At 46.0% G+C, this 288358-nt stretch overlaps 3 protein-coding genes and 1 long non-coding RNA gene across 6 annotated transcripts; 2 read left to right on the top strand and 2 right to left on the bottom strand.

The window, feature by feature from the left end:
* Positions 1 to 49389: 49389 nt before the first annotated feature.
* LOC108405350 (serotransferrin) lies at positions 49390 to 104745 on the top strand. Its single transcript, XM_037024767.2, is given in 26 exon segments — positions 49390 to 49547; positions 51375 to 51541; positions 56683 to 56794; positions 57583 to 57759; positions 58485 to 58632; positions 59442 to 59497; positions 60018 to 60196; positions 60985 to 61162; positions 62290 to 62435; positions 63743 to 63833; positions 64421 to 64459; positions 65827 to 65982; positions 68213 to 68357; positions 69573 to 69637; positions 73156 to 73340; positions 74675 to 74864; positions 78765 to 78773; positions 79617 to 79623; positions 80903 to 80976; positions 80979 to 81149; positions 81670 to 81764; positions 82473 to 82550; positions 85069 to 85151; positions 89306 to 89442; positions 97480 to 97534; positions 103519 to 104745. Coding segments are annotated over 26 exon segments (3003 nt in total). The 5' UTR covers positions 49390 to 49501; the 3' UTR covers positions 103733 to 104745.
* Positions 104746 to 107838: 3093 nt separating this feature from the next.
* On the bottom strand, positions 107839 to 179484 carry RAB6B (RAB6B, member RAS oncogene family). 2 transcript variants are annotated; one of them, XM_073232421.1, is made up of 8 exons: positions 179466 to 179484; positions 147640 to 147698; positions 119393 to 119446; positions 119101 to 119206; positions 117474 to 117585; positions 116326 to 116419; positions 113847 to 113913; positions 107839 to 112250 (listed from the first exon to the last, which is right to left on the bottom strand). In XM_073232421.1, exons 2-8 carry the CDS (start codon positions 147667 to 147669, stop codon positions 112186 to 112188), a joined length of 528 nt encoding a protein of 175 aa, XP_073088522.1. In that variant the 5' UTR covers positions 147670 to 147698; positions 179466 to 179484; the 3' UTR covers positions 107839 to 112185. The 2 variants fall into 2 exon arrangements, with proteins under 2 accessions (XP_073088522.1, XP_036880661.1); XM_037024766.2 differs by lacking the exon at positions 179466 to 179484 and adding an exon at positions 178891 to 179325.
* A 19089-nt stretch (positions 179485 to 198573) lies between these two features.
* On the top strand, positions 198574 to 202541 carry LOC140848230 (uncharacterized). 2 transcript variants are annotated; one of them, XR_012128790.1, is made up of 4 exons: positions 198574 to 200516; positions 201040 to 201106; positions 201456 to 201622; positions 202123 to 202541. It is a non-coding gene; the product is annotated as an uncharacterized lncRNA (long non-coding RNA). The 2 variants fall into 2 exon arrangements; XR_012128791.1 differs by lacking the exon at positions 198574 to 200516 and having other exon boundaries at positions 200528 to 201106.
* A 2218-nt stretch (positions 202542 to 204759) lies between these two features.
* Positions 204760 to 286545, bottom strand: SLCO2A1 (solute carrier organic anion transporter family member 2A1). Its single transcript, XM_037024751.2, has 14 exons — positions 286414 to 286545; positions 251429 to 251566; positions 244633 to 244795; positions 227625 to 227852; positions 226711 to 226809; positions 224467 to 224603; positions 222593 to 222668; positions 221924 to 222088; positions 220717 to 220906; positions 218311 to 218476; positions 215844 to 216007; positions 212461 to 212525; positions 207623 to 207746; positions 204760 to 206732 (listed from the first exon to the last, which is right to left on the bottom strand). Exons 1-14 carry the CDS (start codon positions 286507 to 286509, stop codon positions 206612 to 206614), a joined length of 1932 nt encoding a protein of 643 aa, XP_036880646.1. The 5' UTR covers positions 286510 to 286545; the 3' UTR covers positions 204760 to 206611.
* Positions 286546 to 288358: the final 1813 nt, after the last annotated feature.

The raw sequence follows: 288358 nt of genomic DNA, 5'->3' as shown, positions 1-288358 counted from the left end.
GAGCTGTTATATACACTGTCTGGAGATTCTTTTCTTCTCTCCCTTCTTATTCCTCCTCCTCCATTCTTCATATGTTGTGTGTTTTGTTCTGTGCTCTTTTTAGGGGTGCTCCCATCTAGAGAAGTCCCTGTAGGATGCCCTGTAGAGGTGGTTTGTGGGAAGCAAATTCCCTCAGCTTTTGCTTGTCTGGGAATTGTTTAATCCTGCCATCATATTTAAATGATAGTCGTGCTGGATACAGTATCCTTGGTTCAAGGCCCTTCTGTTTCATTGCATTAAGTATATCATGCCATTCTCTTCTGGCCTGTAGGGTTTCTGTCGAGAAGTCTGATGTTGGCCTGATGGGTTTTCCTTTATACGTGACCTTTTTCTCTCTAGCTGCCTTTAAAACTCTTTCCTTGTCCTTGATCCTTGCCATTTTAATTACTATGTGTCTTGGTGTTGTCCTCCTTGGATCCTTTCTCTTGGGGGTTCTGTGTAATTCCATGGTCTGTTCGATTATTTCCTCCCCCAGTTTGGGGAAGTTTTCAGCAATTATTTCTTCAAAGAGAGTTTCTATCCCTTTTCCTCTTTCTTCTTCTTCTGGTATCCCTATAATACAAATATTATTCCTTTTGGCTTGGTCACATAGTTCTCTTAGTGTTGTTTCATTCCTGGAGATCCTTTTATCTCCCTCTATGTCTGCTTCTATATGTTCCTGTTCTCTGGCTTCTATTCCTTCAATGGCCTCTTGCATCTTATCCATTCTGCTTATAAATCCTTCCAGGGACTGTTTCACTTCTGTGATCTCCTTCCTGACATCTGTGATCTCCCTCCAGACTTCATCCCACTGCTCTTGCATTTTTCTCTGCATTTCATCCCATTGCTCTTGCATTTTTCTCTGCATCTCTGTCAGCATGTTCATGATTTTTATTTTGAATTCTTTTTCAGGAGGACTGGTTAGGTCTGTCTCCTTCTCAGGTGTTGTCTCTGTGATCTTTGTCTGCCTGTAGTTTTGCCTTTTCATGGTGATAGAGATAGTTTGCAGAGCTGGTACGAGTGACTGCTGGAAGAGCTTCCCTTCTTGTTGGTTTGTGGCCTTCCTCTCCTGGGAGAATAGCGACCTCTAGTGGCTTGTGCTGGGCTGCTGTGTGCAGACAGGGCTTCTGCTTCCTGCCCGGTTGCTATGGGGTTTATCTCCGCTGTTGCTGTGGACTTGGCCTGCCTGGGGCTGCTCCTCCAAAATGGTGGAGCCCCTTTGGAGGGGGAGCAGCCGGCAGGCTATTTATCTCCTTAAGGGGCCTCTGTGCTCCCTGCTGCCCAGGGTGTTAGAGTGCCCAGAGATCCCCAGATTCCCTGCCTCTGGTCTAAGTGACCTGTCCTGCCCCTTTAAGTCTTCCAAAAAGCGTTCTCCAAACCAAAACAACAACAGCAACAATGAGAGAGGGAACAGAAAAAAAAAAAAAAAGGAAAAAACATGCGATTTTTTTTTTGTCCTCAGGCGCCGGTCCCAGGCACCCGCTCACCAGTACCGCTGCCCTGCCTCCCTAGCACCAGGGTCCCTGTCCCTTTAAGGCTTCCAAAAAGCACTTGCCAAAAAGAGAAAAAAAAAGGGGGGGAAACGCGCGATTTCCTCCGTCCTCAGGTGCCGGTCTCAGGCACCCGCCCTCCGGTCCCACAGGGAAAAACGCGCGATATTCTTTGTCCTCAGGCGCTGGTCCCAGGCACCCGCTCACTGGTCCTGCTGCTCTGCCTCCCTAGCACCAGGGTCCCTGTCCATTTAAGGCTTCCAAAAAGCACTCGCCAAAAAGATTTAAAAAAAAAAAGGGGGGGGGGAAACACGCGATTTCCTCGTCCTCAGGTGCCGGTCTCAGGCACCCGCCCACCGGCCCCGCAGGGAAAAACGTGGGATATTCTTTGTCCTCAGGCACTGGTCCCAGGCACCCACTCACCGGTCCCGCCACCCTGCCTTCCTAGCAACGGGGTCCCTGTCCCTTTAAGGCTTCCAAAAAGCACTCGCCAAAAAAAAAAAAAAAAAAACCGCTCCGGTTTCTTTCCACCCGCCGGGAGCCGTGGGGAGGGGCGCTCGGGTACCGCTGGGCCGGGGCTTGTATCTTACCCCCTTCACAAGGCGCTGGGTTCTTGCAGGTGTGGATGTGGTCTGGATGTTGTCCTGTGTCCTGTGTTCTCTATTTTAGGAAGATTTTTCTTTGTTATATTTTCATAGCTCTATGTGTTTTTGGGAGGAGATTTCCACTGCTCTAGTTACACTGCCATCCTGGCTCCTCCACCCATTTTTTAATAGGGTTATTTGCTTTTAGGGTGTTGAGGAATGTGAGTTCTTTATGTATTTTGGATGCTAATCCCTTGTTGGATATGTCATTTACAAATATATTCTCCCATACTGTAGGATGCCTTTTTGTTCTGCTGATGGTGACCTTTGCTGTACAGAAGCTTTTTAGCATGATGTAGTCCCATTTGTTCATTTTTGATTTTTGTTTCCCTTGCCTGAGGAGATACATTCACAAAAAAGTTGCTCATGCTTACATTCAAGAGATTTTTGTCTATGTTTTCTTCTAGGAGTTTTATGTTTTCATGACTTACATTCTGGTCTTTGATCCATTTTGAATTTACTTTTGTATATGGGGTCAGACAATGATCCAGTTTCTTTCTCTAACATGTAGCTGTCCAGTTTTGCTAACACCAGCTGTTGAAGAGGCTGTCATTTCCCCATTGTATATCCATGGCTCCTTTATCATATATTAATTGGCCATATATGTTTGGGTTAATATCTGGACTCTCTGTTCTGTTCCACTGGTCTGTGGATCTGTTCTTATGCCAGTACCAAATTGTCTTGATTACCATAGCTTTGTAGTGGAGCTTGAAGTCAGGGAGCATAATCCCCCCAGCTTTATTCTTCCTTCTTAGGATTGCTTTGGCTACTCAGGGTCTTTTGTAGTTTCATATGAATTTTAGAACTATTTGCTCTAGTCATTGAAGAATTCTGTTGGTATTTTGATAGGGATTGCATTGAATCTGTAGATTGCTCTAGGCAACTTGGCTGTTTTGATTATTAAGTCTTCCTATCCATGAGCACAGGATGTGTTTCCATTTATTGGTATCTTTTTAAATTTCTCTTATGAGTGTCTTATAGTTTTCAGAGTATAGATCTTTCACTTCAAATTGTATTTCATAGCAGACTTCTACTCAGCTCCCAGCTTCTCTCTCAGTTTAGAAAAGGTTACAATGGTCCCCCTTATCTGTGGTTTCACTTTTTATTGTTTAAGTTTCCCAAGGACAGTCTCAGTCCAGAAGCAGGTAATCTCCTTCTGCCAGGTCATCTTAAGGAGACTAGCAGCCTATAGCTGTGTCACAGTGCCTCCACCACCCACCTCACTCCATCTCATCACAGGGCATCTTACCATCTCACATGCCACAAAGAGAAGGGTGAATGCAGGTCAGTAAGATGTTTTGAGAGAAAGAGAGTGAGACCACATGCACATCACTTTTATTGCAGTGTATTGTTTTACTTGTTCTATTTTACCATTAGTTATTTTTGTTAATCCCCTACTGTGCCCAATTTATAAATTAAACTTTATCTTAGGTGTGTATTTAATAGTAAAAAAAAAAAGCATAGTATATGTGGGGCTCAGTTCTATTCATGGTTCCAGACACACTCTGGGGGTCTTGGAAGGAGTCCCCTGCAAATGAGTGGCATGCTGTTCCTGCTTCATAAGGAAGAGCTGCCTGTGGTCAGGCTGTTCAGGCAGTGTCTTCTCCCAGGGTCTTTCATATCCAGAATCACTTGCTAGCGTTTCAGTCCTTCACACAGACATTTGCTTCTTGTTTTGCTTGTTTGATTAGTTTCCAACTCCCCTAGTTTGCTTTTAGATGACATCTCAGCCTGTAAGGCTGTCCACTGTCCCTGGGGAATAAGCATTAGCTCTTGCTTTTTAATTTCTTAGAAACTATTCACTGTGGCATTTTCCCTTGTTCCGTCACTAGGTGCCCATTATATTCAGTTGGCTTTATCAGTCCCTCTCTGCCTTTTTCTCCTCTGTTCTGTGCCTCAGGAAGACCTCCTTGCTTGCTGTTTGGCTTTCTGTGGGGCTTGCAGGGTGGGTAGGTCAAAGTCCTGGAGCAGAGGCTGAGATGTCTCCTCTTTGTGCGGAGAGGCTTCCTCCACCTTCTTCCACCACTCCTGGGGGTGCCCTGCCTCCCACAGAACAGCCTCCATTTGGTTTGAGGGTCATCACATTCTGTTCTGTCACGTCTCTGAGGTCTAAGGAGGGCAGTGGACATTCCTGTTGTTATTTGAACGTGGTGCTTGACCCACCCCATTGTTCCCTTAATCCTGCCAATTACTCTTTTAATAGCTGCTTATAATAGTTAAGGTTTTAGGAGCTAATCCTTTGAATGTGGCATCTGCTCAGATCCTGACTGATTCACATTCTCATTCTTTATCTAACTAGAGGGTCTTTTGAGGATGTATGGCAAGGATGCTAAAATACTTGCCCCACACTGTGGACTTTTAACGAATTCAGAATTGTATTCAACTGATAATAAAACCTAAAAGGTAATAAATTGTAAAAATTTCATAAGAACAGCTTCCCAAATGCAAATGTACATTAATGTAAATTGTGCAGCTGCAAGGCACAGGATTAAAAAATAAAATGTTGGTTATTGTGTAGAACAAGAGATATAGGGCTGTAAATGATGCTCTAAGTGAGAAGTGCTACAGAGATACAGTGTAATTAAAATGCAGTGGCCGGGGCTGAGGTGGGTGGGAAGTGCAGCCGTTTGAGTTCACCAGTGTCTCTGGCTTTGAATGTTTTTTCATTTCTACAACAGTTAAGTCCAAGATTCACAGTTCTTCCCTTTACCTGCTGACCTTTTCACTCTGATTCTTTCTCCATGCTGCTAAGATACAAAATCAATATTATCAGCAGGCAAATCACTTGATACTGACAGAACCTGATAATGGAGAAAGCCTAATTGTCTTGTGCCCTGGATACCCTGGATGTGCATAAAGTCAGGCAAGCAGGCCTACTTTGAGGTGGCTCCTGATTTGCACTCATGCATCTAATACATGACCTTTATTTTGAAAAGAGCACCTTGGACCCAGATCCAGGGAGCAGATATGTTGACTGACACTTGATGGGCCCTCTCCTTTGTGACTCTGCATGGAATTTCTTTCTCTTTGCCTTCAAAAGCAGTTTCTGAGAGTTTCTCCAATGCTCATGTCTCTCCTCTTACTTCATTTCACTAGACACAGAGCTGATGTATAATAGAACATCCTGGGTAGCATGGTGCAAAGGGGTGGTGAGTCCTGACTTTCACCCCTTCATGTCTCCACTTGCTGTTGGAGACCCAGTCATTGAAGGATCAACAGCCCCTCAAGCCCTTTGTTTTTCCTGGCAGACCAAGAACCAGCCTGGCTCTTGATCATGAAAACCTCAAGCAAGTTTTTTCTTTCACATGGGAATGAGTTTGTTGAGGGAGCCCTGACACAATTCCTTAACTCACAGCAAGTCAGTAACCATCGATCTATCAGTTTGCTTTAATATACTGCATTAAAGGATTTGCATTAAAAAAATGAATACTTGTAACATTTTTTAAAAAGTCATTTTTAGTACACTGTGCTGTATTTGGAAAGTGTTCACCATGACTTACAGTTCTACCTCCTGAGAAAGAAAGTTCTCTGGGAGATTCATATGATTTAGGTGTTTGCTGGAAATTATGTTTTATATTCAGGTCTGTTATGTGTTAATTTTCAAGAGTGATAAAGCATATATGCCAATTAAAGATGCTAGCACACTATTTCACCAAAGTAAAGTTTTTAAAAAGTTATTTTAAAGAATATTGGCAATATATTTTATAATCCATTATTATGAACTAGGAATCAACTCTGATGACAGGATGATTTAAAAAATTTACAGCACACTTTTCCTGTTGGAAGCAGTCTTCATGGAACTCACCCGTGATAATAATGTTACATATTCTCAAAATATGATGCCTTAATGTTAACTGGTGTTAAGTTGAGGTATTTATTTTTAGTGTTTGGTTGGAAACTAGTCCCAGATTTTAAAAATTTCTATTTAAAGAATTAAGCAAGTCTTACACAGAATAATGTATTTTTATGGCTTATTTGGAATTTATTCCCTGAATAGGGCTGGTTGGTCTATTTGGGATTCTCATCCCAGCTAGCACTTCAGAGTTTTCCCTGAGGTTGGGTCTCAAACTGTAATATAAAAACACTTTCCGAGTAAAGATCAGTCATTTACCTCAACTCCTTGTGGGAAAAAAAGTGATTGGTGTTGGTGTTTTAATTATGAAAGTATTTCAGAGTTTAACTACAAGTGGAAAATATGTTATTTTATTACACAGTAATTTCTTAGAGCAGTTGAAGCTTTATGAGAGAACTGGGGAAAAAATACAGGGTTGTCCTGTATACTCCCTGCCCCCACATACACATCCTCCTGTATTCCCAGCATCACCCACCGGAACAAGGCATATGTCACCAGGGATGAACCTACGTGGACACATCATCACCCAAAGTCCATAGTTTACCGTAGGGTTCACTCTTGGGCCTGCACATCGTATCATTCATAATGATATGTATCTACCATTAGAGTATCATAGAGAGTAGTTCCACTGTCCTAAAAATCCTCTGTGTTCTGCCTGTTCATCCCTCCCTCCTCCAAACCCATGACAACCACTGTCTCCATATTTTTGCTTTTTCCAGAATGTCTTCTAGTTGGGATCATAGAGTATTTAGCCTTTGCAGATTGGCTTCTTTCACTTGGTAGTATGCATTTAAGGTTCCTCCTAGTCTTTCCATGGCTTGTAGCTCATTTCTTTTTAGCATGGAATAATATCCTGTTGTATGGATAGGCCACAGTTTATCTACTCACCTTACGAAGGGCATCTTGGTTGTTTACAAGTTTCATCAATTATGAATAAAGCTGCTATAAACATCTGTGTGTAGGTTTTCCCATCTGGATTCCCATGAGCAATGATGAGAGTTCCTGTTGATCCACATCCTCACCAGCATCTGGGGGTATCAGTGTTCTGATTTTTGGCTATTCTTCTAGGTGTGTGATGGGTATCTCACTGTAGTTTTAAATTTGCATTTCCCTGATGACATATGATGTGGAGTCAATATCCATATGTTTATTTTCCATTTGCATATCTTCTTTGGTGAAGTGTTCATTGAGGTCTTGGGCCCATTATTTAATTGGGTTGTTTGTTTTCTTAATTTTATAGTTTTAGATGACTTCATATATTTCAGATTATCTTTTATCAGATGTGCCTTTTGCAAATATTTTTTTTCCCAGTCTGTGGCTTGTCTTCTAATTCTCTTGATCTTATCTTCATTGAGCAGAAGTTTTTAATGAAGTCCAGCTTATCAATTATTTCTTTCATGGATCATGTCTTTGGTATTGTTTCTAAAAAGGCATCACCATGCCTTGAGGCATCTAGGTTTTTTCCTACATTATCTCCTAGGAGTTCTATCATCCATTTATTGTCATTGTTTAAGAATTATTCTAAAGAGTGTGCCCAGGAAACAGACATTTTCTTATGCGTACCTCAATATAAAATTTTTTTAAAAGATGAAGAATTAAAAAAAAAAAGATGAAGAATTATTCTAAGTACCTGTTCTCCATAACCATTTTTTGAAATCTATCATTTATATAAGAAAAAAAATAAATGATACATTGATTTTTTATATTAAATTATATTAAGGTTATTTGACCTTTAAAGGGCCAATAACAAATGAAATTAAATATGTTTGCATGCCATTCTGAAGCATGGTTATTAAAACTGCTTGGCATAGATACTCCTGATAACATTAAAAAAAAGATTCAGTACAATAAATTACATAGTACTGTTGGTGACACTGACAGATTCATCTTCATTTGGGGAAATGATCAATAATCTCATATGGGAGCAGCAGTTTTTTTTTTTTAGGATTATTGAACTATTTTATTATTTAACTATTCCTGGAATTTTGTGCTGTATTTTAGAATTTCTTCCTCTTTCCTGCTCATAAATTTATTCATTCACCCAGTGAATATTTATGACTTCCTTACACATAGTACAGGTTCCATAGATATTTGTATTATGGATGACTGATTAAATAGAACACAAATTAAGGTGGCACGCACTGTTCACAGATGAATACTTATCTGTCACCTTTTATTCTTTGCTTTACTGATCCTCTGCTCATAGAGGGCCATGCCTTTATCAGCCCTTACACTGGATTCCTGATCCATAAGTTCAGATACTGGGAATAATACAGGTAAGAGACAAGTACCCACTTTATATATATGTGTATCCTAAATAAAAATAAGATTTTAAAATACTCTTTTGTTCACAGAGCCCTTTCTAGACTAAGGGGAGTGCAGATATGGTGGGAATTTGCTGAATATCTCATTTCTTTTTGTTTGTTGTCTCCGAGAAATGGAGAAAAAGAGGCCATAACATGCATAAGGGTTGGGAGGAGGTCTGATGTAGTCCTCCAGGAATGAGGGTAGGTGAGCAGACCAGGGGAAGGGTACGGGTGCCCTTAGCTTCCCTTTGCAAGTAGGGCCACAAGGTGTGGCAAAGCTCACGTGGAGCTCCACGCAGCCACAGGCCGCATGACACAGAGACTCCAAGGGGCACCTCCCATCCAGGCTTCTGTAGGAAGAGTGTGCCCAGGAGACAGCCACTGCCTGCCAGGCTCCATGGAAAGCAGGACCCTCTGTGGACGGCCTGTTCAATTAGGCAAAACTAGATGCGAATGGTGAGACCAGGGTGAAAGATGCACATGATTTTACGAAAGGCTGGAAATGAGCTTTAATACTGACACCATGCGACAGGTTCTGCGTGCGGAGGCATCGCATAGTGAAGGGGACTGATGCTAACACCTTTAGGGGGTGAATCCTAGCAAATGTAAGAAACGACAAAGATTTGACTAATGTCAGCATGCTCTTTCTCTCAAAAGTATTTTATTTTAATATATATTACATAAATATATATAATAAAATATTTTAGGAATAAATCCTATTGATTACTTTTGTGGGAATAATTTAATTTAGAAATAAAATTATCTGATTGATGGGTATTTAGCTCAAGTGAGATCATCTCTTCATAAATTCACCAACAGTTAAGTAATTAGTATATAATAAAATAGAAACACTAGAACTATTCAAAGAACATTTTAATCTTTTTTATTATAGGTAAATTCATTCCTTTGAGTTGAGATTTTATATCTCTTTGTGTCTTAATTATTTTTTCAGACAACTGATGCAGAAGGATTTGGGTGTGAGGTGATGAGGCTGACTTTACATTAACTCTTTACTAAATTGGAGACTAATTTTCTGAGAGAGATGATATGTGTGTGTATGTATGTGTGTGTCAGAAAGAGAGAGAGGAAAGTGAAGGGAACTCCATCCAGCACAGGTATATTTATTTTCAGGATATTTTTTCATCACTGACCTAAGGCAGCAGTGAGTCACATTTCAGCAATACAGATGAAGAGGTTGGCAACTACTGAATAGAAGAAGCTGGTTAGAAGAGGCTGGTAGTCAAGAGACAGAGAGATAGGCCGAGATAGAGCTGCCCAAGTTAAGAGGCATTTGAAATTACTGAGATGAGAGACCTTCGCAAAGTACACCTTGGGCCACGTTATTTATTAATGAAAAAAAATATTTTGTGAGAATTAAGGTGATAGTAGAAAGTTGGTGTTCACTACTTTTATAAAGGATATTTCCTTTTTCAAAGGATGCTTGTAGCACAAGCATACATTGATAGAGAATATGAGAATAAATAAACTTCTGAACACATTAAAAGATGAAAAATAAGGCCTGGGAGGTGTTAGGTCATACTCACTTGAGAGCTCAGATTGAATGCGTCACTGAATGCTGCCAAGAAAGAATTAATGTCATATCACTCATCAGTTTCATTAAGATCTTCAACTGTGTTCCAAAGTGCTTTTGAATACAGTACCTAGTGTCAGTTTTTCTGTGAAGTAATAAGTGAATCATTCAAACCAGGGACATTTAAACAGAGAAGGAAAAATTACAGGCCTTGGCAGACACTGTTTGAATTTAAGTTACATCAAATGCTAACCAAATATTCTTTCTAAATTAAAAGAGAAAAGGTAGAAAGATACAGCAGATTCTAAGTGCTTGTGCAACACTGTCGGTTTCAGAGGGCATGGAAAAGGACAAATTCTGATCAAGCTTTAAGCTCGTTGTGTAAATGCATAAGATTAGCATAAAGGACAGCTTTCTGTGTGTGCCACCAGTTCCTAAGCCTTTACATAACCTGTTAGTCAAATACACTTGCTTTTCATTAACTCCAACTTTTGCAGGACTGAGGTTCCATATATCTCTTATCTCCTAAGGTATGTCATGTACACATCTAATTTCTGAAAACAAAAGCTCTGTTAATAGACCTTTTCTGCTCTGGTCCACATCATATGTGTCTTCATATGATCATATTTTTGTGTCTTTACAATCAATTTAGTAGGAAGGCAGGACACATACATATATGCTACATTAAACCTGCTATATTCAATTCCAAATATTTCTTAAATATGTGAGTAAAAATGAATTAAAATTCATAAAACTATTAACTGACAAATGAAAACAATATTGAAATGTTGCCATTTGTCTTAGTTTTAATACATTAGCCTAGATTTACAATTATAATTGCATCTATTTACTGTGGGAGGTAGAATACAAGTGAATGGGAAAAAGATGTCTGCAAAGAACCAAAAGAAACTATTATATTTTCACTCTTTCAGAATATAATTATTATAGATATTCTGTATGAGAAGTTGGTGATTTGGAAATTGTGAGAATGAATTAGACACTGACCCTTGCCTTGCCTTCTGGTACATTTAGTCCAAGTATCAGAAGTAACACATGAAATAAATAGCCATCAGATTTGATAGGAAAGAAGTCAGACATCAGAAAGGATGGATGGGTGCAATGTCCTAAGTTGTTTTTTTTTTCTGGGGATCTGGAAAGTCTTTATGGAAAGATTGGCATGAAGTTGAACATTGAACTTTCTATAGAATTTGGAGTTGGGAACAGTAGCAAAGCATAAGAATGGACCTACCAGGAAAGAGACGAGAACATGGCAACATTAATACACTGGACACACGAAGTTCAGCTGAGCTAGTGGTCAGAGATGTGAAATAGTGGGAAATGGGGCTGAAGATTGTTTAAACTTGGTCATGGTCCTGTGAGAAGTGAGGAGATTTACAGACTGTAAGCAAGGCTGGGAGATGGTAAGAGCTGTGCATTAAGGTTGGTCCTGGACCTGTTGAATACTTTAGTAAGGGGAGAATTATTTTTGAAAAATGTGAAAGTCAAAAAGATGAACTTATTTAAGTAAGTACATGAAAATAGTTCTGATTTCCTCATCTGGAGCAGAAGCCACTGAGCTGTAAACTGGCAGGAACACTTAAATTATAATTGATATGGATTGACAGAGGCCAGATGAAGAATAGGCAATCTCTGTGTCCCAGTCCACTCCCTTGGGGGAACCCACTCCGCGGTGTGATTACTCACACATCCAGAGCATTCTCCCTAGCAGAGACTCAGTCTCAAGGGGAAAAGACTTTACAAAAGCCTTTCCCTAAAGCTCTGGGATAAGGACATACTTCCCACTAATGTGCACTGTATCTTTTCTGTCACTTTCCAAAGAGGGAAAAAAGCTCTCCCACTGGAGAATCATTTGGGAAAGTCACAGAGAGGCACACGGAACGACCAAAGTAATCCTAAAATGAGCAGAATGTGTCCATGCTTTCCCTGCCCCGACACCTTACCGCCTCACCAGTGGGTTTGGTGCAATATTATAGAAAGATGTTCAAGACACAGTCGCCATCAGCGGGGACAACTGAGGGAAAGGCAGTCAGGAGGAGAGACACAAGGACCCTCGAGCATTGTTACTGGTCTACAAGAGAGGATATACAATGGAGTCACATAAATGCCCAAATAAAACTAGAAAGGGGAGGAGAAGGGGATGAAGGAAAAGATGGAGGCAATAAGCAGAAAAGAGTTACGAAAATGGTTAGCTGTTGATCTGAAACCCAGCTATGTATTGTGTATAAGAGGCTCACTGTAAGTACAAACACGCAGATAGACTACAAGCGAAGGGCAGGAGATCAGTATGTCTGTTCACCTTAAATAAATGAAAACTATGTTTATTTTGGAAAAGTCAACTTTGGGACAATTCTCGACTTCAGGAAAATTACCAGGGACAATAAGACTGCACACAAATATTTACAGCAGCTTTATGCATAATCGTCAAAAGCCAGAAGTAACCAAGATGTCCTTCATTAGATGAATGTATAAAGAAAGAGGATACAGGTACATAGTGAAATACTATTCAGTAAGAAAGGAAACAACCAAGCCAAGAAGAGACATGGATAATTATAATATTATGACTCTAGTTTGATTATAATACACTCAAATTGCCAAGGCTCTGAGATGTCACTAAGGGAGGAAACTGAATGTGGGTATATGGGAGCAGACTGTTCTCTGCTCTCAACTTCCTACAAATCTAATGCTGTTTTATAATACAAATTTCTTTTTAAAAAGTTAAATATTTTAGAGACTACCTCAGGACATTTTGGAACCATGAGCTACGGCCAACTACAGAGATTCCATTATGAATTGTACTCTGTTTCTTTCAAAATTGAAATATAAAGAAGACAGTAAAAATGGAAATTAAGGAACTATCCAGATTCCTGGAATTGTTGTGTTATTGAGATACCCTGACTTCCCAGGTTCATCTGGTGAAAAATGCAGGAAATCAGACATGGTTATCACTGTCCAAGCTTTTCAAAATTTTTCCAGTTTTCCCAGAGTCATGATTGCTAATCTTTCCAGCCAGAATCCCCTGAAGTATGACCATCTTAACCAGAGAGGATCTTTTATTTTCATATTTGATAAGATCATAAAAAAGTGCCTGGTTTCAGGTATGTTAAATTAAGTTACACGATAATTATATTGATATTACATATAGATAAATAAGTACCTCTGATGTCTTCATTATGTAAAGTATGGTAATCTTGTAGATGAATGGATTGATAATTGTCCTTTGGACGGACATTGGATTGATATCCATCCATTGTTAGGGATGGGTGATAGCCATCCAAAAGATGATTGAATCTTTTCTTACCAACCTGGAATTGGAATGTGATTTGGAATATATACTTATAGATGAATATAATAGGATATATATTTATAGGAATATGTATAAATAGGAATATCTGTTTTTACATAAATACAGTAGGATACACTTAAAAAATCAGAATAAAATCTATAAACTCAATAGCCAGCTCCTAAAATCATTGACCAGCCCTGAAGATTTCTGTGATCCACAGTGTGGCTTATTTTTCAGTTTTCCTGGTCCCTATGATGTCAAGTAAACAATAGGAGTTATTCTTGTTTCTCTCTGAATTCCATTTTTTTCTCTTGCCAAATCACTTATAAGTTTTATAAAATCTTATGTAATAAAAATAATAGACACATTCCAAAGAATCACTGGGTAGGTGATCAGTTTTCATTCTCCTGAATTATTTCAATATTTTCTTACTATCCACATCTTCTTTTTTAACTCATATATTCCTGCAGCTTGGAGACGTTGCCTTATCCATGGAAAAAGGTGTTATTACTCTGGTGTATTTCATATGCCTTATTGTTTCATAAAAATCTTAGATGGAATATTTTTTTTGTTCTGATGATTTAGTGCAGTTTCTACTTAAATAATCAATACATATCGTTAAGTGGCTAAGATAATATATTCCTAATTTTTATGTCTGTTATATTTTATGATAGCCAAAAGGCCAGATAAATAAAAATGTAATAGAATTTCAGGAATGACAAATGCCTTCTGGAAAATGAGAGTCTAAATGAATAAGAGTGATGGACAATTTTAATAAGAGTGAAAATAAATTTCTGAGATGACATTTTAGGGAGGTCTAATAAAAGGGTACAAGTCTGGGCAATAGCAGCAATTAGGATTTGCTCAGAGATAGCAACAAGATCTGAGTCACTCGTGTGGAGGAGGAGGAGAATGAATAGAGGGCCCGGAAGGAAGGTGGGGGTCAGACTGGCCAGGATGGCGTACACTGGGTGTGGCTAATGCACAGAAACCGTTGAATAATCCGACAGGCATGAGGCCTCTGTGGGCCCAGCTCCCGGTTCTCATGCAGCACCATGGACAGTGACTGGTGGCTGGGAAGAATTTATTAAATACAATGTTTAGGACTTATAAATTAATAAAAATAAATAAAGGAGAGATTCTGTGAGAATCTTTTCATGTAAACCACACCATCCTGGTTCTATTTTTTATTTTTTTATTTTTTTACAAGCTTGATGGTTAAAGCTCTAGGGGTGATCTTTGCTTACTGGAGGTTTCCCAACTCAGTGTGTTTACAGGCACTACAATTTGAAATGGGAATTTATGATTAAGAAATTATTTTGAAGACCTAAACCTCATTTGATCCCATTTAACACCCCCCAAACCTGCAGATCATCAAGTGTTTGAATGAACTGCTTTTATTTTCATTTATATTGCTCTTCTAATGTAGCTTGCCTATCTTAAGATTTTTCTACTGTCCTAGCATCCAAGGCACTGATTTTAAACATACTTTGCAGAGTTTGCAGTGGTTAGACTAAGAAGCCTGAAACTTACATATGTAACACTTTTCAGAGTTCTGGTCTCTGAGGACTTTGTCTTAATCTATAACAATGCAGTATTAAAGAACTTGAAGAATTTAACTGGAACTAGGAGGTATGTTCTAAATCAGTAATCCTGTCTCTTCTAAGAGCATGTGGGATTCTGTTGCTGTGTCACAGATGGAAGTCCTCTCAACCTTCCCAGTTCCCCAGCCCTGATCTCATTTTTGCATACTGATCTTTACCTTCTAACATAATGCTGCACTTCTTATAATAAGAAAAAAAAATGTGGTCTGTTTCACTTCTACCAATATGCTAGCTCTACAAAGGTGAGAATTTTTGTGCGTTGTTCCATGAATTACTCCCACTGACAAAATAGGGCTAATGCACAGTAGTTAATGGATATTTGGTTAAATGAAATGGTGGACATAGAAGGAAAGTACTGCTTGAGTTTCAAGAAATAATGAAAATAGAGAAATTTTGAAATTTAATATGTTGATGAATTAAAATATCAATTAAGATCTAAGCCCCAATATATTTATTGATGAAATTTGATAGTTTGATATGGAACTGGAAAACTGAAGAATATCTAAAAATATTGGCTTAGATAAAGATTTTGTCTCTATACTGGACAATTTATTATAAATTCTACATTGTGGGTATAGAAACAAAACATATTATCTGATTTTGTATATATTTGAGTTAAAATTTCTTAACTGGCTACAAACTCTGCTTAGTGTATTTTCATAAATGATTAACAAAATATTTTATGAGATATTTCATATCACTAAGGTAAAGCCATGCAAACAGTATACCAATGTCAGCCCCACCAGATTAAGAAATCAAATATCGTAATACTTACAGTCTTTTTTCCAGTTTAGTTCTTTATTCTGCCCACATGAGTGTCATGCCTTTTCCAAATTTTGTCATTTTAGTCTCTTGCTTTTTATTCTAGTTCACTACTTCAATATATTTCCCATTTATATTGTTTTCTTTTTCAACTTTACATAAATGTCATTAAATTATATTGTTCTATGACTTGCTTTTGTCACTCAACACTGTTTTGAGATTATTCCAGTGACTAATTGTTTTTCTAGAATCTAGTACTCTATAACATAACATCATAGTGTGTAGCATTGACTCACTAAAACGCTCTGCATCAGTGGTAATAAACAAATATGTGTTTATAAACATATCTCCATTCTCCTGTTGGCAGACCCAGCTGGGTTCCTCTGTTTTCTGCTGCTATGCACAGGGACCTTAGGACAGTTTTCTTGGGGTGGGCCTCTGGTTGTGGAATTGCTCTGTCATGGAATGGGCTATCATAGCAATCTCAGTCATGAAATTTAATGTTTGATTATGAAATAATAATTTGGTATTTGATTAGTATTTGTGATCAGTTCATTTGCAATAACATACTTTTTGTGTTATTATTTAGGTATTTAAACATTTGAAAGTCATCTAATATAAATGGAATACAATGTTGTATTTTGTGTCTAAGGCAAAAGAAGGTCCGAGAGACTTTCAGAGTCAGTATGTAGGGGATAGTTTGTAGCAGTTTAGTGTGTTATTTGTCAGAAGAATGCAATGCTAGCTTTTGGATTTTGAAACGCTCAAACATATGAGTTATTAAAATGTTTATATCTGTTTATAATGCCCAAGAAATTAAAAATACTATGTGATAAAAAAAAATCTATAGAGACTTCATCAAGGAGGATATATGGGGAGCAAATAAGTACATGAAAAGTTAAACAACACTATTCATCCTTATGGAAATGCTAATTGAGATTAAAATTAAAATGATAAAACACTACATATCATTAGAATGGAAAAGAAAAAAATGATGAAGCCAAGTGCTGAGGAGGATGCAGAGAGACTGTAGCAAGTTTGCTTCTGTTTTAATTGCTTTTTTTACTGAAGTGTATTTGATGTGCAATATTATATTGGTTTCATGTGTGTGACGTAGTGATTCTCCATTTACATACATTGCTAAATGCTCACCATAATATCTGTCACCATACAAAGTTATTACATATTTTTGTATTTTGATAAGGACTATATTCTATATGCTGTATGTTTATCCCTGTGACTTTATTTTATAAAGAGAAATTTGTACTTCTTAATGCCCTTCAGCTATTTTTACCTAGTCTCCCAATCCCTCTCCTTTGGCAAGCAACAGTTTGTTCTCTGTGTTTATGAATCTATTTTTGTTTTATTTATTCATTTGTTTTATTTTTTAGATTCAACTTTTAAGTGATATCATGCAGGATTTGTCTTTCTATGCCTGATTTATTTCACTGAGCATAACATCTGCCAGATCTAGCCATGTTTTTGCGAGTGGCAAAATTGTGTTCCTTTTAATGGCTCAGTAATATTCCATTGTGTGTATATACCACATCTTCTTCACCCATTCATTCACTGATGGGAACTTTGGCTGTTTCCCATCTTGCATTGTGTAAATAATGCTGCAGTGAACATAGGGGAACATGCATCATTTTGAAGTAAGGCTTTTGTTTTCTTTGGATAGATGCTAGGAGTGGAATTGTTGGATCATATGGTTCTTCTAAATTAGTATTTTTAAAAATCAGGAAAAAATAAATATTGGAAAACTTAAATTAAAAAAATAAGATGAAAGTCATGAAGCTTTAACTTATGCCACTCTTTCTGAAATAATTTCAGAAATTAGCTGAAATTGCAATATCCTAGACATTTCTTATTCTTTTTGTTTTTTTGTCTGCTTTATCAGTTATACCAACTCAAATACTGTATTTTCTTTTTTTAATTTCTTTTTTATTTTTATTAAGGTATCATTGATACACATTCTTTGTGGTTACTACATTCACCATATTATCAAGTTCCCCCATAGCCCATTGTAGTCACTGTCCATCAGTGTTCAAATACTGTATTTTCAACTGACTTTTTAATCTTTATTGTTTATTATTTTTCACTCATGTAACACCAGTACCTAATACAAGTATGGGTTCAATATGTATTGTTGAATGAATTAATACAATATTGAATACAATAATCTTGGTTTTTGACATATATACAATAATAACAGAAATAAATGATTTGTCATTTAGTATATAGGAACATACTTAAATGACCAAAAATTAATCAATGATTTATAACCTGCTTAATACAATCACAAGGTCTGTAAAGGATCATATATCATCAAATGCAGTTAGCAGCTACTATAAAATAATTTTTTTAAAGTGTGAAGAGTTATAATGTCTGAATTGACCTTAAAAATGCAAATGATTCATTTAGAGAATGTAAATATTTCATAAGTCTTATTTGAAAGACAGCCTGCATTTCATCAATGTTTGGATAAAGAAAGTTATTAGGGATTGGTGGCCTTTCCTCACCGGAGTTCCAAGATAAGATTAAGCTGTACAACCCTTAAGCAATGATTAAAGTGAGCTCCCAGACCAGCAGTGGTATCCTGGAAACTGGTAAGACCTGCAGATTCTCAGGTCCCACCCGAGGCCAGCTTACTCTGAACCACTGAGGCATAGTTTCAGGATTTGTGTTAAAACATCATTGTAAACACCATAAGGCATCCATTGCATGTAAAATTTTCTGCTACATATCTAGAATGGTACTAGCTATATCACATCCTTAGGGGAAATAAGAAAATGGTCTTCTTCCCTTTTGCTTCTAAAATATTCCTTCTGGAATAATTTGCCTTCTTTCTGAATGACACCATTCTAAAATCCCCTACTGTCAGTGTGTTTGTGGTATATGTCATCCGTATTTTGTTTACCTAGTGCCATCTTTTTCTGGTTCTGTAAAATCCAACAGAAAAAAGTCTGTATTTATATATTTACATCACTGATTTTATTAAGCACAGTTGTGATAGCCCAAAACATAAGGCTTTTATTTGGATTATAAATAAACCATGTTCTGAGGCAGTGTGTTCCATAATTCTATCATGAAAGGCCATTTTAGCCTCCTAATATATGGGAAGTAAACGAAATAGGAGAAAATTAAGTATATTCCATGTCAATAATGGTGTTTACTTTATGCATGATAACTTGAAGTAGAGTCAATAACCTGGAGAGATTTGCTGCAGGAGCAATCTCAGATACATGTGCTCACCACCGAGCAGCTTTCAGGGAGACTGAACGGGTCCCAACATTTATCTTTTGATGAAATGCTGTAAGATTTATTTAAGCACGTAGGTGAAAAGGAACAGAAATGTTCTTGCAATAAGATTTGTGGATGAAGCATGTTCTATTGCCAGTAGTACTAAAAGAAGTAAATTTCCTATCATTGGTTCTTACTGTAACTTAATGTATGTGTTCAAAATGTCAGAAGGATTCACTCTACTTCAAGTGAATAATGATTATGCCTTTTTTTGAAATACTACATCATAATATAATGGTTAGGAAAGCAGGAGCTGAACATTCTCTACCTAAATTCAAATTCTGGCTCTGAAATTTACAAACTCTGTGATCTTGTGCATGTTATTTATTTAACTGATGTGTTGTAATTGTCTCATCCATCAAAAGGAAGCTATAGTAACACCTGTACTTTCTGGGCTTGTTCTGACTACTAATTGAATTAAAAATTTTAAGCTATTTCAAGTACCCTTGGCTCACAGTAAACATAATGTAAGTAATAAATAAAATGATTTCCAGACAAATTATCTGGATGATTTTGTTTAATGAAAATTTTCTTCTCTGTATACCTATCTATCCAGGTAGGCCAATATATCCTGTCCTTTCTGTATCACTGTAATGTGGGTAGTTTCTTTCAACAATGAATCTTTACTGTCAAGCACTCACTGTCCATTTCTGAGATTGGTAAAAAAATACAGTGCCATACCTGAAATAGTTGCATTTGTTATATCACTTATTCATTCAGTGCTCTAATGTTTCTTAATCAACTGTTTTGTCTGTGTCATTGTGCCAAGGAATGTAGAAGGTATAAAATGAATGAGAATTTGATCTTGAGGAGGTTTTCATTTAGATTAGATATGCAGTAGAGCAGATTGACTAACACAAGTGGAAAATGACTACTTCCGGTTGAAAAAGAGTTTTAATGACATTTTCTCTGGATTTAGCAGAATAAAAGACAATCGATTCTCACAGAAAAAATCCTGTGAAATAAAAATTATTGTTATTCCCATTTAACAGTTGTACACATACCAAATCAGACAATTTAACTTGGTAACTTTCAAAGTTACAGAGCCCATCACATTTGACAGAACTCAGAACCATTTCCAGGCTGCTGTTATTCCACAGCCAGCTCTATTATTGTCTACCTCACATGTAAAAGAATGACAAAATCCGTTTCAACTTTCACAATGGTTTTTACTTCTGTTATGTCTTATCTATTGATCTTTAGTGATTGGAGAGTCTTTGTTTCATTTCCAGTAAAAGAATTTTATTATATGAAAGTATGATGTAATTAATGTGACTCATTTTGTAATAACAAAATAAGAACTGAGATTAAATTTCCCTGATATACTACTATGATAAAGTATCTTATTTCCAGTCTTTCAGAAAAATATTGCAACCAATGAACTCAGTATTAATTTTTTAATTTCATTATATTTGTTAAAAAATGGATATAGTAAAATAAAGAAAATATTCACTTAAATATGTTAGTGAAGAAATATAAAAATTAAGTTTCCAGTGAGAGTTTAAATACTTCCTAATTTCCAGGTAGGGCATATGTCCTATTCTCTCCTTTCTTTCCGCATCATTTTGTAATCTAGGTAAGTTTATTTATCCAAACAATGGATGTTTATTATGAAGCACTTAGAATATATAACATGTCATTATGTGTTTAACATAAATATCTACATCATAATGAGATGTGATTTATGTTCTATGAGTATAATGAAAAAATATATTAGTTCTAATTTGAGGTAGTATGGGTTTATCATAATGCCAAAGGAGTTGATGTTTATATGGGGACTTAAAAAAAATAGAGAACATCTCTCAAGTAGGGATGGTAAGGAAAGGCATTTTAGGGACCCAGTATAGCACATGATGAAAATTCATGCTGTGTCCTGGAATGTATGTATGGACTGAATCCCCTCTATTTTTACTATGACACATTCTGAACCATGTCACTAGATTTCTCTTTGTAAAGCACAAATTCAACCATATTTCTCTCTTCCATTTTGAGAAAAATGACCTCCAGTTAAAAAAAGAATATAATCTGCAGTTTCAAGGATGCAACCAAGATAATATGATTATCTCTGGAAGTTTAGAAGATTCTTCCTTATGTTAAACAAAATTTGCCCTGATGTACCTTCTAAGGGGTCCAACTTCTGGTCCGTATAGTGATGATAATTATATCATTATCACCACCATCACCATCACCTCCATCATCACCACCATCACCATCAGCAGCAGCTGCAGCACCACCACCAGTAACTACTAATCAAAGAGTTCTACTCTGTGCAGGCATTGCAGTTGAAATTGCATATAGATTAATCTTCTCCCCAGCCTTTCAAGTTGACTATTATGTTTTTTTGGCAAATGAACAAATTGACACACACAGTGGTTAAATGGTTGACTTGTGTGAAAGTGCTAAGTTAGGAAGCAGGCATTTTGATTTCAGAACACTTGCTTCTAAAATCGCCATACCTCATGGAAAGAACATGGGAGTTGGATACAGAGATCTGAGCTGAATTTAACTCTTGCCTCTTAACAGCCAGTATGACTTTTCTGGGTTCTTTCCAGAGTTCTGTCCAATTTGATGAGCAATTTAGAGTAATAAATGCAACTATCTTTGGGGTCTTTTATCCTATCTCCTTCATTTTTTTGCTCTTTGTCTGTTGAAACCTTCTCTTCCGAGATAAGCACCCATAGTCATTCTTCTGAGGACATGTTTTCTGGACTCAACTGTCAGTCCAGGGAAGCATGGACGGTGGCTGTCACTTCATTGCATCCTGACATTGTGCTTCCTTGCATTAGATGGTGTTCAGGTCTATTGAGTCATTGTTAACCATGTCACACAGTTGATTTCTATAAGCTTACAGTCAAGTGAACCTACCACCCTGATTGTCCCTGGCCAAAAGCATGGAGAGGGAAGCAAAAAGGATTCTTTAATTTGCAAGGTCTTCATGCTAAGCTGAATGTCCAAGGGCTGTTTGTACGTAAAAGACATTGGTTCTATAATAGGTTCCTATGTATGAGTATCCTCATTTTTGTTTTATTTGTCATTTACATTGTTAGCTAACCTAACATTTCACTATGGAACTTTACATTTATAGTTCCTTGCTGATTACTAATAACAAATGTGTAATTTATATTTAATTTTATTCTAACTTTTACCAAAGGCATCAAGATAAAAGGAGAAACATTAGGATGATAGACTTCAAAGGAATTCCGTGGTGGTTTCTTCGGTATGCCCGTAAGACTTCTGCTTCTTCTGAAAGGGAATTTAGGACACTTGCAGGGCCAAAAGCCATCCTAGTAATCATTATGACATTTTTGGCTATGCAATCCACATAGGTAAGGGTGATTGTAAAAACAGTTGTCAAGATAGTATTTCTGGACTGTGCAAGTCCCATCCAGATTTTAGGTGACATCATTGTATTAGCCTCAGGATTGTACAGTGACACTGAGTTACTAACAGTGGGCTTATTCTCAGGGAGAAATATAAAAGAGAGGAATATATAAGAGAGGAAGATATTACAAAAATCTGAAAATTAAAGCAGAGGAAAATGATAAAGAAAGAAAAATGTACAGTAGTTTCTTATGTAGTACCAATGTTATTATTTGTTTTTCCCATTATGAGGCTGATAGAGATCATAATTTCCACTATATTTAGATAACTTTCATTTTTTATCAACTTTTAATATAAAACCCAAAACTGACAAACCAAATATAGTTCTTATCTAAGTGAGGTAACAGCACATATAGTCTCATAAATCATGAAATTTAAACTCAGTGATCATACCATGATAATCTTCATAAGTCCCAAATATCACAAACAAGAGATTTGTTCTCTGTACTTGGAGTGACATTGAAAAACATCCGATTCCTCTATTAAGTTACCCAAGTTGTAGACATTTTCTATCACTAGAAAACCGTCAGCTAACCTAATGCAGGTGATGTGTCATTGTTTAATATTTAGTGATTTGAGCAGAAAAATATAATGTAATTATTTAGTTTTCAATGCCCTGCAGTGAAAGAAATTAGCTTCCTGGACCTCAGTGTTATAACTGATATTCAGGAATGTGAACAAATAAATCCAACAATTTGTATTAATTTCTATTACCCTCTTTTGTTATCACTATCCTTCTGAAATTAATATACATTTTATTAGTGTCATTCATGCAAACTCAATAGTCTGCTGAGTTATATAACCCAGTTTGCACTGAACACATTTCCACACTTCAAGCAGACAGTTTTATTTGCAGAAGTCATAAGCTAGACCTGTGCTGATTATAAATATACAGTGAGTCTGGAATGAAGGATGACTTTTTGTTGGTGGTAGAGCACCTTGTGCTAATTCATGCACTGTCTTCTGTAGATCTTCACATTGAACTCTGGATGATTCATGTCCATCCCCACAGTGTTGAGTCCTGTTGAGGGCAACTTGTATGCCAGTGGTCTCCCCATGCTTTGCACATGCAGTAAGTCACACACCTGGGCTTCAAGCTGTCCTTACCGAAGGATCTTAGGGTAAATCACCACTCAGATGACTTGTCTGTTAGATGCCTGTTAGGGGACGAATTTCCACTGGTGCCTTTGAATCAGATACTGGAGAGAGGATGGACTGCTGAGAGAGGCACACAGGGGAGTTGGTGGGAGGCACAGGCCAGAGCAGTGGCTCAGTTCAGGAGAGGCTGCCGGCGGCTCCCCTTCCTTCTGTGGGCAGTAAGCCACAGCTCTGCTTCCTGAGCCCACAGCATCGTCAACTCGGGATACAGCTGTCCTCCCTCACGACTTTATCTGAGCCATAGACTTTGCTTACTCAGGCCTCAGGCTACCTCCTGACCTTCGCCCTCGCTTCCCTAGGGATTGCAGCGGCTGCTCCTGCTTTGGAAGTTTGGTTCTCCACAGCTGCAGCTCGAATTCCCCGGAGGGAAGCTCATTTGCCAGGGCATGGTCCTGCTGTGGAAGAACTGTCCTGCTCTCTCTTATTTTTTTTAATTTTGGGGTGGGGTTCTGCAAGGTCTGTTAATGTCTGCTTTCCATATTAACTCTAATTAACATCTTATGCATTAATACACCAAACCCCGCTGTGTGGATGGGGGAGCTAAGGCCATGAGAGCATTAGCAGGAACCGGCCCACAGTTTTTAATGTGATGGTATTTGGGAGTAAAAAAGAAGGAAGCAAACCTTTATTTATTGAGAGCCTGTTACATGCTGGAAGCTGTGCTTGGTGTGTTTACAGCTTCCCTTATTTAATACCATGAAGCTCTGTAACAGTGACTTCACCCAGAGTCTTCCAGTGAAGAAATTGAAGCCAGAAGTCTGTAGGTTTTTCAGTACGCTTCACAGTTAATGTGAAGCAAGAACAGTTACCCATGACGACATTATTCCTAAACTACACCTTGTTGCTTCAGAAGCTAGCGTAGTAGCAGAAACAGAGATTTATGGGACTTGTTTCAAGGCAGCATTGCCCTGGGCTGGAGGACACGGGCATTGAGGTGGACAAGGGGCTGGTGCAGAATGCAGCCGCCTCCTTCCTCCTAGACAAGAGGTGATCCCAGCTTGTTTTTCATCATCCCGTAGGTGGTGGTAAATGGCTGTGGCTTTATTTCCAACATCTGAGGCAAAATTGCACAGCCCATGACAGGTTTGTGGCATTTTGCTTGCTCTTATAAATCTCCCTGCTGGTCCGGTGAACTCAGGCTGCCCTGTGGGATGCCAACACCCTGCCCAGGGCTGTGCTTTGCCAGCAGGGCCTCTGGACCCCTGCTTTGCCTTATAGTTCCCTTTGGAGCAGGAGCAGAGGAAGGTGATGCCCTGCTGCTGAGGATCAAGTGCTTCCCAACATCACTGTAACGGCTTCCCAGGAATGACTGATGGCAGGCTCTTGAGAATACTTGCCGGGTGGAAGGGGAGTTGATTGACCCAATAGATTGCGGGGAGCCTCGGGAACCTGTTGGCAGGTGGCCTTCCCACTGTCACCGGACCTCCTGAGCTATTTCACTCCTTCAGCTCCTAGTGCAACGAGCACAGGCCACTGGACTGGACCCTTCTTGGGGGAAAATCTGCCCTTTTCCCTGTTTTAGAATGTGAAATACCATGAAGAGTGGAAAGTTGGCTATTAGGGGCACATATGGTTAAATCTACGGGTAACAACCATGAATAATAAGCTGGTTTGGAAAATGAAAGATTGGAGAACATTTGTAAGAGGGACGTGCACTTCGCTGGACTCCGCTGGAGGAGGGATGACTTGCTCCCTCCGGAGACAGATTCTCTTGCATTCTTCATGACATTTCACTCTAACAACTTCTGTCTCGCCGAGCTGCTTTTTCAATGTCCAGATCCTCTTATCTTTACAGCGCATGTTGGCCTCCCACCCCGAAACTGGTACATGCAGAGTCCTGCTCTGACTTACTACCTACATTAGAGGAAGTCCTAAATACCACATCACTAAGTCCATAAACAACTCTCCTAATGTACAAAGGGGCTCTGTCCTGGTCAAAACACATCCCAGCTGCCAACACCATAAAATCACACTTACTTTCCCTTAAGACTGTTTGGTGTTCTATTTTCTTTCACCTGGACTGTAATTAACAACATTCTGAACTGCCTGCAAAAGTCAATGGACTGGATTTTGCATATGAATCACACATTCACAGAGAAACTGGCTATTGCATTGGATTTTTTTTTTCTTATGTGTTCTTGGCATCTAATCTCTGATTAAAATTAAGGAATTAGCTTTGCTCACCATGTTCTATGGGCATTTATTTTCTTTGTATGTTTAGTCTAATAAAGATCCTCCACTCCATCTCCTTTTATTGGATCTTGCTTCTAAATTTCTATATAATGTGGAGTAAAACCAAGAAACAGTATTTCTTGTCAAGAGGAACAGTTTATTCCAGATAATTAAATCCAGGAATGTTCAAAGAAAACAGCAAGGAGCATAAATTAGGTTCTATCAAGGGATACAGGTCATTCCCCATGAATGGACACGGACAAAACGATTCTGTGGGAGCTTTGAAGTCATTAATAGTTTTCAAACTTTTGAAAACTAGCACATTTTGTAGAAGAAAGCCACAAGGTTTATTTCTGTGGTTTTAAAATGTACCTAAAAATTCACTGATGTTTCATCTTTATATTGGACAGTAGTTTTGAGCTGGCATCTAAGATATCTGCATATATATTCTTAGAAAAGCTAGGGTGGATTTTTCTTTTTTTTTCTTTGCATTTGCCCAAATGCCATTTAGAAACAAATAACAAAATGTAAACATCAAAATAAATTTTGAAAAACAAATGGGGTTTACCTAATGATGACAGACCTCCATTATCCACAAATATTATCCAGAACTGTATTGTGAATAGCTCTTGAGTCTATGACCCAGGAAGACAGTCACATTTTATCTTATTCACTGATTTTACTTCTTGCTTAGAACTGGAAAATAATAAACAATAAATATTTTCTAAATAAATCCATCAGCAAAAATAACTTAGGTTGGAATTCCTAAGTTATTTTGCATAGCAGATTGCCATTTGAACTTGGAAATTAATAAAATTTAAAGTTAGAATCTTGATGCATAATATAAATTATTAGGAGCTGACTCCAGAACCAGACAGTCTGGGCTTAAGTCATGTGCCTGATAGTCCTCAGTCAGAGACCTGGTGCATAGCCTTTCCTCAACTGTAAACTGAGGTAAAGGGTGATACCTATATCACAGGTATCTACAAGATGCACAGAGTAAAGTGTTGAGGAAGTGCTTTATTAGCAGTTATAGTTACTACTGCAAGATTCTGGGTTCTGTGTAGGTATTAAGGATTCTTGAAAATATACTGATGTCTAAAAGCCATACATCAATCTTACAATAGACTAGCATTGACTCTGGAAGTGAAGGAAAAGATATATCTTGCCAAGGCAAATCTAGTTACAATGAGTTTGCCTGTTGACCTCCCAACTTGCCCGTCACTGTACTGCCCAACCCCATCACCATTCCTTACCAATATACCCGGTCCCCCTGCATGTGCCTGCACACACACAGGCATGCCACGTACAGATGTGCACGCATGCACATGCACCCATGGACTTATGATCAGTGATTCTGGCACACACAGAATTGCATTTACACTGTGATCCAATATACTGCACTACTTGTGGTTTTCAGACTTCTCTGTGCTTTCCTGTGTCTACTTATCTTTAATTTGCTGGTGCTTCTGCATCAGACATCTCTGCTTGCTGCTTTTCAAACTGCAACTCTTAGGCTTTGTGCTGCAACTCAGATCATATCAGGCTGAGGATGATTTCAAACTTTGTACATAGCTGCACTGTCTCTCCTTAGACAGTAAATTGCATGAGTACAGAGCCATGTCTATGCATTTTCATCTGCCAAAGCCTATCATGGGACCTGGAACATAAAAATTAAATGAACATCTGCTAGACATCACCTCTTCTTCCCCTGTGACTTACTGCTTTATTCCCTTTCATCTTTTATTCCTCTTTTCCTTCTCTAAGTGGAGTCACTGTAATAATTGAAGTAGAAAAATGAAACCAAATATGAGATATTACAGTAATTACTAATATTAATCTTTTCTTCCATAATATTGAAAACTTACCTAAATTTTAGCTGATTAAAATACAAATGAGGACCACAGAGTACCAATAAAACCAGATTTTATTATGTTAAAATGAGCATTGAGCCATATTAAAAAACTGTCCATGTTTTTGTGTATATTCGGGAGAAGGAAAGAAGCAGAGTTACATGTTTTGTGTTTTAGTTATGGGAAACTACTTTCTTCTGTTTCAACCTAAAGCACATGGCATATAGAAGCTGTCTTGCTTTGCATCAGGTTATTTGGAAGGGAACCTTGCTCCCTTAAAAATGTTCTGGTAATTGAAGCTACAAGATGCAATTGGATATGAACATTTTGTTCATTTCCTTATGAATTTCATGCCTACACTGTTCATTTCTGCACTGTGGCTCATTTTTCTTATTTGAGAAGGAAATAGAAGTAGTGCAAAATAGTAGGCAATGTAGAATTATTTGCAAATATGAAGAACTGTGAAAAGTGTGTGTGTAAACAAGCTCATACATACTTATTAAGAATGATTATTCTTTCAAAACTGATTTTTCAAATCTTAACATATATAAAATGCAGAAGAATATCATGTCTTATTAAAGTACATATATTATATCTTATCTTTTTTAATATCAAAGAAGTGGGTGAATTTCAACCATACAAATTTTTGTTTTTTTCTTTTAATTTAAATTAATGTATTTAATGCAATTTTTAAAATATTAACTCAGTTCCATGAGTACTTTTACATGTAAGTGTCAGATTTTCACTTCATTCTCTTGTGTGTGAACTTAATATAACTATGGTACATTTATCTTACTGATATGGTTCTAAAAGGGTATAAAAATGGCAAATTATTAAAAGGACTATATAACTTCTTTTCCCCTACAGTATTCTATTGCTTTGATTTTTTTTTCTTTTTTCTTTTCTATTAAGGTATATACAATAAAATGCACAAATCTTAGTGTACAGTTTGGTTAACTTTGACATGTATATATACCCATGTAACCATTGCTCAGATCAAGATATCAAACATTCTCACTAATTGTTCCCACTTCACCTATTTCACTATTACCCCTCCCACTATGGCAACCACCAGTCTATTCTCTGTGTCTGTAAGTCTATTTCTGTTTTGTTTGTTTATTTGTTTTGTTTTCAGATTTCACATATAAGTGAAACCATAGGATATTCATTTTTATTTGCCTGGCTTATTTCACCTAACATAATAGCCTCTAAGTCCTTCTGTGTTGTTGCAAATGTGAGTATTTCTTTTTTATGGTTGAATGATATTCCATTGTATATATATACCACCTCTTCTTTACCTATATTCATTCATCTGTCAATGGCCCTTTAGGTTGCTTTCTTCCTTGGCTTTTTAAAATGATTCCACAATAAACATAGGGGTGTATGTATCATTCAAATTAGTGATTTCAGTTTCTTCAGGTAGACACACAGAAGTGGAATTGGTTGTAAGGTATTTCTTTTTTTACTTTTCTGAGAAACCTACATACTGGTTTCCATAGTGGCTGCACCAATTCACATTCCCACAAACAGTGTAGGAGGTTCCCTGTTCTCCACATCCTTGCTAACACTTGTCATTTCTTATCGTTTGGATAGTGGCCATTCTGACTCTGTGAGGTCACGGCTCATGTGGCTTTGATCTGCATCTCCCTCATGATCAGTGATGTGGAGCATCTTTTCAGGTATCTGTTGGCCATCTCTATTTCTTCTCTGAAAAATGTTTTTTAACTCCTCTGGCTATTTTTTAATTGGGTTATTTCTTTTTTTTGGTGTTGAATTGTATGAGTTCTTTATATATTTTGCATATTAGCCCCTTACTGAATATCTTATTTGAAAATATTATATAATTATATAATTATGCAAATTTAAAACTATGTGAATTTTAAATGTTTCTAGTTTTTGGTTGCTGGTATCTGGAGTCACCCTTTTCTGATTTCTAATTATATACATTTGGCTATTATATTGCCTAGTGCAAAAAATAAAAGGTCTGAAAGTGGAGCATAAGCCTACTTTATTTGTGGACACCTGAGAAAATAGTGGTTTGTAGTATTCAAAAATTTGTTTATTTTCTAGATTACTCATTATAGTACAGGCTATTAGCTGACATAGGTTTCTATCATGTGTAATTTAAGAGTTTTTTAATGTTTTCTGTCGTGTGTACTTTATTATAGTTAGAGCTATAAACTACACAACTCTTCATAAGATCACCAATGTTATCTAATTTTACTGTGATTCATTTTAATGTAAATTTTTAAATGCTGAAGTACATTTTCTAATGTCATAATTGTTGATAGCTCCTTACTTTTTGATGACTGTAGACTAAGGAAAAGGAGCCTGGACTGATATGGGTCCTAAATACAAGCAAATTAGAATCAAAATATTGTTACTGATTTTATCTCACTTCTTGATCATAAGGAAAAATAGTATTTGTTTGATGGAAATTTCCCAACTATCAAATTAGTTAAAATATCCTCTGTTTTTGGAGATGTGACATTTATGATTCATTGAATGCATACTATTTTATCAGAAAAATCTTCAAACGTTGACGTGTGAAGTTTTGGGGGACACATCTCTAACTGCATCATGTGGTGCCATATCTAAAAATTACAAATTATAAGCACTAAGAAATTGCTATTATAGATACCAAAGTAATGTAAAATAAATAGGGAAATATTGATATTTATTATTTTGCCCCCCCAACATGTTAATAATAAATAAATCTTGATTTACTAATCTGAGAACTATTTGGGGAGTGAAAGAAATTTAATAGTATCTTGAGGCACTTTCTCTTAATTTACTCTTTGGTTTTCATTTTTAACTGAGGATCATGATTACATATAGAATACACATTTGTAACCTGTGCCTAAAACATGTTTTCTGTATAATATACAGATTTTTGGAATAGTGTTCCTGCTTGGTTCCAAATTATATACCTTCATTTCTTGAAAATATGGTAGACTTGTCCAAAACTAAATGATATTTTGGTGGTCATTACGGGAAAATGAAATACTTGGGAAATTTATAGGCCTTGATTTTTGGACCGAATCAGATTCAGAACATTGAACACCTTAAGCACTCTTCAGCTTTGCAGACCCTACTTTGTGAGTCACAACTACTCTGCTCTGTGCAGTAGATGCCAAGAAAGACAGACGACACATAGAAGGATGGCTGTGGTCATGTTCCAAGAACTCTTTGTGTATAAAATAGGTGGTGGGCATGGCCCTGGGCCATGGTGGCCAGCTGTAGATAGTGAGGTGGGCCTGGGGCTCACACAGCACCTCTACTTCTAACTGGCTGTGTAGGTTCTAACCAATTGTTTAGTCTCTCTCTCCTTTACTTCCTCATGTATAAAACACAAGTAGTCTTAGAAGCACTTTCTCTTTCAGCTGCTGAGAGCAAAATACTTAGAGCAGTTCCTGGACAGAGTAAGAGGGCAGCAACTTCAAGTCACAGTGTTTCTCAATTTCTTTCCATGTGTCAGTGTTCTTACAGTTACACTGAAGATGACCCTTGTTTAAAAGTCCTTGTTTTATTTATCAGGACAAATTATTTTTATGTCTTTCCCTGATATTAATGAATTGCTGTAGTTTTGTGTATCAGTGTGAAAGTGACCCATACACAATCTGTGTACATTCAAGAGGCTTTTGACCTCAGTTGGCAGAGATTTTCAGAGACAATTGAGAAATTATCCCAATGCATTGTCCTTTTTGCACCATTTATTTTTTTTATGTGTTTAATCTGTGGTGAGTCAGAGAACACAAAATGCTTTCTAACAAATGGAGGGCTCATCACAGTGTTATAAATGCATCCTTTCAGGGCCCCAGGATGTCACTAGGGTAACAAATATGACATCTGGGGCCTGAAGCAGGCAGTTTGTCTCATAAAGATAATTCGTTTATACCCAGAGTTTACTGAATCTACCCTGTGTTCCAACACATGTTAAATATTGTTACACAGGGGAGTTTCCTCTTTTGTGAAATTTCAGCTTGACTATTACACTGGCCATTCTTGCTGTAACATAGTGAGATGTGTAAATGAGTCTGTTGGGATATATAACTCATTTAAAAAAAAACAGATTTCTGTTACTATTTCTTTGGCTAACAGAATTAGCAGTGACTTCTGATTTATCTGAGCCATTGAAACAGCAATAAAATTAATGTTAGTAGGGAAATTCTGAAGTTTTGTATGAGAGGGCTTGAGGAACATAATCACAAAATACAGAAATACTAAGGCATATATCTCCCTGTTCCTCAGCACAGATTCACAGAATATAAAAAGATTATCAAGATTTTGTCAATAAGTGGAGAAATAGCTGATTATTCTTACCTCTATTTTATCCTGGCTATTTGAATAAAAAAAAATAATTGTTGTGGAAAGGTTAAAAGTCAGGGGTCTTCCTACCTTTTATACTCCCCTAAATATGGACATTTTGATCATTGAGTTATTCCTTGGGAATATATAGGATCTGAGGGCTTTTGGCCCAATCTCCCCTTTCCCAAAGAGGACTAGAAGCCAGAAACACTCTAATCCCTGATGTGTCTGACATTCCGTCCTATTTGTGTCTTGTAATACACTGCAATGGTGGTTGTTTGGATGCAAGAATTAACCAAATAGAGGTCAAGTGGGTCAAGGGTGGGAGGTTGGGTAAGTAGGTTTGGACTCAGAGTAGCAGATGGGGAGAAGGTGAATGAAAAGTCCATGAAGAGAAAGTCAGTGGGCAAGAGGAAGTTCCCAGAGAAGAATGAGTAGAGGGCAGATTGACATCCATATGCAGTCAAAAGGCTGACAACTCCCCAGGCTTTGCTCAGAGAGTCTTCTGCAAGGTCCATTAGCCATGCTGTAGTGCTAAAGGTGTCATTCATTCTAAAAATCCAGTAGTACATGTGAAGGACACACCTAAAGGGTCACAGCTTCAATCCTGGGAACAAGGCATAATTCGTAGGTCCTGCATGTATGTATTGGAAAACATGGTGTTAAGAAATATATACCAAATATGATTTGCAGAACTTGTTATATGTATTTTTTTCACCTTCACAAGTGACTGATGATCTGGGGCTTCCCCAACTCTTTATTGCTCTGTAACTAACCAGCCCCAAACACAGGGACTTGAAACCACAGTGTATGATTATTTATCAGGGTTCTTTGTTGTGACTCTGATCAGTTTGGTATTTCTCACTCTGAGTCTCTAAAGTGATCACAGTAAAGTGGGTGCTGGGTTTGGAGTCATTTGGAAGTTCCGAGTCTCTCTCCCATGGCCGGCAGTGACTCTGGATGCCAGGAGGAGCTCAGAGGGGGTGTAGACCGGTGGGTTCTCCCCGTGGCTTGGGCTTCTCTCAGGGCGGCCTGATGACAAGCTCCTCATAAACTTGCCTTCAGGTTCCTGAAATCCTCTCGGCCTCATTCTGTTGGTCAAACAAGTATCTTGGTACACACACAAAAAAAAATTAATACACAGAAATCTGTTGCATTCCTATACACTAATGATGAACTAGCAGAAAGAGAAACCAGGAAAACAATTCCATTCACAATTGCATCAAAAGAATAAAATACCTAGGAATAAACCTAACCAAGGAGGTGAAAGACCTATATCCTGAAAACTACAAGATACTCTTACAAGAAATTAAAGAGGACACTAACAAATGGAAATTCATCCCATGCTCTTGGGTAGGAAGATTTGATATTATCAAAATGGCCAACCTGCCTAAAGCAGTCTACAGAATCAATGCAATCCTTATCAAAATACCTACATTATTTTTCAATGAACTGGAACAAATACTGTTAAAATTCATATGGAACCACAAAAGACCCAAATAGCCAAAATAATCCTGAGAAGGAACAATAAAGCAGGGGGTATCTCACTCCCCAACTTCAAGCTCTACTACAAAGTCACAGTAATCAAGACAATTTGGTATTGGCACAAAAGCAGACCCATAAACCAGTGGAACAGAATAGAGAGTCCAGATATGAACCCAAACATAAATTGTCAATTAATATACCATAAAGGAGCCATGGTAATACAATGGGGAAATGACAGCATCTTCAACAGGTGGTGTTGGCAAAACTGGACAGCTACATGTAAGAGAATGAACCTGGATCACTGTCTAACCCCATAAACAAAGTAAACTAGAAATGGATCAACAAGGTGAATGTATTTCATGAAACCATAAAACTCTTAGAAAAAGCATAGGCAAAAAATCTTTTGGGCATAAACATGAGCAACTTCTTCATGAATGTATCTCCCTGGTCAATGGAAACAAAAGCATGCATGAACAAGTGGGACTATATCAAGCTGAAAAGCTTCAGTACAGCAAAAGACACCATCAATAGAACAAAAAGGCACCCTACAGTATGGGAGAGTATATTCATAAATGACATATCCGATAAGGGTTTGACACCCAAAATATGCAAAGAGCTCATGTACCTCAACACCCAAAAAGCAAATAAGCCAATTAAAAAATGGGCAGAGTAGCTCAACAGACACTTCTCCAAAGAGAAATTCAGATAGCACATGAAAAGATGCTCCACTTCACAAATCATCAGAGAAATGCAAATTAAAACCACCATGAGATATCACCTCACACCAGTTAGGATGGCCACCATCCAAAAGACAAATAACAACAAATGCTGATGAGGATGTAGAGAAAGGGGAACCCTCTTATACTGCAGGTGGGAATGTAAATTAGTTCAACCATTGTGGAAAGCAATATGGAGGTTCCTAAAAAATCTCAAAATAGAAACACCATTTGACCCAGGAATTCTACTCCTAGGAATTTACCCTGAGAATGCAGGAGCCCAGTTTGAAAAAGACAGATGCACCCCTATGTTTATCGCAGCACTATTTACAATAGCCAGGAAATGGAAGCATCCTAAGTGTCCATCAGTAGATGAATGGATAAAGAAGATGTGGTACATATACACAATGGAATATTATTCAGCCATAAGAAGAAAACAAATCCTATCATTTGAAACAACCTGGATTGGGCTAGAGGGTATTATGCTCAGTGAAATAAGCCAGGTGAAGAAAGACAAGTATGAGATGATTTCATTCATCTGTGGAGCATAAGCACAAAGAAAAAACTGAAGGAACAAAACAGCAGCAGACTCACAGAACCCAAGAATGGACTAACAGTTACCAAAGGGAAAGGGACTGGTAAGGATGGTGGGAAGGGAGAGATAAAGGGGAAAAGGGGGCATTACAATTAACACACATAATGTAGGGGGGCACAGGGGAGGCAGTGCAACACAGAGAAGACAAATAGTGACTCTACAGCATCTTGGTATGCTGACGGACAGTGACTTTAATGGGCTATGTGGTGGGGACTTGATAATAGGGGGAGTCTAGTAACCATAATGTTGCTCATGTAATTGTACATTAATGATACCAAAATTAAAAAAAATAGAGTGAGGCATAAAAAAATTCATAATGTCAAGCAGAATCAAACTGCTGATTCATATTAATTGAAAAAAATTTCTGCAAAAATCCAATCCTTTAACCCTTTTACAGTCAACTTCTGAAAGTGTGTTTATATTACTTTATTTTAAGTCTATTTCTTATCAGACATTTTGCCATATCTATTATTACTACAATTCCAACCTATGGTGGTATTTCAATAAATGCTGAATGGGAACCTAGTTTTATATTGTTAAATGTCAGTTTTATGAATGAGGTCTTCTGCTTCTGCCTGTGATATGAGTAAGCAGTACAGGATTTGCTCTTCTTCCATAAACAACTTAAAAATTGGATAAAATATATGAAAGAACTGTTTTCAAACATTAGGCAATAACAGCACAGGGCTATGATCCCTGAAAGAAGAGAAAGTAAAGAGGTAGACAGAATGATGACCCTACTTTTTGCCTGGGAATGTTTCTAGATCACTGCACAGGGAAGGGGAACCCAAGAGACCCCATCACCATGAGTTGAGGAAACAGAGATAGAAGCTTGGGATAGCCAAGGTGACTGGGGTTTGTATAAAGATCTGTATAAGAGTGTCCTTGAGTCTTTCACAAAATACTAACCTGCATGTATGTAGAATGAAATTGAAATCCATCAGGCTAGGCAGGAATAATTATGAGAGACCTATAAGATGAACAATTCCAAGGGATCACACAGGGCCAGGAATCATTCATGTTCCTACCAACTTGAGCGAACAGACGACATTCATCACAAAAGGCTTTTGCTGAGGGTCATGCCTTAGACATGGCACCATAGTAGCTGTAGATTAAGGGCTGCTCTATAACTGCCCTTTTTGAGAGTGAAACTAGCTTTGAGAGGATCAAGCAGATCTTCAAGTAACTAAACTGCCTTCTAAAATAAATTTCATTACTCATTAAAAGAAGACAAAAAAATCTAAATATTCAAAAATGTGGCATACATAATATCCAGCCATCACAGAGCTCCTCCTTCTACTGTCTTGTGCATTATTCAAAAACATAGTAGCTTGCTTTCCAAGGTTTCTTAGAGGTATTCCCTTGTCCACTTTAGCTAAACCTTTTTATTTCATCCTTGTCTCTTTCCTGCAGTTTGATTTCACTTCCAGCAGTGCCTCGAGAATGCTCCATGTCCTATAGTCCTTCTCAGGAAAGGTATTTTCATTCTGGTCCTAGTTTATCTCCCTGTAGGTTGCTTCCAGGAAGCCAAAGGCACACATATTCTCTTTCTTCAGGGTTTCTAGGAAGACTCTTTCCTACATTTTCACCTGCTACAAAGTCCTCAGGCTCTGTTGTCCACAGCCTCAGAGAATGTTGGCTTTGATTGGCTTGAGTTTCTGCCACCAGGAGAGCCAAACTTGCATTCTTGAGTGGCATAGACCTGAGGCAGGATCCTGAAGACCTTGGTCCCACAGGGACCTTTCATTGGTAGGTGGGGCAGAGCTGTCAAGTACCCTACCTCCACTTCCTCCCAATTTTGAGAACTTGGGCAGAAGACCAGAACAGATAATTAATGTTTAGCATTTTAACATATTTGTGGTACAGGACTTGGGATTTAATAAAATCCTGGGACTCTTTCCCTAGAAACACAGACACACACACACACAGACACACACACACATTATTTGGCATACAGTTTGTGTGTATTCATAGTTCCAGTCCAGTGAGTCTTCTGCAACCTCACACCACCTTCCTTTGGGGTGAAGGAGTGGGCATAGAGCCCAGCAAGTCTGTTATCACGCAGATTCTACCCTGGGGGGCTAATAAGTCTTGTTAAATTTCACACATAGACAAATGGCACATATTTTTGTACAGGTCTATCTGTGAGAATATTTAGAACCACTTAAAGGATAAAATAATTCAATAGATGAAACCAAGAGCTGACACCAATTTGTCTACAAATCTGTATAGGTCAGAGGTTTACTTTGGAACAGTTGAGAAACCAGGTGGACTTTGCTCATCTTTTCCCATGGAAAGCAGGGACATCAAACAATGGCATTTACTATGGGGGCAGGAGAGGGATCAGTAATTTGTTTATTTTGCTCCAGGAGCTCTAGACTTTGCTCAGCTTAACAAGCCACTTCTCATGGGCTCACCTGAAGATCTCAGGATTTGGTTTTCCTGACAAAAGAGCAATGGAAGTGAAGTCTCTGAATAACCTTGGAAGAAAATATGAATGACATCTCCCAAGAAAGCAAGTCACAGGATAGTGGAGATAGCTCAGGACATTGAGTCCAAAGTCCTAGGTTCTAGTTTTGCCTGTCTTGCTGGGCACCCTCCAGTTATGTCTTCTGGCTGGGCCTCAGTTTTTCTGTCTGTAAAATGAGATCATTGTACTAGGAGGTCTCACAGGGTGTGTTTTGCTGAAGGGCCCATTAACAATAGAAGGAGCCATAAAGTATGTGGGGTCATATCAGTACCAGTCCATGATAAGTGTTATGTAATGATAGTCATTGTCATCTGTTGGTGACTGCTACATGTTAGGATGGGTCAGCACTTCAATAGCACTGTGAGTAATCTTCAGGATGACCCTAGAAGGTAGGTATTCATATTCTTATTACTAATTAAGAACTAACTTGTACTGCACCTTGGAACTTCTAAATGACCTTCAATTCAACCCCAGGTGTCTCTACTCCAATTTTGTACCAATTTTATACCACAGATTGCACATGATAATACCCAATACCTGTCCTCAAGAATGGATAGGTGAATAAAAGGAGTGCACAGGTAACTGGTGTAGGGAGAGAATAATGCTGCCAGGATCTCTCTGCTGTATTCTCTATGGCACATTGTCTAGGATCTACTGGTTAGCATTCTTGCAGGGTTCCCTGATGTGATATGACCTGAAGGGCTGGGCTCACAGTGCTGTGTACGCAGGGATTAAAGGGGGAAGATACTGGTTGTAACACAAAAATAATAAGGAGGATAATGTGCTGGGTACTTCTAGGAGATTTACTCTAATTGGTCACTTAGTTCTCATAATAACCCTATGTAGTAGGCAATATTACATTTTCTAGGTGGGAAACAGAGGCACTGAGAGTTACGTAACTTACCTAATTCACTGAGCAACTTAAAGTCTCACAATATAGAAGTGAGTGTGTAGAAGCAAATGACCAAATCACACTAGCTTTAGCATTGTTCCTGGTCAGAGAACCAGGGCCATGTTCTCCTGTTTTCCTGATCTTTGCAGATGTGATCATTTTTTTCATGTTTTCTTCTATCACTGTTTAATGCTACTTCTATCACCACTACATTCCAGTTGTGCACAGGAGTAGATTTCTCTACCTGAGATCCTTCCTTTATTTTAAAATCTAGACTCCTTGACATCCTGGTGTCCTGGCCTACTTTATATCATGCTCTCTGAACTCTTCAGCCATCCTCCTCTCTCCCTTGCATACCACTTTGGAGAAGTCAATTGTTAGAGGGGCCTCTGGGGTGGGGATGTAAGCAGTTCCTGTAACATGTTGCCTGATTCACAATCTTGCCTGAAACCAGCCCTGCCGTGGAGTTCCAAAACGTGTCCTGGCCATGATCTCTACCCACCTTCCCGTCTTTGCCAAGCCTGCCCAAAGCTCTGCAAACAGCATGCTAGAGAAGACCAGCTTTTCTTGCATGCCTGCCTTTGATCACGGACTTTTGTTTCTTTACACATGACAGTTTCCACAGTCTACTCAGTTCCAGGGTCAGTGGCCTCTGCATCTGTTGACCTAGAGGTCAAGTTCAACTGGGTTAGGTTGAACATTATACTGACAAGAAAAGGGTTTTCTTACGAGGTTCTTTTGTTTGCAGAATAGTTATCTCTGGCTTTTGAAGTAAGGACAAACAGCCTCTAGTCTCTTCCAGGACATTATAGAAAAATAATTGAATTAAGAAAAAAAGGAGCCCAGAGCTTTATAACACTGAAAGATGTCCAGTTATCCCTCATTCTGCTCATGATCCTACTATCTGACCTTCACAGTGTATGACGTGATGGCGGAGCCAGATTAAAAGGCTTCCCTTTCCTCTTCCTCCTCCTTTTCCCTTTCTCTCTTTCCTTCCCTTTTTGTTCCTTTCTTCAGTTAAAAAGTATGTGTTTGTCTTCCTCCCTTTCATTTTCTTGAAATAGCCAGGGGTAGTAAAGCCTGAGAAATGGGCCAAGGAGGCAGCCGGAGGATCTGGAGATTGATTATACACAGGAGAAGGGAGCAAAGAGCTAAAAAATTGAGAATATTGGGCTCCAGATTTGTAGAAGGGAGTCAGAGAAGGGAGTTGTAAATATGAAGAGGGAGAAAATGAGATTTACTTTGGTGTTCAGTTGGAATTGGAAGAATCAGTATGAACTTGTGATTGGGGGAAGAGAAAGAGAGAGAGGTGCACACGTGCGCACACACACACACACACACATACACACATTTCCCAGCTCAGTCTATTGAAAGATCCTCATTGTGATTTCTCTACAAAGCAGTTACCACCTTAGCATCCAGACTTTGGTTCCTACATACCATTCTATTTTAAAAGGAAAAGTTTCTTAGAGAAATGATATTCCAGAAACTGATTCCAGAGCTGGTACAGGGAAACTACAAGATAGGTCAGGGAAACTACAAGACAATCCTGAATGTCTTATTCTGCCAGAAAGTAAAGTGTTTATAAAACGATGGGGCTTGTAAAGAAAATACAGGCATAAACTTGAAGGGCTACCTGGTGGCCAAATTCACAAAAACAATCTGAGCATCAAAATAAATGAAAAGTAGGATTCTGGGAAGATGGAAGACTAGGAAGCACCAGGAAACTGTCTCACCATCCAGAAAAAATATTTCACGGGTAGGATCTGTTTGATGTAACTATTTTGGAGCTCTGCAGCCTATTGAAAGCTTCTGACTTCTAGGAGGCTTAGAAGGTAAACTGCCATTAATTTAGTCTATTTCGGTTCTTCGCTTGGCAGTGGCTATCCATACCCCTCCCTTCAGTCTTGCATCAGGCAGCTGTTCATGTATTCCAATTGTTTGCATACCGCATGTGGGGAGCCAGAGTGGGCAATAAAGATCCTGTCATGAAAATAATAATTGTGTATGAGCACTGACTGCTGTTTTTGAATGTGCAGATACAGAGGAGGGAAGCCATTGTTATTGCACCTCCTCTTATTGTTTTAAGACCCTCCTCCTCCAAGTGATTTCCAAAGAATTTAAAGACCCAACACCTTTTCCCCTTCTCTCTGTGAAAGCCAGACATTTAAGACTATGTATTCAAAAGCAACTACATTTTCAGGGGAAATTAAAAATTCACTGTGCATACCTAGGGAAATGAACAGGATTAAAACATCTGAAAAGACCTTATATTTGCATCTTACGCTGATCTTTGGCACAGAGACAGCCTACAGCAATAAAAACAAAATGAAATCTTAGGTAAGAAGGAGATTCTGGTGTCCAGAGTTACTACGTTATTAGATTAAAATGTACAGTTTTCAATCAAAAATCAGAAGGCACACCAAGAAACCCATTCAAAGGTGAAAAAAAAAAAAACAGAAACCAGAACCTGTCCTTGAAAGAGACCTGATGATGGATTTATCCAACAAAGACTTTAAAACACCTATCTTTAAAATGCTCAGAGAACTAAAAGAAGACGTGGAGAGATTCAAGAAAATGATGTACAAACAAAATAGAAATATCAATAGTTTGAGTAAATTCAAATTAGAATGTTATAACTTTAGGATGTTAAATGGAATCTCCATGATAACCTCAAGGAAAACCGCTTTTGAATATACACAAAAGGAGATAAGAAGGGAATTAGAATGTTTCACTAAAAAAAAATCAACAAAACACAAAGAAGATGGCAATGCAGGAAATGAAGCACATGTAGAAAACAAACAATATGATGACAGAAGTTAGCCCCTCCTTATCAGTAATTATTTTAAATGGAAATGTTGGCAGAGAGAAATAGATAGCAATGCAATAATAGTTAGAGACTTCAATACTACCTTCTTAATGAAGGACAGAACAACCAGACAGAAGATAAGCTTGGAAATAGAGGACTTGAAGAATTCATTAAACCAACTAGATCAAACAGCCATGTACACTCTACTCAACAGAATACAGAATAAAATAATACACATTCTTCTCAAGTACACATGGAGCATTTCCAAGATAGACCATATATTAAGCCACGTGTTAATCTCAATAGAGTTTCAAGGATTGATAATGACACGAAGTATTTTCTCTGACTATACAAGATGAAGTTAGAGACCAATAAGAAAAGGAAACTGGAAAATTCACAAATTTGTGGAAGTTAAACAATATAATCTGAAACACCAATGGATCAAAGTAGAAATCACAAGTGAAATTAAAAAGTACTTAGAGATGAATGAAAACAAAAATACAACATACCAACACTGGAATACAGCAAAAGCAATGCCAATATAAACTTTAAGCCTTAAATATATAATTATCTATATACATAAAGTTTAAATTTACACATTTAAACTTTAAATTTATATATAACTAAAAACGTTAAAGAAGGAAGATCTCAAATCAACAGCTTGATTTCACAAAAAGGAACTATTAAAAAGACAACAAACCAAACTCAAAGTTAGCATAAGGAAGGAAATAATAGAGATGAAAGTAGAGATAAATGAAATAGAGAATAAGGTAGAAAAACTAAAGAACATCAATGAACCAAAAAGTTGGTTATTCAAAAACAGCAACAAAATTGATAAACCTTTAGCTTGATTGACTAAGAAAAACAGAGAGAAGACTCAAATTATTAAAATCAGAAATGAAGATGTGGCTATTACTACTGATTCTACAGAAATAAGAAGGATTATGAGGGTACTATAACAAAAGTATGTTAACAAATTGGATAACCTCTATGAAATGGACAAACACCTAGAAATACAAAACCTATCAAGACTAAATCATGAAGAAATAAAAAATATGATTAGAGCTCTATCTAGTTAAGAGATTGAATCAGTAATCAAAAATATCCCAACAAAGAAAAGTCCTGGATCTGAAGGCCTCACTGGTGAATCCTATCAAACATTTAAAGAATCAATTTTTCTTAAAATTTTCCAAAAAATTGAAGAGGGGGACACATCCTTATTCATTCTATGAGGCCAGCATCATCCTAGCAGACAAGGACACTAGAGGAAAAGAAAATTATGGACCAATATTCTCATAAACATTGATTACAAATCCTCAACTAGGAAAGTGAATTCGGCATCATATTAAAAGGATTATATACCATTGCCAAGTATGATTTATTTCTGGGATGCAAAGATAGTTCTACGTATGAAAATTAATCAATGTAATATACCGCATTAAGTGAATGAAGGAAATACCACACATGATCACCTAAATTGATGCAGAAAAAGTATTTGACAAAATCCAACAGTCTTTCATGAAAAAAATCACTCAACAAACTAAAAGTAGAAGGAAACTACCTCAACATAATAAAAGTCATATATGAAAAACTCACAGTGGAATTCATACTTAATGGTGAAAGACTGAAAACTTTTCCTCTAAGATCAGGATACAAGACAAAGACGCTCATTTTCACCACTTTTGTTCAACATAGTACTGGAAGTTCCATCCAGAGCAAATAGACAAGAAATAAAAATAAAGGCATCCAAATTAGGAAAAAGTGAAATCATCTCTGTTGGCAGATGATACAATCTTAGAAAATCTTAATATTCCACCAAAATTTTTTTTGCTAGAACTAATTAACCAGTTTAGCAAAGTAGCAGGATACAAAATCAACAGATAAAAATCAGATGCTTTTTTATATACTAACAATGAACATTCCAAAAAGGAATTTAATAAAATGATTTGATTCACGATAGCATCAAAAAGATGCTTAAGAATTACCTTAACCCAAAGAGGTGAAAGACTTGTACAATGAAACCTATAAAACCTTACTGAAACAAATTTTAAAAGATATGAATAAATGCAAAACATCGTGTGCTTATGGTTAGAAGACAATATTATGTAAACACTACCTGAAACAATCTACAGATTAAATACAATCCCTATCAAAATCCCAACAACTTTTTTTTCAGAAATAGAAAAAAAAAATCCTAAAATTCATATGGAATCTCAAGTGATCCTGAATAACCAAAACACACTTGAATAAGAACAAAGCTGGAGGACTCACATTTCCTGATTTTTAAACTTACCGTGATGTTACAGATATCAAAGGAGTATGGTACTGGCATAAAAACTGACACAGACCATTGGAAGAGGATAGAGAGCCCAGAAATAAACACTCACATATATAGTCAAATTATTTTCCACAAGGGGGCCAAGGACATTCAGCAGATAAAATTGTGCTAGGAAAACTGGATATAACATGCGAAAGAATGAAGTCGGACCCTCACTTACTACCATATACAAAAATTAACTCAAATTATTTAACGATCTAAATTTAAGACTTAAAAAGTATAAAACTGCTAAAAGAAAACATAGGTCAGAGACTTCAATAACATTGGATTTGGCAATAATCTTATGGGTATGACAACAAGACACTAGAAACAAAAGCAAAAATAGACAAATTGAGCTTTCTGAAAATTAAATGTTTTGTGCATCAGAAAACATTATGAACAGGATGAAAGGCAACTTACAGGATGGGAGAACATATTTGCATATCAGATGTCTGATAAGGGATTAATACTCTTAGTCTACAGAGAACTTTGAAAACTCAACAGGAAAACAACCAATTCCCAAAAATGGGCAAAGGACTTGAATAGGCATATGAAAACATCTTCAACATCACTAACCATTAGGGAAATGCTTATCAAATATATAATAAAATACCATCTCATCCCCACTGGGAAGGCTTCTATTAAAAAAAAAAACAGAAAGTAATAAGTTTGGTGCTGATGTGGAGGAATTAGAACCCTGTGCACTGAGAATGTAAAGTGGTATAGTCATTATGGAAAACAGTGTGGAGTTTCCTTAAAAAATAAAGAATTGAGCATTAAATGTGATCCAGACATTCCAGATCTGAGTATAGACCCAAAAGAACTGAAAACAAATTATTAAAGTGATATTTATGCACCCATGTTTATAGAAGTATTATTTTCGGTAGCTGAAATGTGGAAGCAATCCAAGTACTCATTGACAAATTAATGGATAAGCAAATATGGTGTACAGTTTACCCATGAACAACATGGAGGTTAGGTGGTGCTGATCCCCTGCACAGTCAAAAATCTGCATATAACTTTTGACTCCCCTAAAACTTAACCATTGTTGACTGGAAGCCTTACCAATAACATAAATAGTTAATTAACACATATTTTGCATGGTATATGCCTCACATATTGTATTCTTATAATAAAGCTAGAGAAAAGAAAATGTTTTTTCAAATTGTCACCAATCTCCAAAAAATTTTCCAACATATTTATTGGAAAAAATCCACGTACAAGTGAATCTGTACAGTTCAAACCTGTGTTGTTCAAGTGTCAAACAGAATATATTTTAGCCTTAAAAAGGATGTTAATTATGGACATATGCTATAACATGGATGAACTGAGAACATTATAGTTAGTAAAGTAACCCAATCACAAAAAGACAAATACTGTATGATTGCACTTAAATGAGGTACTTAGAATAGTCAAAATTATAAAGAGAGAAAGTAGAGTGGTGGTTGCCAGCAGTTGGGGGTAGGGGACAATGAGGCCTAATTGTTTATTGGGTATGTAGTTTCAGCTCTGCAAGATGACTAGAGTTCTGGAGATGGATGGTAGTGACAGCTGCACAAGCTCAATGTACTTGATACCACTGAACCACTCAAGAATGGCTAGGATGATAAATTTTATGTTAATGTATTCTACCACAATAAAAAAGAAAAAAAATAATGCTAGTAGGATATTACAGCTGAATAAAAAAGGGATCCCTGAATCCATGGTGATAAAAACAAATAAAAGGAAATAAATACATGGAGAAAGGGAAGCACTTGTTTATAATCAAGGGATGATATAATCAAGGGATGATATAATCAGAAATCACTATTTGGCAACCAATACAGTAATAATTGATTCAAGCAATGGATGCATAAAGTAGCATGTGAAAGTCTGATGAGGAACAAAATAATAAGTAATCTCAAAGTATCTCCTCACAAACTACTCACTAGTTACAAAGGGAAATTTTCCAGTGTAGAAACCTGTCAGACACCACCTTACTTACCTTACCCAAGCAAAGTTAACAGAAGCAATAATAGGACAAATCACTTTTGGGTTCTGTTGTATCTTTTTTGTACTGACTGGATTGGCAAGTATCACAAGTAAATATGTTGAATAGAAATGGCAATAGCTGACCTTATGATTTTTTTCTTGATTTCAAAAGCAAAGCTTTCATTTACCATTCCATCACAGAGTATAATAATTTCATATATATCATATTCCTTTTATATGTATGTTATAGATATATATATATCTTTTATATACACACACACACAGATTAAGCAAGTTTTCTAGGCTAAGTGTGCTTAGAGTCTTTAAAACAGAATGGAGGCTGAATTTTACTAAATGCTGTTCCTGTACTGACTGATACAGTCATGTAATTTTTCTCTTTTATTCTGTTAATATGATCAATTGCACTGATCAATTTTGCAAAAGGTAACTTGCATTCCTGGAATAACCAACTTGGTAATGACTTAGTATCCCTTTTCAATATTGCTGGATTCAATTAGCCAATATTTTGCTTGGGACTTTTTCATCTATGTTCATAAAAGGCATTTTTTGTCATGATGTCCTTGATGGTTTCTGCTTTCAAACTGTACTTACTGGCCTCAAAAAATTAGTCCGAGTGCTCCTTCATTTTCTATTACTTGGAAGAGTACGTGTAAGATTGTTCTAACTTTGAATTTGTTGGTGACGCCATCTGGCCCTGCACTGTTCTCCCGTGCCCTTGGTTCCCACCTCTCCTGTCCCACCCTCACTGAGGTCTGTGGAATAACAGGTCTGTGAGCAGCAGTTCTTAAGCTGCCTGATCCCACTGTTCCGATGACCCAGACTCAGGTCTTTCAGAGGAGAAGCCCTGGTGCAGGGCAGAGAGCAGTGAGGGGTAGGGAGGGTTCAAGCAGACAGAGGCTCTTTGTTTGCTCTGCTTCTTTGCAAATGAGGCAACATTTGGAAAGAACAAATATTGGTTCGGAGGACCAGTGCATTCCTGCCCATCTCCTGCAGGTCAGCTACCAACCCTCCTGCACGTACACACAAATTCAGCTCTTTCTATAAGAGGGCTAAAAATATTGAAATTTAAGATTTTTATTCAGTTCTTAGTGGAAGATTGAGATCATGGCTTGGCTTGGACTATAACTGAAGCTCTCTTCACTGTCTGTTTGCCTCTCTGTCCGTCTGCCTCTTAATCTCTCTCCCTTCCTCCCTCCCTCTTCTGGATAAATAAGGAGATCAATATTAAAGGGCATTTGTGGTCTAGAGAAGGCTGGGACTTAAGAGGTTTGCATTTAGGCCCAGAGCTCTGTGAAGGAGGACCTGTCATTTCACTGTAGAGTCCACATCAGAAAAATGGGGCACGGTCTTACCTCCTTAGGTAGTCGGTCATGATCACAAAATCTTGCCCCAAAATACTGCCTCCCACATGGAAGGGCTAAAAATGTGATGCTTCCCTTCCATCTGAACATAACAAGCTGGTGCATGCCTGAGGTTCTGCAGTTGGGGCCCTCAAACCTCTTCCAGGAGGACAGGCCCCTCTGCAGACTGACCTGTGGGGCTGCGTGTCTGTGGAGAAAGGTAGGGCTGGGAGTGCCCTGTCTGTCCCTTTCTCGGTGAGTCCACATGAGCCTCTTGGTCTCTATGTGTCTCTGTTTCCTGGGAGAGGTGGTCTTCCTGGTGGATAGGTACATACACTTTGGAACCAGACCACCTGATTGTGCATTTGACTTGCCAGCTGACTTTGGACAAGTTATTAAGTCCTCAGGATATCAGTTTCCTTATTTCTTCTCTAAAATGGAGATTCTAATGCACCATCCCGAGGGCTGTGATGAGTGCCCAGTGAATCTCTCAGTGTTAGCCATCATTAAACTGTAAGAGAGGAATCATGAGTTTCCTGACTCCAGAGTGTCTCTGGCAGAAAAATAAACACCATAAGGGAGAGTATAGGCACAGGGTCATGGGCCGTCATGGCCATCAAGGCCAAAATGACAGAAGACTATCATTTTAACCTCTTCCACACACATTCTTACACATTACAGATGTGAGCAAAGCCATACAACTAGGGACATGCCCACATGCACCCTCGATAGCCAGCTTCACCCCTGCCTCCAGGGAATGGCAGACATGGGGCTCTTTTCCTACCCTCCTGAGCAAGAACCTACCCACATGAGTAGGTAATGTAGGATTCCTATTTTCCGTTTCTCTTCTGATCTTTCTCCAGATCCTGTGGGCTCTGCACTTCCTCCCCTGCACCTCCCTTGGGCTTGGACTCAGAGGGCTCCACTGACACAGGACATGGGGTGATCTGGTCCAGAGAGGGCTGGGCCTGGCCAGAGGTTGCTCCCTCTGAGGGACTCAAGCTTGGCTGTGGGCCTGTCCCTGCAGGAGCTGCCTCAAGAAAGGCTCAGTGTGTGAGTGGAATAGGGGCCCCCGGGAGAGAATCACAGTCCATCTGCCTTCCATGCACTCCACTGAGCTTTGCTGAGTTTGTGGATCAGCTAAACATTTGAGAAATCTCCTTCCTACTTCTGGGCAGATCCTTCAAGCTCACTGTAGGCCTAAGGAAGGCATCAGCTGAATGTGGACATGTCTGCTCTCTGGAGTCTCCTCCCAGCCACCCTGACTTTCCCTGTCTATCTTTACCCCTGTACCTCAAGGTCCCCTACATGAAGCTAGACCACTCCCTAATGCCTGCTTCTGGGGAAAGTAGGAACGCACCTATCCCCATGCCCTGCCTGCCAAGGCTCTGGGTTTCCCATGGCTCGAGCAGGAGGAGGTTCCGTTAGGGGCAGGACAGATAAAGGGCAGTAGCGGCCACCCTTCCTTATTGGTGAGGCAGATGTCTGGATGGCCAGGCTTGTCTTGTGTCCCTACTATAAACAGAAAGTCCCAGCTATAGCAATGCTCTAAAGGGGTGTGCCAAACCCCTTGTATATGAGACAGTCTATTGCAGTATGGGAGAATATAATCTAACTGCCACTTATATTTATTCTTAATGCAAAAGATTAACAAATTAACATTCATTCCTGTATTGTATGAGGATTTGCACTGTCTTCCACCCAGTCTGAGAGACACATGGCATGTGGAGCCTTTGAGGTCCTGAGGGAAGAGGAAGAACACCTCATAAGGGGTGGTGTGGGGAAAGGCATGCGGGTGGCTGTGACTCCCTGACCTGTCCTTTACTTTTGGCTTTTGTGGTTCCACATTTTGTGATTTGCATGTGTCGAGTAAACTGGATGTACAGACTAGGTAATATGGTTTAACTCACCAAACTTCATAAAATGCACAAGGGCCTTAAAACAGTCCTGTAAAAGAAACTAGAATTATAAGATAATTCTGATAACACAAAAACAAACAAAAACAAAATGGCAATACTGACACAGCTTCTCAGCCTGGTATAAATTAGTGCAAAAAGAGCCCAAAACAATGATCATCTGATCAAATTGGGTACGAAGTAACTTTTAGAGAACCCTAAAATTATCTTGATGACTCTCTGAAGTATGGGTTTATATCTACCGCCAGGAACCTTGCCCTTTTCCTAAGGGTAAATTTTGCCTTGAGATATTATTCATTGAATAGAAAGCAGAATAAACAGAGGGATACTTAAGAATAAGTTTCGTCTTTGTCTTACCATTTTATGAATTTCTATTATTTTTATAGTTGAAATGTACACAATATATTAGTTTAAAAAGTACATATATAGAATGGTCAACCAAAATGGTTTGGAGACCACTAGCTGAATGGCGCCAGGGGGATCTAGGACAGTATCAGGCCACATCCTCCCCTGGGCCTTTTCTCTGTGCTTTTGGGTACCAAGTCTCACAGTCTTGACCACATTCCTGGGCAGCTTCTTGTGGGAGAGAATTTGTCTCCCCTGTGACTGTCTGAGCTACCATGTCCAGCAGGCTGCATGAAGGGAAGGAAGTTTCCAATCCAGGAGCCTTAGCCATTATTAAGCTGTAAAAGAGGGGTGTGAACAGCTTCTCAGAGGAGTGGGCCTTTAAAAGCCCAGGAGTAAGTTTCGAGGGGCACCTGGAAACTAGTGGAAGGTGTTGAGCCTGTTGTCTTCTGTTTGAGGCCAACTTTATTCTTCTCTGATGCCCTCTCCCAGGGAGGTCTTCTTTGCCTGTTATCCTAGCCTGGATTTGCGGCAAATGCCTTCTCTCTTCCACTGGTGTAATGAGCACACAGAACTGGTGCAGGACCAGCTCTGACACCCGGGATTCAGGAGCAGGGCTACCCCTTACCCCCCCAACCCGCTGCAGCCTGCTCCTGGCACAGAGAGAGCGCACATAACAAAGGGTTGATTTTTCTTTAATTCCCTTTCAATCAGCATTTTTGTGTTGGATTCCATTCACTGTCTTTCCAGAGCTCAGGAAATGAGGTGATCGAAGGAGTGGGGGGACGGTGGTGAGAGGCGATTGGGCAAGCAGGCTGCGCAAACACAGGAGGTTAAAGATTGAGCTTGGCCCTCTGGCCCAGGGATAAAGGGGCACGGGCAGCGCAGAAGCTGGTCCTGTCCGTCGGCGCTCGCCACTCCTTGCTGCAGACTCGGCAGGATGACGAGGCTCGCCGTCCGTGCCCTGCTGGCCTGCGCAGTCCTGGGTGAGTGCGCGAATGGGAAGGCTCGCAGAGTCGCCGGCCTGGGAGCCCCTTGCACTGGACCCCTGCTGGGTCCACTCTCTGGCTGGAAGCCCGGGGGCCTTTGCTGCGCTCCTCCCCGCCGCGCGCGGGGCACCTGCGTCTGCACTGCCTCAGGGACAGCTCTGCGTCTGCGCGCACCTGCGGGTCCTGCTTGAGCTCCTGCCACCTTTTCAGGCTCTCTTGGCTTCCTCCTCCTCCTTGTCCAGGCAATCTTGTAGTAGTGGAATACAGTAAATTAGAACACGTCCATCACGGTTTATCAAACCCCTTTCTCTAAAGCCTCCTCAGTCAAGTCCGAATTGCTGAGCATGGCAGTTAAGGCCTCCTCCAATCTGACCCCATACCGTCCGCAGTCCGATGTCCCATGGATGCACTTGGCGCGGATAATGTCCTGCTAATGAGACAGGGCCACCGCGGGGTTCGGAGCATGAGATTTAAAGCCAGACTTCCTGGGTCCTCACCAGTGAGGTTTAGTACAGCCCCCCAACCCCCTGCCCCGGGGCTGTCAGGTGAGGGTAAAGGAGGCCATCGCTCCAGACACCAGTGGAGAGGACATGTGACATATATCTGTGCTGTCCTACACCCATCACCTCCTGAGATTGTTCGGTTCCCTCTGTCCTTTAACTGCTGCCGCCACCCGTGGTGCATTTGTTATACCTTTGGAGGCTTCCGTGTTTAGTTATTTATCTCTCCTGAAAGAATTTGCCCTTGAGATTCAGACCCGCATTGCTTTCTTTTGTGCTCCCCACCCTCCACTCAAGAACACTTCATAGGGCTGTGCAAGGTAAACGCATGACTCAAACATACTCCTGCCCACAGAACCACAGGAGGGGCAATTTGGGGAGGGTCTGGAGGTGTGGTTTAGGAGAGGGTCTGCCACTGCCTTCTGATGCCTCCTGTGACATGGGCGGAGGGGGGATAAAGGGTGGTTGGGAAAGGATATTCATCAGCTTCCCTGAGTCAGCACGGTGCTGTTGATCCACAAGAGAATGGAGATGACAGAGGGCTTTGGGGACAGTGCCAAAGCTGACATGATGGAAACAACATGCTTGCAACAACATGGATTTTAATAGCTAAATATATTGCTGGCTTTTGCTTCTCCTAATGGCAGCCAAAAAGACTGGTAAAAATTGAGGGAGGGGTCATTGGAAACAGAGAGCCAATGAATATGTGGAGTTTCTAGTTATTCCTAGGTGAATGACAGAAATATCAAGGACAAATTCATTATCTCATCAATCATTTACACCTATCCTCTGGCCAAACAGATGGAAAATAACTTAAAATATCATCTTGTTTTGTAACCTGGGCAGAGACCTGGTTTCTAGGTCAGTCTCAGCCACTAACAGGCTGGATGACCTTGGGAAAAGCATGACTGAGTCCATGTCCCTCCTCTTTTAAAAATGGTGATTCCTACCTTGCTGGCTTCCCCAAGTTGTGGTATCAAGCTGATGCTCTGAAGTGGCTGAAAATGCTCTGTCACACTGATGAGGCTTATGTCCCGTGGTGGCCCCATGATGTTGAGTCAAGGAGAAAAGACTAGTCTCCAGTTCGGGAGCTGATGGTCAAGCCAGCCTCTCTCTGGCCAGCACGGGTGGCCAGCAGGAAACTGGAAGGTCACTAGGGTTCCTTTTTCTTGTCCCCAGCATGAGAATGCATTGGCAGCTGTGCCCTGCAGGTTCCTAGACACGTGTGGGAGGACAGGAAGGAGGGGAGGTGGCCTCGGAGGCCCATTAGAGGGTGCTGTTGTCTTTCCCGCTGGCACAGGGACCTCTGATCTCTCTCCCCCAGGGCTGAGTCTGGCTGTGCCTGAGCAAACTGTGAGATGGTGCACTGTTTCAACTCAGGAGGCCAGTAAGTGCTCCAGTTTCAGTGAAAGTATGAAAAGCATCTTTCCTAAGGCTTTTATCACCTGTGTGAAGAAAACCTCCATCCAGGAGTGCATCAAGGCCATTGCGGTAAGTCACTGCTGCCTACAGGAAAGTGAAGGAAAATCCATGCTTTCTCTTGTCATTTTGGAATACTTTTTTACTCACAGGTAGGAGGCCGATGTGTGGAACAGTCAACCCCCAATGTTAATAAAATTATTTCAGAAACAATTAGAGTGGTCATCCTTAAGATTAAAGTCAAAACCCAACATACTCTGAAAGAGGACTGTTTTGAGGCACTAAGTTCTTTGAACTCAGAGAAAAATCAAGAATGTTTGCTATCAAAAGTATATAATATTGTTTTGTTAGTTCTTCATACATGATGGGGAACAGATGAACCCTGGTCACCGGGAAGAGGAATATGGTGGATGTCATGATTGCAGATGATGGCTGATCCCTTTGTTTTCTAGGCTTTCCAAAAAACTCTTCACTCCATCATTATTTCTGCACTTCTGAATGTGTGTCAGGCCCTGTGCTGGGCAATGGGGCTGCAGTAGTGAATTTAAACACACATGATCCTTACTTGAGGGGTTCCCAGTCTAGTCAGGAGAGAAAAATACATGCAAACAAGTAAACATGTAATTTCAAATTCAGTGCCAGTGTGAAATGAAGGGGACGAGTAGAATGCTCTAACAGACTTTCAGAGGAAACTTGCTTTGGCCTGGGAGTCAGGGACAATCTCCCTGAGAGGGAAGCAATGAATCTGAGACCCCAGGGATGAGAATGAGTGAGACTGCCAAGAGCCATGGTAGGATATGCCAGGAAGTGAACAACAGAACATGCAAAGGACCTGAGACAGCAATAGCTGGGCTTTTTTGAGTTGCTGTAAGGAAGCCAGGGTGACAAGAACATAGTAAGCAAGAGACTGGAAGGAGCAGTGAGGTGGGAGAGGTAGACTCAGGTAGATGGAGCATGATTAATTCAAGGATCAGTGATTTGGTATAAACAACTGATCTGTTGTGTGCATGTTTTTTTAATTGGACCTCAGTTACTATCATGACTTAATTATAAGCCTTGAATCATGATATATGTTCAGCTTTGGTCCATGCGTGCCCCTTTTTATTTTTATATATTTTGACAATAAAAAAATAATACCACCCACAAACCCACCACAGATTCTCAAAACTTCATCATTGTCAGTAGCTTATTTGCAGGGCTACTGTGGGGCAGCACTGGAGTCTATGGGAAAGGCCCGTCCTGGGGTGGGATGACCTGCTGGCCCTACTTACTGCTATTATGTGTTTCTACATCCTAAGCAAACAGAATCCTAAAACTTCCTTGCCTTTTATTTTAGTGTTAAGACTTAAATAGGCATGTGATTGCATAGGTTTGCTTCTGTAAAAATTTTATAAACATGACATTATTATGTGTTGTCTTTTCACACTTTTTCTTCCTCAGTATTATGCCAAGGTCCACATGTTGCTGAATATAGCTATTGTTCAGAGCTGTACAATAGTCGATTATATTAGTAATACCACAATTTACTTTTTCTTTTCTGATCATTAGGGATTTGGGTTTTTTCCAGCTTTTTATTATTCTAATCAGGGCCTGAAGAATATTCTTACACAGATCTTCTGGGACACAAGTATTACTAATTGATCTTGAATATATATGCAGGAGCAGACTTGCTGTGCTATGCGATGTGTGAGCATTTGACTTGTAGGACAATGTCAAATGTATTTGATTTTTGAACAAATCCAATGTGTGATTATTTAAACTTCCACTCCCACCAGCAATGTATGAAAGAATAATCCACATTATTCTTGGTGAATTTGGAATTTTATCATTATGAAATAATCTCTATTTCTTGCAGTGCTTCTTGAAGAAACTCTTTTTCTGATATTAACACACTACATCAGTTTTCTTCTGGTTGGTATTCTCCTCCTTTATCTTTTCTCTTTCCTTTATTTTCAATGTGTGCTTATGCTTCAGGTGTGTCTTTTGAAAACTGTGTATTGCTGGATTTTGTTTATTATTGCAAACTGACAATCTCATTTATTTTATGTGGTAAATTTAAATCATTAATAGTTATTGTTATAAATAAATTTATACTTATTTCTGCCGTTATTTTGAGTTCTCTTAGTCCTGCTTTCTCCCTGCTTTCTGATTTTTCCTTTTCTGATTCTTTAAAATTATACTTGCATGTGTGTATTCATATGTATTGTTTTCCCTTTATTCAACATTTCCCCCCTACTGGCAGTGAATTTAAACATTTTACTTATGCTTTTTAAGGTTTTCCTTATATTTTTAATATATACTTTTAGCTTACCAAAGGATAATATAATAATCCTGACCCCAGCGTCCCCAACAAGAAAATGTCTCTGGAATACAGTAGCTCAGATTTCCTTCTTTCCTGTTTAGATATAATCATTTAGTATTTTAGGATTATCTTTTTTAACCCCAAACTGTAGATACTTTATATATTTGTAGACATTATATCTAAATATAAATATATGTGTGTTTATGTTTATGTTTATTTATATGGGTGTGTATACACAGCTAAAAATTCAGGAAGAGGAGAGAGGGAGAGAGAGAGAGAGAGAGAGAGAGAGAGAGGAAGAATATCAGGATTTACCTGCCTTTTTGCCATTTAATCTGTTCACAATTCCTTCTCATATTTCAGACCATCCTTATGGGACATGCTTCCTTCTTGAAATATGTTCTTTTGATGATCTGTTAATCTCTTAGTGTTAAATTGTTTGTCTTCTCTGCTTTAATCTCCCCCTTATTCTTGAATAGTAATTTTGCTGAATGTATAATTCTAGTTTGACTTTTCACACTGTTGCAAAAAATTATTCCATTGTCTCCTGACTTCCATTGTAGTCACTGAGAAGTCTGGAATTATCCTGTTATTCCTTTAATCATCTTCTAGATTTTGAAATTTCATTTTCTTGCTTTATAACGTTCCATAGGTATACATGATCATATTTGCAGTTGTGGAAATCTTGGTACTTATCCTGCTTAGGGTATAGTGGATCTGTGGAATCATGATTTTCATCAGCTCTGGAAAATATGCAGACTTCATCTCTTTAAATACTACCCTTTCTTCAGTGTCTCCATTTTTTTTTTAATTCTAAAATTCCAAAAGGACACACATGAGGCCTTTTAAAATCTAGTTTCCATATCTTGAAATCCTTCTTTCATTATTTCCATGACCTGCATCTCTTTTTGGCAACATCCAGGATAAATTCTTCAGATTTACCTTCCAGTTCACTAATCCTTACTTAAGACATATAATCAACTTGTTGCTGATTCATTTATTTTTTGATTTCAACAGTTATACTGGTGGGGAGAGTCTCTGGAAGTTACACCTACCTTTTATGATACCAAGAAAACCACAAAGATTGTTTCATATATGGTGTCTAGCTGTGAAACAGAAGTGTCCTTCATTAATGTGAATGTATTTAATGGCACTGAAATATACACTTAAAAATGGTTAAATGGTAAATTTTTCTTATATATTCTATTATAATGAAACAACACACATCATTCTGATTAAAAATATTTGAAGCAAGAAAAATGGCAATAATATGTTATGAAGTGTCTATGTAAAAGTGGTGCTTCTTACTTTAATAGAAATACATTCTAGACCTAGTGGGAAGGCACCTGTAAGAGTTCAAATGAACTATTGGTTTAAAGATGAGAGTTAGTAGAAGCAGAAACTATAAATAAATAAAATTAAGCAAACAAACAAACAATAAATAAATAAATAACCAGCAACCAACTTTAATAGAAGAAATAAACCAGACTGTCTGGATTCAAATCCCAGCTCCATAACTGACTAGCTTTGCACTCTAGAGAAGTGACAAACTTTTTATGCCCCTGATTTTTTTTTTCATTAAAGTATCATTGATATACACTCTTATGAAGGTTTCACAAGGAAAACAATGCAGTTATGACATTGACCCTTATTGTCGAGTCCCCCCATACCCCATTGCCGTCACTGTCCATCAGTGTAGTAAGACGCCACAGAGTCCCTACTTATCTTGTCTGTGCTACACTGTCTTCCCCATGACCCCACACACATCACATGCACCAATTATGCTAACCTACAATCCCCTTCTCCTTCCCTCCCCACCTGCCCTCCCCCACCCATCCCCTTTGGTAACCACTAGTCCCTTCTTGAGTTCTGTGAGTCTGCTGCTGTTTTGTTCCTTCAGTTTTTTCTTTGTTCTTATACTCCACAGATGAGTGAAATCATTTGGTACTTGTCTTTCTCCATCCTTCTTATTTCACTGAGCATAATACCCTCTAGCTCCATCCATGTTGTTGCAAATGGTAGTATCTGTTTCTTTCTTATGGCTGAATAGTATTCCATTGTGTATATGTACCACATTCTCATTATCCATTCACCTAGTAATACACATATGCCTGTTTTTTAATATGTAAAATTACTTTTTTTTAAGTTGAAGTTAAGTTGAATATTAACCTGTGATGCATCTGACTGGCCATTAAACTGAAGTTTAATTAAACTGAAGTCAAAACCAGCATTTAACCCTTGGTTCATAGTATAAGCAAGAAATTAGACCCAGAGAAAGTGCTGAATTCTTGAACAAATGACTCCTGCAGTTATAGAGACCAAGGACAAGAAGGGAAAGTACTGAATACTGAATCAGAGTAGAGAAAAGGAGGGCTTCACAGGGCACATTTTCCCCAAAGGAGGGCTTCATGAAGCACCTGAGGAGGACCTCAGCAGAAGACCCAAGATAAAGAGATCACCAATGAAAGTAACTGGGCTCGAAAACATGTGTAAGAGCATGGCCCAGCAGGTGGACCTGAGCCCATGACTGCACCTCCCTCAGAGCCTGTAATGCAAGGGCTGTGTACCCAGTGTGATATGGGGAGAGTGGCTTTCCCCTCTAAGGCCCCTCTAAAGCTCCTGTAATTCAGGTCAATCTTGAAAGATCACATTTGGTTTCTGGGTCAAGAGCCAGACTGCTCACCAGGGAGAAGAGAAAAATACTCCATTACTTCCTCTGTGCAGGAGGAATAGGAATATGGTGGCCAAGTCCCTTGCTAGGGACATAGAGTCTACTGAAGCCCAGCAAACAGTGCATGGGCTGGCCAAGCTGGGGATCCAGGAAAGCCCACCAGTCACCCCATCTTGCCATGTTTAGATAGGCCCTCCTCAGAAGCAAAGGCTTCATCAGGTCTGGTCTTTTCCCTCTAAGGCAAATGAAGCAGATGCTGCGACACTGGATGCAGGCTGGGTGTACGAGGCGGGCCGGAGCCCTAACAACCTGAAGCCTGTAGTATCAGAGTTCTACAAGGACAAAGATGATAGTAAGTTCTCTTTGGGGACCCAGGAGGGAGTTTGTGGCCCTTGGTCTTTTCTGGTAGATGCTGAGTCTTGTCTTGTTCAGGCAGCTAATAGAGATTAGATACCAATGAACATCCCCCACTGTGGACTGAGTGGGGATTGAGGGGCCCTGTCATAGGCACAACTCAAAGCCTCTGGGGCACTGGGCTGGTTGAGGACGGGTGCTCCTGACATGACCTCCTGGGCCAGGAGATGTGCTCCCAGAGAAACAGAGCAGGCTGTGTGCAGTCTTACCTGAACCATTAGGATTTGGAGCTATATGGAGGAGACCTCCAAGAACGATTAGTACCACACACACGGCAGAGGCCGCACTGGAACACACACTCGGAGCCCCGAAAGCCGCCCAGCTTGTTTGAGAGCAACCTGATTCTCCTTGGGCCTGTGTCAGGGGACAGGAAATACTCAGATGGAGTCAGGAATATGGCCTCGGTGCCACAGCTCCAGTTTCATGGTGGGCTTGGATTGGTAGGTATAGGCAGACACCCTTCAGGGCCAGGGTAGGCAGAAGCATTTGGGGCACATATACGTGTGGTCTTCCTGCTATGTGTTTGCCTAGAGGGTTATTACATCTTTTCCCTCTGTGGTCCTTTCCCCTGCAAGCCCACAAAACTTCTTCTGATCCCTCTCTCTTTATGATCCAACCCAACATAAGTGGGGCCTGTGGGGTCCCCTTCCCTACTCAGGAGCCCAGTAGTGATGAGCCACATTTCCTTGTGGCCCAGGTTGCAGGTCTGCCATTAACATTTCGCAGGAATTCAAACCCGTTATTATGCTGTGGCTGTGGTGAAGAAGGATAGCAACTTCATGCTGAACCAGCTCCAAGGCAAGAGGTCCTGCCACACAGGCTATAGCAGGTCTGCTGGGTGGAACATCCCCATCGGCACACTGTACTGGGACTTGCCCGAGCCACGTGAACCTCTTCAGAAAGGTAAGCAGGCAGGAGAGTAAGTGCCCTCGGGCAGGCAACCTTCTCCAGATGCCCATGCAGGCCACCCTGGGGTTGCTCAGACATGATGAGGTGATGAGGTGGTGATGACTCTGGGTGTGAGTATGGGAGGTAAATCAGCTTCAAGCTGGTCAGGTCTGCTATACCAGCAGCCCTTGGGAGTCTTTTATTCTCTGAGCTCCCGACACCCCATCAGAGGCTGTCCCAAGGAGGTGGGGGGAAGGGCATCAGGCCCAACAGAGGGCTTCAGGCAGGGCCAAGCTTGTGGGTTCTATTGTCTGCTTCCCCCGGGTTCTTTCCTGGCTATGGCCGATGTGTTCGCCATGCTGCTGGAGTTTTCCCATTTGGCCATCTGCTGGCTGTAACCTTGGCCTGCACCTCTCCAGGTGGGTCTCCCATCAGGCAGGACTCCCAGAAACCTTTCTCTGAACTGTTCCAGCTTCACAAGGCAGGGATGGAGGCTGACAGTGACCTTGGTTACTGACAGGCACAGGCATGGTTCTTGGAGGTGTGGAGGACAGGGATGAACTCACCCCTTTTGGGAAATCCTTGATCTTGATGAGTGAACACAGGGGCATGATGGGACTGGTTGTGACGTTTTGTTTGGGCCACTCTCTGTTCCCTAATGACCCTGGTCTGGAAGCTATCATTGCATGTGGCCAGGGTGGCTCATGCCCTGCACGGTCTGTATGTCTTGTGTTGAGCAGCAGTGGCCAATTTCTTCACAAGCAGCTGTGTCCCTTGTACGGATCGGACGGCCTTCCCCAAACTGTGTCAACTCTGTGTGGGGAAAGGGACAGACAAGTGTGCCTGCTCCAATCACGAACCGTACTTCGGCTACTCGGGTGCCTTCAAGTGAGTGAGACCTATGCTGTTCCACGGTGGCTAACGTGTCTAATGTCCTCAGGCTGGGGGACCCTTTCTGGACCACAGCAGAGTCCAGCCTGTGAAGGGGTGTCCAGGAGGCCTAATCCCCTTGCAGTCACTCAGTGATCTAGATGGGACTCCTCGGGCCAGGCCAGCACATACTCCCTTCATGGGGCATTGATAAAGAAGCCCCTCTCCTCGGGATCCTTTCTGCCTCCCCAGAGCCCTTGAACTTGACTAGTGCATCCTCTCACTATACCAGGTGAGACTGAAGGGACAGGCACGTCTCTCGTGTCCAGGACTTCTTCAGTGGCCGATGCCCTGCTCTCTACTGCAGCAGTCTCTCCTGCCCAGTGCCCCGGCCCCTGGCCCTCCTCCCTGCCTGCCCAGTGCAGACAGCTCATGTGGCTGATTTCTTGCTCCTTCTTTCCCTTTGGTTATATCCTGAAGTTTTATAGTCAGCCAAGGGCACATTCCTACCTTGGACATCCTATGTCTTTAGAAGTTTGTAACTCTTTTTAGAAGTCTGAGAAGTCTTTTGTGTCTTAAAATCTCCTCAGTGGTTTTTGGCTGCTTTGGGTCCCCTGATGAAGAACCTCCAGCTCCTGTGTTTACCACTCCATCTACATGGTACCCACATGTCAGCGCCCCATGGGGCTTCCTCAGCTGTGGGTCTACACAAAGGCCTCCACCTGGCTCTGTCCTTGTCCCAGGTTGGGACAGCGTGATCAGATCCTCAAGCTCAAGGATCAGGGCCCGCCCTGCTAGAGCCCACCTGACTTGTTTCTTCCCCACAGGTGTCTGACGGATGGTGCTGGGGAAGTGGCCTTTGTCAAGCACTCAACAGTACTGGGTAAATGATAGGAAAAGAATTTGCAGATCCCCTCCAAGCAGTGGGCCCTTTTGCCTGCCCTCCTTTCTATGCTCAGCAGTCAGACATGAGCATATTGTTTACGCCTTTGTCATCATTGGTTTCTACCCGTGCAGAGGTGTGTGCCTGTGGGGTTCCCACCTGGACTCCTGCACCTCTTTCCACCATTCAACCTTCTGTACATATGGCCCCTTCCTCCTAGTCACTGTTACCATGGCAAAGAAGTGGGGGCAAGGCTGGCCAACTTCAGCCTAAAACCCACCTGCTGAGAGGAGACCTATGGTGGGGTGCTGGGCAGTCACCCCTGCACTAGGCCTCAGTAGCTTCCTTGCCTATAACTGGCTGTGGGCTTGTGAGCAAATCAGTGTGTGTCCTCTGGCCCTCAAGGTTCGCGTCTCAGCTCACACACCTTATGATTCAGTATGATGGCAAGGGAAAGGGAGGCGACACCACAGCTCATGGCTGCACCTGCGGTCCGTTCATCCAGGCTTTCCTTCCCCAGAGAACCTGCCACAGGAGGCTGACAGGAGAAAGTATGAGCTGCTTTGCAAGGACAATACCCGGAAACCAGTGGATGACTATGAAGATTGTCACCTGGCCAGTGTCCCTGCCCATGCCATTGTGGCCCGAAGCATGGGTGGCAAAGAGGACTTGATCTGGGAGCTTCTCAACACAGCTCAAGTATTGAATTCACTATCCTCCCCCCTATTTAGTGGTCCCTGCTTGGATTTCAGACATTTTCATTCATTCCATCCTTGCCACTCTACAAGTCCTCCTCTTTCCAGGACATAGTGGGAACCATGCCACCACCACCCACTTGTCTAAAAGTGTCCAGCAGGGACTCCTCGTAGAGTCACACCCAACCTAATCCTAAATTGTTGTCTTCCAGACCCTTATAGTTTGGACCAGTGACATGAAGATGCTCTTATTGCTCTATTTTATTTTTCCCATCTAAACTAAGCCTTCTAGGCCATGGACAAATACCACCTCTCCCATGAGGCCTTCTATGACCTCCCCAGAAGGAAATTCTCTCCCCTGATGTCCCTCAACCTGATTGCAAGGGACCTGCATGCACAGCTAGCTTACTTCTCTAGGGCAGGGCAATGCCAGAACTGAGCCAACCTGCTCTTGTCCAGACTTCCCATGTACCTGGCAAGAGTCTAAGCGTCAGCCACACAATGTCAGCCCCTGACAGAGATACATTTCTTGCACTCAGTGAGCTATCAACCCAGCTGGGGAGATGGACACAGAGCCACCTTCAAGGAAATAGGATGTGGCATGGCCCCAAGAGGGCTGTGAGTGGAGAAGGTGCTGGGTGGGAAAGAGCAGGCCTGACTGCCCTCTCTCCTGGTATCTTGAAAAATTCATGGTTTTAATTTAGTTTTCTGGGTTTTTTTTAATTCTTCAGCCCCATTTTGCAGCCTCCATTGTTGCTGTAGCCTTTCACTATTGTGTTTTACTATACACAGGAACATTACGGCAAAGACAAATCCACAGTCTTCCAGCTCTTCAGCTCCCCTCATGGGAAAGACCTGCTCTTTAAGGACTCTGCCCATGGATTTTTAAGGATTCCCCCCAAAATGGACACCTCACTGTACTTGGGATATGAGTATGTCACTGCTGTTCGGAATCTAAGGGATGATAACCGTAAGTACTCAGGAGGGATTGTGTGACCTTAGAGGCTTGGAGACCTGGAGAGGGAGGGAGCAGTGATGGACTCTAGCACTAGACGTCTGCCCTCACACTGTTGTCTGCCCTCCCTGTGCTGCTCAGGGTTAGACTGACGCTACATGGCTTTACTCATGGGACAGGCCCAGACATCACCAGAGGGTGTTAGGGGAAATTGATGCTTCAGATGACTTGGATTGATATTAGCAACAGTTCCTTTGTATAAATCAGAGCTGCCCTACCCACTTTGTGAATCCAGTTAACCTGGCACAAAGTAAGTCACATAGAATGAAATTGCTACACACTTGTACATGTCTAGCCAGTTCTGTGGTCACCATGGGCCACAGTGAAGCTGGAGCTCTGGAGAGGTCGATCCTGTTCTTGAAGGTCCTTGGGTCACTGGGGGCTTGTTTGAGCATTCATTCAATAGACATTTGTTGATCATCAAGCCATAAACTGTATTATGTGCTGGGCATACAATGGTGAGACAAACATGTCTTAGATGCCAGTGTCATGGAATTTTCTCACCAGTGGAGAAGACAAATGTTCAATGAATATGTTCACAAAATGTTAAGTCACTCTATTGAATGATCAATTAAAAATGAGAGGTTTGCTCAGGAGAAGGAAGAAAATACCCAGAACAAAATATCATGGTCTGATGAGACCCATGGTCAGATAGTTCCCCACATATCTGATTTATTGCATGACCATGAGCCAGGCACTGCCCTGAATGATGAGGGCACCATGGAGAATAAGATAGGCATGGCCCATGCCCAGGCTGAGCTTATGGTCCCCTGCAGAGAACAGACAATAAACAATCACAAGTAAACCGAACAGTGCAGGTGGTTAAGTGCTACTGCAAAAAGAAGAACTGATAGAGTGGTTGGCAGGAGGGTTGGCTTCTCAGAAGAAATTATTTTAAGCAAAATCTAAGTGATAAGAAAGAACCAAGGGATTGCTATTACCTTGGCTTTTCTAATTCCTTGAATGGGATCCGTTTGTGTTGCTGGTACATCTCAGCATTTTCACAAAGACAGTAGCATTTGTAACCAGCAGGCAATTTCTAGGGCCTCCTCTGACCTCTAGCTGTCTTTCTTATGCCCTAGGCCCGGATCCGGAGTGCAAGAAGGTGAAGTGGTGTGCGATAGGCCACCAGGAGAGGACCAAGTGCGATGAGTGGAGCGTAAACAGCGATGGGAAAATAGAGTGTGAATCAGCAGAGACCACGGAAGACTGCATTGCCAAGATCACGGTGTGTCACTCCTGCCCCCATAGGGTGGCACCCCTGCCGCTGCGGGCTGCCGGGCCCTCCGGCTCAGTGAATGTTTCTGAGAATGATATAAAAACCATGTTTCTAGGAACTGGCCTGCACCGTGAGAGCCCAGCACCACAGGAGCTTCATGACTTCAGGCTACAGATCCAAGGGCTCCTTAGGGCTCCATTTTCCTCCTTGTTCAGCACACCGAGGAGGGCAGTCCCAGCAGTGTCCGGTGATGGAAGGCTGGACATGGTGTGGGTGTGCCTGACACAAGTGCACCGTGGCAAATGTGACAGGACCATGTTGACTGTGTCAACAGAAGTTTAGCTTTGTTGACCCCAAGAACATTCCATGTTTGCATTTAGAATTTTGAAAATCCTGAATGATATGAAGATATGTGAAAAGTATTGGTAATCTTCTAACACAAAGAAAATCCTGTTCATTGGGATCATGTCATGCAGTTTACTACCCTTTTCCACTTGATATCTAGTTAGCTTTATCATTTTTAGAAAACATGATCTTTTAATGTCCATAGTGTGGATGGGATGCAATTTAATTAGTCATTTATCCATATTATCCATAGCATCATTTAGTCTGTTTCTTTTTTCAACTATATGAGTCAGACTTGCATGTTTTTGCCCTTTATACATTTTGCCCAAATAGTTTCCCACATATCTGATTATTCCTTCAGGATGTATTCCTACAAAGTATAACTCCAGACCCAATGGAAACCTTGGCAGTCTCGTTGAATTGAAGCATCTCTGTAATTCAGGGCTTATTAAATCTGAGAATTATGTCACTTCAATGTATTTTACTCTTATTTTGAAGACCTTGTCCAAACCAAGCACTGAAATAGCACTCAGACACATGGCCCCAGGTCAGGGCTGGAGCTTCATCAGGAGGGCTGCATGCCACGGGCACAGCCTTGAGTCCCTCCTCACTCATCTATTTCTCTTACAAATGAGAATTTTTCACATCAGAAAGGTGTGGGAGTGTCTTTGGGGCAGTGTGTCCTATGAGAGGACATGAAAACTGAATGTGGGTCTTTGCTCCTGAAGAAACAAAGCAAGGCACCTAGATCTGATCATTAATTCATAATGGTTTGGGAGAAAATGAGAGTACATTTTATTTCCTATGCTGGTGTGCCTGACTGATCCTTTGGGAGTCTAATGCCAGCACCTGCTGTCTCCTGGGGCCTATATGACCTGTGCTGGAAGGCTGCTTTGAGGAAAGAGCTGAAAGGACAGGCAGGACAAGAGGGGACCTCCATTCACTGGCTGTGATGTGCTGTGTTTTTGCAGAAAGGAGAAGCTGATGCCATGAGCTTGGACGGAGGCTTTGTCTATATAGCGGGCAAGTGTGGTCTGGTGCCTGTCCTGGCAGAGAACTATGGTAAGTGGAAAAGGCACTGCTCAGTGTTGCATTTCCTCTAGGCCACAGAGAGAGCAGATGGGAGAACCACAGCCTGATTCATACTACCGCAGCTATGAAGTTCTTGCCTTACTGAGTACCTCCTACTTCCGGGGCTCTGGGCTCCCTCATCTCTACTCCCCACAGTCATCTTGAAGATGGAATCTTCTGTCAACTTCCACCAGGGTGATTGGAGGCTTTGCCCTGGGAAGTTCCAGCTAAAAGTGACCCCTCTGCAGAGGACAGCTGGGATTCTCAGTTGAGATCCTGGCAGGTCTCTTCCAAAACTCAACACTTGTCCTGTCATCCTGGTGTAGGGATTGAAGTACAGTTGGCAGGGCTGGCTGTGGCCATAGGTTAGGCAGAGCAGGAAATTTGAAATTCACAATTTTGGGCTGAATTCCAAAGGCAGTGAGCTAATCCAGCTACTCTAGAGAGCCTAGACTTTTTGGGAGTTGGTGATATGTAGAGACTTTCCTGACTCTTTTTATGCTGAGCTACACATGGGAATGGCATGATGTCCAAACTATAAATGAGCGTTTCATGACTTCTTCATTTTCTCTTCCCAGAGAAAAGTGGCTCTAACTGTGTGGACAAACCAGAGGATGGTGAGTTGGGATTGGTAACTTCATGGGTTTAAGATATTTCCTACTGCTTTTGGGAAAGGGTAAGGTAAGTTTAAATTCAGATTGAAATTAGATAAGGCGATACAAGACACCAACTTCTGGAATTCAAAAGAACCATAGAAGGAGAGTAATTGATAATGATGGTTACTTTTACACTTATCATGGATTGTACACAGGATTTCTCATTTAATCCTATAATGTAAGTCTTGTCATCCTCTAAGGATGCATAAGAGGACCAACAGCTCAAAGAGTTCACAAGTTGTTTAGGCTCCTATATCCAGCAAGCAAATCCATGCGCTTCCCACCACTCCCAAATGCCTTGCATTACACAAGACCTGCACAGTGTTAGATGAGTTAGCACTAGCCAAAGAGCCTTGCTTATGTGTGCCTGGCAGGGCTGAGGAGAGAGACTCACACAAGCAGACATCTAGGAGCATAAAATTACACAGCCTCCCAGCCAGAGCTGTGTCCAGGACCCCAGGCCAACCCAGCTCTTGGCCAGGACTCTGGCTGGGGATGGATATGGAAAGGCAGTGCAGGAGCAAGACAGGAAGTCTTATCAGAGAGCTCAGGCCTCCCCAGCTCATTTTCCAGCCATTAGTGTGCAAATCTGTTTTTGTGACTTCTCTATTACAACCTCTTAGCCTCCCCTTCTATGGGAGCCAAGCTCTTTAGCTGACAGTAGAAAGACCTGTTCTTATTCCATGAGCAATAGGCTTCTCTGTTTTCTGTTATGAACAGTGTACTGAGTTAAATTAACTTAACTTAACTTAATTAGGAAAGTGAAGTCACGGGTCTATGTTATATTCCCAGTTTTAAGGACCAACATGCATTTGCTGCTAAAGATGGCAGCTGACTTGATCTGGACAGTTTCTGCTTTGCAGATTTATTTTGGTATTTACCTGATGTATCACAAATTATCTGCCCAGAATATTCCCTATAGTTTATTGGTCATTTACTATTCTTTCCTAATAATTGTTAATGTATAAAATGTTGGAGTTACATGTACTCTTCCGTATCTATTCCTCTGATATTCCACAGTAGAGGATGAGTTGCTGGTTTAAAACAAACTTCAGTAGTTTATGCATTCAGGGAAGAGTTATATACCAGCCATTGCTACATTGATAATGTATTCTTACTGTTTTGTTTTTTAAAGTTCAGATTAATCTCCGTTTCACAGAGCGACTTGTACTTCCCCTCAGTCAGTTATTGGTAAAATGTTTTCAAAGACAGAAGAATGATTCAAGATAATTTTGCTTCCATAGGGAAATGGCAGGCTTTCACTGTGGACAGACTCTCTGGAGGGCCCAGAGGTGATAATACTTTCTTTTTTGGTATCTTTTGTATAGGGTATTTTGCTGTGGCTGTGGTTAAGTCATCAGATCCTGGCCTCACCTGGGACACTCTGAAAGACAAGAAGTCTTGCCACACTGCAGTAGACAGAACTGCAGGCTGGAACATTCCCATGGGCCTACTGTACAACAAGATCAACCACTGTGAATTTGGTGAGTGAATCCTGGGAAGGACCTGTGCTCAGGGACAGGCCAGAAAGAGGTGTACTGGGAAAAGAGTGGTTTGGTACAAAATGCTGTGGCTCTGGTACTATAGAAGTAAAATTTAGTTAAAGTGAACCTCAAGGAAATATTTAGAAGGGACAGTAGGTCTGGGGAGCTGGATCAGCATGGTTCTTTTTAGTTGCACACAATGGCTTACGTGAACATATGTTTACCTTTTTCTCTCATGGGAAAGACCAGAGGTGAACATCCGTGGCTGCTATGGCCCTGGAAATTCAGGTTCCTCCCTCTCTGCTCTATCATTCTGAGCATGAGGTCTCCATTTTCAAGGTCACCCATGGTGACCGATAGCTCCAAAAGGAGAAAGGAGTACCGGCACTTGAAATGTGTGTCACCTGCTGTCACCTTATTAAAGGAGCCACCTAGGAAATCTAACCCAGTTACCTCAAATAACCCTCATTGCTCATAACTTAGGTACACAATCACACTTAGCTGTAAAAGAGACTGAGAAGTGTCGTCTTTTATTTGAGCATGTTTATGCCCCAGATAAAGCTAGATCTTTGTTCAAAAAATTAAAAAAAGAACTATCATATGATCCAGCAATTCCACTTCTGGGTATTTACCTGAAGGAAACAAAAACTTTAACTCAAAAAGATATGTGCACCCCCATGTTCATTGCAGCATTATTCACACTAGCCAGGACATGGAAATACACAATAGAATATCATTCAGCCATAAAAAAGAAAGAAATCCTGCCATTTGCAACAACATCAATGGACTTTGAGGGCATTATGCTAAGTGAAATGAGTCAGGCAACAAAAGACAAATACCTTATTACCTCACTTACAAATGAACTCTACTTAAATAAAAGGGAACTCCTAAGTACACAGAACAGATTAGTGGTTGCCAGAGGCCAGGTGTGGGTGAAATGGGTGAAGGTCAAAAGGTACAAACTTCCAATTACAAAATAAAAAAGTCATGGAAATATAATGTACTGCATGGTGACTATAGTTAATAAAACTGTATGGCATATTTCAAAGTTGCTAAAACAGTGGATCTTAAAAGTCCTCATTACAAGAAAATATTTTTTAACTATGTATAGTGATGGGTGTTAACTAGACTTACTGTGGTGATCACTTGCCAATATATTTGCAAAATCAAATCATGTTGTACACCTGAGATTAATAGAATGTCAGTTATATCAATAAAAAATTAATGAAGGAAAAATTAAAAGGAAATAACCCAACTAAATCTTTGTTACTAACGAACAAGCGGAAATGGCCCTTGGGTGGACAGCTACAATTCCTGCCACCGGGCTTTCCTGGCAGTGTGGGTGTGTGTAGCCATCACATCTCCCTGGCGGTGTCACTAAGTGACTGCCCAGCAAGTAGTGGGTGACTGCCCTTCCGAGGGGTGGATCAGCTTATTCTCTGTGTCCCCTGAGTATCTTCAGGTAGGATCTTGGTTCTGTCCTTGAAAAACCTGTATGTAAGTTCACCACGAACAAATGTTTCCTAATGGTTTTTATTTACATCAACTTCCTGCCACCTCCAATATGTGAAACTGTTTTAAAAGGAGAGGCCTCTCAAGACAGGAACCAGAGAAATGCTGAGCAGGGATTTGGAGAGGGGCTCACATTCCCACACTGGGGTGTTCTCTGGCACCAATGTGACAGAAAGCGAAGGGCGGCTGGGGCAGCATGCACACAGCTCGCTGGCTCCCCACCAGCCTGGCGCCACCTAGTCTCTCCCCAGCCTCCTGGAGGTTTCCCAGCCATGGGAGAGCTACTGAGCTGTGAATAAAACTCCTCTGCACTTTTTTGAGCTTGGAATCTAAGTTCAGTTAAAGGTTCTTGTAATAAATGTCTGGGGAAGGAAACTTCTGAAAAAAGGTGACATAAGCTCCATGAGTGAGACCTTCAATTTTATCCCTTTTATGTAAACTTTCATGTCATTTCTATCTCTTCTCTCATTAGATAAGTGATGATACTGTCAGGACGCCCAAAGAATCCCCTCTACCTGAATTACAATGGTCACTAATTCCTATTCCCAGCCTAGATTAAGTTTCCTTTTAAAGCCTACAAGCCTGGCAGGTCCTCAGTTGGTGGTTCTGGATGACTATATTCTACTTATCCTGGGTTATACACACCTGTTAGGTGTTAAATGAAGGCCACAGTTGACTCATTTAGGAAGAGCTGACTGCCTCCTATCCTTCTGCACAGATAAGTTTTTCAGTGAAAGCTGTGCCCCTGGGTCCATGACAAATTCCAGTCTCTGTGCTTTGTGTATTGGCTCGGCAAGTTCCCCGGGAAAGGAGTGTGTTCCCAACAACCACGAGAGGTACTACGGCTACACAGGGGCTTTCAGGTGAGTCTACCAGCCCTGGCACGAATATGATAATAAGCTCATCCTTGATAAGATTCCTTTTTAGAAACTAAGGCGAGATTCCTATGTTCCCAGCTTGTTAGTCGTGCATGTGGGAGGGTGTCACATTTAACAACCATATGAGAAACTTGATGTGAAGGTCCTCCAAGCCCTTGAGGGACACTGTCTCCAGACCTGGATGTCATAGGCAACAGAGACTGGCAGTGTGCTTCAGATTACAAGTTCCTGGTATCTGGAGATTTGTCCCTCAAGGGAAACTGGCAGTATCTCAAGAGGTTTTTAATTACCAAATGGGGCAGGGCTGGGGAGGGAAGGTGCTTCTGGCATCTAATTGGCAGAGGCTGCTAAACATCCTGCATGCACAGGACAGCTCGGTACCACAAAGACCATCTGGCTCAAAGTGTCACCAGAGCAAAGGTGAGGAAACCCTGCCACAGTTGGATGCAGGAGTCGGGAGTCTGACTCATGCTCTTTCACGTACCTCTGGGAAACCTGCAATCACACTCACCTGGAAATACACAACAGTAAAGCTTGTGATTTCTACATTTCCCACTATGGTTCTATTTCAGGGAGTGTTTATCATTCTCTGGATATATTTCAGGGAGTATATCCTACAGAGACACTTGTGCACCATACGACCTTACTACGTTTTAACTACCCTTTCCTGTTCAGGCCTGTGTTACTTCATAGTTCATGAATCCATTAACTGCCCAGTGATAGTGGTATTCATATTGAGAAGTATGAGCTTCTCCTTTTACAATTAGTGAAAAAAAACAAAGGTGATCACGATTCTTCAGTTAGAGCCATCCAGTGCATTAGAGTAAGTACAATTCACAGTCCACAAATTTCCAACTTTACAAAGTAGAGTGTGAATAAGGAATCACCTTACTGGAAAACTCCTCTACTATCTATGTTGAGGCTAAGAAAACGAGGTAGTTCTGTTGGAGAAAATGTGCCAGAATTTAGAATTTAGTGTGTGGAACTAAGATTGTAAAACTACAAAGCCAACCAGAGGTTTTGGTTTTTTTTCTTTATTACTTCCTTTAGTAATATGTAAGATTAGTGAGCATATTAGAATGGGAGTCACAATGGCTGATATCAGATGGCTAGCCATGACCTATAAGGTGGCCCTCCCAAATGACAGATGTGGCCCCCTCTAACCTCCTTTATTCTCTCTCCCTCCCTGGTATTCTGCAGGTGTCTGGTTGAGAAGGGGGATGTGGCTTTTGTGAAACACCAGACTGTCCCACAGAACACTGATGGTAAGTGTACATGCTCCTCTGTCTACGCAACCCAGGTTGCTGGGTTTACTTATGCTCGGTTGCCTTTGTGGAAGTGTTATGGACTCTATCAGGCTGCAAGGCTCGAATTCTAAACCTGTTTTTGCACTGAAAAGTATTCTCTTGGGTAGGCAGAATGGTAAGGGCTGTGAGGTTCTAGTGGCCCTGAATTCTCTCTCCAGAACCTTCCCACCAGTGCAGGCATTGTCCTGACTTTCCCCTAAATTCTTCAGTGCATTTTTCCTAAGAACAAGGACATTTTCTTACATACCTACAATTACCTACAATTTTCTTACATACTTACATACCTACAATGACTAGAAAATTTTTATTAACATGGATTTAATACTCATCCCATCCACAGTTCAAATTCAAATTTTTTAAATTATCCCCCAAAAGTCATTTTTAACTATTCCTGTATCTCCAGGTCCAATATATGTTTCAAATACATTCTAGACCCACTGAAAAAACCTAGAGACGGTGGCACACCAGTAGAAGTGAGCACCAAGAACCATTTTCTTCTAGAACCGTTTTCCAATAGAAGAAACGAGGTCCCCTTGGAAAAATAGCTGATTCTAGGGCTGGGCAGGAAACATATAAGGTGATCTTGGAATATCACGCTGAAGATCTCAGAGGAATGGGACATGTCAAAGCACACTGGGGTCATTTTGAAGGACCTCCCACTGGCCAATCTGGGACATTTTGAGCATGAAAAAAAATAATAATAGTAGTAAGAGATAATAAACCATTGAATAAAATAAGAATGTACAAGTCCATCCTGATTAAACAAGTGAGGGTGAAGGGAAATATCTTTCTTTATTGTAGAATGCTAAGTCATAAATGTAGAAATAATTACAGAGTTAAAAACCTATTATTTGGTAACCAATATGGTAATAATTTATTCAAGCAAGAATCAACGATGCATTCTAAAACTAGTAGGTGAATATTAGGTGGCTATGACATTAAGAAACAAAACATTTTTTAAAAACTTAGCAGGAATGAGCATTCCACCTGCCCCCTCAGTATCACTAACTGCTTATAGAACCTGCTACAATCCAGGCACTCATTACTTCCCCTCCTTTTCTCAGGTCCCTTCAACCAACTTCAAACTTTTCTAGCAACACACCTAAAATGAACTAGCTCAGCACCAAATCCTCCAAGAAGTCTTCCCAGATGGCACAGCCCACAACAGAACCCTCTGTCCAGATTGCTAGTATAATCAAATTCATCACGTTCTGTAATAAACTATGGCCACAGAAATTCTTTGAGCTCTTTTTTTCCTCCTCTAATACCCAAAACCAAATACAGTATGTGGCACCCAGAAGTTGCTAAGTACTCACTTGAAGGAATATTGTGTTGACTGATTTTTCTTTCTTCTCTCCTATTATTCTTGCTTTTCCCTTTAAGGTTAGTGCTTTTTGTTTGCTACCTGAATGTTACCCTAAGACTGTTTCTTTGTCACCCCTTAGTTTATTCTGAGCAGGGCTCCTCTCTCTAGGCCTCCACACCCCACTCCATGATGACTCCAAAAGCCATACCTCCTGAGGAAAATCTAGAGAAGAGACCTTAACTTCCCATCTAAATAACACCACAGGATCTCCATTTGGCATATGGTCATTTTTATGTATGAGATACACTGGCACTGCAATCTCAACCTGTAGAAATCCAAACTCCTCATACTTCTCAAAATCCACCCCTTCTCACAGCCCCTGACCCTGCTGAGGACTTTAGCATAAACCCTGCCAGTCAGGCTTAGACTGGTCTCCCAGTCAGTCTATTCTTTGTTTCTTCAAAACAGTCTTCATTCAATTCTATGGTATGTGTGATACAGAAGAGTACAAAAGTATTCAGGATACAAAAGCATGTGGCTTGTATGATCTAATTATGTTGATATGTGCCTGCATACTGTATGTGAGTGTAGAAAAAGGACCAGAAGAAATGCACCAGCATTGAAAATGGGTGCCATGGGATTATGAGTGTTTCAAAATCTTCTTCCCTAAACTATGCAGCATTTCAAAAATTAGCCACAGTAAACAAGCATTACTTTTATTGGAAAGAATAACTTTTATTATGCACTTCTAGATGCCCACTGCTACCCACCCAACCTAGACCAAATCGCCACCCTGAATCTAATCTTTCTTAATTGTCCTATTTCAGACTCTGGCTCATACAGCAACACTGACTTCCATTCGTATATCCTCACAGACCCACTAGACTATTCCAGTGGGGCCGGTCTCCCCTCACCCTTCAGAAACATCAGGCATGCCCCCATTCCTGAATCTCGCCAGTGCCGTCCATCCTCCCACAGAGAGGCATTCCTTTCCTTTCCTCTCAGTCCTGCACACATTACAAGACACACCTAAAACCTTGCCTCCTCCAACCAGTGTTCTATGGCTGTGCTCTCACAAGGCTGGTTCTGAGCTTACACAGTATTTAGTGTGTGTGCCACAAAATATAAAACACTATTATTTGGGCCCTGAATTTTTGCTTTTGGTATGTGTGTTATTTTCCCCCTCCAATAAGACTGTGTCTTGCTGAGGACTGTCAACTGAGTATTGAATAAGTGTTTACATTAACACAATGGGTTTGGAGAGAATGCTGATGGATTTCACATGGAAGGACTGAGTTGGGGGGCAAGGGGAATGTCAGAAGGTGAGCAAAGATGTGTGAAATTACTGGTGGGGGTGAGGCAGGCAATTTCGAGTTTGCTGTTCAAACTATAAGTGCACATTTGGGGAATGTAAGCAAAGAGGTATTTAACTTTATATACAAATAACATAAAACTTGTATTTATTATAAACTATTATAAAATATTATAAAATTTATTATAGTGGATTCATGTGTTGCTTGTTTAATTAAATGAAAAGTAAATCAAGGAAAAGATTGCAATCCTGCATTTTAGGGAGGAAGTAAAAACTGGGAAAACATTTTTGAAAATTCCCTCAGGAAGGAGCTGAGAAGTCCTGAAATGGGTGAGATTTTCATTTTTCAGAGAGAATACAGAAACGATGAAGCAAGGGGCATGTGCATATTTTCATGGAGAACCAGTAGGAGTGAACACTTATATGAATAAAACACTGGCCCTGCCAGCAGAAGAGCCTCTGGGGAAAGTTCTTGGGCTTGCTGGTGCCAGAAGTTATGCAGAGATTGGCAGCCTGTTTAGACAGTCATGTTCTTCCTCTGCTGCAGCAACAAGTCCAGATGGTTTGGAATTTAGTAGAAATGAACATCTTCTTGAACATCACCCACAGAATATAGCTCACTCTCCTCTGGCTGGGGGGCGGTTGGGAGTGTGATCACTAGGAATTCCTGGTAGGAGTGAGTTGAATATGATTGCAGACATGTAGGTGTCTCTTTCTCTCCACGCTGATGAAACCCCAGCGTGTGCACTTCTACTGGTCACTGTACCCAGGCCCTTTACATGCAGTCAGCCACATCCTCCCAGAGGGCGCCTTGACCAAAGCCTTTGGATAGGGCTGAGCCACTTTTTCTCTCCCTAGGAAATAACCCTGAACCGTGGGCTAAGGATCTGAAGCAGGGGGATTTTAAGCTGCTGTGTCTCGATGGCACCCGGAAGGATGTGGATCAGTATGAAACCTGCAACCTAGCCCGGGCCCCGAACCATGCTGTGGTCTCACGGAAAGATAAGGCACAGTGTGTTCACGACTTGTTAATTGGCCAGCAGGTATGAATAAACCATGGCCTCCCACTCTGTTCCTGGGTGGGTGTAGAGTATTGGGGAAGTTCAGTACTAAATGCAGCCACACTCTAGCAGTCTCTTTCTGGAAACTAGAAACAGGAGGTTGTGGACTGTGGAACTGGGTCTCCCAGGCCCAGCTCTGCTTGTATCTCCTGGTCACTGGAGACTAGTCCCCATCTGATCCACATGCCCTTGGGTCCAAGCATCTGCCTGCCTGCTGGCCCCTGACCTTGCTCTGTGGGACCCTCATTTTTCCCACTTGTGTGCTTTTTGAAAAAGGAGACTGATTATGTGTCCCAGATCTCCTTGATACAAGTCACAAAATATGGACGGTTTCTCTTGCTTGGACAGACTGAGAGCTATTCCAACAGCCGGAAAACACAGGACCCCTACCTTCAGGGAGTTCGTTGCTCGGGAAAGCAGCCAACCCAGGGTGGGTCTTGGGGGCAGAGGGGCTGCCTGTGCATTCCAGGCCTAAAGGCTCCTCCACCTACCCCGCAGTCCCCCAGGGCCAGCTTCCTGCCTGTTGATTCGCCAGTAGTTTTTTTTTTTGTTAAATTAAGATAACATGTCTTTCTGAGTCCTTTTAATGTAGATGATAATAATAATTAGCATTTAATGAACCCTGCCTAGGTCCTAGATGGAAGCTTAAACATTTTGTAATCACCATTTCACTTATAATCTTAGGAGGCCTGGACTACTCAAGCCTCTTGACCAAGACAGGATCAAAGATGCAGTCAAGCATGAACCTTTTTTTTTTTTAGGTATTATTGATATACACTCTTATGAAGGTTTCACATGGAAAAACAATGTGGTTACTACATTCACCCATATTGTCGTGTCCCCCCAATACCCCATTGCAGTCACTGCCCATCAGTGAAGCATGAACTTTTAACAATTACCTGTACCACTCCTCATCTGGTGGCTCACATTTAATATCTTCTTTGCCAATATTTGGAAGGGACATGTTTTGTCCTTTCATTTCCTGGAGGCAACCCCCAAGGCCAGGGACAACAGAGGGGAAGAGGGATCAGAGAAGTCAGGAAGTCAGGAATGGGTAGGTGGGTGGGAGGGACTTTCCAGAGGAGGTGGAACCAGGATAGGCCTGGTCCAGAGGACTTTGTGGCTTCAATAAAGTGTGGAGCTGGAACCAAAAACAGATGAATGCCAAGTGAGGGACACAGACAGATCCCAAGGCATCCTCTGCAACCTCCTTTCTTCCGGGGCGGGGTCCCAGCTTTCAGCCTCCTCCATCCCGCTCACGTGTTCTCAGCTGCTCACTGCCACACATCCTCATGTGCTTTCCATCCATTTGACAGACTTTGTATGGAACACATGGAAGTGACTGCCCGGGCAAGTTTTGTTTGTTCAAGTCAGACACCAAGGACAGTCTGTTCAGGGATGACACACAATGTTTGGCCAAACTTCGGGACAAAACAACGTATGAATCCTACTTAGGAGAAAAGTATGTTACGGCTGTTGCTAACCTGAGACAATGCTCAACCTCGGGTGAGTAGGAGGAACAGCTTGGGGGAAGCTGCAGAGCAAACACAGGTGGGGTTCTAGGTGGTGGGTACAAAAGGAGGAGTGGGCTGTGGCCCACAGCGGATGAAATGATGGGCCAGATGGAATGGGGAAAGGACAGCGCAACCCCAGGCTACTTGTATGGGCAGATGGTAAGGAGGACACAGGCTCAGGACACTGAAAAGTGAAATGCCTGGACATGCAGAACTCATGTTATTACTAAGAAGAAGAAGAAGTTTACGTGGTGCTCTGCAGTGAACACCTTTTTATACAAAGCTGCATCTTCCATATTGTAGCCTTGAGCCACCTGTGGCTATCTGAATCTAAATTAATTAAAATTAAACAAAATAAAGAACTTAGTTCTTCAATCACACCAGTCACAATCCAAGTGCTCAACAGCAATATGTGGCCCCATACAGGAGAGCAAAGAGACCATTCCCATCATTGCAGGGAATTTTTTTACACAGCACTGCTCTTGAGAGCTTGAGCAACAATACATAAAATAAAGTTGCTATACTTACTACTCATGCAGAGCACCGATTTTAAGCATTAACATACTTTAAGACACACCTGTGCAATATAACTATGTTGGACATCATTTACTCACTTGAAGTCATTTGGAAGATATGGGAGAATAACATGTGGATGTAGGGCAGTGACTCTTCTTCTTCTCTGTGCCTGTAAGTGAAGCACAGCCTTTAAAATACTGATGGCCAGGCCCTGGGCATACTGATTCAGCAAGTCGGTGCCAGGTTCAGAGTTTCTGCATTTTAACAGCCGCCCCACATGGTTCCCATGTAAGGAATGTGTTCACACGTGGCCACTGCTGTGAACACCCAGGTCACACTTACCTAACCTAAATCCTCTGTCAGGGGAGGAAGTCGGGTTCCCCTGTTCTCTGCTCCATCCCCAGTCCCTAGCATGGAAAGTGGTACATCCCAGGGGCTTAGTGCATCTTGTTAAGGTAGTTCCTCAGCTGCCTAAAGAGGACAGAGAGGACAGTCCTACTAGGCTCTTCCAAGCCTCATGGAGTCAGATGTGGGAGCCCCACTTGTAGCACACACTGTGGAGGATATAGAGCAGGGAAATCACATCACCAGAAAGGCATAGGAGGTGCACAGGCCTGTGGAGAAGGCCACTGTGAGAAAGGTCTGGTGCCCATTGGAAGAGCAGGAAGATGGGTGTGAGTGCTTTTGTATCAGGCTTAATTTTTCACACTCAACAGAAAACACAGGTAGATTTTGACTGTCCTACCTCTTTGCTCTGCCCCCCAGGTCTCCTGGAAGCCTGCACTTTCCACAGAGTTTAAAATTCAAGAGGTGGGGCTCCCACCAGATGCAGCTGGGAACTCATGTGACCCAGAAGCTTTCCTCTGGTCTTGCTGGTCCGAGTGGCTTGGCTGCCTTCACAGCTTGGCAGTGGCATCTCTGCAGAACATAAAATAAAAACTATTATTGGTTTTACCTTTAAAAACTTCATTCTTTCTTAAATGTTGGGCCTAGAAGGAATTCTTTCATACCATCTGACTGAATACACACACAACTGAGTCCTTTTTTCAGGGAGCAACCTTCATCTGATCCTGCCACAGCTTCGGTGTGGTGCCACAGCCATGCCTCCTGGACATGGTCCGTGTAGGGAGTCATTCTAAGAGGAGTCTGCATGGTCATTTTAATAAAATCAAAAGTATGTCTGTGTATGTAGGGGGCAGGGTGTTTAGAGAAGGGGCAGGAAAGAGGATATGGAGTAAATTATTGAGATGGAGTGTTCAGGGAAGTACAGAAAAAGAATGTAGAAGATTCAAATATTTAAAAAATAACTTGCAATGACTTTCTTCAGGTTTACTTGAGGCCCTGCACCATCCCTTGACCCCAATTCCCATATCAGTCACTGCTCAGTTTCCTCCCTCGCCCAGTCGGGCTCCTGAAAGGTGGAGGCTCACTCTCTCCAAGTCTCACTTACTGTTAAAGGTTGAACACACATAAATCAGTCTTCTGCTCCTCTCACTTCCCTGCAGCTACCCTGGCCAAGGTCACTAATGCCGATTGTGAAAAACAATTTCAGATTTTTCATTCTTGAGTCTGTTTACTGTACTCAATACAGCTGATACTCACCGTTCCTTGGAACTCTCCTTAGCTTTCTGACATGACAGTTCTCTCTGTTTTGGTTCCTACCTCTCTCTTTCCATTTGTGGTCTTATTGTGGGCTCATCCTGCCAGCCCTGAAACTGGGGGGACATGTTCCTGGGACTTTCCTCTTGATCCAGTGCTCTCCTCCCTGTCCAGGCTCTTTCTAAGCCTTGTGAGTGACTTGGGGCATCTACATCTGTATCTTTATTTCTCCACCTGGACTCCCAACACATATACCTCCTCCTACCTAAGGTTCTATCTCGCACATTCTCAAAGCCACAAATCACAAACTGAGGTGACATCCTGCCCCTTCCCTCTCTGGCTTCCCTAATCCAACTGTTGTTTTCATATATTTCATATCAGCTAAAGACATGGTGTTCAATCCACTCACAGGAGCCAAATCTCAGTCACTGTTTTCTCCCACTCCACGGCCAATGTCAGAATGTTCTGTTGATTTTTGCCTTCTAAACAACTCTCCAGTTTGCCCCTTTACTTCCTGACTCCTACTACAGCCTCAGTACTCACTCAGGGGTAGAGCTGCAGATGGGCAGTTTCTGGACACAACAGGCCACATCTCTCTTAACTTTCTAGCAGCCAAGGAGTCTAGATGCTGGGTCCACTTTGCAGTCAATACCTGATATTGACCTTCGACACAAAGACCTACTTTACTTTGAGACTATTTAATACTCTGCCTTATTTAATAGTCACCCAAACCTACCCTTACCCAAAATACTATAATAACTCTTTCTTTTCCTTTGGTGAGATGCCCCATGGTTCCTCAGGTGTGGACTGTCTTACTGCAATGGGTCAACAAACCTAATTCTGTCAACAATGTACTGAGTACCTACCAGGAGCAAGGCCCTGTTCTAGGACTGTGAATACAGTAGTGCATCTATTAAATTATTTTATTTTTATTTATTCCTTTCTCTAGACTACCTTCTTATCAGTATAAATATACAGAGACATGTCTGAAATAATGTTCACCAGGTACTATAGTTGTAAAATATGAGGACATCTGTGGCTTTTTTTTTTATCTTTCATTATGCTTGAATTTTTAATGCAATAACCATGTCTAATTTTAATTCCTTTTTTAAAATCCTCTAGTTTTTCAAAGAAACAGAATTAAAGAAATAAGCTAGAGTAGAAGGATCACATGATTGGTGTCCCAAGGCTAAGACAGGTGCCACAGTGCCTCAGAGCTACTGCAAACGGAAGAGGGAAAAGTGTATCTGGTGAATGAGACATTTTAACTAACAGAAGAGAAAGAAAAACTGTCTCACGACATTTTTTTTTTTGTGGTAACTCTCCATCTGATGTTGGAATCAAGGAGCAGAACATTTTCAGAAGCAGCAGTCTCTGCATGTCTTTCCACTGCATTCATCCCTAGAGCCCCTGGAAACCCGTGGTGTCCACTAGGTGGAGGTGTGGGAGAATAGGAAGGAGCTGATCCCATCCTCTCATGCCCTCATTCCCGAGAAGGGGGTACTACCTTCTCACTTGAATGTGGAAGGTGCACACATTTCTTCTGCCTTCATAATACAAATTGTAAACAAATTGAAAAAGAAATTATTGTGCTTGTTAAACTCTTCTTTCTTCATTCCCAAATTTCACCATCAAGAGAGCACTTTTTCATTCACATAGCTCTGACTAAAAACCCTTACATAGTTAAGACAGTTATGGTAGGTGTTTTCCATGTCTGGCCCTTCCTCCTTCCCTGAATTCTTAGTCCCTAACAGAGGAGTCAATGATCATTATAAAGGAGTTGTGTGTGTGTGTGTTGGATAGTGGGTGCAGAGCAGGGACCAGGACCTTAGGAAAGAAAGGAAAGAGAATGTGGTAAGACTACACAGTTTTGATAGTTTTCATTAATAATGCTAATTTAAATAAAACATTGGTTTCCTTATGTCAACCTCACATCCTGCATATCCTTCCTTAACCTGGAGTCCTTAAAATAGAGTCCCTATTGCCTATCCTTATCAATGAAATGCCTGGAAAATGAACTGAACAATGTTAGAGCATACAGTAAGCATAAAAGAACCCAATTGCCTGGGACCAATGTGTAAGTTACCTAAACTCTGCTTCAGCTACTCTCTGATAATGGGTCTTTGCGAGGATTAAACCAACTTAATAAATTAAAGTACTTAGAACAATGTCTGGCACTAGCAAACACTCATTAGCGTTGGTAATCACCCTCATTAGCCACCCTCTTGACCATCTACCACAGTCGCACTTCCCTACCCATCTCCCCACCCCCACCATCACCCTGCTTTTCCCCCAGAGCTCACTTTTCATTCAAGCCCTCATCATAGAAGCCTCTCTGTCACAAGAGATGCTGCTGACGACTTCCAGGACATATTTTACTCTTGTGTCACTGACTTTGCCTTCTCAGGCTTCTTTGTGGGTTCCACTCTCTTTCTCACTTTCATGCTTTCCATTATTTTAATGACTTGTTCACATATCACTCCCAAATGAAAACCTACCATCTATTGCAGAAACTTTACATTCATGTACGATATCACCTGCTTAATACAGTATCTTAGGTTTATTGGAGGCACCTGAAACTCAGTATATACAAAAGAGAGGCGATTATTCATTCTGGCTGTATCCCCAGCTCCAAAGTCCCTCCAACTGAGTTCTGTATTTCACTTTATGCACTCTGATATTCTCAGTAACCCACACCAAATGCTTTAGATGTAGTCTTGATAACTCTCCTTCTCCTTAACACAGCATATTCAATTAACCACCATATCCTATATATTTTTCTAAATGTCTCTCAAATCTGTGCCATCTTTTCCACACCTACCTCTCTCCCTGGTTCAAAACCTGTGCATCTTTTGCCAAAATGCTGCAACAGCTCCCAGCTGGTTTCTCTGCCTCCAGACTTTTCTTTCTCAAATCAGAGTTCTCCCTTGATCTGCCAACCATCTATGTGACCCCCAAATGGAACTTCTTGCTGCATAGAAGTCTAGGTTCTGGATAAAGTCCAGGTTCCTCAGCATAGCACACAGTCCCTTCAGGTCTGGTTCTGGCCAGCCTTTCCTGTTTCATCACCTACCACTTCCGCTGAAATGATACCTGCTTAATGACAGAGACTGCAGACTCTCAGCCCCTAGGCTGGCCACTTCTGGTCCAAAGAGGTGCTTTATTTGGGTCATAAGATGGGTCAAAAAAAATTTGTGTTAAAAATATTTTGAATATTTTCCCTTACTTGCCAAAATTTGAAAAGTGGAAAAATTTCCACAAAAACCTGTCTTGCTGGTTTAGTTTGGAAATCTGAGAGAACTGGTCGCCTTGGTCCGCTATCTGCCTGGCAGAGTAGTGGCTGCCCACTTTGAGCAGGAATGACAGCAGTTTTCGACAATCCCCTCCCTTCCCATTGGTCTTTCAGGCTGCTTGCTTTCACGTAGTTATCTCAGCCCTAGATTTACAATGTAGGGACACGTTCACGTTATTACTCACTTTCTTCTGCACAGAGTACCCTTTCTTCTCTTACGCCTGCAGAAGCTAACTCATCCTTGATGGCTCCGTTTCTGTCACTTGCCTCCAGGAGCTTTTCTCTGAACGCATGATGGACTAAGCGTCACTTTCTGTCATATCCCATGCCACACCCAATTCAGATGAAATGTTTGTGTAATGCTTGCGCTCCTCACAAGACTCACCTCACTAAGGAAGCTACTGGAAATTCTCGAAAATTCCTTGGGCCATTCATTTTATTCATGCATCATTCTGTCAAACACCATGAAAAGGGCGGCGACATTTGACTCATTTTAAAGGATGAATATGTCACTCTGAAATACCCGTGGCTGCCCACTGATTCGGAAGGAGCAATGTCCATGAGAACTACAACTCCCATCAGGACCTTGGGGATCCCCGGCCCTAGGGAGGAAATAAACGTAGGAACTACCACTCCCGTGACGCTCCACTTCGGACGCCTGCGCAGAACCCAGGGCCACGTCGCTTTTGCGGCGCCGGAGACCACGCATCTCGGCCATGGCGTCCACGGACCCCCGGCGGATGGGCAATGGCGGCAGTGTCGGAGGGGCCTTCCAGCCTTACCTAGACTCCTTGCGGCAGGAGCTGCAGCAGGGTGACCCGACGCTACTGTCAGTAGCGGTGGCGCTCCTCGTGGTGCTGCTGACGCTGGGTAAAGAGGCGGCCGTGGTAATGGCGGGTGCAGGGCGGGCGAGCGACCGCGAACGCGGGGCGGCGAAGGCACTTGAGAGGCGTCTGGAGAGGGAGATGCCCCTTATACCATCTTTCCCTGCTGCCTGCAGCAGCGGGGGAGCGCTGCGCTAAAGGGGGTCCCCGCGAGCCCCGGAGTCTTGGAGACTCGGGTTACTACTCTTTCTTCATCGGCCCCTGTTAGGCCTGAGCGCGCGGGTGCCCCCTTTGCTTTCGGTATCGGGACTGCCAGGGTCTTGATTCTAAGTTTGAGCGTCGTGTGTTTGCAGCTGGGCGCTGAGGATACAAATTTAGTAAGAAGAGATTGTACTTGAGTCTACAGTCGGGGTCTGGCTTTAATGATTATAATGGTGGTAATAACAAAAATAAGTTCCCGGTGAATGAGTTGTTTTGTGATAGATTTATGTTAATTTCCCCCACCCCAGTCATACACAGATACTATTGATAAGGCATAATTTAGGTTGTTTTTCTTTATTCTGCAGTGTTCTGGAAGTTCATCCGGACCAGAAGGAGCAGTCAAAGAGCTGTTCTTCTTGTTGGCCTCTGTGACTCTGGGAAAACATTGCTCTTTGTCAGGGTAAATGCTTTTATTTACATCTCTCTTGATAGGAACTTTTAGGGCTTCCCATTATTTCTGTAAGGTCATGTTTAGTTTGGAAATGAAGCTGATGCTGACAAATTGGGGAGTTACCTCTTGACTCACTTGGGAAGACAAAAATATTCTTGAAAAATTCATAAAGTGGAGGTTTTTTGACCATTTCTGTTTTCTTGCACATTTATGATACTGATATTTAGCCTTTATCCCATTTAAGGATTTCGTGTAACCACTTTCATGCCATGGCCAAGATGCCAGAACAGCTCAGGAGATAGAAGATGGTGATCTGTATGTGCTCTATAGTTTTCTCATTATTAGTCTTCCTTTTGAGAGTATAAATTCTTTAACTTCCACTAAAGAAATGTAATCTCTAATCATTTTTGATTAAAAATCTTTATGGAAGGTTGGTAAATTTGGCCACTAACCAAATGAAACTATTGCTTGAAAATAGTAGTTTAAAATAATAGGTTTTTTTTATCCCCTTCTCACTAGGTAGAGTGGAATGAAGTAAGCAATTAGATTTTTCTACAAGTAAAGGGGGAAAAAAGTCAATATGGTCCATGTCAGCTATCTCAAGCAACATTTATTTGTTTGACCTGATACCAAGGAGTTAGAACAAAATTATTCTCTTTAGGTTTGAAATTTGTATGTTTACTCTCATCTCTCCCATATAATTTTTTTTTTTTACAGTTGTTAACAGGCCTTTACAGAGACACTCAGACTTCTATTACTGACAGTTCTGCTATGTACAGAGTCAACAATACCAGGGTAAGCACTTCCTAGAATGTTGAAAGTCTTGAGTTTTACTTTGGTACGTCAAGAAAGGACACTTCTAGTATGAATTAGCCTGAGGGTGCAGGTACCATTCGTAGCTTATTATTATAGATAAACATAGTCCATGGGACAAATTCTCTCAGCCACCAAAGCAGTGATTTAATCATACACTCTCTTACTTTTTTGTATCTCATGCATACTGATGTTACCTCATATTTTATTTTTGTTTCTATGTCTTCTTTCCAACTATATCAGAGTTCTTAAGGGTGAGAAGCCTTTTTCTTTTCTTCATGTGTTGAATAGATACTACATGTATATGGGATAAAAATCCAAAAGGTTAAGAAGGATATTTATTGGAAAGTAATTTTACTTTTCCTTTCCCTACACCCAGTCTTCCTAGAGGTAATATCCTACCATTTTTCTGTGTATCCTCCCACATAGTCTATGCATATACAAACATATCTATATAGCCTTTAGTTTCTTTAATCTGTTTAAGAGTATGACTAATACAGCTGGGGTTTGTTGTTGTTTTGCTCCCTAATTTGTACACATGGTTAATTTCTGAGCTGACCATACAATTCTTATTTAATAAAAGCCCTGTTAGCAGATTAGTTTTGTTTGTTGTTACAATCTTTTGCTTTTACAAATGAGTATGTTTCCAAAATACTGGTAAAGAATCATGTGTCCCTGCCTTGCTCCAGGATGTAGATCGGGACTGCCAACCTGATCATAATGCCTAATAAGCATTTGGTGAGTGGAGGGAGGGCCAGGTGGCTGGTTGGAGGGATAGCTGTGGAGATGGATGAATTAGAATGGTAATTGTAGAGATCTTTTCCCTTTTCTCCATGGGTCCTCCCTGCCCCGCCTCTTCTGATACCTCCAGAAATAAACATTGTAAGCAAAGGTAAAGAAACATTATTTTAAATTTCTTAGAGATATTTTTGCTTTTTTTCAATGATGGTACTCTTTCTGGCTCAATCCCTTTTAAACTCCCAAGGATTCAGCTCTTGAAATTTCAGGTTTGGGAGATCTTTAATTCTCAGGGCACTTGTGCCAGATTTTTTAAGTAGGGTATTCCAGGGTACACTTCAGACCTTTACTTTCCAGTAGAGTAATCACTGGCCATGTGTGAGTGTTCAGCGACCTGAAATGTGACTAGTCCAAATTGAGGGATGCTAAAATGTAAAATACACACCAGGTCTTAAAGGTTTGGAATGAAAAAAAAAATGTAAACTATTAACAATTTATTGATTTTTTTTATTATGTTAAAAAGGTAATGTAATGTTTTAGGTATATTGGATTAAACATATTAAAATTAATTTTACCAATTTCTTTTTACATTTTTAATGTGATCAGAAAATTTAACACCTTACATTTGAGGCTTACCTATTTCTATTGAAAATGTATAACATTCCTCCCTTTTTTACTCCTTCTGTCACCCTGCTTATGTTTTAGGTACAGTTTTTTTCTCAAGATAATAATGTATTTAGTACTGTATCTCCAGGATTGTTTATAGTGTGTGGTGTAATACTGATTGTAAAATGTGGTAGTGGTTCCCAACTTAAGGTCATTAGACGAAGGCTGATGGACATGGTATTTTTACCCATAGAGAGAGCTGCACAGACCAAGTGGCAGGTCATAATGAATTCACCTGTAAGCATGTCAGATCATGTTGACCCCCTCCAGCTGAACTTTGGTTAAGGCTGGCAATGGATAAGGTGGGGCATCTACGAAATGATTCATGGGTCTCCCTATGTACTAGGGCTATATTCAGGAGTCTAACTGTTGAGCATAGCCATATCTACCTTGAATGCGAGCTCAAGCATGAAGGCCTGGAGTGAATAGCACCTAAGTGGGCACTTAGTGAGTCTGCCTAGTAGTGGGACAATCCCTCCCTATTTCAGTGATTGTCTGTATCAAGAACTGACACAAAATATTGACAGAGTTGAAACAAAAATGGTGTGTCTAGTAGATAAATATTTAAAAATTAAATTACAGTGGAAATATAAAGGAATGTTTTGTTACAAAGATTGGGTATCCCTATAATGGTAACATGCTATATGATAAAGTGCATCTTCTATTGCTTTATTTATAAAGTTTGTGAATATTTATTACTGTTTTCACATGTTTTGCTTTTATTTATACTGGTATATTTCCCCATCCTCAGATGGACCACATTTCCTGACTTCTGCAGACAGGGTCAGATTTCTCATGTTCCCTCAACATTTACCAAAATTCTAATTTCACATTGTGCTGATCATTCCGATGATAAGGCCTGTTAGAGCAAGGACCATGTCCGTTTTTGTTCACTGTTACAACCACAGAGCCTCGACTGATGATTTATAAATAGAAGATGCTCTTTGAACATTTGTTTGATTCACTAATTATGGTGAACATTTTTTTAAATTGACTAATTGGGGACTATTTAGGTTACCTGAAATCTACTATGAAAGGTGTATGTTGTGACTGTCAATCAGGACTGAAACATTAATGTTATTGCTGTCATCCTTAGGGCACTAGCCTGACCTTGATTGACCTCCCTGGCCATGAGAGCTTGAGACTTCAGTTCTTAGAGCGGTTTAAGGCTTCAGCCAGGTAAGTAACAGTGGAACTTGTCGGAAGTCTGTACATGGAGGCCACCATGTTGTTTGCTCTCGTGGTATTTGAGGGCAGTCTGGTGTCCTGGAGTGGAAAGAGCATGGACCCTAGGGTCAGCCATTTCTGGGTCGCAGGCCTGCCTTCACTACAATTTTATAAGGATTCTAGGAGATAATGTTTGAAAGTGTTTCTCAGATTGTTCAGAAAGTGTTAACTCATCATTTTAGGAAATTTTTACTTTGAGGAAAAAATGATGTGTAGAACTATTAAAATCTGAAAAAAAAGAATTTCAAAGCTAGATGGAGTCCTAGAAGTTAGTAAAATCCAACATTATGGACCTCTATTCTTAAATTACTTAAAATTGATGCCTCAAAGGTACAGAACAGTACCCCCATATTTCTTTTAGTATTGCCCTAGTGTTACTGACTCTTATTTCCTGAAGTTCTTATGCTGCAGTTAAGATCTTTATTCTTGTTAGTCTCTTAACACTGATAAGAACTTAAGAGGAAAATCAACACACCGCATTTAATGGATTTTAGGACACAATTTAGTATCTATGAAATTGGAATGTTACTTATAACCAATGGTATTATAGTTTAATTGGCAAAATTTTTCCTTTCTTAGTTGTACCTGAAATAGTAACACACCTTTTAATTGATAGAATCTTAGGTTTAATGGAATGACGTAGTTTTTCTTTCCTTTTTTTTAAGCTATATTGACTTAAAATTTATTGCTTACTTGGCCACAAGGTGGCGGTGATGAACAATCTATCACAGATGAGACTTGTGTGATTTTTTTCAAAGAAAGGCAACTTTTTAGAGCAGTTTTAGGTTCACAGCAAAATTGAGCAGAAGGTAGAGACTCGCCATATAGTCCGTCCCCAGACATGCATAGCCTCCCCCATTGGCAGCATCCCCCACCACAGTGGTTCATTGGTCACAGTTGATGGGCTTGCATTGACACATCTTAATCACTCAGGTAACATTAGGGTTTACTCTTGCTGTTGTGCATCCTGTGGGTTTGCACAAATCTATTATGGCATGTACACACCATTGTAGTATCATACAAAGTAGTTTTGCTGCCTTAAAATCCTCTATACTCTTCCAGTTCATCTCTCTCTCCTCTAGCCCCTCAAAACCACTCATCTTTTTGTTGTCTCCATAGTTTTGCCTTTTCCAGAATGTCATATAGTAGGAATCACAAAATATGCAGCCTTTCGTATTGCCTTCTTTCACTTACTAATATGCATTTGAGTTTCTTCCATGTCTTCATGGCTTGATAGCTCTTTTGAGCGCTTAATAATACTCCATTGTCTGGATGGACCACAGTTTATCCCATCACCTACTGAAGGACATCTTGGTGTTTCCAAGTCTTGGCGATTTTGAATAAAGCTGCTATAAACAGCCATATGTAGGTTTTTTGTGTGAACATGTTTTTGGGTAAATATCAAGGAGCTTAGTTGGGGAATCATATGGTAAGAGTATGTTTAGTTTTGTGGGAAATTGCCAAACTGTCTTCCAAAGTGGCTGTACCATTTTACATTCCCACCAGTGATAAATGAGATTTTCTGTTGCTCTGCATCCTCACCAGCATTTAGTATTGTCGGTGCTCTGGATTTTGGCCATTCTAATAGCTGTGTGGTGGTATCCGATTGTTTTAATTTTCATTTCCCTGATGACATAGAATGTGGAGCATCTTTCATATACTTATTTACTATCTATATACCTTGTTTTGTGGGGTGTCTGTAAAGATCTTTGGCTCAGTTTTTAGCTGGGTTGTTTGTCTTCTTGTTGAGTTCTTTATATATTTTTGGATAACAGTCCTTTTTCAGGTAGATCTTTTGCAAATATTTTCTCCCAGTCTGGCTTGTCTTATTCTTCTGATGGTGACTTTTAAGGAGCAGAAATTTCTCTCTTTAATGAAGTCCAGTTTACTAGTTCTTTTCATGGATCATGCCTTTTGTGTTGTATTTAAAAAGCCATTGCCAAATACAAGGTGGTCTAGATTTTCTCCTGTGTTATCTCCTAGGACTTTTTATGGTTTTGCAGCTTACATCAAGTCTGTGACCCATTTTCAGTTAATTTTGGTGAAAGGTGTAAGATCTGTATCTAGATACATTTTTTTGCATGTGGTTGTCTAGCTGTTCTAGCGCCATTTGTTGAAAAGACTCTCTTTGCTCCGTTGTACAGATCTTTCTTAATGATAAACCTGTCGTAAGTTGAAAGTGTGTTTAATACACCTAACCTACCAAACATAACCTAGCTTACCTTAAACATGCTCATAACACTTACATTGACCTACAACTGGGCAAGCCTGTTTTATAAAAAAGCATTTAATATCTCATTTATTGAAAATTGTACTGAAAATGAAAAGCAGAATGGTTGTAATGTGTCGGTTGTTTACCTGTCTGATCGCATGGTTGACTGGGAGCTGTTCAGGAGTGATTTAGCTTTATCATGCTGTTTCAGTTGGAAGATTCACATTTTCAATTTCTTGAAAATTCTCAGCATTATCTCTGCAGTTCTGTTTTGAAATTCTTTGTTCTCACCTCTTAGAAGGCTTATTAATAACATCATTGAACCTTATCATTCTGCCCTTACTCTTCTCTGTTTAAGTTCTCTTTTTACCTTTCATATAGTATGATTCTCTCATATTTGTTTTGTTGCTTACCATACAGTTTCCAGCAGTGAGTATTCTTTGCTTAACTTTTCCATTGTGTTACTTGTTATGTTCTTGACTTCTAAAAACCAGTCTTTTCAAATCAGCCTATTTTGTTATACTATCTTATTGTTTTCTTATGTTTTCTAGTATTCTCTCAACTAATTTAAAATATTTTATTGATTGCTCTATTAAGTTTTGGGGTGCTGAATAATCTGTCTTTGTAGTTATTCTCTCTCAAAATGGTTTATTTTCTGTGCTTCAGTTTTTGATGCAGAGCCCCCTGTTCATGGGGATTGGATCTGGTTCTGTTTGCTGCTATTCGCTGCAGTATAACAGGAAAGCCACTCTCCTGAAGGGGTTCCTATTTCCTCCTTTAGGGGCCCTTAGAGGTTCATTGAGTTTGGCCCAATTTTTATAAAAATTTTCCTGCCTGGTTTTTGTTTCTGTTTTTTGCTATCATGTGGTGAGTAATTCTGAGGCTTGCATTGTAGACCTCAACAAATAAATAAATATAATTATCAAAAAAAAAAGTGTTCCTGCCTGGGTCTCTTACCCCATGGGAGAGTCTAAATTCATACCTCATATTTGAGTGCAGCACAGGGGGCCTGGTGTTTGAAGTCTTCTAGGGTTACTTTCCCACACCGCCATCCATTAGACTGCCTTTAAATTCCAGGCTTTGTGCAGGATGTTCGATTCAGCTCTCCCACTGCATGTTGGCCATTGTACATCTCCAGCTGCACCTGAGCATTCAAACCCTAGTCCCTAAGGACTGTTGCCTGCAGTTTTCCTGGACTGCTGAGCTTTAGCTTTGGTACCCATGTTTCTGTCATGGAGGTGCCTTACTATGGCTGCATTAGGTTGGGCCTGGCCACTTTGCTTCTAGTTAACTGCTCTCTTAGATTGATTTGTATTCCATTTAGGCACCAATTTGTAACAGAAAAGCATAGACTCTGTAGGTCAGTGTGCCACACTCCTTTGCTGCCTGAACTGGTTTCCCCCATTTCCTCACTTCCCTGTGTTGCAGCTTGAGTTCTCTAGGGCATGTCGTTCATTCCCTTGTGCCCTACACATACTATCCAGAAAGTCTGTGCCCCAATTTGTTGTCTGGCTAAAATTCAACTCAGCTGTTAAATTCACCTTTCAGTCTTTTTGACTGATCTCATGTAAATGATCTTCCTGTTTGTTCCTGTTGTAGCAGGTGCATAGGTCTGTCCTAGCATTTTATCACCCAGTTTTGTGTATTATGATTTCCTGGTCTTTCAGGGCAGGCATCATTTCCTAGTTTTTTAGGTAGTCATTGATACATAGTAGCACTCAGTAATCCTTTGTTACTTATTTGTGTTGTGTGATTATATGTGCACACACCTGCATGTGAATCTGTTGTGTGTAATTTATTAGGATTCAGTTGAATGACAGAAGGATATAGTTTTTCAGTACATTGTGGCCCTGTTACATGCTCACATGCCAGGTTTTCTCTTTTACCCCTCCAGGGCTGTCGTGTTTGTTGTGGACAGTGCAGCCTTCCAGCGAGAGGTGAAAGATGTGGCTGAGTTTCTGTATCAAGTCCTCATTGACAGTATGGGTCTGAAAAATGCACCATCATTCTTAATTGCCTGCAATAAGCAAGGTACCATTGTGTTTTCTGCCAATAATTGATATTTTTATGGGTTTGCTACTAAGAATTAATACACTTATCTGTAATTGTTATTGAGGATGGGAGACAATTGCTAATGAATATAAATTGAAAAATTTTTAAATCTCAAAGTTTATTTATATTCCTGCATTTTCATTAGTCTTCTCACCAGGCTGTTATAAGGAATGACAAATGGGTGACTATTACCAATTTTTCTTTTATGCACTGCTTTTGAAAAATGTTTTATATAATTTTACTTTACCAAGTTAAATTAATCAGAGTGACACTATGTCATCAGATACACAGTTGTGCAGGGACAGAATGGAGCCACTCCTTTTAAACAAGTTTACCATTCAGCACATTTCATCAAAGAGAGTTGGCAGAAGTTGTTTTTCTTTAAACTGTTAACCATTAAAAACTTCTTAGTCATGCTCAGTAAAATTAGGCTTCGATTTCATTACCACTAAAATAAGATGAGCTAGTTGATCTTATAGGCCTCTTTCAGATCAAAAATTCTGATTCTGTAAAGAACCCAATGTGTTTTTCAGAAGTGAGCTTGTAATGATAATCCAGCAATGCTTAATTGGGAATTGGTCTTAGGATCATTACCTGGCCTTCTCTTTATTTCCTTGGTCTGTCTAAGGAGAGGAGGTAACATTTATGTGCCTGCTGTGTGCCAGACTGGTGCTTGTTTCTTGCCCATGTGCATTTGATGCTGTAACTTAACCGTCTTTGTAGCAGCTGGAAATGTACTTATTTCACTTCTGTATGACATGCAGGGTATTTCTGTTGTCTTGAATTCTTGTTCTCTTGTTAGAATCACAAAGCTGGTAGGTTTTCTTTTTGTTACACTGTTTGGACTTACATGTATGTTGATTTAAAAGGTCTGTAAGGTGGGAAAACTATGAAGGAGCTAGTCAATTTTAGGGTCACGAAGTTAATATATTTATAAACATTATTGTAGGAAAACTCATATGCAAATATAAAGCTTACTTTGATAATGAAGCTACTTGTGATAAAAAGTTTTTTTTTTAAAAGGGGGGGTGAAAGGAAAGGAGCGACACACAGCAGCAATTCACCGGAGAATTCCGCTTTATTAGGGAAAGGTGCTGGGTTATATAGGAAGGGGCATGAGCTGATTGAGGTGTCACTTCTACGGGGCTGGTGGCTATTGGCTAGGTGCTGGAATTAGCGGGGGCGAGGGGTGAGTTCGCCATCTTATGGGTGGGGGCCCTTCATTCCCCCCTTTCTCCTCTATGGGGTTGTGGATGTTGCTTTCTCTCTGACTGCTTCCTGCTGAACGGGGGCGGAGAAGGGAGTGAGGGCTTGAGAATTGGGAGGAAAGGGTTGATAGGATTCCCCACAGTAAGGATGAGTAGATGTGGACTTCTTCAGGTTGGAAATCAATGAAGGTTCCCTGTAACCATAGGTTGAGGACCTGTTGATTCCAATAGTGCCAAGAGGATACGGGTGCTAGAAGCCAGGCGTCTGCAGCCATTGTTTCCAGGAACAGTTTCTAGCGGAGAGAGGGGTCCATCTCAGCGTGTGGTGAGGAGGTTATGTGAGGGTGAGGGATCTTCTGTGGCTAAAAGCTGGTAGTTCCTGAGTAAAAGCTGGTTGAAAGCTTGATTAGAGATTTTTCCGACTTGGGATTTGATGAACTTTATTATACAGGGTAAGAAGAGACAGGCGAGAAGAATGATTATTATGGGGCCTGCAATGGGCCAGACCCAGGTAAGGAGGGGGTTTGTTAGTATTGAAGAGAATGGGTTGGAATTGGAAGCAGAGTGGAGGCTGGAGGCAAGGTCGGTGAGTTTGGTAATGTCAGTTTCTACAATGCTGGATTCGTTGATGTAATAGCAGCACTCTTCCCAGAGGAAGACGCAGGTGCCGCCCTTCTCGGCTGTAAGCAGATTTAGGGCCCGCCGGTTTTGAAGGGTGACCTTAGCTAGCGAAGTGACCTGTCTTTGGAGAGAGGCTAGGGAATCGGCAGTGGATGTCAGGGCTCCCTCAAGTTTGGCGTTGAGATCTCTAATTGCTCGTAGAGAGTGACCCAAGGCTCCCCTTGAAAATCTTGCCTCAATGGCTGAGGTGACTAGGGAAATACCGACTATAATGGGAAGGAAAGTAGCCCTTTTTGTGCGCAAGGGCAAGGGAGGTTGGAGCTCAAGGAATTCTGCCATGCTGTAAAGTGTAAGCTGTGGGATTAGGGTGACGAGAATGCAGGGTGTGCTGGAGTTGGGAGGCAGTGAGTTGAAAAGACTGCCATTACACTAAAAGAAGTGTCCCGGTTACGTAAAAGTCAGAGCCGGAGGTAGGGGTGTAGATAGAGAGGCAGTGAAGTGCGATGGAGGGGGGTGGAGCTGGGCCTACACAGTGGTGGATGGTGAGATTATCTGCGTATTCTGGTTCCCATAGGGGTATGTCTGCCAGGGGGCAGAGGGGTTGTCTTTCTACATGGAAGGAGTAGTTGGAAATATTAAGGGGCACAGCGGCCAGCAGTGGGCGCTGTAGTGATGCACACAAGAAACAATTGGCGGTGTTGAGGGTGTGGTTGAGAAAGGTGGTGGTGTCTTGAACGAGCTGTAACCAAGAGTAGGAGAAATTGGAAGAGGGGCGGGGATAAGAAGATGAAGAGGCGCCGTCAAGAGTTTGGATAATGACTTTTTCGGAATGTCTGATATCTGATGCAACTTGAGAGATCTGGGAATGAGAGGGAACATACTTTCTAGAGATATGAAGGGTACCGTGGGGGGTCGAGGACCCCCCGTAGTAAACTGAGGCTGTGACTCCGGCGGCCCATCGAGAGTCCCAGGGATCTGGGATTGATAAGGAGAATGAGCCATTGGGATATTTCATGAAATGGTTGGAGGAGTAATACTGTGGGTACCGGGAGTTACCCATGTAGTGAATGACGCAAGACCAGTAGGGACATCCCCCATAGGTGTCTGGCCATCGCCTGCAATAGGCTTGTTTTTGGTCATAGAGGAAGCAGAGGTAGGGAGAATAAGGGTAGCTGCTAGTGAACACTTCGGTGGAGGGAGGAAAGTGGAGGTATAAAGGCTCAGAGCAGCCTTTCAGAGGGCAGTCTGATGTGGCAATGAGGGCAGTAACTTTTGTTTGATGTTGTGTGTAAGTCTGTCTGACTTTGAATTGCTATACAAAGGAGGCTGGGTGGCGGGGAAGACAATAGGAATGAGGAAAAAAAGCAAGAGGGCAGTAAAGGAGGGAAAAGTCATGATTTGGGTATGGATGGCAAAGAGGGTGAACGGGAGATGCGGAGTTTCAAGGGGTGATTTGGTTAAGTAGGGTTTTGTCTTCAGGAGAGAAAAAAAAAGGATTGTAAAAAATGGATCAAGGATTGGGGGCTGGGATGGAACAGATCATGTAAGAAGCAGAAGAGAGACTCTTTGTCCTGGGAACAGAGGGTGTCTTGTGATAAAGCTAAAACGGCAAGGGCAGACGGTTTGTTGTCTGGTGTGTCTTCTGATAGGGCAACTGACCCGGCTACTCTGTCGGCTTTGTTGTTACCTCTTGCAATGGGGGAGTCATCCTTTTGATGTGATTTGCAGTGGACTATGCCTAGTCGTTGCGGGAGTTGTGAAGCCTCTAGAAGTTTGGTAATTAAGTCTGAATTAGTTATGGAATTTCCTTTTGTGGTGAGGAGGCCTCATTCTTTTCATACTGCCGCGTGAGACAAGAGAATGTGGAATACGTATTTGGAGTCAGTGTACAGTGTAAGAGACGTGTCCTGGGCCAGAGTGCAAGCTCTGGTGGCTGCAATGAGTTCAGCCTGCTGATTGGTTGTACAAGGGGGTAGGGCTCATGCCTCAATGACATCTCCGAGGGAGACTACTGCGTATCCTGAGTAGTGGGTGCCCTCATGTTTAAAGGAGGACCCATCAGTAAACCAGATGAGGTCGGAGTGTGAGAGGGCTCCTTCAGAGATCGTGGAGTGGCACGGAAGGAAGTTGTGAAGGGCTTCCAGGCAATCATGCGAGGGAGTATGAGGAGAGTAGGGTAGAGGAAGAAGAGTGGCCGGATTCAGGGGCTGGCAGGGGAGGAAAGAAATGTCTGGATTTTGGAGGAAAGAGGACAGTAAGGTCAGGAGTCTGGAGGGAGGGAGAGTCTGTAAACTTTTGTAGGTTAAGAGATCTTTTAGGTTATGTGGGGACAGAATGGTAAGGGGTGCCCCGAATGTTAGTTTATGAGCTTCTTTCTGCAAGAGCTGTCCAGTGGCTAATGCCCGTAAGCAGGGGGTCCATCTCCGAACTGTGGGGTCTAATTGCTTAGAGAGATAAACTACTGGGGCAAAGGATGGGCCATAATATTGGCCTAGGACTCCTAGAGCTTGACTGGACCTCTCATGAATGTATAATGAGAAGGGCTTCAACAAATCAGGAAGATGGAGAGCTGGGGCTTCTACAAGGGCTTGGCGGAGCTTAATGAAGGAGTGTCGGGGTGAGGATGATAATGGTTCTTCAGGGGGGCCCTTGCTGAGGTCGTATAGGGGTCTTGCTAACAGGGAGAAGTTAGAGATCCATGCTCTAAAATACCCAGCCAGGCCTAGAAAGGAAAGGATTTCTGTCTTGGTTTTGGGAACGGGCAGGTCAGAGAGGAGCCATTTTCTATCTAAGGTAATGGACTTTCTTTGTTGAGATAGAAGGAATCCGAGGTAAGTGACAGAAGGGGAAGAGATTTGAGCTTTGACGGGGGATACTTGGTAACCGCTGGAAGCTAGAAGGTTAAGTAGGGAGGCAGTGTCAAGTTGAGACTGTCCCCACGAGGGACTGCAGAGTAGAAGATCGTCCACATATTGTAATAAGGTGGACTCGGAGTGATCATGATGAAACTGTTTGAGGTCCTGAGCTAGGACGTGTCTGTCCAAAAATATGGGGACTATCTCAGAAGCCTTGTGGCAAAACTGTCCAAGTGAGTTGTTCAGAATGTCTTGTGTATGGGTCCGTCCAGGTGAAGATGAAAAAATCTTGGGAGGAGGAGTCCAGAAGGATAGAAAAAATGCATCCTTGAGATCTAGGATTGAGAAGTGGGAGGCCGAGGCAGGAATCTGCGATTAAAGGGTGTATGGATTTGGAACTAAGGGATGGATAGGGACAACGGCCATGTTGATGAGGCGAAGGTCTTAGACAAGGCGGAAAGATCCATTGGTTTTTTTAAACAGCTAATATGGGGGTATTAAACAGGGAGTGAGTGGGTCTGAGGTAATTTTTGTTTAAGAGATCTTGAATGATGGGTTGGAGGCCTATGAGGGCTGAAGTGGTTAGGGGGTATTGGGCCTGACAGGTATACTGAGAGGGGTCACGTAATTTGATAGAGGCAGGAGGACATAGAGCCACAGAGGGGCTTGTAAAGTCCCAAACTTTGGGATTTACAGGGTGTATGAGGGCGAACCGGAGCTTTCATTGGGTAGAGGGGGGCCGTCGGCTGTGAGGGCCATCAGAAAAGGAGTACTGGGGGCTGTGGGAGTGGATATAGTTATGGAAACGTGGAGGAGAGAAAGGATGTCCCGTCCTAGTAAAGGGATGGGACACTGGGGCATAACCAGGAAGGAGTGGGAGAAAGGTGTGGGATTGTCTTGGATTGTGCATAAAAGGCGGGGAGTTTAATGGGAAAATCTGTTTACTTCCTACCCCGACTACAGGAGTAATGGCAGGCGTGGTAGGGCCCCGGTATTCTTGCAAGACTGAGAAGGTGGCTCCTGTATCCAGGAGGAAGGAGATGGGGCGACCGTCTACTATTAAAGTAACCCTGGGCTCCTGTTTGGTGATGGAAATGGTTGGGCGAGAAGCCCCCGGGCCCTGTCAATCTTCCTCTGCCAGCCCCACTATGGCGGGCTTAGGATGAGGGTTGTTCATCCAGCCTCCGCTTTGGGTGGTTGGGCAATCAGACCCCCAGTGGTCCTTTTTGTGGCATCTGGGGCATGGGGTGGTAGGAGATCTGGGGGAGGGGCATGCCCTTGACGAATGTTGTTCTTGTCTGCACTTGAAACAAGCCTCGGGAATGGGGGGGGCTTGTTTGTAGAAGGGCACCCAGGTTGTGGTTTTATCAGCTGGGCCAACGTTTGGAAATTGGCCTGATGAGCCTTTTGTTTATGGCATTCTTTCTCCTCCCAGTTATGGAAGACTTCAAAGGCCACTGTTAGGATCTCAGTCTGTGGGGTAGCGGGGCCCTGTTCTAACTTTTTGAGTTTAGCTTTAATGTTGGGGTAGCTTTGAGCTAGGAAGTATGTCATAAGGACATGTCTTCCGTCAGGCGTTTCTGGGTCAAGGCTGGTATACTGTAATAGGGCTTGGGTGAGTCTGTCTAAGCTACATCCCGGAGGGGGGAGCGATAATTTTGGGAGGCCCTCAGGACCGAGTCTGAGGGGGACTGAAGGGTTCTGGCTCAGTCTGTGGGGGAGAAACAGGTGATGAGGGCAAAGACGGAGCAGGCCCCGGGACCTAGTTAAAGGGGGGCTGAAAGGCTCAGGCTCAATCTGCAGGGGAGGGGCAGGGGAGGGGGACGAAGGCGGAGGAGGTGAGATGGGAGAGAAGATGGTGGGGGAGGAAGGGAGAAGGGCTGTTGTAGGAGAAGAAGGGGAAGGGAGTGAACGGGGGGCTTCTGCGGGGACTGTGGAGGTGGTGGAGGAAGGGGGAGGGGTTGCTGTAGGAGAGGAGGGGGAAGGGAGTGGGCGGGAGGGAGGCTTCTGGGGGAGAGACGGCTTGCAGGCCAGTAGAACTTGGCGGGAGAAGGAGGTGGAAAGCTTCGATATAGGGAATCTCCTTCCATTTTTTCAGGCGCTGGCAGTAGTTAAAGAGATCGCGAGTGATGTTAGGATCAAGAGTTCCCCCTGCGGGCCATTGGTTGTTATTGTCTAGGGGGTATGTCGGCCAATCTTGGGAGCAGTATTTATGGAGAAGTTTTGGTTTTATATCAGGCGTCAGGGAGAGGGTGGCTAGATGCTTGAGCAGGCATTTCCAAGAGGTGAACTTTCAGGGAGGGATGAGGAGGCTCCCATGGCTAAAGGACAGAGGAGGAGACAAACAGGGGAAGACGAACGGAGATCCTCGAACTGGGAGCAGACCTCAAGGAGACAAAGGGCGTCCCCGATGATCTTTGGTGTTCTGCAGAAACTCGTATACGAGTCGGAGTTTCTTAGGAAGTGTGGGTCGTCACCCAGACTTCTCTAAGAAGGCAGAGTGCTGGAGTCACGAGGAACCTAGTACTAGGAATTTTCAGCGGAAGGAACGGAAGGAAAAGTGGGGGGGGGGGGGGGCAGCGTTCTCATCCACAAAGGAGTCACCTCGTTTATGGCTGTTGGAGGAGGGGCCTGAGGGTCCGCCACAGCCGTGAAGGCCTAAGGCAGGGATTTATGGCTGTTGGAGGAGGGGCCTGAGGGTCTGCAGCAGCCGTGAAGGCCTGAGGCGGGGTTTATGGCTGTTGGAGGGGGGGCCTGAGGGTCCGCCGCAGCCGTGAAGGCCTGAGGTGGGGAGAGTTCCCTCCTCATCCCCAAGCGTCAGGGCCTTGCCGGATGATCACGGTCAATGGCGCTGCGATAACTCGGGGAAGAGTGGCCCACTCTGGAGGAAAACTTACCCAAAGGCCAGAGAGGAGTGGTGAGTGTGAGGAGCCAGCACTGGAGAAACAGGACGAGGGCAAGCTGCTGCTGGTGTCGGGGGAAGATGGGGCCCAGTTGGGGTGTCCCGTCTCCTGGGTTTCGGCACCAATGAAAGGAAAGGAGTGACACACAGCAGCAATTCATCGGAGAATTCCACTTTATTAGGGAAAGGTGCTGGGTTATACAGGAAGGGGCATGAGCTGATTGAGGTGTCACTTCTATGGGGCTGGTGGCTATTGGCTAGGTGCTGGGATTAGGGGGGGCGAGGGGTGAGTTTGCTATCTTATGGGTGGGGGCCCTTCAGGGGGATGGGAAGAAACTTACTAGTCTAAATAGGAATTTCCATATATACAGGCAGTCTTGGAAAAATACTTTCTGGTTTAAAGTACAAAAATATCTTCATTTCTTTATAGACAGTGCAATGGCAAAGTCAGCAAAATTAATTCAGCAGCAGCTTGAGAAAGAACTGTAAGTATGAATAAATCCTGTTGGTTAATTGTATATCTTATCACTTGGGAGGTATGAATGTACTGCTTAAGTTTTATTAGGTTGTGTATGATTATCACAATTAGCCTGAAGATAGTATGAAATATATTTGTTAAATAATTGACAAAAGAATTAATGGAATTATAAAAAGCATTAAAAGAATATTTATAGGTATTGTAAATTTTCATGGAAAGGAGATCTCAGGTTTATTGAGACCATGAACTCAATTTATAAATTACTTTCTTGCTCATTTATAGTAGACATGAAAGGTTTTAGAAACTAAAAAACTTGAAAGCCTTGGAAATTTTGTTGACAGGATAAGAAAGGAACACTTTGGAAGAATGAAAAATCTATGATAACTATTTTTGTAGCTTGTTTTAATAGTTTTCAAGCTTTGTAGTGATATTTAGCTAGATTTCAGTGTTCAAATTTGTAAATTCAGTGTTTAAAAAAGCTTATAGCTTTTGACTTTTAAGGAATCAAGCATGTCTTTATGTTCTGCTGGTTTGTCAGAGCTAACAGCTTGCACACATAGGAGGTACCATTAGCATTGTAATAAGGCATGTGATGTTTTCTTATTGCTATTGTGTACAGACTTGATTAAAGAAAAGAATATGGTGAGGAAAAACTACCAAGGGTCTGCAAGCCAAGAGTAGTTTTACATTTTTAAAGAGCAGTAAAAAAAAATGGAGAAAGGTAGAAAAAATGGAATATAAACTAAATGTCACCCACAAGTCCAAAATATTTAAATCATGGCTCTTACTGAAAAAGTTCACCAGCCCTGGTCTGTCATATTTTTGTAGTTTCTTTTTTATTTTTCTTTTAATTGGGAATTACATATTTAGTTCCATATGCTTAAACTTTTAAATATGTAAATAGAAGAGTAGCCATTCACATTTCTCAAAGGCATCATACCTTCAAACTGAAATATCAAAAGGAATTTTTAACCCCTTTATTTGTAATTATTTCAATTAATTTAATTAATTAAAGTTAATCATTCATAATTATAATTTATTTGTATTATACTTCACATGTAAAAAGCTATATTTAATGTCTTCAACTTGCTGTACTAGGGTAAATGTACACCTATGAAACCTCGCCATCATCAAGGCCGTAATAATATCCATTACTTACGAGAGTTTCCTCCTACCCCCTGTATTTGTGTCTGTGTGTGTGTGTGTGTGTGTGTGTGTGTGTGTGTGTGTACGCGTGCACGTGCGTTTCATGAGAACACAACATAAGATCTACCCTGTTAGCAAATTTTAAGTATACAATACTGTATTGTTAGCTATAGATATTATACTGTATAGTAGATCTCTAGCACTTATTTGCCTAACTTAAACTATGCCCTTTAACCATCCCATTTCCCATTCCCCCTGCTCCTGGTAACCATCACTCTACTCTTTGCCTCTGTGTATGTATTTTAGAGTCCGCATATAAATGTGATCACATAGTATTTGTCTTAGTGTGTCTGTATTGAGGTGATCATGATTTCTGTCCTTCATCCTGTTAATACGGTATATAACATTCATTGATTTGCATAGGTTGAACCATCTTTGCATCTTGGGCAAATCCCTCTTGATGATCATGGCATATGATCTTTTTAATGTACTGTTGAATTTGGTTTGCTAATATTTTGTTCAGGATATTTGCATCTATATTCATCAGGGACATTGGCCTATAATTTTCTTGTAACATCCTTATCAGGCTTTGGTATCAGGATCATGGTGGCCTTTTATGACAATGAGTTTAGAAGTTTTGCTTTCTGTTTAATTGTTAGGAAGAGTTTGAGAAGAATTAGTGTTGATTCTTTAAATGTTTGGTAGAATTCACCATGAAGCCATCAGGTCCTGGAATCTGGAATATCCTTTGGTAGGAGGTTTTTGATTACTGCTTCAATCTTGTTATTAGTCTGTTCAGATTTTCTGTTTCTTCATGATTCAGTCTTGGTATTTTGTGTTTTTCTAGAAATGTATTTCTTCTAGGTTTCCAGTTTGTTCATAGTGTAGTGCCTTATCCTTTGTATTTCTCAGGTATCATCTGTGTTTCTTTCATTTCTAATCTTATTTTTAGTCTCTCTTTTTCTTCATTATTCTAGCTAAAGGTTTGTCAATTCTGCTTATCTTTCAAAAAACCAACTCAGTTTCATTGGTGATATTTTCTGTTGTTTTTCAAGTATGTATTTCATTTATTTCTGCTCTGATGCTTATTTTTTCCTTCCTTCTGCTAACTTTGGGCTGAGCTTGAGGTGTTCCTGGAGGTATCAAGTTAGGTTGTTCATTTGAGGTCTTGCTTTTTTCTTAGTGTAGATGTTTATAACTGTAAACTTTTCTCCTGAACAGCCTTTGCTGCATCTTACAACTTCTAGTATGTTGGGTTTCCATTTTTGTTTGCATTAAGATATAATGCAATGACCTTTTGGTTATTGCTCTTTTGGAGCATCTCTTTTTAACCCTTCACTTTGAACTTATGTGTGTCCTTAAATATAAAGTATGTCTTCTCTTAGAGACAGTCTTATTCATTGTTGTTTTTTTTTAAATCCATTTATCCATAATTGATTGGAGAATTTAAAACATTTACATTTAATTACTGATAGGTAAGGACTTCAGTCTGTTTTATTGATTGTTTTCTGTTTTCTTGTTCCTTTGTTACTCTTATCCTTTGTAGTTTTATGATTTTTTTTGTGATATTTTACTTGGATTCCTTTCTCTCTATTTTGTGTATCTACTACCATTTTTTTTCTTGAAAACATCTATAGCACTGATAATTTATTTTAAGCTGATAATAATTTTAACTGCATATAAAAATTCTACACAGTAACTTCCCCATATTTTATGATACTGATGTCATAATTTACATATTTTTGTATTGTGTATTCTGTAAAAAATTATTGTAGCCAGTCATTTTTAGTATTTTTCTTTAGCTTTTATACTAGAGTTAAGTACTTTATGTATCACCATTACAGTATTAAGAGTATTCTGAGTTTGAGTGTATTCTTACTGTGATAGTTTTATACTGTCATGTGTTTTCTTTCATATCCTTAGCTAGCAAAAAGAGATGGTAAGCAGGTCTAGTGGTGAACTCCCTCAGCTTTCATGTGTCTGGAAAAGTTTATCTTTGCTTCATATCTGAAGCACAGCTTTGCTGGTCATAGTAGTCTTGGTTGGCAGTTTTTTTTTTTTTTTTCCTTTCAGCAGTTTGAATATATCATCTCACTCTCTGCTGGCCTGCAGTGTTTCTGCTAAGAAGTCTACTTTTAGTCTTAAGGGGGTTTCCTTGTTTGTGACAACTGGTTTTTCTCTTGCTTTTAAAATTCTCTTTGCCTTTGACTTTTGTCAATTTGTGCTGCCTTGGTGCAGCTCTCTTTATGTATGATCTATGTGAGGTTCTCTGGGCTTAATGGACCTGGATGTTCATTTCCCTCCCTAGATTTGGAGATTTTTCTGTCATTTCTTTAAATGAGCTTTCTGTTTCTTTCTCTGCTCCTCCTTGCACTCCCTTATGCATATATTGGTTCTTTTATGATGTCCTATAATTACATAGGCTTTCTTCACTTTTTTTTTTTCTTTTTAATCCTCTCTGGATAATTCCAAATAATGTGTCTTTAAGTTATCAGATTCTTTCTTCAACTTGATCAGGTCTAATGTTGAAGCTCTCTGATTTTTTCCACATCAGTCATTGTGTTCTTCAGCTCCAGAATCGGTTTTTTTTCCCCCATGGTTTATAACTCTTTGTTGAACTCCTTATTCATATATTGTTTCCCTCATTTTGTGGAATTGTCTGTGTCTGTTTTGGAGCTCACTGAACTTTCAGACAAGTATTTTTAATTCTTTGTCAGGCAGTTCAGTGATCTCCATTTCTTATGGTTGGTTATTGGTGCTTTATTTTGTTTCTTTGGTGGTGTCATGCTTCCCTGATTATTTTTGATCCTTGTGTTTTACATTGGTATCTGTGCATCTTTAAAAGTAAACTCCTACTCTTACAGACTGGCTTCATCAGAGCAAGCCCTTTGTTAGTGGGGCCTGGCAGAGATTCTGGGTGGGGTTGCTGCTGGGGTCCATGGGCAGGCTGGCCTGGTCCCTGGGTCTGAGGGTTGGTGGCTCAGCCTGCGTCCATGGATGCTGGCCTCGCACCAGAGTCTACTTGGATGTGTCTGGAACCTGAATCTCTTGTACCCAGCCATGCACCAGGGACTGCTACACAGGCCTGCTGATGGGGTCCACTGGAGTGGGCCTGGTGCTGGGTCTGAGGCATAGCGGGTGCTTCCTTCACTGTCCTTTCCCTGTGTGGAGCACCTCCATGTTGCGCTGTGTGAGCTTGAAGGACATGTAACATGGGTGATGTGTAGAAGTCCTTCCTCTACATTCAATGCGTCTTATTTCTGTGCTGTATCCAAGTGCTGTAGTCTCTAACCTGGATTCTTTAGCTCTAATGAAGATATTTTCAGGCATCATTGGTTATTCAAATTATGTTTCTGTGAGAAGACTTGTGCTGGAAACTTCTTTTCTGCCATCTTGTTGATGTCACTGTGTCAGCGGTTTCTATCTCTTCTTAAATTGCATGTTTTTCATGTCTTCCCATACCCATGCTCACTCTTGAGACTCTGTATTTCTTGTCATTAGGCTAAAGAAATTGGAACAATTAGATTATTTTATTTTTCTAAAAATTCTGTTAAAATTGTTCAAAATTATCTTTGGAAGAAAGTGATCATATCACTTGAGTATCTGATTTATAAAAAAAATAGTATAGTCCAAGTCTTACCATGTTTAAAACATACTTTCTTTAGTCCATTTGTTTTCCATTCTAAAGGGGCATAGAAAACAATACAGAAGGAAATGCTGCATTACAGAGCAGTGAAGTTAAAATGTTAGAAGTTGTAAAGGTTAATACCAGTTAAATATTTAAGTCTAATTTGTTCAATCCCATATTTGTGAGAATTAGACCCTATCAGCTCTTTGAAGCATTTCATAGTCTTCTGAATAATAGGGTTTACTATACTTACATGACTTTATGGCAAGAGCTGAATTCATATAATGTTTGGCTTTTTTTCCTTTTAAGTCTTTTTATTATAAAGTATCCTACATATAAATGAGTGTTAAGACACACATGTTGAGTTTAGTAAATACTAAGGTGAATACCCACGGGCCCAGCACCTTGCTTATAAGGTCTGTGTTCTCTTCCCCAAAAGCTTTTCCCTTTTCCCCCAAGAAGTAATTTCTTGTATTTTATATTAATTGTATTAATTGTTTTTAAAATACTTTTTCTTTATGTCTGTGTCTCTCTCTAAATGAGGTATTTAATTTTTCCTATGGATCCTTCACTGATTTTCATGCAATCTTACAGCACCAAGAAATACTATATTTTGTAAGAAAGCAGATTGTCAGCATGTATTCTGCTCCTTGGAGTAGGCAAATTAAGTGTTGCTTATGCTCTCTTCATTAGGGCCAGCAGGTGGCAGTAAGGTGACTTAAATTGAGAAAGTTTTCATGGTTAAAAGTGTTGGAAAATAGTATTTTGTGCCCAAATTGGTTATGAGAATCTGGAGTTTGTGCATTCCTAAGCTCTGTATCTAAATAGACTCAATAAACTATAAATACCTATCTACCCACACTTAATTTTCAGAAACTTAAGTTTTTGAAACCCAGCATGTATTTTAAAAATATATTTGAAAACAGCATCATGCAGGAGAGCCTAGTGGAAGGGGGCACTGGGCTGAAAGGTTGGCGTGACCTGAGTCCATTACTGACCTGCTGTCCATGTAAGTATGCAAGTGGACCCGTCTCTCCTCTCTGTCCAATAGAGTGAGCTACAAAAGGATTATCCCACAGTCTTAATAGTATTATTATGAGTTTTTAATAAACGAGTGCTGAAATATTTGAGAACTAACATGATTTCCTAAAGGCCTTTAATTGCTGTATCAAAGTTAAACCTTTTGCTTCTTGACTCATTTTCCTTTTGTTTCCTAGCAACACTTTACGAGTCACTCGTTCTGCTGCCCCCAGCACACTGGACAGTTCCAGCACTGTACCTGCTCAGCTGGGAAAGAAGGGCAAAGAATTTGAATTCTCACATTTGCCTCTCAAGGTGGAGTTCCTGGAGTGTAGCGCCAAGGGTGGAAGAGGGGACGGTAGCTCTGCTGACATCCAGGACTTGGAGAAATGGCTGGCTAAACTTGCCTGAGGGGCAGATCCAAATCACAAGACATGAGTGTGTATGTGTGTGACTGACAGTTTTGGGAAAGGGTATGGTAGCCTGGAGTTGATACGAAGGGGTACAAAATATAGTTAGAAACATTTCCTTATTCTGGAAACAAACTATTGTTGAAACCAGCTTGTAATTTTATTTTTTTAAGTTCAGTTCTCTTACTGATTTCAAACGAGTGGCTTTTATTTGACTCGTGTGTCTTCCCTTTGTTAGAGTATATGTAACTTCCTTTAGTGTATAGTGTATGCTTGCTGTGGGGTCCAGGTCTTTGTGACCATAACTAGAGAGGATGTTACCATGAGATCATGGTTATCTGACAAGTTTTTGAATCCTCTGCTGTGCTTTGGTCCTTTTTTCCTAGGAACAAAGCTGTGGGTGTGTGTGTGGAACCAGCTGATTTCCAATTGCCCTTGATTGTGGGCAGTATGTCATCTAGTCCTCTGAGTTCTCAGATTTGTAGGTACAATTGCAGTATGGTCTCTGGACATGTGGAGACAGGTACAAAACAGCAAGGCTGTGTTCATCACTCTGGCTCTGTTATCCATTAGCTCAGTGACTTGTTCACACTCCAGCCTTAAAACACTTAGGCCTCAAAAACATGTCATGAACGCTTGGAGTCATTCCCAGATGACAGAACTACAAATGCTAAATCCCCAAATGCCAAGGGTCTCGTGTATTAAGTGCTTTCCCCTAACTGGGCAGTACGTGGAGATTTAGAAGCTGTTCTGGTTTTCCTGGATGGCTGAGGGCTTCTGGACTATCTTCATGTGCTTGTTGATCAGCTCCTGTTTTGTACACTTAGAATGCGGTGGAACAAATACAAAATGGAAAAAGTTCTCTAGATTTTTTAAGTGCATATTCACTGATGGTTGAAAGAAAAAGCCTTCTCAAAGTGTTGTTCTTTGCTATGATCTCAAATGTATGGCTTTTTTATGGCTTTTATAAATTATTAATACATTTCTTGGTAAATAAAATGTGTTTGGCTTAAAGCAATTGAATAGAATGGTGTGACTACAAATGGGAGTGTGTGTTAAGAATCAGTCCAGACTCCATATTTCCAGGGCCTAAAAAGATTGCAATGTACACGGGAACAAACACTTGTATCCCTACTTCCCACAAGCCCAGCAAAGCTAAGGAGACAAGGGTGGCTGTGGTAAGAGAGAAGCTAAGGTAAGTGTGGTAAGAGCTGCAACAGGAGAGGAGCACGGTGCCCTGGGAGTGTGCAGCAGGGCTTCCTCACCTTGAGGGGTCAGGGAGAGTCAAAGAATAAAGCACGGAGCTGATAAGTCCCAGCGAGTCCGGCCCCAGTGTACACCGCAGACCACGCCTGAAGGCACCCCTTGCTGTGGGTCATGCCAGCTGAGTGAGAGTGCCCCAGCCCTGCCACCAAGCCCTGAATTAGACACCTTGTTGCTGGTATAACAAATAAACACGACCTGAAACAAGAAGATGTTAGACCTTGACCCTGGCAGAGTTCCTTAAAAGCCTCACTGCTGCTAGTGTTCTCACTGCACTTGGAACTCTTAGTTCTTGCCCTTTCCTTGTTGGCCAGTAGTAATCCCAGGAGGTAGGTGAGAAGAGTGAACCAGAAATGAAAAAGGTGTGATGAGTGTGACATGTTCACATCATCATAGTAGGTGCTCACGTTTATAAAAACCAATGGCTTGATGCTTCTGTAGGAGGCAGGTGTTCTTTCAGCCTTTTTCATTGTTTTGCTCAATAAAGAGTCTTCTTTATTGAAGGAAACAATACAGCTAACAACTGAAGAAAGGGAGCAAGGTTGAATTTTATTCAGGGTCTAAAGGTGGTCTTCTGAAAAGGGAAGTTGTATCTCAAACAGTGAGTTTTGGATGTTCGTGTGCCAGAATTGTCTCTGAGACTTGTTAAACAGCTGACCTGAGGAACTTGCTTCTAAACATTTAATTCAGTGGCGGATCTGGTGTGGTCTCAGGGATTTGCACACTCAACAAGGCTGTTACCAGGCATGCAGGGCTCCTAGGAGCGCCCTCCACGGTGACCTGACCTGCAGTGTCGTGTGTGCCGTTAGTGTGTTTGAGTATGTCAGTCCTTTGGGCCACAGCCCTGTGTAGGTTTTCCAACGGTGAAGTAAGCAAGCAGGTTACAGGGTGCTCTCCTGCTCCCTACTCCTTGCTGCCCTCGTCCTATTGTAGGTTTGGGCCAGGATGAGGTCATAGTGTCTAGTCCTTGGGAGCTGGGAAGGGGTTTTGAGGGGAGGTGAGCTGTATGCTCTCCTCTTGTGGCCCTGAAGCCATTCAGCCGAAGTAGGCCCATTGCTTCATGAGATGGGAGCAGGTGTGGCCAGAGTGGGAAGAGGGATGTCGGCTCATGGGGAAGGGCAGACGAGGCATGACCACGTCAAAGAAAAGACAGTGTGGCTTCAGGCACTTCCTCGTGTTTATGGCAGTGTCCGGGCTACTGGATATTATGGGCACTGAGAGCTGCTCCCAGGGCAGCTGCCACCTGATGCGAAACGACCCCATGGCTTGTTGAGGGAGAGGTGAGGTGCCACGGTGGAAGGAAGCTGCAGTGGGTAAGTCCTGGGCCCCCTGTTGGTGGACATGCCCGCTTCTGCCGTGGACTCTCCCACGGGGGCGAGGCGCTGGCCACACTGCCCTTTGTTCTAACTCCTCTCAAGCCCCTTTCCAAGGGTTCCGGGCCCATGGTAGCCCTTCCAGTGTCAGGGGCCTGCCAGTTAGCTGGGGTCTCCTGGTTCCCAGCTGCTGCTGGGGGCGAGTATCTGGGGTTTGCCAGTTTTCCCACGGTCTCTGTCTCAGCGCCACCTGAGAGCCCAGTCGTCCTGTTAGGTGTGAGGCACTCATCCATGTTCTGTTGACTTGAGATCATTTTGATTCAATTGAAATATCTTTTTAAAAAATTGGAGGTGAGCATAGGATTATCAGAGCTCGTTTCTCTACTCTTGGTCATTGGATGACAAAACACAGCTACAGTGATGAGGAAAGCCCCCAGTAGCAGCAGCCTATGATGCTGGGTGGGGCACCTCAGCCAGGACGTTTCACCGCAACTGTGATCTTCACACTGACACCCCAGCATGCTTCCTTCATCTCACAAGGGATGGGGCTACAGACAGTTGTGTAAGCGCCACACTTAGATTACTCACGCCCTTTGCTGTTGGATGACATGTTGCCTTGAATACCATAACTTGGGGAATGACTGCCAGCCTTGGAACAGCTTTCCTCTGGCGCTAATCTGACCCGTACAAGCACGTACACTTTGGTTCCCAGGCTTCTGCCCCTTGACATCCCATCCCTCCTTTACCTCTTACTTGGCAGCCTGAAAATTTAGACTTAATGGACAGGGATATCTATTTTCTGCCCCTCCTTGAGCTGGCAGATTGGAGGGTGTTCCAGAAACTTTAGAATCTGATGAGTGCAGTTGAATGTGAAGAATAAGACCTGGTGAACTGGGCTCACTTCACAGCCCCAAGATTCTCAGCATTCTCCAGCCAGGACAAGTCTGTGCCTGATCTTGTCCTTTGTGTCTTCTTTGGATTGGTCCCACAACTCTCCTGGCCTTCAGGGCATTTCTTAATCTGGAGATGACTATGACTTGAAGGTGCCTCTCAGTGATGCCCTAATTGATGTGAGGTGAAGTTGGAAGTGGTATGTGGCAGCTTGGTGTCACCTAAAAGGTGATTGTGAGTCACCTTAAGTTCTTGCCTTTAAATGACTTTCTGGAAATCATCAGAAGGAAGGGAGTCCCTGCACCCACCCTTCCCTCTGCCTTAGCCCGTGGAGAGCAGGGATGACCGAAGACACACACCTGAGTTCCAGTCCTGCCTGGAGTGGCCCTGTCCATCAGCCTTTAGGTAGAAATACGGAAATGAGAGTGGATTTAATCTCATGTGTCCTGCCTTTGCCCCTTCGGAGTTGGGGGGATCCCAGGTGAGGGGAAGGAAGCAGCCCAGGGCTTTGGGTAGTGTACACACACCCAGCCAGACGAAAGGCTCTTTGTGGAGCATGCACTTGAAGAAATCTGTTTTTGCACCCCCACCCCCAATATATGATCACAACATTTAGAAACATTAGACAAGAGGCTTCGTGTTGAGAATTAGGACAGTTTATTGTTTGATCAACATGCTGAGTCTTCCACGTTTTACACAGTTTTATGTAAAGTCAGTGTGGTCATTTGTGCCTGCTGAGCCAGTGAAAGGTGGAAGCGCCGCTCTCCATGCTCCTCATGGCGGGTCAGTTTTATGGGGGTGGGTGAGGGAGCAGGGAGAGGAGTTGACACCACGTGGTACAGGCTGGCCTTGGATGTATGGCGGCTCCCCGTGGAGGGAAGCATCCAAGCCCCACTGCAGGGATAAACCTGCCCTGCCAGGAGTGCCAGCTGCACAGGTCTGGCATCCAGGGAGTTCACACATTGAGAGCCCAAGGTTTTGGAACACTTCAACAGTTTATTTCAAACAAATTCAAAGGGCACCCTGGTTTGTGGGTGCCCAAGATAATCAGAGTGGACTTTGGGACTGGCCCTTCTTAAAATGAAGGAACCTGAAGTGTACGTGGACTCCTCCCCGGCTCACTCAGATACTCCAGGCAGAGCCTTATATCCTAACCAGAGCAGAGATGTCTGAGGAGCACCGCGCACAGCAGCCCTTCCTGTGCAAGGGCGTGGTCACGATGGGACACACAGGTCAGCGATGGGCGGAGAAGGGAAACCCCTAGGTTCTGACTGCTGCTGACTTGCTGGGTGATCATAAGCAAGTCTCCCTTCTCTGTCTTGGGTTTTCTGCCTGTGAAACAGGCAGGGCTGAGACCTCTGCCTCACACTGCTAAGTCAGGTGACAGTGCCTCACATTCCTGGGGGAGAGGTAGTTCGGAACCCAGCGCACACACGGCTGTGCTTGGTTGATGCATGCAGACATGCTGCTGTTCAGCTGCCCATCACATGGCTCGGACAGGACTCAGTCCTTGGATACCTGTTCTCACATCCTGACAGCCTCACCTGCCCTTTGCTGTGTGAAGGAATATAGCTGCTCTGCCTGTGGGACACCAGAGCCAGCGGTGCCATTATTGTCACACCTGGTACTTCACAGGGCCTCCCAGCACTGGCTGGCCACCAGGAGGATGGCAACATGACACTGAGGATGTGTCTGTACACTTAGTTTCTACCACTCTAATCCTCTGCTGCCTGAGACCTTGAACTGACTGGCTCCTGCTCCCGGACCTGGGAACATCACAGAATATTTGAGGATGCTAATGGGGAGAGTGGTGAGTGATGGCAGGGAGGCCTCTGAGCACAAGTAACTTGCTTCTAGTCACCTGGTGTGCTGACCGTGGACCACACAGCTACAGCTCCAGCACTTGAGATGCTGTTGCCACACTTCTATGCTGGCATGTGTGTGCATTTAAAAGTGCGCTACCTGCCTTTTCCACCTTTATCCTCCCATTTTTCTGATGCCTGGAAACAGGAGCTTTACTGACAGCTTTTCTTTGAGATTCCTAAGGGAAAAAAGAGGGCCTAAAAATGATGCTCCTGCTCATCTCCCAAATCAGGGCTGATCCTTGGTGAGTGGGGCTGAACTACTGGCTAATTTACCATCATTTCCGAAACAGGATTCTCTACATTGCCTTGTGCTACTAGCCCATCTGGGTTCAGCAAAAGTGTAACACTCTCACTGGGGATACTGGGGTAATTTCATGACCTCTTCAAGGGAACCTGATCATTTTACTATTGAACCTTAACTGAGTCAAGATCCTTCCTACTTCACAGTACAGAGGTGGCACCTGCTCAGAATGAGCTCCAAGGAACCAATGCACGGCAAGAGGTGTGGCTGCCCAAACAGACCCCAGGAAACAGGGGAAATTGGGCCTCAGGAAAGGAGGTCATGAGATGGCACGGCACCACAAGAGGGGAAGACAAGAAAAGGCAACTGTCCTTGTGTCAGAGGCCCAAGGGGCTGGGGGTAGCCCAGGCTTGTCTACGTGCTGGGAAAGGCAGGGCTCACTAAGGCAAACAAAATCTACTGTCTCTTAGGCTGTGATGGAAAGTAAAGTTCATGGTGCCTTGGATTTGTGTGCACATGGAAAGGAAACTTGAGTTTCTACTTGTTTTTATAGGAATGTTTTGAGAAAAGCTCGTTAGTACAAAGAAAATAAAAATCCACCATACATTCACTCACAGAGACCCAATGCAGATCCCTGCAAATGGGGCTGCCCCAGAGGCCACGAGCAATGGCCCTCACTGCCAGCCACACCAGGTGCTGTACCACAGACTCCTAGAGATTCTCATGAGGTAAGTAAGCACTCTTCCAATGAGCCCCACTTGGGCATGCATACCCGTGCATGTAAGTACATAGAGATATGGTGCGCATATTCCTGTGGGCTCTTTCTGCCTGTAGTTTAACACATCTATGCATTATTTTATTGATGGCAAGACAATCACAAGTTTTTTGACAATATTAAGTATTTCTTATTTAAACACATTGTATCTGAATGTACTTTTGAATTTCCAGAACTGTTAACACAATGCAAGTTCCAACTTGAGAGCAGAAAAAATGAGAATATACATTGAGCACATGTGTCTGAGAATGTATGTATGGAAGATATACACACAAGTCTGTCTCTCTATATAACTATGTACACACATTATCAAAACAAAACACGTGACATTGGAATTAGGCTCATACTTCGGTCTCTGCCATCTGGAAGAGTTCAGTGGAAACCCTGCTTGCTTTTTCTTCACCTAAGGATAGATTCTTCTCTAAAGAGTGGCTCTGACATACAGCCTCCTTAGCTGGATGTGTGTGACAGGCCCACTGGACACACATAGTCCTGCCAGATTCTGCTGTACTTCTGGCTGCCATTTTGGACAACATTCTGAGAAGTTCCAAAATTCATTTCAGTAACTTGTTAGAGCCCTGCTTTGTGGAGAACTTAGGTCTACCACCCCAGATGGCCATTTAGTTCAACTGCGCATGCCCGTCAGTGGCCTGGAGGAAGAGCTGACGCCAGCTTGGAGGGTGGGGCTTACTGGTTTTGGCCAGAGCTGCTGCCCACCACCTGGCTTTGTGCAGGCTCAAGATTGGTGAGTTTGGGTCTGTTTGGAATGCTGGCCAAGTGGACTATAGTAAGAAGAGAGAATTCTTTTCAGAGATGTATAGGTCTTAAGAACTAAGCCTTCTCAGAAATGAGTCAAAAGTGGCAAGCATGGCTCTCTGGACAGCTTTCTGGAGGCCCCACCTCAGCCTTATCTTCAGGAACTAGAGCACCGCTACAATATCCACAAAAAGATCTGCACAGACATTTCAACTGCACTGGGCCAGTGGGGTGAGAACACATCAAGAAATCAGCCTCTCCAGAATAGCACTCAGTATTAACAACGGGGGATCAGAGCACATGCATCTCTGAGGGGCCGGTTCTGCAGACAACACTGCCCTCCGCAGCAGACAGCCCCATGGGATGCAGGCTCCAGCTTCCCTGACATCCCAGGAGGAGGGCTTCACGGGTACACTGAGTTTCTTCCTGACCTTAGATTCAACCCAGGTATTTGTGCTGATCTCTGGGTGGGTCGCTTAAAACATTTTCAGAACCGTGCATGGTGCCCCAAGTCTATAAACCACACACAGCCCCCAGTTGCTAGTGTCACCCTGTCCTTCCCTTGATGGCCTCCTGCTCTGCTGGTCACTAGAGAACAGTGCCTGTGGCAAGTGCCCCCAGAGCTCTTCAGGGAGGGAAGAGGACGGGAAGAAATTCCAGCGGGGCCTGCTGCTGGGCTCCCTGCAGTCTACAAGGCCTTGATTTCAGCTCGGGGCCGCGGCAATGTCCAACTCTGGCCACAGAAAAAGGGCAGAGTCGAGCTGCCTCCTCAGAGGCTGTTGTATTTCAATCAGGGTTTGATTTAGCCGGGTCGGGTCTGGTGGGTGGGGCCTGGTGGCTCTCGGCCAGAGGGACCAGGTTCAGAACCTAATGAAGTTGACCAGTGAATTGTTTTAATTTACTGAGTCTGGGGTGGGAGGAGAGCAGAGGTGATGAACAGATCAAGGAGGGCAGGAAGGAGGAGGTGAGTGGAAAAAGTTCTCTAGAAGTTTACAAATATACAAAAACAAAAACATCTTTCAAATAAAAATGACTACATTTTTATCTGGCAAAAAGTATACACATGATTTAAATTTTTTTTTAAATTTTAACAGTTTTTGGCAATATTAATAAAGTACAATATATTACAACCAAACCAAAAAATAGTTGTTTAAGTAACAGCTGTTAAGAGTGACATGATCCCTGATGCCCAGCCTCCCTCCCCACCCCACCCTACTGCTAGAGACAGAGAGAAAAGAAAAATCCTCCCATCTGGATAAGCTGGTGTCCCACCCCCCCTTAGGAAGCTAACCAATAGGAAGCAACACAACAAGCGAGTAGTGACAAAGGAAGCCGGCAGGTCAGGCTGCATTAGCAGGAGCAGCCACCTTCGCTGGCTGGGGGCTCCTGGGGTTTGTCCAGCTTGATATCAATCACTGCAGAGGGCTGGGCTAAGGAAAGATGACTCTCAGGGACAAGGTGCGCCCCCAGCTCACACCCCTCAGCTGCCGTATGCAGCCCCTCTGTCTCTACAAACACCCAGGGACCCAGTCCTTTGGCCTGAAGGAAGGATGCAGGGTCACCAGCTCCTGCCCCTCCTCCTCTTCCCAGGTCCTCGGACATCCCCTGCCCCCTCCCCACCTAAAGCAAGGCTTGTCCTGGCCTGTGGGATGACCATCTAAATGTAGGTGGGACACACCTTTTTTCAGAGTCCTTCCTGGTGACCAGTGCCCCACCTGTTACCTGTCAGCCCCGCCACCCCCCAAAGTGCCCGGGAGGCAGGCAGCCCGCTGGGCTGGCACGGATCGCACCTGTCAAAGCACAGGGCTCCGTGGGCCTTGCTCTCCTCAGCTGTGGCAACACCGACCCCTCAAGCTGGTCAGGTGTGTCACTTGGACCCTGAGAATGCCCTGTGAGGAACCCCCTCTCCAGCCCTCGCCCTTGGTGCCCCGGGGACTGTGGGTCGGAGAACCACTGATCAGAACCATCAGAGGAGTGGGTTCAGAACGCTCCTCTGCCCTCACCAGACTGAAAACCCCATCGTCAAGCCAGGCCTGACCACAGCCAAGTGGTCCTCAGGACCTCAGATGGGCACGGAGTGGCTCCTGGGCAGGGCAGGGTTGCTGTGGGCGAGCAGGGGGCGTGGGAGTGTGGGAGGGAGAAGCAGCCCCACTATGGGACCTGCTGCTGGCACCCCAGGGACGTTTTTGTGGCCCCTACTTAAGGACTATGGGAGAGATTCTTTGGCTTTAAAGACTACAAAAGCCATCTTCTCCTAAGATCACATTTTCTCTCCTTGCTACTTAGCCACAGCATGTATTTTAAGTATGACTTTATCTCTGACTTTTCCTACCTCTATTTTCCCTACACTCTGATTTTCTTATGTGTGCATGTACATATAAAATGTACATTTTAATATTGTATGTATATATATATATAAACACATAACATGGCAGAGTATAAATAAGTAAATAGACAATAAATAACTGGCTTCCCTTCCATTGGGCAACGCAGATTACCTCTCTGAACCTCAACTTTGGCTTCTGGGTGTTGCCTGAGGTTTGGGGTGGCTGGTGTTGGGGACAGGCAGGTTGGGCAGGGAAGCAAGACTGGGGCGGGGAAACTGGTGCAGGAAGGGAGCTGTCTCGTGACCGGTGGGTGCACCGCGTTCTGAGGGCACAGAGGCCTCCCCTGCTCTGGAGAGTCTGCCTGTACCCAGGACACAAGGTAGCAGAGAGGGGCAGAGCTACCACTTCTCACTCCTGCCCTCCACCACCGATCTGCCCAGGCCCCTCTAGTATCCCCACACTGTCCTAGAAAAAGCAGCTTAGATGTTTCAAGCAGGACAGGGTCTTAAGGACCCTGGAGTTCAGCCTTGTCCCTATAGGGGAGAGGCTGCAAGCCATACACATCAGCTGGGAAGGTTGGGCCAGAGACCAGGCCAGTGTTCATCCACTGATCTAAAAACCTAAGTGGAGAAATCAATGCATAAGTGGTCTCCAGCAAACTCACTCATCAATGGAAAAGGATACTCCCTTCTTTGCTTTTCTCCTGGACATTCTCCATTCCAGGCAGAGCTGAAGCCACACGTCGAAAGAGCTGGAGAGAGGCGAAGATGCGGTATGAGCCCCGTGCGTCCCTCCCCTCCCGTGTCCCCACACTCTTGCCTCTTCTCATCCTGGCCACCCTGCTGCCTGTGCCCTGGAGGGCAGGGACTGCACTTAACTTCTCTCCACAACCTGCAGCGCTTTGCACAGAGTCAGGCCCTGGCAGGCTTTGCACCCAGGCTGGCCACGGGTCATGGGGACCGAAAGGGACCTACCCCAAGGCAGGGAATGAACTAGGCCCTGGGAGATAAGCCTTAAGTGGGCTTCTGTCCCGATGCCCACATGGGGGCCAGGCATGAGGAACCAACTTTCACCCTGCCCTTGAGACAACTCCTCAGGGAGCGCTGTGAGTCCCGCCTCGAGGCACCTGGGTGCTGGGAGCCGGCCGCAGTCTCGGTGGAGACAGACCCTTCTGAGAGGACAAGGACACAGAAGCGTGAGCATGACGTGGGTTTGTTCGGGTCCGGGTGTAAGTGTGTTGTGTATGCTGTGTGTAAAGGTGTGTGGGGGGCTGTAGATGTGTGGCACCTGTGGGTGGGAATCTGTGTAAGTGGGGGGGGGGGATGTGAGTGTGGTGCACATGTGCACAGGTGGGGTTTGTACAAGTGTGCGTGGGGAGAACTCTGTGTGTGTGTGTGTGTGTGTGTGTGTGTGTGTGTGTGTGCACGCACCAGGGTGCCAGGTGGGACACTAGCACACATGGAACATAGGAGGTGACACCAAGTACCACAACGACCCCCTCTCCGCACAGAACTGACTGCAGGCACTCGGGGGGCTTGGGTTCGTAGCTCCCCCACTGTGTGAGCTCTTGGAGAACTGTGAGTCCTACTCATGGCCTCGGCCCTGTGGGGGCGCCGGGCTGGGTGAGCGTCTGGGTGGTGAAGTCGCTGTGGGCCCCGCCGGGTGCGGGCAGCAGAGGGGCTCCGGGGCGGGGCAGGCAGGAGTGGGCGGGGTCGCCCCTGAGCTTCCCTTCGTGGCCTTACCCTGGGCAGCCCTGCTAGGCCTGTCTGTCCGACTGACAGTGATGGAACCACAGGTTAGAAAGGAGTTCTTGGGCAGCCTCACACCAGCGGGAGCTGGGAAGGGGTGGGCGTGAACAGAGCCTTTCTGCGGGCCCGCAACCGGGGCAGAGGGCACAGAGCCCTGGGAGTGGGAGGCCGCCTGTTCTGCATCTCCTGCGCCTCGGCAGCCCTCCCAGTGCCATGGGCACTGCTCTCGTGGACTCAACCAGCCCTGCATCCAGGCCGGCTGCTGCTCGGACAGCTTGTCCGTTGCTCCTGGGCACTGCTGGGGGTGGTGGGGCAAAAGTGGCACCCCAGTCAAGCCATGGTTTCCTCCCCATGCCACAGGCACCTCTGCTCACATTGTCACGCCCACCTTAGACACTCTCCTTCCTTGTCGCCTCTCCAAGTCCTCCGTTCCTTGAAGGCAGGGGTTCCTAACCTTTTTTTTGAGCCAAAGACCTCTTTGGCACTCTGTGGAAGCCTACAGACTCCTTTTAAGTGTGTGAAATCAACCACATAGGAGTATAAAGGAAACCCATTTAGTACTGAAATACACTTCTAAAATCTTTACAGATGCAAGCTTGTGATGCAGAGGCATTTTGCTTCCTCGTGAGCATGCTAACAGCGAGAGCTGGCAGCAGGTGCAAGAACCGCTGGGATCCTGAAGTAGGGAGGCACGTAAAGGATAAGATGCGCGCAGCACCGGGCTACGATCTCTATCATGAGAAAGCCACAAGCACTACCGCTATTACAGAGTCTTGTGCTACTGTTCATTGTTGAAGAAAATGCTAAACAGAGGTCAGTGAAGATAAAGGTGTGGTTTTCTCCAACCCCAGTCTGCTGATCTGCTGAATCCCGGCTATGCACGCCTGGGGGTCTGCAGACCCAGGAGAAGCACCTGCTCTGAGGCTCGGTCCTAACTAGTACCTCCACAGCTCTTCTGACGATTCTGATTCACCAGGCCTCTCCCCTCTTTGAGCTCCACCTGCAGCGTGGGTGGGATCTTTTCTCTAAGCCCATCTGGACCTCCACAGCCCTGAGTGGCTGCCAAGCACAGTGCATGAACCCCAAAACGCTAACTGAACTGAATTTACTGCACCCCCATCCAAGTGAGGTAAGCTGCTAAGGAAATGCTGCTTTTCTCAGCCACCTGCACGCTGGTGGCTGGACACTCACAGCATGCTACAGGGGCCACAGACTGGCTGCTGCATGCTGGCAAATGAAGACATTTTCTGGACACTCCCCGGGTGAGTGCTCTTTTCCTCTTGCAAGCTTTACCAGCTCTGGAGCTTGCTCCCCATGAGGTGGTGTGTGGGTGCTCTGGCCAGCTGCCCTGACCTAGTCACTAGCCCCTTGGGCCAAGCTGGGCTGGGAATCAGCACCAGGTGCCTCCTTCCTACCTGCTTCACGTTGTAACCAGTCTTTGCACTGGTCTCGATGAACATGACGCTCAGTTCTTTTGCACGCTGCTCCCCCTCCTCAATGGTTATCTGCCTGCAAGTGAGGGGAGGGGAAAATCAGCCCCTGGTAGAGGCTGAGGGAACAGCCTGAGATGAGGGCCTGCCAAGCAGGACAAGGGAGCTGACCAGGCCCTCAGCCAGCTCTGAGGGTGCTGTGATCTCGGGGCTTCCAGGATGAAGGGGGCACAGGGGCACAGCAGGACATTGGCCCATTTCCCTATTCCTTCCATGGTGTCCTCCAGCGTAGGGGCAGGCCGTGCAGCAGGCTGGGTGGGGTTGTCACCTTCCTACCTTTCCCAGGGGTCACTGCTGCCAGAGCCTGTGTGGCTGTGAAGTGCCTCGGGCCACATGCAGCTTCTCTGGGTGGCACATCAATCCCACTTCCCAAATGAAGGCACTGAGGTTAAAGGTGACTGCCAAAGGCCACAGGGCCACTTTGTGAAGGAAGTGGGCTATGAGCCCCTTTTCCTCACTTCAAGGACAGAATTCTAATAAAGCAGGCTCTAATTCATACCATTCCTGAAATGTCAGGGTATATTTCAGGAACACCACAGTCCATGACCTACTGCTTTATCTGACCAAGGCAGGTGTCATGAGGTTCATGGACAAACGTGGCACCTAAGTCAGCCCTTTGCACTGGAGGCAGCCATGGAGCAGCCTCTTCAGAGGCAGGGCCCCTCCCCCAACCCAGACACAGTGACAGACAGGAACACCTGCATGTTCACACCCAGGGACCAGGACCCTACAGCCACTCCCACATGCGGGCAGTCATGTCACAGTGGCAGGGACACTCTGTGTCCTGCTCTCTCTTCCCCAGACCAGGTGCATGGAGTGCCAGGCAGACTGTACACGGAGGAGCCCCTGCTGGCAGTGGGAGAGGGCAGCAGAGATGGGATGCCCGGGGGCAGGTGTCTGCCACAGGCTCTCAAAGCCTCCAGTGCCCCATGGAGCCTTTCCCAGATGCATGGGACAGGTCAGAGCAGGCCCTCAGCACGCAGGCACCCCAGATGCCTTGTCCAGGAGGAACTACAGAGGAGTGGACGGCAGGCAGCCTGCCGGGGCCTGCACCTCCACACCCACGCACCTACCTCTTGTCGGCCAGGTCCGTCTTGTTGCCCACTAGCATGATGATGACATCGCTGCCCCTCTCTGTCCTGACATCATCGATCCACTTAGAGGTCTGCTGGAAGGAGTTGAGATCTGGACGCAGCAAGTGGGGATAAAACTGGGAGTGAGAGCAGCCCCCGCTGGGAGAGGGGAAAGGTGGGTAGGGGTGTGAGCCCAGGAACAGGAGGGAGGGGAATGTGCACCCTCAGACCCCAGGCCACACAGACCAGTGGGCCTGGGCCTTCCAGAGGAGGCCCACTTGTGTTTGTGGGGCTGCTATGCTGGAGAGACCGTCAGGTGGCTGAGCCACCCACTGGGGGAGAAAAGGTATGCTGCTGGAAGGGCACCGTGTCAGGACTTGCTGCATGGACTGCTGTTAGGGGCCCGCCTGGGAGTCAGACCAGAGATGGGGCTTAGAGCAGAGAGTGAGAGATGGGTGCACCGGAGCTGGCTGAGATTGGGAATAGTGTGGGGGCACAGCAGCTGGCAGGCTCTACCCCCACGGGGAGCTTCGGGGGTGCTTGGGGAAGGCCAGAGGTGTTTCTGAAGAGAATCCTTAGGCTCTGCAGGTAAGAGGAAGAGGGTGGAGGAGGCCCAGGAGCAGACAAACACCAGGAGAGGCAAGGCCATTTTGGGGCGGCTCCTTCCTCAGTCAGGAGACAGGACAGACCTAGAGGAGGAGCGGTCACAGGGCCACAGCCCTCATCTGGCCACCAGTGTGCTGAGGGGAGGGGATGCGGCCTGTGTCGGGAGGCCTGCTCCCTGCGGCCTGATCTCCCTGATGCTTGGCATCAGGCTGCATAGGCCCAGGCCCTCCGGGGGCCCAGCTCTCACCTGAACTCAGGGGTGCAGGAAACCTGCTGTCAGGAAGGGGCTTGGAAAGAAGGAGTGGGCAGAGCCAGGGACAGCAGGCTGGAGGCAGCTGGGGTACACATGCTCCCCACGAGCATGGTTTTAGCGTGTCCTCCCACCACAGGTGAGACAGCAGCCTGAGCCGGACCAGGCATGTTCCATTATATCTGCCTCACCCCCAGCCCCACGAGCCTCCCTCAGGGTTGTGCAGTCACCCTCAAAAACAGCTGCTTTGGCCGCAAGAGCCACAGAGGGTGAGAAGTGCTGCCCACCATGGCCCTCCCAGATCCAACTGGTCCCCCCTCCCAGGGGCCCTATGAGGTGCCAGGATGCCAGCTGACAAAACCTGGTCAAGGTTGGCCCAGAGACCAATGTCTTACCCCATCCTGATACACACACACATACAAACACACACACCAACACAGAAGTCACTCCATAGGGGTCTTTCTGGCAGCCAGCGTCAGCCTCAGGGGCACAGGCAGGCCCCGTCTGAGCAGGGCTGACCAGGTCCAGCACACTCATGCCTGTGGCAGGAGGGTGGAAAACACTGGTGTTAAAAGGCAACTCATTTCCCGCACCCAAGCAACTGCCTTCCACATTCAGAGGGGATGCACACACATGTGCACACATGTGCATACACCCACACCCCCACATGCACACATATACACACACACACAGGCTGCAGCCTGGCCGGGGCCCCACCAGGCCCTGGAGCCCGTGGGCCACCCTCCCTCCAGCTCTAGGACCCACACTCACTTGTGATGTCGTACACCACCACAGCTACCGTGGAGTCCCTGATGTAGCTGGGGATCAGGCTGCGGAACCTCTCCTGGCCAGCTGTGTCCCAGAGCTGCAGTCGCACCTGTTGCAGAGAGGCCAGAGCCGGGCAGATGGCTCAGCGGGGGCCAGGACCGGGGGAGGTCCTGGCTCTGCAGTGCTGGCACCTCCAGCTCTCTCCCTGCTGCCCAGCCCAGGCTCCCTCGGGCTGCCCTGCTACGGGCCGGGGGTGATAAGCCCAAAAGAGCTCACCCTTTGCTCAGGCACTTACCGTACGATCCTCCAAGTACATGGTTTTCGACAAGAAGTCAATCCCAATGGTTGCCTGTTAAAGAAAAGCACAGAGAGATTACAACTGAAAGGTCTCAGAGAAAGGGGCAAAAGCTCCGTGACAGGCAGTGACAGCCAGCAAAAGAGGGACACCCATGCCCCGCCTCCAGTGAGGCCTGCTCTGCTGACCCTGCCTCCCTTGTCCCTCCCAGAGCGAGTCTGAGTGAAGTTAAGGATGAGGACAGGGCTAGGGAGTGGTATAAGGGCAGCCTGGGAGGGGGACAGGGAGCTGGGGGAGGAGGCTTCCCCAGGAAAGCTGAACTCCTGCTTTCCCCAGGTGGGGGCCTTGCCGAGCAGGTGCTGGGGTCTCCCTGCCTGAGCCTGCTTGCCCTACCTGCCTCCCTCCATCACACCCTAGAGGCTCCCAAGGCCTCTCCCCTCAGACCTGGACCTCAGGCGGGTGAGGCAGCACACGGGGCAGGGCACCTTGCTGCTGCGAAGACAGGGAGCACGGCTTCCCGCGGGGCACCACAGGCCACCCAGAGGGCATCTTGCTGGGAAAATCCACTGGTTCTTTTCTGAACCCAGCACATTGGAAGCCAACTGTTTCCAGTGCCCCTGTGCCATGCCTGTGCCCTCTGTCCTGGTATGAGGGAGGATGCAGTCAGTCTTGTGACCAGATGGCCAGGACCCTGCCATGCACTTGCTGTGTGGCCTCAGGCGGGCCACCCAACTTCCCTGGGCCTGTGATAGCAGCTAAGATGCTGTGTGTGAAATGGAAATGTCCCTGCAACATAATTAATAATAATGAAGACTCAGACACAGCCTGAATGTCCAGTGTGTGCTCCGTACAGTGTGACACATCCATGTGATTAGAATCCTTGGTAGCCATTAAAGATCATGTTCTCGAAAAATATTTAAGGGTTTGGGGAATGCTCATCAAGCGAACAACAGCAAGTCACAAAACATCACATGATTCCAGTTTGGTTACTGAAATAGAGATAGACGTATTTTTCATATTTTCCTAGACACTGAAGCAAAGGGAATACATCAACGCCTTAATAGTGCCAGTGGCTGAGCAGTGACATTATGGGTGATTTTTTTTGCTTCCTTCACCATACTCTTTATTTTTTATGTTTTCTACAATGATCATATAATAGCTCTACAAGCAGACATAAAGTATTTTTGAAACAAAAATAAAGTCTAAAAAATAAGCTTAACTGTATGGAAAATTGTGCTGTGACTTTTGACTACAAAACCCACAACTAAGGGTATCCCACAGAGACAGAAAAACCCACACCTGCAGGCTCCCCAGGCAAACTGCAAGCATGTGCATATATATTTACATCACTGACTCATTCCACAAAGGAGTTAAAGTGTCTGCATCCTTCTGGAAGCTTGCTTTAATCCAGATATGGAGTGTCATGGAATCATATGATTCTAGAATATGGGTGCTGGGCAAACAAGGCCTTAAGATATAACCCAACCCCTTACTTTGGAGATGAAAAAATAAAACAGGGAAGTTAAAGGATATGCCTCTTGTGACTTCACCAATCAGTGGCAGAGGTGGAAGATCAGAGCTAAAATCTTGGCATTGCTTGGGCTCTTTCCACCCCAGCTTTTACACACCTTTCCGTATGGTGTAGCCATGGGGAACAAGTCTGGAACTGGCAAGTGGCTTTTGGAATCAGCCTGTTCCTTAATAGTCATATAACATGCACCAATTGGTGTATGTTAGAGCAATGACCCTTGTCTTCAACACCCTTAAGGAGAAATGTGTAGAACAGGCAGAAATCTCTCAACTCATCAGTGTACAATGGGCTTCCAGGGACCACCCAGCTCCTTCTGTAATGTGATCCTTGAGTTAAAAGCCAGGTGCATGAGCTCAGGATTGGTGGTAGGGATTGCTGGCTATCCCCCAGTCTGTAATCTCCCTTTCTACAGTAAAAGGATTCCAGATGTGTAGACTGACTCATGACTGCCCCCAATGAAGATTTTATTTCCCACATTCCTCTGCAGCTACGTGGCTGAATTCTGGTCAGTGGGATGTAAAGGTGATGGATGCATCTTCTGGAATGGACCTTTCATAGGCGGAAGGGAGAGAGACTCACAGCTGCCCCCTTTCCCTTTCCTGCTGCTGGGAATGAAGACAGAAGGTGGTGAGTGAGGGAGCCCTTCAGAAAGAAAGTGACAGAGTAGGGATAACAGCTCAACAAGACAGAGGAAGCCTGAGACCCTAACCCAGGGGAGCTGCCTCAGCAGCCTTAGACTGTTTCCACCCCAACTGCGGTGTGACAATGACCTCAACTGCTCTTCTGTTCAAGCTACTGTTATTCTGATTCTTCTACCACAGCCAAACAATATCCTAACAAGCAGAGCAAAGAACCATAGACAAACATGTCCCTCAAAGGCAGGCAGCACAGAGGGTGATGTTCCTGATCATAACACAGTGATGACATGCGCCTTCACCTCACAGGGACACAAGGCCCTCCTGCTTCCATGGAGGACAGAGCAGGCACCAGATGGCTAGAACTGTGCCATTTGGATCAAGACATGGCAAAGCTCAACCCAGTGGCCCCCACAGTCATAAACCCCATTAACTGGACAACCACATACTTTATCTCCATCTCCCCTCACAGCCGCCTACGCAAATCAGGGATAGTGAGGCTGGAAGAGGCCAACTTCCATCTGCTCAGCTCTCTCCCACCTTTGACCCCACTTTCACATTTTTCCTCCATCAGAGGAACATCTGATCCCGTAACTGTTCACCCTCTCAGGCCTGTTCTGGCCACACTCCCCACCAAACCAGCCATGAACCACTGCAAACCTTCTCACAGTTGTACTGTCCCCATATGGCTGAGCCATCAGCTCTGCTCAAAAACGTACTCCTAAGTTCTGCCTCTGATAATGGCTAGGTAGCTTATACAAATTAACCTTCCCTCAGAAAACTATTATAAACTCTGGACAAATAGAAGAAATAACAGTTTGCGAGCACTAAAGAGTAATCAAAAGCAGCCAGAAAATGCAAGGGTTACAATCTCTGAAGGACAGGAAGATAACTAAGTGAGATCCTATATAACCAGTCTTTCCTGAAGTAACTTCCTAGTCCCACCAAGTCAGAAGGACTTGGTAAACACCAGCAGCTTTTCACTGCAACCCCAGAAAGAGCAGCTTTGGGAGGAAGGACACCATCTCAGGACTGAGAGTCACATCAGAGGACTAAGGGAGAAGCCAAAAGAGACCTACTGATCTTCACAACATTTAAGTGTGATAAGTAACCCCTTCCAAAAAAAAAAAATTGGCTGCCCATAGTTTAATTGCCTATTAAAATAAAATTCAATAATCTTCAGAGGAAGGTAATAGAATCCAAGAATCTCTACAGCTTATTATTCACAATGTCCACTAAACAATAAAAAAGGTTCAGACACAAGAAAGCATGAAATTCATCATAATCAATAGGAAAGAGACTTCCAAATGACCCAGATGTTGGATTAGCAGAGAAGGATTTTAAAATAACTGTTATAAATGCATTAAAAAATATAAAGGAGAAGATGAAATGGGTGAACTTCAAGAGATATATGGAAACTCCAAAACAAAAACTAGAAATCTTAACATCAAAAAATACAGTAACTGAAATAAAAATACACTGGATTTGAATAACAGGAGGTAGGATACTACAGAGGAAAGGTCAATAAATTTGAAGGGCAGTCAAAATAAACTGTTCAACTAAAGGGGGGAAAAAGAGATGCCGTAAAAATGAACAGTCTCAAAAACTTGTAGGACAATATCAAGTGATTTGACATAATACAACTGGGGTCTCAAAAAGAGTAGACGGACAGATATTAACCCAAACATATATGGTCAATTAATATACGATAAAGGAGCCATGGACATACGATGGGGAAATGACAGCCTCTTCAATAGCTGGTGTTGGCAAAACTGGACAGCTACATGCAAGAGAATGAAACTGGATCATTGTCTAATCCCATACACAAATATAAACTTGAAATGGATCAAAGACCTGCATGTAAGTCATGAAACCATAAAACTCTTAGGAAAAAACATAGGCAAAAATCTCTTAGACATAAACATGAGCAACTTCTTCATGAACATATCTCCCCAGGCAAGGGAAACAAAAACAAAAATGAACAAGTGGGACTATATCAAGCTGAAAAGCTTCTGTACAGCAAAAGACACCATCAATAGAACAAAAAGATATCCTACAGTGTGGGAGAATATATTTATAAATGACACATCCGATAAAGGATTGACATCCAAAATATATAAAGAGCTCACACACCTCAACAAACAAAAAGTAAATAATCCAATTAAAAATGGGCAGAGGATCTGAACAGACAGTTCTCCAAAGAAGAAATTCAGATGGCCAACAGACACATGAAAAGATGCTCTACATTGCTAATCATCAGAGAAATGCAAATTAAAACCACAATGAGATAGCACATCACACCAGTAAGTATGGCCACCATCCAAAAGACAAACAATAACAAATGTTGGCGAGGATGTGGAGAAAGGGGAACCCTCCTACACTGCTTGTGGGAATGTAAATAAGTTCAACCATTGTGGAAAGCAGTATGGAGGTTCCTCAAAAAGCTCAAAATAGAAATACCATTTGACCCAGGAATTCCACTCCTAGAATGCAGCAGCCCTGTTTGAAAAAGGCAGATGCACCCCTATGTTTATTGCAGCACTATTTACAATAGCCAAGAAATGGAAGCAACCTAAGTGTCCATCAGTAGATGAATGGATAAAAAAGATTTGGTACATATTCACAATGGAATATTATTCAGCCACAAGAAGAAAACAAATCCTACCATTTGCAACAACATGAATGTAGAGGGTATTATGCTCAGTGAAATGAGCCAGGTGGAAAAAGACAAGTATCAAATGATTTCACTCATCTGTGGAGTATAAGACAAAGAAAAAAACTGAAGGAACAGAACAGCCACAGGCTCACAGAACCCAAGAATGACTAACAGTTACCAAAGGGAAAGGGATTGGGGGCGTTGGGTGGGAAGGGAGGGATAAGGGGAAAAAGGCGGCATTACGATTAGCACATACAGTGCAGGGGGGTGACACGGGGAAGGTAGTATACACAGAGAAAACAAGTAGTGATTCTACAGCATCTTACTATGCTGATGGACAGTGACTGTAATGGGGTATGTGGGAGGGACTCTATGATGGGGGGAGTCCAGTAAACATAATGTTACTCATGTAATTGTACATTAATGATGAAAAAAAAAAGTAGACGGAGTCAGCAAAAAGTAAAATTATTTTGAAAAAGTAATGGCTAAAAGTGTTCCCAGTCTGATAAGAAACATCAACCCCCAGTTGCTCACTTAATCTGAAACAGGAAAAATACAAAGAAACCATGCCTAGGCATCCTGTAGTCAAACTGCTGAATGCGAGATACACAGAAAACCTTAACAGCAGCCAGAAAACAGAAAGACATTACATATAGGAAATAATAACAAGAATGGTGTTTGATTTCTCATCAGAAACAATGCAGGACAGAAGATGATGGAATAACATCTTTAAAGCTCCCAAAGAAATGGCAACCATCACGTCCAAATACAATTCTATAGCCAATGAAAATTTTGTTCAAAAAAGAAGGCAAAACTAAAGACATTTTTAAATAAGAGAAAGCTGTATAACTTGTTGCAAGTGGATCCTCATTACAAGAAATGCTTTAGGCTGAAGGGAAATTTGACCTTTAAGGATGAAATATAAGAGCACCAAATACTTTAAATAAATTTATGGGTAATATATAAAGACATGTGACTTATCATTGATCACCTCCTACTCCCACCCAACCAGCAATGGTTCACAACTCCCCCCACTCTGTTTTGCCCCTGTTCCATCCTCAGGGAGGCTCCCTCTCAGAAGATGGCCTCAAATAGTACTTTACAACAGAAGATACAAACAACTTCAAGTCCTTGCATTTACCCTCTAATCAAACAATAGTGATAACCACAGTAACAATAACTATACATCTAAGAGCTTACTGTTGGCCAGCTATTGGGTGAAGTACTTACATGCATTATTAATTTATCCCTGATAACCTGTCTTATGATTTCTGTTCTTTAGTATCTGCATATCACTGCTAAGAAAACTGAGTGTAAGAGATGTTAAGTTACTTGCCCAGTGACAACAACTGGAAGCAGCAGAGCCAGGATTCAAAGAGGTAATTGCAAAGTTGTCTACATATGTCCAGCCTTATTCCAACATACCTCCGGGCTCTGAGTATTTGCACCTTCACCTTTCACAGCAGACTCTCCTGGGGGGTCCCCTTGGCTGGGGCCCTTTCCAGTGAGACGATGCTCTCTCAGCCATCAACTTTCTTTACCATATCTTCATCCTCTCCATCTCCACTCACTCTTGCCTTTGGTCCAAGAAACTATCCCCCAATTCTCACAACGTTAAAAAAAAAATTTCCTCCGATATCCTCTGAGGTGGAGCCAAGATGGCGGCATGAGTAGAGCAGTGGAAATCTCCTCCCAAAAACACATAGATCTATGAAAATATAACAAAGAAAACTCTTCCTAAAATAGAAACCAGAGGACACAGGACAACATACAGACCACATCCACACCTGCAAGAACCCCTTGTGAAGGGGGAGAGGAAGGCCACAAACCAACAAGAAAGGAAGCTCTTCCAGCGGTCACTCGTACCAGCTCTGCAAACTATCTCTATCACCATGAAAAGGCAAAACTACAGGCAGACAAAGATCACAGAGACAACACCTTAGAAGGAGACAGACCTAACCAGTCCTCCTGAAAAAGAATTCAAAATAAAAATCATGAACATGCTGACAGAGATGCAGAGAAAAATGCAAGAGCAATGGGATGAAGTCCAGAGGGAGATCACAGATGTCAGGAAGGAGATCACAGAAGTGAAACAATCCCTGAAAGGATTTATAAGCAGAATGGATAAGATGCAAGAGGCCATTGAAGGAATAGAAACCAGAGAACAGGAACGTATAGAAGCTGACATAGAGAGCGATAAAAGGATCTCCAGGAATGAAACAATATTAAGAGAACTATGTGACCAATCCAAAAGGAATAATATTTGTATTATAGGGGTAGGAGAAGAAGAAGTAAGAGGAAAAGGGATAGAAAGTCTCTTTGAAGAAATAATTGCTGAAACCTTCCCCAAACTGGGGGAGGAAATAATCGAACAGACCACGTAATTACACAGAACCCCCAACAGAAAGGATCCAAGGAGGACAACACCAAGACACATAATAATTAAAATGGCAAGGATCAAGGACAAGGAAAGAGTTTTAAAGGCAGCTAGGGAGAAAAAGGTCACCTATAAAGGAAAACCCATCAGGTTGACATCAGACTTCTCGACCTACAGGCCAGAAGAGAATGGCATGATATACTTAATGCAATGAAACAGAAGGGCCTTGAACCAAGGATACTGTATCCAGCACGACTATCATTTAAATATGATGGCAGGATTAAACAATTCCCAGACAAGCAAAAGCTGAGGGAATTTGCTTCCCACAAACCACCTCTACAGGGCATCCTACAGGGACTGCTCTAGATGGGAGCACCCCTAAAAAGAGCACAGAACAAAACACACAACATATGAAGAATGGAGGAGGAGGAATAAGAAGAGAGAGAAGAAAAGAATCTCCAGACAGTGTATGTAACAGCTCAATAAGCGAGCTAAGTTAGGCAGTAAGATACTAAAGAAGCTAACCTTGAACCTTTGGTAACCACGAATCTAAAGCCTGCAATGGCAATAAGTACATATCTCTCAATAGTCACGCTAAATGTAAATGGACTGAATGCACCAATCAAAAGACACAGAGTAATAGAATGGATAAAAAAGCAAGACCCATCTATATGCTACTTACAAGAAACTCACCTTAAACCCAAAGACAAGCATAGACTAATAAAGGGATGGAAAAATATATTTCAGGCAAACAACAGTGAGAAGAAAGCAGGGGTTGCAGTACTAATATCAGACAAAATAGACTTCAAAACAAAGAAAGTAACAAGAGATAAAGAAGGACACTACATAATGATAAAGGGCTCAGTCCAACAAGAGGATATAACCATTCTAAATATACATACACCCAATAGAGGAGCACCAGCATATGTGAAACAAATACTAACAGAACTAAAGAGGGAAATAGACTGCAATGCATTCATTTTAGGAGACTTCAACACACCATTCACCCCAAAGGATAGATCCACTGGAGAGAAAATAAGTTAGGAAACACAGGCACTGAACAACACACTAGAACAGATGGACCTAATAGACATCTATAGAACTCTACATCCAAAAACAACAGGATATACATTCTTCTCAAGTGCACATGGAACATCCTCCAGAATAGAACACATAGTAGCCCACAAAAAGAGCCTCAGTAAATTCCAAAATATTGAAATTCTACCAACCAATTTTTCAGACCACAAAGGTATAAAACTAGAAATAAATTCTACAAAGAAAACAAAAAGGCTCACAAACACATGGAGGCTTAACAACATGCTACTAAATAATCAATGGATCAATGAACAAATCAAACTAGAGATCAAGGAATATATAGAAACAAATGACAACAACAACACAAAGCCCCAACTTCTGTGGGACGCAGTGAAAGCAGTCTTAAGAGGAAAATATATAGCAATCCAAGCACACTTGAAGAAGGAAGAACAATCCCAAATGAATAGTCTAAAATCACAATCATTGAAACTGGAAAATGATGAACAAATGAGGCCTAAAGTCAGCAGAAGGAGGGACATAATAAAGATCAGAGAACAAATAAACAAAATTGAGAAGAATAAAACAATAGCAAAAATCAACAAAACCAAGAGCTGGTTCTTTGAGAAAATAAACAAAATAGATAAGCCTCTAGCCCAACTTATTAAAAGAAAAAGAGAATCAACACAAATCAACATAATCAGAAATGAGAATGGAAAAATCACAACAGACTCCACAGAAATACAAAGAATTATTAAAGACTGCTATGAAAACCTATCTGCCAACAAGCTGGAAAACCTAGAAGAAATGGACAACTTCCTAGAAAAATACAACATCCCAAGACTGACCAATGAAGAAACACAAAAGTTAAACAAACCAATTACGAGCAAAGAAATTGAAATGGTAATCAAAAAACTACCCAAGAACAAAACCCCGGGGCTGGACGAATTTACCTCGGAATTTTATCAGACACACAGAGAAGACATAATACCCATTCTCCTTAAAGTGTTCCAAAAAACAGAAGAAGAGGGAATATTCCCAAACTCATTCTATGAAGCCAACATCACCCTAATACCAAAACCAGGCAAAGACCCCACCAAAAAAGAAAATTACAGACCAATATCCCTGATGAATGTAGATGCAAAAATACTCAATAAAATATTAGCAAACAGAATTCAACAGTATATCAAAAGGATCATACACCATGACCAAGTGGGATTCATCCCAGGGATGCAAGGATGGTACAACATTCGAAAATCCATCAACATCATCCACCACATCAACAAAAAGAAAGACAAAAACCACATGATCATCTCCATAGATGCTGAAAAAGCATTTGACAAAATTCAACATCCATTCATGATAAAAACTCTCAGCAAAATGGGAATAGAGGGCAAGTACCTCAACATAATAAAGGCCATATATGATAAACCCACAGCCAGCATTATACTGAACAGCGAGAAGCTGAAAGCATTTCCTCTGAGATCGGGAAACAGACAGGGATGCCCACTCTCCCCACTGTTATTTAACATAGTACTGGAGGTCCTAGCCACGGCAATCAGACAAAACAAAGAAATACAAGGAATCCAGATTGGTAAAGAAGAGGTTAAACTGTCACTATTTGCAGATGATATGATACTGTACATAAAAAACCCTAAAGACTCCACTCCCAAACTACTAGAACTGATATCGGAATACAGCAAAGTTGCAGGATACAAAATTAACACACAGAAATCTGTAGCTTTCCTATACACTAACAATAAACCAATAGAAAGAGAAATCAGGAAAACAATTCCATTCACCATTGCATCAAATAGAATAAAATACCTAGGAATAAACCTAACCAAAGAAGTGAAAGACTTATACTCTGAAAACTACAAGTCACTCTTAAGAGAAATTAAAGGGGACACTAATAAATGGAAACTCATCCCATGCTCATGGCTAGGAAGAATTAATATCGTCAAAATGGTCATCCTGCCCAAAGCAATCTACAGATTTGATGCAATCCCTCTCCAATTCTTCAATGAATTGGAACAAATAATTCAAAAATTCATATGGGAACACCAAAGACCCCGAATAGCCAAAGCAATCCTGAAAAAGAAGAATAAAGTAGGGGGGATCTCACTCCCCAACTTCAAGCTCTGCTACAAAGCCATAGTAATCAAGACAATTTGGTACTGGCACAAGAATAGAGCCACAGACCAGTGGAACAGATTAGAGACTCCAGACATTAACCCAAACATATGTGGTCAATTAATATTTGATAAAGGAGCCATGGACATACAATGGGGAAAAGACAGTCTCTTCAACAGATGGTGCTGGCAAAACTGGACAGCTACATGTAGGAGAATGAAACTGGACCATTGTCTAACCCCATACACAAAGGTAAACTCAAAATGGATCAAAGACCTGAATGTAAGTCATGAAACCATTAAACTCTTGGAAAAAAACATAGGCAAAAACCTCTTAGACATAAACATGAGTGACCTCTTCTTGAACATATCTCCCCAGGCAAGGAAAACAACAGCAAAAATGAGCAAGTGGGACTACATTAAGCTGAAAAGCTTCTGTACAGTGAAAGACACCATCAATAGAACAAAAAGGAACCCTACAGTATGGGAGAATATATTTGAAAATGACAGATCCGATAAAGGCTTGACGTCCAGAATATATAAAGAGCTCACACGCCTCAACAAACAAAAAACAAATAACCCAATTAAAAAATGGGCAGAGGAACTGAACAGACAGTTCTCTAAAAAAGAAATACAGATGGCCAAGAGACACATGAAAAGATGCTCCACATCGCTAATTATCAGAGAAATGCAAATTAAAACTACAATGAGGTATCACCTCACACCAGTAAGGATAGCTGATATCCAAAAGACAAACAACAACAAATGTTGGCGAGGCTGTGGAGAAAGGGGAACCCTCCTACACTGCTGGTGGGAATGTAAAATAGTTCAACCATTGTGGAAAGCAGTTTGGAGGTTCATCAAAATGCTCAAAACAGACCTACCATTTGACTCAGGAATTCCACTCCTAGGAATTTACCCTAAGAACGCAGCAATCAAGTTTGAGAAAGACAGATGCACCCCTATGTTTATTGCAGCACTATTTACAATAGCCAAGAATTGGAAGCAACCTAAATGTCCATCGGTAGATGAATGGATAAAGAAGATGTGGTACATATACACAATGGAATACTACTCAGCCATAAGAAGTGGAAAAATCCAACCATTTGCAGCAACATGGATGGAGCTGGAGAGTATTATGCTCAGTGAAATAAGCCAAGTGGAGAAAGAGAAATACCAAATGATTTCACTCATCTGAGGAGTATAGGAACAAAGGAAAAACTGAAGGAACAAAACAGCAGCGGAATTACAGAACCCAAAAATGGACTAACAGGTACCAAAGGGAAAGGAACTGGGGAGGATGGGTGGGCAGGGAGGGATAAGGCGGGGAAGAAGAAGGGGGGTATTAAGATTAGCATGCATGTGGTGGGAGGGAGAAAGGGGAGGGTGGGCTGTACAACACAGAGAGGACAAGTAGTGATTCTACAACATTTTGCTAAGCTGATGGACAGGAACTGTAATGTGGTTTTTAGGGGGGACCTGATATAGGGGAGAGCATAGTAAACAGTATTCTTCATGTAAGTGTAGATTAAAGATTAAAAAAAGAGAAAGAAAGAGAAGGGGGATTACTCCTTGATAGGATAAAACTACTGGTAAATCAAAGATCAATGCATGCTTTAAATATCCTTCATGTTGATCACTTAAAGGGTGTCAGATGATCAGCTATGGAGGTACTCTTTTCTGATAATATTCCTTTCTCTTAATAAAAAAAAAAAGCATTTCCTGTGTGCTGACCTCCAATGAGTTCTACACAGTGGTATAGAGGGCATGTCAAAGTGTGGGCAAAGGGTCTGTTTGTTTCTATGCAGAAGATCAAGGCCTAGCTTGGATACCCAGAAAATGAACTAAGATATGATATGAGGAGGAGCTTCCGGCATCAGCGCTCTCTGGAGGACGCGTGCCGGGGGATGATCATCAAAAAGCCTCCACAGGGATCCGGACAATGCTGTGGTCGTGGCTGCATCCACCCCACCGTTTCCTGGACTTGCCATTGGAATGAGGAGGGAGATATCTAGGCTGGCATGTGCATACAGTGAGACAACGAATTTGACCGGATCTGTACTGTTGGAACTCAACCAGGAGTTGGGAGGGGTGCAAGTTGTAGCACTCCAAAATCTTACGACTATAGACTATCTACGGTTAAAAGAACATATGGGATGTGAACAGATCCCAGAAATGGGTTGCTTTAATTTGTCTGATTTCTCTCAGACTGTTCAAGTACAGTTGGACAATATCCATCATATCATAGACAAATTTTCACAAATGCCTAGGGTGCTTAAATGGTTTTCTTGGCTTCACTGGAGATGGATGGTAATTATAGATTTGCTTTGTTTATGTCACCATATTCCTATTATGTTAATATGTGAGTGCAATTAGTTTAAAACCTATACATGCTTAAGGTACTCTACAAGAAGATATGTCAAAGAAATAATCAATCCTCCCATGTTTTCTTCCATATGCTACATCTATAGCTTTTCTTCTTCCTTCCTAATTACAACCCTTAAATAGAATTCGTGCCTCATATCGAAGTTACCGAGTATCATAATTCCTCCAGGTAGTAAAGATACCTCAAGACAAGTGCTGGGCATAGAGGCCACAGGGCATAAATCTGCAAAGAAGTAAAAAGCTAACCTTTTCAAACAATATGGCTTCTCTCTCACTTACCAACTTTACATTTCCCGGTATGGCCCCGGAAGATGACTGGTTAGCCAGAGACGGGTAAGATTCCTCAAGGGAGGAACAACCTAAGACAGGCACAGTCACAGGTGGGCCATCAGGTGAGAAATTGGGGATCAACAGAGGTGAGGCTCAGAACCTCACGCCCCCCCCCCCTGTTTTGAGAGAAATCTTCTGCATCCGTGGATGTTTTGCTGCCCTTGTCTAGCTTGGATTAATACTTAGTCCATAGGCACACACCTGATCATCTACATTTGCCCTCTTACAGCACTAAACTATGTTTTCTACCTTTATCTTGCATCTACCTACAACTTCAGCATTTTATTAAAAATAATAATAATAATAATAATAAAGGGAGAAATGTGGGATCCACATATAAATCAAGTATAAAAATCAAACGAATATTCATATTTGACCTAATTGTTTATAGTTCATAATGCGTGATCAAAACCGAAAGTTTCTGTGATGACTGCCCTTGTACTGTTCAGCATGTTAGAACTTATTCACTATGTAAGAATTCGTTCACCATGTAAGAACTTGTTCGTTATGCTTCAGAAGATTGGAGACTGACGAGAATTAGGCTTGAGATGGATTAATGATTGTGCATTGAGCATTGACCCCCCTATACAGAATTTTATTGTTGTTAACAACCATTTGATCAATAAATATGAGAGATGCCCTATCAAAAATAAAAAAAATAAAAAAATAAATTCCTCCCTGTCACTAAGCAGCTCTCTAGCTGCATGCCGATCTCTCACCTCTATTCAAATGGTATGATTCTTGGAAAACGACCCCAAGCTACTGTCTCCACTTCCTCTCCTCCCACCCACTGCTAAACTAGAGGGTCTGGCGCCTGCCCTCTGCCCACCAAAGCTGCCATTTTATGTCCGAGTGGTGAGGGAGCACACTCTGTGGGCGAGGCAGTACTGGATGCGTGTGGCCCTGCTGAGCCACCTCTGCCCCGACATTCTTCCTTCCTTTGCTTTTCACAACACCGCTAGTTTCTGGATTCCCTGCCTCTCTAACTGCCATTCGATACATGGGGAAGTTGGGGTGCCTATGGCCAGGATCCTCACTGAACCTAAACCACCTGATGATGTAACTGCCTGTTGCTAGGCTGCCGCTTCCACACCTTAAGGCAATGAGCTATTATTGTGCTATATAGAGAGCTCAGCCCAGTGCTCTGGGGTAAGGAAGAGACGCTAGTGCTCCACCTGCCACCAGGAGAACAAGCAGGGTAATAAATCCTTTCACCCCAGAGAACGTTTTGCTGTCAATTTCTTTGGTCACAATGAATCCATAGCGAACTTGCCCGGGGCTGAACCCACTGGCAAGACAATTATCAAGCTCTTAAAGGATCCTCTTCCTTTCTCTATCCCAAAAATGTAGGTGTCCCCTACTGTTCTGTGTCAGGGGACCTCATTTACTCTCGCAGGTTCAAACAGGATGTGCCAATGGATTCCCAGTCTACATCCCAGGCTTTCCCTCCACCCTGAGCGCCAGATCTAAGTATCCAACTGCTCCCTAGAATCTCCAGCTGCCTGTCCTCCGGAGACCTCCTGAACATGGTGTGCCCCATGTGCAACCCATCATCACCATCCAAATTGCTTCTATTCTCCCTGTCCCCAAGCAGGGCACCTCCGCTCCCGCCCCCAAGGTGTCCCAGCCCCGGAGGCCCTCGTCGCTTGCTCCCATGCCCCCTCCCTCATGGAGTGAGTCACTGGGCTCATGACCTTTGCCTCCTGAGAGTGTCCCCTGTCTACTTCTCTCCATCCTCACTACCACTGCTCCATTTAGACCAACTTCTTCTTTCTGAGTAACCTCAAAAGCTCCCTGCTCTCTGCCCTCAGGCTCTCCCCTTATAATCAACATTTCATATAGCACCACGGTCATCTTTCTAAGACAGAAATCTGACCACATCACTTCCCACTTCCCCTAGGAAACAGTCCAAATACTTCAGATTGGCCTTCAAACTGCTCAGGGCCTGCCCCTCACTTCCTATGGCCTCATGTCCCTGATGCCAGTTTGTACTTTATACATTAGTAATAATACTTTGGTCAGGACACATACAAGGCACTTTATGCTTTTGGTGCCTCTCCTAATGCTGTTCTCCAGCCCCAGAATGCTCTTTCACATGGTTAAAACCTGTTCAGAGTTCAGGATTCTGCTCCTCTGCATGTCACTTTCTGAACCTTCAGGTTGGCCTCAGGTCTCCCCCATTTATCAGCTTCTCTGCTAGACTGCAAAGAATTAGTACTGGCTAGTCTCTCCCGCTGGCCGATGATTTAGTGGTTCTCAACCTGTAGTGCAAGGACCACTTGCCTCTGAGCCACATTGGAAGATTGCCTAACATGCAGATTCCTGAGCTGCACTCAGACAGACAGAATCACAATCTCTGGGGTGTCAGTCTGGAAATTAGAAGTTCACCACAAGCCTGCAGGTAACTCATTTGCACAGGAAAGCTTGCAAACAACTGCCTAGACTCTGAGCTCATGCTGTCATCAGTCTCAGGAGGCTATGGTATCCAGGAAGAGGGGCAGATTCCCCACTTGGGCTGAGGGGCAGAGCATGCAGATGGCACTACTCCCAGATGAAGAGACCAAAGCCCACTTAGAACCAAGGGCACACAGATGACTTGTGCAGCAGAGACAGGATTTGAACCCAGGTCTCCCTCACTTCAAAGCCCCTGCACTTGACTATTCAGCTGTATTCTCTCTGCTTCCTGAAACCCCTTCATTTCTGAAGCTGTCTGTCTGGCCTGAAGCTGTCACTTGAGTTTGCAGAGGAGTCACATCCTGTCTGGCTCCCCACTGTCAGAATCTTAGGTCACTAACCATAACAGCTCAGCAGAACCCACTTAAGAGGAAGCTTATTTGATTTTAACAAAAGCATCAATAAAAGTCAGCTCTCTAAGGACAGAACAGAAACAACTTTTAAGATGGCCTTGGCTGGGCCTTGGTTACCAGAAAATTTCTAGCTCCCTGGCCTCATCTATTTTGCCAGGCACAAGGCACAGGCAGTTGGCTTCACATTATGGCCAGCTAGAGCCCATCTCTCCCTGGCAGGCCAGGTCTGCAGGGAGGTGGTGGTAATGATCTTCCCTGGGCAGCCCCCTCCTGGCCAACAGTGTAAGTAATTAATGCTCCTTCACTTACTCAGTCGCGAATGCCTACTATGTGTTAGCACAGAGCAGAACAAGCTCTTATCCGACCCATAAAGATCTGTTGCCTCTGCTGGAATGCTCTCCCGTGTGGTCAACAATTTGATTCAGAGTTCAAGATTCAGCCTTGAACTCCCAATCTTGTGAAGGAGCTAAGATGAGCACATGGAACTGTGCTCCCTGACAGACAGACAGACAGGACTAGTGTAGTTGGTGGGGCTCCAAGAGGAGGGGGGCCTTGTTTCTGACGGGTAACCTGAGTAAAGGTGGGGGACCTGTGCGAGTCCTTGAGTGAATAGAGGTAAAAGACGGAGGAGCAGTGGAGGCTGAGAGGTGTGAGGAAAACCCCAGATAAAGGAAGTTGGACAGTTCTGATTTCTGTAATGGCAGAGCTCCTACCAGAGCAACCCTCTGGCACATTAGTATTATCAACTCTGAACAAAATATAACGAACAACTGTCTGAAGGCAATGGGAAGTGACCAAAAGCAAGTAGAAACTGGAGGGGAGTCAACACTTAGCAGAAAGGACCAGTCCCATAAGACTCCTGTTTTTATGTTTTCTCTCTTGTAAGGGCAGCCCCAGCTAGACCCGAGGGGCAGCTAAAACCTGGCAAGAAACTCAATTTTACCGTTTGAGAAATGAGAGGACAGACCACAAAGCTATGACCACAGCCAGAGAGTATGGGAGATCCTGGAAATGAGAAAGCCACAGAGAGGGCACCCCAAATTCTGCATATAAATGCTGCCCAAATCTGACTGACTCAAGCAGACTCCAGGCATTCAACCTAAAACTGAAAACAAAACAAACACACAAACAAATGTGAACAGAAGAACTTTAAGTTGCTGCCTACCACAGGGAAAAAAATTGAGAATTCAGATCCAAGCTATAAAAGAACAAACAGAATCCACAGTCTTAATCACAGTGTGTAGAATACAGCTTAAAATTACTAGACGTGTAAGCAGTATGGAGGTTCCTCAAAAAACTCAAAATAGAAATACCATTTGACCCAGGAATTCCACTTCTAGGAATTTACCCTAAGAATGCAGCAGTCCAGTTTGAAAAAGACATACGCATCCCTATGTTTATCGCTGCACTATTTACAATAGCCAGGAAATGTTAGCAACCTAGGTGTCCAGTAGATGAATGGATAAACAAGATGTGGTACATATACACAATGGAATATTATTCAGCCATAAGAAGAAAACAAATCCTACCATTTGCAACAACATGGATGGAGTTAGAGGGTATTTCCTCAGTGAAATAAGCCAGGAGGAGAAAGACAAGTATCAAATGATTTCACTCATCTGTGGAGTATAAGAAGAAAGAAAAAACTAAAGCAACAAAACAGCAGCAGACCCACAGAACCCAAGAACGGACTAACAGTTAGCAAAGGGAAAGGGACTGAGGAGGATGGGTGGGAAGGGAGGGATAAGGGGGAAAAGGGGCACTACGGTTAGCACACACAGTATAGGGGGGTGACACGGGGAAGGTAGTATATACAGAGAAGATAAGTAGTGATTCTACAGCATCTTACTATGCTGATGGACAGTGACTGTAATGGGGTATGTGGGGGACACTTGATAATAGGGGGAGTCTAGTAACCATAATGTTCAAGTAATTATATATTAATGATAACAAAATGAAAAAAAAAGTCAAAAATAAAATTAGTAGACATGTGAAGTGAAGGCCATACTCAAGGAAAAAATATGGAGACTGGATAAAGTGAAGGTTCCTGTGGCCAAGATTCTCACCTGGCCCTGGTCAGCTAGCTCACTACACACATGTGGGCAATAGGTGCTTATTGACTCTATATAAAGAGCTCTGCCTGGTGCTTAGGACGACACAGTGGCAGGGCTACAAGGCTGCAGGAGAGCTGAGCAGAGGCTGGAGTGGTGGCAGCACCAACGACAGAGACTGGGAAGGCTGTGTGGACAGAGGGGCCCAGAGGGAGAGACCGGCTTGCTGCATGCAGACCTGCTCTGAGTGAATGGGATTCTAGTGACTGACCTGCCACCTGGAAATAAAGTTGGGTATAACCCTTTCACCCCAAGAACATTCTACTGTTATTTCTTTGGTCTCACTGAATCCATAGTGAACTTGCCCATGGCTGAAACCCAAGAGACCAACCTTGAGTTGACCCAGATACTTAAAGTAGCAAGCAAGTATTATAAAGCAGCTAATATAATTATGCTCAAATATATAAAGAAAAAAAAAGCTCATAATGAAGGCACAGATTTAAAAATCTCAGCAGATAAAGAAAAACTATGAAGAAAAACCAAATATGAATTTAGAACTGAAAAATAGCTGAAATTGTTTAATTACCGATGGGCTTAACAGCAGATAGATGAGATGAAAACAGTGAATCTGGAAATAGATCAGCAGAAATGATCTGAAAGGATAATATGGGTGCACCAAACAGAAAGAACTAGCTACCCAGGGAGGCCACATCCCCTTGCAAAAGACCCCAGAAACTATGGTGATTCCCCACTACCTGACACAGGCTGTGCCAAAGCTCAGGCCAGGCCCCACGTGTGTGTACTGATGGGAACTCACAGATGCACAAGTGAGCAGACACGCGGTGAGTGGAGATATGCTCATGAGCACGTAATTGTGTATTTACTTGCAGGCAGAGGTATGTGTATGTGGGTAAGACTGAGTATATTATGCTGTGTGGATATAAGCATGGGGTGGGAGGAGGTCACTTTTGCTTTGAAGGTAGAGCTCAGATCCATGATATGCACAAAGCCCTGTGCTGAGAGACTGGGGTGACCAGGAGCCTTAATGGCCCTTGTGGGGTGGGGAGAAGGACAGAATTTTGCCTGCAAACCTAGGTTCCCTGTCAATGCCCTCCGGGGCTGACCATGACCAGCCCCACAGAATCTGGTATGCAGCTAGCAGATGCCCCACCCCTATCAAATGGACCTGGGTGGGGCCATGTGCCCAGAGGGCCCCAGGCTATTTTCAAGTGACCACTGCCAGTGCTCTGGAGGGGTCTGGGTGCTCTGTGCTGGGTTGGGAAGAATTGATTGGGAGTGTCCTGGAAAAATGACACCTTCTCTGGCCCTCAGCTTCTGCTCTGTAAAATGGGGATAATCAAGCTTCTTCCTTCCAGGACTGTTGGATCACAGGAGTTAGACCATGTGAAGGTACTCTGTATAAACAAAATAATGAGGACTGACCAAGTCCCTAAGGGCTTTCCAAAAGAAGCTATAGAAACCCACACACAGAAGCCCCTCTACCATGATTCTGTTTGATTATGTGAAACACAGCTCTATGAGTTGATCTATGTGATAAAAGTAAAGTGCAATAAAATGTGTCTGGGAAAGGCTGCATATTCTAAGCCCCAGTGGTGTGCCATAAAGCACACTGATATGATAAAGGCTCTGAGAAGTCTTGCACTGAAGAAACATGAACTTCATGAAACCCAATGTTCTCCAAGCTTCTTTGTGCTAGGAACCTTTGTGCCTGTAATCCTTGTTAACATCCCAATAAACTAATGTACCCAGAGCTTCAGGAAGGCTGGCCCTCAAAGAGGTGTGCTCTCAAGCAGACCACATCCCTCTTCTAGCTTGCCATGGAGACTTGGTCAAAGCACTCTGTACTTCATTTCCTCTTACAAGGTATGGAGTAAATTATTCTTGCTGATAACTGCCACAGGGTTGGAAAGAGGTATCAAGACATGAGCAGCATGCCCGGCTTTGGGGACTCTCCTGCCAGTCCATCCCCACGATCCTCCTCGCCCCTCCTCGGGTGGGCTGCGGGAGCCTCCTGCACTACTGATGGCCCTTGGAGGAGGCTGGGCTGCCCTCTGCTGTGATTAGCTCGCCCCAAGCCTGGCAATGCTTATTTTTTCCTTTCATACTGCCTTGCTTACAGACTGCTGATGGAACATGGCAGGCACTTCATTTTATAGTAAACATGAGCAACCTTCACAGGCACAAACTTCCCAGCTGCACTCCCATTCATCTTCCTCCGAAGGCAGTATTACACAGCGTTCACAGGAGCCCAGACGGGTAATCTATGATACCCCTCCCTCTGCACCAGAGCACCGTTGGCCCAGTAGATCCCTGAGGAAAGAGATGTTTGCCGAGGCACTTGTTGAGTTCTGCTTTGCTAGGTACATTTGTTATGAAGTATGATTTTGCATCCACATTCTGACAAGACACAGTAATGAAGTCTGCAGTGGAAATTTACAATGGCAATTTGCATAAATTGACTCAAGACTCTCTTCCCAGGAAGAGAAATCATGAAAAACAGTGTATGTGTGTCTTCTTTTAGCCTTGGCCGGGCCTTGGCCCGTGGCTGGGAGAGCTTCCATAAGTGGCAGAAAGCAGCTGGGCATAACAAGCCTTTGACAATGAAGGTGCTGTGTGCTCTGCACACCAACCAGCAGATGAGAGTATCAGGACAAAGTCATGCAAATTAGCATGCAAATGAGGCTGGCCAAACTTGAGATTCAGGCTGGCCAGTGGGTGCTCTGAGGAAGGGACAGCAGCCTTGCTGGGCAGGGTCTTTCCTTGCCAGCCACTCAGCCATGGGCTCTGGGGGAGGGGACACTGGCTCAGGAGGCCACCACACAGGTACCTGGATTCTTGAAGCAGACGCCTCAGCCTACAAGTCTGCCCACTGTCTGCCCAGTGGGGAATGGCTCAATTTAAATATTTAAATATTTATCAACTGCTCTTTTATTTCCTTTGGTCTGAAATATCAACCAAACAATATGCACCATCCAACTTAAATAAGGGGTTAAGTTTCATCAAAATTAGTCAATCCCTTCAAAAGCCACACAGACACCTACGGATGTGTGGCCTGAAGCTTCCTGAGAGGTCGTCCAAACGGCGACAAATGGATCCATGTACACAGCCCTTTCATTAACAATTAGGGAGGAAGATGTTTCAGATCGAAGAGCTAAGTGTCCCTTACAAAGTGAGTTAGGAGGGATTACTAAAACCTGGGGCAGAGAAGAGTATCATGGGTCCATTTCACTTATGAAACATAGCGGGCACTCCTGGGGATGTCACCCAATACCTGCTGCCAACCTCTTGCTCTTCTTGCCTAGAGGCTGTAAAAGGGGAATTCTGCTTTCCCAGTCTCTCTAGCAGCTGAGGTGATCTGGTGACTGATTCTGGCCAGTAAGACAGAAGCTGCAGCCTGCTGGAGGGGGAGGGGATTTGAGGGGCTCTTGCTTGCTTTTTCTGCCTTGAATGCAGAGATGACGCCTGGAGCAGCAACAGCTAGCCTGCACCAAGGTGGGACGCCACACAGCAAGAAGGCAGGACAGAATGAGAGGGAGAGCCTGACGGCTTCACCATGCAGCCATGCCACCCAAGTCCCACCGCAACTTCCTGCACGGGAAGCTGAAACGCTTCCGCTGAAGCCACCACTAGCCAGCTTTCCGTACAGGAGGCGACCACATTTCTGATTTGCAGGTGCTTCACAAGAAAGGGAGAGAAGGGCAGAGGAGAGCAGGGAGGGAAAGAAGAGCTGTTAGAAGCAAAGGCATGTCTGTACGCAGTGCAGGCTGGGTACACGCACAGAGGGAGCACCTGGATGATTGGCAGTGCCCTGGGGAATCTGAGGGGTGTATCTCGCCCAGCTGGCTGGCTTTCAGGTGGATCTCATTATATAAGACAGTCGCCTCACGATTTGATCCCAGAACCGAATGTCTGCAAAAGATGGGCCTCACTGAATTAATGTGATAAGATCGTCCTGTTGCTGGAGTTACTGAGGACTGGAGCCCAGGGGTCCACCAGAAGCCCAGTATCATCTGGCAGAGTTGCAGAGTGTGGCTCAAGGGCACATGCAGGGACAACCGCCCACAAGCACACATTGTCAGTAAGTCACTACCAGCTTCAGGTGACCATCATCTGCCTAGTTTGTTGTACAGTTGTTGGTGGTTCTGGCATTGTTTTGTTTGGCTTTTCTTATACCATGTAGAGTAATGCACATCTGTGTCAACAGGATTTCTGGCCTATTAATTATCTACCATCTGGACTTTTAAGACCTATATGATCTATGGTTTAAATTCAAATTAATCACATTATTAGTGCTAAAGTTTGAGGCAACTGTTTCAGGTGAGGCAGAGGTTACATCCCAACCAAATCATTTCCAGGTTAAAAAAAATGCAATACTAAGAAACTGGGATGCTGGCCCAGGGCCTCTCAGCTCAGTGACAGACCGGGGATTTGAACCCCGGCCTCCTCTGCATGCAGCATTGTTTTGAAGAGAGAAAAAAAAAAAGAGTTGAGGCATGAGGGAACACACTGAATCTCTCCCGATGTGAGCCCTTGCTCTGACCACCTCTAGCAGGGTCAGGATCCCCTCCCTGTCTCCCCCAGGTGCTAGGGGGTTACCTGAACACCACGTGGGAGCACACGCATCCTGGATTCTACAGACACAGGCTACTCCTTCTGGTCCTCCACCTCCCCTCTTCACTCTGGCCCAGAGGACCCAGCAGTTCTCAGGGCCTAGGGAACCCAAATTCTGCCCAACCGCTAACCTCTCAAGGACCCCAGGCCACGTAACAGCTAATTTCAAACATCCCCACTGGGCTGTTCCTTCACTTCCCACTCAACTCTTCATTTTCCTTTGTGTTGATGGCACTGATATTCCCCAAGGTGTCTAGACAGAAACCCAGGGCCCACTCAGGCCTCTCCATCTCTGCACCCTGGGGCCCACTCAGGCCTCTCTATCTTCTGCACCCCACAGACCTTCTATTCTCATGCCCCTTCCACTGTCAGGTGGTGTCTGTCCTTGATGCAGGCCCCTCACTCACTTCTGCACAGCCCTGTGTGACTTCTCAGTGACATCCCTGCCCTGCCACACAGGGCTGCCCAGTTATCTATGTCTCTGCCTGCAAGTGCCACCCCTCCACATCTGTCCCCTACAAACGCTGGAGTCTTCAGTCCCATCAGTGCCCACCCTAGCTGTCCATTCCCTGCCCCACCAGCCCAAGGCCCCCTGAGCTTGCAGGGCCTTCCACAGTGCTGACCATCTGGGCCCATTTGTCCGCACTGCTTACCAGGCACAGAACTTGGGGCCCATGAAGATGCTTAACGTGTAAAGTCAAAAGGAAAAATAAATGTAATAATAGTGAACATATAATAATGAATCCAGCCTGAAGTATACTCATTTTTATAACACAGTGGCCAAACACAATTCCTTAATAAATTAATTAATTTTGATGAGGGAAGAGCAAAGTGCCCACGAAGGCAAAAGCGCTGCAGCCCCGGGCGAGTCCTCAGCCCGAGGCCCTGGCTGTGCTCAGCTGCAACAGCGGGACCCCTGCTGCCCCCATGTGCAAGGCTGGGTCGCGACACCCTGGCCATCCACAGACGCTTCTCCCGCGGCATGTGATCCATCATTCCCCTCTCCGGCTCAGCTACAGTCGAATCCTCCTCCTGCCATCTCCTCTGGGGAGGCGTCCATGCCCATGAAACAGCCAGGGGTCTCTGACTCATCTGAAGCTCCAGGCCAGAGGGTCTGGTCCCCAATGGGATCAGGCTGGGAGGTGGTGTATTGTGTTGAACAGCGTGCTTCCAAAATTCACATCCACCTGGAACCTCAAAATGTGACCTTATTTATAGATAAAGTCTTTGTAGATGTAGTTTGTTAAGGATCACAGGATGGAAAATCCTGGACTTACGGTGGGCCCCTAAATCCAAAGAATGGTGTCCTTATAAGAGAGAGGACGTAGAGGTTCAGCAGAAGCAGCCATGTGAAGAGGTTGGAGGCAGAGGCCGGGGGACTGCGGTTCCTCCCCAAGGAATGCAGGGAGCCATGGGATGCTGAGGGGGCGGGGCTTCTCTCCTATGCCCTACGAGGGGCTGTGGTTCTGCAGCACCCTGCTTCCAGACTTCTGGTCTCCAGGACTGGGAGAGAATAAATTTCTGTTGTTTTAAACCACTTGACTTGCGGTAATTTGTTTAGCAGCCCCAAAAAGTTAACACAGACCCAGGAGGTAAGAGGGGAAAGCCTCGGGGCAGAACAGGCAGGAATGACAGTGAGGGGCTGAGGGGTAAGAGCGCCTCAGGCAGCCCTGGCCTGTGGGACACCAGAGGACACAGCCATCCTATTCCTTTGCCAAGACTCCCTGGGACCCAGGACTAACCCAGTGCAGGCAAACCTCACAGCCCTTCAGACACGCTCGCCCACTCCTGGGAGCAGCTGAGTAAGTTCGGGCAGGCGGAAGCAGCCTGTTAGGTCAGTGGCTTCCTAACTGGAGATGCTGGCAGGGCCACGACGGGCTGATGCTCCAGCCTTGGCAACAAGTTCATCTCAGTCACCTTGGAGATTCAGAAGATCCTAATGCCTGAGCCAGCCATGAATTTTCTGGCCGTCTCCATAGCCAGTAGGTAACCCTGATGTGCAGCCAAGACAGAGAGTCCACAAAGGACCCAGGAGAGACTCCAGAGGACTGATGCTTTCAAACCCTGCCCTCTTCTCCCAGCACCCCCTGCAGAGGCCTGACACTGCCCTGACGGCTCTAAAGTAAGTCCCATTCAGGTGGCACAGCGTCAGACCTATAGGTGTGTTTCGTCTGACCTGTGGGAGGGGAAAAGGCACACTGGCCTGCATAAGCGTTGTCTTATCACAGTGCAGGTACCAGAAGGTGTCTATCTGCTATAATAAATATGAAAGCAATTTCTTAGTTAGTTTTTATACAAGAGAATTGCAGATGTGAAGTTCATCAACCTGTTTGTAAGCCTCGATATTGTGCTTCTTCAAGTGAGTGCATTTAGATGAGGTGATGGGTGGGGTGGTGAGTGGCTGAAGAAGAGGTGTGTCAAGAGGAGAAGAAGTTGCTTTTTGCAGGGGGAAGTGCCAGGCAGGAGATGGCAGAAGACCCGCTCTCCCAAGGTGGTGTCTCCACAGGACCTGCGTGGCAGACGGACACCCCAAGAGGTCTAGCAGGAACCCGGCTCTCCCTGCCCTCATCCTCACAGGCTCTAATGCCAGCCCCCATGCCCTCAGGCATATTCGGCCCTAGACGTAGGGAGGACTCTCTGACTGCCATCCAGAATGAGGTTGAACCACCCTTCCACCCACCTGGTGAGGACGGGGCCAGATTCTGCGGCCAGGTCATTTTCCTACTGTCTCTCCACACACAGAGTAAAAGAGTTGACAAATATCTGTTGTCAGTGAGTGAATGGGGGAAGGGAAGCAGAAACAAGACCACGGCCACACAGCAAGGATGGCGGGGAGTGGGGGGTGCGGGTGAGACCGCATCCTGGGAACTGTCTGGGCACCTCAGGGAGTTGAGGCAGGTAGGGGAGCCCGGGTCTGCTGGGCTCTGCAGCTGAGGGCCAGGATGTTGGTGGAGGGTGGCAGGGAGGGGCACAGTGCTGGACGACAACCAGGAACATCTCCAGAGCCCTTGGCAAACTTGTCTACTTCCCAAACATCTCTGCCACTGTGTTAAGTAAAAGGAAATAAACAAAGTATCATTTGCCCCTCTCCATCTCCAGAGGATTCATTAAAATGAGCCTGTGTATACACAGAATTGGAGCCACAGCCTCCCAGTCTAATTACCATTACCATTTTAAAGGGCATTAGGAAGGAATTTCCACCTGCTGCAATGAAAAAAAAAAAGCCAGAAAAGCGTGCAGTGGGGAGGACACTTGCTCCCCCCGGGGTTTTTCCCCCTTTCACCAAGCCATCAACAGCGTGCCTCTGGCTCTCAGTCTGGTGGGGTCTAAAACCATTTGCCCCTCTCCATCCAAGGCAGGCAGTGCCTGTCCAAGCCCCTGTGCTGACACCAGCTGCGGCCAGGCTCTGTGCGGGCCCGCAAATGCAAGGTTGCATCCAAGGAGTCCTGGCCTCAGCCACCCCCCGAGTCTTTCCAGGAGCCAGAGCTTACACGAGTTCCTGGAAAGGCAGGAGGCTAAATGAGCCCTGAAGACAATGTGCTAGGGTTAGGGGGGCATGGGGGACGGGGCATGCGGAGAGCCCAACGTGCAGAACAAATACGTGCTCTGAGCCTTGATGAGTCAGAATTTTTCACAGCAGGGAAGAGGAGAAGGAAGGGCACTGCAGAGGAGGTGACACTGTGAGCCAAGGGGGGGAAGTGTGACAGTGTCACTGTGAGTAGCAAGCAGGGAGGCCCACTGGACCACAGGATGCAGGACAAAGCAGTGAGCAATGGGAGCTGGCATTGGAGATGTAGGTGGGCTGAGACTTGGAGAGACTCAAATGACCTGGGGAGGAGTTGAGGCTTCAATCCACACCAGTGAGGACCAGTGCAAAGGCCCCGAGGCCACCTCTGCTGACAACCAGCCAAGAGTCTCCCTGGTTTTGATGGGGCACCAACAAGAGTCTCATAAAGAACTTAATAGTGTTTACAAATCAAACAATCAAAACATCTGTGAGATTATTCCATACACACACACACATACACACTCACAAATAAATGACTACCAGCTCAGATTTCAGAATGAAGTTCCTCAGAGCTTCAATCGTGAACACAGACTGACGTGGTAGAGACCCTGTTATCGGGAGGAGAGGCCTTGGCAAGCCTGCATGGACACAGCCCTGGCCTGGAGAGGAACCACGAAGACAAAGGGTGGGCAAGACACATGCCAAAGCCTGCACCCGGGGCCAAGCACAACACCAGGGGCCGCTCTTCCGGAGCCTCATGTCCTACACCTTCAGTCAGTTCTTACCAAGTCCACAGTTCTCTGGAATTTCAGGTGACAGCAGAGGAAAAGCAGGGAATTAGAGGGAGACAGGGTAAGGGGCTGCATTTGAGGCAAAGATGGTGATGGGGTCAGAGAGAAACCAGCAGACTAAAGAGCAGACAGAACTGTAATTGCAGGGAGCTGGGCTCCACATCCTCTGTAAGGCCCACAAGGTGGAGGGGAGGGGCCTCATAGCACAGCAGTCCCCAGTGCATTCTATAAATATTTGTCCTCTGAGGACTTGGTGACAAAAAGGATTCCATGATCAAATATACATGTGGGAGGTTCTGCACATTACATCCCTCTTTCAGTAAATCAAAACCATACACTGATATAGGAAAGGCCCTGAGAAGTCCTGCAGCAGAAAAGCCAACTTTACTTTGTTCACCAGTGTTCCTGAAATCTATACAAGCACTAAACCTTCCTACCTGCCTTTTTTTCCTCAAATAACACCTACTAACATCTCTTGGAACTATTATCTCACAGAACCCACTAGCTTAGAAAAATGCATCATTTATGTCTATCTTAAGGAAGGAAATAATCTTTTTTCTTAATGGTTGAAATGATTAAACTTGCTGCCTTTCACAAAAAGCTTTAGTTGCAGTGAAAATTCACTTAATTTGTAAAAAATCCCTCACTCACCAGTGATGCCAGGAAATGCAATATTATTGGCCCTCAAAAGCTCAGCCTTTAGGCCACCTAGAGCCACCTGTAGGCCACTGGTTGACCCGGACCACTCTTGAAAGCCAGAAGCCAGAGAGGTTACTCTGTCTAGTCTCCGGCTTTGTAGAGCAGCACCAGCCCATCACTCCAGTCTCTCCAGGGAAGGAAATGTCCCAGCAATTATGTGAGTGTGTGTGAGTGTATATGTGTGTGTGTGAGACAGAGCACGAGAGTGGGTCAAGTGTGTGAAGGTCCCACGTTCACGTGCCTGTGTGTGCGTGCATGCGTGGAAGGTCCGGAAAATGCAGCTGTGACTGAGGAGCAGGTTCTCCTACTCCTCTGACTTAAATCCTCCTCTTTTTGCATCTTGTCCATCCCCCTCCAGCATGATGACCCCCCATGTGACCAAACACTGTAATGGTTTAGATCTGCCACGGGGAGCAAGAGAACACAGACACTCTGTCTTTAGAATTCCCCTCTTGAAAATGTTTCCTTTACTGAAGTTTGGATTTTCAAAAGGGCTAGGGGTCTTTACTGGGCTGGGGCCCATGCACAGAAGGGAAGCTTCCTCACGGCAACACGGACGCCCTAGGAGCCAGGGCCATCCTGCTCTCCTCCGGCATCAGCAAGCCCAGGAGAGGACAATGTGGCCTCTAGGTGCCATCACAGCTGCAGACACAGTGTAGGGCGGAGGGCCCAGGACCTCACCTGGTATGTGTTGTCGAAGCTGTCGTACATGAACCGCGTGATCAGAGACGTCTTCCCGACTGCAAAAAAAGAAGAGAATGGTTCAGCCATGACATCTCAGCTAGACTCCTCTGCACACATTCCATGTGAATAAAACCAACAGAGAAACAAAAAGCCCAGAGGAAAGGAAGAACTGCAGGGACAGAAGTGGGAGGCAGACCCCCAAGAGGGACCCCAAGGCGAGGCAGCCATCTACATGGGGTGGGGTACAGGGGAGTTCCTGCCAGGCACCAAGGAGGAGGCCTTTCCTACCCCACAAGCTCTCACCACCCAAATCCAGATCTTCCTTGACCAACAAGAGCCCAACTGAAGCAAAAGCCTTATATTAAAATTCAGAACAAGTGGGTGCAGGACAAGATGCTCCTCTCCCACAGGCCTGTGTTCGCCTGGAAACACTGCCGTGCCTTTGGTTAAAGGCTGGGATGGGCATACTCTTGATTTCCCATTCATTCAGCCTGGGAGATGGTGACACAGGTGGCTTTCCATGGAGACAGGAGGCAGGTGAAGTAAACAGGTTCTTCCCCAGGGTCTCTCATGGGCAGGACTCTGTCATGTAGTGTATGCCTGACTGTCCAGCACCTCATAGGGCATTCAGCATCCCTGGACCTCCCAGGTAAATGCCAGCAGGATTCCAAAACCCTGGACTCTCTCTGCACATTTGCAAATGCCCTCTAAGGGGCAGTAAGACCCCAACTGAGAACCACTGGGGTAGCTAAGAGAAACCAGGAAGTCTCTTGGGAATCCCACAGATGCTGCTAATTTCCCAAACTGCAGGGTCCAGCTTCCTACCTAACTGTTCGAAGCAAATTTAGATGCCCCTTCTCTGACCACGAATTGGCTGGGCGGATTCAAATCCCAGCCTGGGACTGCTCAGCTGTATTATTTTAAGGTAGCCACCACCCCCTAGATGTCAGTTCCTCATTTTTAAGTGGGTATAATAACATCAAAGACTTCAAAGCACAGAAGAAAGAATTACATAAGGTAATAAAAGTGACTGGCACATAGGAAATGCTTAAAAGTAGAAGGCAAGTAACTGAGATAGCTAAGGCAGTTTCCAGAGCATCAGATTTTTGGAAATACCACCACCACTAGTTTATTTACTATGCCCGTCACGTCTCTCCATTTGGCTCTTCCTGATTTGCATCCTTTATAATAAAACTGTAACCATAAGTAGAGCGCTTTCCTGAGTTCTGAGAGTTGTTCAGGTGAATTACGTAAACTGAGGAGAGTTAAGAACCCCCCAGATTTGTAGCCAGTTGGTCAGAAATGTGGTGTGCTTGGGGACCCCACTTGTGGCTGCCAGCTGAAGTGGGGGGGCAGGCTTGTTGGGGATTGTGCCCTGAAACCTGGGGAATCTGATGCAGCTCTGGGTGGCAGTGCAGCGGCTGCTGTCAGAATAGCCACATTTCTATTCTGAACACCTCCAGGGGGAGCAGTAGTGCACCCAACCTCTCTTCTAGTTTTACCTGGACACTGCCCTTTTAGCTCCTAATAGGCATGTGCCTCCCAATTGCTTTAAATCTCCCCCTTGGACTTCACATGAAGGTGAGAAATGGGGTCTTCCCACGTACAAGGGCCTGGAAACGCTAAGGGGACCACAGAGTGGGACGGCCTGAGTCAGCGAGAGGCATATGAAATCGAAGAGAACACAGCATCCTCCTTTCCAAAAGACAATGGAAAGTTACCACCTCCTCGGGAAGAGAGGGATGGCAGGGGCCCTGGGGAACTTCTCGGGGTAGTGACACACCAAAACCCACATCTCACACCTTGGGGAAAGGGTGAGCATCAGGGAGCCGAGTGGAGAAAAGGCAGGAAGACACTGTTCTCCTTCCCCAGCTGGTTCTTCCCTGGGGCAGCTGAGCAGGCACAGAGGCAGGCCAAACTGCAAAAAGCTACTGATGGAACAGAAGGTTCATGGAGTATCTGAGAACTCAGAAATCCCTGCAAAGGCCTCTAATGCCAAGTAGCTCCTCCAGGCACTGGTGGTGTGTTAGTACTGGGGCAGGGTGGCTGCTAGTTGGAAGGAGAAAATCCCAAGGAAACGAGTTGTTTTGTTGGGACTGCGCAGGAGGAACGTTTAGGTATGGGGCCCTGGCCAAAACCGGTACTTTCTGAGCATTCCCAGCATGACCACAATAGGCAGCACATGAGCCCTGTGTTTACAGAGCATGTCCCAAGCACGGGCCAGGGGCTGTACAAGGCACATGTTTCCATGACAACAGTCAACAGAAAGGATGGGACAGCCACCTCAGAATTCTGTGCTTGCAGCAACGCTGTCCTGAGCCCTTGGCACCTCCCGGTAGTCCTCAGTGCTGAAGGGGGATCATGTCATCCCCATCTTATACAAGGGAAGATGAGCTGACAGCTGCTTGCCCAGGGCCAGCGCTGAGTGGCACCAGGATGAGGCGGCCTGACCAAGAACCGAGCTCCTATCCCTGACCTACCTCAGCAGCGCGGGTCATGCTGGGTTTCAGGCTTCTGCCAGGTCATTACTGCCACCACTGTGGGTGCCTGGGAGCTCCAGAATAGCACTGCTAAGCCAAGGCACCTTCTCCTTGACAATGGTTGGAGGGGGAGGCTTCTCTGGAAGGTTGCAACCTGGGAACTGAGGTGCCCTGTGGGGCACAAGGAGTGCTCAGAAAAGTGAGGGTGGGAGAGCCTGCCTGGGGTCCAACACACCAATTGAGGCCTGGACTGGGTGGTAGGCTCTGCTGCAAAAGGGAACACTTCCCTACTGCTCTTCTATGTTCATTTTTGTCATTTCTCAGAGTAGAAGCCTCCTCTTTCCCTGCCTCGGAGCTTCCCCAGGACCACCCATACTGTCTCCATGGCTGCCAGGATAATGTGGTTCCGACCCTGTCTGAGCTTGTGAGCTTGGCCTCCCCGCTTAGAAGCCTGCAACCACCCGTGGGTCTTGTGTTGATGAGACTGTGGCCCATTCATCCACGCTCTTCACAGAGGCCAGGGCTGGGGCGTCCTGTCCCAGCCACCAGCTCTGGCCAGCTCTCCGAGGAAGGCTAGGCAGCACTACCCCACATGAACATCAGCCAGGGTGTCCTCCACACCCTGCCTTCAGGAGGCTTCTGAGGTGAGCTTATTACAAGGAGCCCTCACCCACCACTGCCCAGGCTCTGCCCTGGCACCACATAAAGGACTGAAACAGGTACAGCGCAGCCCTGTGCCAAGCTCCTCTCTGCTCCAACAGGCAGCACGCCCTCCCTCACCCCATGCCCCTCCCTCAGCAGCTGCCCTGTGTGGCAGGTGCTGGAAGCTGGGAAAGGAGAGCTTGACCCCCTCCAGCTCCTTGGCGGCTGTCTCAGCCTCACCAGCGCCCGGGGCTGTAGCCCAGGGGAAGCCGGCAGGGCAGCGGCTCTCCGCACTCAGGCAGCGCAGACAGGGGCAGGAGGCCCTCCCCTTGAGGCCCTTCCTGCCCTCCACTGGCCCCTGCAGCCGCGTGCAGAGAGCCGTCCTCCCCACCCAGTCCTGTTCTCAAGGTCACACTGTCCCACATCCCCTTTCACAGCAGCTCTTGCACACCGCTGCAGCAAAGTGAGCTTTTCCTGAGGACAAAGATTCAGCTCCACAGGCATGATTTTATTAGAAATAAGCAGGCAAATCATTACTGAGCTTTTCTTTCCTCTCTGCTCGTGGCTCAGCAATATTCCTGTAATCTCCTGGTAGCTTAGTCCCACATGGTTAAATGGGGAGATGCATTTTTTCTCTTTGAACCAAATGATGTGAGAACATTCATTACCGAGCACTTACCAGGAGCCTCTAGAAAGAAGGAAAGGCAACTCTAGCTCTTACCGGGCTTCTACGCAGTGCCAGACAAGAACTTTGGTGCTTACGTTAGGTGCCCTCCTTCAGTCCTCACCCCAGCCCGGTGAGTGAGCTAACCCCCAGGGTCCCAAAGCCGGGGAGCGGGCACACAGCTCCTCATCCGGAGCCCAAGCCCGCGTGTCGGGGCCGTGCTGTGTGGGCTCCGGGGAAGGTGTGGCCAGCACAAAGCAGGAGAGCAGAAGGGACAGGGCCTGGGGTAGGCAGTCCCGGGGAAGGCGGGGCATCTGGGGGCTGTGGGAGGGCGGGGGAGGCGTCTTCCAGGCAGAGAGACCCCAGTGAGCAAATGCACGGGGCAAACATGAAGAGCTTGTGAGAAGGGAGAGAAGGCAGAGGGCCAGGCTGCGGTGTGTGTGTTGGGGGGTGGGGGGGCGGGGCTAGGAGCATGCCCAGGAGCCTTCGGGGCCACCTCTGGAGGCCCCTGCATCCGAGCTTTGTCTCTGGGAAAACGGAGTCGCACTAAGTATGTGAGGAGAGGGCAGTGACAAACACTGGTTGAGGAAGCTCCATGTGGCCAGTGGGTTGATGTAAATCACAGTCCATCTCTGGGGTCTGCCGTGGAGGAAGGGAGGGGGGCAGGCAGAGAGGCGAGGCCAGGGGAGTGCGGGCCAAACCTAAGAGCCAGTATTCTCTCCCAAGGGTGGAGGGAGCTTCGGAAGGGTCTGAAGTAGACAAGCAATTAAAAGAGCTGCCGCAGTTCATGACTTCCATGATGGCTCACAAAATTCCCCATCGCACACGCTCTTTTTACACCAGACCACTGATGCTCTAGCTAGGTGTGAATGTGCCTGTGGCAGACATGGCCCTGTGGCCCCCGAGGCTGGGCAAGGAAAGGCAGCTCAGCCCCCGTCTGGAGCGTTCTCACTCCTGTGAACTCTGGGAGCTGCCCTCCAACCCAGCCACCATACTGGGAAGAAGCCTGAGACACCCTATGTGAGGGAAGACCCCAAGGAGACACCCAGATGGCAAGAAATGGAGGACCCCAGCCAGCAGCCAGCAGCAGACCTGTGTGTGAACAACCCTCCAGCCTGAGAGCCCTTAGCTGACACCAAGTGGAACAGAGAAATGCTTTTCCTGCCAGGACCTGCCCAAACTAAAGCTTCCTGAGCAAACTAAATATTCTCATTTCAAGCCACAAGGTTTTGGGGTGGTTTGTTACACAGCACTAGGTAATCAGAGCAACAGATCTGTGCTTTAGGAAAATGCTTACACTTCTATGCAGGGAATGGCCTCCATGGGACAGGAGTCCAGCAAGAGATGGCAGATTTCATTTAAAACAGAGGCAATAGGGCTGGGAGAAATAGAGAACAGAGGCAGGTGGCAGGACCTAGCAACTGCCAGAATCAGAGGACAGCCTGCGGTGACTTCCTGTCACCCGGCTTTGTGACTAGCAGGTGATGGAGCCACTCCTTGAGTACGGCCAAACTGGGTGAAGAGCAAACACCAAGTAATCACCCAGGAGTCAGGCCACCCATAAAAGCTTTCTTAAAGATTGTCAGACCAAAGCACAAAAATCAGCACTGTGTTCTGGAAAAAATCACTATATAATGATTAAGAATAATCATTCAATTTCATGAACTGAGGATCTAAGCTTATTTTCTACTAATGACAGCACCATGAAATATTTATTTTCTTACCCAAGGGTGAGCAGCTGGCCCAGGCATCTTGCAAACTTGTGGACTGTCAAGATGAGCTCAGTCCCATATACCTTGGAAATTCCAGCACTGCAGCGGGAGCAGAATGCTAGCCCTTCACCATCAGCACCCACCTGGACCTCACCCATGGGGGCCCCGCACTCCGCGTCCCCATCTCAGTGGCAGGTCCCAGTTAAATGGGCTTTTGTACACTCGGTGGCTTCCACACAGCTGCAGCAGACACAAGGCCTTTCTACTTGCTCACCAAGTACCCAGTGGGGTTCATCCTGAGCCAGGCCCATGGCGCAGGTGCCCCCATGCAGCTATGCTCTCTGGCAGCCCTCCCCCGGCAGTGGAGCTAGACTGAGGCTCAGACACGGAAGATTCAAGGCAACTTGGGTGGGGTTTGAGAGGCCAAGGAAAAAGCAAGGCCACTCTGCTGGGAACTGCAGCCACCTCCTGAAGAACGTGGGGTTTGGACTGGGTCTTAGCTGGTGGAGACAGGGCATCCAGGGAATTGCATTCCCAGGGAGAGACCTGACACAGCCAGCGATGTGAGGCTGAAGGGTCCTCTGCACATAGCTGTCACTTCCCCACATTTCCCCACAGTTGCCACGTGAAGCCAAAACCTCCTAGGGCTTTGGGCTCAGTGCCTATGAGGGCTCAAGGCATGGCTTACACCCAGGACACAGGCTCACAGCTGAGTGGGCCCTGAGACCCCTGACTCCTGCTCTGACACTGTCTCCCTCCATGAAGGACCCCTCTCTGTGCTGTCACGTCCACAGAAGGTGTGGGAAATTGGCTGGGGACATTGTGGAGGGTCTGCCACGCCTGGCAGAGCACATACCACCCACAGGGTAGCCCCCTTGCCAAGCCAAGCCAAAATCTTGGCCCACAATTCTGCTGTTGGCTACATGTTTACATTTACTGCCCACACCAGCTCTGGGGTGCTGCTGGATGGACAGTGGGGTCCCATCTGGTCCTCGTTGGGGTCACAAAGGTGGGCCCAGAGTGGGCGGCAGGAAAGACCTGGTGGAACTCCCTGTCATTTCTAGGCTGCCCTGGACTGTCGACCTCCCACATGCCCGTGTTTCAGGAGAGCAGGTCCTTATGCCAGGAGAAGGGTCTCTGCATCCTTGAACTGTAGCCTCCCCACAACCAGGCCCCAGTCAGAGAATGCTTTAGCTCTCAGGGCTGAAAAGGCAAACCAGCTTTCCCAAGGATCAGGCCAGCAACCCGCTTCTAGGATGGAGCTAGGAGCTAACTCCCAGCTAACTCAGGTATCCATCAGCTCGGTTCCAGAGCACAGATGGGAAGTGGCCCTGTGAGTGCAGCAGGCACGGGCCTGTGGGCCGAGGGGCTCAGTCCATGCCCTGCAGCTGGGAAAGAGGCAGGCCAACCTAGTCCAGTGTCCCTTCTCCACAGGGACCTGGAGAGAGTACTCCACCATTCCCCTCCACCTCCCTGCCCACAAAGTCCCCCATTACTGGCCTGACAATGGGGTGCACAGCCCCGGGCCCTGTGATGATGACAGGACCAGGTGGAGATACCCTCTACACCTGTTTGACTCTTGTTTCCTTCTGTTGTGTTTTCACAAAACATAAAATCCAGCCCCATCCTTCCTGCAAGTACACAAGCCTCATAGGGCTGGGGGCTGTACTCCCTTCTCCACACCCCACCCTGCCACTCTGTGCTTGGGAAGGCAGCTCCAGACTAGGGCTTCACCAGCTCCTACCTGAGCCCTGAGAGGCCGGCTGGCTAACCTTAGGCTAAATGAGGAAACATGTGAAAAATCCCATTCCAAGCCATCCCCCAAAAGACTCAGATGGTAATTAAGAGATATGCAAAGCTCATCATTGGACACTTTAATTAAGTGTGTTAATTCCCTCTGCCAGAGGATGCTCAGCCACCTGGGCCTCACCGAGGGTCCCAGGTAAGACAGAAGAGAGGAGGGAGGAGGGGAGGTGGGACTGTGGTGGGAGATGGTCTGGCCCGGAACCTTTCTCCTGTTCCAGCTGGTCGCCTGGCCCATTCCTGATGCACTCGCATTCCCATTGTCCTCCCCCTGCCCCAATCTCTTCTCTCTTAAGCCCAGTGACCCCAGGAAAGCCTGCCCTGAGTCAGGAGTGGTGGGGCATTATCCACTGCTTCACAACCTTCCCCCAAACCCCCATGCCTCTCAGCTCTGCCACTCCCTAGGCTAAGAGGTCACTATTCCAATGAGGATGGGCTAGATGGCCTTTAAGGCCTGCTTCCACTTTGAGGCTGGTGACAAATGCTTACCAAGCCTGAAATATGGCTTGATGAAAGTACCAGAAGAGGGGTTCCTTTTCTGCTTTGCTGGGAGGGCCATGGGTTCTGAGGCAGGAGGGGTACACTGGCATGTAGGGAGAGGCAGTGCTGTGTGGCCTGGGACTGCTGAGCACAAGGAGTGCTTACACTTATTTAATAGCCTCCTTATTTTCCCCAGAAAGGATTAATAGTGACTCTTGTTTAAAATATCAAGACATAGTAGCTACCTATTGATAACAATACTGAATAGTCCCCCAGATCCATTGAATACCCCTATTATGTTTAGGAGGTCCAAAGCCGTCTTTCCCGATGTAAGAGGCTTTCTTGTATTCACAGGACCTCAGCTTCTCTCATCAGATGCTCACATGAGATTCCACCAGAAATGACCTACATGGATCGACCGAGGTGTGGGGTCCCCCTAGGGCTCTGCATACAGGGGCAGCCATGATGTGGGTTTCAGCACCAGCTCTTGCTAGTACCTAGCACAGTACCTAGCACAGGAACTGTGTCTGCCCCTGGATCAGTCCTGGGATGACATACGCTGCTGCTCCAAGCCTGGCCCTCTGACCTTCCCAGAGACTCTGAATTTGCCAGTCATTGCTCTCTCCCACACCCATTGTCTGCTCAAATCAGCTGGATAGTGACAGTAGATTTCTTATTTTCAACTAATAATACTGAGAGAAATATAAGGCAAATGATAAGTAAGCTAAAAGAGAAGGCTGGAGTGAAAAGTTGGTTACAGAAATACATGTTCTAACATCTCACCTGGTCATTGAAGTCAGACTAAGGAATTTCCCCCAAGCTCCCTGGAAGTAAAAGCCAAAACAAAAAAAAAGGAAACATGACCAACTGTAAGATTCACAGTGTTCATGAGATAAAACCAAACTAGGTGCTAATATTGAGCTTTTTAAATGAGTTGGATAGCAGTAAGTTCTTGAAAAGTGTCTGGAGTGCATAAATATGTGACTGGTTAAAGGGAAAATTTACATGTTTATGTAGTCAACTGGATGAAAATCACTAATGAAAACCAAGAACGTGTTTCTGGGCAAGATGGTGGCGTGAGTAGGGTAGCGGAAATCTCCTCCAAAAACCATATATATTTTTGAAAATACAATACAACTATTCCTAAAAGAGTGGCCAGATAATACAGGACAACACCCAGACTACATCTACACCTGCGAGAACCCAGAGCCTCATGAAGGGGGTAAGATACAAGCCACGGCCTGGCGGGACCCGAGCGCGCCCCCCTCCCCAGCTCCATGGCGGGAGGAGAGGAGTTGGAGCAAGGAGGAAGAGGGAGCCCAGGACTGCTGAATACCCAGCCCCAGCCATCTGCACCGGGAGGGCAGACACACAGTGCACGGTGCGCTGGATACTAGGGAAATGGAAGAGTAAAACCTGTGAGCGGGTCGCCACAGCTGGCATCCCTGGGACAAAAGAAAAGTGAGTGCATTTTGAAAGTCTTAAAGGGACAGGAGCCTCACAGCTGGATGGAAGCATCCCAGCACTCTCAGCCCAGCAGCTGTGAAGCCCAGGGAACTCCGGGCGCCCTAACCCCCTGGGCGGCAGCACAGCTCTGAGGCCCCTCATGGTGATAAACAGCCTCCCACCCATTCCCTTCCAGTGCAGCCCGCCATAGTGGAGCAGCAGCCTGAGACCAGCCATGCCCACAGCAGCTGCGCAGAGCCCCCTTCGCCACCACCTGGGGCAGACATAGAGGCCCCATTGGCACGCAGCTGCCAAGCACAAGCCACTAGGGGTTGCCATTCTCACAGGAAAAGAAGGTGACCAGCAAACAAGAACGGACTTTGTTCTCCCAGCTGACACATGCACGAACTGCCCACGACAACCTCTATCACCATGAAAAGGCAGAAGAATTTGATCCAGACCAAAATAACAGAGACAACCCCAGAGAAGGAGCCTAGGGAGATAGACTTAACCAATCTTCCTGATGGAGCTGCAGAGAAAAATGCAAGAGCTAAAATATAAAGTTGGGAGGGAGACTACAGAAATAAAACAGTCTCTGGAAGGACTTAAAAGCAGAAGGGACGAGACACAAGAGGCCATTAATGGAATAGAAATCAGAGAACAGGAACACAGAGAGGCTGAGGCAGAGAGAGATAAAAGGATCTCCAGGAATGAAAGAATATCAAGAGAACTGTGTGACCAATCGAAAAGGAACAATATCTGCATTATAGGGGTACCAGAAAAAGAAGAGAGAGAAAAAGGGATAGAAAGTGCCTTTGAAGAAATAATTGCTGGAAACTTCCCCAAACAGGGGGAGGAAATAGTCGATCAGACCATGGAAGCCCACAGAACTCCCAACAGAAGGGACCCATGGAGGACAACACCAAGACACATAATTATTAAAATGGAAAAGATCAAGGACAAGGACAAAATATTAAAGGCATCCAGAGAGAGAAAAAAGTTCACCTACAAAGGGAAAACCCATCAGGATATCATCAGACTTTTCAGGAGCAACCTTACAGGCCAGAAGAGAATGGCATGATATATTTAATGCAATGAAACAGAAGAGCCTTGAACCAAGAATACTGTATCCAGCACAATTATCATTTAAATATGAAGGAGGGACTAAACAATTCCCAGACAAGCAAAAGTTGAGGGAATTTGCCTCCCACAAACCACCTCCACAGGGTATTTTAGAGGGACTGCTCTAGATGGAAGCACTCCTAAGGCTAAATAGATGTCACCAGAGAAAATAAAATCACAGCAAAGAAAGCAGACCAACCAAATACTAACAAAAGGCAAAAAATAAAATCAACTACCCACAAAAGCAGTCAAAGGAAACACAAAAGAGCATAGAATAAAACACCTAACATATAAACAATGGAACAGGAGGAATGAGAAAGAAAAGAAATAAAGAATCATCAGACTGTGTTTATAATAGCTCAATAAGCGAGTTAAGTTAGACAGTAACATAGTAAAGAAGCTAACTTTGAACCTTCGGTAACCATGAATCTAAAGCCTGCAATGGCAATAAGTACATATCTTTCAATAATCACCCTAAATGCAAATGGATTGAATGCACCAATCAAAAGACACAGAGTCATTGAATGGATAAAAAAGCAAGACCCATCTATATGCTGCTCACAAGAGACTCCCGTCAAATCCAAAGACATGTACAGACTAAAAGTCAAGGGATGGAAAAAGATATTTCATGCAAACAACAGGGAGAAAAAAGCAGGTGTTGCACTACTAACATCAGACAAAATAGATTTCAAAACAAAGAAAGTAACAAGAGATAAAGAAGGATATTACATAATGATAAAGGGCTCAGTCCAACAAGAGGATACAACCATTATAAATATATATGCACCCAATGCAGGAGTACCAACATACGTGAAACAAATACTAACAGAATTAAAGGAGGATACAGAATGCAATGCATTCATTCTAGAAGACTTCAACACACCACTCAACTCAAAGGACAGACCCACCAGACAGAAAATACATAAGGACACAGAGGCACTGAACAACACACTAGAACAGATGGACCTAATAGACATCTATAGAACTCTACACCCAAAAGCAACAGAATACACATTCTTCTCAAGTGCACATGGAACATTCTCCAGAACAGACCACATACTAGGCAACAAAAAGAGCCTCAGTAAATTCAAAAAGATTGAAATCCTACCAATCAACTTCTCAGACCACAAAGGTATAAAACTAGAAATAAATTGTACAAAAAAAGCAAAAAGGCTCACAAACACATGGAGGCTTAACAACATGCTCCTAAATAATCAATGGATTGAAGACCACATTAAAATAGAGATCAAGCAATATATGGAAACAAATGACAACAGCAACACAAAGCCCCAACTTCTGTGGGACGCAGCAAAAGCAGTCTTAAGAGGAAAGTATATAGCAATCCAGGCACACTTGAAGAAGGAAGAACAATCCCAAATGAATAGTCTATCACAATTATCAAAACTGGAAAAAGAAGAACAAATGAGGCCTAAAGTCAGCAGAAGGAGGGACATAATAAAGATCAGAGAAGAAATAAATAAAATTGAGAAGAATAAAACAATAGCAAAAATCAATGAAACCAAGAGCTGGTTCTTTGAGAAAATAAACAAAATAGATAAGCCTCTAGCCAGACATATTAAGAGAAAAAGAGAATCAATAGAATCAGAAACGAGAAAGGAAAAATCATGACGGACCCCACAGAACTACAAAGAATTATTAGAGAATACTATGAAAACCTATGTGCTAACAAGCTGGAAAACCTAGAAGAAATGAACAACTTCCTAGAAAAATACAACCTTCCAAGACTGACCAAGAAAGAAACAGAAAATCTAACAGACCAATTACCAGCAATGAAATTGAAGCGGTAATCAGAAAACTACCCAAGAACAAAACCCCTGGGCCAGATGGACTTATCTCGGAATTTTATCAGACATACAGAGAAGACATAACACCTATTCTCCTTAAAGTTTTCCAAAAAATAGAAGACGGAATACTCCCAAACTCATTCTATGAAGCCAGCATTACCCTAATACCAAAACCAGGCAAAGACCCCACCAAAAAAGAAAATTACAGACCAATATCCCTGATGAACGTAGATGCAAAAATAGTGAACAAAATATTAACAAACTGAATTCAAAAATACATCAAAAGGATCACATGCCATGACCAAGTAGGATTCATTCCAGGGATGCAAGGATGGTACAACATTTGAAAATCTATTAACATCATCAACCACATATACAAAAAGAAGGATAAAAACCACATGATCATCTCCATAGATGCTGAAAAAGCATTTGACAAAATTGAAACATCCATTCGTGATAAAAATTCTCAACAGGGTATAGAGGGCAAGTACCTCAACATAATAGAGGCCATATATGATAAACCCACACCCAACATCATACCTAACAGTGAGAAGCTGAAAGCTTTTCCTCTAAGATCAGGAGCAAGACAGGGATGCCCACTCTCCCCACTGTTATTTAACATAGTACTGGAGGTCCTAGCCATGGCAATTAGACAAAACATAGAAATACAAGGAATCCAGATTGGTAAAGAAGTCAGACTGTCAGTATTTGCAGATGACATGATATTGTACATAAAAAACCCTAAAGACTCCACCCCAAAACTACTAAAACAAATATTGGAATTCAGTAAAGTTGTAGGATACAAAGTTAATACACAGAAATCTTTGGCTTTCCTATACACTAACAATGAACTAATAGAAAGAGAATCAGGAAAACAATTCCATTCACAATTAAATCAAAAAGAATAAAATACCTAGGAATAAACCTAACCAAGAAAGTGAAAAACCTATACCCTGAAAACTACAAGACACTCTTAAGAGAAATTAAAGAGGACACTAACAAATGGAAACTCATCCCATGCTCCTGGCTGGGAAGAATCAATATTGTGAAAATGGCCATCCTACCCAAAGCACTCTACAGATTCAATGCAATCCCTATCAAATTACCAACAGCATTCTTCAATGAACTGGAAAAAATGGTTCAAAAATTCATATAGAACCACCTAAGACCCCAAAGAGCCAAAGCAATCCTGAGAAGGAAGAATAAAGTGGGGTGGATCTTGCTCCCCAACTTCAAGCTCTACTACAAAGCCACAGTAATCAAGACAATTTGGTACTGGCACAAGAACAGACCCACAGACCAGTGGAACAGAATAGAGACTCCAGACATTCACTCAAACACATAAGGTCAATTAATACATGATAAAGGAGCCATGGACATACAATGGGGAAATGACAGTCTCTTTCAACAGTTGGTGTTGGCAAAACAGGACAGCTAATGTAAGAGAATGAAACTTGATCATTGTCTAACCCCATACACAAAAGGAAATTTGAAATGGATCAAAGACCTGAATGTAAGTCATGAAACCATAAAACTCTCAGAAAAACATATAGGCAAAAATCTCTTGGACATAAACATGAGCAACTTCTTCATGAACATATCTCCCCAGGCAAGGGAAACAAAAGCAAAAATGAACAAGTGAGACTATATCAAGCTAAAAAGCTTCAGTACAGCAAAGGACACCATCAATAGAACAAAAAGGCATCCTACAGTATGGGAGAATATATTCATAAATGACAGATCCAATAAAGGTTTGACATCCAAAATATATAAAGAGCTCACACACCTCAACAAACAAAAAGCAAATAATCCAGTTAAGAAATGGGCAGAGGAGCTGAACAGATACTTCTCCAAAGAAGAAATTCAGATGGTCAACAGACACATGAAAAGATGCTCCACATTGCTAGTCATAAGAGAAATGCAAATTAAAACCACAATGAGATATCACCTCACACCAGTAAGAATCACCACCATCCAAAAGACAAACAACAATAAATGTTGGTGAGGTTGTGGAGAAAAGGGAACCCTCCTACACAGCTGGTGAGAATGCAAATTAGTTCAACCATTGTGGAAAGCAGTATGGAGGTTCCTCAAAAAGCTCAAAATAGAAATACCATTTGACCCAGGAATTCCACTTCTAGGAATTTACCCTAAGAATACAGCAGCCCAGTATGAAAAACACAGATGCACCCCTATGTTTATCGCAGCACTATTTACAATAGCCAAGAAATGGAAGCTACCTAAGTGTCCATCAGTAGATGAATGGATAAAGAAGATGTGGTACATATACACAGTGGAATATTATTCAGCTATAAGAAGAAAACAAATCCTACCATTTCCAACAACATGGATGGAGCTAGAGGGTATTATGCCCAGTGAAATAAGCCAGGCGGAGAAAGACAAGTACCAAATGATTTCACTCATCTGTGGAGTATAAGAACAAAGAAAAAAACTGAAGGAACAAAACAGGAGCAGAATCACAGTACCCAAGAATGGACTAACAGTTACCAAATGGAAAGGGACTGTGGAGGATGGGTGAGAAGGGAGGGATAAGGGTGGGGGAAAAAGAAAGAGAGATTACGATTAGCATGTATAATGTGGGGGAGGCATGGGGAGGACTGTGCAACACAGAGAAGACAAGTAGTGATTCTACAGCATCTTACTATGCTGATGGACAGTGACTGAAATGGGGTTTGTTGGGGGGTCTTGGTGAACTGGGGAGCCCAGTAAACATAATGTTCCTCATGTAATTGTAGATTAATGATACCAAAAAAAAAAAGCAACAACAAAAAAACCAAGAATGCTAACCAGCCTAGACAATACTCCCTGCCCAAGTCAGCACTGACAGTCACGGATCTGGACCAGTGCCCGCTACAGATAAATGATCAAATGAAAACAAAAGGACCAAGACTTCAGATTCTGGTCGAGATGGAGTAACAAGGACCAGATTTGTCTTCTTACCTGAAATAACCAAACGACAGGAAATATATATGAAACAATGATTTTCAAGGTACTGTACATCAAGCAATGAAGGACGGTAAACTTTGAGAATCATGAAAAAATTACATGAGCCTCACAACTGCTCCCAAAGTGGTGCCTTAAGAACATTTCAGGTCATAGTACAGGGAGGGAGGAACCACATGGAGCCTGGTGGACTCCCTGAGTTGAAGACAGAGAGTTGAGAGGCTGGAAAAAACAAGACAGCCAGAGCTCACAAGACAGAATGCCGGAAGGGAGGGAGATGCATGGCCTGAGAGCCCCAGAGGTCTGTGAGAGGCTCCCCCAAGTCTTCAGCTGAGGATTGATCAACAGATGTGTATAAGGAGGCTGCTCAAGACTGGGGAAAGAACTATCCAAGTGGATTAAAGGAAACAATGCCCGGCAGCCATAGGGCCTGTGGTAGTGTTGGTTCCAACCAGCCACAGTGGAAAGCCTATTATTCATGGGACATTGGGGAAAGTACTCAGAAGGGCTGTGCCTCAATACTGGGTAAGAACTAGCTCCAGACTGAGCACCACTCCAGTCCCAGGTAACAAATCTTAAAACTATTTACAGGAATACAAACTTACCCAATACACACCATACAAAATTCACAATGGCTAGCATCCAAAAAAAAGTTACCAGGCATGCAAAGAAGCAATAAAATAGACTCCTAATGAGAAAAAAATCCCCATCAATTGAAACCAATCCCAAACTGACACAGATGTTAGAATTAGCAAAGATTTTTTAAAAACTACTATAGCTGCATTTCATATGTCAAAAAGTTAAAAAGAGATGTGAAGATGTTGAAAAAGACACCAATCAAACTTACAGAGGTAAAAACTATGAGTGAGATGGAAAATGCACCAGATGGAATTAACAACAGATTAATACCAGACTAATTGTAGAAGAGATCAATGAACTTGAAGACATAGTGATGTCTAAAATGAAACAGAAAAATTTAAATGACTAAAACCATCAAGCTGTGGGATAACATCAAATGGACAAGTTATTAGTCCTCTAAGGACTGGTGCAGGGGAATGCTGACAAAAAATATTTGAATAAATAATTACTGAAAGTGTCCCAAATTTGAAGAAAAGTACAAACTCACAGATCCAAAAAGTTCATCGAACCCTAAGCAAAGTAAACATAAAAGAAACCACATCAAGACACACCATAATTAAACTGCACAGTATCAGATGTAAAGAGAAAATCATAAAAGAAGACAGGAAAAAAAGGAACATTATGTACAGAGAAACAAAGCCGAGGAAGACAGCAACTTCTCCTCAGGAACAATGTCAGCAAGACAGTGGAGTAACATCTGTAAAGTGCTGAAAGAAAAAATTAGCTAACATAGCAGCATTCTATAATTTTCAGATACATACTATCATCTTTCAAAAACAAAGATGAAATCAGGATTTTTTTCCAAACATTCACAAGCTGAGAGAATTCAACAACAGCAGACCCTTACAATGAGAAATGTTAAAGGAAGTCCTCTAAGAAAAGGTGAAATCACATCAGATAGAAATGTGGATCTACACAAAGGAACGACAAACACAGAGAATCATCAGAATGGTCACTACAAAGGTAAATATGTAAGATTTCTTTCATATGATTTAAATCTCTTTAAAAGATCACTAACAACAAAAACAGCACTATATTGGATCATAGACCCAAGAAAACATAGAAGAAAAATCTTTGTCACCATGTCAGAAACCATGCAAACCAGAAGAACATGAAGTGATACTTTTGAAGTATGGACAGAAAAATATTGTCAACACAGAATTCTATACCCAGCAGAAATCTTTTGAAAATGAAGGTGAAATAATGAAGTCATATGATGAGACAATTTATTGCTAGCAGACCTGCAACATAAGAAAGGATGTTCTTTAGGCAGAAGGAGCAGGACAGCTGCATAGTCACATCACACACAGTTGATAAATGCACTGTAAAGTATGACAGACCCGGACTTTAATCCTGGCTCTGCCACTTATTCGCTGTGTGATCTTGGGTTAGGGACTATCCTCTCTGAGGCTTGGCTTCCATATAGGAACAATGGGGTAAGAAATTTAGAGGAGTGTTATGAATTCTACGAGAGCAGTAAAAAGGTAACATTTTGGGTGAAAAGCATATGGGAAGCCTCTGTACCATTCTTGCAACTTTTTAAAGGCCTAAAATTATATCAAAATAAAAAGTTAAAGAGAAAGAGAAATATGATGATTTTTAAAATTATGTACACATCCACACAGACTCCTTGCACCTTCAGGAAATGGCTTGTTCTAATTAAACATTCTGGACAACATGAAGTTTCCCTAAAGACTAAAATATAACTGTACTTGGCATCAGTTTAGTCTTCACAGAAAACCAGAACCAAGCTAGGCACTGGGGAACTGCTGTAAGTTCTTCTAACCACAGACCAGTACACAGAGCAAGGCTAGACAGATCAGCTCAGTGGGCAGAGCCCACGTGTGAGCACCATGTATGCACATGCACTGAGATATACACACACAGATGTGCGTGTGTACATATACACACACACACACTCAATCCTGTAGTTACCAGAAGCCCTGGTGTGTGGGGGAACTCTCTAGTCTCCTGGTATCTTAGCTGGGAAACTGAAAACCTCCTCAAGGACATCTTCAGTATTTCTTAAAAACCACCTGAGATCTGACCACATGGCTTGCGTGGTATGAAGAGTTCCTCCCAATCAGTCAGTCCACCTGTTATCTGGACTCTGCTTCACTGAGTCAACTCAATACTCTTATCAGCTTCAAAAAGGTGCAGGGCCTCCCCTCCAGGTTTCACTAGCAGCACGAGCACCAAGAGCTCTGAGTGTTAGGCACTTTTCACCCCCAGCTCGGAACAGGAGCCCCCCACAGAATACTTGGTTCCCCTCTGGCATGGCTTCCCCAGGGTGGGCAGAATGCACTTCACTCCAGTGCATACACAGGGCAGCCGCATTCAGGCATTTGAGTAGCGGCATTGGTGTTGTGAAGAATTCATTCATAGTGAGAATATGTATGTTTGGGAGAAGGAGGAAGCACATGCTAAATTCCTACCTCCAGCCAATCTTTTGACAAGGCTGGTGTTAATGCAATTTGGTATTTATTTAACTGATAGGAACTCTTGGGCAATCCACAGCACAGAGTTTGGCAAAGTAATATACATGCTCATGTTTATCCTTTCTCTCCGAGGCGAACTGCTGGTGGCATTTGTGTTAAAAGCCTGACTAACAGAGAGAAAAAAGCAGGCAGTGAGAATGGGTAGACAGGTGGCATGTGTTTCCCAGGTTGTCAGCTGAGGTCCAGTCAGAGGGGCCTTGTGACAATGGCCCCAGAGCCCCCACCCTGGGGAGGAGAGCTGTGGCCTGGCCATGAGACCACGCTCGCTCAGGCAGGTGGAAGGCAGCCTCTAGACTGCAGGCTAAGGTAAGCAGGGCATCTGCCCTCCCACGTGCCCCCCTACCCTCCCCACCAGGGGAACCCCTGGCTGAACAACCGAGGGTGCAGCCTGTGACGTTCCCAAGCACAGGGAGCTGCTCTAACACTTCTGCTGGCCCCAGCTTCTTTTCCTGTCCTTGCACACACCTCCCACGGCCTGCTCGCTGCTGCTCACCCTGCTGCTTTGACAGGAGGAGATGGACACAATCCCAGCTGCTGCACCCCGAGAGCCAGCTGGTGGGGGGGGGAGTGGATCCTCCATCATCCAACAGGAAGGAGCCTTCTCCTGCCTCAGGATGGACTCCAGGCCACCTGCCCAGGAGTTACCTAGGGAGAAGAGATGGCTTTCCAGGTGAACTTTAGAGATGAAGATCATTGTTCCTGGCGTAGAAAGGCACTAGATCTCCAGGATCCTGGGCCTGGGAGTGGGCACAGGACTGGCTGGCAGGGAAGGGGGAGAGTTAGGTCTTCAGCCCTTATGGGTAGGGAGGACTGCCGTCAGGCACAGGAGTGGCCAGTGCCAGGCTGGGGCAGGGAGCAAGGGGAACTGGGTCAATATCCAGGTCTGCCCCTGGACTCGGATGCCTCAGAGCCAGGACAAGGAGATGGCAGCTGGCTCACCCTGTCCCCATCCCACAAGCTCCAGTTCCCCAAGGAGCCCTCGCAAAAGCTGTACCACAGATGGTGTGAGCCTCCAAGGACTCTAGGGTTAATCCTGCACAAGCCCCTCACTGCGCTGTGAGACCAGAGAAGAGGGGCCACTCTCCCAGGATCACACAGCCCCAGGGCCATGGCCAGACAGAATCACTCCCAGCGCAGAGGTTTCTCTGCACTCACAGGCTTACTGAAGTGTGCCCAGGACCAGAAGATTCTGCTTCCTGAAGCCTCAGAAGAAACATGCAACAAGGAGGTGCCAAGGAGCAACAGAGAGTAAGCCACACTAAGGTGCACAGGTCTGGCTTCTAGAAAAATCAGAGATCAAAGTGGCCTCAAAATACCAAGTTATGGCAAGAAGGCAGTTAGAGAGTATCTGGGTTGGCACTGCTTGTAATAGACAAAGTCAGAGGCCCAGGAAGCAGGTGGGTTTGTTCAAAGCTGCATGAAGGGAGAGCAATAGTAGAGCAAGAACCAGGGCCTGACTCCTGGGGGCCTCCCTCAGTCTGCTTTGGGTGTCCCTAGCCAGCTGCTCAACCTGGGGCAGGTCACAGCCCTCTTGGACACTCCAATCCCTTGTCTGTGAAAGAACAGCATCTCCAAGCTTAGTGTCTCCTCCCTTGAAAATTTCCATCCCATCTGTAGTAGCTAGCTATTGCTGTGTAACAACTACCACAGACTTAGTGGCTTAGGAAAATACATACTGATTATCTCACAGTTTCCATAGGGAAGGAGTCTGGACATGGCTTATCTGGGTCCTCTTCTCAGAGTCTAGCAAGGCTGCAGTCATGATATTAATTGGGCTGTTTCTTTCTGGAGCTCAGGTCCTCTTCCAAGCTCATATGGTTATTGACAGAATTGGTTCCTTGTGGCTAGAGAATTGAGGTACCCATTTTCTTGGAGGCTGCCAGCCAGGGGTTGCTCTTATTTTCTAGAGGCCACCCACAGTTCCTCCACATGACCCCTCAGAGGATCTCTCTCAAGAGGGCAGTTCACTTCTTCAAAGCTAGCAAGAAACAAAAGACCTCCCAGGTCTCTCCACCTTAAAATGTAACCTACCAGCCAGCATGGATGGATGCTGTGGGTGGGCAGGGGCTGGGATGCTGCCCCGTCTACTACACCCTGTATCTGCACAGTGCTCTGCCCCATTCTCTTATGTCATGCCCAGCCTCCCCCAGGCTGACGTAGATGGACAGGTGATGATGCTCTCCAGACCAGAACTCTGGCTTAGAGGGGCCCCTTCACTGTGTGGTGGAGGCAGGAAAGAAGCTGGTTCTGACCCAGCCTTTGGGGTTCTGCCCTCTTCTGACATAGGTGGGAGAAGGCCAGGGTGGGTGCATGAGCTAGGCACTTTTCAGCCCTGCATTTCATTTTCTGATCCGGGCAGCAGCCTGCGGTGTTTTGGCTGGCTGTTGGGAAGGGAGGGGGGACTCAATGAATTATAATCAGGGGAGAATTTCTAGATCCTCATGCTTCAAGTAGGATCTGTTACTATCCTAAAAAAAAGTGGCTAATTTGGGAGTGTTTTTTTTCTCCCAAAGAAGAAACCCTTCTCAGAGGTGCTCCCTACTCAGAGAAGAGCAGAACTAAACAAAGATTTCCTGGTCCCAAACTCCATCCTACTCACAGCAACCCAATCTGGGAATAGCAGGGTGGGGCACAGCCTACTGGCCTTGGTGGGAGGCAGACAAAACTCAGTCTGCTCCTCGAGGCCTGGCATTGGCAGCACCATGGCAGTGCTTTCTGGGGTAGAAAGGTCCTCCCTCACACAGCAGCAGCCCAGCTCCTCACCACGTCCTCCACACAAACACAGAACTGGTCCCATATGTGTCAATGCCTCCGTGAACCTCCTGCCTTTGTTGGTCAGAATCCTGGGGTGGACAGCACCCCTGCCTAGAGCTGCAAACCACCCTGGCTTGTCCAAGGCCCTCGTGCCTGACCAAGAAGCCCTGTGACCGGCACACCTTGGTCTGTGTCTGGTGGGAGCGCTTCCCTCTTCCACCTCAGGACTTCCACGGTTTCTCTGTCCCGCTATTCTCTCCTCACCCTTTGCCTTCACTGGACAGGGACATAAACAGCAAACATTTGTTCTAACTGTTCCACTTTTCTCTCTTCAGTCCATGCCCCGTTTACTCCCTGCTCATCAACATGGTCAGAACAGGACGTTTTCCCTCCGTCTCAGGGGACTACGCCAGCTGACCCGAACAGGCTGCCCTCTCGGGGCTGGGGCTGAGCTCAGGATGGCAGCCCCTCGCCTCCACCCCAGTTTCCTGGTTCCCCCTTTAACTTTTTGTGCAGCCCACTTAAGATCATATTTCTTTCCTAAAGCTGGAAGGGGGTTCTTATCTACACAATGCTGCACTCCACCAAGTCCTCAGAGTAAGGGAATTCATGGGAGAAAGCAAAGGAAGTGAATTAGTGTCCCCTGAAAGAGGAGACCAGCAAGGGAGAGAGGGATAGGAGGCTGCCTGAGGGGCGGGGGGTTCACAGACCCCATGACCAGAGGACTGGGAGCTCAGACACCTAATAACCAGCTTCTCACATGGGGGTACATCCTACCCTGAGCAGGAGGCAGGGGGAAGAGCCTGGAAGGGCTGCCCAAGTGCCCTGGAGCACTCCCTTGGCAGGACAGAAGCAGTCAGGGGACCCAGGACACTGTGGAGGCAGAAAAGACACAGAGCTCAAGGTGGCCAATCTGCGTACAGTGTGGCCTTGTGGAGGAGGACAAGAGCCCCTCCCTGCAGCCCTACATTGTTCCTGAGTCCTTACTGTACAGACTAAGAGTCAAGATAATCTACGTCCTCATGGCCAAACCTCAGAGCTGGAAGAAAACTGAGGCTTGCACCTCTCACGAACCCTCAGTTCCATCCTTGGACATCCCCAGCCTGGCCCAGTCCAAGCTGCCTGGGTCTCCTGCCCCCGATCAGGCCATATCCTGCCTTTGCCTTCCAATCCATGTGTCTGTCCCTCCTTGGTCAAACCCCCCCAGTAGGTCCCCACTGCCTGCAGAGAAGACCCAGACTCCTCTCTGTGGAAGCAAGGCCCTCTGGGGTCTGACCCTGCCTACTTCTCCAGCTCCAGCTCCTCCTCCCACCATGCGACCCCCACCTACACCAGAGACCAGCCACCTGGAAGCACACCCAATTCCACGGAGGCCCAAAGCCCTTCAGAGCCCTTGGCCTTGGCATGGCTGTGCCCCCTACTCTCCTGCCAGTGTGCTCCAGGTCATCATGGAACAGTGCTCTGGGCAGCCTTCCCAACTTGCCCAGCAGCCCACACCCCCAGCCTTGCCTGTGCCCTTAATCCCCCTTTGGATAACCGGCTGAGACTCACTACCTGCTTACCTCGCTAAAGACGGTTCTAAACACACCATCACGAAGCCTCTGCCCCTGTGGTCCACCGGGCACCTTGGGGAGGTCATAGAACTGTGAAGATGAGGGGCCCTTCCCGTGAGTGGCTGTGGGGGCCCCAGCAGGGTGGGACAGCATGAGCCTGTCCCACTTATGCCAGATGGGCCGTGGGGAAAACCTAGCCCAGGGAGTCAGAGACCTGTGTGCTCTTCCCAAGTGAGCAGTGAACTCTAGGCCCTGCAGTCTGGGTGAGAGCCTTCACCTCTGAGACTCCCTTTCTTCATCTGTAAAATGGGATACCAGCTCCATCCGTGAGATCATGAGGAAGTGTGCCCTGCAGCTCACTACACAAAAACTACCAACCATGATTCCCAAAACCCCTCACCCCTTCTTCTCTTGTCCTCATTCGTCCATGAAGGGGTGAGGGGACTGCCACCACTATTTCTTTAACAAAATGACCTGTCACCTGAGTGTTTACTATGAGCCATGTATTGGTGTACGTGATATTTGTAAAAGCCCAACGAGATAATGATCACCCTGCTGTCTGGTGAGGAAAAGGCGGTCCTGTCACATCCCACTACCATCCAGACAGTGAGCACCGAGCTGGGGTGGAAGCCAGGGCTCAGGAGCACTGGTAGGTGACAGGGTGGGAGCAGGAGCAGGCGCCAGGTCCAAAGCTGTTGGGTGCTGGCCCTTTCCTAGCCCTCCCTGCTTATCACCAGCAACCTGGCCACAGAAGGCGGTGTGCTGGAGTAAGAGTACCTGGGAGCTGTCACCTGTTCGGTTGTCCTCATCACAGGTCCTCTCTGTATGGAATAAACGCCTACCAGCCGGAAGGGCAGGCCAGCCCCATTCCTGTTACCTGGCAGCAGAACCCATGTGTCCCCAGAGGGCATGAGCCAGAGCACCCTGGGGCACACTGGGGAGGGCTGGGCCGAGGGAGGTCGCCTCCCAGGAGAAGCAGCGGCACTGGGGCCCACCAGGGTCACTCTGGGGGAAGCCGTGGGCAAAGGCCCTGGTTGCACACCCTCATTCCCACAGCCCTTCCAACCTCTCTAGCCAGCAGCGCTGTCTCCTGGCATCTCCTGGCATCACAGCCTGAGCTGGTGCTGAATGAGAGCCAGAGGCAGAGCTGCATCAGCCTGAGCAGGCACCCAGTCCAGCAGCCTCCGGGGCACATAGAGAGAGCAGAGGCGGCTGGGGCTCATCCAAACACAGAGCTGCTAGTGGCAGGCCCTGGACAGAACCCGGGGCTCCGGGGACCTGCTATCTGCAAGACTGCACAGAGGCTGAGGCCAAGAAAAGGCCCCACCCACAGAGCAGGGAGCCACCGAGTCTGACTGGCTCTTCCCTTCTTAGTGACTAGTTCTCAGCTGGAGCCCAGGCATCTTCCCCTGTGGCAGCAGGCCAAGGGCTGACCCAGGAGGGCTTTAGCTGCTCCCACGCTCTGTCCACCACCTCCCTTCAAACCACCACATATAAGCAGTGCATTCCATGTAAGAATGGAGGGCCTGTTAGCAAGCCCAGCTCCATCAGACTCCCAGGTATCCTGCTTCCTTCCCAGAGTCCCTTCCCCACCTCTTCCAGAGCTTGAGTGCCCCTTTTCAGCCTAGGGGCATCAAAGGCCTCTTCCCGGCCACCACCACGCTGTGATCCGCTAGCAGCTCCTCAGCAGAGAGCTTGGCACATGATTCCCTCAGTGGCATTTATGGCAGACCTCATGTCTGCAAGGCCTCAGTGTCCTTCTGTCTCCTCTGCCCTAAATCTGCCTTTGGGATATGAGACCCAACAGAGATCAGTGTTTCTCATAGCAAACTGGGTTCAAATTCATTCCTGCCACACTAGCAGTGAGTCCTTGGGTGTGACCAGCTCTTAAAGAGTTCCTGCCTCCTCACCTGCAAAACAGAAAGGATCCCCTATCTATCACAGGGTTCTAAGAAGGCACCAAGCGCCCCATGTGGGGCCTCGGGCAGAGTGCATGTTCCTAAATGCCATCTGAGGTTAACTGGAGGAAGGACACAGGAACATTTCACCAGGAAGGGCAGACTCATCCAGAATCCCTCCCTATCCATCCTCCTCTCTAAGCCCCTAGAATGACAGATCCTTCCTAGGTGTAGATGTGACTAAGCCATTCCCCAGCTGAGGGTCCTCCACCAGTTTCCCATTTCCCTGAGAATAAAGTTCTAGCTAATGGCCAAGCCAGCCTCTGTGATCTGCCTTCACCTCATCTCCAGCCACAGGGGAAACTGTGTGAGTCTGTCACCCCAATACTGGAAGCCCTTTTCTCTGGAAATACCCCACTAAGGCGACATGCCCCTTCACTGCCTGCCTGAGCCCTGGGAGAGAGCTGTGGTTTCTAGTACAGAACAGACACACCCAAGTCTTTCTCCTTCCTCTGCCCACAATCCAGGGCACCTGCTGAGGCTCCAAGCTTTTTTAAAGTCCTGGAAATAACCTTTGCTTTAAAGGCTCTCTCCTGCTCTCAGGGGCAGGGGGATGATCTACTCTCTCCTGGGCCCAGACATGTCCCTTGGCTATGTCACCTCCTAGGAACAAGTGGTGTCTGGCCCAGGACACGTGGTTGAGCTACATGGGCTCCTGCTGGCCTTGGTACCAAGAGACCAGGATAAATATGCTTTTCTACTAAAAATGAATCACTTTCCTAAAATAATAAAATATTCATAGCAGTGAGCACTTACTTTTAAAAAAGACTCCACTTAGTTTAGGGTAAAAGTTATGGAAATAATAGCAAGAACTAGAAATGTCAAGCCCCAGGATATAGTAAAGAACCTCCCTTCAGGGTCCTGAGGCAGTGTGAGTCTTCGTTCTTTCCCTCTCTGTTCCAGGAAGCACAGCCTGGCCTGCCACCGTAGCCCTCTCTGGGTTTACATCCCCAGGCCAAGCTGGGGGCCCCATTGCCGGAGCCTGTCTTTTTGTATCTCACAAAAGCTGCCCATCGCAGGCACTTCTGATCCTCCTCCCTGACCAGCTCCCCGACCTTTTCTTCTCCATAGTGAGCAGTGGGAAAGGATGACAGACAGACAGGGTGGACAACAAACAAGTTCTCCCAGTAGTCCCACTGGTGTTTGAGTTTGGCTGTTCTTCCAAACCTTTTCTCACCTCCCTCAATGGTTCTGCCCTACAGTTTCTCTCCATTATTACACCGAGACGAGACAGCCGTGCACATTCAATGGTTCACTCATTCAGCAACAGTGGAAGACACAGGATGGGGAGGACAGAGAGTCTGCAGCCAGATGGACACAGATAGCACCACCCTCAGGTCCATGGGGCTAGTGAGCAATGTCAGGGCACACCTATAAGCATAAATATTCATGGGCTCATTTTAGGGAGGCACTAAGTAATAAAAGGATGATGAGGTTATTTTGTTATATTTTAATAGGATTCATTGTAATTTGGGAGCTGCAAATGATAATGATAACCACATTATGCCAAAGACGGTAGCGACTATTTCTTTTGCAAGATCAGAACATACACTAACAGTTTCGTCATTCTCTTCTGGTTAGTTCTCTTGTCTCTGTCGTTAGCACCAAGGTGCCACGTTTTCTTACATGACTAAAGGTTAGTCCTCATGTTGGTACCTGACTCCCTCCCTCACCTCATACGCGCCTCCTTAAACAAATCAATCAAAGGTCCTGCATGTACCCAACATCCGAGGTTCCCTCTGTCATGCCAGCCACAGAGGAGGAGAGAAGAGCTGGGAGGGGAGAATGCAAGGCCAGGGATGAAGAGGCCCCGCCCAGCCTGGGGATTCCCCCGGGCCTCCAGGGCAGCTCTGGCAGCGCCAGTCTGGATGGGGCCCTTCCTTCCTGCCTCCGGTGCCCGCTGCTGTCCGCTTGCTCAGAGAAGGGGTGGGGATGGGGTGCAGGTGCCCTGAGAGGTTCAGGTTCTGTGAGGAGAGCTGTGAGCTGGGTGTGACCAGGGCTAAATGATCTAGTCATTTGAAAGGAAAGATTTCTAAGTGCTGTAGTTACAAATCCTCTGGTTTGAAAAGGCAGCAGGTGTCAGGATTATGTCGAGGCCGCCTGGACTCCCTTCCGTTTCCATCTACTGATGGGCCATCAGCAGATACCACACAGCGAGGGTAATCTCATCATTTTCAAACCCAGATATTTAATGAGCACAAATCCCCCATGGATGCGGAGAGGACCGATGACTAAGACTTAGTGCTCCGAGGTGCTTAAATTCACCCTGAAGGGGCGTACATTCGTTTAGGGAGTGGGACCTAAAAAAGTTAATGAACATTTAAAAATCCTGAGTAGCCAAGATAACGGAGAGGTCATGGGGCAGCCTGTGCTTGTTTTTAAAAATGCTCAGAAAAAAACAAAGCTGCGCTGCACACCCAGGTGGGCTGGGTCGGTCGGGAAGACCAAACAGGTCTAGAGGTGGCGGGAAGGAGGACCCCTCTGGGACCAGCCTTCACACACAGCAGCCAGGCCAGCAAAAGGCTCCCTGTGTGGCTGTGGGCAGCATAGGTGGTAGAAGGGCAGGAGTCTGACTGGGCCCTGCCCTGGGTGTGGGAGGGTGACCCTTAAGGCCGTGTGGGGCAGGGGGCTGAATGCTCCTGCACCCAGAAGAATGGGATGAAAGTGGAGGGAAACCCCATTCTCAGCACAAACCAGACACCTGAGAGTCACCCTCATGCTCCCACTCCCTGCTCCACCCACTTTTCTCCAGAGCAGGGAGACAATGTTCTGTGGGTGGGTCCCTTGCGAGGCCTACTCCCTGCCCTCAGCCCAAAGGAGAACAGTCGGCTGCCTGTGGAAGCGCCTCTGCCTCTGGAGCCCTTAGAAGCCATCTCTGCCTCCGCCCCCTGCCCCCAAAGATTGGAGGACGCCCCACTTCGGGCTGGCACGAGAGCTGTTCCGCCCTGCACACAGCTGGCACAGACCTATACTGCAACGAGATCCACAAACGTCCCTACTCCCCAGGGAACCAGAATGCCCTGAGGCAAGGGATACACTCAAGATCTGATTAAATAAATAAAGGGATGATGGAAGGAGGAAGGGAGAGAGGGATGTGAGGGAGAGAGAGAGGGATGAGTGAGCAAATGACTAAGCGACCAGAGGGCAGTTGTGTGCAGGGTCACTGTGTTGCAAAACTCCTGGGACGCCAGTCACACTGTCCTTGGTGAGGATGGACACTCCAGCCGCACAACTGCCAGGGACAGGACGAGGAGGCGGCTGGCCAGGGGGAGAGGCTGGCCTGCCCGCCTCAGCGGGAGAAAGCAGACCAAACTCTTTTCCATCTTTCTCCCCAGTTTGGCTGGAGGAGTCTCAGGAAAGGGAGATGAGCAGAAGCCAGAGGGCAGCCAACACACCCCACCTTCTTCCTCCCCACTACACACACAGACCTGCAGAGTGCAGCCTACAACCCAACAGAGTGCCATCCAACTTAGGAGCAAGACATGTGTCCTGCAGGTCCTCTCTCCTTCCTTAGACACCTGCTCATGCCTGTCTTCTCTGGATGCCACCAGTTGCCTCAGTCAAGACTGGTGTCCCCCACCACTGCCATCAGCACGAGGGCATGGCCAGCAGGCCCAGAGAGAGCCATGTGAGCACCAGCAGGACTGCACAGCCTTCCTACTGCAAGGAAACCCCTCATCCCGGGTCCACAGCACCCGCCCCATGATCCCAGCCCCTGCCAGGCTGACATTGCCAGCCAGCCTGTCGTTCTGTGCCTGGAGGGGAGCTCTCTCATGGCCTCGGTGCTCTCTCCAGAGTGCTCCTCAATGGCTTCCCTCTCAAACCAGGTCTCTGAGACCTCTGAAGGTCTGATGCTCCCCTGGGATTATCTGGCCCAAGGTACCCTGCAGGCCAGGAACTCCTTTTTAGAATCCAGTTGTCTTCATCTACTGACTTAGGGAGATGGCACCACCATATCAAGCACAGGAAACAAGAGAAGGTCATACCCCTCCAGCCCTTTCCTGTGGCCCCTTTTCAGGGTACTCAGCTCATTTAGGCAAGCTCATGCTGCTCTAGAAGACTCTGTCAAGTTTAACTGGCCCAACTCCCCCATATACCTCACCGTCACACAGAGAGGGAGGACCAGGGAAGGGGTGAGGGCCACACCTCAGGGGCTCCCTCCCCTGCATAGGCTACAGTGGCACAAAAGCCCAACACAAGCAGAACTGTGTGCAGGCCAGATGGAAGCAATGGCTATGATAGCAATTCTCCATTCCACCAGGCTCAGGGATGCAGATGATCCCTACCTAACTCAGGTACCCCAAAAGCTGTGTACAATTTAAGGTAAACAACCCACTAATGACACGCCCAAGTGGAGGAGGCTTATCAGGGTCTTCGGGCCCCCTGCCAGAGGGGCCAGAGTAGCCAATAGCCTATCTCACTGATGGTAGAGCCTTTCATCCCTAATGGCCATGGTCCAAAGGCCCACAAACCCTGCCCCTAGCCCACCAGTTCAGCATCCCCACCAGGTTATCATACCAAACCACAAGCCTGGCTAGAGAGTAGCAACTCTCACCCCCTCTCAGGAAGGCTCCCCAGTTGTTGGCTTCCCAAATGCCAGGATGAATTTCCCAATGTCATGTTAGTGGCTGGGAACAGAAGATGTGGGTTCCAGCCCCAGAAGTGTTAACAACTCACCATGGGACTCTAGGCATGCCCTCCCCATTCCTGTGGCTCCAACTTCTCATCTAAATATGCTGGGCAGGCGGTGGCTTCGTCTCCGAGGGCTTAAGCTCTCATTTCTGTGCTTCTAGGAGCAAGGGGGCTTTGCAGGGCTCAGCAGGGACATCAGCCCATCAGGTATTCTGAGGGAGTTTCCTCTCATCAAAGCCCTGGTCTTTCACTGAAGCATGTGCACACTTGAAATAAACAATCGTTTGTTGAGAGTCTAGCAGGATCCAGACCCTCTGCGAGGCACTGGGGAAACGTGAAGCATGATAAACTGCCCTCAAACAACCATTCTACAGAGACAGAAACTGAGGCTCAGAAGGCCCTGGGATCTGCACAATTCAACTCCCATGCTGCCTGATCCCTGTAGAGTTTTCTCCCAGAGCTCCAGGCCAGCTGAGATCAGCACTGAGATGTGAAGACCCCTGAAACCTCTCACGCGTGGGGAAAAGTAAAAAGAAAGTGAGCCCTGAAACTGGACACTATTAAGTTCAGAAACTCAGTACATCTAGGACACAGCACTCGCTGGCTGAATTGACCTTGCTCTGAAAAGGCCAGCCTGACCCCAAGCCCCATCCCTGTATTAGGGCCTGGCCACCTTCTGGACCACTCACCCGAGATAATGAGCAGCAGGAGAGAGAAGACTGCAAGGCGACTTCCACAACCCACAGGTACACACTCCACAAAAGCACTGCTCCCAAGGTGGCCTGTGTCTTGGCCCTTTGCACAGACAGGCCCCAAACCAGGTCAACTGGACTGGTCTTTAGAGCTAGAGCTGGGATCCTACCCCCAGCGGCAGTCTTCTAAGTGGAAATGGTCAGGGCCCAGGTTATGTTCCTGCAGCCCCAGGTGAGGGGCCCCTGGAGGGATGCGCTGAGAATCACTCCTTCCTACAGGTGTCAGAGGGGTCCGCGCTCTTCAATCTGGTCTTTCCACCATGAGACCAACCGGGATTTCAAAGATGCCGGGCCGGCCGGCAGAGGCTGCTGGGCAGGGAAGCCGTTTGTTCTGCCCTGCCCCACCCTACCTACATCGTCCCTCCCCACCACCCCCGCAACCCCTACTCCGTGGCAGGCTGCCACCGTGACCTCCCCTCCCCCAAGAAGGGCGGTGAGCTGGGAGGTGGGGGTAGGTGGGGGTAGGTGGGGGTGGGAAGAATCCAATGGCCGCCAACGCTCTCTGGAGGGGTGCTGGGAAGCAGGCAGGGCGTGTCGTCTGGTCCTTTCTCTGCCCAGAGCCAGGCTTCAGACTCTTGGTGCAAGGCGCCCCTGTACCATCCCCCAATCTGCCTCGCACTGGGGAACCCTGTTGTCATCCCCCGACCCCTGAGCCCCAAAGTGCTAACACACACCGATGAAGGGCAGTGGGTCTGGAACCTTCTGTGTCCAATTGGACTTAAGCCAGGGGAGATAGGTGCCCTGTTCCCTTGGGGTCTCCACCGGCTCTTTCCAGGGGAGACAGGTGTTAGTCTTCCCCGTGGCCTTCTGCCCCAGGGCCTGGACGTGCCTATATTACGCATGGTTCCAAGCTGGGTCCGCAGGGAACTGCTCTGGTGCAGCGGGGTGGGGGGCGGCCAGACGCCGGCCCTGCCTCTTTCTCCGAAGAGGGGTCCCCATTCTCCCTCAGACCCCCGCCGGCGCCCCGCCACCTGCGCGGTCGCCCGCAGCCAGTGCCGCAGTGCGAGACAGCCGGCGAACCTGGCGCCTTCAGCCTTGGCCAGCGCCGCCGAGCTGGCCGCCGCCCTCCGGCCTCCCTGCCGCGCCGCGCTGCACCCGCACCCGCACCCGCACCCGGAGCCCCCCAGATCCCACCTCACCACCCCCTCCTCAGTCTTCACCCCTGGCCCCTCCCCTGCCCGGCGCCGCCCGAGCTGGCCGCCACCTCCACATCCCCATCCCTCCCCTCCACCCCTGCACCCAAGGCCCTTTCCGAGCCGGAGCCGGGCAGGGTCCCGATGGGGTGGATGGTGGGGCGGCGGGGGTCGACTCCGCGTCAAGCCGGGAGAAGAAGCCGGCACTCACCGCTCTGCTCTCCCAGGAACACCAACTTGAATTTTCTCAGCGGGTTCCCAAAATCTCCCCCTGCGGACATGGTGCTGGCAGCCGGGGCCGGGAAAGGAGGAGCAGGAGAAGCGAAGGAGCAGGGAGGGGGGAGGAGGAGGGCGAGGGGGGGCGGCCGGCGGTGCGGGAGCCGGAGGGGGAAGGGCGGGCTACGCGCGTCCCTGGCTCCCCGGCTGCGCCCCGGCCCCAGCCTGCGGCTGCGTGTCCGGCAGCGGCGGCGTCGGAGGAGCAGGTGGGGGGAAGGAGGAGGAGGGCTGGGTCTGGGCTGCTGCGGGCGGCGCGGGCGGCGGCTCTCTGGACGCCCAAGGCGCAGCGCGGACCGCAAGGCGCGGGCGGAGCGGGGCGCGGGGAAGCACGGGGCGGGGGGCGCTCTCCGGGGCCGCGCGACTCGGCCCCCTCCCGCCTCCGCCGGCGCCTGCGCTCTGCGCGCTCCCCAGCCTCTGATGTCATGCGGGGCCCGCGGGGCTGCGGGGCTGCGGGGCTGGAGGACGTCTGCCCACCCACCCCGAGCCCGCACCCGGGCTGGGGGGCTTCACCTCGCCGTGCTCCCGAGAGGCCTCCGGATCTGTCCGTCTCTTGTTGCCCCTCAACATTTGTGTTCCCCACTCTACCCTTTTAAATCCAGGAAAATGACATGAAATTGTCATGGAATATTTGTTTCTGAGCTTTTCAAACCTAGATGCCCGTCCCTTCCTCCACCTCCACGACGTCGATACACAGCGTAGCCCTTTGAGAAGACGCAAAGGAGAGGAGGTGGGGTGAGAACCAGGGTGTGGTATGGTGGCCCAGGTGATGGTAGACGGGCCCCACTGTGGCCCCTTATGGCCTTAGCCTGCTCTCCCCTCTCTACGCCCAGATCCGTCCTCTGGGCGCCTCTAGGGGTCATACGTGTCCCCGCAGACTTGGCCAGCACGAGAGGAGGACCAGCATAGGTCGCATCTACCCCAAACCAACCGCTCCTACGGATCATTTTATCCAGATTCTGCTGCCCCATGGGAGAGAGGGGGCAATGACATCCCCGAGTATTAGAATGGACATCTCCGGAACAGTGCCCTGGATATTCTGCCCTGGGGCCACCAGGCTGACAGTGCCAGTGCTTGCCCAGGAATTAGATGTATATGGGCCATGAGCTCCTAGAGGACAGGACAGCAACCTCCCATTAACACCTCTATATTCGCCTGACGTACTGGTGCACAAAGAATGAGTTGTGGGTGGATGAGAGTGAGGAGCAGATGCCAAGTGTTAGAAGCACTCCCAGGACAGCCCGCAAGGTGTTCTGGTTACCCAGCGTTTTACAAAGCTGCCTCTTACTGGCCTACTACCATGTGGTCTTATTCTTTTACAGCTGTTTAAGGAACATTTATGTGGGGTTATAACTTAAACGTTTGGGAACAAGCTGTGTGTGTGTATTTATGCAGAGAGAAGAGTGAGAAGCAACCTTCATCACTGGAGATTTCTAGGAGACATTTATTAGCCTCTTTTTTGACATAAAGGGCTTCCTTGGCATGTCACTCTGTCTGTCTCCCTGGCTTGTTTACCTACAGCCTCTCTTTCTCTCGTTGCTTGTGAAAGACCAGAGAGTGAATTCCATGAAAGCAGCGGTTGTGGAGCCTCTTCAGGGTCCCATGGACCAAGCTGAGAGCTTAGCAAATAACTGAATGTTTAAATGAACATCTAGAACTCAAAGCTGCTATGTTTCTCAGCATCACTTTTGTTTTGGGGCCCCAGTGGCTACAGGCTGTCACTGTGGTACACCCAACCCACTGGGCCTGGCATCAGACTCAGGGGTAGCTTCCCAATTCCCACTCTGCTTCTGCTCTGGGGTTCCTGCTATCTCAGGAGACTGCATCCAGAATGGGGCTGAAGGAAGCCCCAGTGAGAGGAGACTCCTGAACTGCAGCCCTTCCCGCCTCCCTGATGCCCCCTCCACAGAGTGGCCAGGGCAGCTACAGTCAAGGCACCACCATGGTGACGCTCCTCCAGCCTGCATCTTCTCTGACACCTGGCACTGTCTTCCATGCTCCCTCATCCTGTCCTGTCCTAACGGGCAAGACGAAACAATTGAGGAGTGACAAGGTACCATCTTTTAACAAGCCTGGTTAAGTCCTGTACCTTCCCTGATCATCTGGTCCTCCACACACAAGGCAGGGAGGGTGGGGTGGGACACAGGCCTCCCTGGGCACCTCCAAGCTTCTAAATCAGACCCCACTGGGAAGATTGTGGCCCAGGATGTACCGTGGGACTCGATCAGGATTCTTCCAGTTCAATAACAAAAACCCAACTTCACCTACTTTAAGGATGGGCTCATGGAGCTGAGCAGATACTGCATTCCTCATGGGATGTGGTCGCTGTGCTGTGGAAATCAGAGTCCGCTCTGCTCCATGTGACCTCCCCTTCTCCATTTCTCATCATTGCTTGTATCCCCTTATTCGGATCTTGTCCTTAACCTGCCCTAGAGCAGACAGGCTTTCTCCAGGTGGCAAAAAAATGTGAAATGTGGCCACTGGGATGCTCAGCCTGGCAAGCTCACCAGAGTATCTGCTACATATAACACCTTTGTGTTCCATTTTTAAAAATTATGTAAAGCTTCTTCCTTTCTTCGGTGTACTATATATATGTAAGTGGTAAAGTAAACTTGTCAACGTGAGTGCCCATTTGCCCTCTACTGAGTGGGAGAAATCAAACGTTACAATACTTTTAAGGCCCCCAGCTGTGTTCTCCACTACACCCCCTTCTTCACCTCCCTCTCTCAGGCAGAAATCCAGAACCCTGGCTTTTCTTTGAAGTTTATCGCATTGGGTTGTGTCCTTCAACAATACTTTGTTTTGTTTGCAGCTTTTGAACTTGATGTAAGGTATCAAACTGTATATTCTCTCCTACAACTTTAATTTTTCTTAATATGTTCCTGAAGTTCATTTGTTGATGCATACAGCAACAGTCCTTTCATTGTAACTGCTGTTTAGTATTCCACTGTATGCTCCAATTTTGAAAGCATTTTCAGTAAAGTTTGTCTAGTTTAAAAATTGTTTTTAATATAAAATACATTTAAATTCACAGAGATAATCTTACGGAACCATAGTAAGTTAGCAAAACCAGGAAATCCACATTGGAAAATGCACCCAGTTTTGTTTCTTCTCCTACAAACAGTGCTGCTATGAACATTCTTTATGTGCTTCCTGATGCACCTGTGACAGGTTTTTCTAAGATACCTATCAATCAAGTAGATAAATTGAGGTATAGAACCAAATATATATTTAGTTTTATGCCAAACTGTTTTCCAAAATAGTCCTTCCAAAGATATGAATTCTGCATATTCACCTTCAAGAAAGCCTTAGCTATTCTCAGCCCTTTGCTATTACATACACCTTTAAAAATTCAACTCTTTACTTTGAGATCATTGTAGAGTCACAAGCAGTTGTAAGAACTATGACAGACCTTGTGTATCATTTATCCAGACTCCCCCAATGGTAACATCTTGCAGAAGTGTAGCACCATATCACAGCCAGGATATTGTCATTGATACAGTCAAGGTACAGAGCATTTCCATTATCATAAAGGTCCCCCGTGTTATCTTTTTATAGCCACACCCACATTCCTCCTGCCCCATCCCCTTCCTAAGCTCTGGCAACCACTAAACTGTTCTTTGTTGCAGTAACTTTGCCATTTCAAGAATATTCTGTCAGTGGAATCACACAATATGTAGCCTTTTGGGATTGGCTTTTCTCCCTCAGCATAATCCTGTGGAGATTCTTCCAGGTAATGTATGTATCAATAGTTGGCTCCCCTCCCCTGCTGAGTAGTATTCCAAAGCATTACCACAGTTTGTTTAACCATTTTACCCATCAAGGGGTATCTGGGTTATTTCCATTTTTTTGCCTTAACAAATACAGCTGCTATAAACAATCATGTACAGATTTTCATGAGAAAATAAGCTCTTCTTTCTCTGGGATAAATACCAAGAAGGAGAATTGTGAGGTCATGGGGTAGCTGCATGTTTATTTTTTTTAAAGGAACTGGCAAACTGTTCTCCAGAGTGGCTAGACCACTTTACATTCCTACCAGCAATGTATGAGGGATTGTCTCTCCACATCCTCACCAGCATTTGGTTTTGTCACTGTTTACTTATTTTTTAAGCCATTTTGACAGGTATGTAGTGCCATCTCATTGTGGTTTAATCTGCATTTCCTGGATGGCTGGTAATGCTGAACATCTTTTCATGTGCTTATTTGGCACCTATCTATCCTCTCAGGTGAAATATCTGTTCATGTCTTTTGTTCATATTGGATTGTTTGTTTTTTACTGTTGAGGTTTGCAAGTTCTCTTCTATATTCTAGATACTAGTAGATACTAGTTCTTTGTCAGATACGTAGTTTGCAAATACTTTCTCCCACTCTGCAGCTGGTTTTTTCATCCTCTTACCCAGGTTCTTTACAGAGTAAAAGTTTTTAATTTTGGTGAAGTCCACCTTATTTATTTTTTCTTTTCAGAATTGTGTTTTTGGTGTCATGTCTAGGAACTCTTCATTAAGCCCTAAGTGCCAAAGATTTTCTCTTGTATTTTTTCTTAAAGTTTTTAAATAAGGTTTATGTTTTACATTTCAATCTGTGATACCGTTTGAGCTAAATTTTCATGAATCATGAGACTTCAGTTAGAATTTTGTTTTGTTTTGTTTTTGCCTGTTGATGTCCAGTTGCTTCAGCACCATGTTTTGGAAAGGCTGTCTTTTCTCAAGTGAATTCCTTTGCACCTTTATCAAAAATCAGCTGGGCCTTGTCACTGCGGGTGAGGGGATGGTCTCCTCTGATGCTTGTGGGTGGGAGGCTGGCCTCGGTACTGCCCAGGGGGGAATGAAGGCCTGGTTCCGATTTTGGCCTTCCCTGAGACCCCCATCCCAGCTGAAGGGTTGGGCCACCTTGATATAGGATGGCAATGGTGGAAGTCTATATTCACCACTTGAAATCTGCCACCCTGAGGGTTTTGGAGAAGAATGGGGTGGAAGAGTAAGTGCCTGTGCATTTGCTCAGCCTGCATTTGTTTTAGAATCTCAGCTCAGCATGGCTCTGATATTACTCGACATACCTGAGCAGCCAAGCTGTTGCCACTGGATTCTTCCTTACACTCCCCACCTCTGTAGCTCTGTATCGATGCATCTGTTACACCCATCCATCCATCAGACATCTATCTACTTACTTCTTCATCACTCCACTTACACACATGTGATACATACTTACATGCATAGATACATAGCCATTCATTTATCCAGACATTCTACTTATTCTATCTATCAATCTACCCATCATCCTTCCATTCACTTACTGATCCATTTAGCTGAGGCTACCTGTCATCTTCCCTGGCCAGTGTGGACAGAGGAATGAACAGAATTTAAAATCTCTTCACCACCTCTTCTTCCCACCTCTGTACCTGCCACCCCACCTCTGTACCTGCCCTCCTCACCTCTGTACCTGCCCTCCTCACCACTGTACCTGCCACCCCACCGCTGTACCTGCCCCCCTCACCTCTGTACCTGCCACCCCACCTCTGTACTTGCCACCCCACCTCTGTACCTGCCCTCCTCACCTCTGTACCTGTCCCCCTAACCTCTGTACCTGCCACCCCACCTCTGTACCTGCCCCCTCACCTCTGTACCTGCCACCCACCTCTGTACCTGCCCCCCTCGCCTCTGTACTGCCACCCCTACCTCTTCCTGCTACTAACTTTCCTCTTTGTTTTCCTGCAGCTTTGACTGCCCCAGGGGTTAATCACAGTTTCTATGTTATAGCTTCTCCATCTCATTTCTGTAATTTCTATATCATTGATATTTTAAAAAACAACCAGAGCACAGAGCTGGTTCACCTTGTTGTCGGGCACTAGTAGCCCTCTTTCTCCTCTTTTCATCTCCTCCTCCAACTCCTTATCATCATTATTAGTGTCTGCTTCTTCTTTAGCCTCCTCCTTTCTGCTCTTCTTTTTCAACTCTAGGTTTGATTATAGTTTCCTTCTCTCCATTTTGCACACTACTCTGCAAGAGTCTTTAAAGCTTGTTTTTATTTCTATAGTCTTTCCTCTTGATTTGTTTTGACTTCTATTTTTCATGAATAGCCTTGATCTAATCAGTCTAGTTGTTATCAATCGTTTGAGTGAGAAACTGAGCTTCTGTCACTCAAGTTCTTACTGAAGTCCACTGAAGTGGTGTTTCTCGGCCACTGAGCTACCATGGGGTTGGGGAAAGCAGATGTTAAGCTATGTGTATATTGACAAGTCATGCTCAGTGCTGGCTGGATGGCCAGGGAACTAAGCAGTGGGTGAACTGATGGAAGGTTGTGCCTGCAATACTAGGCCAATGAAGGAGGAAACCAAAGGGGGCCAACTGTGGGCAAAATTTCTGCCTCATAGCCTGAGTTGGAATCTTGGCTGATGACTCTTTAATAAAGAAGGGATTAGTTACTATACAAAGATTAGAAGGTTCAGTGACTGGGGAGATTGTTAACAGAGGGCTACCATAAGACCTATAGACGCTGTTGCAAGAATTCTCATATGGGTGAAAAGACAATGAGGGTGTGAACTCTCACCACTGTACCTGCCACCCCACCTCTGTACCTGCCCTTACACCTCTCACACCCTTACTGTGCTCCTGGATTGCTGTGGTCCTCTCCTGATGGCTGGGAAATGGAACGAGATTGGAAGAGAATCTTACAAGGAGGCCACTCCCTATTCTATAGAAGGTTTGGGTTTCAGAGCTAACAGCAATTGAATAAATTGATGAACTACTTGGATGAGTTAATTAATGGAAAGGATAAAAGGATCCATGGGAAATGGAATGGACTTATTTGTGAATGGGTGGCTTTGTGGATGAGTAGATGGATAGATGAATGTCTGGGTGAGTGTATGTATGTACATATGTATCCAGGTATGGGTAGATATATGGATGTTGAGGTAAGTGAATGTAGGTAAATGGATAGATAAGTGAATGGAATGATAATGGGTGGATTGATAGATGGAATAGGTGGAATGTCTGGATAGATGAATAGCTACATATATATGTATGTAAGTGTGCATAGTATGTGTGTGTAGTGATGTAATGAAGAAGTAAGTAGATAGATGTTTGATGGATGGATGGGTTTAACAGATGTATTGATACAGACCTACTGAGGTGGGGAGTGATGGTTAATGAGCAAGAGTATAAGTGAATGGAGAAATTGGATAATGGATAGATAACAACAGTGTGAGCTTTGATATTAGACCTGTATTTGCATTCTCCCTTTGCACACTAGCTATGTGACATTGGGTAAAATCTTTTAATTTCTCTAAGCCTTGGGAAAAATTTAAATATGCAAGAAAATAACTGTCACAAGTTGGGGAAATATTGTTGAAGATAAGTATTTTTGGGAATAAAAACCTTCAAGAAACAAATGTCATTAGTAGAGAGAGGGTAAAGGGTTTATTTGAAGTTAAATTTCTGTAAATCAAAAGGAAGATTTCAGGACTGCAGAAGCTGTGGTAAGATCTGAAAATGTGTACCTACAAAATAATAATAATATAAAACATTTTACAAGTTAGAGTTACAAACCAAAATATAAACACTATTTATGTAAAAATATTAATTTCAAATTATGTGAAGATGTGGGAGAGGAGAAAGACACCCTCTGGTTCCAGTGTCCTCATCTTTCATGACAGGGAGTCAAATGATTTGAAGTTTGAAATATAAAAATGATTAATCTCAATGTGTTCCTTTTCTCCAAAATATTTTTTTTAATTATAGAATGACCTTCTAATGAAAAAGTTTCTTATAAGTGAATGAAACTTACTTGAAGTTTTATGATTCTTTTTGATTTCTTTTTTGAGTTTTAAGTACAAACAAAATTAAATAAAATAACTTATTACAAATGGCATAAAACAATCACATATTTATCAAAATGTTTCAACGTATTTATTTAGCCTTTCTGGAACACTTGCATGAAAAGATGTCTAGAATGAAACCCTCCTAATGTAAATGCTAATTATTTATGAGCAGTGGCATTTGAATTCTTTTTAACCTTCATGCAGTGCTTGAATAATTTACAAGTATGCATTCTTTTTACAAAACTTACATTGGTTTTCCTTCATACAAAGGAGAAAATTTAAAAGAAAAAAATAATTCTCTGCTTATTCTAATCTTGTCATTATTACCGTAAGTATTTGATTTGCAGGAGCGCTCTGTAACCTATAGTTTAAAAACTCTAAGCTGCTAATTCTCTTTAGAATGTCACACTGAACCTCAAGGCCATAGAAACTGTAATGCTTGTTTTATTTTGTGTGTTTGTTAGAGAAAAGTGTAATTATTAAGATACTTTTTATAAAAAATCATGAATGTTCACTAGGTTGCAAACTATATTTGTGGTAGGAAATTGAATTTGCTCACAACCATTTGACAATTAATCCCTGACTGTGTCCCCTCTGACCTTGTTATAATTAATCTGAGAGTATATAAAGTAAGTGGAGTCTCTGAGGAATAAGAAATTTAATGGTAAGCTTTCTCCCTTAAAAATATTTATGCAAGAATCGGTAGCTATATTCATTGTAAAATAAAACATAGACTCTCTTCTACAAGGATTATGGAATTGTGGGGAGGGTGGGTCAGGATTTCCCACCTCCTGGCATGGAGCTTTATCTGCTGGGATGTTGGGCACACAACCAATTCCCCTGCCAGCTGAAAGATAAGAGGGGGCTGACTTTAATTTATAGTCACTAAATTGTACATAGAAAGGAAATCCCTGCATGCCAGCCAACTGGGTTGGGAACCAAAATGTTAGAGTGCTCTTCAAGAATCCAGGGGTCTTGCTGAGAAGTGGAGTGCTAGCTTCCTACGGCTGCTGTAAAAATGACCGGGAGTATATTAGAATTTGTCCTGATCCACACAGAGTAACAGAAATTTATTCTTACAATTCATGAGGCCCGAAGTCCGGAACTAGGCTCACTGGGCTGAAATGAAGACATCAGCAGGGTTGCGCTCCGTCTGGAGGCACTGCGTGAGAACCGTCCTTGCCTCTTGTCACTTGACGAGGCTGTCACACTACTCATTCTGGGACCACTTCAGTCCAGTCTCTGCCTCCCTGGTCCCACTGGCTGCTCCTCTTCTGTGTATGCTCTTCCTCTGCCTCTTATAAGGACACTGTGATGACATTTAGGGTCCAGCCAGGTAATACAGGATAATCTCCCCCATTTGAAAATCCCTAACTGAGTTACACCTGCAGAGTCTTTGCCGTATTAAGCAACATTCACGGGGTCTGGGATTAGAGTGTGGACCTATCTTTGGGGCCATCAGTGAGCCTACTATAGGTCATAAGTTTAAGACAGCTAGAAAAGTTTCCCTCTCCTTTTGTTGTAAATTAAGGTTTCCATCGGAAAGCTGAAAATGTGTGAATTTACTCTGATCTGAGCTGCAAAGCCCCCACCTGGGAGGCTTCATTACTGCCCCAGACCACCCCAGAGGCCCTGTGCTTATCAGGGCTCCTGGGTACCCAGCAGCCTCCCGTCCCGTCCTAAGACTGCACTCAGAGGATAAAGCCTCAGAGAAAACGCTGTGCTGGCCGGTCTGCGTGTTTACTCTCTGGGATCTTGGGTGAGGGCAGAAAGGCAGGAGGGAGCATATTTTTCACAAATGGCCAGCCTCGGGCTTTCCTGCTCCCAGCTCCTACCTGTTTCAGTGGAGACAGTTCTAACCCAATGTGTCTCTTTCCCTCACCGCAAGGGGCATTCACGTGGAGCCTCATTCGTACTTAAACAATGAGGCACCGACTTATTGAGCCAGAACAAAAAGGGGTGCTTGCTGTGTGTCAGGTTGTGCAGCCCCTTCTCTGGATGTGTGCCTTCTGATTTGCACCCCAGAAGCCCCCCGCATAGTACTTGACTGAGTCCTGGCAGCTCCCCGTGGGTCAAGAGGGCCTCCTGGTGCTCCCCAGCTGCGCTCGGCTTGAGGGCCTCTGTTCCAGGATTGAAGTGTGACTGATGTTCCGCTTGAACGCCCAAACACAGTGAGGTGAGAGGAGAAAGGGGGTGTGACTCCAGGGATTCTCACGCAGCACTATGAATCATGGCCATATGAAGTTATCTACTCAAAGATGTGGAATAATATTCCAGGGATATTCAGATCAACAGCACAGTGACTGGAAGCTTCCTGACTCACTGCCTTAACGACCAAAGTCTTGAATAACATTTTATTCCTTTCTACTGCCTTCCATGTATCCTTACAGCCTGAGGGGGCCCATTTTTGCAATCTCATAGAAAGCCAAGTGAAAAGAGTGATTTTTAAACTCTAAGATGTGTGCAAATGTTTTAAACAAGTTTAAAAAATTCACAGATAAAGGACTGGACTTTATAAAAAAACAAACTGGACTTTATAAAAAAAACAAAACTTTAAAATGAAACTATGTATTTATAATGAAGCTTCCATTTAACAAAGACAGAACAAATATGCAGGCATTTCTGGGTGAAAGGTATTAATTATAACATTTTAAGTTCCAGATGAATTTAATAAAGATTAAAAAGTTATCATTATTTATACTGAATGTTAAAACTGATGCCCTATTTTTTTCTCACATAATTTGTTGTTACCTCTGTCAGTGCAGACTAACAAAGTAGGGAATAAAAAAGCCACTTCTTTATTTTATTAAGTTAAAAAAAAAATCAGACTTTTGGCTTAAAGCCATCTCTGTCCAAAATAAGTTGCAGGGCAGGTGGTGCCTTCCAACATGGTGACAGCAGCTTTTGTTTACAAAAAGTCATAAACACAAAGGTAAATTGGTAATTGGAAATGCTTCTTATTTGAGGGAATTTTAATAAAAAGATGATTTATTTAAAAAGATAGTAATACATTATTGTATAATAAAACTGTTGAGTGTTGATTTTAATCTAAAATTTACTCAAAACCCTTAATTAAATAAACCTTTGAAAAACCAAGCCTTAGGTGTGAATTTTACTTTAAGGAAGACTCTGTTTTATTCCTGGAGTGACGGTGCAGCTATAATAGTACCCAACTGAGATATATGCATGTCTTTTGACAGTGCACACTATGAACTATAATACATAGAAGTAAATAAAGCCCAACTGTACAGCTCAATGAACTATCACAGAACTATGTTCAGTTGGCCCTTGAACAACATGGGGGTTGGGGCACTGACCCTCTGCCCCGCAGTTGAATATCCATTTATAACATTTGACTCCCCAATAACATAACTACTGATAGCGTACTGTTGACCCCAGAAGCCTTACTGATAATATAAACAGTTGATTAAAACATTATTCTTACAATAAAGTAAGCTAAAGAGAAGAAAATGTTATTAAGCGACATAAGGAAAACACATTTACAATACTGTACTGTATTTGTTATCGTAAGTTTACATCATCGGTTTAGAAGAAGAATCATCTGTCAGTACCTATGTCAGTATTGTCTTACATGATACAAAACACTATAGATGTTACACGGATTACTAACACTAGACATTAGAAATGAAAAGATAATGTGAAAAAGAAATTCTTATTTATTTTCAAGTACCATGTATTTATTGAAAAAAATCTGTAAGTGGACCCTTGTAATTCAAACCCATATTGTCCAAGAGCTGACCTTACACACACGAGTTTAGGAAGCAGAACATTGCTACAATCACAGAAGCCTCCCTCATGCTCATCCCAGTCACTACGCCTGCCTCCCTTCCCAAATATAACCACTTTTCTGACTTAAACAGAGGAATTTAGTTTGTGTGGTTCTGGAATCCCTGGTTATGTATTCTTTTGTGTTTCAGTTTTTCACTCAATGAAATGTTTGTAAGATTTATCCACAATGGTGTTTTTACTATAGTTCATTTATATTCATTGCTGTTTGTATTGTATATGTGTGTGTGTGTGTGTGTGTGTGTGTGTGTATGCTCCTGTATGTGTGTAGTATGGTTTCCAGGTTGGAGCTATGATGAATAATGTTCTGAAACCTCTTGTGCATTTCTCTTGCACATGGGCTCATATATTTAAGTTGGGTATTTGCCTAGGAGTGAAATTTCTGAGTCAGATGATATGCACCTGTTCAGCTTTAGTCAAAAATACCAAAAGGTTTTCAAAATGAATACACTAATTTATGCTCCCCCAGCAATGTATGAGAGTTCCTATTGCTGCATAGTCTCACCAACATTTAGTATCATAAATCTTTTTGATTTTAGCCATTCTGATGGAGATGTAGCAGAATCATGTTGTAGTTTTAATTTTCACTTCCATGATAACTAATGATATTATGTACATTTTAGTATGTTTCCTGGCCATTTGGATATTCTCTTTTGTGAAGTATTTGTTCAGGTCTTTTGCCCATTTCTCTCTTGGGCATCTCTTTTTCTTGTTTATGAGTATAGGTGTTTTATGTACAGATTCTGGATACAAGTCTCTATGCATTGAAATCTCTTTTTCTTCTCTGTGGCTTGTTGTTTCACTCTTTCAATAGTGTTTTCTATGGAAAAAGCATTTAATTTTAATGTAGCTCAATTTATCACTACTTTTTATCATTAATATTACTTGTACTCTGCATAAGAGATCATCTTATGTAGGGATACCAGGGATTCCAGAACCATACAAACTAAATTCCTCTGTTTAAGTCAGAAAAGTGGTTATATTTGGGAAGGGAGGCAGGCGTAGTGATTGGGATGAGCATGAGGGAGGCTTCTGTGATTGTAGCAATGTTCTGCTTCTTAAATTGGTGTGTGTAAGGTCTTCCAATTTGACTTTGGAGAAAGGAAGTTTCCTGTTAAGTGACATATATATATACCCTATGATCTAGCAATTTTTTACTCTTAGGTATTTCCCCAAGAGAAAGGAGAACATGGATTCACAAAAAGACCTGTGCACAGGTGCTCATGACAGTTTTATTCATAATAGTAAAAAATGTTTTAACAACCTAAAGGCCCAAGTGAACAAATGATATAATCATCCAATGGAATATTAGTCAGCAATCAAAAGTGATGAACTATCACTTATACAAACAATCACATGAATGAATCTAAAAAAACATTATGCTGAACAAAATGAGGCTGCTATGTAAGAATAGGTGCTGCAAATCTCAAAAACATTATGCTGAGCTAAAGAAGCCTGCTACATATGTGTTATATGATTCCATTTATATGAAATTCTAGAACAACTAAAGTTATCTGTAGTGAAATAAAGTATATTAATGGCTGTTTGCATGAGGAGGAGGGATGGGGCAGAGAGATGGGGGTAGTTTTGACTGCAAAGTATTATCAAGAAATTTGGACGGATCTTGGAAATGTTTTATGTCTGGATTAAGATGGTGGTTGCAGGTTGTATACATTTGTCTAAACTCGTTGAACAAAAAGTACATTTAATATTAAGACTTTTGTTGTTTGCAAATTATGTGCCAATAAAGTTGATTTTTTAAAAAGCTAATTTTCTGTCGTCTCCCAGTGTTTGGTCTAATTCACTGGAAGACTGGAAGGCTATTAAGTGAGATGGGAAAGTCAGTGAAGGGAAATTTGGGGAGAAAGATTGGGAATTCAGTTTGAATGTCACTAGCAGGCCCCTACCAATCACCTGGCAGTCACTACTAATTCCTCATCTTTTACCAGGCACTCATCTACCTGGTCATTATTTCTCACATACAGCCCTTCTCTCCTCCTCCAGGCCCCAGTCCCCACATCATCCTTTCCAACATTCACCTGGATTTGTGGTGGCTGCCTGTTTAAAGGTGTGTGAAATTTAAAGATTTTAAATGTGTTTAAGTTTAAATACCCACAGGGGCTAAATGGTGCAGTGGGGACTGCAGCAATCCTAAGGTTTATGCGGGCGCTATCTGCAGGAATCGTCTTTACTCAGCTCCAGTCCACATCTGTTCAGCTGGAGTGCTGGCCAGGGTTTTTTTCAAGAGAAAAACCCAAGATTCAAGCTCTTCTAGTGTTTGCAGCTTGTTTAAAAACACAAATGTCATGTGTGCCAATTTGAACCCTTGTGCTGGGCCCAGAGCCAGCCAGTTCCCAAGGTCTGCTTTATAGCAAGGCACGTTCTGGCACAGGGACCAGTGACAGTCCTCTGGGCAGCGCTCAGCCCATGGGCACTGACTGGTGCTGCCCGGGCTCTGCACCTGCTGGAGCATCCTGGCTCTCATCTTTCCTGGCATCAGTGCCCCCAGCAGCCATAATGACAAGGAGGCCTCCTTCCTAAGGACCTACCTTTGCCAGCCAGGCTCCTTTTCCCAAGTACATAGGCAGCCACAGTAGTCATTTAAACCAAGAAATCTGGTTGCATCTTGCTCTGCCTAAAACCTGTCAGTCACTTCCATTATAGCCACAGGTGGTATCCAATTACTAAAGGAGGTGTGTGCATGGTATACCCTCCCTCTAGAGCTTGTTCCCCCATACAATCTGGCAACTTGTAACTATGCACTACCTGCCCACTGCCCTCCAGGCAAACACACCTCAAGCTTTGACACCTTTGAGTCCTCACTCCTGCAGTCCCCTCTGCCCAGAACACCTTTGCTCTATGGCCCCTGATCAGCATACTTGCCCTATCCTTCAAGATTCAGCTGGAGTTCATGTCCTCTCCTCTGACCCTCCAGTTGGCTAGGGAACTGATTTCTGTGGCCTGTGGGACACCAGCACATGCCCTCCTTCCCCCTGCATTCAGGCGCAGGTATCTGCCTGCACTTCTCAGGCATGGCACTATTGCACCTGTGATTACTAGTCAACTGCAACCACACAATTTTTCTTTTTCTTTTTTTTTTTTTGAGAGGGCATCTCTCATACTTATTGATCAAATGGTTGTTAACAACAATAAAATTCAGTATAGGGGGTCAATACTCAATGTACAATCATTAATCCATCTCAAGCCTAACTCTCATCAGTCTCCAATCTTCTGAAGCATAACGAACAAGTTCTTACATGGTGAACGAATTCTTACATAGTGAATAAATTCTTACATGGTGAACAGTACAAGGGCATTCATCACAGAAACTTTCGGTTTTGATCACGCATTATGACCTATAAACAATCAGGTCAAATACGAATATTCATTTGATTTTTATACTTGATTTATATGTTGATCCCACATTTCTCCCTTTATTATTATTATTATTTTCATTTTTAATAAAATGCTGAAGTGGTAGGTAGATGCAAGATAAAGGTAGAAAACATAGTTTAGTGTTGTAGGAGAGCAATTGTAGATGATCAGGTGTGTGCCTGTAGACTATGTGTTAATCCAAGCTAGACAAGGGCAATAAACTATCCACGGATGCAGAAGATTTCTCTCAAAGCAGGGGGGATGAGGTTCTGAGCCTCACCTCTGTTGATCCCCAATTTCTCACCTGATGGCCCCCCTGCGACTGTGCCTGTCTTAGGTTGTTCCTCCCTTGAGGAATCTTACCCGCCTCTGGCTAACCAGTCATCTTCTGGGGCCATGCAGGGACATGTAAAGTTGGTAAGTGAAAGAGAAGCCATATTGTTTGCAAAGGTTAGCTTTTTACTTCTTTGCAGATTTATGCCCTGTGGCTTCTATGCCCAGCACTTGTCTCAAGGTATCTTTACCACCTGGAGGAATTATGATACTCGGTACCTTCGATATGAGGCACGAATTCTATTTAAGGGTTGTAATTAGGAAGGAAGAAGAAAAGCTATAGAGGTAGCATATGGAAGAAAACATGGGAGGATTGATTATTTCTTTGACATATCTTCTTGTAGAGTACCTTAAGTATGTATAGGTTTTAAACTACTAACTAATTTGCACACACATATTAACATAATAGGAATACGGTGACATAAACAAAGCAAATCTATAATTACCATCCATCTCCAGTGAAGCCAAGAAAACCATTTAGGCACCCTAGGCATTTGTGAAAATTTGTCTATGATATGATGGATATTGTCCAACTGTACTTGAACAGTCTGAGAGAAATCAGACAAATTAAAGCAGCCCATGTCTGGGATCTGGTCACCTCCCATATGTCCTTTTAACCATAGAAAATCTATAGTCATAAGATTTCGCACCCCTCCCAACTCCTGGTTGAGTTCCAACAGTACAGATCCGGTCAAATTCGTTGTCTCACTGTATGCACATGCCAGCCTAGACATCTCCCTCCTCATTCCAATGGCAAGTCCAGGAAACAGTGGGGTGGACGCAGCCACGACTGCAGCATCGCCCAGATCCCTGTGGAGGCTTTTTGATGATCATCCCCCGGCACAAGTCCTCCAGAGAGTGCTGATGCCGGAAGCTCCTCCTCATATCATATCTTAGTTCATTTTCTGGGTATCCAAGCTAGGCCTTGATCTTCTGCATAGAAAGAAACAGACCCTTTGCCCACACTTTGACATGCCCTTTATACCACTGTGCAGAACTCATTGGAAGTCAGCACACAGGAACTGCTTTTTTTTTTTTTATTAAGAGAAAGGAATATTATCAGAAAAGAGTACCTCCATAGCTGATCATCTGACACCCTTTAAGTGATCAACATTAAGGATATTTAAAGCATACGTTGATCTTTGATTTACCAATAGTTTTATCCTATCAAGGAGTAATTCCCCTTTTCTTTCTTTCTTTCTTTCTTTTTTTTTTTTAATCTTTAATATACACTTACATGAAGAATACTGTGTTTACTATGCTCTCCCCTCTATCAGGTCCCCCCTAACAACCACATTACGGTTACTGTCCATCAGCTTAGCAAAATGTTGTAGAATCCCTACTTGTCCTCTCTGTGTTGTGCAGCCCACCCTCCCCTTTCTCCCTCCCCCCCATGCATGTTAATCTTAATACCCCCCTTCTTCTTCCCCCCCCTTATCCCTCCCTGCCCACCCATCCTCCCCAGTTCCTTTCCCTTTGGTACCTGTTAGTCCATTTTTGGGTTCTGTAATTCCGCTGCTGTTTTGTTCCTTCAGTTTTTCCTTTGTTCCTATACTCCTCAGATGAGTGAAATCATTTGGTATTTCTCTTTCTCCGCTTGGCTTATTTCACTGAGCATAATACTCTCCAGCTCCATCCATGTTGCTGCAAATGGTTGGATTTTTCCACTTCTTATCGCTGAGTAGTATTCCATTGTGTATATGTACCACATCTTCTTTATCCATTCATCTACCGATGGACATTTAGATTGCTTTCAGTTCTTGGCTATTGTAAATAGTGCTGCGATAAACATAGGGATGCATCTGTCTTTCTCAAACTTGATTGCTGCATTCTTAGGGTAAATTCCTAGGAGTGGAATTCCTGGGTCAAATGGTAGGTCTGTTTTGAGCATTTTGATGAACCTCCAAACTGCTTTCCACAGTGGTTGAACTATTTTACATTCCCACCAGCAGTGTAGGAGGGTTCCCCTTTCTCCACAGCCTCGCCAACATTTGTTGTTGTTTGTCTTTTGGATGGCAGCTATCCTTACTGGTGTGAGGTGATACCTCATTGTAGTTTTAATTTGCATTTCTCTGATAATTAGCGATGTGGAGCATCTTTTCATGTGTCTCTTGGCCATCTGTATTTCTTTTTTAGAGAACTGTCTGTTCAGTTCCTCTGCCCATTTTTTAATTGGGTTATTTGTTTTTTGTTTGTTGAGGCGTGTGATCTCTTTATATATTCTGGACGTCAAGCCTTTATCGGATCTGTCATTTTCAAATATATTCTCCCATACTGTAGGGTTCCTTTTTGTTCTATTGATGGTGTCTTTCGCTGTACAGAAGCTTTTCAGCTTAATGTAGTCCCACTTGCTCATTTTTGCTGTTGTTTTCCTTGCCCGGGGAGATATGTTCAAGAAGAGGTCACTCATGTTTATGTCTAAGAGGTTTTTGCCTATGTTTTTTTCCAAGAGTTTAATGGTTTCATGACTTACATTCAGGTTTTTGATCCATTTTGAGTTTACCTTTGTGTATGGGGTTAGACAATGGTCCAGTTTCATTCTCCTACATGTAGCTGTCCAGTTTTGCCAACACCATCTGTTGAAGAGACTGTCATTTTGCCATTGTATGTCCTTGGCTCCTTTATCAAATATTAATTGACCATATTTGTTTGGGTTAATGTCTGGAGTCTCTAATCTGTTCCACTGGTCTGTGGCTCTGTTCTTGTGCCAGTACCAAATTGTCTTGATTACTATGGCTTTGTAGTAGAGCTTGAAGTTGGGGAGTGAGATCCCCCTTACTTTATTCTTCTTTTTCAGGATTGCTTTGGCTATTCGGGGTCTTTGGTGTTTCCATATGAATTTTTGAATTATTTGTTCCAATTCATTGAAGAATGTTGCTGGTAATTTGAGAGGGATTGCATCAAATCTGTATATTGCTTTGGGCAAGATGGCCATTTTCACGATATAAATTCTTCCTAGCCATGAGCATGGGATGAGCTTCCATTTATTAGTGTCCCATTTAATTTCTCTTAAGAGTGACTTGTAGTTTTCAGAGTATAAGTCTTTCACTTCTTTGGTTAGGTTTATTCCTAGGTATTTTATTCTTTTTGATGCAATGGTGAATGGAATTGTTTTCCTGATTTCTCTTTCTATTGATTCATTGTTAGTGTATAGGAAAGCTACAGATTTCTGTGTGTTAATTTTGTATCCTGCAAGTTTGCTGTATTCCAATATCAGTTCTAGTAGTTTTGGAGTGGAGTCTTTAGGGTTTTTTATGTACAGTATCATATCATCTGCAAATAGTGACAGTTTAACTTCTTCTTTACCAATCTGGATTCCTTGTATTTCTTTGTTTTGTCTGATTGCCATGGCTAGGACCTCCAATACTATGTTAAATAACAGTGGGGAGAGTGGGCATCCCTGTCTGGTTCCCGATCTCAGAGGAAATGCTTTCAGCTTCTCGCTGTTCAGTATAATGCTGGCTGTGGGTTTATCATATATGGCCTTTATTATGTTGAGGTACTTGCCCTCTATTCCCATTTTGCTGAGAGTTTTTATCATGAATGGATGTTGAATTTTGTCAAATGCTTTTTCAGCATCTATGTGGTTTTTGTCTTTCTTTTTGTTGATGTGGTGGATGATGTTGATGGATTTTCGAATGTTGTACCATCCTTGCATCCCTGGGATGAATCCCACTTGGTCATGGTGTATGATCCTTTTGATATACTGTTGAATTCTGTTTGCTAATATTTTATTGAGTATTTTTGCATCTACATTCATCAGGGATATTGGTCTGTAATTTTCTTTTTTGGTGGGGTCTTTGCCTGGTTTTGGTATTAGGGTGATGTTGGCTTCATAGAATGAGTTTGGGAATATTCCCTCTTCTTCTTTTTTTGGAACACTTTAAGGAGAATGGGTATTATGTCTTCTCTGTGTGTCTGATAAAATTCCCAGGTAAATCCGTCCGGCCCTGTGGTTTTGTTCTTGGGTAGTTTTTTGATTACGGTTTCAATTTCTTTGCTCGTAATTGGTTTGTTTAACTTTTGTGTTTCTTCCCTGGTCAGTCTTGGGATGTTGTATTTTTCTAGGAAGTTGTCCATTTCTTCTAGGTTTTCCAGCTTGTTGGCATATAGGTTTTCATAGCAGTCTTTAATAATTCTTTGTATTTCTGTGGAGTCTGTCGTGATTTTTCCATTCTCATTTCTGATTCTGTTGATTTGTGTTGATTCTCTTTTTCTCTTAATAAGTCTGGCTAGAGGCTTATCTATTTTGTTTATTCTCTCAAAGAACCAGCTCTTGGTTTCGTTGATTTTTGCTATTGTTTTATTCTTCTCAATTTTGTTTATTTCTTCTCTGATCTTTATTATGTCCCTCCTTCTGCTGACTTTAGGCCTCATTTGTTCTTCTTTTTCCAGTTTCGATAATTGTGATAGACTATTCATTTGGGATTGTTCTTCCTTCTTCAAGTGTGCCTGGATTGCTATATACTTTCCTCTTAAGACTGCTTTTGCTGCGTCCCACAGAAGTTGGGGCTTTGTGTTGTTGTTGTCATTTGTTTCCATATATTGCTTGATCTCTATTTTAATGTGGTCGTCAATCCATTGATTATTTAGGAGCATGTTGTTAAGCCTCCACGTGTTTGTGAGCCTTTTTGCTTTTTTTGTACAATTTATTTCTAGTTTTATACCTTTGTGGTCTGAGAAGTTGATTTGTAGGATTTCAGTCTTTTTGAATTTACTGAGGATCTTTTTGTTGCCTAGTATGTGGTCTATTCTGGAGAATGTTCCATGTGCACTTGAGAAGAATGTGTATTCTGTTGCTTTTGGGTGTAGAATTCTATAGATGTCTATTAGGTCCATCTGTCCTAGTGTGTTGTTCAGTGCCTGTGTGTCCTTACTTATTTTCTGCCCGGTGGATCTATCCTTTGGGGTGAGTGGTGTGTTGAAGTCTCCTAAAATGAATGCATTGCAGTCTATTTCCCTCTTTAGTTCTGTGCAACCACACAATTTGTGTACCTTTTTGATTATGTCTGTCTCCCTTCCCGGTTTACAAACTCCAAGGGGAAGAGATCCATTTGTCTTGTTTACCCTCACAGGCCTGGTGCCCAGCAGCTGTCTCGTGCCTTTATCTGTGACAAATGGACAAACGGGACCCTCGCCATGATGGTCCATGCTTGGGATTCAGACATAGGTTTGTCTCTGATGCTCACTCCTATTTCAGGGCCAACCTTGAGAGGTGCTCTGGGAACCGCAGCAAGAAGGGAGGCTGCCCAAGTGGCTGGTGTTTCCCAGAATGGTGGAATGGTGGTTCCTAGACAGCCATGCTGCGAGGTGGCTGTGCCGGCATCAGGGCAGAGTGACCCCGCACGCCAGGCTGGGTGACCACACTGCCTGGGGCAGGTTGGGGAGAGTGGGGGAAGCCACGTGTGCCCGCGGACCTTCTCTGTGCTTCCCGGCATCTTGTTCTCTACTTCCCTGCCTCTTTAATGTGTGTATTACACATTTATACTGAAAATACAGATAAACTGACTAAACGGTGGTTTGTCGCGGGGGTGGAAGAGAAGGAAATCTCAAGGCCATGTCCAGTGAGCGAGCGCCAGTGTCTGAGCCCTCGGGCCGCTCTGGGGCTGCCACAGTAGGAGGATGCAGAAGTGAGGTGAGCGTGGGGCCCCCCAGGACCGAGGGCGCAGGATGAGGCAGCCAGGTGGTCCGGGGAGCGCAGGGCTTCGGCGCTGGAAACCCCCAGCAGAGCGCGCGGTCTGGACACACGCCTCTGGCCGCCGGCGCCTCCTCGGGTCGCACTGCGGGCCCTGCGAGGGGACGACGCCCCCTGGTGGCCGACTCCCGCTGTGCCTGGCTCTCCCGCCGGCGAGGCGCCGCTCTCCGCAGACCTCAGCGCTCGCATTCCCTGGCGCGCATTCTCGGTGCAAGGGAGAGAAAAGGAGCCAAGACCACACAGCCCGTTGTTGTGCAGGTTCCTCGGCTATGAAACGGCAATGATAATCTCAGCTCAGAGGACTGTAGTGACGATTAAAGGTGTAAACTTATCCAACACATTTGGAACGGTGTCTGGGTGCTCTACACACCTGAGCTGTTGAAACTCTGGCCTCAGGAGTCCTTCTGGAATCTAGGTGTGTCTGGGCTCAGTTCAAGGAGCCAGACAGGAGCAGTGTGAAACGTGCCTCAGCCTTCTCCCAGTGTGGACCCAAGGGACAGCGTCTGCCTCATCCAGACTCCCACCCAGTTCCTCTTCGGTAAGCGGGGAGTGGTGGCGTGCAGGGAGGACCTCTGAGGCCCCTTTTGTGGGTTTGGTGTCTGTGAAAGGGAATACCCGATGTGTTGCACACTGAAGGGCCACAGAGCAAAGGGAAGGGGGTTAGCAACACCCTGGGAACCTGACTGGTGCCCCTTTAAATTAGCTGCCCCATTCTGCCCTGAAACGGAGCCTTTCTGACTCCCAACAGGGTTCCAGTGCCCAGGTGGGGAGAGAGGAGGTAGTTGGGGTGAGAAGGGGATAGCCCCACCGTGGGCTGGGACAGCATTCGAACACTGGCGAAGAAGGAGGCTGCGAATGGATGTCCCTCCAAGCATGCAAGAGGGTGGGGGGCTCCCTGTGAGCATGATGGGCCTGGCTGGTGTATGCTGGGAATACTGAGAGGACTGCTCCCACCGGCCCATTCAAGAGCCCCTTCCCAGTGCATACTCGGGGGGGACCCTGAGCTAGGAGCTCCTTCCTGGGATTGGTTGGCTGGACCACTGAAGCCCTTCCCTGAGCAGGAAGAGGTGAACATGAGCTCTGACCCGGGAGCCACGACCAGTCTGGCCTCCTGCTCATGGCCTGCCGGTAAGCTAGCCCTCAAGGCCTCCCAGGAGCCTCTAAGCCTGGACCTGACTGCCTCTGCAGGCTTGACCTCCACTCTCCTTCTGCCTCCTGCCTCCATGAGCCCTCAGAACCTGCCCAGGTTTCCTGCTTCCCATCCTTCCCTGGACTATCTGCTCCTGCACCTTGCAGTCCCTTGAAATCCTGTCCATGCTTCAAGACCAGCATCAAACCCCTTCTCTGATCTCTCAACCAAATGAGTTTATAACTCTTGTACTTTGCCCTCTTTAAGGTTTTATTTTTGCTCCTAATTATATGTCCTTGAAAATTAGGGACCATGTATTCATCATCTTTTGTACTCATCTGTACCCAGCTTGAAATGAATAAATGAAGGCACAAGTGACAGCCGACCAGGCCTCACTTTCCGCATCTGTAGGGTCGGACTTGCCCTGGCCACCAGGGCTGGTGGAAGCTCTAGGTGAGATTCCTTCACTGCACATCAGCTCATTGCTCCTCGTCCTCCCCAGGGACCTTGCTCAGGTAGCTGTCCTTCTCTTTGGCTCCTCAGCAACCCTTTGCCCCAGTGAATCTTTCCCATATTAAGAGAATTTTTCCCTAACCGTGCATGTCTCTCTGCTATCACCCTAACTCTGATAAGCCAGCCTTCTAGCCCAACTCCTCACCCCTCTGCAAACTGCCTGCAGGCTGGCCTTGCCTAAAAATCATCTCCTCACATTTTGGGACTAGGCACTGATGCTGGTTCCTTTGAAAACCTTTCCTGGCTGTACTCCTCCCCACAAACAGCCTAATAATGCTGGCTTAAGGGTCCCAGTGAGCACCTATGTCCACCCAGGTTGGCCCCCAGTGGTAGAGGATTCTATTTCATGTCCATACCTGCTCTTTGTCTCTTCTGAGCTTATAGGAAGATTATCTTTCCCTACCCCTGTGGCAGATAGGCAGGGACATGTGACTAGTTCTGGTCAGCATCTGGGAGCAGAGGTGAAGCATGTTACTTCTGGGCTAAAATATTTACTTTCCAGTGCAAAACCATCAAGGACTTTCTGCTCCTGCTCATCAATCGTGGCAGCATGTTATGAAATGGAGGTACCTTGGGATCCACGCAGACTGGATTACTGAGCCACCGTTTGGAGGCCACTGCCCTGGAGAGTCACACAGCCCCACAGTGGACTTAAGGTGGACAAGATATGAATTCCTGTTGTGTCATGTAGCAGATTGGTGAGATTTGTTGCTGCAGCAGAGCAGAGCCTATCTGACTGAGTTACCAATTAAAGGAGTTTGTTAAATGAATGGCTGGCTTTGTGGACTCTGAGTCTGTGCACATTTTGTTATGCTCTTGTTATCAAGGTGTAGCAGGTGCCAGGTGGGCAGCGATTTCAGAAGCTGGGCTGACCCTGTGCTGAGTGGTGATGCTGCAGGGGCGGGGTGGGGAGCAGATGCATGGGCATGGTATGTCGTGGGAGAAGAACTTTCTCCTGTGAATTGACCAGGGCTTGCCCAGGACGGAGCTAATCTCTAAGGAAGGGTTATACTGGATCTGGTGCTGCTGGCAGGAGATGAACATTTCTTCCAGGTGGTTAGGTTGTATGGTTGCAAAAAAATTGGATTTTTCTCTTGGATTTGAAGGTTTCTTTCTCTCTCTTTTTCTCTCCCCCCCCCCCACCCTCTCTCTCTCACACACACACACAGTCCTTGCCAATCTCTCAGGGAATCTATAATATTTTAATATCAATTTGATACTGACTGGAGTCAGCTCCCAACTGAACTATATCTCTGCATCCCTAAGAGCCGTTGGAGAAAATCACAACATGGTTTTGTTTCCTAAGCAGAATCTGCCAACCTGTCACCAGATGGGGGTGTCCCCTTGAAGGTCTGTCTATGCACAGATCTCTCAGGGCCTTTTCTCCTGAAAGCCTCTTCCTCTTTATCCATTTTCTCCATGCCTGTCCTTTAACTCATGCTGTGATAGGGCTAAATCGTTCCTGTTTAGTGAACAATTGGAGTGTTCTTGCTAGCTGAGTAGAGGGCGGGTAAATGAAATATTATCTGGCTCTCTCCACCTCCATTCCCACCTTAAATGGCCCTCCATAGATTCTTCCACCTCCTTCCCGTGGGCCAGTGAACATCAGTGGGAACAGAGCAGCCTTCCCTCATTTCTGAATGACTCAGGAGGGGAGCTGGGGCTGGAGTAGAGAGACCTGAACAGCCTGCTTTGTGTCCAGACCCAGCCAGTTGTTATTTGGTGAGATTGTTATTATTTGGTGAGGTTGCCCATGACAGTTATTGCCTTGATTTCAGATTCCTCATCTTCAGATGGGGCCTTAAGATCAGTCTGGCCTCCCTAGTGGGGCTATGGTGAGGATTACTGCAGAGGGCTTTGCACCAAAGGATCACTTACGGAGGTATAGGGCTTGATTTTTACTGCTTTTCCCTCTCCTGTGCCAATAAGACTCAAGAAAGGATGGCATAAAAAGACTCCTGCAGACCCTTCCTTTCCTAGCTTTGTTTGTTCAGCCCTCAAGGGGCTGGATTATAGTCGGGGAGAGAGTTGAGCAGAAGGGTGGGCTTCCTAGGACTGGATGGGAGAAGAGGGCCTAGCTGGCCTGTGCACGAGGAGGTGGCCCAGCACCCAGGTCTGGGCTCTGCAGGGTTTCTAGGCTCAGGGGGCTAACAGGGGGCCTAAAACTGGGAAGGGACCAAAAACCCACACTAGCAGGACCTGAAGCCAGACCCAAGGATGGGTGATGTCCAATTGCCAGCCAGCCATCAGGATGAGAGCTTGAATCAAGTCAGACATAACTAATTTGAAGAAATAACTGTGACATGTTTGCATTCTCAAGCTTGTAGAGTGAGAATTCTGCTCAGTGCTGGTAAGAACCTAACATAAACGTGAGCTCCTGGATTGTTTTTCATGCTCACTGGATCCGGTTACAGCTGCCCAGGAAATCAGGTTCTAGGCACCCCTTCATCTCGTCATCTTTCATTCCCACTTGAACTTACCAAAGGCCTGCAGAGTCTGTACCTTTCTCAGTGGCCTGAGCACAAGTGGGTGCCACCCCCACGACCCCCGCTGCACCAATGACACAGGGTTTGGGGACCACCTGTATTGGCCTCATGCCATGAGCCAATAAAAAATACCACTCCTGGGCTCCACTCAGACCCACAAAAACAGATTCTGGGTCTGGGTGGAGGGGGTTGGGAATCTTCATTTTAACAACATCCTCCACTGAGCATCTAACCCTCCAGGAAGTTTCTTGGGATTTGCACTAGTAGTGAAATGAAGGTGACATCATTATATTCCCTGCTGGCCGTTGGGGCGAAGATTTGCTATGGGAGTAGTACTGGCTGTGACTAAGTGACCAATGATGATTATGACATTAATTGTGTGTTGTATCATGGACTTGGCTCTTGGTGTCCAACCCCACTTACGAATATAAGCTCCAGGGCAGGGGTCAGGCCTCCCAAAAGCCCAGCACTACGGGCCTTTGACAGTTACCTGCTGCCTGCTCCATGCAGGCTGAGGGGCTGAGCTGCATTACCTCTGATCCCCATGGCCATGGCCCCTGGGGGTTGTGGCATGGGCATTTCCTCTGGCCAGAGGTGCAGGTTCTACTCTATGACAGATATTCACAACAGTACAAACTCATGACCAAGTTACATCAATAGCAAAATTATAATATATTAATAGCAATATCACAATAGAATAAAGGTGTGGGAGGGCAGCCAATCTTCCAGAATCTGAAGGTTGGCATTCACTGTTCAGGAGCTCAGGGGAAGAAGGCAGTGCCTTCAGAATTTGGTTAACTGTAGCAAGGAGAACCAGGATTAGTTACAGGGAATCATTTTCCAAGCAGAACCATTTTAAATGCTGAAACTGGCACCTGAGGTTGCATCGAACCTCCCTTCCTGAGTGAGATCTTCAGAGCTAAGGCTGTCTGTAACAGTGGGTTTCACAAAGGCGTTAGTGTCATGGCAGTTTGCTGGTTGACGTACATTTCTGGCTTACCACCATATGAGGCCCTTCTGGAGGTGGCATCTGGCATGCTTCTGGAGGCATCTTCCAAGAGGAGGACACTCAAGAGAGCCATGTGTGGCAATGGCTAGTGCCCAGCTGCTCCCGAGGCCACAGCGAGCCAGGTCTCTGACGGCAAAGCGCCAGGTGCAGTGTGGGTCTGCGGGGGCATAGATGGTCAAGAGCTTGACAATCTCTGGGTTCCTGCTGTGCCTCCCCCAGGCCTACACACTGAATGTGCTCTGGGAGGGGCTGTGTAGACAGAGGGAGGAGAGGGGAGGTCTCAGGAGAGCCCGGTAGGAAGCCATGCCCATGCACAAAGTCAGTCTCTAATCAACTGTATTTGTTGATGAAAGACCTTTCTCACTGACTTCTAACTCTGAACCTGTACCACTCAGCAGCGGTATCTCTCCGTGCAGGCCCCCAGAGGGCACCCTCTCTGGAGGCAGCGGGAAGAGGCTGAGAAAATTGTGACAAATACACGCATGTTTGAAACCAGGAAAGCCAACCAGGCCGGCCTCTGTGTTGTGGCTGCGGCTCACCATCCAGCTTGGCAGAATCTGACATTCCCTCGGCTTCATCACTTGCTTTGCACACGTCTCAGATGCCTCTCTTACTCCTCAGCATACAAGCTGAAGTCCAGACTGGGAAGCCCACATGAAGCTGTCTGATCAGCTCCAAGGGAAACTTGGGGAGCGTCATCTCATCACTCTGAGATGAGGGGTCACAGCCCCACACTGTGGTGGTGAGAGGCTGGGCATCATGACCACTTCACAGCCCTCCTCAGGCCTTCACCCCGGTTTGGCTTTCTAAGTTTGAAATGTACCCCCAGAAAGACAGAGATAAACATGTGCAGACACAAGTACAGAAGGGTCTAGAGCTATGTGAACAGCACTTGGATGACCCATCCTCAGGTATCTTAGTTCCTGCACTGGTGCCTGAGGGTGGGTAGCTGAGAGGGGACCAACTGGCCGTACTTCCCAACATGGCAGGTTCCACAATAGCCTCTCTGGACAGGAGGTGAGGATCTGAGGGGAAGGGAGCCAGCCCCTCCTAAATTCTGGGCTGATGCTGAACCCAGACCCAAAGGGGCCTGCAGCTTGGCCTGGCTCCAGCCATTAATAACTTACTCCCTCCCTTTTCCCTCTGGGTAGAGAACCCTTGTCTCTCTCTACGTAGGAAATAGGGCTGGTGAGGGGCAGGAGCTGCCTCAGTGGACATCCTCATCAGACCTGAGGAGAGTGTGGGCATGTGCCCCCTTCCCCACAAGGAGCCAGGGAAGATGCAGCCCACCTAGCCCAGGTGCAAAGTGGCCCCAGGGAATCCCGGGGAAGGGCCTTCAGGAGGAGAAGGCTGGGAAGGCAGGTGGTGGGTGGAGTTTTCTTTCTTATTTAAAAAACAAAAAGGAAATGATGCATTGGCATTAGTAAATCCAGGTAGGAGTGGAAGAGCAGGGGCCACTTCTGGAGCAGGGCCGCAGCTGGGCTGAGGGTCAAGGATCAGATGAGGCCTGCCGCCTTCTCCTGCACATTGTACTCCTTGTTCTTCTTCACCCGCCAGCTGATGAAGAAGAGCAGCAGCATGCCCAGTGCCTTGTAACCCACCTGTAGGCCCAGGTACCTATGGGGAGGAGACAGGACCGGTGAGGGGCTGTGGAAGCTTTGTGCCTATGTCCTAGGCCACCAGGAGGAGCGGCAGCATCTCACAGTAGCCCGGGGATGATGCATCATCACCCAGGTGGAGGCCACTCTCCTCATCCCTTCGACCACAAGGGAACAGGCCTGCCAGGGAGTCTGCAAGGAGTAGGCATTGGATTCCTCATCCAGTGGTCCTCATCCTTACACTGGTGCGCCCTAGAGGCCAGAGGCAACACTTCAGCCCCAGCCAGCTCCGTCCAAGCAGTCAGGAGAGGGGCACCTGCTTGCTGCCCTCTCAGGTCCTGGCGTTCTATGCCACTCTTACCCCATTTCCACACCCTGTTCTGCCCCCTCAAGCCCACTCTCTCCACTCTTTCTGGTCTGTGTGATGGAGGCAGCAGGTGAGGTGGCTGGAAGGGGTGCAGAGTTGAGTGACAACGGTATGGGCTTGGACCCTCAGGGCAGGTTGGGCCTGCCTGCCCTTGGTCTCTGCCGGGAGCCATGATGGGGCCACCTCTTTCTGAGAAGTGGGAGCTGGCCTGGCATCATCCACAGCTGTGGCCTTGCCCTCACACAGCACCCATTCCCTTTCTCTTTGACAGACTTGTTTCTGGGGCTGTTCCTCCTAAGGGCCCGTGGGGCCCACCCTGGGGGCTCCCTCAGAGAGGCCCCGAGCTCTCATGACCCGGAAGCCTCCCTGTGAGCCCTGGAATGCCTGTCACTGGTGGGCCCTGCTGCCCGCCCATGGCAGCACCCCTCCAGGCCTCTCCCTTGGATGCCTGACAGCCCTACAACAGCCATTAGATTAGATGATTGCCCTTTGCTTGCGCCCAGGGCCTGGCCTCCTCACCACACGGCATGCCGTGCCCTCACCTGTCTCGGAGAGCATCGTTGTCATAGTAGGCGCAGGCCCCTCGCCTCCCCGAGCACTGCGAGATCCACTGGATACAGGAGTAGTCGATGGTGAGACCGTAGAGGGCTGGGGATGGCAGCCAGGCTGGTGTTGGTGGGGAGAGAGTTCAGAGAGCACAGGTCACTGCAAGTGAAGCAGAGGCCCCCGGCAGGGCAGAGCGCGAACCCCGCCCCTGTGCCCCTGTGTAGGCCACATGTGTGAGAACTTTGGGGAGCAGAAGAGCTCTCTGTGAAGCCTGAAAAGCTCTTTCACTAGAGGCTTATAAATGAAAAAGGATCTAAGCCATCCTTTCAGGGCAGAGTGAGTCACGGAGGTCACGCTGATGCCAGTTTAGACAGACAACATAGTTCCCACACTGGATCAGCCCCGAATGGAGATATGCCAACCTCCACTGGGGGGCGGGGGCTCCGGGGGGTACTGGCCCCTCAAGTCCTCACAGAGGCCTGGAGGTAGTGGGTGCCTCCCCGTAACAAGGCAGAAAGTGGCCTTGGCTAGCTCACCTTCCCACAGCTAAGAGGGAAAGCTGAGCTTCAAACCCTAGTTCAGGAAGGTGGGAGTCCCACATCCTCCCACTACACCAAGCTACCCAGACCTAGGCAATACCCTGGAAGACCTCCAACACCCTGGCCACTCAGAAGCTTTGCTCCAGGCCCCCTAAATATTCAGAACGGCCCCTGTGTCGTTAGCTGCAGTTCTAAGCAGTCACTGGACTGGAAAGAGGCTTGTCTGGGCCCACACCCAGGCAAGGGTGTCCCAGTCTCAGAACTGCTGTGCTGAGAGCAGCCTCCCAGACTCTGTTCAGGGTCCTGTGAGAAGCTGCTTCTGGGGAAAGAAAAAGTCAATCTTATGCTTCTGGCTCCACCCACGAAGGGGGACCTTGGAGAACCAGTCTCTCTACTGGGACCCTGCTCACTCCTGTCTCCAGCTGCCCTAGGAGGAAAACGGGCCACAAGGATTACCACGAATGATGATTCCCTAAAAAGAAATGAGATGCAGGAAAAATTTCAGCCAACTCCCATGGGGTAATTTAAACCTGCTGGAGTATATAGATACACAGTCCTTTTTTTCTACCCCAGAGTGGAACTGTATTCTTAGGTGATGACTGGCATCCTCCCAGGCCTTGGTTTTCTAACTCTGGCCCCACACTGAGCTAGCTGGGCTCAAATGGGGAAAAAAAACCAAAATGGTGGCTGGAAGGAGCAGGGTAGGGCTCTCCAGAGCCCATCCTAGCTGCTGGCTGGGCTGGGCAGAATGCAAGGTTTTCCTTCCCAGTGGAGGTGAGACAGGGACTGTGGGTTTAGACAGAGTAGGGTGAGGGCCTCCGGAGAAAAAGCAGAGCAAGGTAATTACAGTCAGAACAATGTAACAATGTGCAAAGAAGTCCCTACCGAAACTCTGTGTTAAACATTATGCAAAGTCAGAGTCACACTAATTCTCTAGGGTAAAGATACCAGACTAGGAATATAGACATCTTCAGTGAGATCAGTTAAAGCTCAAAAGGCCAGGAGCGACCTGAGTGTCCTGCAGATAAAAAGAAGTGTCTCAGCATAATTCGTGACTTCACTGTATCAATTAGATCATGGCACTGTAAAATTTACATTAGCCTGCAAAAAGGCCTGGTTTATTTATTTTTTTTATTTTTTTATTTTTTGAGAGGGCATCTCTCATATTTATTGATCAAATGGTTGTTAACAACAGTAAAATTCAGTATAGGGGGGTCAACGCTCAATGTACAATCATTAATCCATCTCAAGCCTAATTCTCGTCAGTCTCCAATCTTCTGAAGCATAGCGAACAAGTTCTTACATGGTGAACGAATTCTTACATAGTGAATAAATTCTTACATGGTGAACAGTACAAGGGCAGTCATCACAGAAACTTTCGGTTTTGATCATGCAATATGACCTATAAACAATCAGGTCAAATATGAATATTCGTTTGATTTTTGTACTTGATCTATATGTTGATCCCCCATTTCTCCTACTATTATTATTATTTTTATTTTTAATAAAATGCTGAAGTGGTAGGTAGATGCAAGATAAAGGTAGAAAACATAGTTTAGTGCTGTAAGAAGGCAAATGTAGATGATCAGATGATCAGGTGTGTGCCTATGGACTAAGTATTAATCCAGGCTAGACAAGGGCATCAAGACATCCACGGATGCAGAAGATTTCTCTCAAAGCAGGGGGGGTGAGGTTCTGAGCCTCACCTCTGTTGATCCCCAAATTCTCACCTGATGGCCCCCCTGCGACTGTGCCTGTCTTAGGTTGTTCCTCCCTTGAGGAATCTTACCCGTCTCTGGCTAACCAGTCATCTTCCGGGGCCATACAGGGAAATGTAAAGTTGGTAAGTGAGAGAGAAGCCATATTGTTTGCAAAGGTTAGCTTTTTACTTCTTTGCAGATTTATGCCCTGTGGCTTCTATGCCCAGCACTTGTCTCAAGGTATCTTTACCACCTGGAGGAATTATGATACTCGGTAAATTCGATATGAGGCACGAATTCTATTTAAGGGTTGTAATTAGGAAGGAAGAAGAAAAGCTATAGATGTAGCATACGAAGGAAACTTGGGAGGATTGATTATTTCTTTGACATATCTTCTTGTATAGTACCTTAAGTATGTATAGGTTTTAAACTACTAACTAATTTGCACACATATATTAACATAATAGGAATACGGTGACATAAACAAAGCAAATCTATAATTACCATCCATCTCCAGTGAAGCCAAGAAAACCATTTAGGCACCCTAGGCATTTGTGAAAATTTATCTATGATATGATGGATATTGTCCAACTGTACTTGAACCATCAGACAAATTAAAGCAGCCCATTTCTGGGATCTGTTCACATCCCATATGTTCTTTTAACCATAGATAGTCTATAGTCATGAGATTTTGGAGTGCTACACCTTGCACCCCTCCCAACTCCTGGTTGAGTTCCAACAGTACAGATCCGGTCAAATTCGTTGTCTCACTGTATGCACATGCCAGCCTAGACATCTCCCTCCTCATTCTTATGGCAAGTAGGCCTGGTTTATTTTTAACTGTACTTATATGCTGTGTTTCCTTTTATTTAGAGATAAAGCGAGACTTTATTGAGGACATATTTATTAGGGATCTAGGAACTTGAGCAACTTGAGCAAAAGATTAATTTAGTAAACAAGCCCAGCTATAAACATCCTAAAAAGTTAAGAAGATTCTTAACACACTTTCGCAAATGGGCAACAACCCAGCCCATCTTGGGGCAGGGCAGGCAGTCTTAATTGACATGCTCCCAGAGGGAAACTGCTATCCTGAGAAAGTCAGAGAAGCAAATTTCTTCTCTTACTCATCAAAAATGAGCATTCTGGGACCACTCAACAAGTCTGCATCCCTAGCCTTTTACCCCGATTCCTGAAAATCCTCAACCGCACATAAAGCCCCTAGACAATGAGCCAACTACGGACTCTCTTGTCCCCTCCTGGCCTGAGCCGGGAGTTCTGTCTTCTCACTTTCTCTCTAAATAAAAGCCTCTGCCTGGCTCTGCTACCTTGGGTGTTTGCTAAGTTCATTCTTCAACTCCGCAAACAAGAACTCTGGCATCAGAGTTTCAGAGCAAGTTACAAATGATAAGTTATAAATGAAAACACAGAGTTGTGAAGATGACAGGGCTTCTGACACCAGGACAGGGCAGGTGCCACAGTCCAGAGGAGCAGGGTCAAAGGGGCTCTACCAGGGTGGGAGGAGCAAGTGGCCTGAAATCAAGAAATCCCACCCAAAAGCTCGTTCATTCCTCAACATGCAAACACCTCACCCAACCTTGGTCAGAGAGGGGTGTGTAAAGACTCCCGCTCGGTAGGGCCCAGGAGCGACCTCACCGACATGCCCCAGAATGACAACGGAAGCCATGCACGGCAAAGTGCAGACCTGGCACCCGGATGGTACTGCACCCTGGGAACTGCAGGGATTGCATAAGTAAGGGAAAGAAAGTACACCTTGATAGTAAGTGAAGTCTCTCTGTTTCAGTCGCCATGTTCCCCACTGCAGTGCACACTTCCTAGATCCCTAATAAATATGTTCTCAATTAAATTCAGTCCCGTTTACCAGTCACTGCAAGGGTCTCCATTAGTGCCTTGTGTTTAATCTAGTGCTTGAATGTATAAAGAAGGGACAGTTCAGCATGAGCAGTCTGGGAAAGGCCCTGCAATGTGCTGGTGAGGCCCACACCTGCCCCTACCCGCCAGTCCATGCTCCCCGAAGAACGGGGTGCTCCCTGCTTCCCACAGGCAGCTGGTCCTCCACTGGGGCACTGCTGTTTGAGTGCACCCAGCTTCTTTCCCCTGTGGGCTCTGGGCTGCTTGAGGGCAGGCAGGGTGTGCGGGCACAGGGCCCTACACTGAGAAACATTTGCAGAAGAGAGGTGGAGGAGTGACCTTTGTAAAATGGGAAGGAAGCCAGGGCTGGGCTCAGCTGCCGTTCTGTCTGGGACAGGAAAGCAAAGGTTTGTTACTACAGCGAGTTCTTGGGGACAGATGAAAAAATCCCTGCTTTCAATTCTCTATTGGGTGTTCTCAGATGTGTCCATTTTTCTTTTTTTTTCATAATTTTGTTTGGAATTAATGCCATAGATGGAATCTTCCCTAACCTCAAGTAATGAGGAAACTGCCCATATAGGGTTTTGGCTTTTGCTGTTGTGTTGATTATGTACAACTTGTCTTTACAGCAGAGATGAGGCAGGGCTTTCCCCATCCTGGCCTGCACCCTATAGCCCTCGGATGCCCAAGGGCCTCTCCTTGTAAAGGGCCACCTCAGACACTTACCCAGCAGGCGCATCAGCAAGAACTGTACCCCGATGGCAAATGACTTTTCTTCCTGGTTCACCACACTGAAAAGAAAGGAGGAGATCAGCAGGGGGGCGCCTCAGGGCTGTGCCTTCCTGCAGTCAGCAGCCGCCCACCTCTGAGCATCAAGACTTGCCCTCAAGTAGCCTGATGAGCCACCTGGCTAACTGGAGTTGTTTGTATCAGTGGTTTTCAAAGCCTGATCACTGGACCAGCAGCAGCAGTCCCTGGGGGCGCATTAATGCAGACTTCCAGGCCCCACCTCAGACCTAGGACTCAGGTACTCTGGGGGTTGGGCTCGCTGATCTGCATTTTAGGAAGCCCCTGGGAGATTCTGCTGCCCACTCAAATCTGAGAATCTGCCCCTTCAAGAGGCAGAGGGCCTGAGCGGCTTGGGGCAGAGACGGACGCTGAAGGGCGTGTGTACAGCAGTAGGTCTGAACAACTCCCACAGACTGACTGTGTTATAGCAATAAAAGGCAGCCCCGATGCACAGTGTAATTAGGGCCGCTGGGCTGTAGGCTTCGGTGTGCAACTGAAAGACTCTTCTACCGAGGGCCAGCTTCGTGGGCATGCGACCCACAGCCTCACAGGGCCCCACCCTCAGGGAGGCCCCATGTTTGCTTTGATCCTGTTGCAGCTGTCTTGAAATTCTTCATAATTTGGGAACCAGGAGCCTCAGCTTCTCATTGTTATTTAGCACTGTGTCTTGCAAATTATGCAGCCAGTCCTGCCCCTATTCTTCCTCCTTAGGAGGGGAAAAGTGGCTGAGGAAGGAGATTCAGAGAGGAGGAGGAAGGCTATCCAGATGTGGTACTGCTGGGCCCTGCATCCCCCCCCCGGGTGCAGAGCAGAGAGGGGGGACACCCCCATACACAAGATGGGCAGCCAGGAGCTGGCTGACAGAGGCACCAGGCTTCTTTGTGCTTTGAGCACACGCTTATGGGTGGGTGTTTGTTGCGGAAAAGCATTTGAAGCTGAAGGAACAGCAAGGAAGGAGGCTCAGAAGCAATCCTCAGATCTCTGCATACATTTTGTTTTACCTTTGCTGTTCTGCTAGCAAACTGGAAAGAGACCTTCTTCCAGTTCTTCTGAGGGATGGCCCAGTGAGGGCAATGCTCACAAGGGTGTGGCAGAGGGAAAAGGCACCCACTAGGTGCCTCAAATCTCAATCCAGTTAATGCTGCCTTTATGCCTACAGACTGCTTCAACCCATAAAAGATGCTCCTTGTCTCGGTCCTTGTCCCCAGGCACACTTCACTAGAGTCTCAACTAAATGGCACTTGGGCACCCCAGTTTGGCTTCTGATGGATGTCTTCCTTCTGGTCTCTGCCCTCTTCAGCCCTGAATTAATGCCAGCTTTCTGACCACTCTCTCTTATTCCATATTTTCCACAAACCTTCGCTCTCAGTCCATATTCCCATGCCTGGTTGAGGGCAGGACCGACATGCATGACGCTTGACCCACCTACAAAGTCATCTTTAAGCCTCACCTACACACCGAATAGCACCCTTTCTTCCAACTTTCCAGTGGGATTTATCTTTCAATCATTTGGGGATCTTAGGGCCTCTTCTGTAGTTTCACTCCAGCCTCTGACAAGACTTGGGAGGGAGAGATTTTCTACACACGCCCATCCTGTGGTGGCAATGATGCTCCTCTCCCACTACTGCACCGTCCCTGGGGCTTGACCGAAATCCTCTGGGAGGTGACCTGACAGGGCCGCCTGCCCCCCACCCCCGCTGCTCAGGGCCCTCCCTGTGAGATGTTCCTATCCTGTTCCCTTCCCCGCAGATGGTCCTCAGGGTCCTGGAGTGCCAGAAGGGACCCCGCTCGAGGGCCTGAGGAGAAGGCATGGGCACTCGGAGTGCACAGGATGGGAAGCAGTGGAGAAGAGGGTGACGACAGTTTGGGGAGAGGCGTATGCCATGGGCTCTGAGCACCCCTACTGTTCTTGCAGAGTGTGCTGAGAAGGCCAGCTCCAGCCCATCTTCTCCTGGGCCATTTCTCAGGGTGGTGGCACCAAGGAGCCCTGGAGGTGTGAGGTAGAGTCTTCCTCTAGACTGAGAGCAGGCTTGGTCTGTCTGAGCTGCGGCTCCCCAAGCTCAGAGCTCCTCTGCCGTGACATCAGCTCCCGAATACACGACATACACCTGGGCCCTTCCATGTCACCCCGGGGGACTTGAGGGCCAGGGGTTAATGCTGCACCATGAGGTCCATGCTGTTTGCTGTGCTTGAGTAACAACATCCTTTGTCTGTGACCCAGGAGCCCCCCATCTTCTGCCAGCATCCTTGAAACAGTCACAGAAACAGGGGCTTGGTGGTTTGCAGGCTAACCTGTAAACAGGGTTAAATCCTAGCCCCTGGCAAGTGGCTGCTTCTGCTCCTTCCTTCTATCCTAGCCATTTGGGGAAAATAGCTCATCACCACCTAGCTAGCAAATGATAATAATTATTATTATTTGGTTAATTGTGATAATTAACCAACATGTAGAAAACCTTGTATTTACAAAGCAATTTACCTTATAATCCTGACACCGATCCTTTGAGGTCAGTATCATTAACTTCCCCCCTTCCATAAATGAGGAAATTGAGACTCCATGAGGTTGGCAGCACCCATGGGCACTCAGCCCATGTATGGCATCCAAATCTTTTTTGCCCTCTATGCTTTGGAGGTGGGTAAGGACAGGTGGGAGGGGGGCAGGGGATGGGTGAGGTGAATGAACTTAGTTGAAAGGCTGTTTTCTCTCTTCAGCCGGTGAGGTGAAAGGTCATTCCCTGTCAAACCCTCAGAGGCACCTCTGTGCCGCTGCAACGGGGCATCGCTGCCCTGCCCTCCCACGTGGCCTGCCTCTCCCTTCTCACCCGAGAGCCTGGGCCTGGCTCCAGGCACACTGGGCTCTCCCCATTTCCATCGTTTCCCCTACACGGGAAACTGCCCTCATTTTCCTTGATTTTGTACATCCAGGTGAATCCTCCTCCATCCTCTCAGTTCTCTTAGGATTTAAAAAGAAGTGAACCTATAGGCATTTCCACAGTGTGGAGCCAGGCAGCCGGGCTTTATCATGTGGCTCAGCTGTTGGCGGCTCTGCTCCTCTAAGCTGGTGGTCCCCATGTGCAGAATGGAGGTGTTAACAGGCCGCAGATCCCAGAGCTGGGGGAGGGTATGGGGGTGCTGCGGGGAGGTCAGCACAGAGCTGGGTGTGGCGGGGCCCTGGCACTGTGCATTAGTATCATCTCCCCACGTCACGCAAAGAACACTGCACACAGTCAAAGGACTCTGGGGACCAGCGAAGGGAGGAGAGACAGGAGCAGGTGGCCGGGCACAGAGCCAGGAGAGACGCAGGGAAGGAGAGGCCCACTCACCGCAGAACCATCATGTAGAGTGGGTTGTGGGAGATGCAGGCTATGAGGGCCACGAAGGAGATGAGGAAGATGGCTGGGAGCAGGAAGTGGGCGCAGGGGATGGGGCATGACCCCGACTGTGCCGCAGCAGATCCTCCAGTCACACAGCTGCAGTTCAAGTAGGTCTTGGAAAGGAGAGGGAGGGGTAAAGGGGGAATCTGATGTTATTCTTTCACCTCCACACACTTCGAACACCTGTACCAGAGTCCCTGAGGTTCCAGCCCCTCTGCCCTCTGGGTCCCCTGGGGAAGAGACCAGGTGAGGGCTCCCAGGGACCCCATGGATCCTGCCTCTGACCACTGTTTGGGCAACAGAAACCGTCTTCACCAAAACCAGTCATCCAGCTGGGCTGGGCTCCTCCTGCAGGTATAGCCTGGGCAGTATGCATGAGTCCACTGCCAAGCGGGGCCCACCCAGCTTGTGACTGGGGGCTGGCAGGGCTCTCTGTGGGGCCAAGCCACTGTGCCCAGCAGCAGTGGCTGTGGCAGCTGCTTTTCCTGTGTGTGTGTTTGTTGCAGGGAGGGTAAGGAAGGAGCAAACAGGAGACAGCTCAGTGGCTCGATGGAATCCCTGAGCTCTTCACCCGTCAGGCCTTTGCCAGAGCTTCCTGCCTGAGAGCACTTCTCGCTGTCTGTCAAGGACCCTAGAGAAGGAGGTCCCTGTCTCAAGGCTGCGAGTCGGAATGGCTCAACACTGCTGTACAACTTGCCTCACTGGCCACCGCCTGTGTCTGGTAGTCCCCACCTCCTCTCTGTGTCTGATGGACTAGCCTATGGCCACTGAAGTGCCACGGCAGTGTGGAACTAATGTGCTAATGTGCTTCTTCCTACCAGACAGCAGGACTATGCACCCTCTTTATATTGGCTGCTAGGAAGCTCAGAAATAAGTTATATAGAGTATGGCTGCTATTGCCCTCAGCCTGGATTTTTAAAACAGATGATTTTCCCTTATAACTATTTTTTTATTGATAGTGTGCTAATGGATGTATTAATGCTACTATTGGAAGTTTGTTCAGTTTATTTCTGGAAGCAGATGATTCAGAGGTAAGCAAATAAGGATAAGAAAACCACAGAAGCCACCACAGACTCCTCCGACTAGAAGGCCCTGAGGCAACATGTTGTCCAAACTCCCCGTCCTCCCTCCGCCGGAGAAGCGCCCTCCACTGCCCACAGAGCTGGCTGGGGGAGCAGCCTTCTGCTGTCTTCTCAGGGGAAGATGGTAAGTCAGGGCTAGCCTGGTCTCCGCCCTCCACGCAGTTTTAAGGGGAGGAGGCGCATTCCTCTTCTGAGGGCATTCTTGGGGGAACTACACAGACCTCCTGTCACTTTTAGGAAAAAGCTCATCCAGCTTCCGGCATGGCCTGCCCCACTCGGGCCCTGCCTGCTCCCTTGGTGTGACGTCCCCCCTCTTAGCACCAAACCTGGTCTTCTCTCTCTGCTCCTCTGCTACGCTCAGTCATGCCCTGGGGCCCTTTACCTGGAATGCTTCACCCCTGGTCTTTACAGGGTTTTCTTCTTCTGGAAGTTCAGTTGCAATGTCACCTCCTCAGGGAGGTCCCCAAGGCACTCTCTGTCCGTGGCATGGGTTTCTTTCTAAAATCATCTCATGCACTTATTTGATAGAGTGCAAACTCCATGAGAGCAGGGGTCTTGTCTGATGGCTTCACTGCCGAATCCTCAGCCCCTGTGGCTGTACCCAGCGTTCACTAGTATTCACAGAATAACAACAGATGTCTTGAGTCGGTTTGCTGCTGGCTGATGCTAGAGGCCAGGCCACAGTGCTCAGAGGATCTGATAGGTCCTCCCCAAGTGTATAGTGAACACAGGCTGCACGAGCAGAGGACTGGTGGCCAGGAAACGTGTGACCTTGAACAGCTGTGCCTCATGACGGAGGCAGGGTCCTGGCTTCTAGTCCCAGATTTGCCTCTAGATAGTGGCACTACTTCAGACCAGTTGGTGCACACATGGGAGCTGAGGGGTTGAATCAAATGCCTTGATCACCACTTCTAGTCCTAACCTTTTCGGTCCACATGACAGAGGACCCTCTGCTTTTGATTTATGTGGGCCTGTCCATGGGCTTTCCATCACAGCCAGGGTGCAGGGTGCAGGGTGCAGGATGGGACCATCAGGTCCCATCAGGAAGGCCTCTGCTGAAGAAGTGCTCTGGCTTGTTCCTGCTCTGAGCATTATTGGGCCTCAGGAATGTGCATTTGTTGAACAGTGGCCAATCTTTAACTGACTTTGGGCTGTGGGTATCTGATCATGACCTTAGGGAAGGGGAGGTGGAGAAAGGGCAGTTGTGGCTCAGAGGCCAGGATGGTGGGAATGAGTGTGGCATGGGTGGTGCTCTGCCCATCCCAAGGCCTAGGAGCAGCCAGCGAGGGTGCACAGCAAGTGTGGAGCCCTTGCAGGGCTCCTCCTGCCCTTACCAGTTGCTTGGAGGCTGCAGAGCTGATGTTGATGTCGCTGCAGCCAGCATGGCACGGGGAGAGGTACTCTACTCCGTCGTCTCCGCAGACCGGGTGGAAGATGGAGTCCGGGCACAAGCAGTCTCTGCGGCAGGCAGGAGGCTGCGGGCGTATGGAGTTTGATGTGCTGCCAGCAAAACAGGAAGTGGGGGATCAAACACAGCAGACCAAAGAAATCTTTGCACTCCTGCCCAGCATGAGCTCCCCGCCTGGTCGGGGTGCCTGTGCGTCTCTGTCTGCCTCGGGCCAGCCACCATCCTGGGATCTGAATTGTGTCTATTGGAGCCGATGCCAAACAGGCTGCTGCTCAGTGCTCATGGCACCGCTTCTCCTCTGCCACTAAGAGCCCAAACCACCAAGTGCTGGTTGGAGAGGCTTGGTTGGCAAACCCCCCGATGGCAGAAGGGGTCCACCAACCAGCCAGGGCTCTGATGAGAAAGATGGCAGATACTGCACAAACGTCCCAGGCAATATTTCCCTTCCCTCCTTCTCCACCTGGGCTCAGGCTGAGGGATGAGCAGGGGCCCCTTGAGGCCTCTGGGGCAGAGGTGGCTCCTGTCTCTGGGTCTCTGTAGACATGGCCCAGGTGGCTTCATCCCCCCGAGTTTCAACCAAGGGGATTTCACTGGCTGCGCTCCCTGTTCCCACCATCCCCCATATCTGGTATTCACCATCGTCTCTGGGGAGGGCTGGCATAGGGCTCACAGTGCACCCAAGGGCTTCCAAACTCTACGGTCAGTTATGCTCTGCTCATGGATGAGAACACTGAAGATTAGATAAGTTGAGTAACTTCCCTAATGCGTGAAGGGCAGGGCCAGAAATAGAACCCAGTCTGACAACAAAGCCCTGTGCCAACCTCCCAGTGAAAGCCACCAGAAGGTCCGGAGCCTTCCCAGCTTCTCAGTTCACAGCCAGCCTGAGGGAGACCAGTACAAACCAGAGCTGGCCCCATCCTGGGCAACCCTCCCCACCCTCGTACCCATCTCTCCTTCACTCACTAAGGAGAGAAGAAGTTAAAGGGAAAGAAGAGAAAACAGCAGGCTGCAGGCACAGCACCTCCATGCTGCAACCTCACCAGGCAAAATCTACAGGGGGCACCCAGAAAACATTAAATGCTCCTTGCTCAGCACCTCCCCTCCCAGGCCTCTGAAGCTCTTCCTGAATGTGAAGCTACACTTGAAACTTAGGACGTTAGTACTTTATGCAAACCGACAGGTATACTTTACTGCCCTCTTCCTCACCTGCCCTAATTTTTCAAGTCTGCCATCACTTCCATTGTCCTTTCCCAGATTTTTTCGAATCTCCTTCTCTCATCTTTCACCAGCAGCTCAGTGAGACTGTAATTCTAGCCGGCACAGAGCTGATGCTAAACATAGCTTATTTCCTGGCTCCTGAGGCTCACAGCCTTTCAGATTCATCCTGAAACCAAACTAATTTGTTTTCAGTGCTTCTTTAAAAACAGAATCCTAACCTCGACTGTTGGCAGCCCACTAGGACGCTCTGATTTCTTTTCATAATTGAGCATACTAATTTAGACCTGATATCTAAGTTGCGACATAAAAGATTAGATTAACCCTGTATGGCCCCGGAAGATGACTGGTTAGCCAGAGACGGGTAAGATTCCTCAAGGGAGGAACAACCTAAGACAGGCACAGTCGCAGGGGGGCCATCAGGTGAGAATTTGGGGATCAACAGAGGTGAGGCTCAGAACCCCCCCTGCTTTGAGAGAAATCTTCTGCATCCATGGATGTCCTGCTGCCCTTGTCTAGCCTGGATTAATACTTAGTCCATAGGCACACACCTGATCATCTGATCATCTACATTTGCCTTCTTACAGCACTAAACTATGTTTTCTACCTTTATCTTGCATCTACCTACCACTTCAGCATTTTATTAAAAATAAAAATAATAATAATAATAGGAGAAATGTGGGATCAACATATAAATCAAGTACAAAAATCAAACGAATATTCATATTTGACCTGATTGTTTATAGGTCATAATGCATGATCAAAACCGAAAGTTTCTGTGATGAATGCCCTTGTACTGTTCACCATGTAAGAATTTATTCACTATGTAAGAATTCGTTCACCATGTAAGAACTTGTTTGTTATGCTTCAGAAGATTGGAGACTGACGAGAATTAGGCTTGAGATGGATTAATGATTGTACATTGAGCGTTGACCCCCCTATACTGAATTTTATTGTTGTTAACAACCATTTGATCAATAAATATGAGAGATGCCCTCTCAAAAAAAAAAAAAAAGATTAGATTAAAAAGGGAAGAGAGTTGAGGCAGCAGAAAAGAAAACTTATGGCAGCCAGTCCAGGCTCAGCAAGGGGTTTCCTCACCCATCGTTCCCATTACCTGGGAGGGTAGATCTCCGCTACGGCTGGGGTGGAGCAGCCCATGAAGAAGAGAGGGGCACAGAGGATCATGGAGATGGTGATGATGGTGGCAGCCACGCGGGGAATGGTTTGCAGAGAGAAAACAAACCGCTTCATGAGGATTCCACCAAACAGCATCCCCAAGGCCGCAGCGGGGAGGTTCACGGCACCTGTAGATAAAGAGAAATGGGTCTGGGTACACAGGACTGGGAGCGTGTGAGGGCCACACACACAGAGCTAGCCACAGAGGAGGGGACTGTCTTCCTGAAGGAACATTTGATGTGTTCAGTTGCAATTGCAAAAGTAATAGCTGACCAGGGCTTCTCCAGTGAATAAAGATAGAAGTAGGGTTCTTGCAGCTAAGGGAGATGGATTGAATGTGCACTTATTAGGTGCCTTTCATTACCAGGCCCCTCGTTGCATTCTCACTATGACCACATGGGGTTAGTAAGGTACTGGCAGCAGCCCCTGCTGGATAGGCTACTTGGAGGCTAAAGGCTAGAGGGCTGAGGTCACAGCCAAGGGCCACAAAGGAGGCTGGGGGTTGTGTCCTGACCACATCCATATGGTCAAGCTCACCTGTAGACTGGGTGATTCAAGGGGAATAATTCAGTGGGAATTTGTGGGACCACATCAGTGTTTCTTGACCTCAATGGCAAAAAACACCCACACTGGGTCCCACTCAGAGATTCCGCTTTCCTTGATCAAGGGTGGGCCGGGGTATCTGTATTTTTTAAAATCTCCAGGGGAGTCTAAGGTGCAGCTGGGGTTGAGAATCACTGAACAGCACACTCCTTGCTCTAGCAACTGTATTCAAGTCCTTGGCGAAGAACGGAACACACGGGAGGCATTTTGCCTAACCCTGATCTGATCCTTTCTCTTTCCTGTCTTGCCCCTGATGATGTCAGGACCTCTGGGAGGCTATTGAGCACCCAGCCCCTCTGTCAGAGAGGAAGGCAGCCCCAGCTTCCACCCACTCCTGCCCGGAATGATAGGGAACCCAGAAATCTGCCAAGAACATTCTAGATTGCCAACCAGGAAAAATGTCCTTAAAATTCTTTCTCCTGGCCTCCTCTGGCTCCTGTCTGCCTCCGGTCTGGCCTTGTCCGGCCCTGGATGGCGGCAGGAGGGCCCAGCCCTTCCCACAGGCAGAGCAGCCTAGCTCCTGCGGCTCCCTCAGGACTCACCAATGAGGAAGTTGGCGTAGGCTGCGGAGGCGCCATACTGCTTCTCCAGGAACTTGTTGAGGAAGGTGGAGAGGCCAGCAATGACGGAGGAGAAGGTGCACTGGGCCAGCACCACCAGCATGAACAGCGGGTTCATCAGCAGCCTTAGGAAGATGCGGGGAAAGCCTGCAAACAGATGCCGTCAGGGGCCAGGCCTTCGCACCCACTACCACTAGCACCTCAGACTGGCCACGGCCCTTGCTCCTCCTCCAGGCAGCTCTCCTCTCTTCCCCAGGGCAGAACTGAGGCACCAAGCTGTTCAGTGGCCAGTCCAGGGTGCACAGCTGCTTGGACTTGCACTTAATGTGCTCACAGGCTAAGTAAAATGAGGATGTGCCTCTAGAAGAAATCAGGTGTAGGGTGCATAGAAATAGAACTAACACTCTCCTCACATGACAGGAGGGGAGAGAAGAATATGGGGCCCAGATCATGGGGCGGGGGTGACTCTGTTGAACCTGGATCTCCTGCAACTCTAAAGAAGCAGAGCCCCTCCTGAGAGATGGGCCAGTCATAGCCCACCCGCTCTTATTTCCCCTTATTGCACACAATGCATGTGGGCTGGGAAACACCTGACCCCCGCTTTCCCAAACCAGCCAGTCCACCCAGGGCTTTGCCCGGCCGTTCATTTACGTTTAATGAAATCCACCAGGGAGCCTCCTGGCTTGACCTCCATCTTCCTCGAGCTATCCACTCTGGAAGCAGACCTCTGAAGGCAGCGAAGGGGATGGTGTTAGCGGCCCGGGCTCCCTGCAGCCACTCTGCCCCAGGCCCCGGCCCTTCTGGTTTTGGTGGCTCAGGCCCGGGCGGCCATAAGCCACCCCAGGTGTGTGTGGGAGGGCTTCCAGAGAATGTCTGCTTGACTCAAACGCCAGCTGCATGTCAGTGAGCCCTTGCTTCAGCTGCCTGCCAGAATGCCTCCACGCTAGTGCCTCCCAAGATAGCTGGGGATGATATTCGTACCTAACTTTCCCATGACTGATGCCAAAAGGCGTCTGACCGACAATCTCACCCCTTGTCTGTCTGTCATGGCTGCACTACTTCCTGTCCTTCGGTTCCAGGGGCTGCTGGCTTCTGGGGCACTCTAGTTAGAATGACCTTTGCTTCTAGCTCTTTCTTCCTATCTCCTTTGTGGAGTCCCTGCTTCTCTCTGGGCCTGAAGCTGAGTCCTGCTCAAGGTCCTGTCCTGGCCCTTTGCCTGAGCTTTCTGTGTGTACCACCTCAGTGAACTTGCCTACCTCCTCTGGACTCATCAGCTGCAGTTCTGAACCACCGCACAGATGCAAGGCCCCTGAGCTCGGATGCCACTAGGATGCTCCAGAGGAACTCGTCCCCAGGAAAGGGAGCTCCCATTCATTCAGCGCCCACTCTATGTTGGGCACCGTGCCTTGCATTCCATGTGCATTGTCCCATTCCTCATACCCTTCCTCTGAGATACGTCCTCTATTTTCAGTATTTCAAAGGAGAAGAAGCTCAGAAACAAGTAAACTTGCCTAAGATCACTCAGCCAGTTTGTAAGTAGCAGAGCCTGACCTCAAAACCACATGATGTGCTGTCAACCTTGGAAATTCTTCTGAGACAAGGCGAGGCCCTCCTCCCGGCCCCGTCTCACATGGCTGGGCCTTGACCTCACACACTCATTGCCGAGCGTTGAACTCTGTCCCTAGCCCCAAACCTTGTGCAGACTTCAGCCCCCCTTCTCCTCCAATCCAGCTGAGAGCCGGGGCCTTCTTGGTACACCTCCTCCTCCAAGACAGTCTGGCCTGCCCTCCCCTTAGCTGCCTGCAGCCACTGCCTTGGTGCTCAGCTGTGTCCCCATCTTCATTCACGTCTCCTCAGACCTCCAGCCTTCATTCTTTCCTGATGCCCCAACCTCAGCCTGGTGACTGTGCTGCCACCCGAGTGGCCACCCAGGCACTGCAGAGCCCAGAACTTCCTGGGATCAGAGCATGTTTTAGACCCTTCAGCCTAAATCAAAGCTTCCACCCAAACTTCCCTTCCCTGTTCTTTTTATTCTCATCCTTCCCCCATTTCTTTCCCCAACAGATATGACAGACAGATGCATGGAAGGTCAGTCTGCAAAAGACTGCCCTTGCATTCTCCAGTGCTAGGAATCCCCTTCTTACTCAGCCCTGCAAGCTCAGACACGACGGGCCCCGTGCAATGCACAAGTCACCTGTGCCAGGTCATGTATTCAGCTTTTATTGTCTCTCAACTCTTTAATCCAACTTAGAAGAGCTCAGTGTTTCCCAAACTACATTCCCTGGAGCCCTCCTGATCCTGAGATGTTGACACAGTAAGAGGGAGCTGATAAGATACCGCTGTTTGAGGAAAAACCAGCACTCTCATCTCACAAAGCCTCTGAGAAGTCCTGCACCAAGAAACTTGTTTAGATTTCACCCAGGATTTATTTTACCTGCTACAATTCCTCAATTCAGCTTATTTTCTACCCCTACCCTCCTTTCTTAAACTCCTACGGATAGAGTCATGGGCTCTCAGAACCTTACCTCCTCTCCTCTGGGCATTGTTCGAGGAAAGAAAAAAAAGGGTAAAGAGGTGAGAACCAAGAAGGCCGAGGAAATGAGCAGGCCCAACCACCAGGCTCCGATCCATCGGGGGTCTCTGGGGCTCAAGTTAACGGCAGCTGAAAAGAGAGCAAAGGGCAGAAGTGTCTGTTGGGTGCATACATGATCTCACTTTACTGGAAAGAGAGCCTCTGCTTGGGGGACTCTCTTCTCATGGTGCAGAGGTAAGCCACGGGCTAGAATCAGGCCATGTTGACCTTCCCAGACAGAGGCGGCTACTGTGCCTGAAGCCGGGGGTCAGAGAACTCTCAGACTGAAGAGATTAGAACCTTTGCCTCACCTTATTTTATTCCCAACCCTTGGCAGGAATGATGATGAAAAGAGGCTGGCTCTCTCAAGGCTTACCACAGGTCAGACAATGGACCACATGTTTACATCTATTACGTCACTGCTTCTGAGCAAGTCTTTGAGGTAGGCACTGCATCTATCCACCTCCAACCATCAGGAAACTAAGGACCAGACAGGCTAACCTTGTGCTTGTCCAAAGGTGAGGCTAGTAAGTGCCATTTCATTGGTCAATTTCAATTTCTTCCTGGTGTCCAAACCTACATTCTTAGCCACTGAATATTACTGCTTCCCAACTTTATTGGTCGCTAAGAAGAGAGGCGCCATAACCTTTAGGAGCCCAAGGAAACAACCATCCACAGAGTGGGCTGCCTGGTCTCTGAAGGACACGCCTCCTCCCAGGAAGTCCCCCCTCTGTACCTGAGAGTGTGACCCTGCGTCTCTCGGTACAGGAATGATATGGACCACAGAAGGAGGGGGAAGGCAGTGGGATGGCCCTCAGCCAACAACGACAGGCATCCCTGGGACTGTCCCTGCTGGACCGGGAACTCAGTTGCTAGTCTCTCTGGGCACCCAGGAGCCAGGAACCACTTAGGAAGTGCCAGTGAAAGGGCAGAGATGTTGACTCTGACACAAAGCTCCCCCGGCTTTCCCCTTCCATTTGAAATACAGGGAGATGACACCGTGTGGATGACATCAAGGTCTCCTGGGCCTTGGGACAGGAATCTGTGGACTCTGGCAGCGTCATTGGGCTTAATGTCACAAGAGACAGGCTCTGATCTGTGTGCCGGGCACCTGAGGGCCTGGCTCAGGTCTGCTTTCTAGCTACATCTTCTGGCTGGCGGGAACTTTGCATACCACCCACACAGCCCAAACGTTCCACCTCTTGGCTTTGTCCAGGTGGTTTCCCCTGCCTGGGAAGGCCTTCCCTCCCATCACTACCTGCAGAATTCCCATCTATCAATGGGGCTTGATCCAGATGTCACCTCCCCTGGGAAGCCCTCCCTGATCACCTCATGCAGGAGCATTCTCTCCCGCCTTGGAACTTACAAAGCACTTTGCTGTCCCTCTGCTATAGCGCTGGCCCCCTGTGCCTGCAGAAGGCTGGCTGGTATGGGACATGCTTACGAAGGCAAGAAGCCCTTGCAGGATTCATCCTGGGGCTAGAGCCCTGAATGGTAAACTTAGTACTTGTGCCCTTGTCTATAATGGAAGAATAAGAGTTTATACCTATTAACCTCATGCAATATATCAAGCATAGTTTACTTTTTATAACTTTTACTATCATTAACCCCAGATGAGAAAACCGAGGTGCAGAAAGATGAAGATACTTGCCCCAGATCACCCAGCCAGTAAGAGGGGAACCAGAATTAGACACAGAGTCCACTGCCAGTGCCCACATAGTTAAACAAGATGTTATGCCCTCTGGATGTGGGTCATAACCCATGTGTATATTTTATGTAGTGCTTTTTTTCCTCAAAAGAGCTCTTACTACTTTTTTTTTTAAACAATCAAAACCACCCTAGAATCAAAGAAGCACAGAACTATTTTTAATACCGCCACCATGATGGGCAGCTCTGATGCCGACACCTGAGGACCTCCCCTAGGTCCCAAGGTTTCCTGCTGAAAAATTCTTGAGGACAGAAAGTGTTTTCCTCAGCAGCAAGTGCCCCCTAGCATCCAGCACGGACCCTGGCGAGATGAGGCACATGCTGTGTGCCCCTGGCTGGCTGAAGCGCTGCAGGAGTGAATGAGTGAGTGCCAGAGGTGGCAGCAAACATTTGGTAGTTGATGCTTCATTCTCTGCCCTGATTGGCTGGGGGCTGGGGACAGCTCCTTCCTAGAACCGGGGATGGGCAGGGAGTCCTTGCGCACACTCACCTGTGTCCACCCTGCCGTAGTCCACGAAAATCTGCAGCATGACAGAGCCCAGCAGGTACCCGAAAGCCGGTCCAAACACAGAGATGGCAAATAAGATGGCTGGAGAGGGCAGCAGCGAAAAGAGGGTAAGGGGGGATTGGGAGGGTGTGGCAGCCCCAGACTCTTTCCCTCGCTGAGGGATTCCTGAGATGTCACCCCCTCTGTCTCCTGATCCTGACTGACAAGTCCACTTTTACAGTATTTCCCACAGACACGATCCCGAGATGTGCAGAATCACAGTTGTTTCTCCTCTAGCCAGCTGCCAAAGAGATCTGCTTGCCAGGCGGGAAACAGCCTCCTGGTACTTAAAGGTGCTGGCCCAGGGCTGTACTAGCAGGTAATGCTCCCTGCAGGTATGACGCTGGCAGCCCTGGCAGGAGCTTGGGAGAGCACAGAACCAGTGGGTGTGGTCTGTCTGGTCTGGGGCTTGTTCTAAGGTAAAGATTAGGACAGTCGGACAGACATCTGCTATCTGCTTTGCATGTGCTACTTTGAGGCCAGCCTGTCCCTAAGGGGCAGCTTGGAGAAGACATGTGCGCCCTAGCCTGTGCCTGGAGGACTGCTGGTTAAGGAGCTCCCCGTGCCTGGCACAGGGCTAAGTGGTTACATATGTTACTTCATGTAACTCCACAGCCACCCAGTGCACAGATACTATTAGCCTGGGGACCTAGGGCTCAGCCACTTGCCCAGGATCACACAGCTGATGGGTAACAGAGCTGGCATTCAAACCAGCTCTGTCTGATCCCCATACCTCTGCACTCATTTGCTGTGTTGCAGGGCATGGAGGGTTAGACCTGAGTTCAGCCCCTCAGGGCCTGAGCGAGTGCCACATGGGGACCCAACCCCTCCCTACAGCCTCTTCAAGACTGACTCACAGATGTAGAGGGGTGAGTTGTTGGGCTCCGAGAAGTCGTCCACATACGAGATCCCAAACGGCTGAATGGGCACTGTCCCAACGCCTGCCAGCAGCTGGGCGACCACCATGAGACCCCACATGCTGCTGGTCTCCTTCTGGAGGTCCTGGGTGGTGCCATGGCACTTGCTGTGGGACAGGTCCTGCCCATGCTTCTGACAGAGCTCGGCTTGGAAGCGGCTACTGTTCCCTGCAATGAGAGTGCATGCCAGTCACCGCCACCCTGGTCTCCTGGCTGCAGCAGCAGGCCTCCAAGCCTCGCTTCCTTCTAGGCCTTTAGGGAGTGACTCTAGAAACAAGGTGAGAGTGTGGGCTTCCTGCTCCGGGAGCTGCCCTTCTCCAGGAGAGAGGGCTTCTCTTCTCATGGGCATCCATTCTTCCTCCTCTCTGAGCATAGGCACAGAACTGAGTGTGGAGGAGTCAGTCCCTTCATCCCCGGAGGAAAGTGTTACCCAGCTGCAAAAGGGGGACCCAGGACCAAACCCCAGGCTTGTCGGCCTCCAGTGCCCTTAGTGCAGCCTTTCAGCAGGATGTTGAGAGGATATCCTCAGTCGTTCAGCAGGATGGACGTCATTTTGTCCCACAGAAGACAGTGTTGCCATGGCCTGGGACATGTCCCTCCTGAGTCACAACTCCCAAAACCCTCACTCCTGGGTGATCCTGGCATTGCATCACACCGGAGAGCTTACTGCTAAAGGCATTTAATGTCCTTACTAAACCTCGGCTGCTCCCAAGAATCATAGAACTTGGGAAGCTGGGAGGGCCTCTGAGAACCTCTAGTTCAGCTCCTCCTATTACAGATGAGGAGCTGAGGTTGCACCTAGAGACCTTCTGTGAGTGTCCATGAGACCCCAGGTGTGGCCTGTGGGCACCATGCTGCCTGTGGCCATGGGGACCTGGCCCAGCTGGGCTGCCACTTCCATGTGCTGCTGTTAATGTGGCCCACACTAAACCATGAGTATTGTCAGTGATTCAGGGCCTGAGGGCTCTTGAGGGCTTCTTCCCAGGAGAGCCCTTCTTCTCCTGCCATGGCCAGGCCAATGGAAGCCACTGGCATCCCTGATCTTCCTTTGTGGCCTTGTTCCATTACCATGAGTGGGATTCAGTTTAATTCTCATTTGTGGTGCTTCCAGAGAGACCACAGCCCTGAGTTGGGTGGGTCTTGAAGTCCCAGAGGGCTGTGGACTAGTTCTGCCCCTTACACTGGACTCTGTCAAGTGCTGGTGAGCTCAGGGCTGCCCTGGACGGCGGGCTGGGGTGGTGGTGGTCCGCACATGTCTCGTCCAGCCTGGCCCCAGCATTGCCTGGCCTCTGCACTGCTTTTTGTATAGAACATGTTTGAAAACTGGCCTAGAGGGCTCCCCATTAATCAGGGAGATCTGTGCCAGGCCTGTCCCAAGCAAAGGGGCCAAGGTATCTATCTGGTCAAGGTCATCTACACCTGACACTAGTTTTGTGCAAGGAAGCGAACACCCAGGCAGGCGGCCGACCTCCGGGCTTTGGTGAATGTCTCTCTGTGCCTTCCTCCTCCCAGCCTACATCCATTGTCCCACTTGCCAGCACAGAATTCGAAAAGGTAAAACCTCATGGTGAAATAGGAGGCAGCCCTTAGTGATTGGGGTGGGGGGTATAATCTTACCAACATGGAATGACAGCTGTAGCATCTCATAGGTTCAAAAAATAGCTCTAAGTTTGGAGAAGAGTATGATCCCTAATCTATAAAACTTATGTGGACTGACTGAATATGGAGAGAGCAACTGTGGAAGACTGCAGCTCTCTCTGGGTGACAGGACTTCGTGTGTGTGTTTGCCTCGGTGTATTTTCTAAATTTTCTAGAATGAACACAGCACTTTTGAAATAAAGCCACAATAAAAGCTTTTTAGTTATATTATTTCCCATAAATAAATATAGCCAAAATGTAACCATGTCTCTCCCATTTCTGTGTCTTGTTCTATAACCATTGCCCTTCCTTTTGGCCTAGGCCCTCAGTCTGCAGAGGCATGTGTTAGGTTAGGGCTGTGCTTCTTTGCGCCGCCCCACCCACCTCCTCTCCCCTGGGGGTGTTGAGCTTTTCTTTGTCTTACAGGCTTCACTATGGAGACCCCAGTTCCAGTACCAGAATTTTTTAAACTTCCATTTATTGCACAGGCAGACACTGTGACATGCCCTGTCTCCCCATCACAGAGGTTAGTGGCCTATCTCAGCAGCTGGTTTAGGGCAGAGTTGGCACGCAAACCTTCATGTGTCTGACTCAAAGTCTGTACTGAGGTTAAGTCTGACATGGTGGCTTTGAAAAGACACAACACATATTGTGCAGGGACTGGGGAGCCAGGCCCAGGAAGATCCATCTATCCCCAGGCACATTCAAACATGAGCCCTCTGACTTCTGCAGGCAGCTGGTTCCTTCCCAGGAAAGGTGTCCTGGAAAAGGGCTGGTTCCTTGGAGTTTTGTTGAAAACTGAGACAACGAGATGAACACACAGAACAGGGAGTCAAGAATCAGTTTTAGTGAAACAGAAAGACAATATACAGCATGATTTCATTTATGTACTAAGATAGTCAAGCACACAGAAGCAGAGAGTAGAATGGTGGTTGCCAGGGGCTGGGGAGATGGGGGTAATGGGGAAGTGATGGTCAAAGGGTATAAAGTTTTAGGTATGCAAGATAAATAAGTTCTGGGGGTCCACTCTTCAGCATAGTGCCCATGACCAAGCATACTGCATTGCATATTTAAATTTTGCTAAGAGGTAGATCTTCTGTTAATTGTTCTTAAATAACAGACACACATACACCATAATAAAGGGGGCAGGAAGAAACTTTGGGAGGTGATGGATATGTCTATGGCCTTCATGTTGGTGATGCTCATGAATATATACTTATCCCCAAACTCACTGAATTTATGCATTAAATAGATATGGCTTTTTTACATGTCAATCATACCTCAATAAAGTGGTTTAAAAAGAAAGAAGAAATTGATTTTAGTCCCAGGTAGCTGTGTGAACTTGAGCAGGTTTCTATATCTTTCTGAGACTCAGTTTCCTCTGAGGTAGAGATGGTAAGGTGACTAGATAAGTAGATTCTGTGTGGGTCCCTAAAGAATTACAAGGCTATGTTTCCAGAAGAGGGTACAGGCATGCAAAGTTGGACCCTACCAGTCAGATGACAGGTCTGATGGCTGTGCCTGCCCCCTTGAAAGAAGGCTGATATAGCTTAGTTACTGCCATAAGGGTCTGACTCTCAGGATAATCACTTTATTCTGGAAGCACAGGACTACAAAATGTTCCTGCCGAGAAAGGCAAGACAGGGGCTATGTAGTCTACACCCCACCCCACTAAGGAATCCTTCCACCAACATTGTGACCCATGTCCAGCACCCAGAAACAGGGGTGTGGTACTGGCAGACTCATGTGAATCCCCAGGGGGAGGCGCAGGTGGTGTGGGCAGGCAAGGTCAACAGATATCGGAAGGGCTGCACTGGGAGCCCAGGACCTGCGTTCTAGTCTAGTCTAAGTTCCCTGTATTAGTAACCTTAACTTTGAAAGACCTCAGAGGATTCAGAGGGAGGGGCCAAGCACAGCAGAGGGTGGGAGCCTGTTGAAGGGCCTGGTGGGCAGGGTGTCAGGCTCACTGCTCACTCCCTGCCCTCAGTACAGGAGCCACACAGGACACCCTGGGTAGATGAGTGTTTACACGCTGTGGGCTCTGCAAGCCTTTAGAAAAAGTGATGGGCAACTACCAAGACTGCTGTGCCCTTCTCAAGACCAAGCAGGCACGCTCAGGAGTGGACACAGAGCAGGCTGCCCTGCCTGGGACCTGCATTGCCAACAACCAAATGTAGCTGTGCAGGCACTCAAACAAATTGGCTCGCACACTTCTCTGCTCACTTCCCTGCACCAGCTGTGACTGAGTTGATGTATTCCTGAAGGGCCTATACATAAAAGAGCTGCTGCCAAGTTTTCAAATGGGCATTTCTTTTCAGAAGCTTCAAAGGAATTTTGAATATATTTTATAGGAGGAAATGAGCAAAGTTTGAAGAGCCCTAACACTGTGGGCTGTTGTCACTTGCAGTTCTGCTTGGCTGAGCCACCTGTCTCACCTGTCTAGGTATGACAGCAGCTCCCTGTTCCATGTTGTCTGGTAGGCTGTGGGGTGGCAGGGCCAGGTCTATGTTATGTGCAAGGGTGGTTTAAAGATCATCCGAAGGTGAATGACCATCCTGGGAAAGAAATGCAGAGAACTGGCCCCTGCTCTCAGCTTGGCTGCTGAAGGACCCAGCCAAGGCCCATTAGCTGCAGGGCGGATGATGGCTGCTTCACAGGTGGAAAGCTTGGATGCTGCATCCTGAAGAGACACCTGGACCAAATGTAATTGGTTCTCCATTGTTCAGCTATTTGGCCAATAGTGACTATGGCCTCTCTGCAGTGGAGTCATGGAGGAGGCTGAGCCAGGTGTCAGCGCGGCCCTTACAAACCTTCAGCCTACTGGTCTACACAGGTCATCAGAGAAGCAACCCCAATAAGCCACAGTGAGGAGACACTTCACACCCAACAGGATGGTTACTATCAGAAAACAGAAAGCAACACCTGTCAGCTAAAGGTAGATGAGAACTAGAACCTGCTGCATTGCTGGTGGGAATGTAAGATGATGCAGTCTGTGTGGAAAACAGTAAGGCAGTTCCTCAAAAAATTAAAAAAATAGAATTAGCATAGGATCCAGCATTTATACTTCGGGGTATATACTCAAAAGAATTTAAAGAAGAACTTGAATAGATATATGCACACCAGCATTCTTAGCAGGCTTATTCATGATAGCTAAAAGGGGGAAACAATGCAAATGTGCATTAGGGCATGAAAGGATAAACAAAATGCAATATATACATACAGTGACATATGACTGTCCTTACAGAGGAAGGAAATTCTGATACATGCTTGTCGCGTGCCCTGTCCTCGCCGGCAAGAACAGCATGCAACAACAGCAGGATTCTTCTGCAGAAAGCTTTATTCTTCAGCTCTTTGTGAAACAAATGAGTTGGGCAGGACCCAGAAGGGAAGGAGAGGCTTGCTTATATAGTTCTCATGCTCTGACCTGGTTGGTGCGGCTCCATATGCCTTATTAGCATAACCATTTGGTGGGTCTCATTGGTCCTTATGCCAAGGCGCAATTAGCATGTAGTTTAGTGGTGTGGGATGATTTGTCATTAGGAAGTTCGGGGCCTTCCGGCTGCCCTGCATGGGGCGCTATTTTCTGAGCGCGGCTGCCAACACATGCTGCATACACAGTGAGTGAACCTTGAAGACTTTATGCTGAGTGAAATAAGCCAGACACAGAAGTACATTGTATGATCCCACTTACAGGAACCTAGAGTAGACAAATCCATAGAGACAGAATGTAGAATGTGGCTGCCAGGTGCGGAGGTGTGGCGGGGAGAAGGCATGGAGAGTTAGCGCTTAATAGAGACAGTTTCCATTGGGAAAGAGGAAAATTCTAGGGGTGGGTGGTGCTGACGGTTGTACAAGAGCATAAACGCACGCGATGCCACTGGACTGTACACTTAGGCGTGGCCAACATGGTATATTTTATGTACACTTTACCACAGTAAGGACAAATACAGCCTGGTGTGCACTGAGGTGGGAGCGGACAGGGTGCCGGGGAGCATGGGGAAGGGGCACCATGCCCGGTGTTGTTGGGTGAGGGTTCGGGAAAGACTGTGGAGAAAGCGGCCTCTGAGCTGAGAAGACTCAGCAGGAGTGAAGCAAGCTCAGTGTGAGGAGAGAGGACGGAGGGGTGGGCGGCACCTCCTCAGTACGGAGGGAAGCTCAGCGTGGTCACCAACACCCAGGGTTAGGGCCTTGGTGTCCTGGGAGGGGCTTGGATTGTACCCTAAGGTGAACCCCGGAAGGTTGAAGACCATGAGGGGTAGAACAGACTGGAAGGATGAAGGCCAGTGGCCAAGGGCTGTGTGTGAGGAGGGGAAGTGAGTCAGCTGAGGTATCTTGGTGGTTAAATAGGTGAGGCTGCACCCTGCGTGGGGAGGCTCCACGGCTGTGGGCATGGTGGTGCTCTGCCCAGAGCCTGTGTGTGTAAGCTGCACACGCTCAGGCTGGGTGCAGGACAGAAGGTGCATGAAAACCAAAGGAGCAGAAGATAAGTGTTTCTTTTAAGCGTTCTAGTTCTTGATTTCGCTTTCTCATCATTTTGCTAAATTCACACTTATTAGAATACTGTTGCTGGATTGGCTAGCAAAATTATTTTTTGTGGGTCACTGAAGATCATAGATATATTGACTGGCTTAGTAAGTCTTTATACTGCACATTGCATGGTACACCAATGCCACAGAAACCCTCAGAAAATTTCATCTAATGAAGTGTCCATGAAACAAAACTCTCTGGGGATCATTTAACTATTATTATTTACTTTTAAAATGTCAGATTACATGTCAGGAAGTGCCTTTATCAAATATGTGAATTTAAAAAAATGATTGGCTCCAATTAAATCCAAGTCTACCGAGTTCCTCTTTGGCTATCCTGTGTTCCCAAGTGATTCAAGATCTCTCAGTGAACTCTCTCTTCCTGATGCCAGCCTTAAATGGGCCAAATCTATCCTGGACCAGTCTTCTGCACAAGTGAGAGGGAAAGAGCAGTTAAACCCACCCGCAGAGGGCAAGGCCTCCTTCACCTGGGAGCAGCTGCCCTCAGGGGAGCAGCAGCTGGCTGTGTGGAGGCCGGGAGCCCTGGAGCCAGGGGGAGCGGGCAGTGGGCAGGATGCACTGCTCCTTACTGGCTGTGGGGGCAGGGGGTTATGTCAGAGACAGAGACCTCAGGCCTGGACTCCCTGCAGAGGGTGGCCAGGGCCAGCTCACTCCAGTGATGGCAGAGTCTTCTAGCATTCGGACCATTAGGTTCTTCTCTTAAAAATATGAGCACATGGATTGGTGAGCCCAGGGACTCGAAGGAGGGGGAGGAAAAGACCTTGTATCAGGAGCCTTTGGCACGATTAGGAGGCTCAGCTTTCCTCATCCCGCTCCAGCCTTCTCCTCTTGGAAGAAAGGAAGAGCAACCTCTCCTCACTTCTGTGGCATTCGGCATAGGCCTCATTCCCAGTGGCTCCCTACTGACCTAAGGAAGCACCTCGCCCTCCTCCTCAGAGGCTGCTAGCAACAACCTTCCCACCGTGTCAAATCCTGCGGTGAGGTCAGAGAAATGCCTGCCTCTTCCAGCTGCCATGGACTCCAGAGGCCCCTTGCCTCCCTGAGGCTGCCTGCCTCCCTCTTGGTGAGGCCTGGGAGAGGGAGGAGGGCGTCTGCTCATTAGCTGGATGTCAGTCTGTTTCTCATCTTCCCTGAGGCAGGCTTCTGGAAGGCCCAAGTTCATCAGAGCACATTCTTTTTCACGATAGACACCAGAGGTCCGGCTGTGCCAGTTTTCATAAGGCTGTGAAATGCTAAGTAGAAACAGGCCAGGACCTCTCCCCTCCTCCAGCTACCCCAGCACCACCCTGGCTGCACGTGAGTCAACCCTCTGACTCATCCCACAATTTAAATATGCAGAATTTCAGTTCTGATTTCAGGACTCCTCGTGGGTTTGGACAATAGGGAACTCTGGGGCAGGAAATTCCATTCCCCTAAGATGGTGCCCAAGGAGACACAGCAGATCTGGGCAGACCAAGTTCTGGCCACCCCACTGGTCAAAGACACACGTTCCAGGTGTGGTCAGGCTGCGGCTGCTGGAAGCCTGTCAAGGGTATAATAAGAGATCTCTGCACGAGGGTCTGGCACTGGGTCCGAGAGAGGCCCCTGGAAGGGCCGAGCAACAAGCTGGGCTTTCCTTTGACTTGTCATTCTTGTCATTCTGGTGGAGGACAGAAGGCATTCTGAGAGGAAGCAGGAGGGCAAGAAGTGAGCTCTCCTTCAATTCATTGTTCCTGAGAGCCAGCCATGACCTTGTTCAGGAGGGGGCATGGCTTCTGGGCTGGGTGAGTAGGATCAAATGAGGAGGTTAGCAATAACCAAACCTCAGATGCAATTCAAGAGTACTATAGGGAAAGGCAGGGGGTATTTCTGGAGAGTTTTCTAGAAGGATGGCCAAGGTGCCAAGCCCTGGACTTATCAGCAGACTCCTGGAGTCCCATTCAGTATGTTCCACTCCAAAGGATCCATTTCCTCATTCTCCTCAATTCAGCTGCTCAACAGTTCTTCCCGAAACTCTGGCAACACCCACCAGCAGGCTTGGAACAGACTGTCCTGAACTCACTCACGATCCGAGATCTCAGGGTTGTTTGTAAAGTGGGTTGTTTGTACATCAGAGGGATTGAGCTCCCAGTGGACCTCACCAAGCCTTGTTGGTCTATAATGCCCAAGTAATAATATGTGTTCTATTCCAACTAGAATGTTGTTCCAACTATGTGTTCATCCACTTGTAAGATGATTTCTGTGGACATATGCATTTTGAGTTTCATTTTGGGAAACTAGGAGAAGATATTCTTCTACACCAGCAGAAACCAACAGAGTCGGGATTGACAGCCTAGGTCACACCATGGGGCAGTGGAAGAAATTCACATTTTGAAGCCAGACAGACCAGGTTCAAGCCAGGTTCTACTGCTCACTGATTGGGAGCCTCTCAGAATCTCAGTGTCCTCATCTCCTAAACTGATGGAATAATACCTAACTTGCAATACTTTTATTAGGATGAAAAATAATGAGTATATTATACTATGGGACATAGTGATCATGCAAGATAAATTTTCATCCAAAGAGGCCAGAAACTTTGAGAAATTTAAATGGATAAGGGAGATGGCAGAACCCTGGGACAGGCAATATTGCCCAGAATTTTAAGAACTTGGGGACTAGATCCAGAAATAGGGACAAGATCAGTGCTGGTCACCAGCAGCAGATGGATTGTAATAAAGGATTTGTGGGCAAGTGGTTTGCTTGGAAGGATTCACTTCTGTGCAGAATGAGAGCTCAGAGGAGTGGAAGGAGAGAGTGCTTCTGCTCTGCTCTCAAAACTGATTTTCCAAGACTAGTTCTGAGACTGAGGCTGGACACCCCTTCCCATGCCGGTACTAAATAGGGGGCCATGGGAAATATGCCTACTTATATTGAGGAGACCATGTAACCAACAAGCTGGGCATGAGAGGGCAGGCCACTGTGCACAGCGCAACAAGGCTGGGCATTGCACTGCTGATGAGGGGCTTTCCCCACCCACACCCTTGCCCCTGCACACAGGTCTGCACCCTGACCAATCGCCACCAGGCTGAAGAAGGAGGTTTTACCTGGCCCAGCTCATCATCAAAACTGTCTCTTAGAGGATAGGGTGGAAGGAAGACATGCCTGAGAGAGCAGGCTCAGAGCCATTTAGCCTTAACATTTGAAGAGATGAGTGTTTAATTTGCACACACACTCCCCATTGGGAGAGAAGCAGAACTCATTGTTCACAGATTTATTCAATGGGCTAATGAGAGGCTCTTTGAAGGAAAACAAAGCAGTTAGCTGAGCCAGCATGAGTCCATCCAGGGGCAGCCATGCCAAACCAACCTCATTTCCTTTGCTAATGGAGCTCCCAGATGAGCAGGAAGCTGTAACAGGGTATTACTTGACTGCAGGAAGCCTTTTGACAAACTCTGTCATCAAAGTCTGGTAGACAAGGTACAGACACGTGTCAGAACAGTCCTCTGGGGAGAACTGGCTCAAACCGTGCCCAGTGCAGGAGTGGATGGGCCAATGTCACCTGGAAGATGGTGGCCCTGTGTACCACTCAACACCACTGTCACGGCCTTGGGTGAAAGCAGGGAAGAGTAGACAAATCTGTGAATGGCATGAATGCCAGGAAGCTGGGAGGAACGGCTAATCAGACATTCAAAGGCTGACAATTCACAATTTGACCCAAGGCTATAAAGAAGGGCTCCAGCCAAGATGAATGAATCTAATGGGGTCAGTTCAGGCTGCTATACAAAGTATCATAGACAGGGAGCCTTATAAACAAGAGCAACTCATTTCTCACAGTTCTGGAGGCTGGAAGTTTGAGACCAGAGTCAGCATGGTCGGTGCTGGTGAGAGCCTCTTCTGGATGGCACACTGCCAACTTCTTGTACCTTCACGTGGCTGAAAGAGAGCGGGCTGGCTCTCTGACCTCTTGTGAGGGTAGTGACTCCATTCACACGGGCTCCACTCTCATGACTCACTCACCTCCCAAAGGGCCCACCTCTAAATACCACCACGCTGGCCCTGACTTCTCTTGGCTGTCTCTGCTCTTCCGAGAACTGAGCCTCACATCCTTTCTGATGGTGGCCAGTCCAAGTTCTGAATCCTGACAAGTCCTTTTGTTCCTGCTGCTGCTGGCTTCCTGTCTCCTGGTGGGTAGCACACTGCCCAAATGTGCCTGCTGGTTCCCATTCTTAGCCTTTGGCCCACAGGAGGCGTCCGGGCACAGCCGGCAGCGTTGGCTCTACCGAGCAGCGCAAGGACTGCAGGAAGCTTCTCCCTGTGTCCTCTGGGGTTCCCCCGGAGCCCAAGGCCCATTGTAGGAGGGATCAGTGGTGTCTCCAAACCACACTCCCCAGTGTGATGGGGCTGCACCCTATTTCTGAGGGACAATCCCTCTCTCTGACCATTTTCATGGGGTGCCCAAGGCCACTGGAATAGCAACCAGCCCTCCTTTTCCACACTGGGTGCTGAATTTCCCAGAGAGCCTTCCCCTGGCCATTGGTGGGCCCAAGACAAGCAGTGTACCACTGTCGGGAGCAGGAGGACGCAGGACGCAGCTTGCCTGCCTAGCCCCCACCGCCAGACCTGATACAGGCCTGTCACCCCAGCCTCCCTCCTGAGCAAGGGAAATGACTAAGCAAGCCTGGAGGGGCTGATGAGGGAGGGGCAGCCATGCTCAGATCTCTACTCAGACCTGAGCTGGAGACTCAGGGGAACAGAGGGTCAGGTTTCCAGGCAGCTAAGGCAGGGGTGGGGGTGCTGTGCCTTGCCCACAAAAGAGATGTGAAGAGAGCCTGACAGCCAGCTACTCTCACATCAGCAGCTCAGACCTTCAGAGAGGCCACTGCGCCACTGCCTTGGAGACAGCCAGTCTGCTACTGGGCCTTCTCCCAACGGTCAAACAGCAGCCTAGTGTTTTCTATCATTTCTTCACATTGGTTTCTATTCTCTCCTGCATTAAAAAAAACATGTTCCACATCAAAACTCATTAGGTTTTGTTGTGCTCATCTGTTCAGGACTATTCTTCTATTTTCTCTCATTTGACTTAATAACACCCTTGTGTTCTGTGATTTTTTTCCCCTCATCTTATTTTCTCTTCTTTTTCAGGTTAGATAGATCCAAATGGCCGGCCTGTGCAGCTTCCACCCTGACCACCCACCCACTCACTCGCCACTCACTCGCTCCCAACACACACTGGCCCTCCCCCCACGTGCCCCCCACTGCTCCCCACCAACACCAACCCCCACACTGACACTTCCTGCACACAATGTGCCTCTCCCCTTCCTCACAGCATCTGAGCATGCTTGTGTCACACCACAACTGGGTGTTCACTGCGCAGCCAAGAGCTCACTGTCCTGGAGAAGTTCCCTTGGTGGAAGGGCCTGGAGTGGCTCCCATAGCTCAGTGGAGTGGGTTCTTCTTTTGGGGGTGGGGAGCTGAGTCCAGGCCCTGAGTGTCCTCCACTGAGAAAGGGACGCAAGGCGTCCCCACGCCCTGTGCACCTCCCCCCATGCCTTCCACCCTCCTTCCCAGGGACCCCCCTTGGTGTGAATGAGCATGTGAGGGGCTAACAACTTCAGGAACAGACTACTAGAAAGTGACTTTTCCCTGACTTTTTTTTGACTGCTCCAAAAATATAACCCAACTCCTCCCAGCCCTGCTTATCCTACAGGAAGCTCCCTGCCTGTGTGTATCCATTGTCTGCGTTGGCGCAGACTTCCCTCTGGACTTGGCTTGGGAGCCTTCTCAAGTCACACCTAGTCCTACCAGACATGGCTTTCCAAAGACCCTTTTCTTATCTCCTGGGAGAACTGGTCTCACGTTGGCCTGCTTCCCATCTACCCAACCTCTCTGTGCCTTCTAGAAGCAGCCATGGAGCCTTGGGCTGAATAGCTGGTGTTTTCTCTAAAGATGCCAGGGCACATTTCCGAACCCCACTGACATTTAGAAAATCTAAACATGTCTGCATGGCCTTTTAAAATTTAGCAATTAGTTGTTAAAGGTCTCCATGATTCCCACAATGTTCAGCCCCTCTTTAATTTTTTCTTTCCCCCTAAAACACATAGTTACTCTTCATTTCCCATGTTCATTTCTGGAGCAGCTCTGCTGCAACAGGAAGAAATCAGCAATCAACACATGATAATAGGTCTGGGGGTCATTACTTATGACTAACAGATTTCAAATACCACAATAAGAGCAGGCAAATAGAAAGTTACTGAACAGCTAAGATGGACCAAGCACTTTACCTATACCATTTCGTTTTAATTTTACCTTCAGAATATCCTGAAGTGACGATATTATGGTTCCCATTTTTCATATAAGGAAACTGGTTCAGAAAGGTGAAACAGCAGCTTGCCGAAGAAGACTTGGCATAAATGGCTAAGCTGGGATCTGAATGTCTCGAAGTCCACGCTCTACCCATCATACCAGGCTGCTCCAACTGAGGAGCTAGGAATAGAGCAGAACAGTGGCTGAGCTCCGACCCGGACAACAGCTACGGACTCACACATGAGGATGCAGCAGGCATGGTGCCGAAGACAGGTCCTGCTCTGGGCCACAGCAGAGGACCTTCAGCGAGAACCAGGGCGAAGCTGCCTCCAGATGCACCCAGGAGGCCCAGCCCATCAGCCATGAACGGTCAGACTCAGTTCTCCACAGGAAGCAGAGTGTTTCCTCATTTGGGACCCTAGTTTTACCCAACAAATATGTGCATTGTCTCCACCACCAACAGTTATGAGAGTCACCACTTTAATGGTTACTGCAGGAGCCAGCCTCTGGGCTAAATTCTGAGGATGCATCCTCTCGGCCCCCGCCCCCTTGCAAGGGAGGGTCCATCTTGTACAGAGAGGGACTGAGACTCCTACTACAGAGGAAGAGCCCCAGGCCACACCATCTGGGCCACTCAAAGGGCAGATGCAGACCGAAGCCCCCACCTGCCTCCTGAAGACGGTTCAGATTCACAGCACTGTCCAGGGTCATGCATTTAATGAGATTCATTTGTTTCTGATGACCATGCATAATTCAAAGCTGAAGTTCCCGTAGGGATACATTTGAAGTAGGAGTCACATTTCAAACTTTTCCCCTGCAGTGAGACTTTCTGAGCACTTTTGTTTGCATGTGTTAGCAGAGCACATGCCCGTGCTGCGCTGGCACCCAGGAAACAGCTCCATCTGGATCCCATGGATGCAGTTACTGCACCGAAGTCCTCCCCATCCATCTCCTGGCACGGGGCGGATGCCCTGAAGGTGGCTCAGCCCTGAGCACTTCCAGCTGCTGCTCTGGTTGCAGCCAGATTGAGGGAAGCTGCTATGTCCTACCATGGCATGGAGAATTTGCACAAGCCATATGAACAACAACAAAAAAGTTCCCTCTCCTGGCTGGCGATTCCTCCCTCCAGGCCTGAGAGGCAAGCCGTGGTCCCTCTCCCAGCCCCTCTGCCCTCTCTCAGTGGAGTTTGGCTAAGAGCCCAAGATCAAGGCCGGAATAATAGTGTTTTCCTCTAACAAGAAGCAGAGTTACTGCTTTCAGAGGCCCGCCTGTCTCCAAGCACCCTCTGTGGTGGCTGCTCTGTGTGAAGCAAATGCCATTGGTGTGTGGCCCAGGCCAACCCACAGGCTAAGCAGGCCGTGGTGTGTGGTGCCTGGCAGGACGCCGTCCCCTCACCCTGGCCCCAGTGTCCCGGGGCTCCCTTGCTGATTTCATTAGCTCAGTCTTCATGCTGACAGGGAAGGCCAGGACCATGGGTCTGCAGCAGGCTTAGCACGCTGCTCTCTGAGTGGGTGGCCAGCAACTCCTGACCCTCTTTCAGTGATGGCTTCAAACCTCTCATCTACACTGAGGGAGAGAAAGACCACAGCAGGACCTGGGTCTGTCTTCCCCCCGGGCCTCCTGAGGAAAGACTCAGTCTTTAAATAGCCCAACTAGATCCAAGGCCACAATGCATTTATGAGAGACAATAGTTTGCTGGTGATCAGCGTAGTGGTGGACAGGAGAGTCTCATGGCCAGAACCCAGCAGCCAGCTCACCAGCAGACACGCATCCCTTCACTCCTGCCCATCCCGGCCACACACCTCGCCCCGGTAGGCCTCATAGCCTCAAAGGAATCCCCTCCATCACTTTAAGTGATTCATCTCTTGAACCTGATCTGCGCATATAACTACAAAAAGAAAAAGAAAAAGGAACAAAACATGGTATTTAAGCAAACAGGAATCAGTTATTTCCTCAGAACATCTCTGGGTGGCTCATTTATCCTCAGACATCTTCCACTCCAGTACAACAGACACAAATATGGCCACCTGATTTTTGATAATGATACACAAAAATTTAATGGAGAGAGGATAATATTTTTGACAAATGATGCTAAAACAATTTAGCATCCATAGGCAAAAGGAAGAAAAAGAACTATATAAAAAATTGACAAAATGGATCACAGATCTAGATGTAAGTGTAAAACTATTAAATTTTCAGAAAAACACAACAAGAGAACATTTTCCTAATCTGGGATTAGGCGAAGAGTTCTTAAAGAAGCACCAAAAGCATGATCCATAAAATAAAGAAGTGATAAACTGGATTTCATTAAAACTAAAAACTTTTGCTTTGTAGATGACACTGTTAAAAGAATGTAAAAGATAAGCTAATAGATTTGTGTGAAATCTGGGTGAAAGTATTTGCAGATCTTAGATTGAATAAAGGCAGTATTCAGAATTTATTTAAAAAATTCCCAAATTCAACAGTAACTGAACAATCCAATTTAAAAATGGGCAGAAGCCTTGAAGAAGCATTTCGCCAAAGACAAATAAATACACGAATGACAAATAAGCACAATGACAAATGGAAAGATATTCAACACCAAAACTTATATTTACAAAAAAAATCTCTGTACACAAATCTTTGCAGCAGCTCTATTCATAACAGCTACAAACTGGACACAATTCAATGTCTTTCAATAGGTGCTTGGGTAATCTGTGGTGCATCCATACAATAGACTACTTCTCAGTAACAAAAAGGAATGGAGTGCTGTTACACGCAACAGCTCAAGTGAATTTCACCGGTATATGTTGCAGGGAAGAATCCAGTCTCAAGAGGTTACATACTATATGTTTCCATTTATGTGATATTCCCCAAACCATAAGACTATACTGACGGCCAAGGGCCCCGTGGCTGCAGGCTTGGCAGGCGTGACTGTAAAGGAGGGGCAGGAGAGAGCCGGAGTGATGGAGCTGTTCTGTATCCTGACTGTGGTGGTCACACAAACCTATAATTGTGTTCCAATTTATACAACTATACATCACCCCCAACAAAAAGGCACTTTTACACTGTTAACAGTTTTTCAAAATGCTCCAGCATAAGGATAACTAATAATGTATAACTTCCAAACCGGTAGGAAGAAAAAGGTAAGACTAAAGAAACAGGGCATGATGGGGGAGGGGGAAAGACACAGAGGACCAGGGAGCTTAGGCGCACCGACTGCAGGAGAGCAGCCATCCGGGGAAGAAGTCAAGAGCCAAGGCAGTGAATGCCTTATTTCTTTCAAGAATTAGGTATTTGACCACCCAAGTGAACACCAACAGGTGAGTAGATAAATAAAACGTGATATATTCAAACAATGACATGTAATTCAGCAACAAAGGGAAGTTCTCACGCATGATACGACATGGATGAACGTGGGAAGCATGATGCCAAGTGAAGGAAGCCAGATGCAAAAGAACACATCTTGTATGATTCTACCTCCGGGAAATATCTAGGGCAAGCAAGTTCAGAGTTGGAAAGTAGATCAGAGGTGACCAGGGGCTGGGGGCAGGTATTGCTGAATGCGCAGAGCTTCGGTTTGGGGTTGATGAGAAAGTTTTGGAAATGGTGTTATAGTTGTACAACATCATGAATGTAATAAATGCCACTGAATTGTACATTTAAACTAGTTAAAATGACAAAACCATTGAATTGTACACTTTAAATGGATAAACAGTATGGTATGTAAATTATGTCTCAATAAAGCTGTAAGAAGAAAAGAGGTATCTGAAGGAAAATTGATAAATCTTTATGGTCAGTATATAGGTGTCTGTTATATTATTTTCATTACTTGGCTACATTTTGAATTCTCTCATATTAAAATATAAATAATTTTTAAAGAAAATTACTGAGCCACACAGTGTTACCTAATTACACATTTATGAATTATGTAAAATATTCACATATCTCTCCCTGCCATGGGCACATCACTAAAAACCAGCGGCTCCTTGTCACAGAAGGGACACTTGCCTGCCAATCAGGAGGCCTGGGTCCAGGAGAGTCAAATGAGATCACAGTGTAAGGGCATTGTAACTGAAAGAACAATGGACGAATGTACAAGTGTCCAGAAGTGTTAAACACAAGACTGAACGTGGGAAAAATCCACAGCTCTCACCAAGGTCAATGCTTTGACCCTCCTCCCACCAAGCCCATCACACGCACTGCTCCTAAGTGTCCCCACTTGTGGGTAGTGGGTCACTCCTGGCACAAAGCACAGAGAATCCTAGAGAACCACAGGGGAAGGTGAGCCACCAGCAAGCTAGAGCTGGGAGAGCTGCTCCACAGAGCCACATAATTCTGCCTATTCTGACTTTCAGATGCGTTTGGGGGAGAAATAAAACAATAGAAGCCAAGGAAGCTTCCTGGTGGGAGAGGACAGCATAGCCTGCAGTGGTGTCCATTGCCCAGGAAGCATCCCCACCCACTTTGTGAGAGGCCTGCTCACTCCTTACCCCTCGAAGCAGGGCTTTGAGGCCACTTACCTATGCTGGCCAGGGTGTACTGGTAGGGCTCTGAGAGGAAGTGTGGGAGGGTGAGGACGAAGGCCCCTGAAGCTAGGAGGAGACCCCCAATGCCAATCAGCCGTGGACGGTGCACCCGGCTGCCGAAGTAGCTGACAAAGATGATGAGGATGGCGTTGCTGATCTGCAGAGAGAGCAGAGGGGCCGAGTGAGACAAGAGGCTGCATCCTCACCCACCCACAGAGGAGACCTGACCCCACCATGACCAGGAGAAGCAGAGAGGCTAGGGACTTCCCAGGGCAGGAGGCCCGGGCCAAGCGGCAGCGTCCGCCCTGCCAGGAGCCTCACAGGGGCATAGCGGGCACGGTTTCAGCCTAGCCCTGCTCTCAGAGACCCTTCTCAGCCCCAATCTTCTAGACCAGACCCAGGGAATTATCTAGAAACCATGAAAAGCTCATACCTAAATATCAATCACCTTAGGACCACGCCTTTTTGGGTGAAATCCAAGGAAGCCTCCAGGCCTGGCAGGCTCCACAGCACATGTTCCCCACCTAAACCCCCTAAGGACGCGGACTTGGTAGTCAGATTCATCACCAAGCAGCATGAGCTGTCTTGTTTCATTATGCAACAGCTCTCATTTTATAGACAAAACTGGGGCTCAGAACATTATGTAACTCGCCTGTGTCCACAGGGTTAGGAGGTGGCTTGAGCAGGGACTGCCTGAGTGTAAAGTGCCCAGCCTTAACTAGACTGCTCTGCTGCCTCTTGGAAAGTGGGTTTCTGCCCCAGAAGCTCTGCTACTAACCTGCCCCTGGCCCTCCCTGGACCTGCTTCCACTTCTGTCAATGAGGACTAGAGCACCCCTAAGTCACTTCTTCACTTCTTGACTGGAGCCATCAGTAACCCCCTGGTCCTGGTGGCTCCTGGTACGTGTGCCCTTGGAGGTCCACCCAGAGCTAGTGGGGAGAAGTCCTTGGCTTGGGAGGCAGGGTCTTGAATGGTAAAAGGGGTGCTGGCAGATCTTCTGACCACGACTCCAACCAAAGAGATGATCCTCTGCCCCAGAACATCAGCTCACCTGAGCTGGAGGAGCCCTGAATATCAGCACCCATGGCCCTCGCCCCATCTACACCACAGTCTCCTTTTGGCTGGAGAAACAGGTGTCCCTGTCTCAGGATATAGGGGCCAGAGTCTTGGTATACGGCTCTTGCCAAGACGACCAGTGACCTACCCATCACCAAGTCTGGTAGCCAGTTTTCAGTTCTCTTCTTACGTGGTCTCTCAGCGCCACTTGATCTGGGTGACCATTTCTTTCTTCCTGAACAACTTCCTTCCAGGAGCTTCCACAGCACCACCTTCTCTACTTTCCTCCTCTGGCTGCTCGCTGACTGCCTCAACTCCCATGACTCAGGCCCTGTGCCTCTGCTCTCATCTTGGTGAGCTCACCCAGGCCCACAGATGAACATGTTCTGTATGTGCTTCTAATTCCCACAGGCTTAGCACACCCACAGTCTCCCTTTTCCGCATGCCCCCCAAAATCTGGTGTGCCCCCGTCCTCCTCATCTCAGTGCATGGCACCTCCATCCTACCAGTGGCTCGTGCAAAACATCTGAGCATCATCACTGACCACTCTTTCACACCCACGTCTGACCATCAGCACTTGGCCTTGGCTGGACCTTCAGTGGCCATCTTGAAGCTGATCACCTCTCACCACCCCCATCGCTCCCACTGGGTTTAAGCCCCGTCGTATCCTGTCTGAGTCATTGCAGTAGCCTCCGAGCGGGGCTCGGCGCCCCCGCAGTCCGCTCTCCACCCAGCCGCCCAGAGCAGTCCTGTGGGAGTGTTCAGACCATATTCCCGCTGCTCAAGCTTGTGACAGTTAAAGGCAAAGCCTGCCTCAGAGCCTCCCGAGCCTGAGGGAGCCTTCCCCCTTCCCCGTTACTGCTCCATCCGCTCTCGTGCCCCGCCCCTCTCCCTCCTGCCACTCCAGCCACTCTGTGGCCCCTGTTCTGATACATTCAGCCGGGCCCTCCCCAGGGTCTGCGCACACGCTGCTCCTTTTGCCTTACTTAAGCACGTGGTTCCCCCCTCATCTAACCTACTTTAGATCACCGCTCAGACTGAAGCTTCTCATTAAGACCTCCGGAAAAGATGGGATGGAGACGGGTGAAATGGACCAAAAGGTACAAGCTTCCAGTTATAAAACAAATAAGTCATGGGGATGTAAAGTACAGAATGGTGACTATATATTATTGTATGTTTGAAAGTGGCTAAGGGAGTAGCTCTTAAAAGTTCTCATGACAAGAAAAAAAAATTGTAACTATGTGAGGTGCTAGATGTTAACTATACTTACTATTGTTTCACAACATATACATATACTGTATCATTCTGTTGGACACCTGAAACTAATATAATGTTAAGCATCAATTAAACTGCAATAAAAATGAGTTACTTAAATATTGACTTATATTTATAGTAATTAGCAATGTTATAATATATTTAAATGTAACTTAAATTATACTTAAATACATCTTATAATTTAAAGAATAAAGTTATTTAAAATATAACTACTATTCTCCTCCATGACTTTGTTTTCCTTCATAGCACTTATAATCTGATCTACTATGTTTTATTTATTTCTAGAAATAAATGTCATATTATCATTAGAATGACATACAAGCAGAGATTTTTATCTGTTTACTCCTGTCTCCTCAGCACCTAGAATGGTGTTTGACACACAGGTGGTGCTCATAATATTTGCTGAGTAAATGAATGTACAAATGGATGGATAAGTGGTAGGCTTTTTCAAGAAAAGGACACAGTTGCCCAAGGGATTGCTTGTAGGTAGCCAACAGTAAGACGATGTATGATACACAGAGAAAGGGAATGTGACAGTGCGTGAGGAGGCAGCCTAGCCTGATCCAGGGAATTGTTCCAGGCCCAGGCAAGACATGGTTCTACGACATTCTAAGACCTGTACCTGAAGACAAAGCTTTATTCTTATGCTTCTTAAGTTTTATTTCCTTTTTGTTTCCTTATCATGTATTGTTTTTCATGAAATGATTCTAAATCTCAGACCATATCAGCTAAGCTAAGGCTGACTTTGAAGGTTTGCGTGAGGGATTAGGGAGAGCCCTAAAGGGGTCTCAGGGAGGAAGGACAGGGGGTGCCTAGGCCTTGCCCATCTGGAGAGTCCCTTCCAGCACTTTCCTGGGGCCTGAACTCGTTTCTTGGAGGGAAGCTGGACCTGCACAGCTGTTATGGCTGATACTGGTTCCTGGACTTTTTCTCAGCAGTGGAGTCCCTTTGACAAAATGATTTTTCTCTATTATTAAAAAAAGAAGCTGTTCTAGCTGATGAGAGGAAGGCCTCCACCCTCAGCCCTGAAATGGCCCTAAAACAGTTCTGTAGTCTTCCTGTTAGATCACCTGAGAGCTCTTGCAAAGCCCATACCTGTAACATATCCCTGCCATCCAGGTCTCAAACCAGAGGGTTCCCAGGGTGAACTGGTGGGAGGCATTGAGGGTGGAGCCTCTCACTATGTCTGCCTGGATCTAGCTTTCAGTAGTGGACAAGAGTCCTGGGAGCCAAGCTCCTCCTCGTGTGGCCGGCCTTTACACCCAGCCCTTATATCCCTTCTCCTCACCCTCTGGGTCCTCATAAGGCTATGAGACTGGGTAGCAGCCTGAAGGCTCATGTCCCCAGAAGCTGGCCACACTCTGTCTGGATGGCCTGACCTTCCCCCTCCACCAGGCCTGGTTCTGTCTCACACCCCTCAGGCGTCCGCCGGCAGCTCCTGGGGGCCTGGGGGCCTTCAGCCCTGCACGTGTGCAGCTGTGCAATGTCACCTTTTCCTCATTGGCAGTATCGCTGGGACCCTCTCTAGCCTGGCTTAGTGCACAGCCTCCTGGCTGCTGACTTCTGTCCACACTGTCCCTCACCTCTAGTGTCTCCCAGTCACTAACTCCAGAAACTTGAAACCTCTTCAATGTTCATGAGACTGTTCACCCTGCCCCGGCTCTGCTCGAGGCCATGCTGGTTCCTTACTGCCTACCACACACGCTGGGGGCCTTAGCTTGACCAGGAGGCCCCCCGCTATTCAGCTGCCCTCTGCCATCCTGCTTTCCTGGGTCCAGATCAGTGGGAGGGCAGAAAGCCCTTTGGCTGCATTCTTGTCCTGCCTTCTCTGTACACTCGCCACCCACACCCCTGCCCCCAACACACAGACATACAAACACACACAGATGCACAAAGACACAGATAGGTGAATGTACACAGACACATACACAACACAGATCAACACAGACCACACACAGACACAGAGACACAGATACACAAATACACATACACATACACACACACAGACATATACACAGTTACTCGCAGATACACAAATATACACATAGTCTCACACAAAGACACAGATCAGATGCACATATACAGTCATTCACACAGAGACACACAGATATTCAGACATACAAACACAGATACACACAGACAGTCACAAGTTCACTAAGGATCGTTAGGTTTGAAAAATGACTTTTCTTATGGTATTTGCCTCAAACCATGTTCACAGACATGGTTTAAAACCAGACTGTTGAAAAGTTCATCTGAGTTTAAGAAAGAGAAGATTTAATGGATGAATTATTTTCATTTTTTATTGAACGATAGCCTGGGGAAATATTATGCTTCTCATTTGCCTGATCAACTTCCTGTCCTGGTCCCTGCCCCATGTCCCAGCTGGCTCTTCCTGCCCCTTGAGAAATCCAATTGTTCCTGGGCCCACAGTTCTGTTCCAAGCATAGAAAAAATATGAATGAAAATGTAAGAAGATGTAAATGTAAAAAATGTAAAAAAAACATGGAAGATCACAGATTTGGCTATCATCTAGTCTGTGGTAGGAGAGAGGATCACTTTATATGCCTGCTCTGATACTGATCAGTAGAGGTACCTAGAACATTGTGTGAAAGATTCAGAATTTGGACTCAGCAGGAAAGAGGACTGTGGTTGATTGGTGATGCCTGCCACAGTCATAGGCTAGGACTGTGGTGACACAAATATCAGATTTGTTTTCCTTATGTCCTGCATGAGTGAGGACAACATGTACCAGGGGCATTAGCAAAGTCACAGTCCATTACTTAGGAGGGAGAATTCTGTGTGAGCGGAGGCAGGTCCCTGTCTGGTAGGACAGCACAAGCTATGTGGAAAGGTAAACCTGGTCACCAGGTATCACTAGGAAGCTCAAGACACAGATGCACAATCAGATAGAGACACAGGTGTGCACATACACATGGACACAGATACAGACATTACAACATACAGTCATAGGCTATGCACAGAAAGCAGTGAAGGCATATACATGGATCTGGAGTTTGGAGGAGAGGGTCTGAGATCCGTCAGGCTAGCAAAAATGACTGATGGGCCACAGGGCTGCATGTGTGCAAGTATGTGCATGGTACAGCTGTGGGAGAATAGCCCGGTAGGGGGAGTGGGTGCAGAGAGGGGCACCAACAGAGATTCCAACAACATGTTTGGAGGACAAGATTTTGGGCAGAGCAGGGCTCTGGACAAGGGACTGGGGAGGAGCGGTAGAAGAAATGGGTCGGGATTCAGAGGGAGGCCTCGGTGTAGCAGCCATCTGACAGACCTGGGCTCACATGCTGGCCGCACTATGTACGTGCATGTGGCAACCTGGGATGGGGTCCTTAGGCTTTCTGGTGGTAGCTTCCTCATCTGGAAAGCATGACTCTGAAGAGCCCTTCCTCCTAGCCCTGCAGAGAGGTGTGGCAGGGGAGTACCCTGAGGCGCTGCTGAGTAGGTCATGGTGGGTGGAAAAGGAGCAAAGGGTAAGGGGTGTTTCCACTGGGAGCAGGTGGTGGGACTGGGGGACTGAAAGGCAGTGGTTGGGGGTGATGTTAGGAGACATCCCACCTGCTTTTACAGCTCCGTCTTAGAAGCTGCCCTGGGGAACCCCAGTCTTTAAGTTACTGTATCACCCTGAATTTCACTAAGTCAGGGAAAGATCTAATTATGCTCCCGAAGAGGAACTGCTTCCATCCCAGAACAGCAGGCCTCATGGACAGAGAAAAGAGAAACCAGGCCCGGGGCCCATCTCCTCACTGGGTCCTCTGATGTTGAAGCCACAACAGAGGGCTCTGCTGCCTCCCCTGCCCCTTTCCCCCTGGCTTCCAGCAACTCTGAGGTGACCCTACCATTTCACCTCTCACTCCCGACCTGGCAGCCCACCCTATTTTCCTCTAGCTTTGACGTGAGGTCGCTGAGGGGCAGTGTGAAATCCACATTGCTGGGAGGTCACAGAGATATGACCTTGTCTGGAGGTCAAGGCCTTTAAGCAGCTCTGGCTCCCGTGACCCTCATAAGACAGGAGCTGCCAGGCCTGGGGCTGCTTCCCCACCTGCATACTGGGGCTTGTCTCCGTCTGGACTGGGGACAGGCAGCAGCCATTATCAGCTTACGGTGGTCACAGAGCTCAGTGAGAGGCACAGAGTTTGGAGGCTGACCGCCCTGCACCCTGGGGCAAGCCACCACTCCTGCGGAGCCCTCCTTCGCCAGGCGGGAGGAGCAGAGACCTGCACCCAGGGCTGAGCGAGGAGGCCCCGGGTCAGGCACCGCCAGAGGCTCTCAGCTCAGTGCCTGGTGCAGGGAAGCCTCAGGAATGCAGCTGTTCCACCCCATCCTGCTTCGGGCTGTCTCCAGGCCCCACGCTACAGCCTCTGCTCCTTCTGGGGCCCCCTCCCAGCCCCCGGGATCAGGTGGTGCACAAATGGGGCCTGGTGGCCCGGAGCCTCCTGCTTACCTCATTCAAGCTGGAAATGAGACCTGAGGAAGAGCTAGAGAGGCCGAAGCGCTTCTCAATCGTAGTGAGGCTGCTCTTGAAGTAGGCGCTGTACAGCAGCTGGCAGAGCTGCAGGAGGCCATGGCAGAGCACGAACACCTGCGGGCGAGACCGTGGCCCGTGAGGAGCCTGGACACTGGGCCCTGGCCACCCGCCTTGCCTTCCATCCTGATCTCATGGCACTGAGGCCCGCTGCCTGGCCTGTGTCCTCCCCTGCTACTGGGGAACACTTACTCTGTAGGTGGTCCTGGGGGTGAAAGGCTGTCCCCATCACCACCCCTTGGCCTCCCGCAGTGCATTAGCCATTCCCATCATTCCTGCCCTCTTATCACCATCATCATAAATGGCCCAGGAAAACCACAGGGCTGGACAAGCACCCCCAGGGAAAGGCCTGGCTTCTTAGCCATGCGCCCAGGGCATTCAGCACCTGGAACCTTCTCTGAGAGCACTACAGTGACCCGTGGAGTTCTGCGAAGTTCGTTGAAGGCCACTTTCCAGTCAATTCAGGTCACACCCAGGAGCACAAGTAAGTCCTAGGTCCCACTGCTCATAATTCTTATACCCATTTCCAAGCCCTCTCCCCCATCAGCACCCACCTTCCAAGGCCCCTGCCTCGGAAAGCTCAGGAAGACACTAACATTCCCAAAGCACCTGGTTTGAACGCATATCTGAGATTATGCTCACTCCTGGCCTGGCGGGATGATAAGGGCCTGCATCCCATCCTGCCCCACCTGCCATGTCGGGTAAAGGTGGTTGATAGGGACAGATATGCGGCGGGGAGGGTGGAGAGGGGTTTGTGCATCTGGAGGCAGCTTCAGGCTGCGATCCGGGCCCTCCTGGGTTCTTGGCTCAGGGGCCAGGCCAGAGGGGGCTCACAGACAGGAGCCTCACATCCTGAGCCCCCGCCTCCAGGGAGGGGTGGGGCGCCCTCAGGTTTCACAGTCTGCCGAGGTTCTTCCTTTACCTGAAGGGCAGGCATCTTGGGAGAGCACTGGGGCTCCACCTTCATTTGTTTCCTCACAGAGCTGAGCCTGCCTCCCCTACAGGGCCCTGCTCCAAGCTGTGCGATCAGAACGGACATTCTCTCTCCTACCTGCCAGGGCAGAGCCTCGGGTGAGGCCAGTCTGGGGCTCCGACAAGGCCCAGCGCTGGCTGCCGGCCCACGCACCCATGCTCCCAGCTCCCAAATCCGAGGAGGTCATCACATTCACGAAACCAGACACCTCTCCACACTGCTGCCTGCCCCAAGCCCATGGCCACCTCACCCCTCGGGGGCAGAAGAAAGCCTGTCCACCTGGAAGCAGAGGTGGCGCTCTGTCCCTGCCTCCCTAGAGAAGTCCTTCCCTGCTTCACTTCATATATTGGAATTCTTAATATTTTGTGATAATATCTTTGAAAATGATCTAGTCCCACTATCTCTTACAAATGGGGAAACCAAGGTCCAGAAAAGGGGAGTCTGAGTTTCTCGCACAGCACCCCGCATGCCGTAAGCACGAGGACTTAGCTGTCAGGCATCTGAGATGCCAGGAGGGGCCCAGCTCTAGGCCTGCCGCCCCCCCACAGCACAGCGACCTCAGCCAGTCCCTGCCTTCTTGGGCCCTTTGTTTCTCCATCTGTGAGGTGATTGGCTAAGTTGGTGGTTCTTAACTCAGTTTTGATTCACAGTCACCTGGTGGGGTGGGAGGGCAAAGTGCGTGTGTCTGAATTACAGAGACCAGGCTCAGATCAGTGGGAGTGAAGCCCCAGCTGTGTTATTTGGAGGATCTCCTCTGGTGGAATCTGATGGCAGCGCAGGTCACAGTGAGGCCAGAGAACATGCAGGCGCTCGGACCATTTATGTGCAGGGGTATGTGAAGATTAGAGTAAGAAAGACAAACCAAACACAGATGTCCCCCAATGTACAGAAGCTTCCACTGTAAGGCAGAAAGGAAGACAGAAGCCCTGGAGCAGGCTAATGGGAAAGCAGCCCAAGATGTCAGGGATGAAGGTGAGGAGGGTGGGATGGGGAGGAGGGTGGTGGGACAGGACTCAGGGCATCAGAGCGCACTTGATTCCTGATTCCCTCACCCAGGCCAGATCCAGGAAAGAGGCAATTCGATCTTGGATGCCCTGTCTGATCCTCGTCTTCTGACCATCCCCTGAGGGCTACTGTCCCCCAAACTCTGTCTTTAGTCCCCTCCTTTGAACTGTCGTCTCCTTCCCTCACACATTCATTGGAAATACCCTTGTGGCACCCACATCGATGTTCCTTATCAAGAACTTTCTCCAGAGTTTTACACTCAGGTCCATCCCACTGTCTTCTGGACATGTCCACCTGGACATTTCCAGGCTCCTTCCCAAGTGGGGCTCACTGTTCTTCCCCACAAACCTCTCCTGTTTTTGCTTCATCCCCCTCACCTTCACCCAGTTCCCCAAGCCAGAAACTAGGAATCCTCCCAGACATCCTTGTTCCTCACCCTTGGCATTTGGCACCACCGCAAAGCCCTGTGACTTCTTGGCACCTCCCGTATTTGACCAGCCACTCATCTCCAGATTATGCCTTGCCTCAGGTCCTCCCTTCTCTCCCCAAGATTATTGCAACAGCTTCTCATTGGCCTCCTCTCTGCCCCATTCAAACCTTCCATCTTGTCACCCCAGAGGAGCTCTCTCAAACACAAATGTGAGCAGGTAATACCCAAATAAACACCTCTCACTGGTTCCCCATTTCCTGCAAGATACAAGCCAATGCCCTCAAAATAGTATCCAAGATGCTACAGGTCCTAGACCTTCCCTACCTCTTTGGCTCCAAACTCTGTGGCTGACCATATTTTACAAACATGGCTACACCAATATCTCCTGTTCCACATTCATCTCTAACAGTGTGGCAGTGACATTCCTGTCCCAAGAGGTGGGGGCTGTGTGCCCTCCCCTTCAATCTAGGCCAGTCTTAGCCCTCCAGGTCACACAACACCATGTCTGCTTCATTCTCATCACTAGAAGCAAGTAGCTAAGTCCTGAAAGTCAATAGACAATCATCTGGCTCTTTCTCACTTGGGGACCTTAGAACCCAGATATAACATTGTAAGGGAGCCCAGTCTTCCCTACTCATGGACAGGCCACATATTGGTGTTCCAGCCAAAAACTTCAGCTAAAGTCCTGGTCTGCAGCTGGCACCCACTGTCAGACTTGTTACTGAGCAAGCCTTCTTCAGAGGATTATAACCCCAGCCTTCAATGCCAAGTAGACAGAAATGAGCCAGCCCAAGTCTATACAGTTGAGCAGACTAAATGTTGTCATTGTTTCAAGCACCAAATTTTGGGGGTTGTTCTGTCACACAGCACTAGATAGCTGCACCACCTGTTGCCACATACCCTGCCCTTTAAACTTCATCAGAGTCAAACTATTCAAGTTCTCCACAGCATATTTTCATTGTCTGTATCTTTGCTCACAATCTGCAGAGAATCCTGTTCCCCTTCCTCACCCTTCAGTGGCCCCCTTGCCCACAAGGGTGCTCAGTTATGTATGTAGGTCACGGTTGCTTCTAAAAATCCTGGCACCATGTTGCTGACTTCTGCACAGAGGCATCTTGATGGCTTGGCACATGGTTGGCATTAAGGGCAGCATCCAACAGGGGAGTGAGAACAGTCATTACAGCCCAGGGGAGAGACACTGAGGGCTGGACCAAGGGCTGGGCAGCCTGTGGGCTGGGAAGGGGGCAAGGCCATGTGTAGAGACAGGGTCCCAGAGGATAATTTTATGTGGAGAGGGAGTATCATGGGTTGGGTGTTGAACACCTGAGTTTCTTAACACAAAGCTCAGAAGGAGCAGTCTCCCTCTGACCAAATCAGTAATGAATTAACAGGACTTACTAATCTCTACCAAATTCCCCAGCAGTCTCATGAGAGGAAGGTAAGGAACTAAAAATCTATCTCAGATCTTTTCTGAAAGATAGCCTTTGCTCTTTCCAGTAAATACAGAAATCCCCTGTTTTTCCACCTAGCTACTGGGTGGAAGTCTGCACCTAGGGACCAGTGGCCCCCTTCCACATCCTCTCCCCCTTCATGGGGCCAACCTCACCTTCGGCTTTTGGCCACTGTAGCCCTGTCAGGTCTGGGTGCCTTACAGGTGCCCTAGCAGAAGGGCTGGCATGTATCTGGGTCCCCAGGTTCCAGGGGATTCAGCAAATGGAGAAAAATGAGACACATGGTTGCAGGGAGTAGAAGGGAGGGGAGAAATGCCAGCAAAGAGAAAGAAGTGGATGATGGCTCCAGCAGAGTTTCTGCTCAGGGCCACTCAGGGTCATAGCCATCTGGTCCCACCTACCGAGCTTACATGGACAGGACCCTGGGACCACAATGCAGGCTGCTTGGACGTGCTAATATTAGTTGGGTTGCAACTCACCCTCCACCATCATTTAGACAATATACTGTTACGGGTTTTGATGGCTTGGCTTTTGTTGTCAAACAAGCCTAGATTCAAATCCTGACCATGTAAGGAATGGCATGACCTTTGGCTGCGCACCTGGCTTTCCGATGGCAGGTTCCCCACCAATAAACAGGAGCTGTGCTGAGACCTGTTCACGTTGTGAGGCTGGCCCCACAGATATGCTTAGTACCTGGCACCATGCCTGACCCACAGTGAGTGTCTGCAAATGGAGGGATATGATTGACTTTGCTTTACCCAACCTTTCTCCATTGTCTTTAACCACCAAATTCCCCACACCCCAAATACACTTCTTAAAAAATATTAACAGATATTAGCATTCTGTAAAATATCCTTTAGGGAAAGATGCCAAGGAAGATACTTTAGGAAAATACGTCCCTTTTAAAAAGCAGCTTATAGTAGAATCTGAGTCTTGTGATTTCTTCACAATAGGGAAAGAAAATAAAGGTGTATGACATGGGTTGCATTATCTTCTCTAAGATAACTCATCATTTTCTATCTCTTCACTTACCTCTTTCTTTTTTATAGCACTTATTGCTTCTTCAAATTATATCATGACCTCACTTACTGACATATCTCTGCACAATAACACAGACTTCATGGAGGACAAATATGTGTGTTTTTTAAGATGCCATATCTGTGTTGCCTGAAACAAGGCCCCATCCATAATCAGGCCCCAATTGTTGTCAAGTGAACAAATATGTCTTTAAATACTCTGAGGAATCCTTGCTCCATCATGTCCATCAGAGGAGATGTTTGGGAAGCTGCAGATTTGTTCCAATGAGCCATCCTCACTCATTTATGGATTCCCCCTTCTGAGTTGCCTTCAGTCAGTGTAGAAGGCACAGAATTAACAAGGCACCAAACAATCATCTGTCAGCTTAGCCACTCCGCTTACTTGACTCAACTCTAAGTCATTGTTGGATATTTCTAAACCCAAACAAAGAAGTTAAAGATTTGCATTTATGTCAGAAAGGACTTTCTGGAGTGGTAGAAATATTTTGTAATTTGATTATGGTGGTATTTGCAAAGGATTATACATCTGTCAAAATTATCAGTCATTGAAAGTTGTGCACTTTATTATATGTAAACTACCCTTCAATAAAGTTGATTTAAGGGAAGACTCATTTGAAAAAGATTTGTAACCATAAAGGTATTCAAAGTAATGTTCTGAGACTTTGAAGAGAATTCCACAAAGGAGTTTTTGTTTTTGTTTCTAATATTATGAGCACTGGCAATATCATTGAAATAAATTTGTTTATTCAAGGGGCTCACTTTAAAGGAATCAAAGCCCATGTAAATCTTTAAGCCTGTATGCTAATGGAAACACCAGGTTTTGGTGTGCCTGCTTAAACCATGCCTGTATTGAGGCAAATCTTTTCTCTGGAGAAGAAAGCTAATGCAGGCATGCTAGGCAGGCAGATCTAAGGCTTCTAATGCCTGTGCTCACAGTTCCGTTTTTCTCCAATCCTACCAAATGTGAAGAGGAAGCTCAGAGAGGAAGGAAGCAGAGAAATCAGAGTGCGGATGATCTTTCTTCTAATAAAGAGGAATCTTTTTACCGCCTGTGCAAAAGATCTAAGAAAGATGCTAGGATGCCAAGTGAAGGTTCAGAGTTGGGCCCCACACCCCAGCCAAGCTTCAGAGATGTAATACTAGGACCACAAAGGGTGAACCATAAGGACAAGGAGGGAAACCTGCTCCAGATGAGTGAGAAAGGGTCAAGGTACAGCCTAGAAATGATTTTTTTTTGCTCTACATGTTCATGACCCTCTTTTCCAAACTAAGCATTGGAACTATGACCCGAGGCATCTACTCAGAGTTATAGGGACACTGGGCAGAGGTTCTGAAATATGATCCCCTGTTTAAGGGAGTTATTACTATTAATAACAGAGTTATTACCTGTTTTACCACTGACTGTCAACTGCTATCAACTAACTCTGACTTTGTCCACACACATTCTAGGGAAGGCAAAACCCCAGAAATTCACCTAATGCCTTTTATCCACTAGGATGTGATGTCTCTGAGATCACTGAATATACTGAGGGGGCTCAGGAGTGGGAAGAACACCATTCAGGAGCAGCAGATGTGGCTGGACTGAAACACCGGCTGTGACCCCGCCACCCCACCACCCCGGTCTTGGAACAAGTGCTTCTATCCATAAATGACAGTGTCAGGAATCTAGATGGAACTAATCTCAATGGAAAGAAGGAAAGAAGAGCAGGAGGGAGGGAGAGAGAAAAGAAATGCCCAGTGAAGCCTCATTCTCACATTCTCCGGCGACGCAGAGAGGGCTGGGGGCGTGCTGAAGGCCACGCTGCAGTTCTGTGAAAGGGGACGAGACCCCACAGTGCTGTTTGTTTTGGTTTTGCCAATCTCTGGAAACCAAAATCTGGCCCCTGAGTCTATTCTGTGCCTTGTCTCTCCAGGCTGGAGCTGACTGCAACCAGGTAGGCAGGAACACCTCCAAGGCTCACTCGTCTCTGGCAAAGCACCCGAGCAGCACAGCCACGCCGACAACCCAGCTAGGCTTGGGCAACACTTGGCATTCAGAAGGTCCTTTAAACAATCAGCCAGACTCCCTCCTAGGTAATCATAAATATACTTACATTTCTTTTCACTTTTTCATTTTTTTCCTTTATTTTAAATCAGTGTAGCACATTGCATATGTTTTAAAAATCAAGCAATATGGAAGGACTAAGAATGACAAGGCCCAGCCCCGCACTCAGCACGAGTCCACCGCCAGTCTTACAGGTCCGGAACACCAAGCTTGTTTTAGTCTTCCTGTTGATTACATCCACATGTCTCAAAATAATACTCCTGTTCAGCAGTTTCTTGATATTGCTTTTGACTGTGTGCTGTTATACAAGAGGATTTTTAGCTCACTTATTCTTGTATCTCCTACCTGCTCCCTATTCCTCCCAACTTTTAATAGTTCTATCAATATTTCGATCACTTCATTTTGTGGCAAGCAAGCTGGGAGCCAGTAAGAGCCGGGCCCGCTCCTGGGCGCGCACCCCCACACCAGCTGATGGCCCTCACTGCCCGGAGGGAAGGGTGCTGTGGTTTGCCCAGAGAAAGGGCTGCTCGGTGTTAACCTCTCCAGGCCCAGCTCCGTTTCTCCTCTCTCCCTTCTGTCACTCCTGCCCATTCTAAACTGCTTGCTCTCCAGGGTGGCACCAAGTCCAAGGGCTCCCCACCTTTAGGCCCCATGCATGCACTTGAGAGCTCGCCTTCTCCCACTCAGTCCACCCCCCCGCCGCCCACTCCCCAACCGCCGCTGTCTTGCTGGAATTATGAAATTCTCATCATTCATAATCTCCCTCGCTTTCTTCTTTCTGTTACTTTCACCATTATTGAATTCATTACTTTCATTATGATGAGGGTGTTGGAGATGAGGGGAGACAAACGTGCTGAGTCTTCCACCTTGAATTATAAACCTAATCAATTTCCTGATGCTAAGGCTAGAAAATAAATTAATAATTCTGTCCCCACTTTTTCACTGGGGCAAAAAAAACTGTATACACTTGTCAGCAGACAAAGTAGGCAAACCAAGAAGTGTACCCAGGTCTTTTCCTGCACACCCTCACACACTCATGCATCTCGATGCCTCATTTATTTGACTACACTTTTCCAAAGTGGTTGGCATGTCTCCAACAGATGGCACATGGCCAGAGAGTGGTGCTGGCTCTGGGTGTCTGTGCATCTCCACGTATATTTCTGTATTTCAGTGTCTTTACCCTCACAGCCCATCCTCAGTTCTGGTTGGCAGTTCACTAAATAGGGAAGACCTGGGAGGTGAGGCTCAGGGCTCACAAGGCCCTAGTGCAATGGGGACAGAGAATGGAAGTGGGAAGGGGGAACTCCTGGCTGTTTCCCAGTGACCTAAAGATGCAGGCATCTGAAAGAGGAGGTAGGTCTCTGGGCTGGTCCCTCTGAGGCCCACCTGAGGGGCCCCTCAGAGCTGGAGGGGGAAAAGGAGGTCCTTTTCCCCATCATGCCAGGAGAAGAAGGAGGCAAAACAAAAACTCGGAAGTGCCCTGGAATGAAGGCCTCCTTCAAAACCAGTCAGACCGCTTATCCCTCCCACACCTTCTACAGGGTGTGACTCTGGATCCAAACCATGGCCTGAAGGTCCCAAAGGGGAATATGTCTTTTAAGAAGTGATTCCAGAAATCAAATAGTTCCCATTCAGGAAGAATGCCTGAACAAGATAAAGTTCAGAGATTCAAAATAGCCAGCTTGGGGTCAAAGTTGGTGGTATTCATTGTGGCAATAAGAAAAGGTATCTTTAGTATTACTAGTTTTATTATGAACTAGAAAAAGCCTTTGATACTACAGGGTCCTAGGAGCCCTTGGGAGTGTGAAAATCAGGATAATCTAAAAAGAAAAACATAGATCTCCATCACAGCTTCCTTCTTCCTTCAGAAGGAAGTAGCCAGGCTGGAAAGTTGGAACTGGGACCCTGCTGGGAGGGGGGCCAGGGGTCAGGCCCCTGACAGTTCTCTCACTGCCCAGTATGATTTTTTGTCTCTAGCACTCCCCTGTTGGCCTTTAAGGCCCACAGAGTGACCTTACTGACTGGCAGGGTTCTCCTACAACGACCTAGACAGGCTGCTCTCAGACCTGTGGAGGCTGCTTCGGAGGAGGGAACCTCCGTGGAGGCCAGGAAGCCACAGCACACATGGAGGAGCACGGGGCCGGAATGGGCTCTCTCCCACCTGCACGCTGCGAACTGATTCAGGGCACCTCTCAGAGCCAGGGCCCCGGAAAACAGGACTAGACTGGGATCTTTCCACCATTTATTGGTTTAGTCCACTTATATAAAATCTCAACCTAAAGGATTCTATATAAAATGAAATTAAAATGGACACTGGAAGTCCCAATCTGCAGAATTCTGTATTTTTTGTTGTTATTTTGTGTGTTTGTATTATTAGGAGCTAGAAAGGCCTTTGATAAGACAGAGTCCCCGGGGGCACTTGGAAGTAGAAAAATCAGAACCATCTGTAAAAAACATGTAGATTTCCACTGCAGTGTCCTTGTTTGAAGGGACCGGGCACATAAAAGGGAGGTAGCCGAGCTTTCTAGCTCCTAATCCCAGTGACCCTCAAACACTTTGGGTTGTGGTTGTTTTGTTTTCTTGTTTTTCCCTAGTGGTGCTTGTCTGAAGCTCAGCCCTTGGGAGAAGTCAGATGGTCAGGATGATCTGGTGGCATCTGTGAGGGGAGATGAAAGGGCAGGGACTAAGAGATGCCTGAGGTGACTGGGACTAGACTGATGGTCTGGGCTTCACAGATCACTGATTCAAAACATTCTGGAAGACATGAAACATGAGCACATGAGACTAGTTGAATTTATCAGATTAGCTGGAAGCATGGTGCTCAAGGTTTCCCAGAACAATAAAAACTTTGAAACAAAATTATCATTGCCATTTATGTAAATATATGTTCAAATTCTTCCTCAGAATCCCCAGAGTCATTTCTTTATTTTTTTTAAGTCAGAAAAGCTTTCCTTCATGGAGACCAGTGCCATTTGTCTCTTTTGGAAGTTGGCAGAAGAGTAATTTGTTAGGTTAAAATAAGGCACCATTAGGGAAACTGCTTTGAATCCACTGGTGGCAGGAAAAGAACATTCAGGCTGCATTAATATGGAAACTTTCCCTATATATTCTTCTTATTTGCAGTAACAAGATGGGATATTAATATTTTCCCTCCCCTCCCTGAAGATTTTAAGACTAAGCCCTTCCTTTTCGACTCTTAAGGAAGGGGAAGTAGTTCTTCAAAGAGAAAATGGGAATTGGGGACATGGTACCGGAAAAGCCCAGGACCCTGGGAGGAGGGACTCCATATCCCAAGAGGGCCAGCTCATGGCCACAGGGAAGTCCACTGAGGAGCTATTTTCTTCACATCATCTTGTTTGATAACTTCTTACTTTCTATCTCCCTGGTTGTCAGTCTTAGTCACCTTGTATCTTCTGCATCTGGCTGACTATTTGGCACATAATAAATGTTCAATCAATATTTGCTGTAAGAAGTTAATTCTCATACCACCTTGAGAGGTAGGTATGATTCCTTTTGTTTATGGATGAAGAAACTGAGGTTCAGGGAAGCTTACAAAGTTGTTTAATATCACACATTTGGGAAATGGTAGCAGGCAACAGATGACATGAAGTCACACCATCATTCTGCTCCACCGAGCTGCCCAGTCTTCAGAGTTTGGAAGAAGGAAGCCTTACTGAAATTGTTTTCACCAAGATTACCAGGCACCCAACTGCCAGTGCATTGGGCTCTCCAATGATCGCTCTACCTAAGTTCTGCAGCAGGTTTTGATGCTCTTGGTTCCCCCTCACCATGTGTGATGTCACTTGTTGTGCGATTTTTTGCTGTCTCTCTGACAGTTCCTTTTTAGAAATCTTTGTCGGAGTCATTGTCTGGCTTCCCATCTGATAAGAATGGTGTCTGGGTTCTGTCTGTCTACACGCGCTTGCCCTGGGCATCCTGCCTATCCACCTGCTGGGTCCTCACGGGTGGCACCTGCCGCCTCCAGTCCACAGTGAGAGTGCAGCCCTTGCGTAAACTATATTCCACACATCGCACCACTGACTCTCAACGCATAGCTGCAAGCATGCCCCTCACCATCACCGGCACCTTGAACCATCTCCTCCTCCCAATTCCGTACTTGCCCTGGTGCTTCAAGCTCTAAACTGAGACTCAGATCTACCCCGTGCCCTCCATCTCCACTGTGCGCTCCCGTCTAGTCACCATCACAAGTTCCTACCCTTTTCCTCAGCCCATGCCTTCCTCCTTCCAATCTGTCCTTTAACCAACATCCAGAATAATCTTTGAAGGAACTTCAAACCAAAAGGCCCAGTTCATAAGGGTACAGCTTGATAAAATTTCACAAACTGAGGGGCCAGTATCCATATCAAGAAAAGACAGTTCGGGCTTCCCAGGACTGGTACCTGCTCAGTCACTGCCCACCTCCAGGGTAAGGACTCTCCTGAATCCTAGCAGCATGGGGGGGTATTTGCCTGTTCTGTACTTTACATAAATACAATCATATATATGTCAGTGTATGGAAATGGAGATTGGAGCCTGTCATGATGCTGTGAAAACCCTCCGGTGGATTCCCACCATTTCAGATGAGAACCAAGCAAAGTGCCCCAGTCTACAGGAACACCCTGCTCCAGCCCCTCCCTTCTACCCCCACCAAGCTTCCCTCCCCAGTGGCTTCTTCTCAGGTTCTAAGCTACCTACATCCAGTCTGTAGTAAAAGAAGCTGAAATTGTAGCTGAGAAGAAAGTTCATGGCCCTGGGAGATGGAGGGCTGCCTCAGAGCCTTTGGGGTGGGGGCCGTCCTCTACCTGGGCTGATTGCTTCTACTCACCTCTCTTTCTGGTGGCAAACCATGTCCTTCCTGTTACACATTCTAGTTTGCTTGGAGCACTGAGCCCAGGCTGCAGTTACAGCCCCTCCGAGCTCTCCTGGCACCCGGCACCGAGCAGGGGAGGGAAATGACCACAGAAGTCCTGGTGCTGCCACTTAGGAGGAAGAGGTTTGCCCTGCAGACATGCAGTAATGAGCAAGCAGCAAGAAAGAATACACTTCAGGGAAGGACACTATCGGATACCTCGGCACCCAAAAATCTTAAGTGAGAGGATGTAAAATTATCCAAATGGATTGTAAATCCCTTGTAAAAATAGGTATTTTGTCCCCATTTATTGTACCCATTCATCTCCCTAAGTCACTTAGCAAACCCTGGTGAATTCTTTCACTTTCCTCAGAATTGCACCCAGGGCCAGCTCTGTATCAGATTTCCCAAGTATCCCCATTTGGACAAATGAAACCCTAGAGCATTTTTTATTCTTGGCCCTGCCAGGCTTGTGAGCAGAGGAGAGACAGGAGACTCACTGCAAGCGGTGAGGAGTGGAGGGTGTCTGGGTACGAGCCTGGGGCTGCGCGGTGAGGAGGCTGAGGAGGATTCATTGGAACCAGCGGGTGCCCTGGCAGGAAGAGGAAGGAGCCCATGCCCAGGGGCCCCTGCATCCCACCTGGGGCAGCTGTGCCCACCCACCGCCAGCTCAGCCCCAGCATCCTCAGTCCCGGGAAGACCATCTCGCAGAGTTCCTGATAGACCATATCACACCCAGCCCACAGCAGAGGTCTAAAAATCAGACCTGTAATAAGAGCCACAAACAGCAGACACTTGAGAGGAGGGTGAGCAGGAGGCGCAGCACGAGAGGCCAAGGCGCAGCTGTGCATGGACGCCTGTGGGTCCCACAAAGCCATGACACTGGGCTCTGCCCATGGTCGGCACTGTCCCTCTCACTGCTCTGATGTCAGAGCTCCTCCTGAGATCACTGCATTCTGGAGTTGCACGCGTTTGCAACAGATGGGGGTACAGGCACAGGTGGGATGCCCTGCAATAGGCCTGTCACGGGCAGAGACATGCTTTCCTGCACAGGAACGTTCTCATGCTCTGTCCTGATCACCCTGGCATTCCCTGTCTGCCGAGGACCCAGGATGCATAGCTACGGGCTACTTCACAGGTGCCCACCCCCTTCCAAGACCCCATCACTCCAAAAGTGATGGCAACCCCCTAAAACCATGGCCCCATGTGGAGCAGACCCTTGGCAGACAGGATAAGATGTTTAGGGGCGAAAAAAGGAAAACCCGCCTGTTGCAGAGCAAATTGCCCCTACACAGGAAAATCACCACACTTCTGTTATCCTGTTATCCCCTCCCTCTGCTCTTCGGGTGGAAGGATGGCAGGAGGAAAAGGCTCCCTGTCCAACGCTCAAATCTTGCTGTTCCAGAGACACTTCAAGGGGATGAAATGTCCTCCAGAAGCACAGACCTATTCCAGAGGCCGCCAGCTAACCTCCCGTAGATCTTACGAGGGGCACGTGACCTGGTGGTCTCAGCTTCGGACCCTGACCAGTGACAGCCATCTGATGCCTGTGGCTGGAGAAGCCCAGATCCTCTGTCCCCACCATGCCCCGTGGGCTCTGCTCCATCCTGCACAAGCCCTTCTCCTGCAGCCCCGCAGGCAACCCCCGGGGCCCTTCGTTAGGATCTCACAGCTGAGCTCAGGTCTCTCTCCACCCTGCTCCCTCTTCTCTGGAACTCAAGGCAAAACGCTGAGGGACAGTCTTTGCCACCAACACCACTCCCAGACTCCTTGCTGGATATTAGGGGTTGAAACTGCGTCCTCCAAAAACATACATCAAAGCTCTAGCCCCCAATACCTGTGAATGTGACCTTATTTGGAAATAAGGTGTTTGCAGGTGTGATCATGTTGAGGTGAGGTCATACTAGGGTACAGCAGGCCCTAATCCGATGACTGGTGTCATTGTAAGAAGGGGAAATTTGGCTACAGGGACATACAGGACAATGGAGGCAGCGACTGGAAAGCGCAGCTGGTGTGCCCTGTGACCCCCACCCCCACCCCCTGGTCCTTGTCCCTCGGTTCAGTAACAGAATCCTGTCCCTCTGGTCCACGTGTCCTTAGCTGACACTGCCAGAAACCTCCTTCACCTTTCCCAGGCCACCCCACCACATTTCCTCCTCCAGCTCCAGAGAGTCTGCTCTCACCTGCTCTTTAGGGTACGGAGGAAGCAGATTGCTTTATTTCTCGATTGTTCAAGTCCCTCCAAATTCACAAGCTATTTCCTTAATTCCTCTATTACTCATTTATTGTCCACTGTCAACAAACCACGATAGGCAAGGCCTCCCGTTCTGGCCACCCATTCCCGGTCTCAGCCTTGCTCCCATCCTTGTTTTCTCTTGCCTTCAGGCCCCACACCCCAACCTGGGTGTCCCTTTTCTCATTCCCAGGCTCTTCTGCTTCCATCCACAGCTGTAGGGTACTGACCACTCCAGTTCCATGAGAATTTTCCCCAGACGCACACTTCTCTTCTGTGTGATCCAAGCAGTTATAGGAAGCCCATGTAACAAGGGTGGGGGGGTGGCGACACCTTCTCACCACAAGCTGAAACTGTTTACCCTCCTTCCTGTCAATGCTGCCAAGCTGAATGTCCTGCCTTCCTGGCTGGTGGCAAAGTCTCACAGCATCAGAGTCAGTCTGTGGGCATTTCTCCACAAGCCAAAGAATGTCCACTCACCAATTTCTGTAAGCCTTTAAAGGACAGAGCTCCAAATCAATTTGATTTTCCAGACTTTTCCTTTCCCAGACTCACTCCAAACCTACGCCTGCCAGCATGCACACCTGCCAGAGGCCACCTCACCTTGCAAGGCAGGCTCAGGGAGATGACAGCAGCCCCGTCACACCGAACTTGTGTCTTCCCTCGAGCACATCCCTGTTCATCTGGTTCCGACTCCTCGTGTATGCTGCCCTCTGCCTGGAACACTGTCCTGCCCCCACCGCTTGCCTCCTTGCCACCCTAACTCTGACTCCCCTGTCAAGCTCTGTTGGAACATCACTTCCCTGGGCAGTCTCCCTGGTCCCTCGTCTAGGCTACTCCTCTGCTACCACCGCCCCCCGTGGATGTGCAGGCCTCTCTCTCTAACGCCACCACACTGTGATCCCAGGGCTCTTGTGGTTATATGGGGCATCCACCTTGAAGATCTCCTTTAGTTCCAAACACACACAAGTCCAGACTCAGCCTTTGCCGGTTGCTGTGTCTCCCCATGATGGCTGAAATGGCGCCTCCCTCCGGCAAAGGTGCAGCCACAGTTTACAATGCCCTTGGCCTGCTTTTATTGGGTGGGGGAGGTGTGTGTGTGTGTGTTGCATTACTGCTAATTATGCCCAGAGGGAATATTTGAAATAATGTCATAAACAAATATTTATTGAATATCATTATGTGTCAAGCATATTCCATGGGAGACTGAGGAGGGCCAAGCAGGGCTAGACCCCTCTTGGGAAGTTCATTAACAAGATGAACTGTATGAGGTATATGTACATAATAGTAGTAACTGCTCTCAGGCAATGTGGCAGATGCCAGAGAGCAACACAAGTAGTGGTGCCAGGGCACTGCAAACATGAGAGGGTGAGGGAGAGGCCCTTGGGAGAAGGTGAGTTGGGGCAAGGATTTGAGAATGTCAGAAAGTGGACAGGATGTCAGAATAAAGAGGCCATCCTAGGCCCAGGAGACAAGATGAGGAGTGGAAAAACACAAGCATGATCAGGGGTCAGGAAATAATCAGGTCAGAATGAGAAAGTTCTGGCCAGTGAGATCAGAAGGCCAAGTCAAGAAGAGGATTGGTGCCGGAGAGGAGTCACAGAATTTTATCTTTCTCTGGCCATCATGGAAGACTTCTGAGCAGGGATAATGCATGTCAAACATTTTTAGAAAGGTTAAGACCTATAACAGGGTGAGGGTAGAGGAGAGAGAAGACACACTGGAGGCAGGGAGGCCAGTGCGAGGTCTTAGTGCAAGAGAGGAGAGGCCTCCAGTCAGGGAGTGGCTCTGGGCCCAGGGTGTCGGCAGAGGAGGGGCTTTCTGGGGGACAAGGACTCAGGACTAAGGAGGCTGGGTGAGCATCTGAAGACCAAGGGAAGGGCAGAAAGTCACTCAGAGACAGTGGGTAGCAGCGTTAGGCTGTGGGGCTGGGGAAGACCCACATGGACACCCTGGGAGCCATCCCTGGATTTTGGGGAGCCAGCAGGTGCCTCTAGGGAAAGTGAGCCTCACTTCTGACAGCTGTTCAGTCCCACATCCTGGAAGAAAGGATAAGGTCCCTCCCCGACCATATGGAATAATCCAATCCACAAATTAAAATGGTAACTTAGCAGCTACATTTGGGGTTTATAAATCCCACTCAGGCTTTATACAGCATTGGCCCTCCGAGAGCAAGACCACAGCTATGAGATGCCCCACTGTCTTGGTTACATTTGGCTCCACCTCCCTGAGGTCAGACCTTCAAGCCCTGGTAGACTCACACAGCAGCAGGTCCCCACCTGTGGGACAGAGGGTGCGCCTGAAAGGGAGCCCCAGGGACACCTCGGCATGAAATTTCACTTGCTAAATTTGCAGAAGAATCACGAGGACAAATAGGCCTTTGACAAGCTCTCTGGGACGTCTGAATTCTGACTTGCAAGACGAAGAACCCGGAGCCTGACCAACACTGCTTGATTTCTAAAGCACGTGTGACTTGGCTCAACCTGAGTCTTCTGTCTGATCTTTCGGTGTGTGCCTCCTCCAGGCTGGGCAGCTCTATTCTGAAGGCTGCACCAGGGCATGGGTGGCCAGGCCGGCTGCTTGGCAGTCTCCACTCATCCTGGCCAGCACAGGGCCCGGGGCATCTGCGCCCCTACACATGGCCTCTATTCCAGCTCTACTCTTTCCATCACTTCAACTTATTTCTGGACTTTTCTGGACAGAGGGCGCCTCCTTTTGTAGCCTTACCTCTCTTCTGCCTTTCTTCCAAGAGGATCCCTCTTCCCCTCCTCTCTGTCTGCCTTCCTCCCCCTTACCCCCCGCCCCACTCCTCAGATCACCAAGGAAAGGGGCAGAGGGAGAAATTGGCAGGGCCTGGAGAGGGAAAGCACATAGGATCCAGTCTTCAGGCTGAAGAACAGAGCAGGTGTTAGTCAGTTTGAAGAATGTGCCCAAAGCCTTTCTTGGAAATGTTCCTCAGGCCCCAGGCTGGTGGGAGAGAGGAAAGGAACTTGCTGCATGGGAGGTTGAGGCAGGAGGTCAAGCAAGGCGTGCTAGCCTCCTTCCCCTCAAAGGCAACTGGAACATCCCTCCTGCTGCCCACACCCTCCGGCACTCCTGCCCCTGCCAGCACCCGGAGCTGGGAGAACACAGGCAGCGGGCCCGGGTGGGCCCCATCGCTGTGGGGGGCGGTCACGTGCGGCACCAAGGTCTTCTCTGCACCATGAGATGTCCAGGCCAAACACGGGAACTGAAGCCAGGAATGGAGCAAGGGGGGAAGCAAGCCTATTTCTAGGGTTCCCATTTACCTACAGGATTTAACTTGAAGCTATAACTGCTGTTAGAACACCCCTGACCTCAGCCACCAAGAACTTTGCCATCTCTAAAGTACTTGGGGAAAAAAGAGATTGGAATGGAACTCAGCACAGCACAGCAAGCCTGTGTGCCCAGAGCAACCCTGGAGATTCTCTGAATTCCAACCAGTGGCCCCCAGGCCGAGCAGGCTCTGCCCTCCACACCCTCCACACCCTACCTGCCCCTGGCCCAGGGGCAGGTCTCAGGGCCTGAGGTGCACCCCCTGGCTTTGCCCAGGCCATGCACAGCAGGAAGCTCTGGGAGACCTTCACTGGCCAATGCAGGATGCTCCCAAAGTTCCACTCCCCTGTTCCCTCTGCATATTCGAGACTCACCTTCCCTAGGAGCCACTTCAGTTTAACAGGATTACTTCCCATTGGTCACCTTAATGACTGTCTTGGGGACAAGGCTGTCACAGCCATCTCAGTGACCTCTGCATGTGAGTCAGTGCCCCGAGGGGTGCCTCGCCTTAGAGCAGAGGTTCTGGAGCTTCAGGGTGCATCGAAATCACCTAGAGGCCTGCTGAAACAGTAGATCTGGGGTAGAGCCCAGGAATCTGCATTTCTTACAAGCCCCCATGTGGTGCCAAAGTACTGTTGTAGGGACCACTTTTTGGGAACCCACACCTTAGATTCATTAAGTTCTCCCAAGCTCTAGCCTAAACCCTTCCATCCAGACCCTCTTCGCTGGAAACAAGGCCCAACCTCTGTGTGCAAATCCATTACAAAGGAGGGAGATAAAACTGGCACAATCCCTTGATTCCTCTGCATTCCCCTTGGCATTGCTCATCCAGACATAGGGGTTCTCCTCACACTGGGAGGGTCTGGGCGCACTGTGGGTGTGGGCTGGGAGCACCCCACAACTATCCCTGGCTGTCTGTGCACTCCTGTCCACTTCCCAAGTCCTTTGAATACCCCATGGCGCCTCTCCTAGAGCTTTTGAGGGCAAGTGTAAAGGATGTGGTTTCATCATCCACACCTGGTTTGTTTTGACTCAGATTTCTACCTGTAGGTTTCACGACTCATGAATGAAATCATCAATAAGCAACTTTAGATGGGGAGAGATTAGCTAAACAAATAGTTGCGGCCTACCAGCTGCAGCCCAAGGAGCAGCAGACATGAGCTCACCTACCTTTCCAACACTGCTATTGATTCACGTCTGCAGCCCAGGGGCCTGTGGCCTCAGCAGCAGGTCACAGAGCAAATACTGGTAAGCAACATAAGGAAGAGACATCTAGACACAGTGATCGCTGGACGGCTGATCTGTGTAGAGGACAAAAGGGGGTTTTCAAGCTAGGGGGAGGAGTAGATGGAATGCCCCATTCCAGGCCTCCTTCACAGCTTACCCTCCCAGACCCTGCTTCCTGCTGCTGCCACATCCTCTCCTGTACATGTCCTGAACATCACTGCCCTTTGACCCCATGATAATGTCATTGGTATGTCAATTTGGTTAGGCTAAAGCCCTAATTACTTGATCAAACACTAACATAGGTGTTGCTGTGAAAGGAGTTTGCAGATGTAATGAAAATATATAATAAGGTGATTTTAAGTAAGGAAGTGGAAGATTATCTTAGATAATCTGGGTAAGCCCAACTCCATTAATCAGAAGTCCTTAAAGCAGAAGGGGAGGCAGAGAGAGAGAGAGAGAGAGAGAGAGAGAGGAAAGAAAGAATGAAAACAGTAGATTCCCCTGATTAGGAGCTTGGGCCCAATGCCTGTGACATCCCTCCTTGGCTGCCTGTCCTTTGAACTGTGGATATGCTTCTATTGCCCCCATGATCATTTAAGACAATTCCTTGAAATAAATCTCTTAATACATGCACATATATATACATATATGGTTTTATCTTCTACTGGCTCTGGTTTAATTGAGACCTGAAGTCAAGAAAATAATGGCCCCTCAACGTCCATGTCATATATAATACTCAGAACCTGTGAGTATGTTGCCTTACATGAGTGAAAGGACTTGGTAGAGGTGATTAAATTAAGGTTCTTGGAATAGGGAAATTATTCTGGATTATCTGGGTGGGCCCAGTGTAATCACAGGGTCCTTATAAGAGGAAGTCAGGAGGGTCAGTCACAAAAAAGGTGAGAGGGGGAGATTTCAATGCTAATCTGCTGACTTCAAGGATGCAGGAAGGGGCCACAATCCAAAGAATGTAGGTGGTGACTAGAAGCACGGAAAGCAAGGAAACAGATTGTCCAGTGAAATGCACAGCCCTGCCAGCAGCCTGACTTTAGGTCTTCCGCCCCAAACGATAGGAGAGTGAATCTGTGCTGTGCTAAGCCAGAAGTTTACGGTGATTTGTAGCAGCAGGAACACCTACACACCTGATTCCTGCAGGCCCGTCCCTTCTTCCCCACCGCCAGTGCCTTCATGCGGGCTGCCTCTTCCCCCTCGGGAGGCCCTGGCCTCCTCCTTGCAGGTGTCTCCTTGGCTTCATCTCACTGGAAGTCCCAGTGGTCTGCTCAGGCCCCCCCTTGAAGAGATGGTGCTCCTTCTTGTCCAACCCCAGGCTCCAGGAGAAGCCACTGGCCAGAGGACCCTGCCCTGCCTCAGGGGGGCCACATGGCCCAGCGAACCCAACAAGTCCTGCCCCAGGGTTCTTTTCAAGTTGTGAGTAAATGAAGGGCAGTGGGTATGCTGACTATGACTCAGCCGTGAAGAAGACAGAGGTTTACAGTGGAAAAGAATGGCGGTGACATTCAGAGGAAAGTAGAGAGGGAGACAGGGCCCAGCCGGCACTCCAGCCCACCTGCCCAAATCCTTCACACACTTCTATTGTTTTTGTCTTTTTCTTGTTGATGATCAGGAGATCCTTGGAAACTCTAGACCCTTGTCGGTTTCAGATGTGAACATCACGGTCTGTCACTTTTTTTGCCTTAAACATGCTCCTCAGTTACTAAAGTACATAACTCTGCTTTCCTTAGTTGGCATCCTCCTGATATATATTTAGCCTTTGATTATCAATCTTTTCTTGTAAAGGGCATAGAACTAGATTTTTTTTCTCTTTTTTTATCCAGTCTGAGAGGCTCCAGCTTTGAAATAGTGAGAGTGGTCTATTTTTATGGTTGTAAATCTAGATTTATATCTACTTCATTTTATTGTGCTCCTATTTACCATGATGGTTTTTGTTTGTTTGTTTGTTTTATTTGTTTGCTTTTTATTCTCTCTTTTCTAGCCTTCAGTTGGTTTGATTAAATTTCTACTTTTTACCCTCTTCTGCTTTGGAAGGCACACATACAATGTCTTTTAATGATTACCATACATTTTAACATATATGATTGACCTAACAAAGATCAAAGTTAATTACTTCTTCCACTCCTCCCAAACAAATTAAAGACTTAATATTTTTTTATTGGAATAAACTTGATATGCAATTTTATATTGGTTTTAGATGTACAACATAGTGACTCAATAATTATATATATTACTAGATGTTTGTCACTGTAAGTGTAGTTAACCCATTATCATACCAAGATATTACAATAGTATTGGTTATACTCTCTATGTTGCACTTCCATTCCTATGTTTAACTTACATTACAATTTGCAGGTTGTATCTCTTTATCCCTTTCACCTATTTCCCCCATTCCCCAATCCCCTTCCCTATGGTAACCAACGGTCTGTTTTCTGTATTTGTAGGTCTATTTCTTTTTGTTTGTTGTTTGTTTTGTTTTTCGATTCCACATAAAGTGAAATCATATGGTATTTGTCTTTCTCTGCCTGGCTTATTTTAGCATGATACCCTCTGGGTCCATCCATGTTGTTGCCAATGGTAAGACTTCCCACTTTTTTATGGCTGAGTAATATTCCATTATGTGTATATACCATCTCTTAATCCATTCATCTATCAAAAACTTAAGATTTTAACTCCAGTTTTTCATTTTATCGGTGTGTATTATTCTACTTCCATCTTTTCTGCCCTACAAAACTCATTGTTATTTTGTTTATCTCCAAACTTTTTGCATCCTTTCCTTTTCTTGTGTGTTTGATTTCTTGCTTTTTGAATTTCGTCCTTTACTAGTTTATTATAGTGGGGACTCATGATTAGCAAATTCCCTACCATTGTTTAAAAATCTCTACTTTGCCCTCTTGAATTATCATTTAGTTATAAAACTTGATTTGGTGGCAATGTTCTCTTAGCATTTTGAAAATTATTCCACTATTTTCTAGTATGTATTATTTTTATTTTGAGAGGCCTGTTGTTGGTCTTCTTATTGATCCTTACAAGTAATATGTAATTTCACTCCAGTAGCTCTTAAAATTTTTCTGTCTTTACTGTTCTGCAGTCTCAGGATGATATGTACAGGTGTGCTTCTTTGTAAATTCCTGTCAGAACTTACTGTGTTTTCTCTATATTGAGGTGTCATCTGTGCTATTAATTCCGGAAATTCTCTGTGATCTTTTCAATATTGTCTAGCACCTGTCCATTCAGTTCTCTTCTTTGGTACTCATTTCAGACTTACATTGGACTTTATCCTTACTGTCTCCATCTCTCTTACCCTGTCTATCTCAATTTCCACTTCTTTATTGCTCTGTGCTGCATTCAGGGTGACTTCTCCAACCTTATCTTCCACTTACTAATTATCATTCAGTGCAGATGTGATTAAGGACTTCAACAATTCCCGTGTGTTTCTCAAATCCGCCTGTTCCTGTTTCATAGTGTTTGTTCTTTCCTGGTATTTTCTATCTCTTTTTGCACCTCTTTAAACATTTAATATTTTTTTATAATCTCTTTCAGAATGTTCCGTTATCTCAAAATCTTGTGGTGCTAATCTTCCTTACTGATATATCTGTGGCCTGTTGCTTATGGGGGATTGTTTCCTGGGTAACTGTTGGTTGCAAGCTTCTCTTCTATGGGCATTGTTATCTCTTGGGGACTCTGGTTGGTCTGGACTGCAGAAGCATCTGTCCAGAGTGGTTTTACTCTTGTGTCTCCCAGATAGCAAAGTGTTCTCACCAGCCCAGCAACATTTGTTACGGTTTATTTGCTTAGAGATTCCCATACTATGTGGATAGTATAAATTCTATCCATGTGGCACAGACTTGGGGGCTCATTTTCTCAGAATTATTTTACCAAGAGATCCTGTTCAAGATAAGCCTGTTTGCTGTTCCTGGGGTGGTGGGCAGAATCTTATTGGCTCCCTTTTTGCTGAAGGGCCCCACTTTATGCATAGGTCTGTGTTCTAACTCCCCATGTCATCTTTGTTACCTGTGTGGTTACTAATGCCCAGTCTCCATGAGGAGTTTCTTGAGGGTTTCCTTACTGATCCAGTTACACCACACATATTTTCCCCCTCAACTGTTGCTGCAGGGTCGGCTGGTATAATTATTGTTTTGGTGTTTAACTCCTTTTTCATTTCTTGGACATGAAGATTTCATTTTCTTTCTTGCAAGGTCAGCTATGTATTTAAATATTTGGTGGTGCTCTCTTTTATATAGCATTGTTAGGTGTTTGTAGCTGGAAGGTCCCCTGTGATGTGAATGAGTCATATTAATGGAAACCACATGTCACTGATGTTTTTTATGATCTCTCTTATTCCAACTAACAAGAGATTTTGGAAGAGAGGGATCTTGTCTGCTTCACAGTCTTTATCCCCATGCAGAGGTTATACATCAGAAGCATGCAGGTGACTTAGTAGAATTCAGAATCCCTGGCCCTGTATGTATTAAGCAGAATACACTTCTGTCTATACGCACCTCTCCCTCAAAAAACCCAGTTCTCTTTCCTCTTATTTGACACATTTTGTGACTTTGTATTTATAATTGTGCATCTGCCTGCTGCTTATATCTCATGAGGGCAGAGTCCACTCTGTGTTGTCTATCATTGTATCTCCAATGTATGATGGTAAGTGGACAACAATTATTCATTGAATGAATGAATGAACAAATGAATACATCTCAGGCAGGGATTGTGGCACCATTCCTGGCATCAGAGTTCTGAAACCACTTCTCTTTACAAAACTAGCAGAAAGCTGCCCTGCAAACAGTGGGTGGCCAATTAAGGCTGGCCAACTGACTGGGTGAGAGCCCACCCATGGAAGTCCCAACGTGCTCCCAGATGCAAAACTTCAGGCTCTGGACCAGACCCCGGGCAGCACTCCTGTCCCAGCCTCTGTCCTCACCACCTCCCCTTCAGGCTCACTCTTCCTACATGGCAGGGAGCCAATCAGATACACTCGCTTCCCTGAAATGCTTAGCCAACCCTTAGGGCTGGATTCCCAACCTCTGAGCCAGACCCTGGGAGTGGGCACCAGAAGAGCAGAGAGGATTTCCCTAAGAGAAAGGCCTCTCACTCTTCCAAGGGAAGAAAATCTTCCATAGTTTCATTACAAGTTAAATATTTTTATCTGACTTTATCTCTATCACTGGGGAGCCATAAGAGTCAAGTGTGATAGGGATGTAAAAATGCAGTGGAACATGATGGGCACTGCAGGACTGGCCTACCAGACAACCCCAGCCCCCTGGCTGCCATCCTGGCTGCATCCTTAGTCCATCCTCACGGACCTGGAGACCAGCAACCTCCCACCTTACATGGCATTTCATAAACCACAATGTGATATCTCATTGCATCCCACAAAGGAGGTGCAAGGGTCACCACAGTCCTTAGAGCTTTTAAATTGGTAGTTTGTTTTTTCTAATCATAATACAGGACATGTTCATTGTAGAAAAATGGAAAACAGAAAGTCCCAAAGAAGAAAAACAAAGCCATTTATAGGCTTTCCACATGGAGAACTATCCCTGTTTAGGTATACCTTCTTCAAGTCTCCTTGAGACTTAAAATGCTGGATCATCTCTACATACGGCTGTCCATCCTGCCATCTCTATGTAACATTACAGAATGGAATGAACCCTTCACGCAAGTTTAGACTAGTCTCAATAAAACTTTAAAAGTGACCTGTAAATATTTCATAGATGGATATTGCATGACTATTTATTGCTCTCCAATTGCTAGATATACAGATCATTTTTCCTCATTAAAAGTTCCTGAACAGATGAGTTACATGATAAAACATTGTTCAGATGACTGGGTTTCCATTTATTCTTTCAGGAGGTGTTCGTAAGCCACTTGATAGCTGCCCCACCCTATGCTGGGTTCCGGGTCTAAAGGCTTGTGTGCTGTGTGGCTGGAATATCAGTCTAGTCTTCTGAGCACTGGGAGGGAATGTGCAGCAGACAGGGAGCTCTGAGACAGAAGGTCTCTGAGGAATGAAGGCTTTCAGGGCCACCATTGTCAAATTTGCCTTGGGAAAATAAAGTAATAAATAAAAATAAGCATCCCAGCTTGTGTCTGCTGATATGAAGGGCTGAAGCAGCAAACCCTGGCTCAACAGCAGGGGTCTGTAGTGGGATTCAGGGAGCCACCGGACAGGAAAGTCTTAAGACAGAGTCTTCAAGTCCAAGCTCTGTTACTGTGTAATGTGGTAATTCCCAAAGGCTGTGTCCCTGTTTCCTCCACTATATAATGAGGGCAGAATGCACCTTGTAGCATAAGGTAAGATTTAGTTAAATGCGTTTCTGAAAGGACCTAACCTTGTTCACTTACTATTGTGCTAAATTTGGCATGTAAATGCTGTTGCATTTGCAATTAAATATCCATAAGCCCCCATATATTTTTACCATAAATATGTGTCCATCGCTCTGATGACAGCTTAGAAAATCATAAGAGCTGCTGAAATGTGTTGGTACTAAGAGTTGGAATTCTGAACTTGTAACTATAAAGCAACCAAAACAGGCTTCACTACTGCCTGCCCCCACTCCTTGTTAATTTTACATGATTACATGTTAAATTTACATGTGGGTTCAGTGGGCCATGCCTTTCTGGGATGCTGAGTATGAAGAAGGAAACTCATGCTGCAGTGGGCCCAGGAGGACAGCCTCCTGATAATAAGGGCAATTTGAAAATGAAATGGACAATCACAAGGCCCTGTGGGCTCACTTTCCAAGCAGGGACAAGGCCCAGGGGTAGAGACAGCCAGATAGGCAAGGCTGGTTCTCACTAACTTGGCCCTGCCAGTCTGGCATGGGTGGGATGTGTGGGGTGCAGCCCTGGAGTACAAGCTGGGATCCTCAGGGATGTCCCTGCTAGCACTAGGCCAGATGCACTCTGCAAGGGTCTCTGGTGGACCCTTTAGTGATGAAGTCAGGGAATGTGGTCCCCAGTCTCTGCCTTCTCCAAAGAAATGTCATCCGGCCAGAGGCTGGAGGGTGGGCTCGAAGACTGCCCAGGGCTCTTCAGGCTTGGCATGGATGCTCCATGACAGCTCCCCAGATCAGGGTGAAGTGAGAGCTGGGGGTGCGAGCAGGAAGCTGGGGGTGAGGAGGAGGAGTGGGAGATGCAGTGGGAGCAGGCCTTGGCGTTCTGAGGGCATGATGAGCCTGCAGGGCCTGGGAGGGCCGGGGTCCCCCACAAGGGAGGTCTCTGCTGGTTCCATGAAACCCTGGGCCTAGCAGCTGCCACAAAGCCTGAGGCCTCATCGCCAGTCATAAGCAAGCTCCCTGCGGTGACCAGAACCAGGAAGGAAACCTCTGTGATCTGGACAACAGGAGTCAGGGGACACACATGCCCCTCAGCAACGCCCACCTTCAGACCCCAGTGCAGCTTTTAGAGGAGAGCAGCCCAGAGCCCCTGGCCTTCCATTTCAGGCCTGCTGAGCAGCTTCTCAGTGGGAGGGACTTGTGGGGACAGGGAGACTGCTTTCTACCGGGTGTTCCCGATGAGGAGAGTTGCCAGGAAGAGGGGGGATCTGCTAGCTTTATTCCGGGGCCCATGTGGAAGGGCAGAGGCAGGATGCAGCTCAGCCTGGGAGAGGCCTGCCAGAGCCTTCAGTTGCTGGGCTCCTTGTGATGTCGTGGCTTCCCCACTGCTGGGCTCAGGCGAGCTGAGGCGGAGGCAAGGACGTCATCAAGAGGATTCCTGCCTCTGGGCAGACAGGCTTTCCCGTCACCTTCAATTCTGCCATGCAATAATCCTCTAAGCCAGGGGGCACCGGGGCCTCTAGGTCAGCGCATCATCACGTGTGTGGATTCTACACCATGAGGAGTTAACAATGCTGTACAAACCATGAGCAGCCATGAGGACAGGACTGGGTGGGAGGGCGTCCGCGTACAAACAAGAGGGAGAAACGGGCCTTGTTGCTCCACAAGCCCAGCCTCGGCGCTCATCTTTTCTCTGGACGCCTCCAGTTCCTTCCTGCCACGGATCCTTGAGGTGTATTTCCACCTCTGGCACCACCTCTGACCTTCTCTGGTGCCACGCCTGCCCAGTCAGAAGGTGGAAGTACATTGTGGTAAAATGTTACAACAGGAGAGGCAGGTGAGTGAGAGACCATCTCATACCAATCTGCCGAGAACTTTTCCAATTTAAAAACTGAAAGCCCTGTGTTTGAGAAAACGCTTCAGTCCTGGGCAAACCAAGGCAGCTGGTCAAACTGAAGCAGGGAACTTACGGACAACTGTTTCTTGGACACTTGGGGGCCCATTCGGGGTCAAGTACAAACAGTGATGTGCAGCAAAGGGCCTCCCACGGTGGACTCTCAGTAAGGCTTATGAATGAGTGAGGCCCATGTTCCAGGCCCAATGCTCTGCTCCCTGGCACTTCCCTCAAATGAACTGGGAATCAAAGGAAGGCTGGAAGTTTCCAAAAGGGCCTGGGGCACAAGGCAGGAGTGACTTGTAAAACAGACTGAGAAAGTGGTCAGGTTAATCCCACTTGCAATCTCTTTGGCAGCAAACTGGGCAGGACAAACGTGACTTTGGAAGCCTGCTGTCCTCCCTCCCTTCCCCCACCCCTCCCTTTCTGCCACGCTCCCCACGGGGGCCCCACTGTGTTCCCGAGCTGACTCCTCTCCCGGGATGTTTCACAGGGCTCAGCTCAGGAACTGCCTGACATCCACACCCCACACCTGTCCCACTTACCCTTCCTAGACACCATTCCTTCTGTGCGCAACAGGCTGGCTGGCTGAACTAACCGGACAAACCCGTTCCAACGTGAGGTATGCCTGGGTTGTGTTTCCCAAACTTGGTACGCTGTACCTGGGAGTCACATCTGGGAGACACGAACTAAACACAGCTTAGCTTCCTAGAGCATCGGTGTAACTCCAAGATTTGGGGAAAACTCTAACATATTATTTGGAAATACAAAGATATATAGTGGAGGAAAATATAGAAGTCACTTGATTTTAAGATAACATATCAGAGAAAAGCAGTATGGTCAATCAAGCCGTATCTCCAGACACCTCCCTTTATGCCCTGTCCTACTCCATGTGGAAATGGGCTCACTCTTTTCTAGAATTCAGGATATCCTGGTGGGGCAGCATACTATAGCCCTCCCTGATGATGCCTGCATTTTAACTGAGGCCTTCTGTGCCCTAGGCCAGCACGTGCCAAAGGTGTGGATGGAGCTTTCTTCAGAACATAAATAGGTACTACAGAAGTGTGGGTAAACAAAATGGGACTTGTTATCAGGACTGAGTCCTGCAGCACTCTAAATCTCTAAGAAAGGATTGGTTTGCCCACACCTCTGGAGACAGGGAGCAGGTCTGTGGGGGTCAGCACCAATGTTGACAAGACTGAGTGTCCCAAAGGTCACAAGTCCTGGGCTTACTGCTCCAGGCTGGTGCACCGCCACCATACCTGAGCCTCTGGAGCTTCCCCAGAGCCTCCTTAGCATCTGCACCCAGCAGGGCAAAGAGGCTAAGAGGGCTGCTCACTGGAGAGTACCACCCCATCTTTCACCCCTACTGTGTAGTCTGAGACTTGCTGCATGGGTCTCACTCTGCAGCCCGGATCAAATGTGATCCACCCCAAACAGGAGAACAGGCCCAGGGAATCAAGGCCCTCTACATATAGAGAGTAGGAGACTGATCAGAGACAACCTGGCCAGCCCATGCCCTCCACTTTCACCTGGTGTCACCTCCCAGCAAAGCTCAGACCCAACTGGCCCCGCTCCTAGTCTCATCTCAATCAGCAACTCGATAGCATGAGATGAGAATCTGAGAATGTGAAAGGACCTCCGAGATCACTGAGCCCAAATGTTCACGGATGAGAGAACTCAGAACTGAGAGGCATTCTGTGGCCATGGGAAAACAGGGGCTGCAGAGTGAGATGGCGCCTGGTGGGAACTCTTGCTTTGCCATTTACTCAATATGTAATCGCACAAGCCTCAGTTTCTTCAAGTGTAAAATGGAGATCCTGATACCTCCCTTGCATGGCTGTCACTGAGAATAGAAAATGTTTAGGGACATAGATTAAAAAATCTAGTTCAAGGTAAAAGACAACCACTCAGCTAAGTCCATAAGAAAAGCTGGAGCTCATAAATATATAAGGCCCCATTCAGTTACTAAGAATGAACTTTAAATCTGTCCTTAAATCTTCCTAAAAAGCAACACAGAAAGTGCAACTGAATGAATTATGAAATACAGTAACCATAAGATAAACACATACCATTGCAGAATAAAAAGCAAGCTCTCACCTGATGTCAAGACTTGCTGCATAGTTATGGTAATTAAGACATGTGGTATCGGCAGAGAGATATACACATACATCAGTGAAACAGAATGGAAACCCCAAAACACAAGTATGGCCAACTGATTTTCGACACAGAAGCAAAGCCAATTCAATAGAGAAAGGATAATCTTCTCAACAAATGGTGCAGGGGCAACTGAACAAGCACAGGCAAAAAAAATAAAAAAAGAGCCTTAACCTAAACCTCACACCTGTACACAAATTAACTCAAAATGGAACTTAGATTTAAATGTAAAATTATAAAACTTTTAGGAGAAAACCTCTAGGAACTAGGGTTTGGTGAAGAGTTCTGAGTCATGACACCAAAAGCAGGATCCAGAAAATAAAAAATTGATAAATTAGACTTCATCAGAATCAAAACCTTTTTCTTTGTGAAAGACTATTAAGAGATTAAAAAGATAAGCCACAGAGTAGGAAAAAATACTGCAAATGACATGCCCACAAAGGACTTGTATCTCACATACATAAAGAATTCTCAAAACAATTAAAAAATCCAATCAGAAAATATATGAACAGACATGACCACGAAGAGGATATACACATGGTAAATCAGTACATGAAAAGATATTCAACAGCATTGGCCATTAGGGAAATACCAATTAAGACTATGATGAGATGTCACTACACACCCACTAGATTTGGTAAAACAAAAGACAACATCAAGTGCTGACAAAGATATAGAGAAACCATAACTCTCATACATAGCTGGTGCAAATGTAAAATGTAAAATGGCCAGTCTGGAAAACAGTTTGACAGTTTTTCAAATAAATCAACATGCAACTACCATATAAGCCAGCAAATGTACTCCTGGATATTTACTCCAGAGAAATTAAAATTCATGTCTGCACAAAAACCTGTATACAGTTATACACAGCACCTTTATTTGTAGTAGCCCCAAACTGGAAACAACTCAAATGTTCTTCAGTAGGTGAATGGTTAGATAAAGTACGGTACCTCCACACCATGGAATACCACTCAGCAATAAAAGGAACAAGCTATTGATACAAGCAACTACTTGGATGGGTCTCAGGGGTTTTACGTCGAATGAGAAAGGGCAATCTTAAAATGTCATGTACTGTATGATTCCATTTATATAACAGTCTCAAAATGACAAAAGTACAACCATGGAGAATAGATTAGTCGTTGTGAGGGGTTAGGAATGGTAATCTGAAGGGGTGGGTGTGACACAGCAGAGATCTTTGTGGTGGTGCGATCTTTCTGTGTCTTGAAGCAGTGGGTTGGTGGTCCCATGAATCTATATGCATGTGATATAATGGCATGGAACTATACACACACATTATAGCAACATCAATGTCCTGCTTTCGGTATTATACTGCAGTTACATGAGATGGAACCACTGGGAGAAACTTGGTGAAGGCCACACAGGCCTTCTCCATACTATTTTCTCTGTAAATATAATTATTTCAAAAGAAAAATATTTAAAAAAAACTCAAATCAAGCTTTGTCTGGTACTAAGAATGAAGCTTTCTCCTGCGGTCTCTTATAAGGAGTCCCACGTACCATAATGACAACCCACCTGTGCTGGTCCTGTGAGATCCAGACAAATATAAATTCACACAGCTATTTCTCCATGTTCTCCCTTAGTGCAAGTACATGTCAATGAACTTAAGATGTTGGATCAGAGCCAAACTAACTAGCCCCACTCGGGGTCCTCTGAACGACGGGGTCCAGGCACCCAGAAGCATCCCTGGTTTCTCGGCTCCACCATTCCCAGCTCTCCAGCTCTGGCACATAACTAGAGCTCTCTTCAGGCCAGTGCCTCAGCAGGCACAAAGTAAGGTGAAGTAACAGCTGGAGGTGGTTAAAACCATGGGACAGGATAAAACCAAGCAGGCATGTGAAGAAGGAGAACAAGGAGGTATGAGCTCTGGACTGGGGCTCACCCCATTCCTCTGCATGGACCATGACCCGTCCCACAGCAGAGCACAAAAAGGTGAGGGGAAGCCATGTGCCCATCCCAGTACCCCAGCATTGCATCTGGGTTTTCCAGAACGGGGAGAAAAAAAAAAGTAGTCACTGTCACAGACTTAAGAGAATGATCAGCAAGAAATGGAATGAACTAGCTCTATTGTGAGACAGAAATCACTCTCCCATCTGCTCTGTCGCAGTGCAGGTCACAAAATCATCACCAGGAGAGAAAATGGTAGCTAAGAAGAAGGGCTTTGAGCATCATCACAAGAGGAAGGGTCTGCGTCACCTGTGACATATCCCCCATTCCCATTATTCTCCCTCCCCTCCACAAGCAGGGCCAGGCCTGGAGAGCAGGATAAATGCTGTCCTCAATATCAGAGAATACCACCTGGCGAGGAGTGACATCTTAATTCACAGGGTCAATTAAGGAATTCTCTGGCCCAGGGCATTCTATCAGGAGTGTTTTTCCAAGCAGGAATTGGAGATTTCTGGTATATAATACTGTCCTCTGGAAACTAAGAAGTTAAGCCCAAGCTACCTCCCCACAGCTGGGGTTTTCAAGGGCCTTAGGAAGTCACGGACACAGGCCAAGACAAAGTATCTTCTCTTCATTTTTGTGTCTTCCTCCCACGTCAGAGGTCACTGGGGCCATGCAAACCAAGAGCTCTGCCCATTCCTTTTTCCCCACTGTTCTTCCCTAGACCTCCACTGCCCCCTCTCCTCTCCCGAATGGATATGCATTATTTTCCTACACCAGAGCCCTGGGTGTGTAAGTTCCTAAAATTTGGGCAGCAGTTACCAATCGGCCACTCCTTTTATAAGGCAACCTCAGTCTGGCTCCAAAAGTTTCATTTTAAAGAGAAGCTGGCCAGGCTGCCAAGATCAGCTAACCACAAAGGCTCTTTCCCTACCTCTCCACCCCCATAATCGTTGAATGAAAACTGTTTTTAATTTAAAGTTTTAGAATTCTGGATGCCCAACTGGTCCCTCTGGCAATGACTGGTGAGCAGGTCCTCTATCTCCTAAGAATACTATAAACCAGAGGCAATAGACTGTTTCCAGATTCAACGTGATCGTATTTACTTCTGCAGGAGGAGGTAGAAAAACCACACCCTGAGAGTGAGAGTCACCAGCCTCTTTAGGTGAGGATTACAAAGAATGAAAGGGTCTGTGCCCATAGGTGTTGGGAGCATCCACCTTACAGCCACGGAGGTGCCCCCTGGTCACAGCTGGAACATGTGTGTCGCCAGGGTCTGGAGAAAGCACTGAGCACTCAAAACAAGCACAGCCATGTATCCCAGGTGCTAAACCAGAGTCCAGTGGCTCTGGTGGCACAGTGGTTAGGGTCTCTAGCTGGCATCTCACCTATCCCATTCCTCTCTACTCCAGCCCTTCTGGCTAGGCGTCCCCACACAAGGCACCAGCCTCAATAAGTCTTGTTTTCCTCATCATTAATGGGAACAATAAGGGTATCCACTTGGTAGAGTTGCAATGAGGATTAAATACAGGTAAAATATTTCCATAGTTCCTGGTACATTCAGACAGTTCCCTTCTGTTACTGTTACTCTTCTTTGGGGCATTATTATTAACTATAGTTTCTCTTCAACTGTTAACTATGCCTCAGGGGAAGAGTCCTAAGTGGCGGGATTATATATCCTAAATGATGCTTGAATGTGTAGCCCTGTTTTTTGAGGCAAGAACTGACCTCACAGAGATGCCAGTCCCAGAGAGCCCAGCTTAGCTGACAAGCCCTTTTCCTGTGCCACATCCATCATACTAAGGAGTCCCACTGAGTGGAGATTTTACGACCCAGTTTTTCTCACATTAGGACTCCAAGGCCCAGGAAAGGTGAGAAATGTTTCCCTGCATCACCTAGTTGGTAAGAGGTAGAATGGGACTTGGATCTGAGTTCTCTTTCGCCTAAACCATATGGGATGTGGGATTTATAAAGCCAATTGGTCAGTCTATCCCAGCAACAAGGGACCTAGGAAAATGTTGGGTCCTCAGATGGGGTGTCCTCTGTTCCCCCCATGTCACAAGACATGTGCAGTCTATACCTCCCTGGGAGGGTATAGGGCAGCCACTGAGCCCTTCATTGAGAGGGAGAAACCATCCATCAGAATGAAAGTCCCCAGACAGCCAGTATTACCCCCTGGAAGAAAAGGCTGAAGTGAGTTTAACTAACGTAGCTCTAGATCTCAGATATGCCTTGACATGTCCAACCTTGTACCTGGTTTCAGGCTGATAAATGAAGCTAAATGGAAATCTCCCTAAACTCTGACCTTAGAATTACTATGGAACATTGGAAGCAGTGATTAAGAAAATCTGGTTTTTAGAATTAAGAAAAGCTCTTAACCGGTATGAACCTTAGGAGGCCACGTGGCCTGAGCCCAGGCCTCAGGCATGTATGGCTAAATCATCAGCATGTGATAAATTATCTTATTTTTATAGATCTTCAAAGAAACTGCTTCCATAAACTCATTTTAGGGACTCAGGGCAGGTCCAAATGGATCAATCTCACCCTAGGTTACCCTCACTGTCAGGAATTTGTTCTGGGACAAGCTGTCCTTCCTGCCCTTCTTGGTGAAAATAGCGGGAGTTGCCTGCTCCCTCCTGGACCTCTCTTTTCAAACTACCCACCCTTCCCCCACCCCACCAACTTCCCTCCCAATTTCTAATTTATAAACATGAGATTTTCCACAATTCTTTGTTGAAACTTCTCCAAATGGTGGGACCAAAAACTGCACACAATGTTCTCATCCAGGTCTGACCAAAGCAAAGGAGATTTGACTTTGCTAAGTCAAGAGATTTTTTAATTTGATAACTTAAATTATCTAAAATTTATATTTATTTTTATATCCAACCATGAAAGGTCTTATTTATATCTTATTTATATCGAACCATGCAATCAACCTTTATTTATTGTGGTGTGGGGAAAGAGCAAAAGCAGGAGTGGGGATTCCCAGTCCACCACTAACAATATGAGTAAGCATACAGGTGGGATCTATTGTGACCTCCAGATCGCTTTCTCTTGGACACGCACATAACCAGCCCACAGAGCCCTCATCCTCCCTTTGTGTAACTGAGTTCCCTTTAATTGCACCACTTTACATAGCCCTACCTGATTGTGTGATTGTCAGAAACAAACTTTCTGCACCATGAGCCCCATCCTGACCCCAAGGACCCTTGAGGCGGGCTCTGCAATCCTCACCACAGCGGCTTTGCCCTCTCAGGAGGTGCATTCCTCAGATGCTTTTGCCCAGCCAGAGCCCACAGAAGAGCGTGAGTGCAGATTCTGTCCTTCCAGGTCCTCCTGGACCTGCGAGGGGGTGGAAAACGTTCCTGGGGAACTCCCTGGGGGAGAAAGTGTCCTCGCCGTTCAGCCACCGACACCCCATCTTCTCTTCACCACCCCCCCCCATAACTTGCCAAGCGAGAGGCACCTGTCCAGACGTTACTGGACAGACTGCTGTTTCCCCCGGACCATTTCCAGACCAGGAAAGCTGGTTCGAGCGAGCACGGTTGGTTGCCCGGGGGAATTCTGAACACTGCAGGAAGGGGGAGCAGAGCCCACGCCTGCTGCTCTTGGGGCAAATGAAAGCCCGGGTAAGTACATCCCTTCTGCCACCCACCCCAGGATGAGCGGGACCACAGCTTGTCCCAGACAAGGCCCCAGACACGGGCTCCTCCAAGTCCACCTCCTTAATGGAGCAACTGCCCGCCGGAGACAGAAAACGTGCCCCGCTAGACGTTCTTTTTCAAAAAACAGGCTGATACCCTCAGCTGGCGCCAGGACTGTCTGAGCAGAGCTGGCCCACTAAGCAGGTACTGTCATTGCGCTGCTTCTTACAGCGAGGAGGGCGTGTGAGCGCGCCCCACCCGCGCACACGCACAGGCCGCCTAACAGGCGCTCGCCCGTCCCCCGAGCCGGGCCCGCGGGGATGTAGCCCGGAGCGCTGCACCGAGGGCGGAGGCGGGAGCCGCGGCGCGCCGAGCGCCTGCTGCGCTTCCGCAGCCCCGACGCCCGCGCCCCGCCGGAGGTGCGCCCGGCGCCGCTCAGGCCCGGCCAGCCCCGGGTTCTCCGCTCACCTTAATGTTGCTGCAGATGGATCGGGGACAGAGGCCGGCTCGACGCGAGGAGGCGTCGCCGTCCGGGCGCACGCCGGGTTCGGCCAGGAGCCCCATGGTGGCGGCAGCGGCGGGGCGGGCGGCGGCGGCGGCGGCAGGGTCCAGGACGGGCAGCCGGCGCGATCAGAGGCCGGGCGCGCCGGGGCTGGCGCGGCCGGGGGTGGGTGGCGAGCGCGGCGGCGGGGCCGGACGAGGCGCGCAGCGCGGACACTGAGCGCGAGGGTGCGCGGCCCGAAGTTTTATAAGTGGCCGCCGCCGCCGCCGATGATGAAACGCACTCTCCCTCCTCCCTCTTTTCCTCGGGTGTCAACGGCGCCGCGAGCCCCCACCTCCGCCGCCGCCCCCTCCGACAGGTGTGACGCGGCGGCGGGCCGCGCTTGACCTCCTTCCCGGCGCGGGGTCGTCTCCGCTCCGCGAGCTCGGCTGGGACCCGCGAGGCTGGGCCGCCCCGAGAAGGTCCCGCCTGCGGGGGAGAGGGGCGTGGCGGGCCCCGGGGGGGTGAGGTGGTGGCCGGAGGGGACCGGAGGCTGCGGGGGGTGGGGGCGCCTGGCGGCCTGGCGGGCGGGGCCGGGTGGGCGTCGCGGAGCCGGCGGGCGGGAGGCCGGTGCAGACTGCGGAGGGGCCGCAGCGCCACGGGCGCGGTGGAGGACCGAGGTGGGTGGAGGGGCTGGCAGGAGCCCGGCGTCTGCAGGGGAGTCCGGGCTTTCCGAACGAGAGTGGGGCCGCTGCGCCCCTCCCGACGCGCTCGGGGAGATTTACGGAGCCGGGCTCTGCGTGCTTGCACCCGCCGGGAACCTGGGCTCTCAGCTCCCGGGATGGCTCTGAGATTCGCCGAGGCTGTTTGTGTCGAGGACTGTTTTGTATTTAAACGCTCCTTGCGCTGGAGAGGGGGCCGCCCCGGGCAGGGCCCGAACTCTCTGGAGCCCGGCCAAGGTAAACTGCCGGCGCTGTCAAGTGTCAGTACCGCTGGGTCTTGGCTGGAGTGCTGAGGAGGGGGGTGGGGGGGTCCCGGGGGAGGTCCCTGTGGACAAACGGGCGCGCCCCGCTGACCTCCTTCTCAAGGCTGCCGCAGGACAGTGACTTTTTTCTCCAAGATTTTTTCCACCAAGATTCCTAGTGCAGAGAAGAGAAAGGTGAGGTGTATCAAGAAAAGGATAAGAAAATTCTGCCAAAAGCAGCTGCCATAAGGAATCCAGTTATGGAAGAATGTTTCCAGCTCCCTAATTCCTGTAGACCCTGCAGAGCCGACTTCTGCAAGCCCACTTTACCCCTAGAAAGGACCACATAGGTTTATTATTTCTACCCAAGGCCTGATGCCTTCCTGGGCCTAGGCTCTGCAGTCCCACATCTGGGTTCTTCTTTTCACCTGGAAGGCTGGACCCAACAGCTTGCAGCGCTGGAGGAAAAGCCATGGAACACTGGGTGGCCTATGACCACTTCACTCACCCACAGTGAAGGGCATCCAGAGAGGCTCTCCTGCAGCAGCCCAAGGCCCAGAGCAGGCATGATGCTCCGGGTCACCAGCCTGCCCTCTAGGAAACTTGGAGCACAAGGACAGTGTGTGATGATGGGCACTGGGCTGTAACACCCACTGTAGACTGTACCAGGCATTCTGCTGGGCACCCACATGCATGATTCCACAGAACCCAGCACTTGCCCAGCAGTCACGGGCACTACTCTAGTCTGGATTTGACAGCCCTCCGTTCTAGAGGTGTCAGATTTAAATGGGACTGAAAGACACGCAGCTTGTAAGTGTTAGAGTGGACCTAACCCCAGCTTTGCCTGACTGCAAAGGCCAGGCTTGAAGCACTATGCACTTTGAAAATATATCTACTCCAGCAGCCTTGCTTCATAACTGAGACCAAATGGAGACCAGAGAAGGCCAAGGTCTCAGGCACACGAGGAC

Source organism: Manis javanica, chromosome 3 (assembly GCF_040802235.1).
Source record: "Manis javanica isolate MJ-LG chromosome 3, MJ_LKY, whole genome shotgun sequence".
NCBI lineage: Eukaryota > Metazoa > Chordata > Mammalia > Pholidota > Manidae > Manis > Manis javanica.
Note: the sequence above shows the minus strand (reverse complement) of the source record. Positions and strands in the feature narration are given on the sequence as shown.

What these genes read in the sequence shown, in the direction of transcription:
- RAB6B (XM_037024766.2), bottom strand. Translation starts at nt 178,960, where the DNA reads ATGTCCGCAGGGGGAGATTTTGGGAACCCGCTGAGAAAATTCAAGTTG. An exon ending in GCTTCGACAACACATACCAG is followed by an intron (nt 119,447 to 147,639) that starts GTGAGGTCCTGG and finishes TTTCTTTAACAG; the next exon opens with GCAACCATTGGGATTGACTT. An exon ending in GGTGGTGTACGACATCACAA is followed by an intron (nt 117,586 to 119,100) that starts GTGAGTGTGGGT and finishes TGCTGCGTCCAG; the next exon opens with ATCTCAACTCCTTCCAGCAG.
- SLCO2A1 (XM_037024751.2), bottom strand. Translation starts at nt 286,509, where the DNA reads ATGGGGCTCCTGGCCGAACCCGGCGTGCGCCCGGACGGCGACGCCTCC. An exon ending in CCATCTGCAGCAACATTAAG is followed by an intron (nt 251,567 to 286,413) that starts GTGAGCGGAGAA and finishes TCTCGCCCGCAG; the next exon opens with GTGTTCGTGCTCTGCCATGG. An exon ending in CCTGGTGGATTTCATTAAAC is followed by an intron (nt 222,089 to 222,592) that starts GTAAATGAACGG and finishes ATCTGTTTGCAG; the next exon opens with GCTTTCCCCGCATCTTCCTA.